The 288,358-nt window shown below is 41.8% G+C and overlaps 3 protein-coding genes across 3 annotated transcripts; 1 reads left to right on the top strand and 2 right to left on the bottom strand.

Moving 5' to 3' along the window:
• The first annotated feature begins 50,282 nt into the window (after positions 1-50,282).
• Positions 50,283-126,194, top strand: LOC124596624 (cytochrome P450 9e2-like). Its single transcript, XM_047135850.1, has 8 exons — positions 50,283-50,339; positions 50,451-50,646; positions 64,730-64,861; positions 85,527-85,741; positions 101,247-101,397; positions 112,318-112,539; positions 117,717-117,959; positions 125,704-126,194. The coding sequence occupies exons 1-8, from the start codon at positions 50,283-50,285 to the stop codon at positions 125,883-125,885; spliced, it is 1,398 nt and encodes a 465-aa protein (XP_046991806.1). The 3' UTR covers positions 125,886-126,194.
• Positions 126,195-130,214: 4,020 nt separating this feature from the next.
• LOC124596623 (cytochrome P450 9e2-like) lies at positions 130,215-202,566 on the bottom strand. The gene is made up of 8 exons (XM_047135849.1): positions 202,519-202,566; positions 189,128-189,515; positions 180,633-180,770; positions 171,340-171,542; positions 171,052-171,244; positions 165,186-165,407; positions 151,763-152,026; positions 130,215-130,911 (listed from the first exon to the last, which is right to left on the bottom strand). Exons 2-8 carry the CDS (start codon positions 189,510-189,512, stop codon positions 130,745-130,747), a joined length of 1,572 nt encoding a protein of 523 aa, XP_046991805.1. The 5' UTR covers positions 189,513-189,515; positions 202,519-202,566; the 3' UTR covers positions 130,215-130,744.
• Positions 202,567-220,307: 17,741 nt separating this feature from the next.
• Positions 220,308-287,236, bottom strand: LOC124596622 (sodium-independent sulfate anion transporter-like). Its single transcript, XM_047135848.1, has 11 exons — positions 287,051-287,236; positions 281,308-281,503; positions 277,500-277,720; positions 265,848-266,025; positions 265,546-265,722; positions 262,625-262,786; positions 256,995-257,135; positions 241,277-241,422; positions 232,602-232,766; positions 220,753-220,906; positions 220,308-220,372 (listed from the first exon to the last, which is right to left on the bottom strand). The coding sequence occupies exons 1-11, from the start codon at positions 287,234-287,236 to the stop codon at positions 220,308-220,310; spliced, it is 1,791 nt and encodes a 596-aa protein (XP_046991804.1).
• Positions 287,237-288,358: the final 1,122 nt, after the last annotated feature.

Genomic DNA, 288,358 nt, shown 5'->3' with positions numbered 1-288,358 from the left:
TGCTCGTCAGTGCGCATGCGCAGCTAGGAACAGTCGCGGCACAGCCGTTTCATAGTGGCCACGCGTGTCGCTGGAGAGCGGCTTACGTAAATACGCGCCCTGCTGTGGAGGGGGCAGTCGCACGCACTGTACAACACACGCCGTGCGCTCCGCTGACTTGTAGAAGTGCAGCGGCTCGCTTGGTCTGTTTGCCGGTAAGTGTAGCATCTACTCTGACAGTCCGTCTTTCGTATTCCGTAATGAATTTCGCATTTTCTAATATAGTCGCGTATCTATTGGCAGTAAAGCCGTCGCTCTACAAAATGTGACGTCGTTAATATATTTTTGAAGAACGATATCCTAGGATCTACAGAAGCTGCTGTGACGTATCTTTTTGCACAAAATACCAGCTTAGGTCACGTGACAAACTTCAAACCACAGATTAATTCTCCATGAAGTTAAAGGAAGGTTCCTTCTCGTGAAATACATAACTGCTTTTAGTTGCGGCATGTGTCACTTACATGTGCGTCTGGACTCCTATTCGCTCTTCGTCAGTCACGAAGAGCAAAAATCGACAGTTCGTTATGGTGTTCGGCACACTGTCTGGCCAACGTCTTTATGATAGGATACGTTTTGGCAGACAGCAGGCTGACTGCTGCCATAAAATGGCGAATTTTGCATTTTGTTGAAAAACATGCAAGGAAATAGAAGCACAGGTGTGTGTGTGACACATGCTGAAACAAGGAACGGTTAAGTATATGACGAGAAGGAAGAGGGAACTGTTCTTTAATCAGATGTTCTGTTGATCCGTGACCTGAAGAAGAACGCTTTCCTAGGAAAAAATATACCACAGCTTTTGGTTTTTAAATACATTGAAGGGATGTGTCACTGCCTGCAGAAAATATTTTAGACTAATATGTGGTGTTAACCAATGTTAATCTTATAGAGCACTCACTTCACATGTAGTTTCGAAAAAAAATGAAAAAACACAAAATAAAATAAAAAGCGTAGTCAAGAAAAATTTGATTAGTGGTTTGAGAGATAATATTTGTCTGAATTTTCTTAAACAAAGAGTGGGAAATGGACAAATGGAGTATCCAATAGACAAGCGAGAAGTGTAGCTTAGTAAGGAGGTATAAAATTGCTTAAAAGAAATCGAGGTAATTAACAAAAGCATAATTAGTGATATGAGGGGAAATGTTTTGTTCGCATTTTCAAAGCCAAGCAAAGAGTGGGAAACGGAGAAATCAAATTGACTGGTGTGACGTCTAATTTTCCAAAAAAAAGGAAATTGCGCCAAAGTGGAAAGCGTAATTAAGAAAAACTAGTGTCTTGAGGGGAAAGTGTAAAGCGTAATTAAGAAAAACCTTGTGACTTGAGGGAAAAGTGAAATATTTCACGAACAGTCGCTGCTAGCAATGTAAATGAAATATTAAAAAAAATTCATATCTTCAAGGCCTAGCTATTTTGTGCATTAAGAGTTACAATGATGTAGAAATTGAGGAATTGTTTCATGCCGAGAAAATATCAAATTACTACTCTGAACTACTCTGGTTTCTCTTGATCTATATGCTTTTCGTAATATCGGAATAACGATCCATATATAAATATACTATATTTCGTGTTTCCTGAATAATACTTCAAAAACAAATTTAAAAATCTGTCAAATGTTTTGTGATATGATTTATCTAAAACTAAGAAACAAAACAGATTACAGAAATAGCTGATGTGCCTCAATTGCTGTATATGCTTACGAGCAACATTCAAATCTGCGTCAAATGTTTCTCTAATCTATTTTATTTATTACCTTTAGACTAATTTCGCAAAACAGTCGACAGAGTTTTTTTTTTTTCAAAGTTTCATTCTTTAATGAAATTCGTCCTAAATACTCGTCACAGTTGAGAAAGAAGATCTGTAGCTAGAAGATAGGGTAAATGTAAATGTAGTGTGACTAGGGCCTGCCGACAGGTAGACCGTTCGCCGGGTGCAAGTCTTTCGATTTGACGCCTCTTCGGCGACTTGCGCGTCGATGGGGATGAAATGTTAATGATTAGGACAACACAACACACAGTCTCTGAGCGGAGAAAATCTCCGATCCAGCCGGGAATCGAACCCGGGCCCTTAGGATTGACATTCTGTCACGCTGACCACTCAGCTACCAGGAGCGGACGGAAGATTATGTCAACATTTCGCATACTTTGAATGTTGCTCACAAAGGGCAGAAGTATACAGTGAAGTGACAGAAGTCATGGGATACCTTCCAATGTCGTGTCGGACCTCATCCTACCTGGTGTAGGGCAGCATGGACTCAACAAGTCGTTGGAAGTCTCTTGTAGAAACATTGAGCCATGCTGCCTCTATAGCTGTCCATAATCGCCAAGTGTTGCCGGTACAGGATTTTGTGAACTCTCGATTATGTCCCACAAATGTTCTATGAGATTTACGTCGGACGATATTGGTGGCCAAATCATTCGCTCCAACTGACCCCCGTTCTACAAACAAATCGTGAGCAGCTATGGACCAGTGACATGGCGCATTGTCTTTCATAAAAATTCCATCGTTGTTGGGAAACATCAAGTCCATGAATTGCTGCCAATGGTCATTGATCGATTCAGTTGGACCCGAGGACGCAGCCTAAATCATTATGGAGCCAGCACCAGCTTGCACAGTGCCTTGCTGACAATTTGAGTCCAGGGCTTCGTGAGCTCTGCGCCACGTTCCAATACTACCCTCAGCTCTGACCAACTGAAATGGGGACTCATCTGACCAGGCCAGTTTTCCAGTCGCCTGGGGTCCAACCGATATGGTCACGAGCCCATGAGAGTCTCTGCAGGCGATGTCGTGCTGTAGCAAAGGCTGTCGCTTCGGTCGTCTACTGCCGTAATCTATTAACGAGGCCGGCCGCCGTGGCCGAGCGGTTCTAGGCGCTTCAGCCCGGAACCGCGCTGCTGCTACGGTCGCAGGTTCGAATCCTGCCTGAGGCATGGATGTGTGTGATGTCCTTACGTTAGTTAGGTGCAAGTAGTTCTAAGTTATAGGGGACTGATGACCTTCAGATGTTAAGTCCCATAGTGCTCAGAGCCGTTTGAACCATTTGAACCAACGGGTTATTGCCTTGCTCAACCCGGGAAACTCTTTCTTTTCAATATAACGTCCAATTTTTCTGAAATTGTGTTCGTTTGTTTGTCTGTACACGTGCTCCACATCTACCGATTTCCGACCCATTCGGATAGTTCCTTGTAGTGCGCCGTTTTTCTGTCTTAGAGCGTACATGGAACACGGTACATTTACAAAATTCAGTCAAAGTTGTGAATAACGATAACAAAATACATATGACAATTTTTAACATTTTTATACAGTGACAGCAACTGATATAGTTCATATAAGAATATACAGCCTACAGTTGCAAGTTAACTTTATCGTTTACCTAGGTTTCAACGTTAGTAATAACATCTTCTTCAGATCATAAAATATTATTTAAATGTTTACCTAAAACAGGCCATGTCCTAAGCCAACTTTATAAAACTTGATGCATAACCATAAGGTTTTGTCACTTCTATTAAACAAGCTATAGCAAATTCACTTTAAGCCCGTTGTATGGGCCTCGTCGTGTGACTCGAGACTGGGCAGTCTCTAGTCACACGACCGAAGCGACAGCCTTTGCTACAGCACGACATCGCCTGCAGAGACTCTCCTGGGCTCGTGACCATATCGACTGGAAAACTGTGGCCTCGTCAGATGGGTCCCCATTTCAGTTGGTAAGAGCTGAGGGTAGTGTTGGAACGTGGCGCAGAGCTCACGAAGCCCTGGACTCAAATTGTCAGCAAGGCACTGTGTTACGAAGTAGATGGAATGTAAAGCCAAATGGTTGCAGGAAAAACGTGAATAATTTGCAAAATAAAAGTTCCTCGGAAAGATACATTCAGCAAAAGTCAAAATAACTTCAGGTGAAATTAAAATCAAATGTGCCAACATTAAGACTGCGAAAGGAATTTGATTGTTAGAGGTAGAGGAGAGAGCGAAAGGGTGGAAAGTGAACACTGAAGACCTCTACGAGGGGTAGGCATTGTCTGCTGATATGATAGAAGTATAATGCGAGTCGAATTGTGAGACATCGGGGATCTGTTATCAGAGTGTGACAGAGCTTTGAAACACCCACAGTCATCCGAGACAGAAGACATAGATAATGGCAATACACGATTATTCAAGTTACTGTGTACAATTTATAAGACTGAAGACAATCATGCGACTTTCAAAAGAACGTTATGCCCACTGTGTTGAATATAGCAATGGCAGATAAATGCGGACAAACATTTTACCAGCTCCTGCACCCAAGATGCTGACAAGAATAATATGCAAAAATGGTTCAAATGGCTCTGAGCACTATGGGACTTAACTACTGTGGTCATCAGTCCCCTAGAACTTAGAATTACTTAAACCTAACTAACCTAAGGACATCACACACATCCATGCCCGAGGCAGGATTCGAACCTGCGACCGTAGCGGTCACGCGGTTCCAGACTGTAGCGCCTAGAACCGCACGGCCACTCCGGCCGGCTAATATGCAAAAAAAACTGGATGTCTTACATTACCACCAGTTTGTCTTTCGTAAATGTCAAGATACAAGGGACGCAGCTGCGATATTATGGTTGATACTGGAAACAAGACTTAAGAAAAATCAAGGCACGGTTATAGCATTTGTCGATGTGGAAAAAGCATTGAACAATATAAAATGGTGCAAGATGTTTGGGATTCTGAGAAAAATAGTGATTCATAGAGGAAAACGAATAATCAACAATATGTGCAAGAATCAAGAGGAAACAATAAGACTGGGCGATCAAGAGAAAAGTGTTCATACACTCCTGGAAATTGAAATAAGAACACCGTGAATTCATTGTCCCTGGAAGGGGAAACTTTATTGACACATTCCTGGGGTCAGATACATCACATGATCACACTGACAGAACCACAGGCACATAGACCCAGGCAACAGAGCATGCACAATGTTGGCACTAGTACAGTGTATATCCACCTTTCGCAGCAATGCAGGCTGCTATTCTCCCATGGAGACGATCGTAGAGATGCTGGATGTAGTCCTGTGGAACGGCTTGCCATGCCATTTCCACCTGGCGCCTCAGTTGGACCAGCGTTCGTGCTGGACGTGCAGACCGCGTGAGACGACGCTTCATCCAGTCCCAAACATGCTCAATGGGGGACAGATCCGGAGATCTTGCTGGCCAGGGTAGTTGACTTACACCTTCTAGAGCACGTTGGGTGGCACGGGATACATGCGGACGTGCATTGTTCTGTTGGAACAGCAAGTTCCCTTGCCGGTCTAGGAATGGTAGAACGATGGGTTCGATGACGGTTTGGATGTACCGTGCACTATTCAGTGTCCCCTCGACGATCACCAGTGGTGTACGGCCAGTGTAGGAGACCGCTCCCCACACCATGATGCCGGGTGTTGGCCCTGTGTGCCTCGGTCGTATGCAGTCCTGATTGTGGCGCTCACCTGCACGGCGCCAAACACGCATACGACCATCATTGGCACCAAGGCAGAAGCGACTCTCATCGCTGAAGACGACACGTCTCCATTCGTCCCTCCATTCACGCCTGTCGCGACACCACTGGAGGCGGGCTGCACGATGTTGGGGCGTGAGCGGAAGACGGCCTAACGGTGTGCGGGACCGTAGCCCAGCTTCATGGAGACGGTTGCGAATGGTCCTCGCCGATACCCCAGGAGCAACAGTGTCCCTAATTTGCTGGGAAGTGGCGGTGCGGTCCCCTACGGCACTGCGTAGGATCCTACGGTCTTGGCGCGCATCCGTGCGTCGCTGCGGTCCGGTCCCAGGTCGACGGGCACGTGCACCTTCCGCCGACCACTGGCAACAACATCGATGTACTGTGGAGACCTCACGCCCCACGTGTTGAGCAATTCGGCGGTACGTCCACCCGGCCTCCCGCATGCCCACTATACGCCCTCGCTCAAAGTCCGTCAACTGCACATACGGTTCACGTCCACGCTGTCGCGGCATGCTACCAGTGTTAAAGACTGCGATGGAGCTCCGTATGCCACGGCAAACTGGCTGACACTGCCGGCGGCGGTGCACAAATGCTGCGCAGCTAGCGCCATTCGACGGCCAACACCGCGGTTCCTGGTGTGTCCGCTGTGCCGTGCGTGTGATCATTGATTGTACAGCCCTCTCGCAGTGTCCGGAGCAAGTATGGTGGGTCTGACACACCGGTGTCAATGTGTTCTTTTTTCCATTTCCAGGAGTGTATTTACAAGGGCGTAACGCAGCGATGCAGCATTCTCTCTTATTGTTCAGTCAGTATAACAAAAACGCAAAAGCGAGAATAAAAGAAAGACGTAAGAGTGAGATTAAAATTCAGAGTTAAAGGATATGAATGATAAGATTCACTGATGACTGATATCCTCTTCAAAATTGAGGAAGAATTACAAGACCTGTGGAATGGAACAATCTAGTGACACCAGATCATGCATGAAGATTAAACGGAAGAAAGAAGAAAGTAATGAAGGTCAGCAGACATGAGATCAGCGAGGAGTCTAACATAAAAACTGCGGACCGTGAAGTAGACGAAGTGAAGGAATTTTACTATTATGTAAGCAAAATAGCACATGACGGACGAAACAGATGGACATAAAAAGAGGCAAGTATAGGCAAAGAGAGCATTTTTAGCCAAAATAAATCTGTGAGTAGTATCAAACACCAGCCTCAGTGTAAGGACTAAATTTCAGGAATGCACGATTGGAGACAGCATTGTATGAAAGTGGATTCTTGGCTATGGGAAAACTGGAAATGAAGATAACTGCAGCGTTTAAGATGTGGTGTTTCAGGACGATAACGATAATTAAGTAAGGGAATAAGAGTTGAGGACGATCCGACAGAATCGGCGAGGAAAGGAACGTATGAAAGAAACTGACTAGAAGAAGGAACAGGTTGCGTGTACATGTTTAAAGACATCAGGGAATAACTCTAGGAGACGGCAGAAATTGGAATATGTCGTACAAACAACTGAAGATACTAGCCTGAAGAGGTTAGCATAGGGTAAAAAGTGGCATTAACCCAATAAGAAGACTAATAACAACAATAAATAAAATGAAATAAATAAGTAAAATTTGTTATAGTGGATTGTCTTGGTGTTCGAAACATGTGGCATGCTTCCAAATAGTACCCGTTATTTAGAGTGAGATCTTCGACCGTACTCTAGCATGTGGCGACTGCCTGGCTGAAAATGTCAGAACTGTCGAAATGGATCATTAAAGAGACAGCCAACTTAGGAAAGAATACGCTTAAGCAGTCAGAAGATTCTGGGTGCACACCACACCGATTCTTCCTTTGCATTTCCAACAAAACTATGAAAACTCTCATAAATTCAGAAATTCTATCGTTCTATTTTCGAGTAGAAAATTACTATTTCATGTAGCTGTAGTTATTTACTTATGGATTCTGTCAAAAATTAGAGCTGTCACTAACAAGGCCAGAAAATAATGAAGCGCGAACATATAGGGCATTTGAGACATACGATTATTTTATTTCTGTTATACCCGATCCGTTGTCACCATCGCAGTAATCTACCATGTTCCCTGCTGAGTCTTCCGGGCTATACTTCGCAGACGTAATTGTCGAGTCCTCTGGGAATATTTTGCGTAACTACCCGTTCTCAAGCTCTCGGAGCGAGACAAGCAGGGATAAATGCGTTGTATAAGCCGTCTAGCCGTGTGTTGGAATTTCGTGTACTGGCACCCGCAATTTCGCCGTTACTCTCAGCTTCTATTCTCTACTAACCCCTGCCTCCCACTTATTATTATACTTATTACCACTATTTACTCAATCTTCCCGACACACCAGTTTTCGGTTTCTAGCCTTGGAGCCTGCTGAATTCGTTGCTTGTACATTTCGAGCTTCCTGACGCTTTTTTCCCACAGTTTTGTACGACACACTCGTCACCAAATTATCACGAATCTTTAGTTCTTCCTTTTGCGCCGATTACTGGTTTCCGATTTTCGATTAGCGATACTAACATCTGTATGCATGTAGACGCAGACGAACTGGCTATAAACGCTACCTGTTTTACGTAAAGCAGTATACTCTACTGGTCATCAAAATTGGACCGGCAGTAAGCAAGAAAGTAACAAAATCTTAGTATTTGTGTATACACAGTAGTAGGAACAACAGGTGATTAAATTTTTAGGTGGTACAGAGGATATATCGGCGGAACACGTCAACGCAGTTCTACCCCCTTATGGAAAGGCAACTGCTAATATTTCCAGAAAATGGTTTTACGCCCAGAAGTCCGAAAAATGAAATGGAATGCGACAGCTGAAGATATATCCACAGAAACTGGTATACTTTTACAAAAATGTGTGTGGGTACAAGGCTATCGTTATTGAGGGTAATTCCGTGATGATGCTACAAACTTTCAGAGATGATGGAAAAGGGTAAATGAATCACTGTGAGGTAATGAATGCTGGTCCGGAAACGACAGAGTCGAAAGTTTATAAGCGTAAATCGCTATGATACTTCACACTGGAATACAAGTACGGGCACTGTTGCTGATAAGTTTGTTAGGGTAAGCAACTTCCACATGCGCTACTATGGAGCAAAACAAGGAAAAAATGTCGAGTAAACAGGTGCTCTAAAATGCATACTTTAAGAGCTATGAGCACTTATTCAACAGAGAAGATACGTATTCGGCCTTGAATATCATTGACTGGAGTGCAGTACTGTCTTCAGTGATGAGTCACGCTTCGAACTGAGCCTCGAAAAGCGTTGGGATACCTGACATCCGGGAGTGATGGTCTCGTGTACCATTTCCTTCCACAGCATGACCCCTTTGGTTGGCACCCGCAACACGCTTACAGCACAGCGATACGTCAGCGACATAGTAGGCCCCGTTTTGTTGCCCTGGTCTCATATTTCAGCAAGATAATGACCGCTCGCTCGCGACGATTGTTTCTACTGCTTCTATTGGTACTCGCCAATCCCTAGTTTGGCCAGCAAGGTCGCCGGATCTCTCCCCAACTTAACATTGTGGGCAGGGCCCTCCAACCATCTCGAGATTTTGACGATCTATAGCGCCAATTGGACAGAATGTGGCACAATATTCCCTCTGACAGTCAGTGGCAAGCCGAATAACTGGTTGCATAAGAACCAAAGTTGGACCAATGCGTTATTGACTTGCTCCGTTTGAATCTCTATTGAATAAATCATCAATTTTTTCTGAAATTGTAATCATTTGTTTGTCTGTACATGTACATCAAATCTCCTGATTTCCGTCCCATTCGGATAATTCCTTCGTGTTGCGTATTTTTCTTCCCCCTCCCCCCTCTTCCCGCCCCTTTGACTTTATTTTTCGTCTTTAAATCTTTGAACTGCTATTTCCTTTTTTAATAGATACTATAAATGAGAAAATTTTTATTTTCGTTCTTGTGAAGAAAGAAGATTTAATTCTTGGATTTAATTCTTCAAAGGAAATGTATTAATTTCGAAAAATATGAGAGAAGACTTTAGTTTATGTTTGCTTAAAACATATGTTATGGAAAAAGTTGTCGCGTGAGAACCTCCGTAAATTAAGTTCTTTTTGCGTCCCATCCGTTTCTTTTTCAATCCACCAGTGAGCGTGTTGGACGAAATTCAGCAGAGAAATCTGAAGCAGCCATCTTATGCTGTTATTCCGTAGCTTAATAACCAGATGAAGATAAACTACAAAGTTCTACTTGACTATAACGAACATTGTTCCTTAATACTTTCATCATCATTGAAATCTGGTTTCGCAGGACAGAGCGGATCGGGTTATAGTTGTGGAAAGGGGCCAAAATCAGTTGCTGTCAGTTGCACAAAACATACAAACTTTATTTTCCTAAAATACTTAATCACACATTCCCTTAGGAGCAGTCAAAAACAATACGGCTTAAGGCCCAAACACAAGTTATTAAAATTACCTTAAGGAATACACATGGCTGGAAGCTTAGTTACAAAATTTTACATAAAAACTCGGCTGAAGGCCACACACTGGAGATAGAAGAACTGAGGGATAGAAGAACTGAGGGCTTAAGGCCTGGATAACAAGAATTTCAAACAGAGCAGCAAATTTTAAAATGTTTAAAAAACAAGTGACTTTTCAAATGTTAATTTAAGACGGCAGAAGGCCTTATCATAAAATATTTCACGTTAAGTTTGGGCTGAAGGCCACATACTAAGCACAGAACTACTTAAGGCTGAAGGCCTGGATAATAATAAGGATTTCCAAAGGGCAAAACCCTCTTTTTTTAAAACAAAAAATTAGTTTAAGCAAGAATCTTCAAAGTTTTAATTTAAGACAGCTGAAGGCCTTATCTTAACATTAAAACAAACTAAATTAATAGGTCTCGCACAGTACTTTAGACTAAAAGAAAATCATAATCTAAAACAACAGAACAGTGCTCCAAGGATCGGCCTCAGGAGGTGAATCTAAGTTTAGGTGAGACAGGCATAATACTAAATAATCGGATGACAACCCGACCCAGGGACAGCTGAAGGACCAACCAACAACCTAATCATTCCCTTCCACCTGACCAACAGCACGACAACAGAAAAATCATCGAGGACGAAGATACCAGCAGCACTACGTCTTGAAAATTGGTATCTAGATACAGTCAAGACACAATAACCACGCAAAAAATGAAAAACAGCAAAGGCTGTGGAACTGCACACCGTGCCGGACACCATCAACATGACGAGGAAAAACACACTGCCGGAAAATTACGCTAACGACCAGGAAAGGTAACTGGAACATTAACGGCCACACGGCAGAAGGTACCGCTGATGCACTTCACTAATAAGTATCAACCAATTCAATAGTTAAACATCACACAGGAAGACAGCTGCAAAATTTCGCCGACTCCAACACACCATATGTTGCTGCTTGCAGGAACGGCCCAGAAATCAACAACCGGCAATGAACGAACACGTCGCACGTCGCCAGCGGCCCCGGCCTGACATCACGCTGCGGAGACTTCCTCGCTGCTCTGTCCCAACCGACCGACTGCCAGACACACCACACATGGAAATGTAGCGGTCGCACCAAAGATGGTACAGAAGTATTAATATCGTAAGCGCTGCTGTTGCCACTGAGGGAGGCAAGTCAGAAACTTGTTATGGCAGTAACTCGGGGAGAAATATGATGCCACTCAATTGTGACAAATGCCAAAGTACAAGGCACCAATGCGAGCTGGCCACGGCTCAATCATCATCAGTGAAAAATTCTATAATTACAACAATCTCAATCAAAAAATAAATTAACGGGATGCAAACATTTTGACACTCACGAAAAGATGTTTTTCATGTCTGCCAACATCAAGTGAAGAACAGTGAGCTCCACTTAAATCGAGATACCACGCTGAATGCAGGTGTCCTCTGCAGCGAGAACCATATGGAGCTGGAAGCCACAATGCTTTTAAATTCTGCCATCCGCAAACATTTCTTACACAAGAATATCATCAGTATAGTGTAATTATAGCGTCCAGTAAGTAACTTACGCATTTTCTAAAGAGGATGAGCTCTGCATTCTTTGCTAAATCATATACTGAGATAGGTACTCCACAGCATTAGCATTTTTGACTGTCGACTAGGTTGCTGAGTCGGCTGTGAAGTTTCTGTCTGCGTGATTTTTTTCTACGTCGTGGAAATGGAAACTAAACCCACAAAAATGGTTCAACATTTTCAGTAATTCGAGGGGCGCAGGTCTTTCTCCATTTGTTATGACAGCGGCGACTGCATTTCTCCTCCGGGTTTTTGATAGTGAAGCACGTAGAAAGCTAGAATTTGAGTTTATTGTCAAGAAAACAAAGAAATTTTTGCAATATTCTCCTTCTTATATTACTTGAAATATGTGACACTGAACATTGTGAACAAGTTATTTGGTAAGAATGACCATAACATTTAACAGGAAATATTAAAATGTTTGCCATTTTACTTGGAGTTTACTGACAGTTTTAACTTTTTCAAAGCGTTATTACTGAGAGCAAGTACATGAATCAATTCCGTGCAATTCTGTTGTAAAGTAACGTGTTAATCAAAGGATTTAGTTTCATGAAGTCAGCCGACTATTATCAAGATCTGATATTAACTTCAAAGTAGTGTTTAGAGAGGATAATCACAGAATAATCACCCATTTTGTGGCAATTGCATCTAGAAATTACCAAAAGGTTCTAAATGCTTTCTCAAAGCACACCCGTAGCAGACGTTGAAGAAAGAAAATAGTTTTTTATAATAACAACAATAATACAAATGAGACAGAGGATATGATCTGGAACAAAGAAGCACCAAAATTCAAGGAGACGAAATAATGTAAAATTAAACGAGTTTCACATCTCGGTGAAACCACTCAGGAAAATGGTATCGAAATAAAAGCAAACGAAATTAGATGCCTAAAGGTGGAAACTACATATCTACTTTCCTAAAATATATGCAACAAGCACACAAAATTAAGACACTGCACGCCTCTACTGATCAGAAACACCTGTTTTGAACAGGAAGAATTACATTGGAAACGTAGAAAAAAAAGGAACGCCAAATCTTCAGAATAATTCTGTACTCAAAACCTGCAGAGAAAAAATTCGGAATCAGAAGCGATCTTGAAATCAAATAATACACAAATATACATAGCGACATCAGGAAATGCAGGTTAAGATCGTATGGACACATTAAAAGAATGATCCAAACAGACCCACAAAACTAAACGTCGATCTTTTATTACAATACGTCTACATCTACGTGATTACTCTGTTATTCACAATAAAGTGCTTGGCAGAGGGTTCAATGAACCACCTTCCAGCTGTCTCTCTACCGTTCCACTCTCGAACGGCGCGCGGGAAAAACGAGCACTTAAATTTTACTGAGCGAGCCCTGATTTCTCTTATTTTATCGTGATGATCATTTATAGGAGCAAAACCAAAACGGGTACAATGAAATGGGTTGACGAGATCAAAACTGATCTGAAATCGGCAAGAATTACTCCAGAAGATGTAAGAAACCGTGGATCTTCTGATCCAGAATTCACAAATGGCAAGTTGACCAAGAGGAGAAACCAAGGGATAAGGCTGAAGTTACATGGCTTGAAGAGAAGGGAAGCCCATAGGAAGAAAATTAAATAAACGAGGGCACAAAGGATGGTAGCTGCCGACCCCTAAGTACATCGCGTACTCCTAACGGAGTACGAAAATAATAATAATAATAATAATAATAATACTTGAATTATCGGATAGCTCCTTACTTCGCAGTGGCATTACTCTAGCTAAGAAATCTGTTGAAAAAAATATCCATTCCTATAACAGCTCCACAACAATACGAGTAATGATCATGTGATCTACGGCAGCAAGAGGCGTCTTTACGTCCTTCTGACAACAGATGACCATCATTTCCGTCTCAGAAGCAGAAATGTGAAACTGACAGCATGTTGAATATTAACTGGTTAATAGAGAGCAAGCTTATTTCACCACATTTATTTTGCAAGCAGTTTTCAGTGCTACGCTTGGAAAGCATCCGTAGCCGATTAGCAGTTAACAAGCAAATATAAAACGGTTTTGTCGGTTAATTCTGTATGATACTGCGTATCACCGAAACTGCAAATATTGCAGAATGAGATTTTCACTCTGCAGAGGAGTGTGCGCTGTTATGAAACTTCCTGGCAGATTAAAACTGTGTGCCGCACCGAGACTCGAACTCGGGACCCGTGTACATCGACACTGGATTGCTGATGGCTGGAAACATGTTGCCTGGTCGGACCAGTCTCGTTTCAAATTGTATCGAGTGGATGGACGTGTACAGATATGGAGAAAACCTCATGAATCCATGGACCCTGCATATGAGCAGGGGACTTTTCAAGCTGATGGAGGCTCTTTAATGGTGTGGGGCGTGTGAAGTTGGAGTGATATGGGACCCCTGACGCTTCTAGATACGACTCTGACAGGTGACATGTATGTAAGCATCCTGTCTGGTCACCTGCATCCATTCATGCACATTGTGCATTCCGACAGACTTGGGCAATTCCAGCAGGACAATGCAACACCTCACAAGTCCAGAATTACGTCGAGAAGAGCTACAGAGTAGCTCCAGGAACACTTTTCTGAGTTTAAACAATTCCGCTAGCCACCAGACTCCCCAGACATGTCTACATCTACATCTACATCTACATGGATACTCTGCAAATCACATTTAAGTGACTGGCAGAGGGTTCATCAAACCACCTTCACAATTCTCTATTATTCCAATCTCGTATATCGCGCGGAAAGAACGAACACCAATATCTTTCCGTACGAGCTCTAATTTCCCTTATTTTATCTTGGTGATCGTTTGTGCCTATGTAGGTCGGTGTCAACAAAATATTTTCGCATTCGGAGGAGAAAGTTGGAATTGGAATTTTGTGAGAAGATTCCGTCGCAACGAAAAACGCTTATCTTTTAATGTTGTCCAGTCCAAATCCTGTATCATTTCAGTGACACTCTCTCCCATATTTCGCGATGATACTAAACGTGCTGCCCTTCTTTGAACTTTGTCGATGTACTCCGTCAGTCCTATCTGGTAAGGATCCCATTCCGCGCAGCCGCATTCTAAAAGAGGACGGACAAGCGTAGTGTAGACAGTCTACTTAGTAGGTCTGTCACGTTTTCTAAGTGTCGTGCCAATAAAACGCCGTCTTTGGTTAGCCTTCCCCTCAACACTTTCTATGTGTTCCTTCCAAATTAAGTTCTTCGTAATTGTAATTCCTTGGTATTTAGTTGAATTTACAGCCTTTAGATTTGACTAATTTATCGTGTAACTAAAGTTCAACGAATTCCTTTTAGCACTTTTCATTATTTAGGGTCAGTTGCCAATTTTAGCACCATTCAGATATCTTTTCTAAATCGTTTTGCAATTTGTTTTGATCTTCCGATTACTTTATTAGTCGATGAAAGAGAGCGCCATCTGCAAACAACCTAAGACGGCTGCTCAGATTAATCTCTCAAATCGTTTATATAGATAAGGAACACCAAAGGGCCTATAACACTACTTTGGGGAACGCCAGAAATCACTTCTATTTTACTAGATGACTTTCCGTCAGTTACTACGAACTGTGACCTCTCTGACAGGAAGTCACAAATCCAGTAGCGTAACTAAGACGATATTCCATAAGCACGCAGTTTCACTACAAGCCGCTTATGGAGTACAGTGTCAAAGGCCTTGCGGAAACGCAGAAATACGGAATCGATGTAAACTCCCTTGTCAATAGCACTCAACATTTGATGCGAATCAAGTATGAGCATATCTCTGATGCCTTGCAACGTGCTGTTAAGAAGTGACCTCCACCCCCTCGTACTCTTACAGGTTTATGGACAGCCCTGCCGGATTCATGGAGTCAGTTCCCTCCATCACTACTTCACACATCAGTAGAGTCCATGCCACGTCTTCTTCCGGCACTTCTGCTTACTCGCGGGGGCCCTACACGATATTAGACAGGTGTACCAGTTTCTTTGGCTCTTCTGTGTTGCAAAATTCGACCAGCCGGCCAAATGGAGACCAACAATGGCACCCCTTTCAAATTTTGTCATGTGCTGATAACGCTGTCTCGTACGAGTACGCGGCATCTCCGCGTCCTTCATAATGATCATTCAATATCTGATGCTGTTCACGACCTTTAAATACCCCTCCCAGGTCTGGTCATCGCACTAAATACGAACAACACTAATGCACTCTGGTGGCCGTTCTACCAGTCACACAGTATTGGAACTTTTAGTCATTTACATACTGTCTGCCGACGGTGAGAGCTTGTACGAAGTTGCATTGACATTCGACAACGTCTTCTGGCCGCTTCACATTTTTTGTCAGGCAGTTCAGAAACCATGTCGTCAGCAAGTGTGGCTTAAACGAGAAATTCTGTTTTACTTTATGAACCAGTCGTCGCATACGATCGAAGAGCATTTATTTCTTATTTTATATGAACATGAGGTGTTGATTTAATTATGGCCGCTGACTTGAATTTTCCCTTTTGCACGATTTTTAACGCGATGTTGATAAGTTTGGTGCCTGGCTGGAATCTTACCTTTCATGTTATTTGTCTCCTGAGACAATACAGTTCCATCATTTTGCTGTCGTCACAAAGATTGCGAACTCCTCAACGTATCTGCGAAACGAACGTATCTCGGCTGAAATCCAAATCTGACACACACATTTCCATCACGTAGTTTCAAGTTCTAACATGTACACAGTTAACGACTGTTAAGAAAGAATTTTTTGTTGTCTCTTCGTCTGTAACCCAAAAAGATGACAGGCGCTGCTTTTGTCTGCAGATCACAAATAAATGACATTTCAACCTCAAATACTCTCACTCCTACATGCTGCTGAAAAATAATTCGATAGTTAACGACCCGTCGTGTGTAGTCGACAAAGGCGATACGTGTGGAGTTTGAATCCTGGGCATACATAAAATTTTTCGTCTCGTCATTCCAGGTTCAGACAGCTCTCTTCTGAAGAGAAAAATTCGATATCTGACACCTGATTGTGCTTAGGTAACAACGCGATTAGTTGGTGGGTTCTAGTCCCCGTTATGCACAAAACATTACGTTTCGTCATTTCAAGTTTGAAATCGTGCACATATTGTAATTTGTAAACAAAATTATATTTAACCCCTGTGTGTGCTGAGTTAACAAGAACTGTAGATGCTGGATAGAAATCATGTGGCAAAACAACATTTTTCGTCGTGTAATTTCTAGTTCAGGGGCCAATGTGATATCTGTCAGTCAGCAATGCCAGTAACTACTGTGTTCGAATCTCTATCAGTAACGAAAGGTTACAACTTGTGATAGTGTGAAGTTCAAACATGTGCAAATGTCCCTAATGTTGTAAAATTCTATATTTAATGGGTATCATTACTTAGAAATGACTGTAGACGCTAGGTTAGAACGCAGGTGCGGAAAAAACATTTCGCGATGGCATTCGAAGTTCAAGCTTGTGCAAAACTACCACCTGTTTAAATCATTAGGCGTTTAATGCCTGTTTATGCTTTATGACAAATTCGAAAAGTGATTTTCAAACTCCACATGGGCCCACAACCAGCCACGAGTAGAGCGAGAATAATAGTGAAACCCTCGCTCCATTTTTTTCGACAAGGACGCTAACAAGATCTGCCCGATCAAGCGAAGACGGAACGAAAGAGGACTTCCAAAAGATACTCGCAAAGAGGCATTAATAAGCAGTGTATTCCAAGATTTTTGATACGGCATCTGTCGCCGTTTTTCTAGTTGGTTTTGTTCATTAAGCACCTTCTGTGAAACCGCTCGCCTTGTTGACAGCCGTTAAGAGGCAGCTCATAAACCAGAAACAAACAGCACAATTAATAACAATTTCTCGTTCCAAAGGCGCGCGCGTACATAAACACACACACGCATAAAACACGAGTATACTGCTTCCTTCTTCCTTTTTCATTTTTTAAATTTATTGGCTTTCGGGACGTAGTCACAGAGCCATCTCAATAATGGAATATAGATTATGACGATACGAACGTGAAAGCAACACAGCACCCACCGCCTGAGCGGAAAAAACCTCAGACCCGGTCGGGAATCGAACCCGAACCTACATAAAATATCTAGTTGCTGTGATGAATGGCAACTAGCTCTGTATGTAGAAAAATGTAAGCTAATACAGATGAGTGGGAAAAACAAACTCATAATGTTCGTATACATTATTAGCAATGCGCTGCTCGAGACAGCCACGTCGATTAAATATCTAGGCGTAACGTAGAAAAGCAGTGTGAAATGGAATCAGCTTGTAAAGACTGTAGTAGAGAAGGCGAATGGTCGACTTAGGTCTGTTGGGAGAATTTTGAGAGAGTGTGGTTCATCTGTAAAGGAGACCTCACATAGAACGCTAGTGCGTCCTATTCTTGACTACTGTTCGAGTGCTTAGGGCCCCCATCAGGTTCCTTTAAAGGAAGACGTCAAAGCAGTTCAGAGACGGACTGTTGAGTTTGTTCCCGGTAGGTTGCACCCGTAGTGTAGTGTAGCGTCTTCGGTTGGCAATCGAAACCAGTCACCGCTTAAATTCTGATTAATAGTCAGCACTGGCGGCCGAAGACTTCCGGCATAAGAAGTCACCCTCATTCTGCCAATGGCCTTGTCAAAGGGGGCGAAGGAGCGAACAGAGGTTCAGGGCATTCTCTTGTCCTAGGGGTGGGAAATTGCCCCTAAAGGCGGAAGAATCAGCAATGACCAACGACATGAGGATGCAGAAGGAAATCGAAACCACTGTATTAAAGACACATAACGAGTATCCACAGGACACGTGACCTGTAGTTGAGAAAGTGTCATGATGATCTCTCCATTGGCAAAAAATTCAGGAATAGTCCCCCATTCGGATATACGGGAGTGGACTGCCCAGGGTCAAGTGACCATAAGAAAAAGATTGAATAACCAATGAAAGGATAACGTTCTACGAGTGTGGGCGTGGAATATCGGAAGCTTGAACGTGGCTGTGAAGCTAGAAAATCTGAAAAGGGAAATGCAAGGGTCAATCTAGGAGTCAGTGAAGTGAAATGGGAAGAAGACAAGGAGTTCTGATCAGATGAGTATAGAGTAATATTAACAGCACCAGATAGTGGTATAAAGGAAGTATAATGGAAGCAAGACTAAAGAAAAATAAAGACAAGTTCATAGGATTTGTCGACCTGGAAAAGCGTCCGACAATGTAAACGTGGTGCAAGGAGATTGAAATTCTGAGAAAAATAAGCGGAAACTATAGGTAGAGACGAGTAATATACAATGTGTACAAGAGCCAAGAGGGAATAATAAGATTAGACGACCGAAAACTAAGTGCTCGGATTAAAAGGGCGGGAAGACAGGGATGTAGTCTTTCGGCCCCATTGTTCCATCTGTACATCGAAGAAGCACTGCTGGAAATAAAAGAAAGGTTCAGGAGTGGAATTTAAATTCAAAGTGAAACGATATCAATGATACGATTCGCTGGTGTCATTGCTATCCTCAGTAAAAGTGAAGAAGAATTACGAGATCTACTGAATGAAATGAACAGTCTAATGAGTACAGAATATGGATTGAGAGAAAACCAAAGAAAGACGAAAGTAATGAGAAGTAGCAGAAATGAAAACAAGAAGACCCTAACATCAGGATTGATGGTCACGAAGTAGATGAAGTTAAGGAATTCTGCTACCTAGGCAGTAAAATAATCAACGACAGACGGAGCAAGGAGGACATCAAAAGCAGGCTAGCACTGGCGAAAAGGGCATTCCTGGCCAAGAGAAGTCTACTAATATCAAACATAGACATTAATCTGAGGAAGAAATTTCTGAGAATGTACGTTTGGAGCACAGAATTGTACGGTAGTGACTCGTGGGTTTTGGAAAACCGGAACTGAAGATAATCGAAGCATTTGAGATATGCTATTACAGACGAATGTTTAAAATTAGGTAGACTCATAAGGTAAGGAATGAGGAGGTTCTGCGCAGGATCGGAGAGGAAAGGAATATATGGAAAACACTGACAAGGAGAAGGGAAAGGATGATGGGATATCCGTTAAGACATCAGGGAATGACTTCCATGGTACTAAAGGGAACTGGAGAGAGTAAAACTGTAGAGGAGGACAGAGCCTGGAATACATTCAGCACGTAATTGAGGACGTGGATTGCAAGGGCTACTCTGAGATGAAGAGATTCGCACAGGAGAGAAATTCGTGGCGGGCTGCATCAAACCAGTCAGAAGACTGATGACTCAAGAAAAAAAAGAAAATTTTCGATCAACACGCAAATATTACGGAGGTGCTTCGTGGGCTTAAGCTGGGATCCCTGGAGGGAAGACGACATTCTTTTAGCCCAACACTTTTAAGAAAACAAAAGAATCGGCGCTTGAGGCCGACTGCAGAACGATTCTACCGCCGACAACGTACATTCTCTTAAAGAACACGAAAATAGGAAAAATTAGGGCTCTTACGGAGCCATATAGATAGCCATTTTTCCCTCGCTCTGTTTGCGAGTGGAATAGGAAAGGGAATGATTAGTAGTGATAGAAGGTACCCTCCACCACGCACTATAAGGTGGCTTACGGAGTGTGTAAGTAGATGTACTTCCTAAATGATTCACATTACTGACAGATAAAGAAAAGCAGTGGTCCTAGAAGAGAATCTTATAGTAGCCTCCCCTCCAACCCTTTCCCCACTTTATGTTATCACATTCATGTTGAAATGTTTCCTGTTTTTCTGTTTGTAGGTTCAAATGGCTCTGAGCACTATGGGACTTAACATCTGTGGTCATCAGTCCCCTAGAACTTAGAACTACTTAAACCTAACTAACCTAAGGACAGCACACAACACCCAGCCATCACGATCTGTTTGTAGGTGTTGAAGGACAAACTTCCGTATCGTATTTTCTAGAAATAATGTTAACCATTGGTGAGTTTTTCCTCTAGCCTCATAATTACGCAGAAGTAATAGAATGGTTCACAGATTAAATTGATTTTCTTAATTCAAGGAAGAAAACCAATTTCCCCAGTTTCCTAGCGCTAGCAAATTCCTCAAACAAGAAGAATTAATTGTGTCTGCCGTTGATGCTCCTTCCCAGATGTCAAACTGCGGGTGTGACAGCAGATTATTTGTGCTGAAAGTCTTCTTTCTTCTAACTGAAAAGATGAACCCATTAAGTCCCAAATTAATTTTTTTTTAGATTGAATTTTTTGTTCCTTAAGTATAATGTAGATCGTGTATGAACCACAATAAGTACAAAAATAGCCAAAGAATATTCATACATGCTGATATAATGGCCGTCCTCAAAATAGGACACTGGGATCTAACAGTATCGGATAGCATACTAAACTGTATTCTAGTTTCAACTATTTATTTCTTGTGAAATGGTAGAATCCACTTCACACACAGTGTTACACGGCATTTAACACAATTTGTTTTTGGTTTCCTGTTGCATTTAGCTCTTACATATCTTCTTTGAGTGCTTCTTTTGTCAATCATATGCCCCCCCATGAACCATGGACCTTGCCGTTGGTGGGGAGGCTTGCGTGCCTCAGCGATACAGATAGCCGTACCGTAGGTGCAACCACAACGGAGGGGTATCTGTTGAGAGGCCAGACAAACGTGTGGTTCCTGAAGAGGGGCAGCAGCCTTTTCAGTAGTTGCAAGGGCAACAGTCTGGATGATTGACTGATCTGGCCTTGTAACAATAACCAAAACGGCCTTGCTGTGCTGGTACTGCGAACGGCTGAAAGCAAGGGGAAACTACAGCCGTAATTTTTCCCGAGGGCATGCAGCTTTACTGTATGATTACATGATGATGGCGTCCTCTTGGGTAAAATATTCCGGAGGTAAAATAGTCCCCCATTCGGATCTCCGGGCGGGGACTACTCAAGAGGATGTCGTTATCAGGAGAAAGAAAACTGGCGTTCTACGGATCGGAGCGTGGAATGTCAGATCCCTTAATCGGGCGGGTAGGTTAGAAAATTTAAAAAGGGAAATGGATAGGTTGAAGTTAGATATAGTGGGAATTAGTGAAGTTCGGTGGCAGGAGGAACAAGACTTCTGGTCAGGTGACTACAGGGTTATAAACACAAAATCAAATAGGGGTAATGCAGGAGTAGGTTTAATAATGAATAGGAAAATAGGAATGCGGGTAAGCTACTACAAACAGCATAGTGAACGCATTATTGTGGCCAAGATAGATACGAAGCCCACGCCTACTACAGTAGTACAAGTTTATATGCCAACTAGCTCTGCAGATGACGAAGAAATTGAAGAAATGTATGATGAAATAAAAGAAATTATTGAGATTGTGAAGGGAGGCGAAAATTTAATAGTCATGGGTGACTGGAATTCGAGTGTAGGAAAAGGGAGAGAAGGAAACATAGTAGGTGAATATGGATTGGGGGACAGAAATGAAAGAGGAAGCCGCCTGGTCGAATTTTGCACAGAGCACAACATAATCATAACTAACACTTGGTTTAAGAATCATGAAAGAAGGTTGTATACATGGAAGAACCCTGGCGATACTAAAAGGTATCAGATAGATTATATAATGGTAAGACAGAGATATAGGAACCAGGTTTTAAATTGTAAGACATTTCCAGGGGCAGATGTGGACTCTGACCACAATCTATTGGTTATGACCTGTAGATTAAAACTGAAGAAACTGCAAAAAGGTGGGAATTTAAGGAGATGGGATCTGGATAAACTAAAAGAACCAGAGGTTGTACAGAGATTCAGGGAGAGCATAAGGGAGCAATTGACAGGAATGGGGGAAATAAATACAGTAGAAGAAGAATGGGTGGCTTTGAGGGATGAAGTAGTGAAGGCAGCAGAGGATCAAGTAGGTAAAAAGACGAGGGCTAGTAGAAATCCTTGGGTAACAGAAGAAATATTGAATTTAATTGATGAAAGGAGAAAATATAAAAATGCAGTAAGTGAAACAGGCAAAAAGGAATACTAACGTCTCAAAAATGAGATCGACAGGAAGTGCAAAATGGCTAAGCAGGGATGGCTAGAGGACAAATGTAAGGATGTAGAGGCCTATCTCACTAGGGGTAAGATAGATACCGCCTACAGGAAAATTAAAGAGACCTTTGGAGATAAGAGAACGACTTGTATGAATATCAAGACCTCAGATGGAAACACAGTTCTAAGCAAAGAAGGGAAAGCAGAAAGGTGGAAGGAGTATATAGAGGGTCTATACAAGGGCGATGTACTTGAGGACAATATTATGGAAATGAAAGAGGATGTAGATGAAGATGAAATGGGAGATATGATACTGCGTGAAGAGTTTGACAGAGCACTGAAAGACCTGAGTCGAAACAAGGCTCCCGGAGTAGACAATATTCCATTGGAACTACTGACGGCCGTGGGAGAGCCAGTCCTGACAAAACTCTACCATCTGGTGAGCAAGATGTATGAAACAGGCGAAATACCCTCAGACTTCAAGAAGAATATAATAATTCCAATCCCAAAGAAAGCAGGTGTTGACAGATGTGAAAATTACCGTACTATCAGCTTAATAAGTCACAGCTGCAAAATACTAACACGAATTCTTTACAGACGAATGGAAAAACTAGTAGAAGCCAACCTCGGGGAAGATCAGTTTGGATTCCGTAGAAACACTGGAACACGTGAGGCAATACTGACCTTACGACTTATCTTAGAAGAAAGATTAAGGAAAGGCAAACCTACGTTTCTAGCATTTGTAGACTTAGAGAAAGCTTTTGACAATGTTGACTGGAATACTCTCTTTCAAATTCTAAAGGTGGCAGGGGTAAAATACAGGGAGCGAAAGGCTATTTACAATTTGTACAGAAACCAGATGGCAGTTATAAGAGTTGAGGGACATGAAAGGGAAGCAGTGGTTGGGAAGGGAGTAAGACAGGGTTGTAGCCTCTCCCCGATGTTGTTCAATCTGTATATTGAGCAAGCAGTAAAGGAAACAAAAGAAAAATTCGGAGTAGGTATTAAAATTCATGGAGAAGAAATAAAAACTTTGAGGTTCGCCGATGACATTGTAATTCTGTCAGAGACAGCAAAGGACTTGGAAGAGCAGTTGAATGGAATGGACAGTGTCTTGAAAGGAGGATATAAGATGAACATCAACAAAAGCAAAACAAGGATAATGGAATGTAGTCTAATTAAGTCGGGTGATGCTGAGGGAATTAGATTAGGAAATGAGGCACTTAAAGTAGTAAAGGAGTTTTGCTATTTGGGGAGCAAAATAACTGATGATGGTCGAAGTAGAGAGGATATAAAATGTAGGCTGGCAATGGAAAGGAAAGCGTTTCTGAAGAAGAGAAATTTGTTAACATCCAGTATAGATTTAAGTGTCAGGAAGTCATTTCTGAAAGTATACGTATGGAGTGTAGCCATGTATGGAAGTGAAACATGGACGATAAATAGTTTGGACAAGAAGAGAATAGAAGCTTTCGAAATGTGGTGCTACAGAAGAATGCTGAAGATTGGATGGGTAGATCACATAACTAATGAGGAAGTATTGAATAGGATTGGGGAGAAGAGAAGTTTGTGGCACAACTTGACCAGAAGAAGGGATCGGTTGGTAGGACATGTTCTGAGGCATCAAGGGATCACCAATTTAGTATTGGAGGGCAGCGTGGAGGGTAAAAATCGTAGAGGGAGACCAAGAGATGAATACACTAAGCAGATTCAGAAGGATGTAGGTTGCAGTAGGTACTGGGAGATGAAAAAGCTTGCACAGGATTGAGTAGCATGGAGAGCTGCATCAAACCAGTCTCAGGACTGAAGACCACAACAACAACAACATGCCCAATTCCATCAAACCTGATGTCTGGTATCACTCTCAACTGAATTGATGGGTATTCCATTGGACGTCCAACATTCGGTCTTCCAGTGTCCAATTTCAGGTATGTAACTGTAACAGCACGTCTGAAATCCAGTAAATCCTGTGCATTTTTCCCATGTACCAGTCTGTAGAAGAGTCAGGCATTTACGAGGGCCATTTCCAGCAAACGTGTAATAGGACCCAGTACCATTTTTCCCTCTAATTACCGTCGCATATTTTCCAACTAACCAGTCATGGTGGTCAACACCTCCCACATACGCGTTGTACGACTTCAAAACGGCAGGTTGTTGCACTTGTGTCTTCTTACTTGCTTGTCTACTGTACCGCGTAGCTGCTCCCAAAGGTTCAACTTGGTCAAAATTTGTATCAATTGTAACGCATCTGTTGCCGTGCCATCGAACTAATAAGACTTCACCATTCCTGTCGAACTGGTGGTCATAGTTTCCTCGAACTGTCTTTTTGAGTTCGGTGCTGCTCAGTAGTGGACAGTCACCGACTCGATTCTCTCTGACAGTCTCAGTTGCTCAAAAACCCAAATTTCTCAGATGAATCGGAAGATCTCTACTAGTGAAAAAATTGTCAATGATTCTCTGGTTTTTCAGTGCAGTCCAACATGTTTAGGACTACTCTTGATCCCAGTAGTAGGTAATCCCTTGCAGTATCTTCTGAGTCCTTTCCACAGTGTAAATCAAATTTGAAACAGTAGTCACTTGCTCCACAAAGAGACCACAACTTATAGCCAAATCTAATAGGCTTGCCTCGGATAAACTGTCCATCTGGAACTGTATTATTTACTAATGGGTAAGATATTCATAAATATACTTACATAATACACTGTAAATTTCAAAGTAACTTCATATCCTGTAATTTATATATAAAAGAGGGGTCGTTACGTACCTCAGCAACAAAATCTGGTAAAATTACCACGTTCTAAAAAGAAAATACATCAGCAGTAGCAGAGTTTCATATTGGAACGTGCAGCAATACAAATAACTGAAATGATAACACCAAGTCCCAGTGCCCTATTTCGAGTACACCAAATTTTATAACAATGGAAAACAGTGAATATAACTCCAATTGAGCTAACAACGCAAGTAGTTTAAAAGACACATTGTTGACTATAAATAATCGCAAAAAGATCTTTGCCACATATTACAAATATTACTAAATTGTCGATAAAGTAAATACCTGTAATGACGAAAAACGTGCCTTAGTATTCAATAATCAATTAATGGTAGAATTTATTGCTTGTAATTTCCTCTAAGCATACATGTCTTATAAAAAGCATCAACAAATGACGTGGAATAATAATAGATGCAAATTAATGATTTATTGTGTATTTATAAATAAAAATGTGCTCTGTCCTCAAAATAGGACACTGGTACTTAATGGGTTAAGATGCTCTCCAAATTTATCTCGTCAATAAAATATTTATTTAACCTGTCGACTTTGAAACTGCAAACACGCGACCGTTCGTAAGTGGGAGCGTTTCCGTAGGCGCCTACACGTTTACTTGAATTTTATGGTCATTAGACACTTTTTTCGACGAGACTTTCTCTGGCTCAGGTAGCACTTGAAGCGGCTGTTCTTGGTGAGTATATTTATTTATTTATTCGGTGTCTGTAAAAACACGCGTAAATTTAGTTGTGTGGTCCAATATGCAAAAACTGTTAAATGATTTACTTTCAAGAATATGATGTGAGAATGAAAATATAACAGTATTATAATATTAGCCTCGGCGTATTCGTACTTTAAAGAGTATGGACTGAAATAATGAAGTTATTGTGGTGTCACACAACAGTCGAAAGAATACTCCTTTTACCATCATATTCAGGCTGTGGCAGTCGAATCCTGGCTCTCGGCGTAAGCTGAAAAGTAAAATCTTGAAACTAATGTTGCTTTCCGCCGTGAAAAAATGTTTGTTAAATGTTAAAGCGGGCGGTCTCTTCGCTTCCGCTATGATTTCGCTTTTTAGGTCGAAGCGTAATGGCGTCCGTTGAGTCAGCGGCTGCTAAAATTACGGAGCTGTAAACGTGTTAAGAAAAATTGAACTAATGCAAGGAACATGACAGAGGGCTCACTGTACATCGAAATAACTCAAATTTAAACTTTAACGTGCGATATCAACAAAGTTAACAGCGTAAATGCTTACATTACTTTTGTGCTACAAGATGTCTGCTTCTTAACACCAGAAACAAGCGAAGAAAGAGAAAGAGAATAAGAATCTAGAAGCATTCTTCTCCCTTATTAATCTCAAAGAAGTTATTACATAAATAGTTTACTCCTTGATACAAAGATTAAATTTAATATGTACTATAAAACATGGATATTTCACGCCGCCTATGCAGTCGGTGAAGCACATACGGTTCGCGTGCATTTATTCCGTCGCAAAATTCACTTCTCGTTCCAAGTTTTTTTTTTATGTCTTTACGACATAATCGTCTTTGGGACGGCACACACTACAGGCAGTAAAAGCAGTATCCTCTGTGAATATCTAAGTGTGGCTATGTAGCACCTCGTTTGCGTCAGCAGTGTACGGTTTATGTAACACAGGTTGCAACGCGTACCCATGGGTGACCCCTGTCCGTACCAGTCGTTTTGTAGACTGCTGAGTCTCAACCTTGACCGCAAACATCCTGCCAGACAAGAGAGTTTTTGGTACGCGATGATATCACTCCTGGTAAGCCTTGTTTGTAGGGCAGTGTCGAGAGCCTTGGCTACAGACGTCCACGGTAACCTGCTGAGTTGAAGGTTACTGTGGCTCATTAGATGCTCGGAGGCTGACTGCAGTGACTAAAATTCGAAACGTAGTTTCGAGAGGACAGCTTCTGTCCTGAGACGCTGTTTTATTGAAACTAGTAGTACGTTCTCAGACAGTTTGATTACATTTGGAAGTAATCTCGGAGCCTGCCGAAGTGGCCGTGCGGTTAAAGGCGCTGCAGTCTGGAACCGCAAGACCGCTACGGTCGCAGGTTCGAATCCTGCCTCGGGCATGGATGTTTGTGATGTCCTTAGGTTAGTTAGGTTTAACTAGTTCTAAGTTCTAGGGGACTAATGACCTCAGCAGTTGAGTCCCATAGTGCTCAGAGTCATTTGAACCATTTTTTTTGAAGTAATCTCGGACGTTTTGTTACATCAAATATTACATTGAGTTGGAATTCTCCTGTGGTGGCAGATCTGCCAGCTGATCTCTCTTCATCTGATGGCAACGAGGCTTAGTTTTCCATGAGAATTACGTGGTGTCTGCACAGTTCATTCGCTGCGTTTAAGATTAGGAGCGGGCGTTTTGGTTTTCAACTTCTTTATCTTCGAACCATGCGTCTCCATCAGAGTTTGATGGAGTTTAGCGTTAGAATAATAAATGGGACTGCATGTGGTAGTGGCCATAGATTTCTTTGGTTCTCGTCCAGACATTGATTTACACTTTTAATAGTATATTTTCTCTGATCTAACATAGTAACAGACTTGGTTGCTGGGAACTGACTGCAGTTGATTTTTCGCAGTAGGTTCCGCATCTGAATGTTTACGGCTGTGCAATTCCCGAAATTTTGTAACTAATACCGGCTGATTCTTTTGTTGTCACCATTTTTCATTAAGCAGACGGATCTGGTGATACACTGACGGAAGAAAAATCGCAGCATCAAGAAGGAGTTGTGCGAGATGAACTAAAAGTGGTCGAAATGTTTCTACATCAGAAAGATGGCATCCATTAACATTTCACGCTATTAGCTTAACAGTGGCGCTAGTAGTAGTGCCTCTATGAGGATGAAAATCAGGTTTGCTTTAAGTAGGTGCTGTAACAGTCCTGAGCCAAATGGCTATGAGCACTATGGGACTTAACATCTATGGTCATCAGTCCCCTAGAACTTAGAACTACTTAAACCTAACTAACCTAAGGACATCACACAACACCCAGCCATCACGAGCAGAGAAAATCCCTGACCCCGCCGGAAATCGAACCCGGGAACCCGGGCGTGGGAAGCGAGAACGCTACCGCACGACCACGAGATGCGAGCACAGTCCTGAGCGTTAGTTACCTTCGAGGTTGGGCGCAGTGAGTCGTTATTAGTGAAGCCATTAAGACGACGAAAGCACTGTAAGTAGCCTGTTTAGGTTTTTATGTTGGTAACGCCACGTAGTGCTCTGTATGAAAATCACTGACTGTGCTTAAGTGCAGTCTGTGGCTGGTTGGACTCATTGTTGGAATATTCGCTAGTGTAGTGTTGGGCTGTTGGATGTGAACAGCGCGTAGCGTTGGGCAGGTGGAAGTGAGCCGCCAGCAGTGGTGGATGTGGGGGGAGAGATGCCAGAGTTTTGAGAGCGGACGATCTGGACGTGTGTCCGTCAGAAAAAGGACATTTGCTTAATTGGATGTCACACACACACACACACACACACACATATATATATATATATATATATATATATATATATATATATATAATGACTTCTGAACGCTATGAAGGTAAATACATTGTTTGTTCTGTATCAAAATCTTTCATTTGCTAACTATGCCTATCAGTAGTTGGTGCCTTCAGTAGTTAGAATCTTTTATTTAGCTGGCCGTATTGGCGCTTGCTGTATTGCAGTAGTTCGAGTAACGAAGATTTTTGTGAGGTAAGTGATTCATGAAAGGTATAGGTTATTGTTAGTCAGGGCCATTCTTTTGTAGGGATTATTGAAAGTCAGATTGCGTTGCGCTAAAATATTGTGTGTCAGTTTAGCGATGATCAGAATAAGTAAAGAGAAAAGTGTCTGAGTACGTTGACTTTTGCTCAGCTGTCTGAAAATCAAATAACGTAGAAGTTTACCAGCACAGTCATTCATAATTTTTCAAAGGGGACGTTTAATTACACCATTATCAACCACTATGCGAACGAGGTCGCGTAATGGGGCTATGAGATGCTGGAAGTTCCTCCCGTGATACTGCACTAGTACTTGGCAAGAATGTAGCCACTGTACGTGTTTGGTGCCAACGGTGGTCAACGGACGGCCGCAAGAAGACCTGACTGCGGACGAGCACGTGGCACCACCGAGAGGGAAGACCGTCGTTTTTGACGTACGGCTGTGCTGCATCGTGTTGCGTCTGTAGCAGCAATTCGAGCAGTAGTTGGCACCACCGGGTCACAACGAACTGTTACAAATCAGTTACTTTAAGAGCGCTCCGAGCCAGGCACCATCTAATGTGCGTTCCATTGACTCCAAACCATCGCCGTTTGCGACTCCAGTGGTATCAAGGGACAGGTCGTTAGAGGACGGATTGCACGTCTGTTTTGTTGACTGAGGAAAGCTGGTTCTGCCTCTGTGCCAGTGATGGTCGTGTGTTGACCAGAGGGAGGGCAGCGGAGCGGATGCAACCAAACACTGGACCTACACCTGGAGGTATGGTCTGAGGTGCGATTCCGTCTGACAGCAGGAGCACTCTTGAGGCTATCCCACGCACCCTGACTGCAAATTTGTACGTCTATTTGGAGATCCGACCTGTTGTGTACAACATTCCAGGAGTTGCTTCCCAACAGGTTAATGTTAGCCGCTGTTGTAGCCCAACATGCTCTACTGAGTGTCGACATGTTGCCTTGGACTGCTCGATCACCAGATCCGTCACCACTCGAGCATGTGTAGGACATCATCAGATGACAACTTCAGTGTCATCCACAACCAGCACGAACTATCCTTGTATTAACTGACTAAATGCAACAGACATGGAACTTCATCCCACAAACTGACATCCGACACCTGTACTACGCTACGTTCAACGTTCTGGCGGTTATACCGGTTATTAATACACCAGCATTTCACATTTGCAATCACTTTTCTTGCGTTTACATTAACTTTTGATCATACAACGTTAATCACTTAAACATGTTACCCAGACATGTTTTACCGAAATTTCATTAGTTGTAGTTGATTATTTCTTGGCGTCGCGACTTTTTCCGTCACTGCTTAAAGCGAACAAAGCATGAAGCCCTGTCATATTTCCAGTTACATTTTGCACGAGATACTCTGTGGAACTAGCTCCTTCCCTAGCTTGCATTAACCCAGGGTCTCTAGCGCGCATAGGTCACTCCTGTTTACAAAAAGGATAAAAAAATCGAATCCACGGAATTACAGACAAAAATCGCTAACGTCAATGTGTTGTATGATCTTATTATAAGCTCAAAAATTATGTTTCTGGAGAAAAACATGACATAGCGGTGATAACACAGAGACACTTGTTTCCTGGGAATTTTATTTAAAGACCAAACTACGACACCACCTAGACCAGTGGTTCCCAACCTTCGTGAGACCATTACCCCTGAGTTCAATCAGATATGAACTAGTAGCCTCTCCTCTTACGTCTACTACGTGTATACAAGGAGAAGGATGAGGGTGACGTATATGTTGATTTGCCGAAGTCTTTATTTGCATTTTCTGTCACATGATATGTTCGATAGGCTATGATGTCACGATCGACGAAGCTTTCCAGTCCGGATACATTCGGTACGCCTGTACCACCACGTACAATAGCGACTGTTAACCATCCGTTGCCATGGGTGAAAGAATCATTTATGTCAATGCTGAAGTTCAGTCTGCAACCACAGAAGACTGCGGGTCCATCCAATAGAGAATGTGCAGCGACAGATTTGATAGTATTCTTTTTCTTGTCCGCGGCAGATGTTGTCATTTCAACGTCTTCAATTGTTTTATATATTGTCTGTCTTGCACGGCCATCGTCATCATAAGGCCCAAATAAAATTTAGGATGAAAAACCAATTTCTTCCTACACTTTAGTTTGTAAAACGATGAAAGATAAATGATATTTTGTTATTGTAGCTTTAAAATCATGAACTATTCAACCAATGAAACAGTTGGAACTGCTTATTTCTAATAACCTTTTTTATACGCAACTGAAGCAATTCTCAGTGCATCTTAAGTGCTACTAACAACTTCTTTACGGAAAAGGAAGCTATCTATCCACATTGAGGGTAGACACTCGCTGCAAAACATGATTCCTCTGCATCATTCCTCTCCTTACTGACGTCTGTTTCATCCACACCTCGCATACCCATTTAAAATCAACCAAATTAAAATTTATGCACTACGTTTGTTGTTTTCAAATCACTTGATTGCAGGAATTCTTACTTCTGAACTGGCAGAAATTGGAAGTCTTACAGAGCTACGTAAACAGGCAGAATGTGGCGGTGCGCCGGCCGCTGTGGCCAAGCGATTCTAGGCGCTTCAGTCCGGAACAGCGCGACTGCTACGGTCGCAGGTTCGAATCCTACCTCAGGCATGGATGTGTGTGATGTCCTTAGGTTCGTTAGGTTTAAGTAGTTCTAAGTTCTAGGGGACTGATGACTTCAGATGTTAAGTCCCATAGTGCTCAAAGCCATTTGAACCATTTTTGTGGCGCTGTGTCCGGCAATGCTTATATAAGACATCAAGTGTCTGTCACAGTTGTTAGATCGGTTACTGCTGTTACAAGGACAGGTTATCAGGATTTAAATGACTTTGAACGTAGTGTTATTGTCGGCACACGAGCGATGGGACACTGCATCTCCGAGGTAGCGACGAAGTGGGGATTTTCCCGTACGACCATTTCACGAGTATACCGTCACTATCAGGAATGTGGTAAAACATCAGATTTCCGACATCACTCCGGCCGGAAAAAAGGCAAGAACGGGTTCAACGAAAACTGAAGAGAATCGTTCAACGTGCCACAAGTGCAACCATTCAATAAATTGCTTTCTGGGCCACCAGCAATCATGAACGTCTGAACCATTCAACGAAACATAATTGATATGGACTTTCGGAGCGGAACGCTCACTCGCGCACCCTTGATGACTGCTCAACACAAATCTTTACCCCTCACCTGTGCCCCTCAATACCAACATTGGACTATTGATGATTCGAAACATGTTGCCTGGTCGGATGAGTTTCAAATTGTATCGAGCAGATGGACGTGTACGGGTATGGAGACAACCTCATGTTTCATAGACCCTCCATCTCAGCAGGGGACTGTTCAAGCTGGTGGAAGCTCTGTAATGGTGTGTGCCGTTTGCAGTTGGAGTGAAACGAGACCCCTGATACCTCTACATACCACTCTGACAGGTGACACGTTCTTAAGCATCCTGTCTGGTCACCTGCATCCATTCATGTCCATTGTGCATTCAGATGGACTTGGGCAGTTAAAGCAGAAAAATGCGACACCCCACACGTCCAGAATTGCTAGAGAGTGGCCCTAGGAACACTCTTCTGAGTTTAAACACTTAAGCTGGTCACCAAATTCCCCAGACATGAACACTACTGAGCATATCTGGGATGCTTTGCAACGTGCTGCTCAGAAGAGATCTCCACGCCCTTGTATTGTTACGGGTTTATGGACAGCACTGCGGGGACTCATAATGCCATTTTCCTTCAGCACTACTTTAGACATTAGTCGAATCCACCCCATACTGAGATGACAAAAGTCGAGGAACACCACCTAATATCGTGTCGCACCGTCTTTTGCCTTAGTGCAGCAACTCGGCGTGGTATAGACCGAACGAGTAGGAAGTCCCCCGCAGGAAAACTGAACCACGCTGCGAGTTGAGCTTTCCGTAGTTGCGAAATTGTTGCCGGTGCAGGAATTTGTGCATGAACTGACGTCTCGATTTTGCCCTATAAATTTTCGATGGGCTTCATGTCGGGCGATCTGGGTGGCCAAATAATTCGCTCGAATTGTCCAGAAAGTTCTTCAAACCAGTCGTGAACAACTGTGGCCCAGTGACATTATCATCCATAAAAATTCCATTGTTTGGGATCATGAAGTCCATGAATGGCTGCAAGTGGTCTAGAAGTAGCCGAACATAACTATTTTCAGTCAATGGTCGGTTCAGGTGGAGCAGAGGAACCAGCCCATTCCATGTAAACACAGCCCACACCATTGTGGAGCCACCAGCTACTTGCAGCGCCTTGTTGACAGCTTGAGTCCATGGCTTCGGGGGCTCTGCGCCACACTTAAACCCTACCTTAGCTCTCACCAACTGAAACCAGTGCTCATTTGACCAGTCATATGTGGTCTAACCGTTATGCCGAAGAGAAGCGCTACAGGTGATGCTTTGCTATTGGGGAAAGCACTCGCGTCGCCCGTCTGCTGCCACAGCCTGGAAAAGCAAAATTTCGCCGCACTGTCCTAACATATATGTTCGTCGTACGTCCCACATTACTTCTATCGTTATTTCACGAAGTGTCTGCTAGCACTGACAACTCTACATGAACGACTCCACTTTTGGTCATGAAGTGAAGGCCGTAGCCCACTGCGGTGTCCGTGGTGAGAAGTACTGCCTGAAATTTGGTATTCTCGGCACACTCTCGACACTTTGGATATCGGAATACTGAATTCCCTAACGATTTCCAAAACTGAATGACCCAGGCGTCTAGCACTACCATTCCACGTTTAAAGTCTGTTAGTTCCCGTCGTGCGCCTATAATCACGTCGGAAACCTTTCCACATGAACCATCTAAGTACGAATGATAGTTCCGCCAATGCACTGCCCTTTAGTACCTTGTGTACGCGATACCACAGCCATCTGTATATGTGCATATCGTTATCCTATGACTTGACACTTCAGTGCAGTTACTCTTATACTGTCAATCCATTTATTATCGCGAACTGCGTAATGAAGCAGAGAACTAGGAACAACTCTGAAAACGCATTTTAATAATATATTTCTGAGTATGTGATCCATAGTACAAAGAATAAAGTATGGGCTAGTGGGTGGACTATGTGAGGAAGATAATATTCGCAAATTCGTTTGACAAGGTATAGCCTCCGGCACACTGAGTTCCATGGTAACACTAGTATTTGATAATAAATTGCAATTATTGATAACTTAGGTAATTATTATTACACTCTTATGAAATAGTGATTATAGTTATTGCCTTTAAAGACCGAAACGTAGTTGCACAGTTATGTTTTTACCCCTCAGAAAATTTCATTTTGCTCGTTAGGTGTGTTTGCCTCCAGGTTGGGAAACACTGACCTAGCCCTTCTAGTAGGTAGTGTCGGAAGTTCCATGCGGCTTTTCGCGGATGATGCTGTGGTATACAGAGAAGTTCCAGCATTAGAAAGTTGCAGCGAAATGCAGGAAGATCTGCAGCGGATAGGCACTTGGTGCAGGGAGTGGCAACTGACCCTTAACATAGACAAATGTAATGTATTGCGAATACATAGAAAGAAGGATCCTTTATTGTATGATTATATGATAGCAGAACAAACACTGGTTGCAGTTACTTCTGTAAAATATCTCGGAATATGCGTGCCGAACGATTTGAAGTGGAATGATCATATAAAATTAATTGTTGGTAAGGCGGGTACCAGGTTGAGGTTCATTGGGAGAGTCCTTAGAAAATGTAGTCCATCAACAAAGGAGGTGTCTTACAAAACACTCGTTCGACCTATACTTGAGTATTGCTCATCAGTGTGGGATCCGTACCAGGTCGGGTGGACAGAGGAGATAGAGAAGATCCAAAGAAGAGCGGCGCGTTTCGTCACAGGGTTATGTGGTAAGCGTGATAGCGTTACGGAGATGTTTAGCAAACTCAAGTGGCAGACTCTGCAAGAGAGGCGCTCTGCATCGCGGTGTAGCTTGCTGTCCAGGTTTCGAGAGGGTGCGTTTCTGGATGAGGTATCGAATATATTGCTTCCCCCTACTTATACCTCCCGAGGAGATCACGAATGTAAAATTAGAGAGATTCGAGCGCGCACGGAGGCTTTGAGGCAATCGTTCTTCCCGCGTACCATAAGCGACTGGAACAGGAAAGGTAGGTAATGACAGTGGCACGTAAAGTGCCCTCCGCCACACACCGTTGGGTGGCTTGCGGAGTATAAATGTAGATGTAGATGTAGACAACAGCCTCGAATAACTCGATGTCTGTGGTATGACCGGACACTTCTGACTTTGCTGAGGCTGAGTTTCGAGCACTCGGCTGTGGCTTGGGTTTCACATGAGTTAGAGATGGGTCGTTCGCGAACTAACGGGACAAAAGGAACGATTCACCTACATGAACGGAAAGAACGAGGAACGAATTCTAAGGAATGATCTTTCACAGTTCACTTCGGTCGCGGCATTCTACTTATAGTTCCCGGGAATGGGAAACGATCGGTCTCGTTCCCGCAACGGCGCGTCAGCCGGTCTCGAAATGCAATAAAGGAAAAAAAAACTACACCTATTAGCCCACTACAGACTTTACTGAATATATCTCCCTGTATTTTACATCCTGCAATTATCACTGAAGAATACGTGTAGCCTATATTAGCGACATCTAGCGAACTCGCAACACAAACATTTTGTCTTTCCTGTACGGCAATGTCTTTTGAACTGTAGTGCTGCTGAGAAGATGACTCTTGAGTATACTATTACATATATATTTGTTTGAAGATGCTGGCGCTGATTTTGTGTTTAGCACTTGACTATGCCACTATTGCTCCAGTATACTAGGACATATTCTTATAAAACTGGTATGCCTCATTATATTTAAAATGGACATGTATGTCAATAATACTTTTCATCTTGGTCTATTGTATCGTGTAAGCTGTAGGCGATCTGCTAGTTGTATTTGTGTTTTTCCCATATTTTGCTGCAGACCTGAAGATGGTTATTATAGATCGAAACCAGCAGATGTGAAGGAAAGTTAAGGCCCAAGTGCTGAAACTGCAGTCACGCGTTGAAACATAAAAGATTGCAGTCAACGGCCTGTAGACGCAGCCTTCAAAACATTCATTTTGACTGTGGACAGCAAGTACCAGAAGTTGTTCTTGATGTGTTGGTAAATGTGCCAACACCTTGTAGATATAGGAGGCCGAAATGCACGCTATCTAACGCAGACGGGCGTGGATTCTGGAACAGGAGAAGTAGTGAATGCTAATAAGAAAAGTATGCAGCTCCTCGAATACTTAACTTTTAATATTCCTTGATGATACAAGTGTTCTTGATGAGACATTTCATACGATAACTATCAAACTATGTAAGGCTAATGGCGCCTTGCTAGGTCGTAGCCATGGACTTAGCTGAAGGCTATTCTAACTGTCTCTCGGCAAATGAGAGAAAGGCTTCGTCAGTGCAGTCGCTATCAAAGTCGTCGTACAACTGGGGCGAGTGCTATATCGTATCTCGAGACCTGCCTTGTGGTGGCGCTCGGTCTGCGATCACACAGTGGCGACACATGTACTAAATGGACCGCGGCCGATTCAAGCTACCACCTAGCAAGTGTGGTGTCTGGCGGTGACACCACAGTTCTCTCAAAGAATGAGCAGAAATATGGGAAACGCCATTGGTGAAAAACCAAACACTCCGTTTATTCTCGCTACATTGCGGAGAATAGGCACCAGTGAGTAGGTAGATTGCGTCCTCCTAGATTTACAAAATGCGTACGACACTGTATCACATCGGCGATTGTAAGATTCTCTTCGAAAATAACTGATGCGAAAGGTGAATATTTGAGTAATAGAACGTAGTTGAACTGGACGGAGCATATTCTACAGAAAGGAAAGTGTTATCGAATATGTCGCAAAGGAGCGTAGTATCACGTCTAATGTGTCCAACAAAAAAAAGTGAGGCACCCAGAATACATGGTCTACATCTTCATCTGCATTTGCGCTCTGCAAATCATTGTGAAGTGTATAACAGATGGAACGTCCCACTGAGCCGGTTAATAGGTTTTTTTTTTCGTTCCGTTAACGTGTAGCGCGCAGGCAGAATGATTGTGTAACTGCCTCCGTGTGTTTCGCAATTAATCTAATCCTGTCCTCCCGATCACTACGTGGTACGCGGTTGTAGTATATTCCTAGCGTCATCACTCAAAGCTGGTTCTCGAAAGTTTGTAAGTGGACTTTCTCGGTATCCTTTACGTCTGCCTTCAAGAAAGTTTCTTCAGCGTCTCTGTGACACTCTCTCTCGGATCAAACAAACCTGTGACCGTTCACGCTGCTCTTATCTCAATGCGCTCAGTATCCCCCGTTAGTCCTATTAGGTACGGGTTCCATACGCTTGAGCCGTATTCTAGAATTGGTTGCACGAGTGGTTTGTGACCAATTTTCTTCGTAGACTGATTGCATTTCCCGAGTATCCTACTAATAAACCTGCCTTAGTCACGACCGAGCCTATGTGGTCATTCCGTTTTATACCCCTGGAAAATGTTATACAGACATCAGATACGTCAATTAATCCATTCGAACCGTGACTCATTGATGTTGCAGTCATAGGATATTAAGTATTTTTCGTTTTGTGAAATGCACAATTTTATATTTCTGCACATTTAAAGCACATTATTAGTCGTTGTACCACTTTGAAATCTTATCAAGATCTGCCAGAATATTTGTGAAACTTCGTTCAGACAGAACTTCGTTATAGATCGTTGCACCATCTGCAAGAAGTGTGAGGTTACTGTTAACATTTGCAGCAAGATCATTGATATACAGCATGGACAGCAAGTATGCCAGTACACTTCCCTGGAACACACTGTAGGTTACTACGACATCTGTTGATGATTCTCCATCCAAGAAAACTTGTTGCGTTCTGCTAACCAAAATATCCTCAATCCAATCACAAATGTCTCCTGATACTCCATATGATTGTTCTTTTGATAATAAACATGGATTTGGCACAGAGTCAGATGCTTTGCGAAAATCAAGAGATATTACATCTACTTGACCGCCATGATCCAGCGCTTTCAGTATGTCATGTGAGAAAAGTACGAGTTGGGTTTCAGACAATCGATGTTTTCGGGATCCATGCTGACTGACATGGAGATCACTCTGTTCAAGATACCTCATGATGTTTGAGCTCAGAATATGTTATAATATTGTACAGCAAATCGACGTCAAGGATAGTGGACGGTAGTTTTGTAGATCACTTTTTCTACTCTTCTTGTAGACAGGTGTGATCTGTGCTTTCTTTGATTTTCTGGGCACGGTTTTGTTCGGGGAATCTACGATGAATTACAGGGGATAATTCCATTGCAAATTCACTACAGAATACGACAGGGATTCCATCGGATCCTGGAACTTTGTTCAAATTTAAATACTTCAGCTGACACTAATACTTATTTCAATCATCTTTTCAGTGGTACGAGGATTAAATTGTGGCAACTCTTCTGGGTTTTCCTTTGTAGAGGAATACTTGAAAACGGAGTTAAGCATTTCGGCTTTTGTTTTCCTACTCTCAATTTCAGTTCCTGTCTTATTTACGAATGACTGGACGGTAACTTTGGTGCCACGGACTGCTTTTACGAAAGACTAGAATTTCTTTTGGATTTTGCGAACGATCACTTGACAACATTCTGCTATGGCAATCACTGAAGACTTCACGCATTGCTGTGTTGACAGCCAAACGCGCTGTATTTGGTACATCTCCATCTATATCTCTGTGCTGTGTATTACGCCTATTATGCGGTAGTGTCTGTTTCTTTAGAAGTTACAGCGGTAGCGTACCATGGAGGATCCCTCCCTCTATGAGCTGTTCTACTGGTTACATATCTATCCCGTGCATGGTCGACTGTTCTTGTAAACTTGATCCACAGTTCCCCTACATGCTTCTGCCCTGTGCTGAAAATTTCAGGTTCCACATTGAGATATGACTCTACTACTTTTTATCCCACTTTACTGAACATATATATCTTTCTACTTGTTCTAGTTACCCGTCCTACTTCGGTAAAGATTGTTGTCACAACATCCACATGGTCACTGATACCGGTTTTGAAGTGGACATCTTCAGAGAGATCAGGTTTATTTGTTGCCATTACATATAATTTATTTCCATCGTGAATGGGATTCCGAACTATTTGTTCTAAGTTGTTTTCAGAGAAGGCATTTAGTTATGCTTCACAGGACGTCTTGTTATGCCCACCACTAACAGAACTGCAATTTTCCCAGTTGAATGTTGCATGATTGAAGTCTCCACCGATGATTACATTATGATTGAGGAACTTATGTTCAAACGAACTGTGGTTTCCTCTGAAGTTTTCGGTTACATGAGGAGGTGAGTCCTATAGTCGATAGAAGAGTCCAGTTACAATTGTATGCCACCGCTTATACGTGTCTTTCCCAAACAATCTCACATCCAGCTTTAGTTTCTGCCTCTGTCGATTTGAGTGTCTTATTTACTGCAATAAATACACAACTTCCATTTCCCTTAGCTGTTCCTATCGGTATTCAGGTTTTAAAAAGTTTTCTGTACCTAGTATTATGTGAGCTCCAATGCTTTTCAGGAGCCCTTCTAACATTGGGACTTTGTTGCGAATTCTTCAACAGTTAATTACATGGATTTTAATGCTCCCGCCTGTGGGAGGGGGGGGGGCATTCCTTTGGATCGTACACTAATACTTCCTGGTCTCCTGTAGCTGTCGTTATCTGGACTGGATGGAGAGTCGCCTGATCTAAAAAAAAACCTTAAGCGTACCCCGTACAGCATCCTCTGATATATAGTGTACACCCGACCCATTTAGTGGGACCCTCAAGTTCCCAGCCCTACGGCGCAAGTCCAGAAAGTCGCAGCCTAGCTTGTCACAGAACCTTCGAAGTCTCTGCGGTTCAATCCTTCCACTCGCCTCGCAGCCAGGGGCCCATGACCAGTTCTGCGAACAACGGTGCATATTGTGAGCTCCGTTGAAACCCCATGTGAAAGGCTTGTCTTCTCAACCTTCTTTGCCAATCGCTGAAATGATACAAGTAACCTCGAAGCCCAGACGACATGCATCGTTTGTTCCAGCCTCTTCAACGTTTCGAATGAGGCGCCCAGGTACACATACTCAGTGCAACTGTTGTTCCTTTCTGTACCCTGCTGCCATTTCCCTATGGGGTACCATTATTCGTCGTACGTTTGAACTGCCGACGATTAATAGACACTACGCTTTTGCGTTCGCCTCCTCTTGACACACAAAAACCAGGTTTGCCAGCTGGCGAAGCGAGTACTACTGACTCAGTCTCACTTTCACTGAAAGACAGCATCCCGAACCTCTTGGCTAAGGGGACACCTACATTTGTCCTTGGTCCCTGTGTACTCCGTACAGGCCGCCTATATCTACCACTGATACGACACTCACAGTCAAGTGGACGGGTTGTGACGGATCCTGTACTCCCTGCAGAGGAGACAGTATTATCAGGAGAGGATAATATTTGAGATATCTTTGGTAACTCTGGTACGTGACCTTCGAGATCCCTCCCAACACATCAATTCGCAGCAGCTGCCAATAACTTGAGAGTAGTTTGGACGATTTCCAGCCGCTTAGAACCTCAACTCTTCCCTTGCTTGAGAACAGCATTCCCAGTGGGGCTGCATTGTGACTGCTGCAATGTTTTACAGGACAGTAAACAAGCATGAGGGTTGGAACTTTAATAGTGACTATTTATTTACAGCTCGTACAAAATAGATACGTGTTTCAAAGTTTTACTGGCCTTCAAAGTAGCCATCAGCATTGTGTTATAACACGTTGCCAGCGATGTGTAAGTCGTAGGATACTCTTAGCAGTGCCAGTTGTGTTGACAGTTCGAGCGGCGCGGTTTATTGCCCGATGAATTTACAGCAGTTGTGAAGCGAATGTCGTGAAGTGTTTCCATCAGTTTAGAAATCGAGTTGAACTCGCGAGGGCTTAAGTCAGGGGAGGTGCAGTAGGTGGTATAGCACTTAGCAGCCCCATCAGTCAAACGAATCAGTAACAGCTTGCATCCACACACTGTCCTTTAAAATGATGTTCAGATCCTGCAGCAAGTGTCATCACTTCTGTCTTTATGCTGTCCATTTTTTGAAGACAACCTACGACCAGCTTAAAGAGTGAAGTGATGACACTTTCTCCAGGACCTCACCATCATTTTGCAGGACAATGCTCCAGCACGTAACTTTCGAAAATTCTAAAAACGTGCACCTTTATTCGCATTGTTATATATATAGATACAGGGTGTTACAAAAAGGTACGGCCAAACTTTCAGGAAACATTCCTCACACACAAATAAAGAAAAGATGTTATGTGGACATGTGTCCGGAAACGCTTAATTTCTATGATAGAGCTCATTTTAGTTTGTTCTTCCACCTACGCTCAATGGAGCACGTTATCATGATTTCATACGGGATACTCTGCCTGTGCTGCTAGAACATGTGCCTTTACAAGTACGACACAACATGTGGTTCATGCACGATGGAGCTCCTGCACATTTCAGTCGAAGTGTTCGTACGCTTCTCAACAAGAGATTCGGTGACCGATGGATTGGTAGAGGCGGACCAATTCCATGCCCTCCACGCTCTCCTGACCTCAACCCTCTTAACTTTCATTTATGGGGGCATTTGAAAGCTGTTGTCTGCACAACCCCGGTACCAAATGTAGAGACTCTTCGTGCTCGTATTGTGGACGGCTGTGATACAATACGCCATTCTCCATGCCTGCATCAGCGCATCAGGGATTCCATGCGACGGAGGGTGGATGCATGTATCATCACTAACAGAGGACATTTTGAACATTTCCTGTAACAAAGCGTTTGAAGTCACGCTGGTACGTTCTGTTGCTGTGTGTTTCCATTCCATGATTAATGTGATTTGAATAGAAATAATAAAATGAGCTCTAACATGGAAAGTAAGCGTTTCCGGACACATGTCTACATAACATATTTTCTTTCTATGTGTGTGAGGAATCTTTCCTGAAAGTTTGGCCGTACCTTTTTGTAACACCCTATATATATATATATATATATATATATATATATATATATATATAGTAACGTTGATTTGTTACGAAATAAGTTACGCACAACATACATAACTTACGAAAATTTTCGAAAACATGTTTTCGTGAACGTACGAAAATTCTCAAAAACAAATCTCTTTCTCATTTAATTGTATAAAGGCATTAGGGAACGATTATTTTTGAGTGTGGATGGGCCTACTGTTGTCATAAATTTCAAAGCGAGCACAATTTAAGGTCAGGCCGACAACTGACGATACTACACTTATGCTCATAAATCAAGGATAACTGCAGAATATGGTGCCACACTACGTGGCACTACACAAAACTGGCGATAGTAGCAAAGGCACATAGGAAACACACACGACACTGATCTGTAGGTCCACGTTATTGGTCAAAAGTTGAGAAAACCGTGCTGAAACACATGTGCTACAAAACGCCACTGTTTCCTGCGCATGTACCCCGACGTCAATATGGGATATGATCACCATGCACACGTACACAGGCCGCACAACGGGTTGGCATACTCTGGATCAGGTGGTCGAGCAGCTGATGGGGTATACCCTCCCATTCTTGCACCAGTGCCTGTCGGAGCTCCTAAAGTGTCCTAGGGGTTTGAAGACGTACAGCGATACGTCGACCGAGAGCATCCCAGATGTGTCGATGGGGTTTAGGTCTGGAGAACAGGCAGGCCACTCAATTCGCCTGATATCTTCTGTTTCAAGGTACTCCTCCACGATGGCAGCTCGGTGGGACCGTGCGTCATCATCCATCAGGAGGAAGGTGGGACCCACTGCACCCCTCAACAGGCGGACATACTGGTGCAAAATGACGTTCCGATACACCTGACCTGTTACAGTTCCTCTGTCAAAGACATGCAGGGTTGTAGGTACGCCAACCATAATCCCACCCCACACCATCAAACCACGACCTCCATACAGGTCCCTTTTAAGGACATTAAGCAGTCGGTATCTGGTTCCTGGTTCACGCCAAATGAAAACCCGGCGATAATCACTATTCAGAGTATACCTGGAGTATACCGTGAACATAACCTGGGACCACTGTTCCAATGACCATGTACTGTGTTCTTGACACCAGGGTTTACGGGCTCTCCTGTGACCAGGGGTCAGTGGAGTGTACCTTGCAGGTCTCCAGGCGAATAAACCATGTCTGTTCAGTCGTCTGTAGACTGTGTGTCTGTAGACAACTGTTGTAGTGGCTGCGGTAAGGTCCCGAGCAAGACTACTTGCAGTACTCCGTGGCCGTCTGCGGGCACTGATGGTGATACATCGGTGTTCTTGTGGTGTTGTACACTGTGGACGTCCCGTACTGTAGCGCCTGGACACGTTTCCTGTCTGCTGGAATCGTTGCCATAATCTTGAGATCACACTTTGTGGCACACTGAGGGCCCACGCTACGACCTGCTGTGTTTGACCAGTCTCCAGTCGCCTTAGTATTCTACCCCTCATAACGTCATCAATATGTGTTCTTTGAGCCATTTTCAACACACAGTCACCATTGGCACGTCTGAAAACGTCTGCACACTTACAGGTCCAATGTACAGCATGGTCATACTCCGAGGTGATTTAAACCCGCAAACCGCCCACCAGAGCGATGATTCACCATGTATCAGGATTATCGTTAATTTATGAGCACGAGTGTAGAATGAATTTATGGTGACACTCGCAAATATTCGAAATTTCGCAGTATATCAGGATACAAACAAGTATTGACACAGTGAAAGTTGGTGCAACAGCGAGGCGAGCAGTAAAGTATTACAGTTCAGAATTTAGAACTGGCACACAAATATTGCACACAAAATCTCACACAAAAGAAAACTGGGGAGTCGCATTTTGTACGTAAAGGCTTGCGAATTACATGGATTTTTACTTACTTGATTCTGTGACAGCTTCTACAACGGCGTGCCGAATATGAACACTGCTGCGTCATTTTATCTCTGTCAGAATTGCGAAAATTTTGCCGCACCAACAAAGCACGTCCTCTGCTTGGAGCAGATAACAATAGTCGGATGTCAATGTAACCTCGTACACGTACACACCATCAGTGTGTGTGTGAATGATTAGGGTTGCAACTCTCTGCGATAGGCAGAATGTCCACCACAGTGCATTAGTATAGCCCGTGCTTGTATTTTTATCAAGTCTGCTAGGGTCTACAAAGGACGTGAACAGCGTCAGGCGTTGAGTGATAACTTTGGACATGGAGAGACCATGTACCCTTATGAGAAAATGTTATCAGCACCTGACAGTCGGAAAGGGGTCTATTTAGCGTCTCCATGTAACCGGGTAATAAAATCGTGCGACATCTACGTATGTGGAGCACTCGGACGTGACTGTGGCCCGATGTTGGACTGCAGGGGAACGTGTAGACTGGAATATTCGTAGTCATGGTTCTGGTCGACCACGGTTGACAGTCATAGTGTTTCAATCATTTACATCAAACTCCGCAAGCCACGTAACGGTGTGCAGCGGAGGGTACTTTTTGTACCACTAACTTAGCCCTCCAGCTCTAATCCACTCGTAAATAGCGCGTGAAAAGAATGACTGTCGGAAAGTCTCAGTATTGGCACTAATTTCTCGAATTTTCTCCTCCTGGTCATTACGCGAGACGTATGTGGGGGGGGGGGGGGGGGGGGGGAGCGAGGGGGGGGTGATGCAATATGTTGTCCGAGTTTCCCCGGAAAGTGCTCTCACCAAATTTCCATAGTAAATCTCTCCGTGATTCACAACGCCTCTCTTGTAACGTCTGCCAATGGAGTTCGGCGACCATCTCCGTAACGCTCTCGCCCCGGCTAAATGACCCCTTCGTTGGATCTTCTCCACGTCTTCTATCAGTTCTACCTGGTAGGGATCCCAGATACATGAACGATGCTCAAGAATCTATCGAACGAGCGCCTTATAAGCCACTTTCTTCGTGGATGAGCCACATCTTTTTAAGATTCTTGCTATGAATCTGAGTATGGCATCTGCTTTTCCCACTATTTTATGTGCTCATTCCACTTAAAGTAACTCAGGATATTTTACGGTAGATACTGCTCCCAGTGGTTTTTCATCAATAGTGTAGCTGACCAAGACTTCTTTCCCTATGTATGTACAAAGTGTTACATTTATTTACATTCAGGCTCAACTGCCAGAGCCTCCACCATTCATCAGTTCTCTGAAGGTCATTCTGTAAATAGCTGCTGTCTTCTGTCTTTGCTGCTTTGTTGTAGACAACCGCATCATCTGCGAACAGCCTTAAAGAGTATCCGACGCTTTCCACTACGTCATTTATACAGGCTGGTCCATTGATCGTGACCGGGCCAAATATCTTGCGAAAAAGCGTCGGACGAAAAAACTACAAAGAACGAAACTTTTCTAGCTTGAAGGGGGAAACCAGATAGCGCTATGGTTGGCCCGCTAGATGGCGCTGCCACAGGTCAAACCGATATCAACTGCGTTTTTTTTTTTTAAATAGGTACCCCCATTTTTTATTCCATATTCGTGTAGTACGTAAAGAAATATGAATGTTTTAATTGGACCACATTTTTCGCTTTGTGATAGATGGCGCTGTAATAGTCACAAACATATGGCTCACAATTTTAAACGAGCAGTTGGTAACAGGTAGGTTTTTTAAATTAAAATACATAACGTAAGTACGTTTGAACATTTTATTCCGGTTGTCCCAATGTGATACATGTACCTTTGTGAACTTCTTATTTCTAAGAACGCATGCTCTTACAGCGTGATTACCTGTAAATACCACATTAATGGAATAAATGCTCAAAATGATGTCCGTCAACATCAATGCATTTGGCAGTACGTGTAACGACATTCCTCTGAACAGCGAGTAGTTCGCCTTCCGTACTGTTCGCACATGCATTGACAATGCGCTGACGCATGTTGTCAGGCGTTGTCGGTCGATCACGATGGCAAATATCCTTCAACTTTTCCCACAGAAAGAAATCCGGGGACGTCAGATTGACGAGCAATCCATCTGTCATAAAATGTGCTATTCAATACCGCTTCAACCGCACGCGTGCTATGTGCTGGACATCCATCATGTTGGAAGTACATCGCCATTCTGTCATGCAGTGAAACATCTTGTAGTAACACCGGTAGAACATTACGTAGGAAATCAGCATACATCGCACCATTTAGACTGCCATCGATAAAATGGGGGCCAATTATCCTTCATGCCATAATTCCGCACCATACATTAACTCGCCAAGATTGCTGATGTTGCACTTGTCGCAGCCATGGTGGATTTTCCGTTGTCCAATAGTGCATATTATGCAGGTTTACGTTACCGCTGTTGGTGAATGACGCTTCGTCGCTAAACAGAGCGCGTGCAAAAAATCTGTCATCGTCCCGTAATTTCTCTAGTGCCAAGTGGCAGAACTGCACTCGACGTTCAAAGTCGTCGCCATGTAGCATTCTCAACACCGACGTTTTTGAGATTCCCGATTCTCGCGCAGTTTGTCTGCTACTGATGTGCGAATTAGCCGTGACAGCAGCTAAAACACCTACTTGGGCATCATCATTTGTTGGAGGTCGTGGTTGACGTTTCGCATGTGGCTGAACACTTCCTGTTTCCTTAAATAACATAACTATCTGGCGAACGGTCCGGACACTTGGATGATTTCGTCCGGGATACCGAGCAGCATACATAGCACACGCCTGTTGGGGATTTTCATCACCATAGCCATACATCAACACGATATCGACCTTTTCCGCAATTGGTAAACGGTCCATTTTAACACGGGTAATGTATCACGAAGCAAATACCGTCCGCACTGGCGGAATGTTACGTGATACCATGTACTTAGGTCTATGCTTTTGTGACCATTACAGCGCCATCTATCACAAAACGAAAAAAGTGGTCCAACTAAAACATTCATATTGCTTTACGTACTACACGAATACGTAACAAAAAATGGGGGTTCCTATTTAAAGGTTCGTTTGACCTATGGCAGTGCCATCTAGGGGGCCAACCATAGCACCATCTGGTCTCCCCTTTCAAGCTATACGAGTTTCGTTCTTTGTAGTCTTTTCGTTTGATGCTTATTTCGTGAGATATTTCGTCCGGTCACTATCAATGGACCACCCTGTATAGCAAACAGTAACCGTCCTATCACACTTCCTTGTGGTATTCCAGAAATTACTTTCACATCAGTCGAATTTGTTTCGATAAGAGTGGTGTGTTGAGTTCTATCTACAAGAAAATCTTGAATTCAGTCGCATAGCTGATCCGATGCTGGATAAGCAGATTTTTTTTTCTCCACTGAATGCAGTACGGGACGTTGTCAAATGCCTTCCTGAAGTCAATACTTCGTAGAGCTTTCACATCTGCGCCTGCTGCCCGAGAACAAGCAGTGAATCCCTGTAATATTGCCGCGCTGGGTAGCAGGGCGGTCTAAGGTGTTTTGTCAGGGTTCGCGCGGCTACCCCCGTCGGAGGTACGAGTCCTCCCTCGGGCGTGGGTGTGTGCGTTGTCTTTAGCGTAAGTTAGTTTAAGTTAGATTAAGAAGTGTGTAAGGTTATGGACCGACGACCTCAGTAGTTTGGTCCCATCAAGGCCTTACCAGAAATTTCCAATTTCCGTGTAATATTCTTTGTCATCCGCCACCAGCGGTCGGAGACTACCGCCAGCTGGAAGAGAGATCTACACCCGAATGCGTAGCCTGTCGTTAACAGTACAACACAAACGGCTCCATCTGGATTGGTGTCGTGACCAGAAAGTGTGGTCTGATGACGAATGGCGCCGCGATGAATGACTATCCCAGATGACTATCCTTGATGAGTGTGACGGCGATACGAGGAGCGGTCCCATTCTTCCGGTGTTTTGGAGAGACACAGCAGTGTTACTCCTGGTGAGGTAAGCCATCGTGTATGAGATCGGTTCACATCTAGTAGTAACTGATGGAGCTCTGGCGGCGCAACGGTACACCAAGGACATCCTGCGTCATTGTGTTACCTCTCACATGTAGAATCGTGGTTCTGATGTTTAACAGGACAAGATCGCCCACACATGGTACATGTGTCGATAAGCTGTGTGTGTGGTGATGAGGTTCTCCCGTGGCCAGCAGGATCCCCAGGTGTGTACCCGAAAGAATCTGTGTGAGACCAGCACGGACGTCAATTTCGTCCCAGCTAAGGTAAGCTGCAATACAGGTGATGTTTCCAAGTGTCGTGTGGATTGTTACTGCCGTGGCCTGTAAAGTCTGGAGTTGAGGTAAATGTTCCTGGTGGTGACGAATGCATTTTTTGACGAGAACTGTCGTCCTTTCACCCCGTTGGTCCCGTCTGTCCGTCCGGTAGATGTGCATGTTCTTCAAACGAAGGTCGGTTGACTGGCGGAGATGTGTTTCGGAGACAAATTCTACGTCTATCCTGCGAGTGTTATTGCACGTCTCTGGTCTTCAAAGGACTCAAACTGGTATTTGTTGCGGTTCTTTTGGTATATAGCTTTAAGGTTGCCATCTAGAAGACCGTTGAGCGTTTCATTGAGGTGAACGTAATCCTTCATGTAATAAATAGTGACTTGGGGCACTTTGCGAAGCACATTCTTGTCTCTGTCCACGGCTTCTGCGGCACTAGAAGTTTGTCCCTGTGGCTTGTTGGTGGGTGCTGGAGGCGCAGCTTGATGTGTCAGTGGGGCGAGTCAGTTCGTTGTGGGGATGGTCTCTGTTCGTCTCTTAGCCGGGTTGGCGAAGTCCTTGGCTGTTGCGTTGCTTCCGCGCCGTTTGTTGTGTACGAGCGTAAAGTCCCCCTCTGAGTGTGGGGAGTCGTTGTCGTTTTCTGCTGGAGAGGCCGCTGCCATCTCCGCGTCGTCCTCCGTTTGGTGGGAGTGCTGTGATTCGACGTCTGAGTCTATAGCTGGCGATGCCAGGCAGGTGTCGTTATCCTGCTCTCGAGTTTCCCGTGGATAGCGGATCAGACGTTGTATATCCTTTAGCGTTTCTTTGTCCTCCTCCCGAGATATATCTGACGTAGTGCTGACGGTCGTTTTCATTGCTGCGTCGGTCGTGGTGTGACGTATGCCGACGTCCGAATACGGTTTCGTCGTGTGGTGTGTAGTCTTCTGCGGTCGAATAGCGCCTGTCGATCGTCGTTCTGTCCTGTCATGAACCGGTGCCGTAGCCTGGGTCGTCAACCTGGGATCCGTCCTGTGTGGAGCGGCCGCTGGGGCGTCCGGCGGGCCAGGCCCAACCGACCGACCAGCGGCCGACTCCGGCGCGTCCGAGGCGGCTGCCCAGCCGCGCGCGCATCGTCCTCGCTCGTCGGTATCGCGAACTCGACTGGAACTAATGCATTCTTACGTAAGTTTCCGCTGTGATATTTATAGGCTATTTGATATCGACATCCCATGGTTTTTGTCACCTGATTGTATTTATCTGCAATCGAATCCGTAAGAAAGCTATCAAATTTGGCGGTTGAGACAGAGATCGCACCACAGAACGAGCGATAGAACTCACGTGACCCGAACGCCAGCCGAACGTGGTTGTAACGTTTGGAACACCCCCGTTTAAATTGCTTTACTGGATTTTGAGTAATTTATCGAAGCCGCCAAACAGTTAATTGTTATGATTATATGACCGTGTGCTTAATGGAAGAAAGGCTATCGGTTTTTCTGCTGGTTTCGGGGGTGTTTCAACCGAGTGAGGCTGTTCTGAGATTGAATAGTGGAACGATCGAAAGTTTGTCTATTATTAAGGACCACAAAGGTTGCGATGTACAAACCGTATATTTTCTACTAACACACAAATTCTGAGGCAGTTGCTACCTTCGCCTTACACATTTAATTACGGTTATGTCTTTTATTAGTCGTTGATTTTAGGTACTACGTCACACGCAATGATGATGGTTAACATTCACAACAATCCTCACTGCAATCCATGGTTGTTGCTGGCCGACGCGGTTGACGCGAAACACGTAATTCGGCACTTGTCACTTTTGGTTTCGTATCACTCGCGAATCGGTATCTATGAGGGTCCACCCCACGACGATTAGGGGGACGCGCTCATCTGTCATACACCGATGAATTTACCGTTTACTACTCACTCGTCCACCATTCTTGCCCGTCTCTCCAGTACCACTTCTCACTCGACACTCGTCTCACTGCCTCCTGCAGCGCTCGACAATCGACTCCTGTCTGCTATCGACCTGAATGTCGGCTACTAGCACCTATGTTTGTGGGATCACGGATCCCTTACAAGTTCCTCGTAACGCGAGGTGTTTACCTGCTGTACGTTGCAGGTGAGCGCCCTGGAGATGGTGGTCGGCCTGGTGGTGGTGTCGGCGGCGCTGGTGGGCTACCTGTGGTGCCTGGTGCGGCGGCGGCTGGCGCTGCGCCGCTGGGGCGTGCCGGCGGCGGCCGGGGGCGGCTCCCCGCTGGGGCACCTCTGGCCGCTGGTGACTGGCGCCGCCTCGGCGCACGAGCTGCTGCGCCGCCTGTACGAGAACACACGAGGACTGCCGTGCGCCGGCGTGTTCGCCGGGCCCTGCACCGCCGTGCTGCTGCTCAGGGACACCGAGCTGGTACGCCACGTCACCGTGCGGGCGTTCGCCGACTTCTGCGACCACCACGCCGTCAGCGGCGACCCGCTACTCGCCGGCAGCCTCATGTTCCTCCGAGGTGCTGCCACCTTGCTCGCCTGAACTCAAAACCGTAACGTTGTTATTACTAACGAAAACTATGACATAAAAAGAATAAAGTTAAAAGCGAAGGCACTCACAGATGGTTCTGCAAAAACGCAAGTCAACTGGTCTGTGGAAGAGTATTCTTTATGTGGCATTGTAAACTTTGCGTATTATGCTAGTATACGCCTCCATAGCTGAGCGGTCAGCGTAGATGGCTGCCATGTGGAGGACCCAAGTTCCAGACTACTAATTCACAGATCAGACTTTAAAAGAGCAATCAGATCCTTTCGAAATTTCTAAAATCAATAGACCAAATGACTATTTAGGTTGTTGTGTAGAATACATGAGATTGCATACGTACCACCAGAATTTTGGAAAGAATAGGGCCCGAATAGAGCACGGACAGGTAATTGTGACAACTATCGCACAGTTAGCTTAACAGCTCATGCATCCACGTTTACAAACAATAATATACAGAACACTGGAAACGAAAACCGAAGATCTCTCAAGTGACAGTTTTCTTTTAGGAAAGGTAAAGACATCAGACATGCAATTCTGGCGTTCCGCTTGGTAATGGAAACGAGACTTAAGAAAATCAAAAAGCGTTCATAGGATCTGTCGACATAGAAAATCGTCCGACAATTACACATTAGAAGTGCTGAGAAGAAAAGGGAACCGTAAGAAAAGACAGACAACACAGTGTATGCCAAAAGAAAGAGACTAGAAGAAGAATGGAATTAAAACGGGATGTAGTCTTTCGCCTGTACCGTTCAGTCTCAACATCGAAAAGTTCAAGAATGCAGTTAAAGCTGAAGGTGAAAATATATGAATGTTAAAATCCGCATATGACTTTGCTGTCCTCGCTGAAAGTGAAGAGGAATTAGGGACCTGTTCAATGGAACGAACTGTCTAATGACTATGGACTGAGAGTAAATCGAATAAAGACGAAAATAGTGAGAAGCAGCAGAAATGGGATTAGCGATGAACTTAAAATCAAAATTGCCGACCACGAAGTCAAGGAATTCTATTTCCTTCGAAGCAAAAAAACAAACTAGGTGACATAAGAGGTTAACTTTTTTTTGAGTCATCAGTCTTCTGACTGGTTTAATACGGCACGCCGAGAATTCCTCCTGTGCTAACCTCTTCACCTCATAGTAGCACTTGCAACCTACGTCCTCAACTATTTGCTGGATGAAACTTTCTGGCAGATTAAAACTGTGTGCCCGACCGAGACTCGAACTCGGGACCTTTGCCTTTCGCGGACAAGTGCTCTACCATCTGAGCTACCGAAGCACGCCTCACGCCCGGTACTCACAGCTTTACTTCTGCCAGTATCTCGTCTCCTACCTTCCAAACTTTACAGAAGCTCTTCTGCGAACCTTGCAGAACTAGCACTCCTGAAAGAAAGGATACTGCGGAGACATGGCTTAGCCACAGCCTGGGGGATGTTTCCAGAATGAGATTTCCACTCTGCAGAGGAGTGTGCGCTGATATGAAACTTCCTGGCAGATTAAAACTGTGTGCCCGACCGAGACTCGAACTCGGGACCTTTGCCTTTCGCGGACAAGTGCTCTACCATCTGAGCTACCGAAGGACGACTCAAGCCCGGTACTCACAGCTTTACTTCTGCCAGTATCTCGTCTCCTACCTTCCAAACTTTACAGAAGCTCTTCTGCGAACCTTGCAGAACTAGCACTCCTGAAAGAAAGGGTACTGCGGAGACATGGCTGGATGTATTCCAATGTCTGTCTTCGCCTACAGTTTTCGCCCCTATAGCTCCTTCTAGTACGATGGAATTCATTCCCTAATAGCTTAACAGATGTTCTATCATCCTGTCCCCTCTCCTTGTCAATCTTCTCCACATATTCCCTTCCCCTCCGATTCTGCGCAAAACCTGCTCATTCCTTACCTTATCAGTCGACCTTATTGTCAGCATTCGTCTGTAGCACCACATCTCAAATGCTTCGATTCTCTTCTGTTTCGGTTTTCCCACAGTCCATGTTTCACTACCATGCAATGCTGTACTCCAAACGTACATACACAGAAATTTCTTCTTCAAATTAAGGTGTATGTAGGATAGTAGCAGATTTCTCTAGCCCAGAAATGTCCTATTTGCCAATGCTAGTCTGGTCTTAATATCCTCCTTGCTCCATCCGTCATTGGTTATTTTGCTACCTAGGAAGCAGTATTCCTTAACTTCATCTACTTCGTCACCATCAATCCTGATGTTAATTTTCTCTCTGTTCCCATTTCTGCTACTTCTCATTACTTTCGTCTTTCTTTACTCTCAGTCCATATCCTCTACTCATTAAACTGTTCATTCCATTCAGCAGATCATATAATTCTTCTTCACTTTCACTCAGGGTAGCAATGTCGTCAGCGAATCGTATCATTGATATCCCTTCACCTTGAATTTTCATTCCACTCCTGAAACTTTCTTTTATTTCCATCATTGTTTTTCGATGTACAGGTTGAACAGTAGGGGCGAAACACTACCTCCCTGTCTTACACCTTTTTAATCCGAGCACTTCGTTCTTGGTCGGCCATTCTTTTTATTCCCTCTTGGCTCTTGTACATATTCTATATTACCCGTCTCTCCCTATAGCTTACCCCTATTTTTCTCAGAATTTCGAGCATCTTATACCATTTTACATTGTCGAACGCTTTTTCCAGGTCGACATATCCTACGAACGTATCTTGATTTTTTATTTATTTTACTTCTGTTATCAACCGAAACATCAGAATTGAGTCTCTGGTGCCTTTACCTTTCCTAAAACCGAACTGGTCTCGTCATCTAACACATCCTCAATTTTCTTTTCCATTCTTCTTGTCAGCAACTTGGATGCATGAACTGTTAAGCAGATTATGCGATAATTCTCGCTCTTGTCAGCCATTGCAGTCTTGGGAGTATTGTGAACAATATTATTCTGAAGGTCACATGGTATGTCACCAGACTCATATATTCTACACACCAACGTGAATAGCCGTTTTGTTACCACTTCCCCAATGACTTTGGAAATTCTGATGGAATGTTATCTACCGCTTCTGCCTTATGTGATCGTAAGTCCTCCAAAGCTGTCTTAGATTCTGATTCTAAGACTGGATCCCCTATCTCTTCTAAATCGATTCCTGTTTCTTCTTCTATCACATCGGACAAATCTCCCCGCTCATAGAGGCCTTCAATGTACTCCTTCCCCTATTCTTTCTCTCTTCTGCATTTAACAGCGAAATTCCTGTTGCGCTCTTGATGTTACCATCCTTACTTTTAACTTCACCAAAGGTTGTTTTGACTTTCCTGTGTGCTGAGCCAGTCCTTCCGACAATCATTTCATTTTCGATTTCTTCACATTTTTCATGCAGCCATTTCGTCTTACCTTTCCTGCACTTTCTATTTGTTTCATTCCTGAGCGACTTGTAATTCTGTGTTCCTGAATTTCCCTAAACATTTTAGTTCTTCTTTCTTTCTTTCATCGATCAACTAAAGTATTTCTTCTGTTACCCACGGTTTCCTCCTCCTTCTTTGTACCTGCGTTTTCCTTTCAAACTTCTGTAACTGCCCTTTTTGGAGATGTCCATTCCTCTTCAACGGTACTGCCTACTGTGCTATTCCTTATTGCTGTATCTATAGCCTTAGAGAACTGCAAGCGTATCTCGTCATTTCTTAGTACTTCTTTATCCCACCTCCTCACTTATTGATTCTTCCTAACTAATCTCTTAAACTAAACTTCAGCCAACTCCTCATCACCACTAAACTCCGATATGCGTCTATATCTGCTCCTGGGTACGTCTTACAATCCAGAATCTGATTTCGGTTGACTAGCACAAGCGAAGAAGGCATTGCTGGCCAAAAGAAATCTACAAGTATCAATCAGACTCGTTAATTCGAGGAAGAAACTTTTGAGAATGCACGTTGTGCGTTGTATGGTAGTATATCAACGACTAAGGGAAAACCGGTAAAGACGAAATCAAAGTGTCTAAGATGTGATACTGAAACGTCCCCTTTTGAAAAAATTATACAAGACTGTGCTTATCCTGACACACAATATTTTTAGCGCAACGCAATCTGACTTTCAAAAATCCCTACAAAGGAATGGCCCTGACTAACATTAACCTATACCTTTCACAAATCACTTACCTCACCAAAGATCTTCGTTACTTGAACTACTGCAATACAGCGAGCGCCATTACTGCCAGCTAAATAAAAGATTCAAACTACTGAAGGCAATAACTACTGATAGGCATAGTTAGCAAATGAAAGATTTTAATAGAGAACAAACAATGTATTTACCTTAATTGTCATCAAAAGTCATAATATATATAGCAGTTCATGACATCCAGTCTTACAAATTTCAAAACTCCGCCATTTCTCTCCCCACATCCACCACTGCTGGCGGCTCACCTCCAACTGCGCAACGCTACGCGCTGTTCACATCCAGCTACCCAACACTACAATGGCAGACAACAATGCAAATTAGCCACAGACTGCACACAGCACAGCCAGTGATTTTCATACACTGCGCTACGTAACGTTGCCAATAAGAAAACATAAACAGCCTACTTACATAGCCCCCATGCTCCCCACAAAAAATTTTACAAATTGTTTTGGGCAGTGGCCAATAATGATTTGATAAAATTTTTCATAACTACAATAACAAAGATATCAAATACACACACTTATTGATACAACGTTGGTCAAAAGCTAAAATTTTCTCACAGTCCATAAAGACAGTCCTGATCATTCATCCCAGTAAAATTGCAGTGTTGTTTTTTTTTTCTAAAAGTCTGAGCAGTAAAAGAGAATGCACACAGAAGTAGTGGATTTTCATGCAGTCTTGATGAGTAGTGTTGTCCTTCCAACGGAAAGACAGTGCTGACTCTTGACGTGCAGACCTTTAATAGGCCACAACAGAGCAAACCCACCGCAGAGTCAGTTGAAGTTTGGAAGAATGTTGGTAGGTAGGTCGTCACAGAGTAGACCCACTGTAGTCCTGGTAGAGATTATGGTATTGGTGGGCCACCAGAGGTGCAAACCCCCTGCAGTCCTTGTAGAAATAATGGTATTGGTGGGCCACCAGAGATGCAGACCCACTGTAGTCCTTGTGGAGACGGCCAGCAGCCATCTGTTGCGACTGTGCAGGTGCACAATCACCATCGAAGAGTCATGTGGACAATATAGCAAGTCCATAAACCACCACTTGTGCACTCACAAAGTTTTGGAATTGTCCTTAGAACCAGCAATGCTGTTAACCAGTCCCTTGCTGAATTATCAACACATGTGCAAACACTAACAGTCCCTACTTCTCACATATTGCCCATATACTATGACCAACAGAAACGTGTGCAGTGTAATGGAACTTACAAGTTAATAATATGCTGAACTGGTGTCAATTACAATTTTATAACATAAGAATACAATTACGAAGGTACAAAATACATCATTAAAGAACATAACAATACAGATAACATTTGTAGTACAGGCTTTACAAAAGACTCGAAATAACATATACATCAGTGTTACAGGAATTATGACATGAGTATATACATAAAAGATCAGAATAACTTTCGAAACATCAACTTCACACATGAGCATTAAAACAGAACAGAATAAATAATGTCTAAACATCTTTACAAAGAAAATAACATATTATCAGGAAAATTCTACAATGTAACTCTTATTAGCTAAACACATTAAGACAGGAAAAACACGAATTCACATAGTGTAATAACACAAAAATACAGGACAGGGTTTGTTTTAAGTGTGACATTTGGTACTGCAGTCCACCCCAAAACTTCATTCCATATATCTTTCCTCTTATTTCAACATGTGTTTACACCAAAAAAATTCTATACAATCTTGCTTTCTGTATTTATATGTTCACACATTCCTTACCTCGTTATTTATTTTCCATTATCTTACCTCATCATTTATTTCCAAGAAAATCCTACCTAAATCTGTTGTCCCTAAACCCTACTTTTTTGGTTCACATTCTCTTTCAAAATACTTTTTTGGCCAAACCATTTTTTTATAGCTTTTCAATGCATTTCTTCCAATTCATCACAACTTGTTCTCTTATATGGCCTACCCCATCTTAAGCTAACTTAAATCTACTGAGCTCAGATGCTAAACTAAGAGACGAGGCAATGCAGCAGCACAAAACAATTAACACAAACAGCAATGACAAAAAAATGCAAATTGGCAAAGCAAGCAGCAATATTACAACTAATATAAGGCAATGAGCAGCAAACAAGAAAAATAAATCAGTAGTAAAACTGGCTTAACAGAGTAATGTAAAGTGAAATTTAGTAGCACTATGCCTGGCAAACAGCGGCAGCAAATGAAATAAGTTATACCTAAACATGACAAAGCTCAAGCAGAAAAAATATTACACTAAAAATGGCCATGTTTAATACCTATGTCACATCTTAACACTAGAGTGATGCATCACAAAAACTTACTCTGCAAGAAAGTTACCAAGTCATTAAAAAAATTATTTATGCAATTCCTGTGAAGGGAAATGTCTATTTGTGCTCTCTTTTCTAAGAAAATATATCATAAACGTATTCTTCACTGGCTCTGTAGACAGAATATAGTGATATTAGTACATCTATTAAATTTTATAATAACCAATGCTGCAGTGCAGCTAGAAACTAGATATTAAAGAGAATGAGCAAATATGTACAAAGGAAGGCATGAAACATCATTCATTAGCCATATGGCATTTCATAAGGTAGTAAAAAAAAATCTCTCAACTAGAAAGACAGTAGTCATAATCAGGTGTATAGACATAAAAATATTTCTCGTCATTTCCTTAGGCATTTCAGTAAATATCATAAATTAAGACCTCCACAGTGTTATCATATGTTTTCAAGTTTGAGCGTGTCGTATTTGCAATACTTTCTACAAAGGAATGTCAATAGCGAGGATAATGGGCTCTTTTTTTTTTCTACCTGTGCCTCTGAAAGGCACACACTAATGGCTTTTTTCCAGGCGACTGTCACGCAGCTGGGTGCCCACGATGCATTATGCGAAGGTGGTCACTTAACTTTCTTACTGAAATATTTACGACACCAGTTTGCACTACAGTGACAGTCTCATATAAAAATTTCACAGGTCGAGAATTTGCGTTGCAAATCTGTAGAAACAAAATCCTGTAAATATAACAGTGTCCAAAAAATTTTGCTGGCATTGTGATACATTCACGCATTTACACACATTTCATTACTCTTAAAGTACGATTCTTGGTTTCCAACATCCATTTTACAAGTCAGAGTCCCTAACCAGTACTTATTATTCCTTACCTTATTACACATGTACATATTCGTCGACACTTCTTCAATATTTCATCATAATAAATACGTAGCACAAGCAAATTCCTCATATAGCATCAGCTTATTGATCATAAACATACCTCAACAGCATAATACACGTTATCTTCACAATAATAACATCATAACAGATCAATCACATCTCAAAATCGTCGCAGCTTCTTTCAATAATTTCAAGACCTTCAATAAAGTCATCTACCTCAAACGTACTTTAAAAATCATGATCCCATACCAAATACATCATTCAAAGCTCTCATAGTATCTCAATGGTTCTGAAAAAATATGAACAGTTCACAAAGTACAGACAAAAATACAATTCCATAAGTATGTAGTTATCCAACTGTGTAATTGTGTAAACATGTGTCATTGATGTAGTAAAAAAATGTTTGTTTCTCTGTTAAATAATCAGATAGCTATGTAATTTATGTGTTAGAGAAATATGGTACCGATGTGTAAAGTTGTATAAGCAAATACCATATTAGCTAGGGCTCCATGTGCTTGCCAAACACATGGTACACAAAGTAGGCGTGTATCCCCCTGAGGATTAATGTAATTATACCATCTGTTTTCCTTTCCAGAAGAATTCAGAAAAACTGTGCAGATATAAAACAGAAACACGGCAAAAGCAACATTGTAAATTGTCACTCATTAGTAGCGTCATGATAAAATCGTGTAGCTGTCACTTAAACTAACCACTGTGTTATCTGGTATCTCACAGAAAGTACTTTAAATCCAGAATGTATTTTCAAGTAAACCAAAATGTTGCATTAAAATCTCATTAGCAGTACCAGTATATGTTCTAAGTATGTAAGCCTTATAGTCGTTACGTAATCGTGCAACTAACAAGCAAGAATGTTCAGACACAGTAACACTGTGACGTCTGTTCACTATAACAATGCATCGTAATTTATATTTAAATAAGTTCTCTTGGTTCTTGACTGGATATTTAACTTCAAACATTGTTGCATGGTAACAGTTTCTAAGTCTGACAAAGCATACTAGAAATGTGAAGTGAAAAGTTTTATGGCAAAGACAAAGTTAAAAAGCAGATTATCTTTCAATAAACGGTTTTACATGTGAAATGTGGTGCAAACCTTTACTCTTCCTAGTACGCAGAGTCTCAACTTCAAAGTAATTATCATGTTGTATACGTCGATAAGAAATGCTAAAATTTTTCTCAAGGTTAGCGTCTATGTTATTTTTCCCTGAGCCAGCCGGCGCACGTGGCTGCCTGCGGTGCGAATCATTGTCTCTTTGTTGGCGCGCATCGTTATTGGGATTAGGAGACCTAACTTCTACAAATTCACCTTGACGAGAAGGCCCTGCCCTGTTCGAATAACGCCAGTTTTGATGAAATTCAGGTCTGTCGTTACGATTATATCGTCTGTCGTCATGTCGGTAGATTCCATAGTTTCTTTCTTGTCGGTCACATGGTGGAGAATTTCTCCCTGAATCGTAACTGCGCGCTCGACCGTTGCGTCTAACGTTATTCTGTCTCCCTTGATAATAATTATTTTGGTTCCCATATTGTCTGTTTCTCTGATTGTCTCTGTGATAGTCACTCCTGCGGAGAGGTGACCTTTCCCTGTAATTATTACTACTCTGCCAACGGTTCTCATATGGGTGGTGTCTGTTTTGGTCACGATTTGTGTTGTGAGAATAGCCTTGTCGTGTCCAGTTATTATTTCTTTCATCGCAGAATTGCGACGGATGTGACCTGTAATTCTTGTGTTCCTGTTTTCGCGTTCTGCGGTTGTCAGTGTCAATTTCTAATTCTTGTAAGAGTCCCTGAAAACCTTCAACCTCGTCTTTGCAACGTCCTGCAAAATAATATGTCGCAAATGTTCAGGCAATTTGATTAAGCAAACGCGGATGAGTTCTGAGGGGCTGCATGGGTTTGACAGGTACTGATTCTTGTGCAACATATCTTCAAAATATTTCACAAGACTGGAAAATTCAGATTGTTCGAAATGTTTCATCATTATGATGCTATGTTTTACTCGGTCTTGTGTAGCTTGAGACCAATATGCTGAGAGGAAGGCATGATAAAATTCTCCTTCACTGTGGCAATCGTGAATGACCGATCGCATTCTTACACCTGGTTCATTCTCTAAAGAGCCACACATAAATTCTAATCTGTGCTCTAATGACCAGTTGGGAGGAAAACAATGAGAGAATTGATGGAGCCATGCTTGTGGATGAATGTCGTTGCCAGAATTCTTAAATATTTTGAATTTACGTGTAGTAATGAACAGCTTATAGTCAAAATCATCATGTCGGCGAGTCGCATGTCGGTCATTGTTATGTCGTTTCGGCGGTTCCATCTCAAAATTCGGTGTACCTTGCCAATTTCTTTCATAATTTCCGAAGTGCACTGTGTGATTATTTTGCGGCTTTTCCGTATTTCTAAGTCCCTCTTCCCGTGTTGGAGCGCGAGTGTCCTCTGAAATATGTAATTTTTGTATTACTTGTGCCAACTGATCTTGTACTTCCCGGATTTCTCTTTTGTACTGTGTATTGATTTGATTTTGATTTTGTTTGAATTTTCTAATTTGTTCATACTCTTCAGTGTCCGTGAAGGCTACAGGTCTTGTGTCATTCAGATCATCATCTACCTTTGTAGATAAGTTAGTGAACTGATCTGAAAGTTCGTCTACTTCATCCGATAGTGAAATTATTTCCTCTGTGTGTTTTTCTGAGCCAAGTTTCAGAGTGTCCATTTGTGTTGAAATCGTATCTTCTGTGCCCTTTAAGGTTTCCTGAGTTTTTGCAAGTTGCGTAACCGAATCAGTAGATGCAACTGAGTCAATTTTAGCTTGCAAGGTGTCGTGATTTTCATGAACAATAGTTAGCAGTTCTTTTATGGCAGCTACGTGATTCTGTAATGCATTTTCATGACGCGAAAAAATAGGTTGGAAATGCTCTCAATTTTGTGTTTATACGTCATTACAGACTTTTTGACATTTCGATTAAATGGTATGTAACTCAGTAGTTAAAGCTTCACGTGTTTGTTCAAGTGTGGTGTCTAACTTCCTAAGATTTTGTTCCATTGTGTCTAACTGTTGCTGTGTTTGTCTCTGGTGTTGTTCCATTGTGTCTAACTTTTGAAGATTTTGTTTCATTGTGTCTAACTTTTGAAGATTTTGTCCCATTTGTTTCTGATTTTGTTCAAGCGTTGTGTCTTACTTTTGTAGCCTTTGTCCCATTTGTTGCATTAACTGTAATAACAGTGCACTGGTGTCTGAAACATGTTCCTCAGTGCTATTCGGCAGTGCATTTGAACCGGCAATATTCGCATTTTGAAAAGCAGAAAATGTGTCTTGATTTATTTGAGAAAACGGTGAGGACGCAAAACCTGAATCTACAGTATTTGCAAGATTACGTCCTGTCATTTCTGAATCCTGAGGCGAGCTGTTGCCGACCGATCGATCGATAATGCTTCCCTGTTCACTAATTGTTTCACTGCCTACACCATTATTTGCAGCCCGCTCCATTTCCCTATGCATAATTACCAAATTACTACTTTGAACATTAGTTAATTCATTACATGGTGGCGCTAACACACTGCTTTCGTCTTGGTGGTGGTGGTTAGTGTTTAACGTCCCGTCGACAACGAGGTCATTAGAGACGGAATGCTTTCGTCTTCACTGTCATTTCTCAGTTTACATTGGAGCCTAGTATTACGTTTTTCACACGCCATTATTGTCACAATATTTCACACGACAACACAGAAAAACATAGTTTGAACAGCAAAAATAAGAGAACACATTAACATAGCACTGAAAATAATGTCTAGTTAATTGCAAGCGCAGCTGCGAAATACTTGGTGCAAATCTACATGCATGTCACAACTGTTTTACTGTACAACAATGAAAAACTACAATTACAAAGGAAATTCTCACTATGATTATGCGCTAGTAATAAACAAAGGCTACACTAATTACACAAACTACAAGAAAAAAATTAGAAGATTCCAGTGGGGTATCCTCGGCTAAGGGTCGACATATGAAACGTCCCCTATGAAAACTTATACAAGACTGTGCTTATCCTGACACACAATATTTTTAGCGCAACGCAATCTGACTTTCAAAAATCCCTACAAAAGAATGGCCCTGACTAACATTAACCTATACCTTTCAAAAATCACTTACCTCACCAAAAATCTTCGTTACTCGAACTACTGCTATACAGCGAGCGCCACTACTGCCAGCTAAATAAAAGATTCAGACTACGGAAGGCACTAACTACTGATAGGCATAGTTAGCAAATGAAAGATTTTAATAGAGAACAAACAATGTATTTACCTTAATAGTCATAAAAAGTCATAATATATATAGCAGTTTATGACATCCAGTCTTACAAATTTCAAAACTCCGCCATTTCTCTCCCCACATCCACCACTGCTGGCGGCTCACTTCCAACTGCGCAACGCTACGCGCTGTTCACATCCAGCTACCCAACACTACAAAGGCAGACAACAATGCAAACTAGCCACAGACTGCACACAGCACAGCCAGTGATTTTCATACAGAGCGCTACGTAACGTTGCCAATAAGAAAATATAAACAGCCTACTTACAATACTACAGAAGAACTTGAAAGTAAAGCCGGCCGCTGGTGGCCGAGCGGGTCTAGGCGCTTGAGTCTGGAACCGCGCGTCCGCTACGGTCGCAGGTTCGAATCCTGCCTCGGGCATGGATGTGTGTGATGTCCTTAGGTTAGTTAGGTTTAAGTAGTTCTAAGTTCTAGGGGACTGATGACCTGAGATGTTAAGTCCCATAGTGCTCAGAGCAATTTGAACCATTTTTTTGAAAGTAAAATGAACTGATAATGTAAGGAATGAAGGTGTTCCCCATAGAATCGGCGGAGAAACGGACATATGGGAAAAACTAACAAGAAGGAGGGACAGGATGATAGGAAATGGGTAAAGGCACAAGGGAATAGTTCCATTGCTACTAGAGGAAGCTGCAGAGGATAAAAAAATTTATAAATCCAGCTAGTAATTGAAGGCGTATGGCACAAGGGCTACTCTGAGATGAAGAGGTTGACGGAAGACATCAATTCATGGCGGGAAAGGAGGGTTAGTTTCGTTGACACGGATAAGCTGGAACGTCTGGGAGTTGGCGGCCGTGCACATTCCAAATTACTTCAACTTACTTCCACGTGTCATTCATTTATATGGTATTACGACATGCTGGTATTTTTCTGGCCTCTCCACCCTTCACCCTCTAGTATTGGTTAAAGCAAACAGTCTTTGTGGATGTCAGTGGACCTGCTTTTAAAGGTAGAACGTTGTGCAACTTCTCCCCAGTTAGGGCCATAATTTTCAGAGATACTCGTTACGCCCACCGTTTGCGAGATGCCTGTTCTTCTAAGTCCGCTAATATCGAAGCTTAAAATTGGACGACAACCTTAACCTTTCTTCTCATATCTCGATTTAAAATGGTATCACCCGTAAGTACAGGGGGACCACAAAAGTACGGAAACACCACAAACATAACACATTACCATGGCTTATACGGTGTAGGAAAACCGTTGGCATTCAAAACAGAACAGCTTCCAGTCATCTCGGAATGGATAAATACATATTCTGTATGCCTTTCACTAATCATCGTTGAGGTGGGAAGCGATCACATACCATTCTCTCCACTGTAGACCACAAAGGCTTAATAATATTGAGGGCTGGTGATTGTGGTGGCTCATACGCACAAAACTAGTGCTGGACGATGCAAGCTGCGTTAACAGGAGATCTATCGCCTTGGAACACAGCATCACCATTGAGGAACAAACAGCGTACCAAGGGATGGATCTGGTCAGCCGAAATGGCTGCATAATCGTTCGCAGGAATCCGACCTCGCAGCGTAAACATGGGACACTTGGAATACCACGATGTGGCTGCCCTAATCACCACCGAACCCCCGCCATGCTTCACTCTTCTGACATTCAGTTCTGCAGTGACTTTGCAGAAGTCGTCCTCTTATTTTTATTCAAAATCCTCTTCATGACCGCCTATCACGACCACGCTACACACGCTGTTGTGACTTAGTGGATGATGCTTTTCCTCTTTCTCTTTATACGGTATAAATCTTCGATACTGCGCCTCCTGAAACACCAAACACATCGTCTCCCTTGATTACGGAAGCATTCACCTTACGTGCACCAACAATATTTTGCACGTTCGAATTCGCTTACATCCGACATAACCTACTCGCAACTACACTACGAGTAATACCTGTAACGTGCTGGGGGCGTTACACAAGTGCCATTCGTGGTAAATACAACAGCGCACCTTTTAAACATGCATTTCTCGAGGTGTTTCCATATTTTTGTCTAACGTCTGTATAATGAATTACCGGGGGAACATCATTGGGAAAACTGTGATGTTCCCAATTATTGCCGAGTAATGTTATTTGTGCTTATTTCCGAGCATCACGTGGTAATGACACGCTGCCATGTACCTGTTTTGTGTCTGCAGTATCCGTCCTCAGCGTTCCACTCCCCCCCCCCTCCCCCCTGGCCACCCATTCTTCCCCTGCCACCCATCCATCCTCCACCAATATTTTCCACGCAGCAGAAATGAGGAGTATGTTCGTGAAGGTCCCACAAAGTGCCTATACTTAATACGAATGACCGATTAAAACATGGAACATGAACGTCTATGGCATGATACACCTTTGCCTTCCGTACTCAGTAACTCGGTTGAGACAGAGCACGCATCGTAGATAAAAACAACTTTTTGTTTTTACTTTTCAGGAGAAAGTTGGCGCCGCATGAGAGCAACTCTGAGCCCTGCGTTCGCGTCTGGTCGAATAAAAGACATGATGGGACTCATGGCGCAAGTTTCTCGCAACATGGTGGACCACATAGACAGCATCATCAAAACAAGTAAGACAGAGCAACAATTGTAATTCCATAAAAGTACTTCCAACAACCTGTTAAAAAATGAAAACTTTTCTAGCCATTTATTAAGTTTCGTATTCATCAGCTCAATCATATTTCTGTCGTGTCACCGCCAGACACCACATTTGCTAGGTGGTAGCCTTTAAATCGGCCGCGATCCATTAGTATACGTCGGACCCGCGTGTCGCCACTGTCAGCAATTGCAGACCGAGCGCCACAACACGGCAGGTCTAGAGAGACGTCCTGGCACTCGCCCCAGTTGTACAGCCGACGTTCATAGGAATGGTTCACTGGCAATAACGATCTCAATTGCCGAGACGATAATTAGCATAGCTTTCAGCTACGTCATTTGCTACGACCTAGCAAGGCGCCGTATTCAATTGATATTTAGTATATGACGCATGTATCATCAAGAGCGATGTTATACAATTATGGATTAAAGATAAGTATTCCAGAAGCTACGTACTTTTCTTTATAGCATTCATTACGTATCCTGTTTCAGACCTCACGCCAGCCTGCGTGAGTTTAAGCGCGTGCCTTTCGGCTTCCTCTCATTGTGTCTAGGCTGTCTTGTCTAGACACAACAATTTCGGTGGTGGCGGTTCAGAGTTTTTGTGCGTTAACATCTACATCTACAATTATATTCCGCAAGTCACCCAACGGTGTGTGGCGGAGGGCACTTTACGTGCCACTGTCATTACCTCCCTTTCCTGTTCCAGTCGCGTATGGTTCGCGGGAAGAGCGACTGCCGGAAAGCCTCCGTGCACGCTCTTATCTCTCTAATTTTACATTCGTGATCTCCTCGGGAGGTATAGGTAGGTGGAAGCAACATATTCGATACCTCATCCAGAAACGCACCCTCTCGAAACCTGGACAGCAAGCTACACCGCGATGCAGAGCGCCTCTCTTGCAGAGTCTGCCACTTGAGTTTGCTAAACATCTCCGTAACGCTATCACGCTTACCAAATAACCCTGTGACGAAACGCGCCGCTCTTCTTTGGATCTTCTCTATCTCCTCTGTCAACCCGACCTGGTACGGATCCCACACTGATGACCAATACTCAAGTATGGGTCGAACGAGTGTTTTGTAAGCCACCTCCTTTGTTGGTGGACTACATTTTCTAAGGACTCTCCCAATGAATCTCAACCTGGCACCCGCCTTACCAACAATCAATTTTATATGATCATTCTACTTCAAATCGTTCCGCACGCATACTCCCAGATATTTTACAGAAGTAACTGCTACCAGTGTTTGTTCTGCTATAATATAATCATACAATAAGGGATCCTTCTTTCTATATATTCGCAATACGTTACATTTGTTTATGTTAAGGGTCAGTTGCCACTCCCTGCACCAAGTGCCTGTCCGCTGCAGATCTTCCTGCATTTCGCTGCAATTTTCTAATGCTGTAACTTCTCTGTAAACTACAGCATCATCCGCGAAAAGCCGCATGGAACTATCTACTAGGTCATTTATATATATTGTGAAAAGCAATGGTCCCAAAACACTCCCCTGTGGCACGCCAGAGGTTACTTTAACGTCTGTAGACGTCTCTCCATTGAGAACAACATGCTGTGTTCTAGAATGAGATTTTCACTCTGCAGCGGAGTGTGCGCTGATATGAAACTTCCTGGCAGATTAAAACTGTGTGCCCGACCGAGACTCGAACTCGGGACCTTTACCTTTCGCGGGCAAGTGCTCTACCATCTGAGCTACCGAAGCACGACTCACGCCCGGTACTCACAGCTTTACTTCTGCCAGTAGCTCAGATGGTAGAGCACTTGCCCGCGAAAGGCAAAGGTCCCGAGTTCGAGTCTCGGTCGGGCACACAGTTTTAATCTGCCAGGAAGTTTCATATCAGCGCACACTCCGCTGCAGAGTGAAAATCTCATTCTGGAAACATCCCCCAGGCTGTGGCTAAGCCATGTCTCCGCAATATCCTTTCTTTCAGGAGTGCTAGTTCTGCAAGGTTCGCAGGAGAGCTTCTGTAAAGTTTGGAAGGTAGGAGACGAGGTACTGGCAGAAGTAAAGCTGTGAGTACCGGGCGTGAGTCGTGCTTCGGTAGCTCAGATGGTAGAGCACTTGCCCGCGAAAGGCAAAGGTCCCGAGTTCGAGTCTCGGTCGGGCACACAGTTTTAATCTGCCAGGAAGTTTCATGCTGTGTTCTGTTTGCTAAAAACTCTTCAATCCAGCCACACAGCTGGTCTGATATTCCGTAGGCTCTTACTTTTTTCATCAGGCGACAGTGTGGAACTGTATTGAACGGCTTCCGGAAGTCAAGGGAAATGGCTCTACGTGGGAGCCTGTATCTAATATTTTCTGGGTCTCATGAACAAATAAAGCGAGTTGCGTCTCACACAATCGCTGTTTCCGGAATCCATGTTGATTCCTACAGAGTAGATTCTGGATTTGCAGAAATGACATGATACGCGAGCAAAAAACATGTTCTAAAGTTCTACAACAGATAGATGTCAGAGATATAGGTCTATAGTTTTGCCCATCTGCTCGACGACCCTTCTTGAAGACTGGGACTACCTGTGCTCTTTTCCAATCATTTGGAACCTTCCGTTCCTCTAGAGACTTGCGGTACACGGCTGTTAGAAGGGGGGCACGTTCTTTCGCGTACTCTGTGTAGAATCGAATTGAGATCCCGTCAGGTCCAGTGGACTTCCCTCTGTTGAGTGATTTCAGTTGCTTTTCTATTCCTTGGACACTTATTTCGATGTCAGCTATTTTTTCGTTTGTGCGAGGATTTAGACAAGGAACTGCAGTGCGGTCTTCCTCTGTGAAACAGCTTTGGAAAAAGGTGTTTAGTATTTCAGCTTTACACGTGTCATCCTCTGTTTCAGTGGCATCATCATCCCAGAGTGTCTGGATATGCTGTTTCGAGCCACTTACTGATTTAACGTAAGACCAGAACTTACTAGGATTTTCTGTCAAGGCGGTGCATAGAATTTTACTTTCGAATTCATTGAACGCTTCACGCATAGCCCTCCTTACGCTAGCTTTGACATCGTTTAGCTTCTGTTTGTCTGAGCGGTTTTGGCTGCGTTTAAACTTGCAGTGAAGCTCTCTTTGCTTTCGCAGTAGTTTCCTAACTTTGTTGTTGAACCACGATGGGTTTTTCCAACCCTCATAGTTTTAACATAGCTCCTTACCAAATATCTTAACAATGCTCACAAATTAATCAGGAAATGGCTTTGCAAGTTATTTTTTGGGAAAATTACGGTTCCTTAGAAATTTTTCATGATTCTGAATCTGGCAAATGGTTTCGCCACAGATTTTTTTTCATGTTAAAATATCCTGTTAAATTAGCTCATGCTCTTATTCATAGATTTCTGGTAGCAGTGAGTGATTCCAGCGACAAATTTCCCATAGAGCAGTCAAACGATGGCGTACACCAACTGTTCTCCCGCGACACCTAACCCCATCCAGCCACCTCATCAGAACCGTCCCGAGGTCACCCTGCACCTCTGGCAGAACTGCCAAATCTAACGCCTCCCCTCCTCCCCGCCAACCTTCCCCCGCCCAAAAACTACCTACTATACACGTAATTAACAAATTTCAGTTTTGTAAGTAGGATTAATAAAAATGAAACACAGCGATACCGACTGTCCAGCAGGATTTTATACAAGAACTACACGGGTTGGATGTTTAGCACAATTGTAAGCAGAGAATCATAATATTTTCAATGACTTGACCTGTTTTAGGGTTCTTACTAGAATCACAACAAAATACTTAACACGTACACTACTGGCCACTAAAATTGCTACACCACGAAGATGACATGCTACAGACGCGAAATTTAACCGACAGCAAGAAGATGCTGTGATATGCAAATGATTAGCTTTTCAGAGCATTTACACAAGGTTGGCGCCGGTGGCGACACCTACAACGTACTGACATGAGGAAAGTTTCTCGTACACGAACAGCAGTTGACCGGCGTTGCCTGGTGAAACGTTGTTGTGATGCCTCGTGTAAGGAGGAGAAATGCGTACCATCACGTTTCCGACTTTGATAAAGGTCGGATTGTAGCGTATCGCGAGTGCGGTTTATCGTATCGCGAAATTGCTGCTCGCGTTAGTCGAGATCCAATGACTGTTAGCACAATATGGAATCGGTGGGTTCAGGAGGGTATACAGAACGCCGTGCTGGATCCCAACGGCCTCGTATCACTAGCAGTCGAGATGACAGGCATCTTATACGCATGGCTGTAACGCATTGTGCAGCCACGTCTCGATCCCTGAGTCAACAGGTGAGGACGTTTGCAAGACAACGACCATCTGCACGAACAGTTGGACGACGTTTGCAGCAGCATGGGTTATCAGCTTGGAGATCATGGCTGCGGCTACCCTTGACGCTGCATGACAGACAGGAGCGACGGCGATGGTTTACACAACGACGAACCTGGGTGCACGAATGGCAAAACGTCATTTTTTCGGACGAATCCAGGTTCTGTTTACAGCATCATGATGGTCGCATCCGTGTTTGGCGACATCGCGGTGAACGCACATTGGAAGCGTGTATTCGTCATCGCCATACTGGCGTTTCACCCGGCGTGATGGTATGGGGTGCCAATGGTGACACGTCACGGCCACCTCTTGTTCGCATTGACGGCTCTTTGAACAGTGGACGTTACATTTCAGATGTGTTACGACCCGGCCTCTACCCTTCATTCGATCACTGCGAAACCTACGTTTCAGCAGAATAACGCACGACCGCATGTTGCAGGTCCTGTACGGGCCTTTGTGGAAACAGAAAATGTACAACCACTGCCCTCGCCAGCACGTTCTCCAGATCTCTCACCAACTGAAAACGGCTGGTCAATAGTGGCCGAGCAACTGGCTCGTCACATGACACGAGTCACTACTGTTGATGAACTGTGGTATCGTGTTGAAGCTGCATGGGCAGCTGTACCTGCACACGCCATCCAAGCTCTGTTTGACTCAATGCCCAGGCGTTTCAAGGCCGTTATTACGGCCAGAGGTGGTTGTTCTGGGTACTGATTTTTCAGGATCTATGCACCGAAATTGCGTGAAAATGTAATCACATGTCAGTTCTAGTATAATATATTTGTCCAATGAATAGCCGTTTATTATCTGCATTTCTTTTTGGTGCAGCAATTTTAATGACCAGTAGTGTAAGTAAGGCCCACTTCTACTGGACTTACCCCAGACGCTTCAACAATGCCATCGATGACCAATGGCGGAGCATACGTGCGCTTCTACGTGGCTTCAACGTAGGTGAACAGAGTATAGCTGTCTATAAGCACGATGCAACTTCTGGAATTTTATTGATCTGTCTCAAAAGTATGATTGTTGAATTCTTTTTTTTATGCAGCAGACAGTACCATCCGAAACTTGAGCAGCTAAAGTACTTTTTGGAGAGGCAATCAAATTACTTGTCCCCTCCACCTTTTTTGTTTGCTTCATTCACCATCACCTCTTCCTACAGTCCTCATTCGGCAGAAATCGGCAAAAATCGGATGCCTTCGACCAAACAGCACATTTGCTTCAGCTCTCGCTCGTTGACCTTTGAGAATGTACTATATACAATGATCAGGCAAAACATTATGACCACTGCCCACCGCGACGTTGGATGCCACATGGTGGCGTTGCGGGCACGTAACAAGGTAACAAAAGTATGTCAGCGGAGTACACACGGACGGGGGATCACCCTAGCGAAAATACGGGCTGCAAATGGGGTATTCCACTGAGATAAGTGACTTTGACAAAGCACAGATCATTATTACGCAGAGCCTGTGAACGAGCATCTCGAAAACGGTGAAACTGGTCGAATGTTCACGTGCTACTGCCGTGAGCATCCACATAAAGAGGTAGGACAGTGAAACTACCACTAGGCGGTAAATGGTTGGACGCCCACGACTCTTCACAGAACGGGGGCGTTCGGAGGCTTGTCTGCTCGGTAATGTAGGACAGATGGTGATCTGTGGCAGCTCTACCGAAAGGGCACAATACTGGAGCACCCACAAGTGTTTCAGAGCACACCGTTCATCGTACGTTGTTGGAGATGGACCTCCACTGCAGACCATCCCTACGTATTGACATGTTGACGCAGCGACATCGTCAGTTACGATTGCGATGGGCTCAGGACCGTCGGGATTCGACCGTCGGTCAATGGAAACATATTGGCTCTTGGAGGGAATCACATTTTTACTACATTAGGTCGATGATCGCCTCCACAAGCGCCGTCATCGAGGTGAACGGCGACACGAAACGTGTAGCGCGCCACGGGCCCAGACTGGTGGGAGCAGAGACTCATGGGAGACATTCTCCTGTGCTTACATGCGACCTGTGGTGGTAATCGAAGACACGATGACAGCTGCGAATCACTTGCAGCCGTTCATGCTTGATGTCTTCCCCGACAGCGATGTCATCCCTCACGCGTCTCTGAGCCAGAACCGTGCTACAGTGGTTTGAGGAGTATTATAGTGAATTCACGTTGATATCTCAGCGACCAAATTTGCCTGATGTAAAACCTGTGGAACCCTTCAGGGTCGCCATCGTGCGCCATCACCGCGTACGCTAATTAGCGGCCCGTTATTTATGCGAATTACCTGACCTGTGCGTAGACATCTAATGCCACACACTTCCAAAAACCTACCAACATACTGTCGGATCCCTGATACGTAGAATTAGTGACGTATTTCGTTCCAGAGACGAACGATCTAGCTATTAAACAGGTAGTCAGAAGTTTTGACTTGCCATTGTAGCAGCGTAGCGCCAGTTCCATTGTTGAAAAAGAGCAAGCTTTGTAGATGATATCTGGGTGGACAGAGGCCACTGTTGCCACATAAAACATGTTAACGACAGTTCTAGTTGTTTCTTCATGCTGCTAAGTCGACGAAATGACTCTGAAACAACAGTACGCATTTACAGTCGCGGACAGAGAGAAAGGTTTTTTTTTTTTTTGCGCTTAGGGAGAAGACTAGAGCACGAGAGGTAGTAGGAAAACTCGCTTATCTCTCCCCGTTGATTCTTAAGTCATACTCCTATCTTGATCTTCTCCTGGGTCAGTTTTTGTGAACCCCCTGTGCCTGCGCCCTTGGCGGAGACCCATCTCGCCACCTTCTCGGTACGGTGCAGCACATCATGCCAGAAACATCGCACCTGTCTTCGTGCCACAGCCTCTGACACGCGCGGCACTGTCTTTAGTCAGTCACGTCTCTCTTTCCGCCTTAGCCTGTAGCACAGTGGTTCCCAGCCTAGGTTTAATTAGCCTCTGAGGGGTAAAATGAGATTTTGTAAGCGGTAAAAACAAAAAGGGTGTGATTGTGTTTCAATCATGAAACTACACTCATGCTCATAAATTAAGGATAATTGCAGAATGTGGTGCCACACAACGTGGCACTACACAACACTGGCACTAATAGCATAGGCACATAGGGAACAAACACGACACAGATCTGTAAGTCCACGGTATTGGCGATAAGTTGAGAAAACCGTCACGAAACACATCTGCTACAAAGCGCCACTGCTTCCTGCGCATGTACCCCGACATCAAAATGGGATATGATCACCACGAACAAGTACACAGGCCGCACTACGGGTTGGCATACTCTGGATCAGTTGGCCGAGCAGCTGCTGGGGTATAGCCTCCTATTCTTCCACCAGTGCCTGTCGGAGCTCCTGAAGTGTCCTAGGGGTTTGAAGACGTGCAGCGACACGTCGACCGAGAGCATCCCAGACGTGCTCGATGGGGTTTAGGTCTGGAGAACAGGCAGGCCACTCCATTCGCCTGATATCATGATCCCACCCCACAGCATCAAACCACGACCTCCATACAGGTCCCTTTCAAGGACATTAAGTAACTGATATCTGGTTCCTTGTTCACGCCAGATGGAAAGCCGGCAAGAATCGCTGTTCAGACTATACCTGGACTCGTCCGTGAACATAACATGGGACCACTGTTCCAGTAACCACATACTGTGTTCTTGACACCAGGCTTTACGGGTTCTCCTGTGACAAGGGTCAGTGGAATGCACCTTGCATGGTTCAGGGCCAATGGACCGTGTCTGTTCAGTCGTCTGTAGACTGTGTGTCTGGAGACAACTGTTCAAGTGGCTACGGTAAGTTCCCGAGCAAGGCTATCTGCAGTACTCCGTGGCCGTTTGCGGGTACTGATGGTGAGATATCAGTCTTCTTGTGGTGTTGTACACTATGGACGCCCCGTACTGTAGTTCTTGGACACATTTCCTGTCTGCTGGAATCGTTGTCATAATGTTGAGATTACACTCTGTGGCACACGAAGAGCCCGTGCTATGGCCTGCTGTGTTTGACCAGCCAATTTCAACACACAGTCTCCATTAGCACGTGTGAAAACGTCTGCGCACTTACTCGGTGCACCGTACTCTGACATGCACCACCACACCTTTGCGTATGTGGACTGCTGCCAGCGCCGCCGTATGACGACCGCAGGTCAAATGCACTGCATGGTCATACCCCGAGGTGATTTAAACCCGGAAACCGGCCACCAGAGCGCTGTTTCAACAGGTATCAGCATTATCCTTAATTTATGAGGATGTTGTAAATTACTTTCAAAACATTATTTCTGCAATCACAATTTTGTAAGACTTTAATACTGATGATTATATAAGTCATCAGTAATTACTTTTTTCCTCCATTACTAGCATTAACGCATGACACCATGCGGTGGTGGTCACAGGAGCCTCACATAGATCACTGTACTTTGAACTTGTGTATATGAAAGTAAAAGTAAGACATATGTAAGAAATGCTAGATACGACGTATCTCGTATCTATTGAAAATGTCTTCTGCAAGTTGTAGATAGTTCGTGCAATAGACCAGAAATTGCTTCATTACTGACTCTGAAAGATATAAGAACTAATTGGCAGGACAACACTAGAGTGCTGTACAAAGAATTATTATGATTTTTGTTGTTATTAGAGCGCTCAGACACAAAGTGTTAACACCCTGAAGTATTGCAATGTCCGCCACTTCAGAAGGAAGAAATCCAGCGTTGAAGTGATTTACAAGCAGCAAGTACAGTGTGCAAATTTTAACTAGGTGGATTTTAAATCGGGATGCATGGTGTGGGTGAAGCAAATGCGCTAGGCAGAGGGACAGCGCAGAGAAGGCACGTTTTGTTAAACGTGTCCGCCATCACTGTAGATGGCTTTCGTGACTGAGTTGTAGGTAGCACTGGTTATTCATCGGGAATTGCTTCATCATCCATGATAGCGCGCGCACACGCACGCACACACACACACAACACACACACACACACACACACACACACACACACACACACAACACATGTACGATATTGCTTTGAAAAGAACTTATTTACTAACGTAAAAGGCTAATACTGCACTATTCGTTCGTTTTTCTCCCAATCCCCACATACACTGTTTCATAATGTAACACTAGACGCACTATCGAGTGGCATCAGGATCGTAGCGGCGATGTTTAATATCCATATCATTTGCTAGCCTGAAAAACTGGGCCAACATACTTCTATAATAAAAGAAATGTTGAGCCCAGAAAGAGGGTAAGATGTTATATTATACATTGTAGCTGGTGGAATAAAGATTTCCCTAAAAGAAACAAAAAAAAGATAGCGTGAAAGTTTTATGTGAGACAATGTATTATTATTATCATCTACTTGAATTAAATGTTTTACTAAACCCATAGTCTGTATTACCGAATTAATCATTCACTGTATACAATTTATTGCTGTGAACAGGAACTTTTTAACAGCGTTTTTAAATAAGTTCGGTTTATTAATCTCAACTGCCTTTTACAGTTTATTATACAGTTTTATTCCTTGGTATAAAATGCTTTTCTGAGTTTTTTGTTTATTCTTTCTTGATAAATGTAAGATCAGTCTAGATTTTGTTCTGTATTCATGGGAAGGGCTGTTAGTGCATTAATTTTCGGTGTTATTTTTGATGTGCATTGCTGACTGGTAAATGCATTGCCGACGGTTTAGTTAAAATGCCCAGTGTTTTTAAGGTCGTTACAATGAGCTCAACCTTCGGTTATTATTCAAATGGCCCTTCTCTGCAGTTTGAAAACTGCTTTCGTATTTTTTGCATACGTTCCCCAGATAAGAGTTCCGTAACTAACGAGTGAGTGTATCTATTGTGTTGTTCCCCCCCTGTGGTTATTAACACCTTTGACACCCCAGGCGGCTAGTATGTAGGGTACTTGCTCCATCTTGTAGAGGCAGTAAAGGTCAACAGGCCACCAGGATTTTAAAAAGATTACGTATTCCCTGAAATCTGACGCACTGATGTTAAGCATTTCTAATGGAGTTAAAGTATAAGATGCACAAAAACCACACAACCTGACGCCAAGTTAGTTGCACTATACCAATTTCAGTACTGCGCTGCTGGAGAGCGTTTGAGGGAATTCGATGAAGCCAGAGAGAGAGAGAGAGAATGCTGAATCACAAGATACTGTTAAAAGTGATAAAGGGGGAGATCACGGTGGAATATCACCACGTGCTGGCCACAACGGTTTGCAGATGTAGCACGAGCTAGCAGCGTCCGCCGTGCGAAAGAGGCGGCGTGCGCACGCCAGCAATATCGCTGTGTTCTGTTCAAGGTGGTGAACTGTTGATGGAAGCTGATAAGTACCTATAGCGAAAAGCTTCTGCTATGTTGGTCCCTATCGAAGCTGAAACAAAATGGGACTGGAAGCGGCGGTGCTGCATCCCTTTGTGGCTTCGGAGGCACTACCCTCCAACTCCAAAAAAAAAAAAATAAAAAAAAAATAAAAAAAAAAAAAAAATAAAAAAAAAATAAAAAAAATACCAGCGCCACTATCAACTGGTACATCTTTTGCCAACAGAGATTTCACATTCTCGCTCAGTTCTAGTTCTCACAAAATTGATCCTGACTCAATTCCTGAACCTCCACGAGGAAGATGAAGCAACCGTACCTTGGAAACAACCGTCAGAAACTTGTGTTTACGGTTGCCATTTTGAAAACACTAAAAACTTTTCTCATAGTGAACGCAGGCGAAATCCGTTTCCAGATAACGATTCCTCAGTAAGTTATGAATAATTATAATAATTTGTCTCTTCTCTTGAAACTCTTATTAACGGATTAAATCGCAAATGTAAATTAAACATGCCTGAAATAAAACTGATGCCTGGTACTAAAAAGATCAGAACAGCGGTAGAGCTTTCATTACTGAAGAGTCCTGAATATGTAATCAGATTGCTTGATTATTGATTACACTGGCTGTTCCACGCCGATGTCAGGACTTTAAGGCCTAACTTGTTGATGACATTCTGTTTGCAAGTGTCTTTGTATGCTCACATCATTTAAACTGAGAAAAAATATTAATTCCTAGAAATTCTGTATTTACTACGGAGTCTATAGAAGCAATATCCACATTTAATTTGCAGTGTCATTTTCCCTCTTCAAACTAAAGTTCGTGGTATTTGTTGTCCTAAGGTTCATTTTATTGCACAGTGACCAAATGTAAGCTTCCTTGAGGGCTCCATTGGTTCCCGTGCAACGATGTCTCTTGTTTTGTCAGTTATTATAATATTGGTGTCGTGAAGAAAGAAAATTACTTCCACTTGTTCGTGTACATGCCAAGGAAAAGCGACTAAGGACAAAGCAATCCAGGCTGTTGCAACAGGAAAGCCCAACGACAGTTCCACAGTGAGCGTCCAGTAGGCACAAGAAAAGCAGAATGTCTCTCAACGCACCCTTTCCCCCTCATCCTCGAAGGAACAGGGTGCAGGGAAAGCATCACTCCGTTTGGGTCGAAAGCTGTCCAGGGCGCCGTCAGACGTCATTGTGGCACGTCGCACTGATGAGGACCTCGGATCCAGTAGCCCGCCGACTAACCCTCGCTGTACGAGTCCTTCACATTCCTGGTGCAAAGACAGGGGTAAATTAAAACCACACCGATAAAATGGCTCCCATATCACAGTGGAACTTGAATGGGTCCAGTACTCCAGTACTCATGTGGAGAACTGAAACTCCTAGCAAAGGCCCGCTCCATGTACTTGTTTTACAAGAAACACGTTTTAAAGATACTGACGCCTCTGTGCCAGAGGGTTACATGCTACACCGCAAGGATGACCCGATTAGGGAAAGAGCCAACTAACGTCCCTAAGTTCTCTGCTCCCTCCCTGGCTCCTAAACTGCAACCAAATGCAGTTAAAATTCACGTGTGTCGGAGTACCACTGTTTGCTCGCTGCAATTACCTCTGCAAGAAATAATAGACTCTGAGAGTCTCACTGATGGACTTCAATGCCCATCACGTCTTGTGGGACTCGACCTCTCCTTGCCCTTGGAGTTTTGGAGAGCCTCGTGACGTCTCATGAGCTGTGCATCCTCAACACATGTACTGCAACTCATTTCTGTGCTGCTTCTGGGTCATCAGCCATCAACTCTCTTTCTGCTCTCCAGCGCTTGCAGACTCCGTTCAGTTGGAGGTCATTGACGTTCTTCATTCTAGTCATCACTTCCCACTCGACATTCACCTACTGGATGGAGCATTCCCTGTACGGAAACCACTAAAATTGTTGGTCTGCAAGCCTAACTGGACGCCGTTCAGCCAGCTGGCTGTGTTTGAACACCACAACAGCATCCAGGAATAGGTGGACCACGTCGCACGAGCGCTCCATCACGCCACTGACCTATCGATCCCAAAGTTCTCAGGTCACCTTAGGAGGCGACCTGTAACTTGGTGGACAGATGAGTGCAGTTGAGCAATCTGGGCCAGCTGTGTGGCTCTTTGACGGTTAATTGCTGCCCGACAGTAGACAACCTCATCGCTTTTCGAGTAGCAAGAGCCAAGGCTCGATCGGTATTTAAGGAGAGCTAGCAAGCCTCCTGGACTCGATCAATCGGTCCACTTGTTCTACGAAAGTATGGTAAGCCACCTGGAGGATTTCTGGCGAACACAGTCGTGTACCAATAGCTGCAGCGCTGAGACATGAGTGTCTGCAAACAAAGCCCAGGGACATCTCTCAGACGCTGGCCGATCATTTTGCAAAAACTACAGCCAATGCAAGCCAGGATACGACGTTTCGTCGCTACCGTGCGACTGTACAGAGGGACTTCAGATCCGACAGTTCTGAGGCATACAACTTTCATTTCTCCATTTGCGATCTGTTATCAGCACAATATCAGACTCGTCACACTGCACCCAGTTCCGACCAAACCCAATCCTGCATATCGCGACATTTGCCAGCGGCGTCAAAGGAAATCCTCCTGGAATGTTTTAATTTTATATGGCAGTCAGTCGCCTTTCCAACTCATGGAGGGAGACAATTCTGATACTTCTCCTCGAACCAGGAAAGGACCACACGTGTCCCAGTAGTTACAAGAGTACTGCCTTAACGAGCTGTATGGGAACACCCTGGAGCGAGTGGTTAATCCTCGTCTATTCTGGATGTTACAGGCCAGGCAACTCCTTAACAACTCTCAGTGTGGATTCAGAAGAATTCGGTCCACTGTCGACAGACTCGCCCAGCCAGAGGCGGCGGCTATTCACCAGGCTTTCCTTGGTACTGTGTCAGCATTTTCTTCGGTATCAGTAGGGCATGCGATACTACTTGGAGGGAAAGTATTCTCGGACAACTGCATCAAGTAGGCTTCCGCAGCCACCTCCCGATCTTCCTACGATCTGTCCCAGCGATCTTGTAGGATCCGAAATGGTGACACGCTGTCAGATCGTTTCGAGCAGGAGAGTGGTGTTCCTCTCGGTGTTGTTTTAAGTGAAACCCTCTTTGCCATAGCCATTAACAGGAGTCCTGTACAGTGCTCCTTATTTGTGGACGATTTTGCTGTTTGCTGGTTCTCCTCCATTGTTGCAACAGCGAGCCGTCAGTTATAACTTGCATTGCGGAGGTTAGAGGAGTGGGTTACAAAGACGGGTTTTCAGTTTTCTGCAGAGAATTAGGTGTGTCTTCATTTTAATCGTTCTCGTCATATTTTTAATTTACCTGACTCTTACATGACGGACACTATTCTACATTTTAGAGACTCAGTGAGGTTTCTGGGTTCCGTTTTTGACTCCGAATTCTCGCGGTTGATACACCTGAGAGACCTAAAAGCACTCAAGGCACTGAACATCATAAAGATCCATAGTCACAGGTCTTGGGGAGCGGACAGGGTCGCGTATGCTCCAATTTTACAGGGCTTCCGTCAGTTTGTGGCTAGACTATAGGTGCATGATGTTTGGATAGGCTAGGCCTTCTTATCTGAAGATCATTGACGCTATCCGCTATGAGGGGAATAGGCTGACCACGGTGCTTATAGGACCAGCTCCATCCCCAGTCTTTGTGCTGAGGGTGGTGAACCATCACTTACAACTCGACGCCAACGCCACACGATGAGTGAAGCACTGAATTCACCTGTACTGCACATCATACTGTTGCTCGTTCCCCTCGGGAACGCCTTTTCTCCCACTATCCACGAGTGGCATTTGCTGGAATCTCTTGGAATGGAATAGTGCCAGGCTCAAATCCAGGGTTTTGATCGTCTACCAACCTGACTGATGCAGAGGCCCAGAGTCATTTTAGACTTAGCGCTATACAGGAGAGGTTGCACACCTGCTTCTGTGTTTAATGAGCTATTTTCTGACATTTTATATGAGCACCACAAATATGTAGCGGTATTTACGGATGGGTCTAATCAGGGAGGCTCAGCTTGTTGCCCTGTTGTCTTCTGGGATCGTGTCCTCAGGATCCTACTGCCTCCAGACTGTACTATCTTCGACGCAGAATGATATGCGATCTTGCAGGCACTGGAGCAGAAGACACGTTCTTCTAGTGCTAAATTTCTTGTCAGTTCCGATTCTCTGAGTGCCCTTCACTCCCTAAAGAGCTTGTACCTACCCGATAAAGTCGTCCAGAACATTCAAGATGCTCTCTTCTAACTACAATGACTGGGAAAGGAGGTGTTTCTGCTGGGTACCAGGGCACATGGATGTTGCGGGGAACGAAAGGGCGGATCTAGCAGCCAGGGAGGCGTATCATGTTCCTCAGTAATTTCAGTGTGCCATCCCCCTGCATGCTGTAGCTTCGCTATTCAGGTCCAGAGACTTGCGTCGGCGGAAGAATGAGTGGCTGGGAGTGACAGCCAACAAGGTCCGTCTAGTAAAGCCCATAACGCGGCCATGACGTACTTCCTTCCAGCCACGTAGAACGGACGAGGTCCTCCTGTCTTCGCACAGGCCACAGCCCTATGCCGCATGGCTTTTTCCTCCGCCGAGAGGACCCTACAATGTGTGGCTCTTGTGGCGTACAGGTCACTGTGGGCAACATTTTATTGGAAAACGTATTATTTTCCGATCAGCGGGCCCCGGCTGATTTCCGAAAGACCTACACTCTATTTTAGGTAACGTTCAAATGAATGTGGTTAGAATTTTAAAGTTTTGTTATTTGTCCAACATTTTTGCCAATATTTTAGAGAGATGATTTTAATGTATCAAGCTGGGCGACTGGCTCACCCACATTTTACCTAAGAGGTCAGCCAGTGACATTTTCCTTTGCACTCCTTTTAGCTCCTTTGTCATTTTAGTTGTGTTTTAGTCTCCTGCATAGCATCTTTCATTCTTTCCCCGTGGTCTCAGAGTATATGATAACAATTAGTAATAGTATCCACATTCGTTCCTTTAATGTGTGTTGGGGCGCTGATAACATCTCACACAAACACACTCACACTTTACCATGGTTTCAACGTTTATAAAAACGTCTTCTACAGGAGACAAATATGAACAATTTAAGCAAGTTAATAGTGAAATATATATATATATATATATTCTTTTTCACACACACACACACACATATATATATATATATATATATATATATATATATTCTTTTTCACACACACACACACACACATATATATATATATATATATATATATATATATATATATATATATATATATATATATTCTTTTTTTTCACACAATGCTGGTGACTACTTTGAAGGTCAGTGAAACACGTATCTATTTTGTACGAGCTGTAAATAAATAGTTGCCACTATTGAAGTTCCAACCCTCGTATTTTATCCCAGATTTGGCATACTAGTTCTCCTGAAAAATCTTGTAATTTTATTTCTGATGAAAGTCTACTGTAATCCGGTAATTAAAGAAATTTTTTTCATACTTGATTTTATTTCATTAATTTGCAGAAATGGTCCGAGAGTCAAAGATCTTGTACAACTACACCACTTTTGTCCTTGTCCGTATTTGTAAACACTATGTTGATTACCGATACACTCATTGTTGTTAATCTACATGTCACGTCTGCACGCTACCGTCGCTGATGCCTGCCCTTTTACTATAAAACCTTTTTCCTCATGGTGCTGCTGTCCCACCTACCTTCACGCTATGACCCCCCCCCCTGCCCCACGCACTTGTACACCTTTGTATCTGAATATATACCTGTATTTCTCGACAGCTGGTCTTTTGGACCACAGTCAATTCGCAAATGCTTCCAGAACTATGTACACATATGAATTGTTTTCTTGGAAAAGAGAAATTCCCACAACAGGCCTTCATGCGTGACGGTCCTCCCAGGCATTTTAACCTTCATATCATCGATTCCAAATGCAAGTCGCTTAAGTAGGTCCATTTATTCGCCTCCAAACTCTCTTCATTTCATTTAATTTGTATTTACTTCATGTGGTCACTTAAAGTTTGTTGCTGTTACTTAAGGTGAAATAACATTACTTGTGTGAAGCGTTCGAGCCATTTGGACAATATTCTCTGCCAACAGAATATCAGATTCGCCTATTATGCAAACAACTTCGTTTATTATCTACACCTGGCGTTTAGAAGTATGTTTCAATCTCGATGATGTGGCTGACTACAGTCTGATCCAAGTAGGATTTTACTAGTTTGACCAGATGATAAGAAGAAAGATATGTGTACTATACATGATAAAGGGTAAAAGATTGTGGTACAAGTTCGTGGCCGGGCTGTTGACCTGACTGACGAGAGAAACAGCCTTTCTTCGACCCAGTGCTAGGAGGGCGAGCGTGGGGGGGGGGGGGGGGGGGGGGGGGGGTCCATCACCCTGTCCGCCTTTTGTCCACAGAAAATATTTCGGTGCTCTTTTGACAGCAGGCTGGGTGAACCTGAAGCCGTCTTGGAGGGACTGGAACGAGGAAAAATCTCCGACACTATTCGGGATTGAACCCGAGATCTAACCACTAGACCATCACGGCCACAAAATGCAAGATACCTACCAACAAATAAATGTGGGTCACACTGGAAACCACTTCAGATCAGAAGTTATACACTCTAGATTCATTCTGAAGTAATCTAATTTGCTTCACGAATGTTACAAATCTATTCTACATAATTTTGTAAGTAGGCCGTTTAGGTTTTTATGTTGGCAACGTCACGTAGCGCTCTGTATAAAAATCACTGGTTGTGCTGTGTGCAGTCTGTGGCTGGTTGGCATTGTTGGAATATTCGCTATTGTAATGTTGGGCAGTTGGATGTGAACAGCGCGTAGCGTTGCGCAGTTGGAGGTGAGCCGCCAGCAGTGGTGGATGTGGGGAGAGAGATGGCGGAGTTTTGGGAGCGGATGATCTGGACGTGTGTCCATTAGAGAGAGTAAATTCGTAAGACTGGATGTCATGAACTAATACATATATTATGACTTTTGAACACTATTAAGGTAAATACATTGTTTGTTCTCTATCAAAATCTTTCATTTGCTAACTACGCCTATCAGTAGTTAGTGCCTTCAGTAGTTAGAATCTTTTATTTAGCTGGCAGTATAGGCGCAAGCTGTATTGCAGTAGTTCGAATAACGAAGATTTTTGTGAGGTAAGTGATTCATGAAAGGTATAGGTTATTGTTAGTCAGGGCCATTCTTTTGTAGGGATTATTGAAAGTCAGACTGCGTTGCGCTAAAAATATTGTGTGTCACTTTAGTGTTGATCAGAATAAGTAAAGATAGAAATGTCTGAGTACGTTCAGTTTTGCTCAGCTGTTTGAAAATCAAATAACGTAAGGGGGTTTACCAGCACAGTAATTCATTAATTTTTCGAAGGGGACGTTTCAATTTGACCCTGCATATTTGTTTCACAATAATTCAAGCTTTCATTTGAGCTCCATTGAATAAATATTTCATTTGCCCAAATTGATTGCTGGAAGACAAAAAAAATGTCGTTAGTAATTGATATGATATGCTGAACACTAACCAAGGGTACTGGTTATCATCAAAGATACTGCATTTGCAGCTCTTTTCCATGGAAACACCACGAAGATGACGTGCTACATACGCGAAATTTAACCGGCAGGAAGAAGATGCTGTGATATACAAATGATTAGCTTTTCAGAGCATTCACATAAGGTTGACGCCGGTGGCGACACCTACAACGTGCTGAAATGAGGAAAGGTTCCAACCGATTTCTCATACACAAACAGCAGTTGATTGGCGTTGCCTGTTGAAACGTTGTTGTGGTGCCTCGTGTAAGAAGGACAAATGCGTACCATCACGTTTCCGACTTTAATAAAGGTCGGATTGTAGCCTATCGCGATTGCGGTTTATCGTATCGCGACATTGCTACTCACATTGGTCGAGATCCAATGACTGTTAGCAGAATAATGGAATCGGTGGGTTCAGGAGCGTAATACGGAACGCCGTGCTGGATCCCCACGGCCTCGTATCACTAGCAGTCGAGATGACAGCCACCTTATCCGCTTGGCTGTAAAGGATCGTGCAGCCACGTCTCTATCCCTGAGTCAGCGGATGAGGACGTTTGCAAGGCAAGAACCATCGGCAAGAACAGTTCGACGACATCTGCAGCATCATGTATTATCAGCTCGGAGACCATGGCTCCGGTTACCCTTGACGCTGCATCACAGATAGGAGCGCCTGTGATGGTATACTCAACGACGAACCTGGGTGAATGGCAAAACGTCATTTTTTCAGATGAATCCAGATTCTGTTTACAACATCATGATGGTCGCATCCGTGTTTGGTGACATCGTGGTGAACGCACATTGGAAGCGTGTATTCGTCATCGCCATACTGGCGTATCACCCGGCGTGATGGTATGGGGTGCCATTGGTTACACGTCTCGGTTGCCTCTTGTTCGCATTTACGGCACTTTGAACAGTGGACGTTACATTGCAGATGTGTTACGACCCTTTATTTGATCCCTGCGAAGTCCTACATTTCAGCAGAATAATGCACGACTGCATGTTGCAGGTCCTGTACGGGCCTTTCTGGATACAGAAAATGTTGGACTGCTGCCCTGGCCAGCGCATTCTCCAGATCTCTCACCAATTGAAAACGTCTGGTCAATGGTGGCCGAGGAACTGGCTCGTCACAATACGCCAGTCACTACTCTTGATGAACTGTGGTATCGTGTTGAAGCTGCATGGGCAGCTGTACCTGTACGCGCCATCCAAGCTCTGTTTCACTCAATGCCCAGGCTTATCAAGGCCGTCATTACGGCCATAGGTGGTTGTTGTGGGTACTGATTTCTCAAGATTTCTATGCACCCAAATTGTGTGAAACTGTAATCACATGTCAGTTCTAGTATAATATATTTGTCCAATGAATACCCGTTTATCACCTGCATTTCTTCTTGGTGTAGCAATTTTAATGGCCAGTAGTGTACTTGTGGCCAGTGAAGATCATATCTGTTTTATGCTAAGAAAAGTATTAGGAGAATATGATAAGTGGCACTGAAAGTAAATTTTTAAAAGACTGAATATGCAGTGGGTAAAATGTAGGACATATAAAAGTAGAGGGTCAACACATCAAGGCAATTAAAAAATTTTAATATTTGTGTAGCATTTGTTCCACGACGAAACAAATAGTTGGGAAATACAGCAACGATTAGCCCATGGGAAAGCAGAAAATGAGAAGCCAAAACCGCTGTTATGCTCTTGTAAGATGATTTGGAAAGTAAATCAGACGCTCTACAGAAATACTGTAGAGCCTGAATCGACCTATGGATGCGACTGCGGGGAGCTTACTGGGAAAAAAATGAAGAGCAAACAGAGTTGTAGAAATTGATTATATCAGTAGATCGTGTAGAATAGCTCGGCTAGACCACGTAAGAAGTACAGTTATTAGGTAGAATAGCTTGCTTGTTATGGACATACATTGTGAATGACAGATGACAGATGGCGAAAGAAGATCTTGATGTACCGCCCTCACGAAAGAAGGAGAAGATCGAAGGTTGCCTGCTTGATGACATAAAGGAGGCCATGAGAAAAAGAGAAATACAAGAAGTTGAGAAAAAATGGGATTACAGAAACCGATAACAGATATGTGGGATGTGGCGAAAGCTGCAGGAACTCCACAAGAGAGAGAGAGAGAGAGATTTTTGCTTGAATACGGTGCGTAATTCTGATTATTATCTTCCAGGTATCCTGTCTTATCAAATGTTTTAATAAAATTGCGTCTGTGCTATTTAATATAGGTAGTAAACATTTTGAAAAGCCTAGAACTTATTTATCTGGGAATGAAGCTCATTAATATGTTATGCGGTTGGTTTTATGGATAGCTAATAAAAATATAAACAGAAGCATAAAGGCTGTTTCAAGTGCACTTAACATACAAATGGAAGTTTCTCGTTGAACTAAACTAAGTAGTAAAATGTAACTAACCTTCCCAAAAATTTTCCTAGCCTTAATCGCTCGGTTTTTCCAGGCAAGCTTACCGATGGTCCTGTGCCCATGGAGATAGAAGACCTGATGAACAGATACAGCAGTGACGTCATAGCTTCCACTGCCTTCGGACACGACTGCAACTCATTTGCAGACCGCAACAACGAATTCTATCGCCGAGGGAAGGACATCACAGACTTTTCCGGGATAAGAGCTCTTGTTATCATCGGACACGTGCTGTTTCCGTCGCTCATGAAGGTAATTGTCCCGAACTGTTTTATATCAGCTTGTGATGACGATGATCGTGAAACTGTGTTGCGCAGAGGATAAGTAACTGTTCCTACACCTTGCATCTGAACGTCGAATTTGCTCATTGTTTTTATCAGATAACCGCAATGGATTATCACTACACTATAATTCACATTCATACGTCAAAGTGAGTTGTTGTATTGTATAACGCATAGCTGCCGTCACTAGGTATTCTTCCTTGATGACTATGAATTTTCTATACCGTCTCTGAGTAAAAAGAGTATGATAGCAATCAACTTTTACAGTATTTTGGTTTCTGTAAATAAAGGAAACGGTACAATATTAACGATATCTGTGACAGTTGCACGTATCTTACCCATGATATGGTTTCACAACTGACGATTGTCGTTCTTCTCATTTCTGACTGTCCTCAATACTTTCGTCTTTCTCTCTTTGCTGTCACCCCATATTCTATGTTCTGTATGTTGTTCTTTCAACAGATCCTGTAATTTATCCTCACTTTCACACAATGTAGCAACGTCATTAGCGAATCATAACACAGATATCCTTTAATACTGAACTTTAATACTACATCTGAGCCTTCCAGGGTGGCCGTGCGGTTCTAGGCGCTACAGTCTGGAACCGCGCGACCACTACAGTCGCAGGTTCGAATCCTGCCTCGGACATGGATGTGTGTGATGTCCTTAGGTTAGTTAGGTTTAAGTAGTTGTAAGTTCTAGGGGACTGACGACCTCAGAAGTTAAGTCCCATAGTGCTCAGAGCCAGCTCAACCAACTACATCTGAACTTTTCTTTTACTCCGTTCATTGTTTATTCGATGCGCAGGTTGAACAGTAGAAGAAGGCTCTATCTGTTTCCGCTTCTGTTAATCGGAACGTTTCTCCTTTGGTCTTCCATTCTTATTAATTCCTCTCATTTCTTGTTATACTGTATACTAGCCGTCTTTCCCTATGGTGTATACCTGTTTTCCTGAGGTTTTCGAATATCTTGCACCATCTTATACTATCGAAAGCTTTGTTTAGGTCAAGAAATACAATGATATCTTCAGTTTTCATATTTCTTACTTCTGCTGTTAAGCAAACGACAGAACTTCCTCTGTGGTGCCTGTGTATTTCCTAAGGCTATCTAATCTTTAGCTAACGAAACCACAGTTTTTATAGTGTCCCGCAACTTGGACGCTTGAGCTGTCAAGCTCATTCCATCATAGTTCTCACATTTATCTTTCTTGTTATCCTGATGTTTCAAAGTGCATCGGTGAGCAAAGGATAGAATGCTTTTCATTAATGCTCGAATTTACTAGAATCGAATTTTTTGTGAACGCGATTTAGAGGTTCTCCAGTTGCAACTTCAGGATCTTTTCCAGCAAAATTTTGGCTTTGTTATCTTCTACTGACAGGAAAAATACCAATGTAATACTGAGTGGAGATTTCAGTATCAGCTTTTTGGTGCAGTCCACACAGAAGAAAGTATTACGACAACTACTCTCCTCATTTATCTCTGTACATGCTTTTGTAGTTATTTGTGTGCTTTCAGCTGCCTCGCATTCTTGTCACAGCTGTAAGCAAAGGCCGGCTGACAGCGAGTAATGGAAAGAGAAGGGGAAGGGAAGTAAGAAGGAACTGGAAAGAGGCAGCTCGGCACGAGAAACTATTGTCAACGAGTCTATTCTACGGCCGATAAGAATTCTACGGAGATGTACCGCTTAAAGGTGGCTCATTAATGTCTTTCGTGGAAAATTTATGTTCTAAAACTATTGCATTGACGAAAAATGACAGTGAAATCAAACATACATTTCTTTTAACTGTTGAGGCGAAGAACATGGCTTAGCTGAGTGAAAAACATGGTGTTTGTTAGGACTGACACAGCCTTATGACGAATGTCGTTTACAGACGAACTTTATATTGACATCAACGCATATTTCGTAATTACTGTATTCACGCGTTGCACATAGAAACACTGCCTATCGGTAAATACAAGGGCGAGTCAATTATTATCCGCAATTTAGTTACATTTTTGTTTATTTTGGTAGTACAGTCGTTTTACAGTGATGACGCATGCTTTGTTTATTTGTTGTTATATCTTTGCAATTTCCAAGCAACTACAGTCTGATTTAAAGTAGTTGTCACTTTGTCGTTTGTTCTGCGAAGTTGCGGCGTTGTCACGTCCAGCACTGGCTGGAGGCAGCCGCCTCAGCGCATCGCTACCCCCGGCGATAGAAAATTGTTTTAAAGCCGGGATCTTCTACAAAAAGTAAGTAAAAAATTTCAAACCCACATATGATGCATATCTCTACAATGCCTCTCAATCTGTCAAATATCTATTCTTAATTTTAATTAGGGCCGTTGTTACATTAACTATTGAAGTGTGAGAAATTTTCGCGTCCGGAAAAGTTTTCTTCTTTAGATTGCAAATCTATAAAACTATTACACACATTGAATAACATCTTGGTGTGTATACAAAATGAAATAGAATTAAAATTCAGTCTAACTTACCTTAAGGAGATGACGAGAGCTGGCCAAACAGTATTTCTTAGTCTCACAACAAAGAATTAATCGATATAAATTCACAAACACAATATTTAATCGCAGTAAGTACGCTACACACTAATCAGACAATGCGAAATCACCGCTTAATTCAGAGTCAGAGGAACTATCCGTGTTGCTGCTCGTATTGACAGATATAATCAAATCTTCGACACTTTGTTGTAGGATACCTTCACTGTCCCACGCCTCCTGTATCACTCCTGTCACGTGATGCACTACCCTATACCTTCTGCCAGTCTTCTGATGTCACAACTTCAACTGCATCTTTCAAAAGGGGTTGCACTTCGGTTAATGTGAATTTCGTATTTTCTGCAGCAATATGCCGTTTAACTTGAGTCCAAATCAGCTCTATTACGTTGAAATGGCAATGGTAAGGAGGCAATATGAGCACTTTATGCCCGTATTTTTTTGCTACTTCATCCACAATGTAAATCGGCTTCTTTGGCTTGTGTTGCGATACAAGTTCTAATAATTCTGGCCTTGTCAAATTACTGTCGAACTGTATCTTATGTTTCTGCAACCAGCTAACAATGTCGTTTTTCCTCGTTGCCTTTGTGGGCGCTTTATCTTGTATTACTGAGTGATAAGGAGCATTATCCATAACAATGATAGAGTTTTTTGTTAAGTTCTGGAGCACACAGTCTTCAAACCATTTCACAAAAGTATTGTGGTTCATCTCTTCGTGGTAGTCAGAGGTCTTATTTGAACTGAATAGCAGCAGACAATTTGGAATGAAAGCTTTTGAATTTCCGGCATGTGCTACAATTATCCTTTTTCCTCTGCATCTCTACATCTCAACAGGAAAGGGAAGGGGAAACTGGCTGGGGTAATAGCAGGAAATTTAAGGGGGGAGGCACTGCCATGAATGGTAAAATACCAGTGGTTACAGGTGTTGGAGCAGCACCTTTTTTAGGATAGGTAAGACAGAAAGATGTCAAGTTCTACGAGAGGTCAGTATTGAAACAAATCTTCAGTTTAGGAAAGAAATTAAACAGCACAATTCTAGCACATTGGATCACCAATCACAGCTACCAATTATAAATTTTCACCAATCACCAGAAATTTTATCCCCACCAAGTTGTATCTCAGTCCTAGGTAATTGCATTGATGAATTAAAGTCACCCAACCCAGTTGACATAATCTGCCTCTCTGAACACCAAGTGACCACTGGTATAGGAACTAGGCCTAAGCACAATGAGAAACTCAGACAGGAGAGTGCTGCAAATGTTAGAATAAGGAAAGGTTCTCATAAAAGTATAATTAAAAATAATGGAAGTATATTTCATCAAAATATTGGGAGTTAAAAGAATAAAGTAGATGAGCTTCTGGTTTGTTTAGAAGATTTAGAAGCTGAGAATGAAATAGATATACTATGCCTGTCTGAGCATCACATTGTTACTGATATGGATAAGGTAAATGTAAGTGGTTATAAGCTCTCTGCACATGTAATGAGAGAAAATATGGAGAAAGGAGGAGTTGCCATATATGTCAAAAGTTATCATTGTGCAAAAAGTATAGAAACAAAAAAGTTTTGTGTAGAGAAACATGTAGAAGCATGTGCCTGTGAGCTTAAATTAAATAAAGGCACATTTATAATTGTAACTGTATATAGGTCCCCATCAGGAAATTATCATCTATTTCTGAAAAATTTGGACTCCTTGTTGTGCTATCTGTCAGACAGGGGGAAGCAAATTATTATTTGTGGGGACTTCAATGTAGATTCTCTGAAAGAGGGTAATAGGAAAAATGATCTTGAAGTATTACTCGGTTCTTTCAATTTGACACCCGTTATTGATTTTCCTACTCGGGTGGTAAAGGATAGCAGCTCACTGATAGATAACTTCTTTATAGACCAAGCTAAGTTTAACCAGATAAATGCTCAGCCTGTTGAGAATGGTCTTTCTGATCATGGTGCACAGCTAGTTACAATATATGACATAGCTCCATTCAGCAATACTAAACAGTCCTCCAAAGTAGTACGTTCAGTCAACGATTTAACAATTGCAAATTTCAGGGAAAGCCTACAGCAGTTAGACTGGGATGAGGTGTACCATGAACCTGATGCCAATTTAAAATATAATTTATTTCACGACATTTTTGTAAATGCATTTGAAAACTGCTTCCCCAAGAAAATAGTTAAATATACTCGTAAGAAACCTTGTAACAAACCATGGCTTACTAAGGGTATAAAAATATCCTGTAACCGGAAAAGGGAAATGTATCTGAGAGCAAGAAAGAGTAGTGACCCAGAAACTATCAAAAATTATAAAAAGTACTGTGTTATATTAAGAAAAGTTATTAAAAAATCCAGGAGTATGTGTATCATGTCTGAAATCAGCAACTCTGATAATAAAATTAAAACAATTTGGAATATTATTAAAAGAGAAACAGGTCAACCAAGAGCAGAGGAAGACAGTATGACCATCAAATTGAATGAAAGCTTTACGAACAAAAAGTCAGAAGTTGAAAATATTTTTAATAATCATTTCCTAAATGTTGTGGATATAGTAGGATCCAGGTGTTCATTAGAAGATGCTAGGCTGTTAATGGAAGAAGCCATACCTATGCAATTTGATACAATTGAAATCTCACCCACTTCTCCCTCTGAAATTAGGAAAATAATAAACTTGCTTAAAAGCAAAAACTCACGTGGAATTGATGGCATTTCCAGCAAAATACTAAAAGCTTGTTCTCAACAGATAAGTAAGATTCTCAGCCACCTGTGTAATAGCTCTGTGGAACAGGGCATTTTCCCTGATAGACTGAAATATGCTTTTGTTATACCTTTGCATAAAAAGGGGGATAGATCTGATGTCAACAATTACCGTCCAATCTCCCTTCTAACAGCTTTATCCAAAATGTTTGAGAAAGTAATGTATTCAAGAGTAGCTTCACATATCTGTAAAAATGATGTACTAACAAAATGTCAGTTTGGTTTCCAGAAAGGTTTTTCAACAGAAAATGCCATATATGCTTTCACCAGTCAAATTTTGAATGATCTGAATAACCGAACACCACCCATTGGGATTTTTTGTGATCTCTCAAAGGCTTTTGATTGTGTAAATCATGAAATTCTGCTAGACAAGCTCAAGTATTGTGGCATGAGTGGGACAGTGCACAAATTGTTTAATTCGTACCTAACTGGAAGAGTGCAGAAAGTTGAAATAAGTAGTTCTCGTAACATGCAAAAATCAGCACATTCCTCAAACTGGGGAACTATCAAGAATGGGGTTCCACAAGGGTCAGTCTTGGGTCCTTTGTTGTTCTTATTATATATTAATGACTTGCCATTCTATATTCATGAAGAGGCAAAGTTAGTTCTCTTTGCTGATGATACAAGTATAGTAATCACACCTGAGAAACAAGAATTAACTGATGAAATTGTCAACACTGTCTTTCAGAAAATTACTAAGTGGTTCCTTGTAAATGGACTCTCACTGAATTTTGATAAGACACAGTACATACAGTTCCGTACAGTGAATGGTATGACGCCATTAATAAATATAGACCTTAATCAGAAGCATATAGCTAAGGTAGAATATTCCAAATTTTTAGGTATGTCCATTGATGAGAGATTAAACTGGAAGAAACACATTGATGATCTGCTGAAACGTTTGAGTTCAGCTACTTATGCAATAAGGGTCATTGCAAATTTTGGTGATAAACATCTTAGTAAATTAGCTTACTACGCCTATTTTCACTCATTGCTTTCATATGGCATCATATTTTGGGGTAATTCATCACTGAGGAATAAAGTATTTATTGCACAAAAGTGTGTAATCAGAATAATAGCTGGAGTCCACCCAAGATCATCCTGCAGACATTTATTGAAGGATCTAGGGATATTCACAGTAGCTTCTCAGTACATATACTCTCTTATGAAATTTGTTATTAACAACCAAACCCAATTCAAAAGTAATAGCAGTGTGCATAACTACAATACTAGGAGAAAGGACGATCTTCACTATTCAAGATTAAATCTAACTTTGGCACAGAAAGGGGTGAATTATACTGGCACTAAAGTCTTTGGTCACTTACCAAATAGTATCAAAAGTCTGACAGATAACCAACAAGTATTTAAGAAGAAATTAAAAGAATTTCTGAATGACAACTCCTTCTACTCCATAGAGGAATTTTTAGATATAAATTAAGAAAAAAAAGAAAAAAAAACAAAAATATTAAAAAAATAAAAATACTAAAAATAAATATAAAGAAAAACAAAAAAACACAAAAAATAAAGTTGTTATATTAACTTAAGTATGTTGTTAAATTAACCTAATTATGCCATGTATTGGAAAATTCGACTCGTTCCACATCATTACGAAATATCGTATTCATGATCCATGGAACTAGTATTAATCTAATCTAATCTAATCTAACCTCTGCCGATGGGAGCTGCCATACTTCCGCTGATGGTACCGTCTGTCCGCCTTTTTTTTAAATTGTGTCATGCATTCACCCTCGTTTCATCAAGCCAAACGATATCATCAAAATTTGTCCCCACTAATTCTCTAAGAAAGCGGCATCGCCAGGCTGCAATATCTTGGCGTTCCATTAGTAACTTTCTGCCGGAGATGGATTTATAGCGGAATCCTAACATTTTCACGACTCGTAACAAAGACGATTTACTGCCCTGAAACAGGTCAGCCGCTGTGAGGGTAGCATGTGGTTTTTTGAGTGTTGGATACTCCTTCCTCGAATAAAATGCGTGTATTTGACGACGAATGGCATCTTCCTGAAAAGAGTCAGGTTTTGTGACCCTCTTCTCTAGTCGCCTCTTTTTCCCAGGTGTCTCCAATTTAGATGATTCACTTGAGCCTTCTTTCGTGAATTTCTCCTTGCAGATTCTTATTACTGATCGTTCGCTAGCTTGCAGACCAGCTGCCGTTCGCTCCACTACCTTATCCAAAGGAACGAGAGGCCCTCCTGCATCTCTCTCTCTCTCTCTCTCTCTCTCTCTCTCTCTCTCTCTCTCAAAATACTCCCTTAAGGAACACACGTATTCACGCGCCTGACTGCGTATAACGACGCCATGTCCGCCACTTTTTGGAGGTTTCCGAGGAGTGTGTAGCCTCGGCCTCCCTCTCTTGCGACCGCTTTCATCAGACATCGTAAACACGCGAAGCTATGTCACTCAAATCTCTCACCCGCACGTCTACAACAGCTCGCTAAGGACTGGCTGGCACAATGCCTCAGTCAGCTCTGCAGAGCGAAGTGGCAACGCAGAGGCAGCCGACAGCGCCGGCTGTCATTGGTTTATTGGTGGCGGGAGCCCTGCAGCCCGTTGCCTGTCAAGTGACAACTAGTTTAAATAATAGTGTAGGTTAGTTTCGTTATCCCTGCCGTGCTGTTAATCATGGCTGCTCCGCTGTCTATTTGCACCAAGGAAGACCAACGTTCAGTGATCCGTTTTTTGTCGCCGGAAGGCGTATCAGGGGCCGAAATTCATCGAAGACTTTCGGTACAGCACGGGAACAGTGTTTTGCCACAATGGAGTGTCTACGAATGGATTGAAAAGTTTCGAAATGGTCGCACAAGTGTTACGCACGATGAAGAAGGCGGACGACCGTTTTCCGCCACAAATGAAGAAACCATTGCGCGTTCACGTGAAATGATTCTCTTAGACAGACAATTAATTATTGACGAAGTGGCACATATGTGCAAATTAATCACGGTTCTGCCTACGAAATCATCCACAGCAATCGTGCAAGATGGGTCTCAAAACAACTCACACAGTTGCACAAATAAGCGCGCTTGGACATCTGCAAAAAACATTTGGATCGCTATGGTAACGAAAGGGACAACTTCTTAGACAGGATCATTACTGGTGGCGAAACATGGATCCATCATTACGAGTTGAAGAGTAAACGGCGGAATATGGAATGGAAACATCCAAATTCGCCGGGCAAGAAAAAGTTCAACCCCAAACCGTCGCAGGAAAACTGATCCTTACGGGTTCTTGGGACGCACAAGGTCCAGTACTGGAACATTATGGGGAAAGGGGCACAGCAATAAACAGTATACGTTACAGTGAGATGCTTCCTGCCACGCTGAAGCCTGCAACTCGAAGCAAACGGTGAGGATTCCTGTCGAAAGGTGTTGTGTTGTTTCACGACAATACCCGTCCGCATACTGCTGCCCACACTGCTGAAACGATCCAGAAACTCAAGTCTGAAGTACTGGATCATCCTGCATATAGTCCCGATCTTGCCCCTTCTGACTATCACTTGTTTGGTCCAATCAAACAGGCATTAAGGGGGCGCCGATTTTCCTCGGACGAAGCAGTGAAAGAAGCGATGCATTCCTGGCTCGCAGCTCAACCGAGAATCTTCTTTTATGACGGCAACGGGAAGCTCGTACAACGATGGACCAAGTGCGTTGAAACGCAAGGAGACAATGTCGAAAAATGATGTTCTTGTAAGTTTCCTATTTGATTACAATAAAATTTTACAACTACTTTGCGGATAATAATTGACTTACCCTCGTATTTTGCTTTCGACTGAAGTATCACTCTCTAATACCACTTTCTGAGCACTGCTAATTCGGAGATAAGCTTTTAAACTGAAGTCTCTCAGAGAGCTTCTGTGGGTGTGCTTCATTCTCTTGACTGCAGAAAAAGTTGCTTGCAAAAATATTTTTTTGCGAACAACAATACTGTGCGCTTCAAAGTAGTTGCCTTCGGGAGCTACACACTAGCGCAGTCGTTGTTCTCAATCATGGTAGCTTCGCTGGAAGGCTTCAACTAGTAGGGCCTTCAACATGTTGGTAACATTCTTTTGAATGTTCTCCAGAATCACAGAATAACGGCATTTTAAGACAAACAAATTCCCAACGACACAGATCAGGTGAATAGGGGGGCTCTGAACAACAGGTACGCCTTTTGAGGTCAAAAATTCTGTGATGGGAGTGGCCGTGTGACATGTGGCATTGTCGTGGTGCAGCATCCACTTATCTGCAACGTCCAGTCTCACTCGATCACCCTTTTCCAGGCTCTTTCAAGAACATGTTTGTAAAACACTTAGTTGACAGTTTCTCCTGGAGGAACCAATTATTTATGCACGATACCCTACTGTCCAAAAAGCAAATCAGCATTGTTTTAATCTTTGATTTGTTGTTCGAGTTTTTTCAGTTGAGGAGACTTCTTAGTGTGCCACTACTCACTGTACTTCTTTGTCTCAGGACTGTATTCAGAAAGCCAGGATTCATCACCCATCTGTGCTAGCCCTCTCAAAAAGAAGAACGCACTCATTTTTTCGATTATCCTGCTCAGTTATGAGATTTTTCGGCACCATTTCAGCACAGACCTAATGCATGTGCAAAGCCATGGTCAAGATTTGATGTACGTTTAACAGGCCACCCATCATCCTCATTATTAAACTTCTGTCAGACCTCACGTTTCGTCGGTTCTTCAAGATGTCCCTGAGTGAGGTTCATTTTCAATATGTTCTCGGCTTTCGAAAAATGATTTGTGCCAGCGAAGAGCTTGTGTTCTTGATAAGCATGTTCCCCGTAGGCCTGTTTCAACTTTCCGATGTTCATATTTGCGCATACACAAATTCCACTGTTCCATTTTCGTAGCATGCAACAAAAACTCAGCTTCATTGATGGCGCTCTCCAAAATCACATGATGGCTCTATGGAGCTGAAATTCGGACTGAGCATGTGGAAGGGATGAACACTCCTGTCTCCTCAAGTAAAACAATGCAGCGTTGCAGATCGCTCGCAGAGTTGTCAGTGTCACTACTTTTCTCGTACACCTCTTACGTAGGTCCAAACATCTGTGTTATCGTAGATGCAAACTTGTGAAGTTATGTTAAAGGAAATTTTTATACGCGTCTACAAAACGTATTTCATTATGAAACTTGGGACGCAACTGCCTGTTACACTGCGGGTCACTAAAGTTCTAACTGTAGCTAGGCACCCTGCACCGATTTGTTATAAATAGGTACTTGTGTCTCTGACCTTCGCTTTGAAGTTCCTAACCCGGTCATAGTACTACTTTTCATCGATTTTAAGAAACCTTTGATGACAAAGATTGAAGAAATGTATGATGAGGTAAAAGGAATTATTCAGATAGTTAAGGGAGACGAAAATTTAATAGTCATGAGGAATTGGAATTCGATACTAGGAAAAGGAACAAGAAAAAAAGTAGTAGCTGAATATGGACTGGTGGAAAGGAGTAAAAGGACGCACAGCATAATTCAATCATAGCTAACACTTGGTTTAATAATCATGAAAGAATGTTGTATATGTGGAAGAGATCTCGAGACACCAGGAGGTTTCAGATTGATTGTATACAGGTAAGACAGAGATTTCGGATCCAGGTTTTAAATTGTAAGATATTTCCAAGGTCAGATGTGGACTCCGACCGCAATTTACTGGTTATGCACTGTAGATTAAATCTGAGGCAACTGAAAAAAGACTGGAATTTAAGGATATGGGACCTGGATGAACTGAAAGAACCAGAGGTTGTATTGAGTTTCAGAGGTAGCATTAGGGAACGATTGACAAGAACCGAGGAAAGGAATGCAGTAGAAGAAGAGTGGGTAGTTTTGAGAGATGAAAGAGTGAAGTCGCAGAGGATAAAGTAGGTAAAAAGGCTACTAGAAATCCTTGGGTACCACAAGAGATATTGAATGTAATTGATGAAAGGATAAAATATGAAAGTGCAGTAAATGAAGCAGGCGAAAGGGAATACAAGCGTCTAAAAAATGGCTAAGCAGGAATGGCTAGATGAAAAATGTAAGGATGCGGAAGCACATTTCACTAGCGGTAAGATAGAGGCCGCCTACAGAAAAAGAAAAGAGACCTTTGGAGAAAAGATAACCACCTGTATGAATATCAAGAGCTCAGATGGAAAACCAGTCCTAAGTAACGAAGGGAAAGCAGAAAAATGGAAGGAGTATATAGAGGGTGTATACAAGGGAGATGTACCTGAGTGCAATATTATGGAAATAGAAAAGGACGTAGATGAAAACGGGGTGGGAGATATGATACTGCGTGAAGAATTTTACAGAGCACTGAAAGAACTAAGTCGAAACAAGGCCCCAGGAGTAGACAACATTCCGTTGGAGCTACTGACAACCTAGGGAGAGCCAGCCATTGTTTCGAAGATGTATAAAACATGCGAAATACCCTCAGACGTAAAGAAGAATATAGTAATTGCAGTATCAAAGAAAGAAGTAACTGACAGGTGTGAAAATTACCGAACTGTCTGTTTAATAAATTACGCCTCCAAAATACTAACATGAATTCTACACAGAAGAATAGAAAAACTGGTAGAAGCCAAACTCAAGGAAGATCAGTTTGGCTTCCGGAGAAACGTAGGAACACGCAAGGCCATACTGACCCTACAACTTCTCACAGAGGATACGTTACGGAAAGGCAAACCTACGTTTATAGGATTTGTAGACTTAGAGAAAAGCTTATGACAATGTTGACTGGAATACTCTCTTTCAAATTCTAAAGGTGGCAGAGGTAAAATACAGGGAGCGACAGGCTATTTACAATTTGTACAGAAATCAGATGGCAGTTACTGGAGACGAGGGGCACGAAAGGGAAGCAGTGGTTGAGAAGGGAGTAAGACAGGGTTGTAGCCTATCCCCAATGTTATTCAATCTGTATATTGAGCAACCAGTAAAGGAAACAAAAGAAAAATTTGGAGTAGGCATTAAAGTCAAGGGAGAAGAAATAAAAACTTTGAGGTTTGCCATTGACATTGCAATTTTGGCGGAGACAGAAAAGGACTTGGAAGAGCAGTTGAAAGAAATGGACTGTCTCTTGAAAAGGAGGATATAAGATGAACATCAACAAAAGCAAAACGATGATAGTGGAAAGTAGTCGAATTAAATCAGATTATGCTGAGGGAACTAGGTTAGTAAATGAGACACTTAAATTAGTAGATGAGTTCTGCTTTTTGGGCTCGCACTGCCACAAGCGAACATTTGAAAAGTAGAAATGTCAAACGCTCTCGGTGTTATTTTTTCATAAAGCGCCTTTTCAGTGCGTAAAATTTAAAATAGCTGACAACAGCCAGAATTTACGTCAGTGCCCAGGGCAGGTAACCATAACACTAACGGCCACAAGACAGAAAATTCCACTGGTCCACTCAAATCGTAGTCGACGAAAATAGTTAATTGCGTCAGGTGGCGGGTAAATCTCAGCAGTAGAACCACTCGGTGTTGCTCACCGGAAAGCCTCCCCAACGGCAAACCACCGAAGCGAACCACCACTACATGAATAGACGTGGCTTGGGTGGTTGAAACCACTACTCAACTTTGACGCCCTGGGTCGGCGAACCACGAAGCTCGTAGCGATCGGACAGCTCCACACTCCGCAGCCGACTGCACCGCACGGAGATAACTTACCTCGTCCTCAACAACCGACCGACTCTCTCCAGACTCCCTTGCCGGAAACTATACGCACCAAACCAAAGATGGTACACGGCGCAAATATCGATACACATCACAGCTACCACTCGTAGAAGGAAGAAGAACCACGATGTAACCGAGATAAGGGCGGGAAACCAAACACATAAACAGTGAAGTTCACGAAAACGCATAGTTGGGAGAGAGCACGGCTTAACAAGTATGTTATGTACAAAAAGAGATACTTTTTTTCGATCCTCCCGGCGAAGGTGAGATTTGGCACTTACAACGTTAGACGTTTCCACTCTTCATTTGAGTGTCTTTTGATTTTACCGACATACTTACCATACAGGCCATGACAAGCCTGGTAATGTATCAGACCACCCGGCGAGTAAATGAATCTCTTTTGTAGTCGCTCCTACTGTCAGAAATACGTGTTATGTATATTGCAGGGGAAGAAGGGAGAATGGAAGGGAAGGAACTAATGCTATCAGCTGCATCGGGAATTTGTGCAGAATCAGTGGCACGAAGTGAAAATGTGTGCCAGACCAGGACTCGAACCCAGGACCTCCTACTTACTAGGCAGCTTGGTTAACCACTGCGCCACCGGAACAGTGTTTATCGCAAATGCGCTGACAGTCTCGGCACGTTCTCTGGCTGACTCACATTCGTAACTACCTCCACCTATACGCAATCCCCATGCACGTCCTCAACACTGGCAGATTTTTAGATGGCCCCAGGTGGTCCAACGTACATGCGCATTCGCACTGAGGGTGTAGACTCATTGCCCATCGAGACGAATGAATTATACAAATGCGTAATGTCTGTTCTTTTAGGCAAGTCCCTAAGAACAGGTGCCACACAGTCATGTAAATATATATACGTGTTCTACATCTACATCTACGTGATTACTCTGCTGTTCACAATAAAGTGCCTGGCAGAGGGTTCAATGAACCACCTTCATGCTGTCTCTCTACCGTTCCACTTTCGAACGGCATGCGGGGAAAAAAAAGCACTTAAATTTTTGCGTGCGGGCCCTGATCTCTCTTATTTTATCGTGATGATCATTTCTTCCTATGTAGGTTGGTGCCAACAGAATGTTCTCGCAATCGGAGGAGAAAACTGGCGATTGAAATTTCATGAGAAGATCCCGTCGCAACGCCTTTGTTTTAGTGATTGCCACTCCAATTCACGTATTATGTCTGTGAGATTATCTCCCCTATTTCGCGACAATACAAAACGAGCTGCCCACCTGATGCGGATCCCACACCGCACAGCAGTACTCCAGAATAGGGCGGACAAGCGTGGTATAAGCAGTCTCTTTAGTAGGTGTTGCACGTTCTAAGTGCTCTGCCAATGAATCGTAGTGTTTGGTTTGCTCTACCCACAATATTATCTATGTGATCGTTCCAATTTAGGTTATCTGTAATTGTAATCCCTAAGTTTACAGCCCTCAGATTTGTGTGACTTCTCGCGTAATCGAAATTTAGCCGATTTCTTTTAGTAATCATGTGAATAACTTCACACTTTTCTTTATTCAGGGCCAATTGCCACTTTTCGGACCATACAGATATCTCATCTAAATCATTTTGCAAGTGGTTTTGATCATCTGATGACTTTGCAATACGGTAAATGACAGCATCATCTGCAAACAATCTAAGACGGCTACTCAGATTGTCTCCTATGTCGTTATTGTAGATCAGGAACAATAGAGGGCCTATAACACTTCCTTGGGGAACGCCGGATATTACTTCTGTTTCAGTCGATGACATTCCGTCTATTACTACGAACTTCGACCTTTCTGACAGGAAATCGCGAATCCAGTTGCACAACTGAGGCGATAGTCCGTAGGCACGCAGTATGCTTAGAAGACGCTTGTGAGGAACGGTGTCGAAACCCTTCTGGAAATCTAAGAATATAGAATGAATTTGACATCCCCTGTCGATAGCACTTATTACTTCATAAGTATAAAGAGCTAGTTGTGTTTCACAAGAACGACATTTTCTGAATCCGTGCTCACTATATGTCAATAAATCGTTTTCTTCGAGGTACTTCATAATGTTCGAATACAGTATATGTTCTAAAACCCTACTGCAAATCGACGTTAGTGATATAGGTCTGTAATTCAGCGGATTACTCTTACTTCCCTTTTTGGGTAATGGTGTGACTTGAGCAATTTTCCAGTCTTTACGTACGTATCTTTCTGTGAGCGAGTGGTTGTATATAATTGCTAAGTAAGGAGCTATTTTATCAGCATACTCTGAGAGGAATCTGATTGGTATACATTCTGGACCGGAGGCCTGGACTTTATTAAGTGATTTAAGCTGCTTTGTTACACGGAGGACATCTACTTCTATGTTTCTCATCTTGGCCGATGTTCTTGATTGGAATTCAGGAATATTGACTTCGTCTTCTTTGGTGAAGGAGTTTCGGTAAACCGTGTTTAATAACTCTGCTTTAGTGGCACTGTCTCCAGTGACTTCACCGTTGTTACCGCGCAGTGAAGGTATTGTTTGTCTCTTGCCCGTATCGCCACACCCACTTTGCCACAGTTGTAAGGCGGGATGCCGTGCGGTGTGCTGCAGGCGCTGGGGATCCCCTTCGTCCGCGCCTCCAGCCGCGACTTCCTGTTGCGCCTGGTGCGGGACGCGGTGGAGGCGCGGCGGCGGTCGTCCAGCTCCAGACGTCCGGACGTGTTGCAGCTGCTGATAGAGGCTCGCCACGAGGACGGAACGGGTGAGCACTCAGTGACGCAACAGCAGGTGGCTGCACTGTCGAAGTAATCTAGTGATCCTAAATACACTTGTGTGCAAAAGTTAAGGACGAAAGTAACTTTCATCGCATAATGTCTCACTGCCAACATAGCCCAATGAAACTTGGACAATATATGATATACAGGACATAAAATCCCGTCTGAAGCTTGCGATCATTTTTGCGTTAATAGCCGACAACCAATGCTCTACAATCGCAAAAAAGTCATGAGATGTTCAATTGACTCCTTTATTAGAACATGTTACGCCTTTCAGGATTACACCCATCTTCAGGCAACTGTTACAAAACATAAGTGAACAGCACACTCAACACGTCTCAACGTTACAGAAAATGAGATCTGGTCACATGAGATACATACCACAATCTTCAACTCCTTCATAACCAACCAGGCGTACAGCCTTGACAACTGAAAGAGAGTGTCGAATAACATATGACTGTAACTGCGACACAAGCAGTCTTGAAGCAGAGCGCATACTGACGCTAAACAAGTCAACTAGCAGCGAAGCGCCCTTGGTAGGGGGCGCTTCATGGTCGTGTGCTCCACGCGTTCACATGTAATTTAATAATAATATACTCAGCGTATAACATCTGTTGTTGTTGTGGTCTTCAGTCTTGAGACTGGTTTGATGCAGCTCTCCATGCTACTCTATCCTGTGCAAGCTTCTTCATCTCCTAGTACTTACAGCAACCCACATCCTTCTGAATCTGCTTAGTGTATTCATCTCTTGGTCTCCCTCTACGATTTTTACCCTCCACGCTGCCCTCCAATGCTAAATTTGTGATCCCTTGATGCCTCAGAACATGTCCTACTAACCGGTCCCGTCTTGTTGTCAAGTTGTACCACAAACTCCTCTACTCCCCAATTCTACTCAATACCTCCTCATTAGTTATGTGATCTACCCATCTAATCTTCAGCATTCTTCTGTAGCACCACATTTCGAAAGCTTCTATTCTCTTCTTGTCCAAACTATTTATCGTCCATGTTTCACTTACATACATGGCTACACTCCATACAAATACATTCAGAAACGACTTCCTGACACTTAAATCTATACTCGATGTTAACAGATTCTCTTCTTCAGAAACACATTCCTTGCCATTGCCAGTCTACATTTTATATCTTCTCTACTTCGACCATCATCAGTTATTTGACTCCCCAAATAGCAACCCGAATAGTACTTCCGTACACGTTAACACTAAAGGATTTTTTTTAAATTTTAAAACTCAAATTTTTTTAATACATTGCCATAATATGCCTATAGCCAGCAGTGCCACTACGCACAACTCAAACCATATGTCAATATAAAATAAATAATAGGGGGTGGGGGAAGTGCCTTCATGAGAGGTTGAAAGGTTTTTTTCATGAAGGAACTCCCTCCCCCATCCCCTGTTATTAATTTTATATAGACATATGGTTTGAGATGTGCTTAGTGGCACTACTGGCTATAGGCATAGTATGGCAGTGTAAAAAAATTTGGAGTTTTTAAAAATAAAAAAAAAGTCCTTTAGTGTTAACGTGTACAGAAGTACTATTCCGGTTGCTAGTCGTAATTACACCATGTTAGATGTTACATGCTGAGTATATTATTATTAAATTACATGTGAACGCACGGAGCACACGACCATGAAGCGCCCCCTACCAAGGGCGCTTCGCTGCTAGTTGACTTGTTTAGCGTCAGTATGCGCTCTGCTTCAAGACTGCTTGTGTCGCAGTTACAGTCATATGTTATTCGACACTCCTTTTAGTTGTCAAGGCTGGACGCCTGGTTGGTTAGGAAGGAGTCGAAGTTTGTGGTGTGTAACTCATATGACCAGATCTCATTTTCTGTAGCGCTGAGCCGTGTTGACTGTGCTGTTCACTTATGTTTTCTACTTTTTTTGTAACAGATGTCTGAAGATGGGTGTAATCCCGAAACGCGTAACATGTTCTAATAAAGGAGCCAATTGAACATCTCAAGACTTTATTGTGATTCTACAGCATTGGTTGCCAATTATTGGACAATACACAAAAAAAAAATCTGCTATAATGTACGAGACGTGCGAGGTGAGCAATGAGAGTGACAACGCTGCGAGCGATCTGGCAACACTGCGTTGTTCTACATTTTCCAGATGGTGAGTCCGAGCTTCAGTACCGCGAACACATCACGTGATTTTTGAGACCGTCATTGGTGGAGCTGATTTTTGTTGTGTGTTACGAAAATGGAACAGCGGAAATAAGAGCAATGTTATGCACTCAAGCTTTGTTTTAAACTTGAGGAATCTCCGAGCGTGACCTTTGGAAAGATGAAACAGGCCTATAAGGGAAGTTTCCTTATCAAGAGCACAAGTTTTTCGCCCCGGCACAAATCGTTTTTGGATGCCCGAGGCCACACCGAAAATAAACCTCGCTCAGGGATACGTTCATCTTCAAAGACGTCGAATGTGTACCTGCCCTTGTGAATTCAGACGGACGTTTTAACAGTAAGGATGATGGGTGACCTGTTACACTTTTACCGTACGTTAATATTTGATCGAAGATTTTAACATGCGAAAGGTTTGTGCCAAAATGGTGCCGAAAAGCCTTACACCTGAGCAGAAGGACAGTCGAAGAAATGTGTGGATTGATCTTGACAGCACTGACAATGACCACGAATGACACATTCGTGTGGTCACAGGTCATGAATGCTGGATTTTTTAGTACGATCCTGAGAGAAAGCGGGAAAGTGAAGATTGGGACACTGAAACACCTCCTCGATCGAATAAAGTTAGAATGAGCAAATCAGAGATAAAAACAATGCTGATTTGCTATTTTGACTGTATGGGCATCGTGCATAAATAATTTGTTTCTCCAAGACAAACTGTCGATCAAGTGAAACTTCCTCGCAGCTTAAAACTATGTGCCGGCCCGGACTCCAACTCGGGACCTTTGCCTTTCGCGGGCAAGTGCTCTACCAACTGAGATACCCACGCCACGTCCTCACAGCTTTACTTCTGCCAGTACCTCGTCTCCTACCTTCCAAACTTTACAGAGGGTCTCCTGTCTCTCTCTCATTGTCGATCAAGTGTTTTACAAAGATGTCCTCGAAAGGTTTAAGAAAAGGGTGAACGAATGAGACAGGTCACTTCAGATAACTGGATGCCGCATCAAGACAACTACGCACGTCGCATGGCTAGTTCCATCTCGGAACTTTTGGCCTCAAAAGGCATTCTTGTTGTACCATAGCCCCCTAGTCATCCGATCTGAATCCTTGTGACTTTCGTCTTTTCCAGAAATTGAAAACTGTCTCAAAAGGACGTCATTTTGGGACTCTGGACAACGTTCAAAAGAATGTGACCGACATGTTAAAGTCCTACCATTGAACCCTTTCAGTGCTGCTACTAGGAAGAACGTCTCCACCGGTGTGTAGCTGCTGAAGAGAACTACTTTGAACGAGACAATATTGTTGTTGTTTTTTTTTTAAAAAAAACTTTGTTAGATGAAAAATTAGTCTTATATAGCTGGGTGGTCAGTGTGACGGATTGCCGTCCTACGGGCCCGGGTTCGATTCCTGGCTGGGTCGGGGATTTTCTCCACTCAGGGACTGGTTGTCGTGTTGTCTTCATCATCATTTCATCCCTTTTGGCGCGCAGGTAGCCCAATGTGGCGTCGAATGTAATAAGACCTGCGCCAAGGCGGCCGGACCTGCCCCGTAAGGGGCCTCCCGGCCAATGATGCCAAACGCTCACTTCCTTTTTTTTTCTCATAATGATTTTAGAACAGAAGATAATTGAAAGAAATACGCTATGAGACGAACAGGAACGACACTTCTTTTCAAAGACAGTTATTACGCTGAAGTTACCTCGATTCATGATGGTGTCCTGGACGTCACAAGAAGGGGTAACATGGCTCTCAATAGGATGTGTAATCCCCCCGAACGGCAGTGCGTGTTCTGCATAATTCTGCCACGCTGGCCATAAACTTGGTGAGAAGTTCTCGTTGTGGGGTCTTACATCCCCCCAACAGCGCGTTTGACATCAGCTGGATCGTCTTTGGTACATGTGGACGTTCTGCAATACATACATCTCCCCAACGCCTCGCACACGTGCCCCATGGAACTTAAGGTCAGGGAAACCGGCACGCCAGTCTATTCACCGAATACCCTTCTACAACAGCTCTGTCATCTGCGCAGTTCGATGCGGTCGCCCGTTGTCATCCTTAAAAATGAAGTCAGGGCCAACGCACCCCTCAAAGACGCACATGGAGAAGGAGTAAGCGTCGCAGTAACGGTGGTGGTGAATGAACCGTGTTCATAGATTTGGAGGTAGCTCATCCGTGCAGCATTATGTCGCACCACACTATAACACCTGAAGCACCAAAATGATCATGTTCGACAATCCTGGATGCACCCTTATCTGTTGAGAGGTGGGAACGCGTAATCCACCCAGAAACATGGCTGAACATGATCGTTTTGTGGACTAAGTGTTATGGTGTGGAGAGGTGTAACGCTGTGTTGTCATACTGACTTCCAAATCTTTGAGCATGGTTCACTCAACGCTCAGTGTTATTGTAACACTATACTCCTCCCCATACCCGTCTTTTCAGGGGTGCATTCGGCCCTGACTGCGGGTCTCATGGATGACAGGTGTGAGGTAACGGGGGAGTCGTCAAGCCCTGAAAAATATTCCAAGTTCGCAGGAAGCAGCGGCCGCACGGGCATCTTGGCGGGCGCCGGCCGCTCGGCAGGCAGACCACGTGGTGGCAGAATCTGGCCCAAGCAAGAGGCGTCCAGCCGCATGGCTGGGAATTACATGGTGACGCTATGTCGATAAAGGAGACACGCCGGGAATGCCAAAGATGGGGGACTTTGTGAAACCTTAATCGCACACATTTCACACATCGTATAGAAATTAATTGTAGCCAGATGAATCATGATACCTCAAAAAGAAACATCCACATTACTATTATTTGCATGACGATTCTGATGGTGTAATCAGATTTTCAATATCTTTATTACTTTAAAGTTTCGTATCTGACGGTAAATTATACACTATGGCCATTAAAATTGTTGTTGTTGTCTTCAGTCCTGAGACTGATTTGATGCGCTCTCCATGCTACTCTATCCTGTGCAAGCCTCTTCATATCCCAGTACCTACTGCAACCTATATCCTTCTGAATCTGCTTAGTGTATTCATCTCTTGGTCGCCCTCTACGATTTTTACCCTCCACGCTGCCCTCCAGTACTAAATTGGTGATCCCTTGATGCCTCAGAACATGTCCTACCAACCGATCCCTTCTTCCAGTCAAGTTGTGCCACAAACTCCTCTTCTCCCCAATTCTATTCAATACCTCCTCATTAGTTATGTAATCTACCCATCTAATCTTCAGCATTCTTCTGTAGCACCATATTTCGAAAGCTTCTATTCTCTTCTTGTCTAAACTATTTATCGTCTATGTTTCACTTCCATACATGGCTACACTCCATATAAATACTTTCAGAAACGACTTCCTGACACTTAAATCTATACTCGATGTTAACAAATTTCTCTTCTTCAGAAACGATTTCCTTGCCATTGCCAGTCTACATTTTATATCCTCTCTACTTCGACCATCATCAGTTATTTTTCTCCCCAAATAGCAAAAATCATCTACTATTTTAATTTGTCTCATTTCCTAATCTAATTCCCTCAGCATCACCCGACTTAATTCAACTACATTCCATTATCCTCGTTTTGCTTTTGCTGATCTTCATCTTATATCCTCCTTTCATGACACTGTCCATTCCGTTCAACTGCTCTTCCAAGTCCTTTGCTGTCTCTGACAGAATTGCAATGTCATCGGCGAACCTCATCGTTTTTATTTCTTCTCCATGGACTTTAATACCTACTCCGAATTTTTCTTTTGTTTCCTTTATTGCTTGCTCAATATACAGATTGAATAACATCGGGAACAGGCTACAACCCTGTCTCACTCCCTTCCCAACCACTGCTTCCCTTTCATGCCCATCGACTCTTATAACTGCCATCTGGTTTCCGTACAAATCGTAAATAGCCTTTCGCTCCCTGTATTTTACCCGTGCCACCTTTAGAATTTGAAAGAGATTATTCGAGTCAACACTGTCAAAAGCTTTCTCTAAGTCTACAAATGCCAGAAACGTAGGTTTGCCTTTCCTTAATCTTTCTTCTAACATAAGTTGTAAGGTCAGTATTGACACACGTGATCCAATATTTCTACGGAATCCAAACTGGTCTTTCCCGAGGTTGGCTTCTACCAGTTTTTTCATTCGTCTGTAAAGGTGTTAGTATTTTGAAGCTGTGACTTATTAAACTGATAGTTCGGTAATTTTCACATCTGTCAGCACCTGCTTTCTTTGGGATTGGAATTATCATATTCTTCTTGAAGTCTGAGGGTATTTCGCCTGTGTCATACATCTTGCTCACTAGATGGTAGAGCTTTGTCAGGACTGGCTCTCCCAAGGCCGTCAGTAGTTCCAATGGAATGTTATCTACTCCCGGGGCCTTGTTTCGACTCAGGTCTTTCAGTGCTCTGTCAAACTCTTCATGCAGTATCGTAACTCCCATTTCGTCTTCATCTACATCCTCTTCCATTTCCATAATATTGTCCTCAAGTACATCGCGCTTGTATAGACCCTCTATATACTCCTTCCACCTTTCTGCTTTCCCTTCTTTGCTTAGAACTGGGTTTCCATCTGAGCTCTTGATGTTCATACAAGTGCTTCTCTTATCTCCAAAGGTCTCTTTAATTTTCCTGTAGGCAGTATCTATCTTACCCCTAGTGAGATAAGCCTCTACATCCTTACATTTGTCCTCTAGCCATCCCTGCTCACCCATTTTGAACTTCCTGTCGATCTCATTTTTGAGACGTTTGTATTCCTTTTCGCCTGCTTCATTTACTGCATTTTTATATTTTCTCCTTTCATCAATTAAATTTAATATTTCTTCTGTTACCCAAGGATTTCTACTACCCTCGTCTTTTTACCTACTTGATCCACTGCTGCCTTTACTACTTCATCCTTCAGAGCTACCCATTCTTCTTCTACTGTATTTCTTTCCCCCATTCTTGTCAATTGTTCCCTTATGGTCTCCCTGAAACTCTATACAACCTCTGGTTTAGTCAGTTTTTCCAGGTTCCATCTCCTTAAATTCTCACCTTTTTGCAGTTTCTTCAGTTTTAATCTACAGTTCGTAACCAATAGATTGTAGTCACAGTCGACATCTGCCCCTGGAAATGGCTTACAATTTAATACCTGGTTCCTAAATCTCTGTCTTACCATTATATAATCTATCTGATACTTGTAGTATCTCCAGGATTCTTCCATGTATACAACCTTCTTTTATTGCTACACCAAAAAGAAATGCAGATGATAAACAGGTATTCATTGGACAAATATATTATACTAGAACTGACATGTGATTACATTTTCACACAATTTGGGTGCATAGATCGTGACAAATCAGTACCGGGAACAACCACCTTTGGCCGTAATAACGCCTTGATACGCCTGGGCATTGAGTCAAACATGGCTTGGATGGCGTGTACAGGTACAACTTCCCATGCAGCTTCAACACGATACCACAGTTCATCAAGAGTACGGACTGGCGTATTGTGACGAGCCAGTTGCTCGGCCACCATTGACCAGACGTGTTCAATTGGTGAGAGATCTGGAGAATGTGCTGGCCAGGGCAGCAGTCGAACATTTTCTGTATCCAGAAAGGCCCGTACAAGACCTGCAACATGCGTTCGTGAATTATCCTGCTGAAATGTAGGGTTTCGCAGGAATAGAATGAAGGGTAGAGCCGCGGGTCGTAACACATCTGAAATGTAACGTCCACTGTTCAAAGTGCCGTCAATGCGACCGAGACGTGTAACCAGTGGCACCCCATACCATCACGCCGGGTAATACGCCAGTATGGCGATGACGAATACACGCTTCCAATGTGCGTTCACCGCGATGTCGCCAAACACGGATGCGACCATCATGATGCTGTAAACAGAACCTGGATTCATCCGAAAAAATGACGTTTTGCCATTCTTTCACCCAGGTTCGTCGTTGAGTACACCATCGCAGGCGCTCCTGTCTGTAATGCAGCGTCAAGGGTAACTGCAGCCATGGTCTCCGAGCTGATAGTCCATGCTGCTGCAAACGTCGTCGAACTGTTCGTGCATATGGTTGTTGTCTTGCAAACGTCCCCATCTGTTGACTCAGGGATCGAGACGTGACTGCACGATCCGTTACAGCCATACGGATAAGATGCCCGTCATCTCGACTGCTAGTGATACGAAGCCTTTAGGATCCAGCACGGCGTTCCGTATTACCCTCCTGAACCCATCGATTCCATATTCTGCTAACAGTCATTGGATCTCGACCAACGCGAGCAGCTATGTCGCGATACGATAAACCGCAATCGCGATAGGCTACAATCCGACCTTTATCGAAGTCGGAAACGTGATGGTACGCATTTCTCCTCCTTAGACGAGGCATCACAACAACGTTTCACCAGACAAAGCCGGTTAACTGCTGTTTGTGTATGTGAAATCGGTTGGAAACTTACCTCATGTCAGCATGTTGTAGGTGTCGCCATCGGCGCCAAACTTGTGTGAATGCTCTGAAAAGCTAATCATTTGCATATCAGAGCATCTTCTTCCTGTCGGTTAAATTTCGCTTCTGTAGCACGTCATCTTCGTGGTGTAGGAGTTTTTATGGCCAGTAGTGTATATATGGTCCAACTTTCATTGAGATATGTTGCTTGACAGTGACACACCTTAAGTATTGCACTGCACTGTTTATAGAGACCGTATCTAGAAGCAGATTGGTGAGATGTGTCTTTTTTCTCGCAAATAATCAGCTGTCGGTGGTATTCTCCGGTAGTTACACTCTGAAATAACGGTGTTGTTACATCTGAACGCTGTGCACATCGTTCTGAGGTCCTGTGCTTCAAATTATCTCGCAGAGCGGATGGAGCATTGTATCCTGTTCTATACTTCTGTGATTTGTCGGGTCATTCTGCAAAATCGTTTAATTCATCCTTGACATTACAACACTGCTTCATAACATTATTATATCCAGAGCGTTGTTTGGGAAGTACTCTCGTGGTCTGCAGAGATGTTTTGGAAACGAAGCATCTACGTGTAACTGACGTGATAGTGAATGAAAAACACCATCTTCAAAAATGACTCAAATTGCTCTGAGCACTATGGGACTTAACATATGAGGTCATCAGTCCCCTAGACTTAGAGCTACTTAAACCTAACTAACTAAGGACATCACACACATCCATGCCCGAGGCAGGATTCGAACCTGCGACCGTAGCGGTCGCGCGATTCCAGACTGTACCACCTAGAACCGCTCGGCCACCCCGGCTGGCAAACACCATCTTGTATTTACGATTACATAGTTATAAATTCACTGCTGTCGATAAAACAATGGAGACATTGCATAGAGCAGACAGTGGGCGGTATCTTGGTGTGCTTGAGGAGCTGGAAATGTATACTGCTGAACGAAAATAACTTGACAAGAAACTTAAAAAACAAGATGCATTTTCCTGTGGCGTTTATTTTAATATGTTCTATGTCATTCTCGAGTAAATGTATTAAATGTTTCATACGGTATTGTATGTTCTTGGCTGTATGTGTGTGTTTGAAATGTAATGTCATATTCTGATCACATACAGATTAATTTCGTCGCGTCGTATACTTCCTGGTTCAGCGTGATAACGAAAAAAAATAATTATTTTTAGTTGAGTCTCGCCAAATAAATGTTCTTCGACGAAAACCCATTTATTTTTCTTTGGTAAGAATAATACTGTCGTACTAATACAATGCAGATGAACATATCCTTTATTTAATTAATAGTCCATCTAACCATTTGTTTTCCATCTTGGTCCAGCCCAGAACACAAGAAGCCCTAATAGTCTTAGTCTTAATTACTACGTACAGGGGTCATGCTCGCTCTGAGATAATATTTAACCATTTTCCGCTAATGCAGTAATGTCTTTGCTTTCCAATCTAGCTTCACAATTTTTATACACAGACACGCGGTAAAGAAATGATATATTACATGTACAATTCCTGATGTGCCTGAATAGACAATACCTGTTGTGATCCTTCGCTCCGGTTCGTTGGTTTCTCTGGGGGACCAAACAGCGAAGTCATCGGTCGCAACGGATTAGGGAAGGATGGGGAACGAAGGCGGCCGTGTCCTTTCACAGGAACCAACACAGCATTTGCCTGAAGCGTTTCGGGGAAACGACGGAAAACCTAAATCAGGATGGCCGGACTTGGGCACTACAAACGATTCAGGCCTCAACTGCGGTTCGTGGGAACTACGAGGCACCTTTTTAAAGTAAGTACCGTTTTGAAATAAAATAAAAAAACAAAAGCAGTATTGTAACGCCTTTTACATGAAAGCCTGGAGCTTAATCTATTTTTCGTCATATTAAGGCACTTAAGATATGTACCGTTTCAGAAACAGTGTATACATGTTGAAATGTGCACCATCACATACATCAAAGCTGCAAAACACCAAAGCTTCAAAGACAGAAGAAATTTTAGACGATTTATAGACAGTTAGGCTAACTGACTGCAGTGGCGGTAGAAAAGGCGTGATATTAACCTGTCAAACTGCGAAGACAGCGGGTCCACAGGACGGGATAGACGCTATGAAAAGAGGGAGGTTATACACAGTGTGCAACGTGGGTTGTTTAGTCAGCTTTGCTACTATAATATTGCCTCGATCGCTACATTTCCATATCCGTATGTGTTTTCGCATTTGTGTTTTACTTACTTGAGTATTGTTGTTCGTTCTTGTTTATTAGCCATTACAAGTACTCTGAATAGCCTTGTTTACAACTATCTGAACCTTTGAGCCTGCAAGAGAAATTACGTCCCACTCCTCTGTCCACAAACAGCGCTCACCGACATCGAGATGGCAGCGCAGGTGATGTTCTTCCTGCTGGCCGGCTTCGACTCGACCACAAACCTGCTGTGCTTCACGACGTACCTGCTGGCCCTCCACCCCGACGTCCAGGCGCGCCTGCAGAAGGAGCTAGACGAGTGCAGGTCTGCGGCGACCGGGGAGATCAGCCACGACGACCTCACGCGCTGCGACTACCTCGACTGGGTCATTGCAGGCAAGTTGAGCCACTGTATACACTCGTTTACGAACCGTTTCCTCTTCGTCACCTAGCTCAGATATTTTCAGGTGCGGATTAGTGGTCACTCAGCCCATTACATTTTAACATCTTTTTATCAGATCACTTACTTGTTTGTCTGTCTGCAGTTAACAAAAAAAAATGGTTCAAATGGCTCGGAGCACTATGGGACTTAACATCTATGGTCATCAGTCCCCTAGAACTTAGAACTACTTAAACCTAACCAACCTAAGGACATCACACAACACCCAGCCATCACGAGGCAGAGAAAATCCCTGATCTGCAGTTTACAACTTCGCAGTTGATTTTAGACTAACTTCCAAATGAGCCAGTTTTGGAACTGGGTGAGAATGCAATATTACCTCGTTTTCTGTTGGTATGTCTGGTAAGGTCGGGGTGAAGGCGAAAAATATTGGTAACGCCTAAAATCCTGGCTGCCCTGCAGGACCAGCATGCTGTGCGGGTAGTATTGGAGTACTTTCGAGGCAGTATGTGAGTGGGTGGGCACAGCTGACAGAGGGGGGGGAGGGGGGGGGAAGAAGAGACTGGCAGAGAGAGATGGAGGAGCATATGTGCGCAATATGTATAACATACACGTACACAGGTGAAGCTGGGCGTAAAAAGCTGGTATACACAGAAATAATTATTTAAATAAAATATAAAACCTCACCAAAATGTTCAAAATCCTTGAGAAATTTCACTCACACACGACTAAAAAGCAAAAAATAATTGTAACTGTTCAGGCTTTCCCGGCGAGATCGTGACATGTGGAATAATCAGGTCTACTGCCGGATGTTTGTGCCGCTCTGGCAAAATATGTCGGGCACGTAACACCGGGGAAGAGACAACACATTACATGCAGCGCCAGGCGGGCGCGGACGGCAAAGAGAGCACCCAGCGCCCTCTGGGCATAAATACTGGACAAGATCCTCCAACACGGCAGTCTCGTGTAGCACCTGAAGAAGGCAACGAGTTACGTGGCCGAAATATTGTGGCAGAGCGACACAAACATCCGGCAGTAAACCCGATTATTCCACATGTCAGAAAATAATTATTTAAATAGGAATAATTTTTAATATAACACGTTTCTAAATTGGACTAAAAACTACAACATAATTTCTCTTCCTCCTATAGAGAATAATACCGGCATACAGGATAGCCCTGAAGATTTGTACTTGATAATTTTGTAATAGGTTTGTCAATATTTGTAATACTCATAACGAAAAAGGGAAGAGGCAACGGAAATAACAATCGTGTAGGGAAAATTGGACGACTGAAGACCTAAAGGGCGATCACCATTGCGGTGTATAGATTAGAGTAGGCGCCTGACCTGAATGGGCTTGCAGCAAGCAAGTCGCCATAGCCAGGACCGAGTTTTATGGAGGCAAGTCGTCAAGGAGCTTACCACTTGGTGCCACTACACCTTTGCGTAGGATGGGATCAGAGATAGGGATATAACGAAACACTTGCGCATGTGCAACAGACGATAGGAGGTGAACTATACGTGCATCACTTATGTATTGCGTGCGCTCCACTCTTTTCGTTATAAATCTTACAAGTACTGTCGTAGCTATTAAAAAGTCACAAGCAGAAATTTTCGGAACTATCTCTATGCGGTTAGGAATCTGTACGAGGCTAGAAGAAATTATTTTATACTTTTTAGTTCGATTTTAAAAAAGTGTTACATTAAAAATTTGTTTTGTAAATAATTTTTTCTGCTGGAGCGTGTAAAGGCGAGAATCTCATCAATAGAGCTCACTAACAGTGCCGACGGCCAAGAAATGCCATGACAAAAAAATAAAAACACCTACAGCAGTCTGTATGATTTTATTTTATTTTGTCGTTACCAGTTTCGATGCTTCATTGCGTCATCTTCAGGCTGTTTTGAGGCGGTACAGGTTGATACGATCCCCATGCATAACCCATCAGTTGCCAGCATTACTGGACTCGCAGATAATGTGTCAGCACTCCAACCATCAACTGTCAACTTGTCAGTTGAAATTGGAAATTGACACTAAATAACGCAAAGTGTGAGGTCACCCACATGAGTGCTAAAAGGAATCCGTTAAACTTCGGTTACACGACAAATCAGTCTAATTTAAAGGCCGTTAATTCAATTAAATACGTAGGTATTACAATTACGAACTACTTAAATTGGAACGAACACAGAAAATGTTGTGGGGAAGGCAAACCAAAGACTGCTTTTTGTTGGCAGGACACTTAGAAAATGTAACAGATCTGCTAAAGAGACTGCCTACACTACGCTTGTCCGTCCTCTTTTGGAGTAATGCTGCACGGTCTGGGATCCTTGCCAGATAGGATTAACCAAGTAGTTTGAGAAAGTTCCAAGAAGAGCAGCACGTTTCGTATTATCGCACATTATGATACAGGATTTGGGGTGGACATCATTAAAACAAAGGCGTTTTTCGTTGCAGTGGAATCTTCTCACGAAATTTTAATCACCAACTTTCTCCTCCGAATGCTAAGATATACATAGGGAGAAACGATGACCATAACAAAATAGGGGAAATCAGAGCTCCCGCCGAAGGATACAGGTGCTCGTATTTTTCCGCACGCTGTACGAGATTGGAATAATAGAGAATTATTGTGAAGGTGGTTTGATGAACCCTCTGCCTGGCACTTAAATGTCATTTTCAGAGTATCCACGTAGATATAGATAGAGACGTGGATGCAGATGTAATGGTTCCGTGAGAATCTCTGACTTCACTGGAAAGCCTCTAACCCATAAGCGAGACTAACGCAGTCGGAGTACAACATTGTGCATCACTTTATGCGGATTAGTGAAAACCAATGAGTCAGGTCCAGGCAGAAAGCAAAAGTCCCGACAATGTTCGCGGAAACTTCGCCAGACACCTGCCCTTGCGTCATCTGAGACGGAGTCACCAAGGCGCGGCCGTCTTTCGGGTCACACACAAATGAATGTAAAATCCCCCCCCCCACAACTGACATCCAAATGGGATAATTGCTCGTCCGAAGCCTCGTCTCAGCGGGGACGGAAATGATATGTTCAAGTGCAAATATCTTAGATTAGGCTTTACTGTGACTGTTATTTATATCCAATGAAATAACAATTTTACTGTTACCAGTCATCGTTTATTTATATCTGCAACGCGTTTCAAAGGTTTAAACCCCCATCCTCAGATGGACTTACATGCGTTAATGCGAGGTGTGCACTGTGTTACTACTTTGGGGCAACCTGTAGCACTGCCGTGTGGATAAACAAAAAGTTCCAGAACATGGGTCTGTGGTGGTCTTCGATTATAAATTAAACGAAAATGTCAAAATAAAACAATAAAAAAATGGTGTGGGGAAACTACTTGGTGCAAAGAACATCAGCAAAAACAGAAACAGTATTTCAAAGTACATAGAACATATAACAAAACACCACCATAATTTTAAAGTAAGTCGTGAAACGCTATGGAGACCTTTGGTTGAGTGGATGCAAACATATGTCAGAGTAAATATTTCAAATACACTACTGGCCATTAAAATTGCTACGCCCAGAAGATGACTTGCTACAGACGCAAAATTTAATCGACAGGAAGAAGATGCTGTGATATGCAAATGATCAGCTTTTCAGAGCATTCACACAAGTTTGGCGCCGGTGGCGACACCTACAACGTGCTGACATGACGAAAGTTTCCAACCCATTTCTCATACACAAACAGCAGTTGACCGGCGTTGCCTGGTGAAATGTTGTTGTGATGCCTCGTGTAAGGAGGAGAAATGCCTGCCATCATGTTTCCGACTTTGATGAAGGTCGGATTGTAGCCTATCGTGATTGCAGTTTATCGTATCGCGACATTGCTGCTCGCGTTGGTCGAGATCCAATGACTGTTAGCAGAATATTGAATCGGTGGGTTCAGAAGGGTAATACGGAACGCCATGCTGGATCCCAACGGCCTCGTATCACTTGCAGTCGAGATAACAGGCATCTTATCCGCATGGCTGTAACGGATCGTGCAGTCACGTCTCGATCCCTGAGTCAACAGATTGGGACGTTTGCAAGACAACAACCATCTCCACGAACAGTTGGACGACGTTTGCAGCAGCATGGACTATCAGCTCGGAGACCATGGATGCCGTTACCCTTGACGCTGCATCACAGACAGGAGCGCCTGCGATGGTGTACTCAACGACGAACCTGAGTGCACGAATGGCAAAACGTCATTTTTCCGGATAAATCCTGGTTCTGTTTACAGCATCATGATGGTGGCATCCGTGTTTGGCGACATCGCGCTGAACGCACATGGGAAGCGTGTATTCGTCATCGCCATACTGGTGAATCTCCCGACGTGATGGTATGGGGTGCCATTGGTTACACGTGACGGTGAACTCTTGTTCGCATTGACGGCACTTTGAACAGTGGACGTTACATTTCAGGTTACGACCCGTGGGTCTACCCTTCATTGGAGCCCTGTGAAACCCTACATTACAGCAGGATAATGCACGACCGCATGTTGCAGGTCCTGCACGGCCCTTTCTGGATACAGAAAACGTTCGAATGCTGCCCTGGCCAGCACATTCTCCAGATCTCTCACCAATTGAAAACGTCTGGTCAATGGTGGCCGAGCAACTGGCTCGTCACAATACGCCAGCCATTACTCTTGATGAACTGTGGTATCGCGTTCAAGCTGCATGGGCAGCTGTACCTCTACACGCCATCCAAGCTCTGTTTGACTCAGTGCCCAGGCGTATCAAGGCCGTTATTACGTCCAGAGGTGGTTGTGCTGGGAACTGATTTCGCAGGATGTATGCACCCAAATTGCGTGAAAATGTAATCACATGTCAGATTTAGTATAACATATTTGTCCAATGAATACCCGTTTATCATCTGCATTTCTTCTTGGTGTAGCAATTTTAATGGCCAGTAGTGTAAATGAGACGTCTAGTATCGTCGACTACACTCCATACTTTGTTGAGCAGTCTCAATAAACAATATCTGGTAAAAGTAAACTTGTTTCATTTTAATATGTTGTGTCTAAATCTGAAAGTTAACTGAATTACGCCGAGTAGGGAAAATAAAATAAGATTATTAAAGAACTGCAGGGAAAAATGTAACTACAGCCTCAAAGAGTAGTCTGAATGGATTTGATGACCTGTAGATTGTTAACCGAGGCGACTGTTGTGCGCAGAGTCTCTGCGGCTGTTCCCGCCGGTGCCGCTGCTGGACAGGCGGTGCGGCCGCGCATGCGCAGTGGGCGGCGGCCCCCGGCTGCGGGCTGGGGACGTGGTGGCGGTGCCGGTGCAGGGCCTGCACGCCGACCCCCTCCTCTTCCCCCGGCCACAGCACTTCCTGCCAGAGCGCTTCCGGCGGCCGGACCAGGTGCCGCAGGGCGCTTACCTGCCGTTCGGCGCCGGACCCAGGGCCTGCATCGGTACGTTCATCAACGCTGCGCTCTCCGCTCCCGTGCCGAACCGGTCAATACTAATAATTAAAGCGGTACTATTCTATACTAGAGGACTGATAAGCCATGCAGCTGTTTCATTTATGGTAGGTAATTCACACTGAAGACACAATTTCATCCTAAGACTTGCTTGTGGCAGTGCAGCTCAATCGAAACCTTTAACGTATACAAAATTGTTACGCCGTCGCCAAGGTAGCCCCTGCGGGCCGGCAACCCATTTAACACCAAACAGCACCGAAGTTTTCTATGCCCAAGGCGTAAGCAATGGTAAATATCGGCTGTTTTGGAAACAGACATTCCGCGTACTACTTCCTGCAGAGGGAGTTCGATATGGCCTGCAGGAAGTAATACTACACCAACATCTGATTGGCTGGCCAATACTATTTAAAGGCTAGAACTAGCACCGAACGTCCCCCCACCTTCTCCTTTTCCTTCAACACATCCGCACACTATGTATTGTCCACCGCCTTGATCCCCCTCACCCCCTGGTGTCTCCCTTCCTCTCCACCCCCAACCAGTTGCCGCGCCTTTACCGTTGTGTCCCTCCCTCTCTCCCTCTCTCCATCTTCACACCCTCCATCTCCTTTCCCACCACAACTTCCACCGTCTACCCCTCCCGGATGATGAGCTTCGCCCTGACATCTACCCTTCCTACCAACTCTAACCCCATCTTCCCGCCTCCTCCTCAGGGCTCCCTCTCCTCCCCCTCCATCCTCCTGAGCGGCTTCGCCCTCCTACTCCCTCTCCCTCTCTTGTGCCTCCTTTCAGTGTCTCTGCACTCCCTCCTGCATTGGCTTCCCTCTTCATCTCCCACCCCACGTGTTTCCTGCCTCTTCGTGTACCCGCTGACGCCCCTACTCTCTTCATCCCTGCTGCCCCTTGCTCTCCCCTCCTTTTCCATCCTCTCTGACCCTTCCCCCGGCCGGTCCCACCTGGCAGTTTTATTCTTCATTGTGTGTGCTCCAAGTGGGTTTTAAGTGTGTTGTTCTGGAGTGTTTTTAATACTGTGGCTGACTTTTAACCTGTACATGTGCATTCAGTGTCTTCTCTGTGTTTTAAGAATCGCCAACTGTGTTTTTTAACTTTCTGGCGACTTTTTTTAACTGTCCCCCATGAAGGTCTCCATGTCAGTCTATTTTTACCTCCATTTTCCCCCATTACTCTGTTTTAAGTTCCCCTTTCTTATCGCCTTATGTATGTAACATTTTATTCTTATTTTAAGTTGTCATGTCACTGAAGAGTGGCGGATTGTGCCGCTGACAGCCCTCCCCTGCCCATATGGGGCAGGGGAATGAAATCACAATAAAGAAAATAAAATACTGGACGACAGTTCACGCCAAATACCGACCTCAAAGACGTCTCCATGGAAGACTACGTCTTCGCTATCGGAATAGGACTTGTAATTAAGTGTATGTGTGTTGCCACGGACTCTTGAGGGAAACTTAGAAGTTATCTTTTGTTGCCCATAGTAGGAAATTCTTACTGGCTTTGTGATTGTGACTTTTCGTTGTTATTCAGTCGTTTCCATGTAGACTCACGTAAATTAAAGTTGTGTTGTAAAAACTTTCAAATTGTCAGTTGCAACAAACATAATCCAAAACGTAACCACACCTAACCTCAGCGTTGTACTGTAAACATGACATATTTCAGACTTAGAGAAACGTGCATTGGAGTCGGCGCCTTTGATACCCGCACATTTCTTCAGATATGTTGACGATACTTTTGCTGTTTGGCCTCATAGAATATCTTAACACGACGCACGCGAACATTCGTTTTACAATGGAGGTGGAAGAGAGTGGTTGCCTTCCCTTTCTTTACATTTTGGTTACGAGGAAGGTTGATGGATTATTGGGACATGCAGTTTACTGGAAATGTACTCACACTGACTTGTATTTACAGGCTAATACACTCATGCTCATAAATTAAGGATAATGCTGATACATGGTGGGACAACGCTCTGGTGGGCGGTTTGCGGGTTTAAATCACCTCGGGGTATGACCATGCGGTGCATTTGTCCTGCGGTCGTAACTACTACGACCATCCGGCCCAGCGTGAAGGCGTAGTTTGAATCTTGGTACACAGGGCACATGCCATTTCCGACAGTGAGACTTTTCCAGCTGGACTGGCCCATCTTGCAGCTACATTTCGTCAAAATGGTTATAGTGAAAGACCAATTTAACATGCGGTGCGCTATCGACCAACTGTGATCGGGTGAATAATGATAATACTGAGTCGACACCTAAGTCTACTGTCTTTTTGCCTTACGCAGGAAGCACTTCCAACAAGATCGGTCGTATTTTACGGAAATTAGAATGCCTCTGGGTTCTGTTAAGGATGATCTTGGTTTGCGTAAGGAGGGTGTAATACGCATTCCTTGTAGCTGTGGCGTGGAATACATTGGTCAGACTCAGGACCGCGGAGGACCGATGTACTGGGCATAGAACAGCACACACGATTACAGCAGCCAAGTATATCTGCTATTGCCGTACATTGTTTGGATACTGGTCACCCTATTTATTTAACAATACCGAGATATTGGCGTCCACGTCGAGCTATTGGGACAGAGTTATTAAAGAAGCTGTTGAGATTAAATTAGCGAGCAAACTTGTAAACAGGGATGGAGATTTTTGTTTAAACTCTGCTTGGAATCCTGCTCTTTCCCTTGTCAAAAAACAGAGGGACAGAGTCAATGTTACCTCACCTGCTAGTTCATAGTCTTTCACTATCGATACTTCTGACTTTGCTCATCTCTGGTGGCACTAGTGTTCAGTGTGTGTGTCTGTGTGTGTGTGTGTGTGTGTGTGTGTGTGTTTTTTTCTCAGTTACTGCAAGCACCAAGGTTTTAAATTTGCTTGTACGTCGCCTGTTCGTTGCAGTTTGTGCCTTGAAAATGGTGGGGTGTACTCCCGCCGAAGAATTGGCGGTCGCTGTAAATGTTACCTGGCCGAATACCAGTAAGTTGGTTGAAAATTGTATAGACCAGAAGAAACTCAGGTCTCGCAATATTTTCATCAGTTGTGAATGTCATTTTTTCCGATGATTAAATAAAGAAAACGTCACTAGTGATTTGGTGCTGCACAACTGCGATTTTTCTTTCATTATTTACGTTTCACCATTGTCACGGATGTAGTACTTCCGTGTCCGTAATTTTGTACGGCTTCCAGCAACATATATTTATTAAATTTTTTTGCTATGTGATGCTCCATAGCTGATAAGCACTATACGAAACACGTAACGTATAGACACATGAACAGCTACTAAGTGAATTAATTTGTTTACAATACTTTCAGGCCATCCTCAGGTACAAAAACGCGATCACTGCGTACACCTGCCCACACTATGATTTTCTAACATAAACTTATTTGGTAATAATTCTCAGAAACCATATTGTGAAACGCGTACATCGTCGTAATATTTTTGTACCTGAAGATGCTATGAAAGACTGAAACTTGTAAAATACAAGTAATTCACCTAGCAGTTGACGTTTCTACATACTACAAGCGCTGCTTACGAGGCGTGGATCCAGGGATCCGGGAGGGGGGGGTCATGGTGGTCATTAGCATCAAATAACTTTTTTCTGGTGGGACAATGGAAAATGAATCAGTGTGTGAAAAACAGAAAACAGAAGAAAGTGATGAGGATACGGGATTGGAAACTGAAGGAGAGTGAAAGTGCTGAGAAGTACAGAGAATTAGTCGCACCAAAATTTCGCAAAGAAGTTTTCTGCGATGTAGAAAAAGAATGGAGTTTATTCAAAGACACTTTAGTCGAAGCAGCACAAAAGTATGTGGCAGAACATCTGGAAAGGAAAAAGTAAGATAGACAAGTTGGTGGGATCTTACCACAATCCAAGCAGTTAGAAGAAAAGATGGAGCATGGATAAAGTGGTGGAAAACTAAAAGTGACGAAGACCATAAAAGATATATAGAGGAAAAGAAGTGCAAAGAAATAGCGGAAACAGCAAAGAAAAAGGCATGGGAAGAGTTTACAAGAAAACTTGAAGAAGATGTGAAGAGCAATAAGAAAATGTTCTATAAAATGAAAAATAAAAGGAAGGCTTCTGAAGTACCAGTAAAGATGGAAACAGAGGACGGTACCGTGATTGAAGAGCCAGGGAATATAAAAGATCTCTGGAAAGAACATTTTCAGAAACTGTTAAACGCTGAGGAGCAGGTACACGAGGAAACAACAAATAATGGAGAAATTGAGAGAAGCTGGGAAGCAGAATTAGGACAAATTATACTGGACGAAATGGAAATAGCTGTGAAGAAGATGAATGGGGGGAAAGCTCCAGGACCTGGTGAAGTATCAGTGGACATGATAAGAGCAGCAGGTCAAGTGGGAATGCAGTGGCTGTATAGTGTACTATCAAGCGTGTGGAGAAATAGTACAATACCTGATCATTGGAGAACAGGAGACATTGTTCCCATCTTCAAAAAAGGCAATAAAAGACTTTGTAAAAACTACAGAGGAATAACCCTTATGAGTCATACAGCCAAGATTTTTGAAAGAATTTTACTAAATCGAGTAAGTGAAAAGATAGAAAAGGAGCCGAGTGAAGAACAGCATGGGTTTAGGAAAGGAAGGAGCACGATCGACCTGATATTTTCTATCCGTCGACTGATGGAAGAAGGTTGGGAGTATAAAAAAGAATGATAATAGTTTTTACAGACATAGAAAAGGCATATGACTCAGTTAACAGGGAAAGAGTCTGGGCAGAAATGAAGAAGATAGATATAGAAGATGGATACATTAATGTAATAAAGACAGTGTACAGCGGACACAATTATAGAACACCACTGGGGAACTCTGTACACTTAGAAACAAGACAAGGACTTAAGCAAGGAAGTATTCTATCTCCTGCACTTTATAATGTTGACATGGAGGGTATGAATAGGGCAGTTAAAGACATAGTAAAATAAAAATACAAAAAGATGATTTTTGCAGATGATATGGTAATATGGAGTGATAAAGAGGTAGATGTACAGTTACAACTTGATGCGTGGAAGGAAATAATGAAAAGGTATGGATTAAAAATATATAAGAGTGAAGAAATGGTATTTGGAAGAGAGAAAGGGATCAACGGAAATATTACCTTGAATGGAGAACTCTTCACAGTGGTAGAAAGTTTCACTTATTTAGGGAGTGAAGTATCTAGGGATGGAAGAATAACTAACGAAATTAATAGGAGGTTACAGAAGGGAGGCAATTTCTACCAAACAATAAAACACCTGATTTGGAATAATGAAGTTGCAGAAAAATCAAAACTCCTTATGTATAAGGATTGTTAGTTACCTATTTTCACCTATGGTGGAGAAACATGGACAATGACAGAAAGTGACTGGAGCAGACTGCAAGCAGCGGAAATGAAATTTCTCAGAGCAGTTAAGGGAAAAACAAGAATGGGCAGAGTAAGGAATGTAGAGATCAGAAAGGACCTTAAACAAGAAAGTATGAGAGAAGAAATTGAAAGAAAGATATTAAGATGGTATGGCCATGTTAAGAGGATGCATGGGCAGAGACTCCCCAAAATTATGGAAGAACTAAAGATGGATGGGAAAAGACCTAGAGGGCGCCCAAGAACACGGTGGAAAACGGGAGTGAGAATATCTGTGGGAAGGAGAGGTGTGACCTGGCAGCAAGTGGAGGAAGAAAAGTGGTGGGAGGACCGAGCCAAATGGAGAGGACTCGTCAGCACCCAGACCCGGCAGCAGCTGGAGCGGAATCTGGATATAAGTAGATAGAACTTTTTACTAAAAGCTTTTTACATATATCGGATTTCAGATAACTTTCAGAGAGTTCAGTATTGGGAAAACTAAGTCTCAAAAGCCGCAAGAAATTATAAAAAATTACAAGCTCAGTTTAATACAGGACACTTTCCAGTATCGTTCCTTAGGGGTTAGCCCACGTGGATTGGTTTGTGGCATGACTGGCCGTAGGAAACGTACCATCGAGATGGAATCGACAAACTAAAGGCACAGGAAGCTGACAAAAAACAAGCTGAGGCTGGGGAGGGGTGTGTGTGTGAATCACAGCACGGATATTGCACTCTTTATAGTTTGGTGTGCTGTGGTGTTTCGTCAGAAGTTACTAACTGAAATTTTTATCTACTTATGCGAAGTCGTGCTAATATTTCGATATAAGACAATCTGTTATACGCATATGAAGCCAGCTAGTTAGCAATATGTGTCTCAAAGAAAATGATCCAGAAATTACTCAGTACGGAAATTTTATAAATTATTATCAACTTTACCCCATAGAAGCAAGAATAAAGTCCATATCAACATATGTTTGGAATACTAGAGTAGCCGATGACAAGTATTGCGTTGACGTTGGATCTACCTCGGGGGTGGACAGAGTGGCTCAGTCTTATTGTTATCGTTAGCTTCAGAATTTTTTCTTATACTTCTTGTTTTCGACAACAACGTCTGTTAGAGGATAATGATTACGACTGGTATTTCCAGTTAGTGTTCAAACCGCATTTAGTATATGCATGACCTGAAGACAGTTGTTATTCAGAACCGAAACTAGGTAGTTACCTTTTCTTAATTACCTTAAGCAAATACTGTCCAGGCGTTAAAAAAGATTTTTCTAAAAAAACTTTTTCTAGTTTTAATAAATTACATAAATACCGCCTTCTCTATTCCTGACAATGTCAAACATAACTAAAAGTTGTGCATGTTTGTTGGTTACAGTCAGTGCTTTTTTTATAAAAAAAAGTTTGAAGGTACTCCGACATTGGATATAATGCAGCGAAAATTACTTATAACTGAAGCATGGGGTACCACCCGTCTGCTTTTAGCCATGACGTCATCAACATGCCGAACTACAAAAAAAAAAAAAAAAAAAAAATGGTATCGGACTTGTTCCAAAGTCCAACACTCAGGACGATCACTTAATTTTCTATCATGCACACGTTCGTTCACTGCATTTTCACAAGTAGGTTCAGTGCTCAGGTTTACAGTTTCACTTTCGTCATCCACTGATGTTGAACTTCCTGGCTTTTCACTCGCACACGAATTATTGACAGTTTTTGGTTTTTTAGATGCAAGAGAACAAGTAAAATAGTTTGTTAGTTTTCTGCTTGAAACAGTCAATGACATCGCTTTTCCCACCAAAAGCTGAACTGTTATCGTTCGTATTGCAATTACCAACACGAAAAAGTGAAATAAAAAATTTACGTCCGTGAAATAAATCTTTGGCACTCTTTCCAGTTCTCAACATCGTAAAAAAATTACTTTGTCGACAAAGAAGTTTAGGGGTAGGCAATCCCCAGCGTTCCCCCAGAAAAACAGCACTGGTTGCAGTTCTTAAAACAATTGCATAACACAGGTACTTCTCGAATTTTTGGACAAACGCTTTTCGGATGATGCATCTATTTGATTTGTAGTTTTGTTGACATTATACTGAAGCTCTGTATTAAGCACTGATGTACACAAATTATATAAGATATTTCAACACATTAAGAATAATGTGTCGTTATTAATTTTTTATATCTTAGGCACCTGTGGCTCGTTAGAAAAGTGCGTGACATAAAGTTATATACGATGATACCCCCCCCCCCCCCCTCCTCTCTCCCAGAACTGAACTCTATTTCGTGTCTGCTTCTTATATTTACTTATCAAGCAACAAACCGTACACGCAGCTAAAAAAATTAATAATCAATCCCAATAAACGTTTGTACTTATGTGATACTCTCGTCTGTGGTTTCTAGCGAAACGCTTCGCCCTGATGGAGAGCAAGGTGGCGCTGTCCGTGCTGCTCTCACGCTACAGCCTGCACCCGGTGGAGAAGACGCCGACCTCCATACGACTCACCACCAGGGGACTCAACATGACCATCGACGGTGGCTTCTGGATAGGCTTCAAACCGCGACTCTCGTCCACAAAGACGTGAGCGGCGGGTGGCGAAGCGAAGTAAGCGACTCGCGCTTTACACGTCGCAGACTGCACAGGCGAACACGGCGTGTTCCGCTGTTGTTATGTATGACGCAGTTCTGACTTAGCAAAGTTCCGTGACGCTGGCCAATAACTTCATGCCATCACTTCTGTGCCAGAGAGCCATGAATGTTGTGAAACACAATTCAGAGTCAGTACCTGATATCCGTGTGGAAAATTGGTATTCGCTTACCAATGTGAATTTTGTGTCCATTACCAAGATCACCGTGAGAGTGTTCTAAGGTTGTCGCAGCTCCTCTTTTCCCAACTTCCATCTGTATCTTGCAGTGTTCCTGGATTGTCGCATCATGCATATCGTCGTGCCAGCTGCTAGACTGTTGTACGCACTCCCTTCGTTTTCGTAATCTCCTAGTCCATTCATTGTTGTATGATTATAATTGGAACTGTTGAATATTACTATTATTAGAAGTGTCCAATTCTCTCTCTCTCTCTCTCTCTCTCTCTCTTCCTCCCTCTCCCTCTCTTTCTTTCTTTTTCTTTTCCATCTCCCAACTGTGGAACTAATTATTTTCAACTGATAAAGTACTAACAAGCTGCAGAAAAGACGTGTGTGAACAACGCACTAGGATAATACTTCGATGGAAATGTATCCATAGTCTTCATTCCTTGCTCTGGTCCAGTCAAAGCAAAACGATAAGAAATTGCATCCAGAGAAATTGTGGCAGTGATCAGTAATAACGTAACTGTGTCGTTGAGTAAACAACTGCAGGGAAAGGAAATCTGAAGGCACTGGGAATGAACCGCGAGTAGTTTAGATGACCTCGTGAGGGATCGAGTTAGCAAGGAGGTAGGATTGAAGATGTAACAAATTGTACTTACATTAAAAAAAAACTTTAACCGAATGATCAGAACGAAGGTAAGTCCAGTGCCACAGTCATTTGTGTGAATGGAAGCAAGCACAGCTGGCAAGAAAGAAGAAAAAGAAGAGGACTACCGCCATCCTGAAAAAAAGTTATGGATGCAGTCGTCAGCCTCGTTCCATACCATACACAAACATTCTTTTTTAAAAAATAACACAATGTGGCACTGGATGGAAAGTTTTTCTAAAGTCTACTAATGCCAGAACTATATGGTTACCTCTATACATGGCCGAGAGAAGATCTTGTATGAAAAAGGGTGTTCAGTTGCACGTGCTCGATTTTTGCGGAACCACTGATAATTTTGTTCTAGTTAGATCGTAATTTGTGAGCTCATAATATGTGCTGGGATCCCGTTGCAAACACGTATTAAGTCAAATGGTTCAAATGGCTCTGAGCACTATGGGACTTAACTTCTGAGGTCATCAGTCCCCTAGAACTTAGAACTACTTAAACCTAACTGCATTTCGGCTCCTCTCTTGTTCAAAATTGCCTGAAAAGCTTTAACATGACAATTGTCAAGCAACTGGACAGCCTTAACATATCGCTAACATTTTTTGGGATCCTATGATACTTGTAAATATTTCTGGATACTATGCAGAACCAAACAAGATGGCACAATGCTTAAGACACTGAAATCACATTCGAGAGAAGCAGAGTTGAAATTTTCTTTGAATCATCCTGATTTGAGTGTTCTGTGCATTCCGCAAACAACTTTTTAGGAATACCGGTACAGTTACTTTGAAAATTCCGTGCCTGATTTTCTGCCGCATCCTTGAGCAAGGTAATTTGTGCTCTGTGTGAAATGACACGGGTTGTCAAATACTAATCTTTTTTCTCTCGTATACATCATGTAAGGTCCATTTCCTGATATATCTCTTCAAGCCAAACAAGAAATAATTATTACGAGACTTTACCAGCTATTAGCCTCGAAAAAATGTCAGTCATGTGGTTGTTGTGTATGTAGAATATTTTGTTCTTTAATGAAAATGTATTCCAAAGAATTTTAATTTCTCACAACAGTTTGCGTTTGCGGAAGGATGTCTGTAGTAACAAGGCAATACTCTGAAAAACCGCAATACGTTATGCACTGATAAACTTTAATATCTTACAATGTTCTTCACAACACAGCTATGTACATGTGCAGTATGTAATGGTGACAGTTTCACATTAAATCTTTTAATGGTAAACAAATTAAAGTAAGTGAACTTCTAGACTGAATACATTGTTTTGTCAAAAGAATTTTGAATATCGATAATCCGTAACGCTTTCATCTACTTAAGTTTTGTGTTATCTGCTGTTCACTTTTTGATTAAATTTGTATTTTTTATTATACAGGAATAATCATAACTAACAAACTAATTACAACAGTCACGAAAATGTCCAATTATGTTTCATTATATCATGACCACCGTCTTGTCTGAAGAGACATATTTTTGGCCATTAAAAACTCACCTAGCTTTGGTAAGAAAGTGCTTGCATGGCACATTACAACTGAATTTCCAGATTTATGATTTGTATTGGTGAGATACTATAAGTAGACTAATTTGAATACTGTATGTTTAGAATGAAGTTCTAAAAGTTTTCCAGCTAAAACTTATAACTAGAATATAATTTTAATAAATTATCTAGTGTATCCTGATACAAAGAAAAATTATATTCGACGACTTTTCTCTTTCGTGGAACCCTGTAACCGCACCAGGATAATAAAAGTTACTCGCGTGCAAATAGCAAAAAGTTTATAATCCTGTATTTTATGTCAGTATTTTCCATTTTGAGGATTCACATAACGACAGCTATTTAATATAGCTGAAGGAGCAGCAGCCTCTTTTAAAGGCAGCAGCTTTTATGAAAAGCGATTTTCCAGCTTGTTTACTAGGCTACATTTACTAGCTTAAGCATATCTAGTACTCAGAATTGTATGGCCAAGCTTTCAGGAAAGATACGTCACACAAAGGAATAAAATGTGTTGTATCGGCATGGGTCCGGAAACGCTTTATTTCCATGTTGAGCGCATTTTCTACTTATCATCGTAATCACATTAATCATGGGAAACGCGCAGAAACAGCCCGTACAAGCATTATATGACACGTTTTCTTAAATGAAATGTTCAATACCTTCTTGGTAGCCTTTGGCTAGAATGTGTAGTAAGCTTTAATTCTTAGGTTCATTGCCAGCGTTAATTGCTGCAGCTACAGGAAGGTAGTGCTAACATGCAACTAACCTCATTGCCCTACTAAAATCAAGAACGTAGCATCATCACGGACTTGGTTTCCGGTTCAGCACAATGGAAGCATACTCAAATGCGGAATACAGATTCTCGGATGGTAATGGCCTTAGCGGTCAACGTTTGTTCTGGATCAGATTTCCAGAATTGTGGTGCTCCGACAGGAGGATGCATGAAGCAACTGATCGTCCTCTTGAGGAGCATGGAACGGTGAAGTCTACTACTCAAGACTGAAGAGGCCTAGAAGAACAAGGACACCTCAGCAGCAGCCAAATTTTCTGCACGGCCACGAATGGTTCATTCAGAAGTGTGTCAACCCCAACTTTAGTGCAAACGTGCTGTTTGCGGATGAGGCTTCATTTCAAAGCAGATGATTAATCTGTGTAAGAGTTGTACAAACTTAGCTTTAACATGGAAATACAGAGTTTCTGGACACATGCTGTAAGTTGGCTGCTTCTGTGTTGGCAGCGCAGTGTAGCGCTTTGCATTGGATCTCTGACTGCGTTTGCTTTGTAAGAGACTCTGTGGCTGGTCGGACTCGTTGTTGGAAGTTAATCGCCAGTAGTGTTGGGCAGTTGAAAGTTACTCGCCAGCAGTGATGGAATTACTGTTGGGCAGTTGGAGGCGAACAGCCAGCAATGATTGATGTCAGATGTGAGAAGTTACATCGATGGAGGGTAGAGATCTGAAGTGTTAGCGTAAGTTAACGATCTGGAAGTATCTGATATTGTATATTATTCATGATTATGTACCTTTATACTGGATGTCAATGACGATTTATATTCGTGTTTGAACTGGATGTGACATTATTAAGGTAAAAAAATACATTATTTGGTTTGCAACAAAATCTTTCCTTTGCTAACCATGTGCCTATTAGTAGTTAGTGACTTTAGTAGTTAGAATCTTTCATTTAGCGGGCAGTGTTGGGGCTCGCCGTATTGCAATAGTTCGTGTAATGAAGATGTTTGTGAGGTAAGTGATTCATGAAAGGTATAGGTTATTGTTAGGATTTCTTTTTAGTCAGGGCCAGTTTTTTAATTAATTATTTGAAGGGCTTATTTCAATAGTGGTACAAGTCCATTACCTCCTCTTTTCTGCCTATAATGCTTCTCAAATTAATGATCCAAACAAACGGAAAGAAAGGTTCATCTCTAGCAAGAAGCCATATGCTTGAATATTTCTGGTATCTCAACTGCAGATCTTTCAGCGCTCCTTTAATGTAGGATTCTGTATCTCAAAATGAACAAAAATGGACTTGTACCACTATTGAAATAAGCCCTTCATTTGAAGTCAGATTATCTTTTTTTGAGCAGTCAGATTGCGTTGCGCTAGGATTTTGTGGGTCTCAGTCTTTCAGCAATTTAAGTGCAGACACAATCATTTAAATAAAGAAGTTTCAATGTGCATATAACATATTTTCCTCCTCTACATATGAGGAATGTTTCCTGGAAGAGTGGCCATACGTTTTTGTTACACCCTGTGCAGTGATAGGTTACTGTTCATACACTGTACGGATGAAGTGTCTAGGAGTTGTTCCCGCCTTGTCAACGTACACCCTAAACACAGTACACCCTGATGGGAGCTATGAAACATAATGGATGGATGAGTGAATGGCACAGAAAGCAACCACCGTTTGTGAGGCGCACTACCGTAAATGTACCCCTTGCCTACACGTTTCGCAGATGTTTACCTAAGGGACTTCTGGAACAGCAGTCATTTTCTCCTCCGCAGACACAGCCACGTCCCACCCTTGATGTTCAGCCCGAAGTTCTTGGTGTCCAGCTCCAGTGGTATGACGGTCCTTGGATCCAGCTGCAGGTGGAACCGAGACAATAGATGCACGAGCAGCACCTTCGTCTCCAGTAACGCGAACCTTTGAGCTGCAGAAAGAAACACAAATTCGTATGTTATTCCTAATGTTTCACTTCTTCAAAGAAGACAAAACATATGGGGTGATTCAGGAGGAATGTCGTGAAGTGATTCTGCATGTCGAAATAAACGAAAAAGTCCTGTGAACATGTGTTAGATTTTCGATCGTTATGGAACTGGAGCGAGGTGAAATCTACACACATCCATGGATGAATATGAAGACAAGTGTGAATAGTACTTACCAAAATGCTGTGTAGGTGCTTTGGTGTACAGAGGAATAGTGGGCCAGATGACTGATCCATCCCACAAGAAATGTTTAAAGAGTTCCCTACCCATTTCATTCCATTTGTCAGCGCGTTGGAGGGTGTATTGTGTTGCACTTCGAACATAACCTCGGCAGGCTTTAATGTGGGCAACAGCGTCAGTGATGCGATAGACAAGTTCTTCACCTTCGTAATGCACACATCCGCCTTTAAGCAGCCCTAAAAACAGAAGTCTAATGGAGTTAGGTCAGGTGATCTGGCAGGCCAGTCAATGGGTCTGCCACGACCAATCCACCGTTAAGGAAATGTGTTATTGAGATATTAGGATACTTGTGTGGTACAATGAATCGATGATCCATCATGTTGCAGGTACAATCGCTGTCGTTGCTCCAGTGAGACGTGTAGGTGTTCTCTCATCTTCTATCAAGAAATCTGCACATGCTGTAGCTGTCATGCTATTTGGCAAGAACACGAGCCCTATCATCAGACCATCAATCATACCAGTCCAGATGTTGACTGAGAACCTAACTTGGAACCTCGCTTCCCCAGTGTCATGTGGGTTCTCCAGGGTGTTCAAGATACCATTGTCTCACTTGTAAATAAAGTGTATTGCACAACGTCTTTGTGTACAGCCAACCATTCACAAAATTGTTGTCTGTTTACTGAGTTACACCAATATAGATGTTGCACACACTGCAAGCAGAATGGGTTGAAGTCCTTAGAAAGTAAGCCGGCCGCTGTGGCCGAGCGGTTCTAGGCGCTCAGTCCGGAACCGCGCGACTGCTACGGTCGCAGGTTCGAATCCTGCCTCGGGCATGGATGTGTGTGATGTCCTTAGGTTAGTTAGGTTTAAGTAGTTCTACGTTCTAGGGGACTGATGACCACAGATGTTAAGTCCCATAGTGCTCAGAGCCATTTGAACCATTTTGAACCTTCGAAAGTAATGTATGCCACGCTTGGGTTTGTGGAATATCGAGTGGACGGTTAATGCACTGTGTACTGGTGGTGAGACTCTGATGTACCATTACAATAATTTCCTCCCTTTCCTCAGCTGACTGGAGACCCACACATTCAGATGTTACGTGTAAAATCGGTAATGTTCTTGTTTCACGTAATGTTTGAAAAACCCTGGGAAATACCCTGGTGCAGGGGACTCATCACTCAGGGAAACATAAATGGTATTTTGTCACAGGCACACGGGCACTGCCATTACTGTACCTGTACACAAACAACATGTCAGTGTATTCTGCATGGGTGCATGCATGTGGCCTGTTGGTATTCACAGACACAGTGGAATTGCTCGATTAAACAACACTCGAGCACGACACAGACACGGCCTCACGACTGATCACTGACACAATCCACAACTACAGACAGACTGGATATGCTTTCAGCTGCTGCCTCGGTGTGACGTCACAGTGCTGCAATCTGTTGGAGAACCCCAACATCTCTTGTAGGATGGATGAGTCATTTGTCACAGCATTATTCTGCCCACCACAGTGCCTACACAGCATTTCAGCACATAATATCTACATTTGTCTCCTTATTCATTCATGGATGTATGTAGTCTTAAACCTGCTTCAGTTCCGTAGCAATCGACAGTCGGACACATGTTCGTAGGACTATTTCGGTTAACTTTGACATGTAGAATCACCTCATAAATTACGTGACATTCCTCCTACTTCGTCCTGTATGTCTCAACGGACAGTAAAGTGGTGTGTATTTATACATGTGTGGGAGAATGTTGTACCTTTGGACACTCTTCAGGCTGTCGCCACTAGTCAGTTCCGTAACAGAAGTTTAATATATTTTCTTATTCTATTTTTAAATGGTGGCTTTCTCTTTTAATGTGCTGTAGCCCTTTTCTGAAATTACAAAAATTACTCTGAAAAATTAGACATTTCCAAATGTAAGAATATGTTTCAAGGTACATTATTGTCATATAACACGCAGTGTATCTCTACAGTCACCCATGGAGTGACAGCTTGTCATACTATTGATGATCATCAGGAGACATTAAATTCGACCGCCCTTATGCATTATTTCGGACGAAGAGGTTAAGTATCGACACTAGGACTTCTCCTTTCACCAGCTACGACAGAAACACCCAACTATACTGCAGCTGTATCCATCACAGCCACCGGCACTTCACATCTACACATGACGCGCTGGACAGGCAAACCGCCGAAATAGCGCCCAGTGAAGATGCTTGCACGAAGAGTGTTCACCACAAACGAAGCAGAACGGCATAAGACACTGGGGAATTTTGGTATTTAACGCAAGTTAACTGGCGAACAGTCTGGTCATCAGGAAGTGTTGCATCGTCACATCTGCTGTAGTTGTAAACCAAGCACGAGACATGATAATTTCTTGCAGCTCAAGCTCCGGGTCGAGTGCCACTACACAGGCTTACATGGTGGATGTAATCGGACAAGTTACGTGGTTACCACGCGCTATGTCCTCTCTATCAGCTCCTCAGTACGTATATATCCCTGTCCTTCGCACCAGAGATCAAGGACCTGTCATCATAACTGCAACACAAGGGCTCACTTGCCTGGTATCCAAACTGTGCCTACTGTAAGGGTACCATATCGCACAGTGTCAAGTTGTTTACGAGGCGGATATCCGCTCTGCATTGTCGTCTCGACATTACAAGTTTTTCATGAAGAGCGCGCATGTTTTTTTTTTTTTTTTCGAGTGCGGATCAGTGAGGCAGCAGATAGGAGCCGAGGGTCTGACGTAGAAACAAAGGTATATCGATTATTGTTGTAATTAAAAGTGAGATAAATATCGAAACAAGGGGAGCTGCCGGAGATGGTGGTCATGTGTGCGTGAGGCGCTCGCTCGTGTGAATGAATCTGTGTGTGTTTTTCCTTTCCTGAAGATGGCTTTGGCCGAAAAGTAATTTGTGGGAGGCTTTTCGTTGAGCTTGACTGAAACTTTGCTGTGTCATCTGTACAGTAAGTACCAATCTGTATTTTCCTTATATTGTTGAAATGAGGTAAATGGAAGGGCGGTAAAAACAAGTGAAACAATGTTCAAATGTGTGTGAAATCTTATGGGACTTAACTGGTAAGGTCATCAGTCCCTAAACTTACACACTACTTAACCTAAATTATCCTAAGGACAAACACACACACACCCATGCCCGAGGGAGGACTCGAACCTCCACCGGGACCAGCCTCAAGTGAAACAATCAAAGAATCCGGAGGTATCAATGTAATTTATGAAAGAGGTTATGTCGAAAGATCAGTGCTTAATATCAGTAACCGCACGCGCATATTGAAAAATGGTGTTTCTTTGACACAGTTTTTAAGATTCGGTAAATTCGATGAAAAATATTTCAGACTGAATGAAACTGTACTATTTTAAAGACAATGATGAGCGCAACTGCGGACTGAAGTACTGTCAGTCTGAATTTGTTCTATAATACACAGTGACTATAATTGCAAACTTTTCTTATTAATCACTATCTGTAACCAAGGAAATTACATTGTGTACTGAAATTCAGTGAAAAGTTCTATAAACAATGCCAAAGTAACGGAGTGGAGATACGGGGTTGGTAACAAGCACACTTTCACGACTCTCAACCTTGCTTGTTCATCTGCCCTACACAACTCCTTTTCCCGCAGCTAATTAAATTCCAGTGGCCTTGGTTAAATTTTTGACCGCTAAGTGATCATTTCAAATACAGAGAGAGGAAAAGTGTTACGACTTCTATCTAACAAAACAGTTCGCAAGCTCCTTCTCCATTGCTGCCGCTCGACTCTGGAAAAGACTACCGTGCAGTCTGCGCTCCGTTAGATGCCCTACTGCATTTCAGAAAAAACTGAAGTTCTTCCTTTTCTCGCCCTCATAACATTTTCCCTAAAAATTAACAAATACTCCCGGACGAAGAAGTGAAGCAGCCGTAGGATGTGGTCGGATGACAACGTAACTTCGTACACTATCGGTAGTTGTCTAAATGATTATTGTTGCAATTCTCTGTGGCAGGTATAACGGCCACCAGAGTGCATTAGTGTTGTTCGTGTTAAGCAATGTTACTAGGTGTGACGGTACGGCACATAAATGGACAATTGGAGAAAGGGAAAAGAAGTTTTTTTTTATGAGATGTGTGAACCCTAAATTATCTAAATAAGTATGTCTGCGCGATGTATAACAAATAGTAAGGATTGAAAATTATTATTATAAAAACACAAATATCGATGTAATTAACAAAACAGTTTTTTGGTTCAAAAAAACGGTTCAAATGGCTCTGAGCACTATGCGACTTAACTTCTGAGGTCATCAGTCGCCTAGAACTTAGAACTACTTAAACCTAACTAACCTAAGGACATCACACAACACCCAGCCATCACGAGGCAGAGAAAATCCCTGACCCCGCCGGGAATCGAACCCGGGAACCCGGGCGTGGGAAGCGAGAACGCTACCGCACGACCACGAGCTGCGGGCCTAACCTAAGCACATAAGACACATCCATGCCCGAGGCAGGATTCGAACCTGCGACCGTAGCGGCCGTTCGGCTCCAGACTGTAGCGCCTAGAACCGCACGGCCACTCCGGCCGGCCACAGTTTTTTTGTATAATCTCTGTGTAACATAGGCCATAAAGATCAGAACAATGCTTGGATTGAAAAACTCTCCTTTCTTTCGTCTAGAGGTAGGCCGCCATTGTAGCGCTGGATAATATTTAGTGTAAGTTTGGTTGTAATTTAGTGAAATATACTTATAGTTGTTATTACAAAGTGTGTGTTATTGACTTATTTGTCACCTCTTATGATCGCAACCATTAATTATAATTAACAAATTTTTTACAGAACTTCGTAGTGCAGGGACCTAATCTCCCCTTGCAGGATTTAGTCGGCCATTGCGCTGACTGTATTATTTAATTAAAATTTCGTATCACAATTCCCCCCATGAACCATGGACCTTGCCGTTGGTGGGGAGGCTTGCGTGCCTCAGCCATACAGATGGCCGTACCGTAGGTGCAACCACAACGGAGAGGTATCTGTTGAGAGGCCAGACAAACATGTTATTCCTGAAGAGGGGCAGCAGCCTTTTCAGTAGTTGCAGGGGCAACAGTCTGGATGATTGACTGATCTGGCCTTGTAACATTAACGAAAACGGCCTTGCTGTGCTGGTACTGCGAACGGCTGAAAGCAAGGGGAAACTACAGCCGTAATTTTTCCCGAGGACATGCGGCTTTACTGGCATGGAGAGCTGCATCAAACCAGTCTCAGGACTGAAGACCAATACATACATACATACATCACAATATTAAATGTAAATACGAGAGACTTCTCAATTTTGATCTTTCATTAATTTCAAAGTTAAAAACAGTAGTGATAAATTCCATTTACTGAAATCGACAGCACTGAATGAGTTCAGTATGTTTCATTTTGGCCGCCTAACGGCAGATGAGATTCTCTCTAGTTTTGCCTTGCAAATAATGAACAAGAAATATTGAAAATCAGTTTATTCAAAAAGCGCTGCAATATTTCAGTTAATCTTTGTGACATTTGGTTCATAAATAACCAGTAGCCCCTGAGACCCTTGTTAATAATTACAGTTTACGTAAGAATACGCTTATTTTCTTTTCTAAATAGCAGCGCTCACGCGAACTATTTATTAGAAGGCGGTGAGTCGCGCGTTGTGTTTAAAAAATATTATATCGTACGCACTTCGGGGCTGCCGATGTCCGAACGACTGTTATCGCGGTATAAGTTAATTACAAGTCTCATGCTAGCCCACGATATTTAAAGCCACCCCAACCAAAATCATAAAATATATAATTATAAAAATAAAATGTAATTATCCCGTGATTAAGTGCACCCACCCAAACAAACACATATATACTTATACCGTGATACAGGCTAGGTGGAGTATTTAAAGCCGTCGGCACACGGACCGTGCATCCGAACGTTGAGCGTTGAGCGTGCCCAGTTTCTGACGTCATAGCGTGGAATGGCACGTTCGGGAGTCTTTCCGAACGTGCAGAGCAATATCTAGCATGTCAGATATTGTGAGCGTGCGTCTGAGCGTTGACCAATGAGATGGCAGAACGCCACCTACGTCACACGCACGCCGTCTTCCTTCAGCACAGAGTTGTGAGGCGCCATATTGGCATTCATTTCAAGTCTATACATGTATATGCCGTTTCTGAGCACCAGCGACGTGAGAATCACTGGAAACCCCGTTGTTAACTGTGTGATTCGTTCCAATAAAATAATGAGAAACATCATAGTCGTGGCAAAAGAATTATTGTAACGAGCGTATTGTGAGAGTAGGCTATTTGAAGGCAGCGACTCACTGAAGATCCATCCAAAACGCATTGTTCTTCGTACAATTTGTTATAATTAAATTTCAATTAGTAACATAATTATCTACTATTAACGTTTTTAGGACGCTGTAATCGAATATATTTAAGTAATAGGATTGTGCTGTATGTTTAGCGTAGGGAGTAGCGTTTCTGTCTAGTGATGCGTTTTTGTTGGGGGTGGTGGTTCGCGTCTGAACAGTTCCAAATTTTGTTTCCAAACATTCGCGTTTTTATTAGGTTCTGATACTTTATTATTAGTTTAATATAAGAATATGCTACAATATTTGATGTTATGTAAATATAAGTTCACCTTTTTATGAGGGGTGACTTTGTTGGATTGGCTTAATCCACAGGACAGCTTGCGCTACTTGTATAAAGATATTTTGCTCCTTTTTCTTTTACGCTTCGTAATTCACATGTTGCAGAGATTCTGCTGCTGGGTAGGAACAGTGATCAAGTAAGACTGACCTTGGGGTTTTACTAAAATGTGGGAATGATGAAATAATATTTATCTTATTCGGAGAAGTATTCTAAATTTGTACCGCACTGTTTGTAATGGAACTTTTACAAGCCTGTATCCTTATTAATTGGACATGGTACTTTCCTTTTCGTGGACGATAGAGGAAATGTGCGTTTTAATAGAGCTAACGTGGGAATTTTACGCGCGCCCATTGAGTAAACAGTGTGATTTACGAACTAGAAACATCCCTCAAACTGCCGCTGGAGTGCGTTGCGATCGCGTATACCACGTTGGGGCCCACGTACCGTATGCACAAGTCGCATCGTTCCTAAGCGTTCAGCAGCACGTTGAACTTGGCACGCTCAACGTTAACGTTCGACAGCACGGTCCGTGTGCCGACGGCTTAAGGGGCGTGAACAGTCAGGCGTTGAGTGACCTCTGTGTAGGACACAGAGACGCCGCATACTCGTCTCAGAACGTATCAGCGCCTGACAGAGTTTGAAAGGGGACACATTGTGGGTCTCCGTTGCCTCCTACCTCTCCGATGTATTTTCCGTCCCCGATGATCCCCAGTTCGATTACTCCCTCTTCCCGGATATCCGCGATCGAACTGACACCTCTTCCCCTCCCCTCGCTCCTGGCTTCCAGTACTTGGACAACATTACACACACGGAACTCAATGCCCCTATCACTACACAGGTTCTCATTGCTACCCTCCGCACAAAACGCAACACCGCTCCTGGTCACGATCGTGCCACCTACCGTCACCTTCGTGAAGCTCCTGTCTCTTTCCTCTCCACCCTGGCCAGGCTCTACAATGTAGTCCTGTCCACCGGTTACTACCCCGACCTGTGGAAAACCTCCCGTATCCTCATGTTCCTTAAACCTGGCAAACCGCCGTCCGCCGTCTCCTCCTACCGTCCCATCAGCCTTACCTCGGTCTTCAGCAAGGTCCTAGAATCTATCCTCACCCGCCGCATCCACCAGCATCTCCGCCAGCACCGCCTCCTTCCCGTCACCCAGTGTGGCTTTCGGCCATCCTTCTCTTCCGACGATCTTCTCCTTCACCTCACTCATCTCCTTTCCGAACAGCTTAATTCCCGTCGTTCCGCCATCTTCCTCTCACTTGACCTCGAACGCGCTTATGACCGCGTCTGGCATTCCGGTCTCCTCTTCAAGCTCCAAACCTTTGCCCTTCCCATTAACTACGTCCGTCTGATCGGTTCCTTTCTCTCCCGCCGTCCTTCCTATGTCACCATCCATAACACCGATTCCTACACCTTTTTCCCCTCCGCCGGTGTGCCCCAAGGCTCCGTCCTCTCCCCCCTTCTGTACCTTTTGTACACGGCGGACATGCCGCCGCCGTCGCCCCCCGTCCACCTCCTCCAGTTTGCCGATGACACCGCCTTCCTCGCCCTTGCCCCCACCCTGCAACGCTCCCAACGCCTTCTCCAATCCCATCTTGACCGGTTCACCGCTTGGTGCAACCAGTGGTTGCTCAAGGTCAATCCCTCCAAAACCCAGGCGATCATTGTAGGCAAAACCACCCCTTCCTTCCGCCTCCTTGATTTCTATCTCACCGTCTATGGCCGTCCTATCGCCCTCACTCCCACCCTTAAGTACCTTGGCGTCACCCTCGACCGTCGCCTCTCCTGGACTCCCCATCTCCAGACGATCCAAGCCAAGGCACGTTCCCGACTCCGTCTCCTCAAGCTCCTTTCCGGCCGCACGTGGGGTCTGGACCCCTCCACAATCCTCCACACCTATAAATCCCTCATCCGCCCTATCCTTTGTTACGCCCATCCAGCCTGGCTCTCCGCCCCCCCTACCTTCTATAAATCCCTCCAAATCCTTGAACGCCATGCTCTCCGCCTTGCCTATCGCATCCGTCTCCCCTCCCCCACGCGGATCCTGTATGATCTCATCCCCTTCCCCCACCTCCTCCTTTTCCTTGAAAGGATACGTATCCTGTACACCTCACATAAACTTGATCCTCCTCACCCGCTCATTTCCCCGATCCTCTCCCACCCCCGCCCGCTGCCGCGCCTGTATTCTCACGTCCCACCCGGTCTCCATCTCTCCACCCTCCATACCCTCTCCCAAGGTGGCTTCCGCCAGCTCCCTCTCCCTGATGATGTCCTCGTCCCCTCCATCTACCCCTCCTATCAACTTTGACCCTGCCCCGCCCCCCACTTCCCGTGTCCTTTCCTTTCGGCACCCTCCCTCCCTTCTCTTCTCTTCCCTTCTTTTTCCGTCTCCCTGTCCCCTCCCTTCCCCCTCTTCCCCCGGGCTTCCTCTCCCCCTTCCTCCCTCCCCCCTATCTCCCCTGCCCGTGGCATCTCTGCTCTCCCCTCTCGCTCTCCCACTCCCCTTCCTCCTCCTCCTCTCTTGGCAGGTCCCCGGACTCGCACACGTATAGTGAACATTCGCGCGCCGGAGATCGTCGCCTTTTGTGTCTCGTGTGTGTGACGTCGTATAGTGTTTTTGGTGTCCGCCGTCCCGCTCCTACGTTCACTTGTGACGTCGGACTCATCAGTGTTTTGTGCGCCGTGCCGACGTGTTTTCCGTGTTGTTATCGTCACATGTGAACGACTCCGTGTTTTTTTATGTCTCTGTGACCTCTCTCTTTTGCCCGTCACTTTGTTCTTTGTCATTCACCATGTTTTATACTCTTGTAACACGCTATGGCTGAAGAGCGGCGTAGTGTGCCGCTGCCAGCCTACCTGAGTTGTACAGGTTTTAAAATAACAATAAAGTAAAAAAAAAAAAAAAAAAAAAAAAAAAAAAAGGTCTCCGTTTGCCCGGCTTGTTGAATCGTGTGATATGCAAATTTTTGAAACGCGTCCGACGGCAGACTGCGTGCGAAAGTGAGGTCAGGCGTACTCGTGTCAAGGTTCTAGACGACACGGTTGACCGTGACAAGGGAGGATCACTGTATCCAGCACCAAGCACGTCGTAGCCCCCTCACAGTTACATTGTCGTCCTAGAACAAACAATGGACTCCCTGGGACATTCTATGTCTTCCCAGACCATTAGTCGGAAACGAGCACCAGCAGAACTCATGCGCAGGCTGATGTTAACACCACAACAATAACGGCTGCGTTTGGAGTGGTGCCGCGACCAATAAGCAAGGGCAGCTGATGAATGACGTCGCACTGTGTTCAGCGATGAAACTCGGTTCTGCACTACCCCAGGTCACCAACGTCGGCGAGTATGGTGACCTGTGCAGTGGTCCCGTTCTTCCAATGGTTCGGAGAGGCACAAAGTGTTACCCGGTGTGTCACGGTGTGGACAGCCAACGTTTATGGCTTCAGGTCACGGTTGGTAGCGATTGAGGGAACCCTGATGCCACACCGGTATGTCACAGTCATGCTGTATCCCGCATATCACGGATCATTTACAATAGTCGTGGGTGAGCTTGCCCCAAAAGATGATAAAAAGCTTTACGTACCCTTCTCAACCGTATCACAGGGTGCCTCTGCCTCAAAGCCAGACGGGGTGCAATGTCATACTAATAACTGGATACATACTGCCAAGTACTTTGTAAATGCGAATCGATTTTGTAATCACTGAAATAACACTACACACTCTCTCAACCCGTGAAGTTTAATTTCGCTTCCTCCTGGTCTCCTACATGCTTCACTTTTTTTGTCGGGAAGTGTATGTGGACAGTTTCTCTCTATCAAACAGTAAAGCAAATAGTTCCATCTACCATTTACTCTTTTTTACCTTTGTTTTCTTCATAATTTACGCCTCTTTCCTTCCTCACTTCATTACCTGTGTTTTGTCACGTTCCTTCTCCTCTCCTCTCTTTTCCCTCGCGTCTATTTTTGTCAGTGTTCTTAGTTTAAATGCACCTATCCGCATTTATCACTTTTGTTCTGCGAGGGTTATCCAGAAAGTAAGGAACGATCGGTCGCGAAATGGAAACCACAGTGAAAATCCGATGACGTTTTGCACAGGTGTGTTGGGGAGTGTCTCTAGTATGCCCGTAGATTGCGTTACGTCGTTCTTTTCCGTTCTGATCACACAGGGAGCACATAAAGATACCTAGAACAATAGTGTCTCCCGCCAAGTACGAGGACCTGGTGAGAAATTTCGCCTAAAGCTATGCAGCCAACTTTACATAACTGTCTTGCGTTTTTTTCTGCAAGACAGTTCTCAATCGCATTCTGCACGGGCAATGAAGATGCTCCTACATCGTTTTCAACCGGAAATGTTTGATTACTCAAAATACAGCCTGTAATTGTCTCCCTCTGAATTTAATCTCTGTTCACATGACCCGTTGGCTATGAAGATAACATTTTGGCACAGACAACGAGCTGTACGCCAGCATAGAGAATTGGCGGAAAGCAGTGACGGCTGCCTTCTATAACTAGAGTATTGGAAAGTTGGCACAATGCTACGACAAACGCCTAAGTTGGATCGGCGACTATGGAGATAAGTGGGTGGAAGTTGTAGCTAACTGTTGCAAACAAGTAAAACAGTTTCACTGTGGTTTCCATTTCGCGACCTATCCTTCCTTACTTTCCGAACAGCCCTCGTATTATTCATGAACTAACATAAACTATCTTTTTTTCTATCATAGCTAACATAGTTTCCACTATTTACGTTATATTTATTTCTAATTGCTGTATCCCATGTTAAATGTAAGGTAACTTATCACATATGTTTCATAATGTACATAATGTAAAATGTCTGTTGCTCCATCATGGGCAGGGGGCACTGGCTGCTTAACTTACTGTCAGTGTCAATGAACTTCACCAACAGCCGTGTAACTTAAGATGTTATTTTATTTTATTTTGAAGGCTACCACATCAGCTTTTCACTATACCATCTTAGGCCCCCTGCGCATCATTTATTTAGATAGATCCATATGGGGCGAGGATGGCACAGTGAAATGCTGAAACTGACAACCTTCAAAATAAAGTTGTAACGCCGGAAATGCATATCCTCCTATTTCCATCTATTGTACTATTATTTTTTTTCTTGTTTTGTTACCTCAAGATATGACATTTCTGTCTCTTTATATATTGTAATTGCTTTACTGTTTGGATATATATATATATTTATGCATTTATGTCGATGTATAATTGGTTTGTTTCGTAAATAGTATTTGTATTTTTACGCTGGGTCTTGCCTAGGGAAAACTGCTATCGAACGATTACATCGATGGGTCGTGTGAAGAATCAAAGTGTGTAGGATCTTTGGTAGTGTTAACTCTGCCGCGTGGAGCGCGGGCGGGGCAGTGGGAGTGTGGCGGGAGTAGCGAGTGGAGCAGGTGTGTTGTGTGACGCTCCCGCGAGTTGCCACGCTTTCGGGGTTTGGCAGCATGTAATTGCGCTCGACTTGCGATGATAGTTTCTGACATGGTGTCGCGGACGGGAAACATTAGCTGGCGCACATCAAGAGCCCGTTTCGCCTGGTGACCGTGTCGAGAAGAAGGCGCGCCAACATCCAGCTTCTGCAACAGCGACGGCCGACAATGAGTGACTGTCGCCGCCTCCTCGATCGACGGCTTCAAACCTTCAATCAACCAACAAGGAAGACTAAAAGCACGTAAAGTTTCAGAACTGTATGGCAGACCTCAGCTTTTCAAATTGTTCCATTTGCCTTGCAAAATTACAGCAACTTAGCATGAACCTTTGTTGCTCATTGTCCCAATTGCATTGCCAAGCAGGGTCCCTTCCTTTTCCGAAATGAACCCGAGTGTCGTTGAAATTCAAACGCCAGCATTAAAATAATATAATTAGATTTCACTGCTTTAATTTCAAAGTTCAGTAGCTGGCTACAATATTTAGGTTACACGAGCACAAATTTAGAGTGCGAGTTTTGTTACCGTATTTTAGCTTACCTGTGACTGCAGCTCAGCTTGGTACGTACTAAATTTTACTATTGTTAATTGTTCAGAATCGTTTAATTCAAGTTCAAAGTTAAATCTCTTCTTTCTAAATTGCGTAGATTCAAGTAGCTTTAGAAATGATTGTTGAGGTAGTCCAAGACTAACCGTATTTTACTGGATTTCGATGTGCTTCAGAAAGAAAGCTCACTATTAACTTCAGTCACTAAATTAGCTTTCGATTTTCCGGTTTCATTAATTCTTTTGGTAAATTAAGTGTAGCGAAATTTATTACTTCTGACAAACTTTCAGTTTTCACACTACACGTGTCAACCTTCAGTTGCCACGCTTCTAGTGCTAATTATATGTGTAATTACCTTGCTCTTTCAGTTACTATAGTAATTGTCCTTAGGACTGGCGACCGTGATTTCCCCCAAATCTCAAATATCTAATTACCGCTAGTTAATTGTTAACGTAACGGCCGCACATTTACTTTCTTTATTAACTTTATCCCTATTTCAAAATTAATTTCCACCAGTTTCATTAGCACATTTCCTTTCATTTAGATGTAACCCTTTCCTCCCTCTTTACCGACAGGTTAACTTCGGTGACGATTGCTTTTCCAAAACTCCCATTAGGTACACGCGGTTTCATTTTTCACTGTCATTAAGGCCGGTAAGTGAGGGGGAGGTTACACGTGGCGACCTGGTGACAGGACAATCTTCAAATTTGAGGTTGTTCTGGACACGAATTTTGCATTGTGCAAATCTCGTAACAAAGTCCTGTTTACGAAATGGTCGATACGTCAGCGAGAATATTCGTGTGAGGAATCCTAATTAGAGTTGAGATTTGTCATTTATATTGAAAATTATTAAAATGAGTGAAGGCAACAATTACCAAAATTTGGTAGACTTGGATACGGAACAATCGGTCGAACAGTGGGAAACGCGCACGGCGGTTCCCATTGTTCAGGGGCAGGCGGCTAGCATGAAAGACGCGACCGCCGAAACGCAACAAAGAGCAGAAATGGAATTCCAAACTTTAGAAAATGTTTCGGAATCGGAAGCGAAAATCAAATCTGTACCCCTTGATGATGAATACGGGGGAACATATATAGAGGAACCAGCTACGGAAGTAAAACCGGTAGTCTCCGGGAATTTAACTGATTTATTGAATGTTTTGATTAATGAAATCAAGAGTCAATCGGCAGAAATTATAGCTCTGTCTGCCAAGCAAGAAGCTCAGTCTGAAAAAATTGAACGAAAGCTAGACAATCAGAACAAAGCTATTAATGTTGTTAACAACAATGTTGGAGTTGTTAATACAAAAGTTGATAAAATCAAAGAAGATATTGTTGTAATTAATACCGAAATCGGTAATCTTAAACAGGAAATGATAGGCGTTCAGGCGGAAATTGCGAGCATAAATACTCGTTTTGATTCCGAAATTAGCAGAATCGAGAAAAGTGTTGGGGAATCAGTTGCTCCGATCATCGAGAATAAGGTGACGGAACAAATTCAATTAGTGAAAACAGAGGATCAACAGAAGGTGGAAACTTTAAAGGCTTTAGTGTCCGAAGTAGACACTAAAGTGAGGGAGCAGGCTAATACCTGCGAAGAGAAAAAGAGGGAAGTGGAAACGCTTGCGACAACCACTTGCCAAGTAATTACGAGAGTGTCGGAATTAGAAAAGAAATTTGATGAAAAACAGAGCTATGTGCCAATCTGTGCACATAGTTCGGAATTGTTGACGAAAGAGGAGCGGTTCGACCCCTTGAAAAAAGGCGGTATACACGCGACGGATTTCATTAAGAATTGTGAAAGAGTTTTACCCAGATCATGGACTAATGAGAGAAAAATTAATGCGGTTATTGATGTGCTGGCTGGTGATGCCAAGCGTTGGGGCTTAAACCTCAACATTACGAACCTGACTTTTGACGAGTTTAAAAATTTGTTTCTGGCTGAATACTGGTCAGAGCAAAAGCAGCAAAGTGTCTGGCGCGAATTTGTCGTATCGAGGCCTTTCGATGCGAATTCGCGCGGTTCGATGAGGGAGTTTTGTGAGGGCTGGATCCGCAAGTTGGAATATTTGCGTGATCGCCGCACGGAATCCGAAATAGTCTGGGAACTCTACAAAAAGCTTCCAGATGATACAAAACGCTACGTAGGAAGCAATTACAGGACAATAAATGATTTCCTGGAAAGAGTGGAGGACGAGGACAATTGGCGCAATAATCGCGACAGTGGTAGAGGCCGTGGTAACAACAACGGGTACCACAGCAACCACACCAACGATAACCATGGGAACAATGCATACCGCAACCATGGCAGCAATAGCAATAATGGTTCGGACCGTAATAACAATCGGTACAATGCGAATAATAACCGGAATGACGGAAACCAGTATCATACTAGCGTGATACGGGCTGCGCAGAATAGTAATAACGCCAGAGGGTGTGACCAGCCGCCTCAGCAGTATCCGGGGAGCGTATCTGCTGGGACGAGACAGGGAAACCACTAGCCGCGCCGGTGAGGGGCCGACCGGGCGTGGAGAAATTTTGGCGGCCCAATAACAGGAGAAAACCCAGGTGTCGTCGTTATGAAAATTCCGTATGGAATAATCAACGGCGGGAGAGTGTGCCAGTGTTAGGAGAAAGGAGTGCGCCCACAAGTAGTAAATCAGCTGTATACATGGCAGCAGAAAATACATTCACTGTCAGTGAGAACAATTTAAGTAGTGTTCCGGAAATCGATTATAAAGTGGCAGCTGTAATACCCACAGCGGAACTGGAGATTGAGTTTAAGAATGATTCGCAATTGTTGAGAGAAGATCAGATGTCGGATAACACGTCCGTCATTGAGCGAGGGGATGCAGAGAGGGATGAGGTCTGGTTACGGCAGTTCGGTCGCTTATACGACGAACTAAGAGATTATAGGGGCCTGTACGGGAGAAGTGTTTATAGGGAGCGCGGGCAGGATTTGCCGCGTCTCGTCCCACAGGAGGATAGTAGTTGTGAAGTGATAGAAAGTTCTGGCCCTAACCGGCAGACTTTACTAGAAATAGTTGATGTTAATGGGGAGCACGAGCAAGATGCGTCGTGTTTCGTCCCGCAGGAATTGAATGTTGAAGTAGTAACGGAAAGTTCTGGCCCTAACCGGCAGACTTTACCTAAAGTTGTAGTGGTAGAAGTAGCCGACCCATCCGACGCAAACCTCCAGTTTAAATATTGCGAGAGTATTAAGGAGAAAGATTACGAAAATTTTAGTGATAGCCGGACACGATTGGTAGAAAAGCACGTAGATTACAGCGTGTACGAGGTTAGAGCTGACGTTATACGGTCAGACGGTAGCAGTGTGGGTTGTGCAGATCCAGAGGAAGTAATTGCAGATACTACTGGGCACATTTCTCCAGGTAGATTGGCGGATGAGATTAATCTGACCAAAGTGGAATCAACGAAAGTGACGATTAGTGAATTGATAGCAAAGCAACACTCACTAGTTGACGAGTTACAGGAAAAGGTTTCGGTATTGGAGGCGAAGCTACAGACTAAGCCTCAGGACAAACGTGTTAAAATTAAAACTGTATGTGAACAGAGGCTGAAAAAGCCGCCAGATAAACCGGATTTAGGATCAAAGCCGGATGGTTTGTTCTGGAATGACCTGGATATAGACGAGGATTTACTGTGGGAAAATAAAGAAACAGTCGAGGACAAGTGTAGACAGATAGTAGTGTCTGTTAATATGCACGACCTACAACTAAACGTGTTGATTGACACCGGTGCAGAATTGAGTGCTGTATCTGGGAAAATATTTGAGTTACTGAAAGACAGACCTGGCATCGTAGTTATGCCAGTAACAGGAGTGAAAATTATCGGTGCTACTGGGAAGGCCAGTAAACCGGTCACAAAACAGATTTTTGTCAACTTCGAGATATGTGGGGCACGATTTGAACAAGAGTTTGTCGTCGTGCCAGACTTAACTACGGAAGTAATTATCGGGTTAGATTGGCTATTAAAGTACCGTGCAGTGATTAACTGCGAAAGCAAAACTTTGACATGTATGTCACTAGATAAAACAATGGTAGTTGGTTTTGACGAGGCAGGAGACGGTGTGCATAGGCAATACCAGCCTATACACATTGTTAACTGGCCGGATGACATTGACGTAGGAATGAGTTTGAACTGCCATAACATGAGGAATTTCGGCATTGACAAAAGTGTAGAAAGTGAATTGGAAGAGATAATCAAATTCCCTCCACGGATTAACATTAGTATTGGTGTGAAAAAAGATCGTTTGCGAGAAGTAATGAAGCTAAAAGCCGATGCTCGCATACGTCGTCATGACGCTAAAGCGCGTTTTGCTAAGTTTGCAATCGGAGACTTAGTACTTGTAAAAGCTCATGAGAAATCGAGCGAGATAGACCATGAAAACTCTAAATTTAAGTTTGTTTATAATGGACCATATAAAGTCATTGGTATGCCTCACACAAATGCTTACGGAATACTGTAGACTTGAAATTGTACCAACCTAGGATCGATTAATACCACACAATGGGTAATTTATACAGTATGTAAAATAGAGTGTAAGATTTAACGATTTGCTAGATTGCCATGCTTTTGACTGACCAAGGTCATTAAAGAAGTTGTAATTAATAAGTAATTAATTTTGATTAATCAATTTAATTTTAATCAATTTAATCATGATCTAATCAACTGAAAAATCCAAGCTGCTAGTTTAAGTTTTCAGCTGAGTCACAGTAGATTAAGGAATGTAAATATGATTTTGTAAATAGCTGTAAGATTCCATAAATATGTGATTTACTAGTCATTGCCGATGTACTTAGACACTGTTTTAAGTTTCAGGCTAGTACATGCGTGTGATGATGGACAGTGTTGAGTTATCCACTGTGATAGTGTTTATGGACTCCTTGAGATTACTCGGGAGTGAGTTTTTCCGAAAGAATTCAGTGGAACGGACGTTCTGGAAACGCCGTCACAAGGGCGAGTGAGATCAAGCGTGCCGCACACGCGGGCGCAACAATACTGGCGAGGCGAGCCGCTGTCGGCTCTTGTGCCGCTGTTGGCTCTTGGGCCGCTGTCGGCATCCTTTGTACTCGCGAGTACGGAATGTGGAGTTGCTTTTCTTCCCGGACAGCTGATGTGAAAGGATTCTGCTGTCAATATTTATGTTTTATTTTATCTGCTGTGTGTTATTTTCTTGTTTAGCGTTTAATGGACTCCCATGACGAGAATATTAATTACGAAAGGGTTATGTAAAAATGTGTATTCTATGTAATTAATTATTAATTTGCGTATTTTGATCTACCTGTTTTTATGACCATGTACTCTGATTAATTTTGTAAATAGTATTCCATTTCTTGATACTGTTGGGAATTTTGACAATTTTAGAATAGCTAAACCATTTTCTATGTTTTCTATGAATTTTAATATGTTGTAAACCTGTTTTATTTTGTGCAAGATGACAGAGTGGAATAAGATTAGGAGTGTCTCCACTCAATTATTATGGTCTAAAAATTGATTTATGCTTAGTTAGACGAATGCTAAATTTTGTTGATGTTTTGAGCATATGCATTTCCGCTGTTTCTTTTTTGGGACATTTTCTGAGTCTGTTTACGTTACACGAACATCCTCAGACAATGTGGGGCACGTGTAACGCCGGAAATGCATATCCTCCTATTTCCATCTATTGTACTATTATTTTTTTTCTTGTTTTGTTACCTCAAGATATGACATTTCTGTCTCTTTATATATTGTAATTGCTTTACTGTTTGGATATATATATATATTTATGCATTTATGTCGATGTATAATTGGTTTGTTTCGTAAATAGTATTTGTATTTTTACGCTGGGTCTTGCCTAGGGAAAACTGCTATCGAACGATTACATCGATGGGTCGTGTGAAGAATCAAAGTGTGTAGGATCTTTGGTAGTGTTAACTCTGCCGCGTGGAGCGCGGGCGGGGCAGTGGGAGTGTGGCGGGAGTAGCGAGTGGAGCAGGTGTGTTGTGTGACGCTCCCGCGAGTTGCCGCGCTTTCGGGGTTTGACAGCATGTAATTGCGCTCGACTTGCGATGATAGTTTCTGACATGGTGTCGCGGACGGGAAACATTAGCTGGCGCACATCAAGAGCCCGTTTCGCCTGGTGACCGTGTCGAGAAGAAGGCGCGCCAACATCCAGCTTCTGCAACAGCGACGGCCGACAATGAGTGACTGTCGCCGCCTCCTCGATCGACGGCTTCAAACCTTCAATCAACCAACAAGGAAGACTAAAAGCACGTAAAGTTTCAGAACTGTATGGCAGACCTCAGCTTTTCAAATTGTTCCATTTGCCTTGCAAAATTACAGCAACTTAGCATGAACCTTTGTTGCTCATTGTCCCAATTGCATTGCCAAGCAGGGTCCCTTCCTTTTCCGAAATGAACCCGAGTGTCGTTGAAATTCAAACGCCAGCATTAAAATAATATAATTAGATTTCACTGCTTTAATTTCAAAGTTCAGTAGCTGGCTACAATATTTAGGTTACACGAGCACAAATTTAGAGTGCGAGTTTTGTTACCGTATTTTAGCTTACCTGTGACTGCAGCTCAGCTTGGTACGTACTAAATTTTACTATTGTTAATTGTTCAGAATCGTTTAATTCAAGTTCAAAGTTAAATCTCTTCTTTCTAAATTGCGTAGATTCAAGTAGCTTTAGAAATGATTGTTGAGGTAGTCCAAGACTAACCGTATTTTACTGGATTTCGATGTGCTTCAGAAAGGAAGCTCACTATTAACTTCAGTCACTAAATTAGCTTTCGATTTTCCGGTTTCATTAATTCTTTTGGTAAATTAAGTGTAGCGAAATTTATTACTTCTGACAAACTTTCAGTTTTCACACTACACGTGTCAACCTTCAGTTGCCACGCTTCTAGTGCTAATTATATGTGTAATTACCTTGCTCTTTCAGTTACTATAGTAATTGTCCTTAGGACTGGCGACCGTGATTTCCCCCAAATCTCAAATATCTAATTACCGCTAGTTAATTGTTAACGTAACGGCCGCACATTTACTTTCTTTATTAACTTTATCCCTATTTCAAAATTAATTTCCACCAGTTTCACTTGCATTTTTCCTTTCATTTAGATGTAACCCTTTCCTCCCTCTTTACCGATAAATTAACTTCGGTGACGATTGCTTTTGCCAAATTTCCATTAGGTACACGCAGTTTAATTTTTCACTGTCATTAAGGTCGATAAGTGAGGGGGAGGTTACAAAGTAACATCTGAATTTGCACGGCTGTTGTTGAATTTCATTGAACCTGACATTAATGTAAAATGTGTCGACGCCTGGATTGGTACGTGTGGGGGCCTGATGACCCTAACCGTGCCAGATTAAAAAATATCAGTCGATAAATACAACACATAAAATCACAAAAGCAACTGTCGTTACAGTGAGCTCTATAATAAGAAATATGCTACACACTAAGAACGTAATTTTACAAAATAGGAGGAACAAAACTGGGTTATTTTGGATGACAAGAGAAATATGACACAACATTGGTGAACGTACACTGACAGTCAAGAAGAGCGACGGCGTAAAAGTGGGGAAAAATTCGCATACAAAAGCTTCTACCACAAGCTCAGAAGATGGCATCATGATACGGGCACAAGGGCTACAGCCAGCGATACTAGAAGATGAAAAAGAATCAGACCATAGCATAAAAATGGTACCTACATAGAATGGATACAAATAAGAAGTTTATGGCAGAGACAGGCAATGGCCGTATACTCCAATAAAGTACTGTTGCAGATTTGAATTAATCTTCCTAATTAGCTAACGATTCTCGTAAAAGAAAAAGAGAGGGATGTATCATGATGTAAACGATGTCTGGAATCTATGAGGGCATTTATCGTAGATTCTCAGCGGGATTCTCAGCTGGGAATAATCTTAGAGTTTTCGTTGGATTCACTGCTCACAGCACTCACCAATGCAGCTGCGAGGTCCGGATCCAAATGGGAAGTAAGTGAATTGTTTGATGAGGTGCTTGTTCTTCGGGCTGAACCGTTCCGGGTCGAAGCGATCTGGCTCCGGAAAGTACTTGGGGTCGCGGTGGATGCCGTGGACAGGCACCCAGATGCCATCTCCAGGTCGCAGTTCGACTCCTGGGCAAGTCTCTGTGGCTGGAAGGCCGTACGGGCGTGTGCACTGGCGGTCCAGCACAGCCCCAGGAGAGTGCAGTCTCAGCGTCTCTGTGAACAAAAGAAGCCAAAGCAGGAGCGCGTTAGAAGAAAATGTACTGAGTAGTAACAATGTTTGAGCAGTGCAGAAACGAGTAATGAGGGTAATATGTCTTTGGGGCGTCCCTTCTCGTCCTTACATCAGGTGTTACGTAGCGTAGGGCGCCGCAGCCAGCACCACAACAATGAGCGCGACGCGAGACAAATAACGCGACGTACTGTTACTGTTCCGCAGACTTTCTCGGAACCAATTATTAGTGGACGCGGAGTAATTCACTGCACTAATATTAATATACAGTCGGTCTAAATAAGGGTGGCCACGTTCGCTTATCCCGTGAGACAGGGTTAGTGTTGCCACTACCACTACGTCACAACTGAGTGCCACAAACAGTTTACATTCGCATCTATACTCTGCGAACCGCTGTGAAGTGCACGGCAGAGGGTACTTCCCACTGTAGCAGTTATCGGGCCTTTTTCCCTTTCGAGTCACGTACGGAGCTTGGGAAGAACGATTATTTAAATGGCTCTGTGTGTGCTGTGATTAATCTTGTCCTTACGATCACTGTAATAGCGATACTTAGAGGGCTGAAGTATATTCCTACAGACAGTCCTTGAAACTTTGCTAGTCGGTTTTCTCGGGATATGTTATGTCTATCTTCAAGAATCTGCCAGTTGAGTACCCTGTAACACTCTCCCGAGGGGCAAACAAACACGTGACAGTTCGTGCTGCCTTTCTCTGCATACGTTCATTACGTACGCCCTTCTAGTCCTATTTGGTAGGATCCCATACAACTGGACAATATTCTAGGACAGATCGCACAAGTCATTTGTAACCAATTCAATTTCCTTTGTAGACTGTTTGCGTTTCCCTAGTATTCTAAAAATATATCAGTCTGCTGCCTGCTTTACCCACGTCTGAATCTATGTGATCTTTTCATTTCGTGTCCCTGCTAAGTGATACTTGTAGGTATTTGTATGAGTTCACAGATTCCAACTGTGACTCACTGATATTATATCCATAGTATACTACGTTTTGTGTATTGCAGAATTTTACATTTTTGAACAACAAAGCAAGTTGCCAGTTGGTGTACTACTTTGAAATGTTACCGAGATCTGACTGAATATTTGTGCAGTTTCGTTTAGGCTGTACTTCGTTGCAAACAACTGCATCATCTACGAAAAGTCTGATGTTACGATTAATATTGTCCGCAAGGGGTTGATAATATACAACATGGACGACAAGGAACTCAGTACACTTCGCCCTTGAAAACACCATGGTCGGCCCACATCATCATCCGTTTGGTTAGATAACAGGAATACCAAGCTGGAGAACAGACCCTGTCTCCTAGGAGCTGGCGCTGACATTCACAACAGAGACCAGCGCTGGCCGATGCAGGGGTCTTTACGAGAAAACCAGGAGCGTCTTTACCTGTTGTTACTCGTGCTTTAGGTATTTTATCACGGTATAAGTGTATATGTGTGGGGGGGGGGGGGACCGACTTATCAGGGTATAATTATATATTTTTATTTTTGTAATTATTTTTTTTATGATTTTGGTTGGGGTGGCTTTAAATACACTCCTGGAAATGGAAAAAAGAACACATTGACACCGGTGTGTCAGACCCACCATACTTGCTCCGGACACTGCGAGAGGGCTGTACAAGCAATGATCACACGCACGGCACAGCGGACACACCAGGAACCGCGGTGATGGCCGTCGAATGGCGCTAGCTGCGCAGCATTTGTGCACCGCCGCCGTCAGTGTCAGCCAGTTTGCCGTGGCATACGGAGCTCCATCGCAGTCTTTAACACTGGTAGCATGCCGCGACAGCGTGGACGTGAACCGTATGTGCAGTTGACGGATTTTGAGCGGGGGCGTATAGTGGGCATGCGGGAGGCCGGGTGGACGTACCGCCGAATTGCTCAACACGTGGGGCGTGAGGTCTCCACAGTACATCGATGTTGTCGCCAGTGGTCGGCGGAAGGTGCACGTGCCCGTCGACCTGGGACCGGACCGCAGCGACGCACGGATGCACGCCAAGACCGTAGGATCCTACGCAGTGCCGTAGGGGACCGCACCGCCACTTCCCAGCAAATTAGGGACACTGTTGCTCCTGGGGTATCGGCGAGGACCATTCGCAACCGTCTCCATGAAGCTGGGCTACGGTCCCGCACACCGTTAGGCCGTCTTCCGCTCACGCCCCAACATCGTGCAGCCCGCCTCCAGTGGTGTCGCGACAGGCGTGAATGGAGGGACGAATGGAGACGTGTCGTCTTCAGCGATGAGAGTCGCTTCTGCCTTGGTGCCAATGATGGTCGTATGCGTGTTTGGTGCCATGCAGGTGAGTGCCACAATCAGGACTGCATACGACCGAGGCACACAGAGCCAACACCCGGCATCATGGTGTGGGGAGCGATCTCCTACACTGGCCGTACACCACTGGTGATCGTCGAGGGGACACTGAATAGTGCACGGTACATCCAAACCGTCATCGAACCCATCGTTCTACCATTCCTAGACCGGCAAGGGAACTTGCTGTTCCAACAGGACAATGCACGTCCGCATGTATCCCGTGCCATTCAACGTGCTCTAGAAGGTGTAAGTCAACTACCCTGGCCAGCAAGATCTCCGGATCTGTCCCCCATTGAGCATGTTTGGGACTGGATGAAGCGTCGTCTCACGCGGTCTGCACGTCCAGCACGAACGCTGGTCCAACTGAGGCGCCAGGTGGAAATGGCGTGGCAAGCCGTTCCACAGGACTACATCCAGCATCTCTACGATCGTCTCCATGGGAGAATAGCAGCCTGAATTGCTGCGAAAGGTGGATATACACTGTACTAGTGCCGACATTGTGCATGCTCTGTTGCCTGTGTCTATGTGCCTGTGGTTCTGTCAGTGTGATCATGTGATGTATCTGACCCCAGGAATGTGTCAATAAAGTTTCCCCTTCCTGGGACAATGAATTCACGGTGTTCTTATTTCAATTTCCAGGAGTGTATTATGGGCTAGTATGAGACTTTTAATTAACTTATACCCCAGTAACACTAGTACGGACATCGGTTGCCCCGAAGTACGTACAATATAACATTTTTTAAACACAACGCGCGACTCACCGCCTTCTAATAAATAGTTTGCGTGAGTGCTGCTATTTAGAAAAGAAAATATGCGTATTCTTACGCAAACTGTAATAATTAATTTGGGTCTCAGGGGCTACTGGTTATTTATGTACCAAACTACACAAAGATTAACTGAGATATTGCGGAGTGTAATTATTTTAAATATTTCTTGTTCGTTATTTGCAAGGCAAAACTGGAGAGAATCTCATCTGCCGTTAGGCGGCCAAACTGCAACATACTGAACTCATTCAGTGCTGTGGATTTTAGAAAATGAAATTTATTACTACGCTTTTTTACAATGAAATTAATGAAAGATCAAAACTGAGAAGTCTCTCGCATTTACATTTAATATTATACATGAAATTTTAATTAAACAATACAGTCAGCGTAATGGCCGACTAAATCCTGCTAGGGGAGATGAGCTCCCTGCATTACGAACTTCTGTAAAATTTTTGTTAATTATAATTAATGGTTGCGATCATAAGAGGTGACAAATAAGTCAATAATACACACTTTCTAATAACAATTATAAGTATATTTCACTAAATTACAACCAAACTTACACTAAATATTACCCAGCGCTACAATGGCGGCCTACCTCTAGATGAAACAAAAAACAGGAGCTTGTTCAATCAAAGCATTGTCTCTGATCTTCATAGCCTATGTTACACAGAGATTATACCAAAAACCTTTGTTTTGTTAATTACATAGGTATTTGTGTTTGGATAATAATAATAACTCACGTTCTTTACTATTTGTTATACATAGCGCACACGTACACAGTCGTGAAATAATTTATAATTCACACATCTCATAACAAAAACCTCTTTTCCCTTTCTCCAAATGTCCATTTATGTGACGTACCGTCACAACTTGAGCTAAGCAAGGCTCTATTTGAAAAAGAATAGCTCAATTTTTGTTTTACTGATTTTGGTTTATTTCAAATCAGCTTTCGGCATATTAGGCCGTCTTTAGGAAACAACAATTATTACCTGAAGATGGCCTGACAAGTCGAAATTAGTTTGATATCAACAAAAATTAATAGAACAAAAACAGTGAACTTGTTATTCAACCTAAAATATGGAATTGTTCTACCAAGAAGTAACGGAAGAATCCATAAATAAGAACAGCTCGATGAAGTCATAGGTTCGAGCCGCGCACGTCTGCTTTCATGCCCCATAGCTAACAAGATGCAAATGATAATGTGGAGCTGTGATCCCGCAATTAAGTAGTCTGTGCACTGGTTAGAATTTCGATTTAATAAAATACTTAGAAATGCATGATAGAAGTTGTAAGAGGTCCGAGCAGATGTAATTTTATGTAAGAGGTCCGAGCAGATGTAATGCAGATGTAATTTTATGTAAGAGGTCCGAGCAGATGTAATTTCGATGTATTGCTCATGCGCTGCCTGCGATATGCAAGGTATAAGAGAATCGCTGACCAGAGAGCAGTGTTGACTGCAGTAGGTACTGTGTAGCTGTAGCAGTAAGTTGTTGCTAGTCTGCAGTCTGCTCTGGTCTGGTATGGTGTATCGTGTTGGCTGGTCGGTCGCGGTGCAGCGATGCCGGAGCCTGAGTATTATTGTATAAGGTAAAAAGCAGCCTCGCGCATATCTAGTAATGTTATCTGAACTCCCACGTAAATCTTTTAAAAATGTCCTAATAATAATCTTTGTCATATAAAGTAATTTCTAACAAGCATTCATTTAAATTTAAAGAATTTACTAATTTCTCCAATCCATGATCATTCCGATTGTTGCAAAAGAAAAATCAGTTGCTTCCTTTCATAAATGACAAATCTATCGGCCAGCATTGCACAGAGCTGTGCCGGAAAAATTTATTCTAAGAGCAGATGTATTCGACAATTTTATTGAGGTAAGAATTTTTCCTTTTTTATTCAGAATGATCTTACAGGGCCATGACGCAGCACTGCTGTCGTCCAAAATTTACGAGGTTACTGAATTTATTTTTTATTACGAGGTTTAGGAATTTTTCTGTTTCGAGCTTACATTAAATGAGAAAAGAATTTTGTAGGTACATTAAATGGGGAACAAATTTTGTGCAGAGGTTAAATGTAAATGAATTCCTGTAGGGAGGTTATAAATGGGAACCAATTTTGTTCTGAGGTTACACAAAAATTAGAATCATTAACCCAATAATATTTCTTTATTATTTTTGTGGGGAGGTTACAAAGTTAAATGAATAACTTAACAAAAATGGGTTCTATTCTAGCATCTGTAGTTGATGTAGACAACAGAGAATTATCTTTAATAATGTTTACACAAGAAAGGACATCTCATTAAAATACAGATAGAATAAATTAAGTAAAATTACATTGACAGCGTTACAAGAATTGTAGCAAAACCCCCAAACTAAACTAAGAGTATAATCAAAGGTAACGGGAAACCTAAGTCCATTTCCTGGTCACGATACACAAAATATTCACCATCTCACAATAGTTCAGTGTTCAACATGATGAATCGCAAATTGACAACCGCGATACAAGGAATGGTGCCTCATACACTGCGTATCCTCAGTTCCGAAATACAAGCGGTTAAAATTCCAGTCCCACACTGAATCACATTCAGACCTCTCGAAATATAAAGTCCTCTCAGAAGCTAAAGTACGGTAGCGGCCGTACACCGCCCGGAATCAGTACCAATCGTTACCATAGGCAGGTCTGCCTGCTTCCAGAACGAAAATCCAATTGCCCAGAATCGCTCCCTTGAACTTTTCACTCGGAAAGTGTCAGTCTTCAATTGACTCCCATAGTGATCCTCTACTGAGTGCTTTTCCAATGGCTGAAGACTGCCCCCCCCCCCCCCCCCACCCAAAAAAATACATAGTTCTTAAGCTCCAAAGACATAATTCGACTCAACATGACTACTTTCCAGACTTAACTAATTTATTACAACAATATTTAAATAAAGAAATGTTATACATATTTGGTCACTCAGATCATTCACAATAATTACAAATAAAAGATTATTCATAAATGAATAAGCTAGTATTCGTCCGCAAGTGCACTCATGTTAAATGACAACGAATTGTGGTTAAATATTATTTAGTTGTTTTATGCGTTCTTGACAAAGGCGCCTTGTGGTTCTCTTTTCAATTGTGGTGTCCGCTAACATACGCGACTGACTATTTTTAAATTACCACAGTTTTTAATAGCACTTGCAGTCACCATTTAAATAAAGTTACTGGCAAAATAGTAACTTATTCATTAAATAACTACACAAGTATACCATATGTGAGGTATTCATACCGTATGCATACGCTATGTTATTCTGGAGAATACGTTGTTCTGGCAAACATTTTCTAATACAATTGGTACAAAAGACGTCGTAAGTCAGTAAATAAAATAGATATAGATGAGTGGCCTACTGGGAGGATAGTTATTGTGCAATGCTATCATCTGAGGTACCGTTTGTTGAAATCGAATGAAGCTTTTAAAAGTTTTTAATTCAGTGGTTCACGGTGAAAATCTTTATTCACTGTGAGATATTAACTCCTGTAATTTTGAAGATATTGAAATATTGTTGCGTCACGGGATGTGCCTCATTGTTATGATATCGCTCATGTATTCAGATTTGCTTCAATACTTGGCTGTAAATTATTATACATTCTCAAAGAGGTGTAAAAAGCCGTCTCTCAGTTTGTCTGAAAGCCCGCCATTGCTGGTGCATTTCCTGCACAAAGACCATGCGAGTAATATCCGTCCAAATTCCCAGCTTTTGGAATTTACTCATTTCCGGTGACGCTGCTCGTCTTTCTACACGGATTTGTCAATACAGGTCACCCTGAGTCTTGGCCCCGCTAGCGTTCACTTATGCAACAAATTCATCTTACCTCGTACCAGTACTGGGTGGCAGATTAGCTCGCCTATAAACGCAATAGCGAGCAGGACTAGCCGATGGGCACGGCCAGAATTCCCGCCAAGTGTGTTCCTGGTGCAGATTACTTAGGCAGATAAAAACATAGGCGAAACCGTGATCTGGTCAAATGAGTCCCGATTTCGGTTGGTAACAGTTGACGGTGGGGTTCCAGTCATTCAAATTGCTACACCATTCAAATTGCTACACCAAGAAGAAATGCAGATAATAAACGGGTATTCATTGGACAAATATATGATACTAGAATTGACATGTGACTACATTTTCACGCAATTTGAGTGCATAGATCCTGAGAAAACAGTACCCAGAACAACCACCTCTGGCCGTAATAACGGGCTTGATACGCCTGGGCATTGAGTCAAACAGAACTTGTATTGCGTGTACAGGTACAGCTGCCCATCCAGCTTCAACAGGATACTACAGTTCAAGAATAGTGACTGGCGTATTGTAACGAGCCAATTGCTCGGCCACCATTGACCAGACTTTTCAGTTGGTGAGAGATTTGGAGAATTTGCCGGCCAGGGCAGCAGTCGAACGTTTTCTGTATCCAGAAAGGGCCTGCAACATGCTGTCGTGCATTATCCTGCTGAAATGTAGGGTTTCGCAGGGATCGAATGAAGAGTACAGCCACGGGTCGTAACATATCTGAAATGTAACGTCGACTGTTCAAAGTGCCGTCAACGCGAACAAGAGGTGGCCGAAACGTGTAACCAATGGCACCCCATACCATCACGCCGGGTGATACGCCAGTAAGGCGATGACGAATACACGCTTCCAATGCGCATTCTCTGCAATGTCGCCAGACACGGATGCGACCATCATGATGTGGTAAACAGAACCTGGAATCATCCGAAGAAATGACGTTTTGCCATTCGTGCACCCAAGTTCGTCGTTGAGTACACTATCGCAGGTGCTCCTCTCTGTGATACAGCGTCAAGGGTAACCGCAGCCATGGTCTCCGAGCTGATAGTCCATGCTGCTGCAAACGTCGTCGAACTGTTCGTGCAGATGGTTGTTGTCTTCCAAAGGTCCCAATCTGTTGACTCATGGATCGAGACGTGGCTGCACGATCCGTTACAGCCATGCGGATAAGATGCCTGTCATCTCGACTGCTAGTGATACGAGGCCGTTGGGATCCAGCACGGCGTTCCGTATTACCCTCCTGAACCCACCGATTCCATATTCTGCTAACAGCCATTGGATCTCGACCAACGCGAGCAGCTATGTCGCGATACGATAAACCGCAATCGCGATAGGCTACAATTCGACCTTTATCAAAGTCGGAAACGTGATGGTACGCATTTCTCCTCCTTACACGAGGCATCACAACAACGTTTCACCAGGCAACGCCGGTCAACTGCTGTTTGTGTATGAGAAATCGGTTGGAAACTTTTGTCATGTCAGCACGTTGTAGGTATCGTTACCGGCGCCAAGCTTGTGTGAATGCTCTGAAAAGCTGATCATTTGCATATCACAGCATCTTCTTCCTGTCGGTTAAATTTCGCGTCTGTAGCACGTCATCTTCGTGGTGTAGTAATTTTAATTTGCCAGTAGTGTAGTTACCTACTACCTACAATGCGCTTAACGAAGATAGTATATTTGCTATGAGATATGTGTCTATCATATTTCTTTCAAGTATTTAACATTCAGATATTTACGTATACTTTTTATATTCACAATTCAGTCGTTATAAATATTGGTGACATCTGGAGAAAAGTGACGCGAATTGAATGACATCCTTAAGACTGTAGAGCCATTTGGGATTCAGCTACGAAATACTTTTGAGATAAGTGGCTGCGGCCACACTTATTGTTGCTCAATATCCGTTACGTATTCTGGCATTCTTCAAACTGATACTAACTGATGCGTCAGTGAAGCGAGACGGCGATAGGCTTCGGTTTGCGAATACCTTTTATTTTCTCTTTCTCCCACGGCCATGACCTCTAGTTTGCAAAAATATTCCACACTGCGCGCGATTATTATTGGAGAGAGGTGGAGGGGGGGGGGGGGGCGGAATGGGAAATTACGTGGATGCTGCTGATTTAACCTCATGAGCGAAAACGTTATAACCATCTGCTTAATAGAGTGTTGGTCCATCTTTGAAATGCAATGCAGTAGCGATTCCGCGTCTCTAAAATTAGACATGTGCTTTTTAGGTTACTGGTCTACGCACAGGTCATGGATTTCCCGCACGTTAAGGGCCGGTGGTTGTGGCTGCGGAACGAACGCCCGATGGCATCCCAGATGTGTTCCATTGGGCTCCGATCAGGCGAATCTGATGGCCAAGATATCAACGTGAGTTCATTATCACGCTCCTCAAATCACTGTAGCACGATCCTGGTCTTGTGACACGGACAGATACCCTGCTGAAAGATGCCATCGCCGCCGGTAAAGACGTCAGGTACGAACGGATGCAGGTGGTCCACAACAATGTTTAGTTGGTCTATAAACACCATAGTGCCTTTGATTACTACCACAGGTCCCTGGCGTACAGGACACGTGATCCACGCGTCCAGGTGACATGTTTCGAATGATTTACGGTCCACTCCCGATGATCCCGTGACTGACGATGTCGTTGGGTCAACACGGGAACACGGAGGGACCGTCTGCAGCGGTACCGCGTTTTCAACAATGTGCGCTGCACAGCGTGCTGCGAAACACTCACGCCTGCACAAGCACTCTGTTCCGTCGTCATATCTCCAGCTTATTGTTGCCTATCCTGGTTTACAGAGCAGCCAAACCTCCGATCTTCATGTTCTGTGGTGAGGCGTGGACGTCCAATAGTTTATCGTCTACTCGTAGTTTCATCGCAGTTCGACCACTGTCCACAGACACTCACGACATAAGCACTTCAACAACAGACTTACTTCATCCGATTTCGAGATGCTCCTTCGTTCCCAGGCACCGAGCTACAACAACCTGCCCTTCGTCAAAGTCGGTTATGTCAATGCATTTCCTCGTTTGTGACCCTTGTTGTCGCAAAAATTATTCCCCATTCGCCTTGCTACGCTTATAAACTTCACGTGCCACCAGGAGGCAGTCTCGTGCAGGGCAGTGGTCAATACATTTTCGTTCGTCGGTGTAAAACAGTGCAGACGACGTGTCGCTGTCGTTGACAGAATGTAGCTAGCTACCTTTAGAGGTAGAGCTACCCAAAATAAAAGACAGCAGGTGAGACGATAAACCAAAATACTGAAAATATCAGGTTCTACGTAATTACGCCTGGTTTAAGCAGGAAGAAGGTGTTACAAATTTCGTCTACATTCACTTATTCAGCCAAGCAAATACCATTATCAATTTATTTATTTAATCGTATGGCTAGGACCCCCCGTCGGGCAGACCGTTCGCCGGGTGCCGGTCTTTCAATCTGACGCCACTTCGGCGACCTGCAGTCGATGAGGATGATAGGATGATGATGATGACAGCACAAGACCCAGTCCCCGGGCGGAGAAAATTCCCCGACCCAGTCGGGAATCGAACCCAGGCCCAGAGGATTGACAATCCGTCACGCTGACCATTATCAGTAACTTACTGGGACAGTGGTCTTTTGGAATATTTCAATAAGCAGAACAGTATTTCACAATGGCAAGCGTTGAAGCGGTGGAGTCATACCCCCCCCCCCCCCAAAAAAAAAAAGTGGAGCGGCACTAAGAAATTATTCTAATAAGACAGGAATCGGAAAATGTTTTGTAGATGTACAGCTATAGTTTCAGGAAAACCGGATGGTTTATTCAGGAGAGAGAGAGGTTCGCAATTTGAGCAAGTCAACAACGCGTTGGTTCAAAAATAGTTCAAACGGCTCTGAGCACTATGGGACTTAACATCTGAGGTCATCAGTCCCCTAGAACTTAGAACTACTTAAACCTAACCAAGCTAACGACGTCACACACATCCATGCCCGAGGCAGGATTCGAACCTGCGACCGTAGCGGTGACTCGGTTCCAGACCGAAGCGCCTAGAACCGCTCGGCCACAGCGGCCGGTCGCGTTGATACACCTCTGTCCCTTATGCAAGCAGTTATTCGGCTTTGCACTGATTGGCAAAAATGTTAGATGTCCTCCTGATGGATATCGTGCTAAATTCTGTCCAATTGACGCGTCAGATCATCAAAATCCCAAACAGGTTGGACAGTTCTGGACGTAATGCTCCAAACGTCCTCAACTGCGCAGAGATCTGGCGGCCTTGCTTGGCAAGGCAGGATTTAGCTGCCACGAAGATAAGCAGCAGAAATTCTTACCATGATCGTAAGAGCATTATCTTGTTGAAATGTAACCCCAGGATGGCTTGCCATGAAGGGCAGCAGAACGGGGAGTAGAATGTCGCCTACGTGCCACTGTGTTGTAAGGGTGGCGGCAATGAAAACCAAAGGTGTCCTGCTGTAAAAGTGGGCGGCATCCCAGACCATCACTTCTGGGTATCGTGCCTGGTGGTGGGTGAAAGTCAAGCAGGGACTCGTCATTGAAGACAATTCCACTCCGGTCAGCGAGATTTCAGGGCCCAATGACCAGCAAAGAAGTGTCCATGGGATATCCTGGCTGCCACCCACCATTGGGCTCGAGAACCAGGAGTGACGGTCCGTGCTGACATTTCACATCACAGCAGGACCCCGCGGCAGCCTTGCAGCACAGCAGTACATCGACGATATTCTACGCCCCGTTTGGTTGCCTTTCATGGCAAGTCATCCTGGCCTTACATTTCAGCAAGATAATGCCCGTCCCCACACGGCGATAGTTTCTACTGCTACCCTACCTTGGCCAGTAAGGCCGCTGCATCTCTGCCCAATTCAGAACTTTTGGAACATTAAAAGTGCAGTCAGCTCGGGATTTTGAAGATGTAATGCGCCAACTTGAGGGAATTTGGCCCTCAGGAAGGCATCCAACAACTCTGTCGATCAATTCGGAGGCAAATAACTGTTTTGCATAAGGGCCAGAGGTGGACCAATGCGTTATAGACTTGCTCAATTTGTGAAGTTATTTCTCTTGAATAAATCATCTAGTTTTTCTGAACTGTAATATTTGTTTGTCCGTACATGTACGTCACATCTACTGATTTACGTCCCCTTCAGATAATTTATTCGTGGTGCATAGTTTTTTTTTGTCTTCTACACCTAAATCCACATCTACACCTACATGCCTCGCAGAGGCTTCCATCGAACTACCTTCAAAATTCTCTGTTATTCCAATCTCATATAGTGCGCGCAAAGAGCGAACACCTATATCTTTCCGTACGAGCTCTGATTTCCCTTAAATGTATCGTGGTGATCGTTTCTCCTATGTAGGTCGATGTCAACAAAATATTTTCACATTCGGAGGAGAAAGTTGGTGATTGGAAGTCCAGCCCAAACCCTGTATCATTTCAGTGACACTCTCTCCCATATTTCGCGATAATACAAAACGTGCTGCCCTTCTTTGAACTTTGGAGTTTATTTTGTGTGCAAATAAGTTATATGACTGAGGTTTAGAAAAGGTTCACAAGTGCATTGTTTGGAACGTAAGCTAAGTAGTTCAGATGAATTTGGAAAAATTCTTACGTCAGGATCATTTCTGACCATCTCAAAATTAACGATAGTAATCGTGTGCGACTACACGATTAAAAATAATTATTACCCGATGTATAGTCGTTGCAGGCAACCCACCTCCATCGTTCAATTACCAAAGGTATGGTTGTAAATAGAGGAGAGAAACGTTACATTATCTCGTTTATAAGATAAGCAATCTGTTCTTCAGCTTCGTGAATTACCCCTCCAAGCACGCATTAGCGGCTACGCGACTAAAAAATGAAAAAATAAAAAAAAGCACTCCGTCTTCAGGCCACTTTAGACCGCCGTGTCATCCTCGGTGTGGAGGATGCGGATAGAAGGGGCGTGGGGTCAGCACACCGCTCTCCCGGTCGTAAGATGGTTTTCTTTCTCCGGAGCCGCTACTATTCGGTCGAGTAGCTCCTCAATTGGCATCACGAGGCTGAGTGCACTCCGAAAAATGGCAACAGCGCACGGCGGCCTGGATGGTCACCCATCCAAGTGCCGACCACGCCCGACAGCGCTTAACTTCGGTAATGCGGCTACGCGATAGCAAAATGAAAAGATGAGTACTACGACAGACACTGTCACGCAACTTTATTCGCCCTCGTTGGTTCGGTCCACAGGTCACCGCAACTCACCTGAGATGACCATGTCGAGATACTGGCAACCCATGACGTCTTCATAGCTGGGCTGCCCGCCGCAGCCCTTCACGATGTCCTTCACTTCCCGGTGTAGCCGCCACTGCACGTCCTCGTGCGTGGCTAACAAGTAGCTGCAGAATGTCATCAGTGTGGATACAGTCTCGAAACCGGCGAAGAAAAAAGTCATCGCTTGGGCCGCGATGCCGTCTTCATCCAAGACTTGAAAAACAAACAGAGCACTGTATTAGAGGGTTCAGGTCCAAAGAAACCATCGCAGGTGACTAGAATAAGAAGGGAGTCTAAGGTCTAATGGCCCGTCGATAACAGGAGCATTAGAAGTACAGCACAGTTTCGGACTGCATGAGGATGGTGCAGCAACCGGCCGCCGCCTTTTCCGCTGAAACATCACAACAAGCGTCTTGCAGAACTATGGAATACCCAAGTCAGAATAGCCAGGTGGATCTGAATACCGTTTCGCATCAGTGCCAGTACCACAGCCACTGACCGGAGCAGAAGTAGAAAGGGAAAAAACGAAATGTGTTTGCGTATATTGTGACGAAGCAAGAACTGTAACTGAAAATTGCCACAGGCCGAAATTGACCAATAATGTAGTGTAATACATGATGCAACAGGTTTCATCTGAACAAAGAATTTGACAGCTTACGGTGGACGTTTAAAACGGTTTTGGGATTTGCAAATTACGTCGAGGCTGTGGACCCACACATGAGAAAACTGACAGAAAAAATTGCTTATAACATCCGTCAGACAGTTCTGATTTAGTTTGTTGATTTCTGTTTCCCGTGGTTCACCTAAAATTGTTAAGGAGAACCCCAGTATTCGTTCCTTTCAAAGGACCATCGCCGATTTCTCGACCTATCATTATCAGTTCACAGACTGCGAATATCAAGCAGAGCTTATTTGAAGCAACTCGTGTAGTGAATTATCAGTGACAGTAGTGGTAATCAATTACTTAAGCTACAAGACTCGGCGGAGTTGTGGGGGAAGAGTTGTGGATAATTGGTAGGCTAGACAGCTTGGTATGGTTCACCAGAATAACAATTTACCGTGTGATTACTGTTTAGTTAAAATATGAAGGCTCAGATTTAATGTTAGTTACCTAAGCACGTGCACTAAAGTGTGCCACTAGCAAGTGAACGTATAAAAAAGGGGCAGCGAGGAACAGACATTCATTATGGATGCCACTCAGAAATTGAGAGTTGTTCAGTGAGCACTGAAAAGATGCACGAAGGGATTTCTTACGAGAGACAAGAAAACGAGTAAAGGTGTCAGGCAAAAAGCTGGCTTGGGAGATGTAATTACGGCTTTGATTAAAACGAAACAGAACTGGGCAGAACCAGGTGTTGTTGTTGTGTTCTTCAGTCCTGAGACTGGTTTGATGCAGCTCTCCACGCTACTCTATCCTGTGCAAGCTTCTTCATCTCCCAGTACCTACTGCAACCTACATCCTTCTGAATCTGTTTAGTGTATTCATCTCTTGGTCTCCCTCTGCGATTTTTACCCTCCATGCTTCCCTCCAATACTAAATTGGTGATCCCTTGATGTCTCAGAATATGTCCTACCAACCGATCCCTTCTTCTAGTCAAATTGTGCCACAAACTCCTCTTCTCTCCAATTCTAATCAATACCTCCTCATTAGTTATGTGATCTACCCATCTAATCTTCAGTATTCTTCTGTAACACCACATTTCGAAAGCTTCTATTCTCTTCTTGTCTAAACTATTTATCGTCCACTTTTCACTTCCATACAAGGCTACACTCCATACAAATACTTTCAGAAACGACTTCCTGACACTTAAATCTATACTCGATGTTAACAAATTTCTCTTCTTCAGAAATGCTTTCGTTGCCATTGCCAGTCTACATTTTATATCCTCTCTAATTCGACCATCATCAGTTATTTTGCTCCCCAAAGAGCAAAACTCTTTTACTACTTTAAGTGTCTCATTTCCTAATCTAATTCCCTCAGCATCACCCGACTTAATTCGACTACATTCCATTATCCTCGTTTTGCTTTTGTTGATGTTCATCTTATATCCTCCTTTCAAGACACTGTCCATTCCGTTCAACCAGGGGCTATTCTAAAAGTCGGTCAAAGGGGGGGGGGGGGGGAACTAATGGGGAGGGGGGGGGGGGGGGTTCGGGGAATGGAATATCGCTCAACAGAAGGAGAGTTTGGGCCCTCTACCGACAAATTGGAAAAATTTAGTGTTGCTCAAAGTAGTTTTTGGTAACTGTTTCGGAGTTCAGGGTAAAAAAATGTGTTTTAATAAATAATAAGACACCTATTTTAAGTTAAATGACATTGTAAGCTATACTGCTGCATAATTACTAAAAAATGATTGAATCTGTTGGAGTAATATATTCTCTGATTTCTCAAGTCATTTTATCCAGTGTAATATGATACTCCATGGGTGGGGGGGGGGGGGGGGGCTATAGCTCCCATAGTGCCCCCTCCCCCTACTTGTCACCGCGCCTGGGTAGAATATGGGTCCAGACGACGTAAACTGTGGGATGATAATCATTACGGTGATGATGTAAATCGGAAGGGGTGCCTGCTACAGCAATGCCCCTGCTAGTTCCAGGCTCTGTCCGCAAGTGGTTCGATGTGACCAGTATTCTCTCCAAAGGCCATTAAAGAAGTATACCGTCCCATTGAGTGGCACAATGCCCCCGTTACTGTGTTCTAGGACTTCAAAGGAATCGAGTACGCCAGCTGTGCATACCGTTCAGTAATAACAGCAAGATTTTGTAGGCTGACACTTCAGCAAGTGGACTGTGTAAGCAGTCCCACCATTCTGTCGTTAATGGTGGTTCTTTCCCAATCGCATGTCTACAAACAGCAGCACTAGCAGTAAAGGCTCATTACTTATGTTACAGTCTGATATTTCTCACCATAATCACTATTATTAATGTGCCGCTAGTTGCGGAGGTACAGCAGCTTTTCAGTGTCGTCTTGAAAGAAAGTTACAGCTGTGAGTTCTATCACACTATGATGATATTCCACAGTTGAACGTTTAAACTAAAACGAATGTCACCCAACTACTTCATCATCTCCAAAGAAATGTGCAAGTCTTACGGTGCAAAGCCACGATTCGATGGACGGTGATTGTCCATACTGAGAAATTTCTCGTGTTGACTGACTAAAGCTCGGCTAAAGTTCCGTGATAGCAATAAACTAAACATCTGGTGCGAGCTAATGCATGATAGGATTGTTGGACCATTCTTCTTTTCGGAACAAACAGTGAATGGGTCAGTGTATCTGAACATGCTGGAGCAGTTTGTGTACCCTCAGATACAAGACTTGCAACCCAACATCATTTTTCAGCAAAATGGAGCTCCACTGAATTGGTCAATGGCTGTTCGCAAGTTCCTGGATAGGAAATTTCCCATTCGTTGGATCGAACGTGGAGGACCCATTGCCTGGATATCACGTTCAACCAACATTAAGCCGCTTGATTTCTTCATGTAGGGATTCGTGAAGGACCGTATGTATGCGACCAAAGTGGACGATATTTCTCCGTTGCGACATCGAATCACTAATACGACTGCAACAAAACAGAGGAAATGTTACAAAGAACTTGGCAAGAAATTGAATATAGACTCGATATTCTTTGTGCTGCAAATGGTTCACGTGTAGAGGTGTATTGATGATAAATAAATGAATTCTTTGAGATGCTCTACAATGTGGTGTATTTTTCATTATCGTATCTACTGTGGTTTCTTTTCCTGGGTCTTTGAAATGAGGGAGGTTTGGGTGAGACACCCTGTATCTTATTCTTTCATTTTATACTGTACTCAAGCGACCTGCCAAATATGAGCCGATTCGGTTGGCCATATCTGTGGCCTTTCCCTTCTCAGTTTACATAGATGAAATAATTTAAGAATTAAGTGCACCGCACATAGTAGCACAGTGAGAGAACCTGTGTGTATTCATCTACATCTACATACATACTCCGCAATCCACCATACAGTGCGTGGCGGAGGGTACCTCGCACCATAACTAGCATCTTCTCTCCCTCTTCCACTCCCAAACAGAACGAGGGAAAAATGACTGCCTATATGCCTCTGTACGAGCCCTAATCTCTCTTATCTTGTCTTTGTGGTCTTGTAAGTTGGCGGCAGTAAAATTGTACTGCAGTCAGCCTCAAATGCTGGTTCTCTAAATTTCCTCAGCAGCGATTCACGTAAAGAACGCCTCCTTTCCTCTAGAGACTCCCACCCGAGTTCCTGAAGCATTTCCGTAACACTCGCGTGATGATCAAACCTACCAGTAACAAATCTAGCAACCCGCCTCTGAATTGCTTCTATGTCCTCCCTCAATCCGACCTGATAGGGATCCCAAACGCTCGAGCAGTACTCAAGAATAGGTCATATAGTGTTTTATAAGCGGTCTCCTTTACAGATGAACCACATCTTCCCAAAATTCTACCAATGAACCGAATACGACTATCCGCCTTCCCCACAACTGCCATTACATGCTTGTCCCACTTCATATCGCTCTGCAATGTTACGCCAAAATATTTAATCGACGTGACTGTGTCAAGCGCTACACTACTAATGGAGTATTCAAGCATTACAGGATTCTTTTTCCTATTCATCTGCATTAATTTACATTTATCTATATTCATAGTTAACTGCCATTCTTTACACCAATCACAAATTCTGTCCGAGTCATCTTGTATCCTCCTACAGTCACTCAACGACGACACCTTCCCGTACACCACAGCAACATCAGCAAACAGCCGCACATTGCTATCCACCCTATCCAAAAGATCATGTATGTAGATAGAAAACAACAGCGGACCTACCACACTTCCCTGGGGCACTCCAGATGATACCCTCACCTCCGGTGAACACTCACCATCGAGGACAACGTACTGGGTTCTATTACTTAAGAAGTCTTCGGCCCCTCACATACTTGGGAACCAATCCCATATGCTCGTACCTTAGTTAGGAGTCTGCAGTGGGGCACCGAGTCAAACGCTTTCCGGAAGCCAAGGAATATGGCATCCGTCTGATACCCTTCATCCATGGTTCGCAAGATATCATGTGAAAAAAGGGCGAGTTGCGTTTCGCACGAGCGATGCTTTCTAAAGCCGTGCTGATGCGTGGACAGCAACTTCTCTGTCTCAAGGAAATTCATTCGTAAGGTGTGGAAGAGGTGAGCAGCGGGGTGAATATCCGAGTCGTCTGTGCGGCGCTATTGTCAGCACACTGCACATGAAAGCTAGCACACTGCACATGAAAGCTAGTGGTCCCGCCCCGGTCCGCCCCCCATTTTAACTTGTCGCTACAGAAATCCATCAGAGCGTATACTCTACTCAACGATAGAACAAAGTAATGAGTAACTGCGACGTTTCCACCGAATCAAAAGATTATTTTCTTTACGTTTCATCGTTGACTCATGCAGGGAGCACTGATTCTACTACCGGGGTGCACTAACTTGCTAGTACAGCGCACCACAAACCTCTCAAAACGACTACATATGGAGTGAGCATAGTCTACTGCGCATATTCTCATAATTAATAATAATACAAAGTATTACACCTAAGCATTTGTATGACTAGTGACTTACTGGAATTGCAAAAATGGTTTGTTACGTACAGCATTTTGCAAGGTTCAGAATCTTCGCACTACCATCAAGTATCATCAGTATCTGCTAGGATATTTGTGTTATTATGGTGTGCTGGCACAGTCTTAGTAAAGCGTTATATCAGTTACGTAATGAGGTTTTGGCTGCATGGTATCACAAATCGCCACGAATTAAGTTCAGAATTCACTACAGCGTGTGGTAAACTTGAAAGTCATAACCAAGTATATTTACATCTCAACTATTACATACCTGTTCTCTTGCTTCCAGAGCTTCTTCCGTCTTCATCTGCTTGAGATGCACGCTCACCACCTCTGATCTGCATAAGTAATTGAATCAAATCCTGTCTCTCGTTTTTCTGTTCTTCACGTACCCTGATTGCCTCAGAAACCAGGGATCTAAAGAATCCCTCCGTCCTGGGATGGAAGAACGGTATGTTCAAAAGCTAGGTGACAGAAGAAGAGACATCTTTGCTTATTTAATTCTTCATACAGTAATTTGGATATTTTTTTTTTTTACCTTGAAGTGGACTCCACATACCTCCATAAGCCTCGGGAATATCATATAGCCTATGGCGATGATTCCCCGCAGCCCGCTGAAGTTTGTCAGGTCGCGTCCCATGCGGTAGAACTCATTGTCCGGGTTCGATATGGAGTCAACTCGGAAACCGAAGGCCGTCGAAGCTATTACGTCGTTAGTCACGCGGGCGTAGAAGTCCTTCATCTCCAGTGTCACTGAGCCGTCTAGAGCAACACAGCATTCAGATCACCAAAGTATATGGTTAGCAAGAAGAACCAAAGTTATTACATTTATTATATTATCTAAAGCAGTACGTAAATGTCTTAAGCAGAATTAGCACCATCTTTTACACCAATTTCCTACTGATTTTTTAAATTTGTTTCATATCTCAGTTTGCCATAGTCTTCATTTTATTGTGCAAATTTTATTACATTCATAACCTTGGTAATTCTTCAAGATTGATTATATCATATGTGAAAACCATTAAATCCAGGTAATCTCATTAATTTTAAAATGAGCCAGCAAGATTTTTCTGCATATTATTACCACGTCTTTATTAACTCGCTCTCTTGTTTGTTTGTCTATTCGGTACAAATTTGGCAGTTGATTTTAAACTAACATCCCGATGAGCTAGAGACTTGAAATTTCAAACATATCTCAGAACTGGATGACAATGCAACATTAACTCGCTTTCTTGTCTCTCCGTCGGTCTGTTCGGTACAAACTTCCCGATGACCTATAGACTTGCAACTTGTAACATATCGCCAGAGCTGGATCGCAGGTGAAGAAAGCGAATTTGTTAACAGTTTGCAACAATAAAATACCAATATTAATAGTGAATAGTGCATTAGTGACAATTTCTTTGATTGCCATCCAACGCAAACGACCCGTAGAGAAGGAGTAGCAAAAACGGCAAGAGCAGCTTCAACAGAGATCCTAAGCAAATAAGCTTCCAAGATAAGCCAAACGGTGTAAGCTAGATAAAGAAGTTCTCGAAAAGGAGAATGACTCAAGCCAGAGGAGGAGAAGTGGAACATACGTTCATACAAACGTACTTTCATTTTATATTATTATTTAACGTATGGCTAATACAGACATATCATGAAATTAAATTACATTTACTTATGTACATATTGACACACAAGAAACTTAAGTTTGTCTTTACAACTGAGTATCCAGTCCTTCAATATCCAGTCCTGCACCTGGAGTTACTAGCAGTAACTCCTCTTTGGCGCCGTGATAGGCTCGAATCCTGCATTCACTGACAATGTGGTGAATATTCTGGTACGGAGCCCCGCAGTCACAGGCTGGATTAGGCAGCTTATTCCACTTAAAGAGAGCATCCCTGCATCACCCATGGCCGGTACGGATTCTGTTGAGGGTAGTCCAGGTCTTGCGTGGTAGGTCGAATCCACTTCGAAGTTCAGCACCTGAGAAGATGTTATGCAGGTGCACATCTGTCACTGCTTCCCACCGACCTTTCCATTCTTCAAGAGGTTTGAAATCCTTAGCAACCATGTCAGCAGCATACCAAATAGTTGGATGGCGTGATTTCTGTCTCTTACGATTTAAAAGTGGCAGGTCGCTACGCACGGGTAGGTTAGAATTCCTGGAGATCTTGTGGAATGTTCTCATAAGGGCAGTACATCTGCGTAGATCAGGAGGCATTATACCGGTTAACAGTGGAAGCCAATAAACTGGAGTAGATCTTATGTTGCTTCCAGTGTTTACCTGGAACTCCCGATCACTTAGCATGCTGTTAATCAGTCGAGCCACTGTTCTGCAGGGTATGATGCGGAGAAATTTGTAGATAAGGCCTTCCCTCCACACAGTGTCGAAGGCTGCAGTTAGATCAACAAATGCCACAGATGTTTTCTGCTTCATTTGGTATCGTGACTCTATGAAGGATGTGAGAGACAATACTTGGTCGCAGCAGCTACGCCCTGGTCTGAAGCCTGCCTGATCAACTGGAACGTTCTCTAGGATAGCGCTACTCATTCTGTTATATATTAGCTTTTCAAAAAGCTTGTAGCAACAGCTGAGTAGGGAAATGGGGCGATAGTTTTCTACCCTGTTGCTGGGTTTTCCAGGTTTCAGAACAGATATTATCTTCACCTTTTTAAACTCAGATAGAAGTTGATCAGTCAGCAGGATGTCAGTAAAGAATTCTGCCAGCCATTTCTTAGCTTTTCCTCCCATATGGATCAGGAATTCTGGGTGGATACCATCGATTCCAGGCGCCTTAAGAGGCTTGATGCCCTTCAGTCCAGAGTCAATGTCTGAAACTGTGAAGAGATGGGTATACTCAGATGAGGGAGATGCCTTCTTTTTCAGGTCACGAAGCTGTCGTCTGATATGTCTTGTATGTTTCTTGTCAGGAGGTGCTCTTGATGTACTAGTGATGTGGAAAGCAATTTGGTCTAGTGTTACTTCGGAATTTTTTCCGCATGCTGGTGCACTTCCTCCCAGTTTTCTCAGAAGACTCCATGCTTTCCTGGGTAAAGTCCATATTTTCGACTGTTTCTGCCCATTTCTGCCTCCGAGACATGTCCAAGCTGGACAAGAGTTCCATAGTTATCTCTGGGTTACCACTTTGCTGGAAGTGTTGGTACAGTGTTTCACTTTCATCATTCCATCCTGGAACATATTCTTTTCGGTATCCTCTTGGCATACACTTCTTAGCTGTTGCTGTTACTGCACCAATGAAGCGTTGATAGTTTTTATGTGATGGAGGTATCCATCGAATGGTCTTATCCAGTTCCGTTGAAAACTTCATCCAGTTCATTTCATAATATGTATGATTAGAGAGAAACCACAAACGATGACGTAAAAAATGTTTCACTCAACATAGAGTCTTCAAAAAAATATTTTTATTCTTAAATACCTTTGCACTTTCTCGTACTTATGGCGACTTTTCTATATCTGCTAGAAATTATGCTCAAAACTAACTTAATTCGTCCTGAAACTTTACCACGATCTTACGTCTATAGTAACAATCGTGTACCCCACGATCGGCCTAGGTCGTACGTAATACAACACGTCCTAAAACGTAATTAAGCGATAAGTAGACAGAGTATGAAAACGGTGGTACGAACGACGTGTCGCACCAACTGGCACATTAGCTTTTGGTTCCATAGTAGAAGGATTACTTGGGTGGAAACACCTGCAAAGAACGTCGACTTTCAGGACGATGCGCTAAGGTGACTAAAAGAGCAGGGAGAATGCTTCTATGACGCTGTATTCAGGTGTACTTGTCAGAATCAAAAATATACACTGAGGTGACAAAAGACGTGGATACCTGCTACTGTCGTGTCGGATCTGCTTTTGCATGGCTTAGTACAGTAATTTGGCGTGGCATGGACTCAACAAGTCACTGGAAGTCCCCCCAGAAATACTGAGCCTTACAGCCTCTATGGCCGCCCATAACTGCAAAAGTGTTGCAGTGCAGAATTTTGTGCACGAACTGACACCTCGATCTTGTTCTATAAATGTTCGATGGGATTCATAATGGGTGATCTGGGTGGCAAAAGCAGTCGCTCGAACTGTCCAGAATGTTCTTCAGTCGCAAACAACTGTGGCTCGGTGATAAGGAACATTGTCTTCGATAAAACTTCCATGGTTGTTTGGAAACACGATGTCAGTGAATGGCTGCAAATGGTCTCTAAGTAGCAGAACATCCAGAGAACCCAGTTCATTCCATGTAAACAAAGCCCACATCATTACGGAGCCACCACCAGCTTGCACAGTGCCTTGTTGACAACTTGGGTCCATGGCTTCGCAGGGTCTGCACCACACTCGAATCCAACCATTAGCTTTTATCAGTTGAAATCGGGACTCATCTGATCATGCCTCGGTTTTCCAGTCGTTTAGGGTCTAACCGACATGGTCGCGAGCCCAAGAGAGACACTGCAGGCGATGTCACTCTGTTAGCAACGCACCCGCGTCGGTCGTCAGCTGACATAGCCCATTAACGCCACATTTCGCCACACTGCCCTAACGCATACGTTCATCATACGTCCCACACTGAATTCTGCGGTTATTTGACACAGTGTTGCTTGTCTGTCACCACTAACAACTCTACGCAAACACCGCTGCTGTAATGCCTGAAATGTGGTATTCTCGGCACACTCTGGACACTGTGGATTGTGAAATATTGTGGCTTCCGAAATGGAATCTTCCATGCGTCTAGCTCCAACAACCATTCCGTGTTCCAGAGTCTCTTAATTCCCGTCGTGCGGCCAAATGACGTCGAAAACCTTTTCACACGAATCAGCTGTCTCGCCAATGAACTGTCCTTTTATACCTTGTGTACGCGATACTACTGCCATCTGTATACGCGTATATCGCCATACCATGACTTCTGTCATCTCATGTATATGGAAATCGGTTGTGGTTCTAATGAAAAGTAACTATACGTACGTTCTAAATATGCGTCAAATTAATGTGTAAACATAACGTTCCAGAAATAATTGTCCTTTGAATCTGCGCTCGCATTACGGAATGGGTATGACTCCAGAACACGTAAAGATCTCGCCCACTCTATCTACAAAGACTTTCAGTATTGTGAACTGGTAATCCTCGTTGTCCGCTGACCCTCACTGCCGCCGTGATCACAAAACTCAGCCCTGTGGTCACGGAGACAGAGATGTTGGCGGAACTGAATGCCCGCTCCGCCCTCGAAATCAGCGCGGCCCGCCGTATTTACAACTCCGGCCCTACCTTCCTCATGCGTGTCTTTACCGAGTCTGCCTCCTCCATAGATCACCTCCTCACTCAGGGAGCCCTAATTTTCAACCGCCGACACACCGTTGACCCGTCCCATTCCCCTCCTCAATCCTATCGCTGCCATTGCTGTCTCCTCTGCAACGACCACCTCACACAAAATTGCAAGATCCCCACCCCCTCTCCACCTGCCGCGATTGTAAAGCCTCCCGCTCACTTAAACAGTGTCCTAACCTCGTCTCTACTGTTTCCTGCAACACCTGCAACGAACCCCGCCCCACCTACTCCTCCAAATGCAAAGCAAAGCCCCCTCCCACTAACCCTGAGCTCACTGTCCCTGTTCGCCCCATCGACCAGCCCATCCACCCCAACAATTCCCTATGCCCTCCCCCTATGGTTGAAGACATCATCTGGTTCCTGACCATCGTCCTGCAGAATATCCTCCTCTTCCTACCCCCCCCCCCCCCCCCCACATCCTCCAGCAAATCTCCCTCGCCGCTCGCTCTGTCTTCCATTTGAATACCTACTTGCACGCCACCTACTCCCACAACCAGGCCCACTTTACTTTCACCCACCTAGATACCCTCGTTTAAGCCCCTTTCTCCTCCCCCCCCCACTCTTTTCCCCCCTCCCACCTCCTGGTGTGACAACAGTATCGTCTCCTCTACCTAAACATTCGCTCCCTCACTGCCAACAAATATCTCTTCATGCATGCCCTGTCCTGCACCACGTCGACTCCTTCATTCTTAATGAAACCTTCCTCCAACCTTATCATGTTGTCTCCATCTCTCCCTATTTCCTTCACTGCACCAACCCCCTTCCCCTCGCATGAGGTGGTGTCACTATTGAACACCTCAATCATCTCCCTGTCCAGCCACAACCCCTACTCAATGACCCAACGGAACACCGCCTCCTCAGCATCTTTTTTCCCTCCCTCACCATCACCTGTGCCACCAACTATATCTGTCCTACAGCTCCTCTCCCCTACAACTTCATTTCCCTTGTTGAGCATACGTTCTCCACCTATGTGACTGCTGCCAAACTCAACATCCACAGCTGTGACCCTTTGGCGATGGCATCAGTACCTTTCAACCCTCCACAGTGATCTTGATACCCTCGCGCAACACACCCATCCTGAAAGTAACTCCACCCTGGATGTTATCCTTGCTTCCCCCAATCTTCTTGGTTGTATCACCATGGACATCCTCGATCTCACTGGTAGTGACCACCTCCCCATCCTTCTCACCTTCTCCTCAGCCCATGGCCCCCATCCTGCCCCTGCTCTGCTGCCTCTCTGAAGTCTGGCAACGACTACCACCATGCCAACTGGAATGCCTACTGGGAATCCATTGTTTCACATGTCGAAAACCACCCCCTTACCTTTCACCATCCCGCTGATGTCCCCCATGCCTCTTCCTTCCACCAGAAGACCATCACTGACGCTATGGAGGCCCAAGTTCTTACCAAACACATCCACCCTCACCACCCAACACTTCCTCCACAGGCCAACCTTCTTCTCCATGAATCCTGCAGGCTCTACCGCTCCTTCCTCTGCTCCTGTGACCAGAATTCACTCCTCCACCACCAGCAATTACAACAACACATCCTCAACCTCCTCACAGCAATGAAATGCCGGGTCTGGCGCCAGACATGTACATGCCTCAACTTCATCCTCTCTGTCAACTCCTCCAAGTACTGGTCTGCTTTACACCGCCTTACTGATAACCATCCTACCCTGCAATACCCGCTTCACCATGACAACCACCCCTTCCCTGACAACCTCACTAAGGCTAACCATTTTACTTCTGACCTCTCCGAGGTCTTCTCCATTCCTCATGATCACCATTTTGTTACCCCTTCTTCCCCACTGTCCTTGAATGCACTGATACCTTTGTCCTGCCACTTGCTACCTGTTTCCAGTACTTGGATCTGTTACCCCCTTCAGACATAAACACTCCCATTACTGCACATGATGTGAAACTTGTCCTCTGCACCAAACGCAACACCGCTCCTGGTCATGACTGTGTCAGCTACTGCCAACTCAAGGAATCTTCCCCCCCCCCCCCCCCACCCTGTCCTTCCTGGCTGCCCTTGCTACCCAGTACAACATGTTCCTCTCCACCAGCTTTTTACCCTGACCCGTAGAAGACTTCCCATATCCTGCTGTTCCCTAAGCCCAACAAACGCCCCTCTGACATCTCTTCCCATCATCCCACCTTCCTCATCATGTTCAGTGACATCTTCGAGTTAATACTCTCCTGTTGTATTCATCACCACCTTAACCAGCACCACCTTCTTCCCCTTACCCAGTGTGCCTTCTGGTCCTCCTTCTTAGCTGACAACCAGCTGCTTAACCTTACCAATCTCCTGTCCCTCCAACTTAACTCCTGTCGCTCTGCTATCTTTGTTTCTCTCTACCTCCAGAACGCTTATGACCATGTCTGGTATCCTGGACTCCCCTTCAAACACCAGACCTATGCTCTTCCCAACAGTTTCGTCTGTCTCGTTGCTTCCTACCTCTCCCATCGTCCCTCCTATGTCACTATCCACAATACCAGCTCCTGTACCTTCTATCCCACAGCCAGTGTGCCCCAAGGGCTGTTCTCTATCTCTGGTATACTGCCAATCTGCCCAAATCTGCCCTGCCTGTTCACCTCCTCCAATTTGCTGATGACACCTACTTCCTGGCCCTTTATCCTACCCTTCAACAGTCTAAACGTACCCATCAAATCCCACCTCGACCAGTTCACCGCCAGGTGCAAGCAGTGGCTCCTTTGCGTCAATCCCTCCAAGACCCAGGCAATCATCAAAAGTCATTCAACCTGATCCTTCCAGCTCCACGACTTTTACTTCACTTTATATGCTCGTCCTATCCACCTTACTCCTAGCCTGAAATACCTTGGCCTCACCCTCGACCATCGCCTCACCTGGAGTCCCCACCTCCTTACAATCCAATACAAAACCCACAATAGACTCTGCCGGGCATGAGGATTGCATCCTTTCACCATCCTTCACACCTACAAATCCTTGACCCACCCTATCCTTTGTTATTCCAGCATTACTTGGACTTCCACCCCTCTCAGATTCTATAAAGCCCTCCAAGTCCTACAATGCCATGCACTCCACCTCATCTTCCGTATTTGCCTTCCATCCTCTACTACTTCATCCCCTTCCCCCATCTTCTTCTTATCCTTGAACACAACCTGTACATCATCCGCTAAATCGATCCTCCCCACCCCCTGGTGCCCCCTTCCTCTCCAGCCCCAGCCTGTTGCCGCACCTTTACTGTAGTGTCCCATGTTCTCTCCATCTCCACACCCTCCACCTCCTTTCCCAATGCAACTTCCGGCACCTACCTCTCCCAGATTATAAGCTTCGCCCTGATATCTACTCCTCCTACGAACTCTAACCTCACCTTCTCCCTCCTCCTCATCATGGCTCTCTCTCCCCTCCCCACCCCCTGAGCAGCTTTCCTCCCTCCTACACTCCCTTCCCTGTGGCCCCCTTCTGTGTCTCTGGGCTCCCTTCCGACCTGCCTTCCCTCTCCCACTCTGCCCATCTTCTACCTCTTGGTGTGCCCCCTGCCCTCTATTTTCCTTCCCCCCCCCCTCCACCAGCCCCCCCCCCCCCCCCACTACACCTTCCTCTCTTTTCTTTTTCCCTCCTCTGAGACCTCCCATCCCTCGGCAGGTCCCTAACAGCAGTTTTTATTTTTCATGTGCGCTCCATCGCTTGCAGTGATTTTTTTAAGTGTCTCTCTCTCTCTTTGTGTTTTTATACTGTGTCCGACTTTTAACACATGTGTGTGACTCCAGAGTATTTTAAGTGCCCCACAAATTGCTGAATGTGTTATTTTAAATTGATGACGACTTTTTAACTGTCCCCCAATGAACGTCTCCATATTGGTGTGTATTTTAACTTCCATTGTCTCCATTTACTGTGTTTTTCTATCCCCTTTTTCCGCCATGTTTAGGTGTAAGTCTCCTCTTGTTATTTGTATTCCACTCGCCTGGAGCGCGGCAGATTGTGCCGCTGCCAGCCCTCCCCTACCCATGTTGGGCAGGGGAATTAAATTACAATAAAGAAAAAAAAACTGGTAATACAGTGGATGCAGACATGTGTTGCTCACCAATGAACGAAATGTTCAATTCATTATGAGTAAAAGTAAGCCTTGAAGCAAGGATTTTGAGCATCACAACACAATGTTCAAAGTGGCACGATCATCTGTGCTGAAATAAACTCCCACCAGCTGATTATATTTTCATTATTCAAAGTCGATGTTCAATAAATAACTAGTAAAAACTGAGCTGGATCTCAGAATGGCAACTATTTCGAGGAATCCAATTGCATTTGTACCGAAGTGTTCCACTACCACCTAAAAACAACATTCGATGTACATAGATAAGGAAGTGTTCCAGAGATGTAAAAAATTCCTGGAATAAGTCTTGAGACGTGGTTGCTGCTGAGTCTAGTACAGGTGAATCCAAGTCCCAGATTGACAAACATTTTGATGTACTCTAAGTAATTTCCACGTCCATTAGCTGATTCTTGTAAGTCCAAAAGCAATGTGAAGACTGATCATTTAAAATTACCTTCATCTTCTTTGGTTACTTTCATCAAATAGTCAACCACTTGCAGGCCAATTTCAGACATCAGCACGAACATGTTCTTCATCTTCATTGTCGTGTATGCTGGAGAGAGTGTCGAGCGCATGGTCTGCCATTCTTTTCCTAAAACACAGAAAAAATTCCTTAATAAAAGGAAGAAAGACTGTTAAGAACTGTGAGAAAGACCAGTTACATTATCCGTCTTGAAATTATTTTATAGTTCTTTTTAGCGTATGACAAAACTATAGCAAATGTGATACATGTGAAATAGACAGAAAACAAGATATCTACAGCTACATCTATACTCTGCAAACAGTTGTCAAGTGGTCCTGTCGGTCGGAGCACACACTTGGCTTTTTCGAACGTGTGGCTCTCCAGTGTTGAGGGTGCAGTTACGGCTATGATTTCTAACATATCGCACACGGTACTTTATTGCGTGACCCGCAAGTAAATGTGATTAGTATCTGCCTAGAGAGTGTATTGTGTATTGCGTATGGAAATGGGAACCTAGAAAAGATGGTGAGGCTTCGTCCCGCCGTAGCCCGCTGTGGTCCACAACCCCAACAACAGGCCACAGCAGTCCACTCACCTCCCCCCCCCCCCCCCCCCCCCCAAAACACACACACACCGAACCCAGGGTTATTCCAGGGTTATTGTGCGGTTCGGCAACCAACTGACTGCATGTTACGACATGAGATGCAATCAATACCTTCACTGCGCGATAACAACGGTGATGTCACTGATGACAGTGCCACAAAAGCAGAGTTATTAAACACGGTTTTCCGAAACTCCTTCACCAAAGAAGGCGATGTAAATATTCCTGAATTCCAATCAAGAACAACTGCCAAGATGAGAAACATAGAAGTAGATATACTCGGTGCAGCAAAGCAGCTTAAATCACTTAATGAAGTACAGGCCTGCGGTCCAGATTTTATACCAGTCAGGTTCCTTTCAGAGTATGCTGCTACAGTAGCTCCATATTTAGCAATCACATACAACCGCTCCCTCACAGAAAGATCCGTATCTAAAGACTGGAAAATTGCTCAAATCACATCAATGCCCGGAAAGGGAAGTAGCACTAATCCACTGAATTACAGCCCCATATCACTAACGTCGATTTCCAGTAGGGTTCTGGAACGTTTACTGTGTTTGAACATTATGAAGTACCTCGAAGAAAACGATGTATTGACACATAGTCAAAAAGAATTCAGAAGATACCGTTCTTGTGAAACACAACTAGCCATTTATACTCATGAAGTAATGAGGGCTATCAACAGGGCATATCAAATTGATTCCCCATTTTTAGATTTCCTCAAAAGCGTCTCCTTACCAAATTGCCTGCGTATGGAACATAGCCTCAGTTGTGCGACTGGATTCGGGATTTCCTGTCGGAAAGGTCACAGTTCGTAGTAATAGACGGAAAGTCATCGAGTAAAACAGAAGTAATATCCGGCGTTCCCCAAGGAATTGTTATAGGCTCTCTATTGTTCCTGATTAATATTAACGACATAGGAGACAATCTGAGTAGCCGTCTTAGATTGTTTGCAGATGATGCTGTCATTTACCGTCGTGTAAAGTCATCAGATGACCAAAACGAATTGCAAAATCATTTGGACAAGATATCTCTACGGTGCGAAAAGTGGAAAGTGACCCTGAATAAAGAGAAGTGTGAAGTTATTCACATGAGTACTAAAAGAAATCAGCTAAATTTCGATTATGCGTTAAGTCACACAAACCTGAAGGCTGCAAATTCAACTAAATACTTAGGGATTACAATTACAAATAACTTAAACTGGAGCGATCACATAAATAGTGTTGCGGGTAAAGCAAACCAGAGACTGCGATTCACTGGCAAAACAATTGAAAGGTGCAACAGCTCTACTAAAGAGCCTGCTTACACTACACTTGTCCGCCCTATTCTGGAGTATTGCTGTACGGTGTGGGATCCGCAGCAGGTGGGACTGATGGATGACACCAAAAAAGTACAAAGAAGGGCAGCTCGTTTTGTTTTATCGCGGAATAGGGGAGATAGTGCCACAGACATGATACGTGTATTGGAGTGGCAATCTTAAAACATGGGCGTTTTTCGTTGCTACGGGATCTTGTCATGAAATTTCAATCACCAATTTTCTCCTCCGATTGCGAAAACATTCTGTTGGCACCTCCCACATAGAGAGAAATGATTATCACGATAAAATAAGTGAAACCATGGCTCGCACAGAAAAATTTAAGTGCTCGTTTTTCCCGCGCGCCGTTCGAGAGTGGAATGGTAGAGACAGCTTGAAGGTGGTTCATTTAACCCTCTGCCAGACACTTTATTGTGAATAGCAGACAAACACGTAGATGTAGATGTGAATAGGACTCTATGCTGATGATATTATGTTTTCAAGTATCTTTGTATGTTTACACCACTTCAACTGAGAAGCAGAATTCATTCATAGAAATTTTATGTTTGTTACACAGTCTGTAGAGGGTCATTTTCCCTCTGATTATTTTAATTTGTGGCATTTATTTTCGATGTCACTTAGCAGAATTAATATTCTCTCTGCAGCGTATTTTGCGCTGGCTGATTAAAATTGTTTGACCGCAGCTCGTGGTCGTGCGGTAGCGTTCTCGCTTCCCGCGCCCGGGTTCCCGGGTTCGATTCCCGGCAGGGTCAGAGATTTTCTCTGCCTCGTGATGACTGGGTGTTGTGTGATGTCGTTAGGTTTAAGTAGTTCTAAGTTCTAGGGGACTGATGACGACAGATGTTAAGTCCCATAGTGCTCAGAGCCATTTGAACCATTTGATTAAAATTGTTTGCTACACTGGATCTCGAACCTGGGATCTTCGCCTCTCATGAGCAAGTGTTCTGCCAACTGAGCTATTCAAGAATGACTCACGACCCGCCTTCACTGTTTTACTTCTGTCAGTACATCATCACCTATCTTCAATACTTCACAGATGTTCGCCTGCATACGTTGCGAGACTAGCACTCCTGGAAGAAAGGATAGTACGGAGACATGGCTTAGGCACAGCCTGTGGAGATGTTTTCAGAATGAATTTTCACTTTCTAGCAAAATGTGCACTTATTTGAAACTTCCGGAAGATTAAAACTGTGTGCCAGACCAGGAATCGAATGTGGAATTTTCCCGTTAAAGACAAAGGTCTCATGTTCAAGCCCTGGTCCGACATACCGTTTTAATCTGCCTGAAAATTTCAATGTCACCTTATTGAATAATGACTTATTGCAAATTTCCTTGAGGGGTTTCATTTGCTTTCTCTGCAAGGAGTTCTCTTGTTTCTCGGTGATTATATTATTGCTGTCATCAGCAAAGAGAATTTTTTTCCATGATTAACACTGCATGGAAAGTTATTGGTGTACATATGGAACAATATTGGTCCTACTATGCTACCCTGAGAAACCTTTATATTAATGTGTTTCTTACAATTTTGTCACTGAATATTTGGCTTTTTCTGACGTTTGTGTTACCTCTACTCTTTGTACTATATCTGCTAGGTATGACTGGGAACAGTCATTAGCTCCATCTTTTATTCCTCATGATGCTAGCTTATTTAGTAGAATCTTATGGTCAACAGTATCAAAACTCTCAGAAAGATATAAGAGTATGCGTATGACACCCTGATCCTGGTCAAGTGCATCACTCACCAATTTTGTGTATTCTCCTATGGCTGATTCAGTATCTCTGACGCTTCGGAATCCAAACTGTGGTTCACTTACAGTGTTGTATGTATTCAAGTAATTAGTTAATCTTTCTTTCCTAAATGGTCCTATCATTTTTGCGAATGATGGCCATAAGGAACTGGGAGTCTAGTGTTCTGTGTGTTCTGCATTACCTTTCTTTAGCAGAGACACTACACTGGCTGTTTTGAATCCTCAGGAAACTTCCCTGATGTGAAAGACTCATTAATTAAGTTCTTTAAGGGAGATTGTATACCGAACCCTGTGCGCTTGTTGCAGCACACGTGTTGGTTCATCATCGAAGCCTACCGACTATTTTAGGGTTCCATACCTAAGTCACTATAAAGGCGAAACACAGGACTACTTTGTTTTAAGTTTGTCTGTCCGTCTGTAATGACACATTTTTCTCAGTAACGTGTAGAGGTATCAAGTTGAAATGTATGTAAAACACTGAGATTTGCGGTCTCTTAAAGATGTAAAAAAATTAAGCTTCCGAGTCAATGCGATCTAAAGATATGACCATTTATGTCACATATTTTGATGCAAACTCACTCATTATAATCTGTAGATTATAAATGAACCATCTACGTCACAGAACAATGTCAGCCAATGAACAGAGAACGACGTTGCCAGAGCTGGACTGCAGTGCAGAGCACGGACGAGTGTCTTCAGTTTTAGAAACGTTCGGTCATAAATAAAGTAATTGAACAACAGCAATGTCTTGATAGCATACTTTCTTTCATAGAAAGTTTGGAAAAAGCATTCTTTATACCAATTGCTTCATATTCTATTAATTAATTAAACCAAACAAGCAATAAGCCTTCTAATTCAGGCAATAGCAAGGAAAGGTGTTTTAAATCACTCTCACTAACCGCTTTTTCGCAATGAAGAACAGCGGTAATTGCTTATTTCCTATTGTACTTCGACGAAACGGGAGTAATTCATAATCATACCAACAGTGTTTGTCGGTATTTTGCGTGATATTTAAAGTCCTTCGGGTGATACATTTAACGACGAGTTGCCTCAGCGTAATGGTTAAAGTGTGTGGCTACTATGCAACAGGTTCTGAGTTCAAACCTTGATCTGTACTTAATATCTTCTTTATTATAAAAACAATATCGAAGTGTCTTACTTCATGAATTTTATTCGTTTGAATGTAATATTTTGAAATTTCTAGTGGCAACTAAAACAATACAGAAAGTATACACTATGGACTTTTAACTCTGCAAACTCTTCAAAATTTCGTGCAGTGGTTTACTACATCTAATGCTCCACAATAACTGCGTTGAACATCGAAACAAAATTAAGTCATTTATGGGGGGAAGGTACCAGTCAAGAAGATGTGTAAAAATCAAATTTTTGGGCCAAGTAGTTTTTGTGAAATCGAATGATAAAGTGTGTCAAAGCAGTCGAAACACCATGTGTCTGCACAGGCGAGCAGTGCAATGATGACAAAACCGCGCACATCGCGGAGTGCGGGGAGCACGTCTCTGTAGCAGCGAAAGGGTTAATGCGGCCGTGGTGGCTTTACTTCATAAACTGCGCGCTCCCTCCTAAACGTAAGTTTGCGAACTATACTATGGCGCTGCTTCTCTTGGCGCGTACAACTGGCAACGCAGCAATCTCCCGCGTCTGGGCGGGCATGCACGAACCGCCAAGATAAAAGAATTGAACTATAGTCCGAAATGATCGGCTAGATGACAGGCTGTAGCGCTGGGTATGTCACGTCGTTCCCTTCACCTTATCTTACATGACGATCTTAAGTTTCACCCGTACAAGATAATGATCGTACTGCAGCTTAGTGAAGGGGATTTTGTGCAGAGCAGAGAGTTTTGTCGCGTAATGGACGAAATTTTTACAGAAGATGGAGATGCTACAGACTTCATGAGTGATGAAGCACATTTTCATGTAGACGGTTACGTCAACGTTCAAAATTGTCGGTATCGGGCGCCAGAGAACCCACATGAATTACACCAAAGACCTCTCCACAGTTTAAAAGTAACAGTGTGGTGCTGCACTTCAAAGATGGGGCTTGTTGGAACCTATTTTTTTTAAGAGGAAGGAACTGCAGTTACTATAACATCAGCGCGCTATGGTAAAATGTTAAACAACTTTCTTCGTCCAGAACTAGAAAGGCGTCAAGTGAACATGAGAGAAATATGGTTTCAGCAGGACGATGCCACAGCTCACACGGGGAGAGCGCCAAAGAAGTGCTTCGACAAATGTTCCCAGCACATGTTATTTCGAGATATGGTGGTGTTTACTGGCCCCCTCGCTCAACCGATTTGTCGATATGCGATATTTAAAATCAAAAGTCTACATGAACAACCCTCGCACAATCGATGACCTGAAGAATTCCATTCGTCAGGAAACTGAAGCCGTGACGAATGAAATGTTGGAGAGAACCATGCGTAACTTTCGGGAGAGGTTCCAAATTAGTATCCAGCAAGAAGGTTGTCATCTCCAAGACATTATTTTTCGAAACTAATTAAAGTATGTGTATTTCAAAACCATTAAAAAATCTATCACTTGATGCTTGTTTTTTATTATTTTTATCAAACCGTGTCCCAGTCATTCAATAGTGAAAAACATGCGTTTCCTCTGCTCCACCCTGTATATAAAAACGTAGGGGATAACTGTAGGGATTGCAGTTGACCCTTAACATAAACAAATGTAGCGTATTGCGCAAGAATAGGTGGAAAGAACTGTTATTGTTTCTTAACACCATGTTGAACAATCACTAGACACAGTCACTCCGTTAAATATCTGGGAATATGGGTACGAAGCGAATCACAGTAGAATTATCAAATAAATCGTAGAGAGGGCAGGTGCCAAACAAATTTATTGGCAGAATCCTCATGAAGTGTTGACCATCCACTATGAAGGTAGCTCTACAAAACGCTCATCTTTGACTCTTATGAGATCGAATTTACTGATACAATACAACAGATCTAGAGAAGGACAGTCTGTTTCGTGGAAATTTGTGTGGTAAGGTCTTGTGGGACCAAACTGCTGAGGTCATCGGTCCCTAAGACTACACACTACTTAATCTAACTTAACGCTGTGGCCAACACACACACACAACACGCCCGAGGGAGGACTCGAACCTCCGACGAGGGGAGCCGCACGGACCGTGACAAGTTTGTTTCGTCACGGGTTCATTTGTACACTCGAAAGCCTCGCGGAAATGGTCGTCCGAACTCCAGTGCCAGGCACTTCAAAAGAGGTGTTGAGCATCTCGATATGTTTCACTGTTCAAATTCCGAAAACATACTGGAAAGAGTCACCCAATGTCGGGTACAGCGGAGTTTTACCCTCACAAGGCTAATCTGCCTGAAATAATAAATTCTGCAACAGTGCGGTAGTTCCATACAGTGTCAAGGTCGTTTTGCCTTCAGTGTGTGCCAGTCTCTCTTTGAAACCGCATGTGATTGTAGTAAGGGTGTTTTCTGTTACATTATTGACACGATAGAACAAACTATAGAAGTAAGCCAATTGTGATGGATTATTCCCTTACTTAAAGAATACTCCCTAAGAAATTGAGATCTACCAATCTCAATAACGAGAAATTTTAAAGTCTTCATGTTACCTGCACAAGAACACAGGTTACATCGTGTTTTTATCAACAAATATTGCTGGATTTTTCCACAATGGTCTCATTTTCTGCGTCTTTAGAAATGTATGCACATGGGACTATTTTGCCTCATAAACGTGTCATTATTTCCGCTCAGTTAAATCATTAATTTAATTGATATTTTATTGCGAAATTGTGGAGAACACATTTTCTTGGCTTCTTTTGAGATGGTCAATACATACAAAGGGGAAAAGGCAAGTGCTTTATGGTCTGAGGAAGATATGAAACAAGCAATAACAAGTGTTCTAGGGAGCTTCTCTGGATAAAGTGTGCTGCTTCGTTTCTAAAGTGTGCGTGGGAGCAAAAAGGACGAAAAATGTTCACTTGTAAATGCTTCCGATTTTGACACTGAAATACACTGGGCAGAGTAGCCCCCTTAACTGGGCAGAATTGTCGCACTACTTTCATATATTATGCTTTCTGCCTTCTTTAGATGTTTGTTTAACACTTTGTTCGTGTAAAAGAATTTCGGCCTTTAATATGCTGAAATGTATTCACAATCAACATACTGTAATGTATCACACTAACAGATTTTGTTTTAAAAAGGTTCATGTAGTATTATATGAAGGGCTTATTTCAATAGTAGTACCAGCCCCTTATTGTTCATTTTGAGATACAAAGTCCTAAAGTTAAATGAGCGCTGAAGAATCTGCAATTGAGATACGAGAAATATTCATGCATATGGCTTCTTGCTAGAAATGAACCTTTCGTTCTGTTTGTTTGGATCATTAATTTGAGAAGCATTATAGGCAGAAAAGTGGTAATGGACTTGTACCACTATTGAAATAAGCCCTTCATATAGGGCTTATCGTTGAAATGAGTGGAACAGCCCTGGTGTACCCTATTGCTTCTACATATATCTAGCAAAAAGACCATGAAGGCAACATCAGAGAGATTCGATTTCGCACGGAGACTTCTCAACAAGCGTACCACTCAAGATTCAAACAGCAAAGTAGGTGGCACTTTTGACTTAGCATCTCTGGAGGAACATTGGTAACAGTCATTTTCTGAATATACATTATATATTTTTGTCTTTGTGCCATGCTCGCCCTTTACTGATTGTTGATTATGGATCTGCAGAATAGACAGTGGATCTTATTTCCATTTAGTGTTCACTAAAGAGATATGCAAGTAACTTCCACAGTCAAGGTATTAGCTACTGACCTGTTAGACAAAAGAGCATCCTCTTGAACAGAGGATTAGCTCTATCGGTGACCCCAAACGGCAAGTGATCGGTGAAGTGGTCGAAGTCTTTGACGGTGACTGCGCGAATGATTTCTGGATCGTTGATCATAAAGACGGGTTCTCTGAAGTAGAAAACTCCTGCGTATGCATGTGGCTGCAGTTGGCGGTAGAGACTCAGCACCCTCTCGGATAGGGCTTCGCGAGCCAGGACCACAGGGAGCATGTTGCCCACGAAGGGCACGGGCGGTAGGTACGGAACGCCTCGGCGCGCGAAGTGCGTGCGGTAGCGGTAGAACCACAGGAGCACCAGCGAGGCGAAGAACACCGCCAGCGACGCCATCGCTGTCCAGCAGTCGGCCAGCATAATCTGTAGGAGGAAAGTCGCATACCAGTCACCAAGCAAAGTGCTGACTGGGAGACCTGTAGGGGCAGGTCCAGCTACCCTACTAGCCGTTGCCAGCCAAACACTGAATGTGAATTTTCTTTTTACTATTTGATTTCAAAGTAGACTACCTGCTAATCGAGAGACACCGCACAATCATGCATTAGCGACCTCGGTTATGTGGACGGGTTATAGCAGACATTAATATGCAGAATACTTACTTTTGGTATTCATGGTATCCTGCAACCTGTACGAAGTTGATTGAATGACATTAGCATGATAAAAAACAACAATAAAAGAAGCAGCCTCATCTACACTCAGTTGCAAAAGTATTCGGACAGCACGTAACGGCGCATAATTTTGCAGTTTGCCGCATGAACAAATACAGAAATTGCACTTTGTAATGTATTTGGGCCTCTGGGTACGATGTCGCAACGTGAAACACGCGTCAAATACGAAGAATTGTTGTTGGACATGTGTCTGTTGCGTCATATTTCCTGAAAACGGCATGGGAAGGTGCAAGAAAAGTATTCGGACAAAGGCGGACAACGTGAGGGAATAGTTCATTCCGAGACGCACAGAGGGTGAAGCGACTGCAGTGTGTCCGACATTCCCGCGAGACGATAGCAATGATTAGTAAACACGTATCGCGAGCCTGTGCAGGTCGACGATGGGACGCAGAGGGAAGTGTTCTACGTTCGAGCAAAGGCAACTTGTCGTTCATCATCACGCGAAGGGGAAAACCTGCAGGGAAATTGCCGCAATAGTGAACATGAAGAAAAGTACAGTTCACGACATTATTAAACGGTTCGAGAAAGAAGACCGATTGGAATTCCGTTGCAGTACAGGACGGCCACGGACATTTTCACAGCGAAATGAACGTGTGATTGTGCAAAAGGTACAACAGAATCCGAAAATATCTGCCACACGAATTGCAAGTGAGGTCGAGGGAGACCTCGGTATAAAAGTTCATCCCGAAACCGTGAGGGGAGTACTACGACGATCGCAGTACCATGGTCGAGTGGCACGGCGAAAGCCATTCATAAATGCAGTGAACCAGAAGAAACGTATGCAGTTTGCGAGGGTATACGCCGAATACGATCAGGCTTGGTGGAATCGGGTGATATTTTGCGACGAATGTAAATTTACATTATGGCAAAGCGACGGAAAGGCAAACGTGTGGCGAAAGACCAATGAAGAGCTGAATCCCAGGAACTTCAAACCAACAGGAAAGTTTGGAGGTGGGAGCATCATGGTGTGGGGATGCATGTCCGGCAATTGGGTGATTTAGTGTTCATTGGTGATACGACGAACGAGGAAGCGTATTTGAATATACCGCGAGGACATTTGAAGCAGAGTGCACGACATGTAGGTATTGCCAACAACTTTCATTTTTATCAGGATAATGATCCCAAGCATACCGCGCATATTGTACAAATGTGGTTGCTCTTCAATTGCCCGAAAGTATTGCACCCCCCCCCCCCCTCACCAATCACCAGACCTTAACCCAATCGACCATTTGTGGGATAAATTGAAACGGACCCTCCGCGCGGACAACATCTATACGAAGGAGACCTTGAAAGAGAAACTGCGCCAAGAATGGGCAAATATAGGCCCAGATTTCACGAAAAAAACTCGTGGAAAGTATGCCTAATAGATTGGAGGAGGTATTGAAGGAGGAGGAGGATATTAGTGTTTAACGTCCCGTCGACAACGAGGTCATTAGAGACGGAGCGCAAGCTCGGGTGAGGGAAGGATGGGGAAGGAAATCGGCCGTGCCCTTTCAAAGGAACCATCCCGGCATTTGCCTGAAACGATTTAGGGAAATCACGGAAAACCTAAATCAGGATGGCCGGAGACGGGATTGAACCGTCGTCCTCCCGAATGCGAGGTATTGAAAATGAAAGGTGGACCCACAAGGTATTGACATTTTCGTCGTACAACTTATGAACATTTATTGGACAGTGTCCGAATACTTTTGTAGCAGCAGGGTGTGCAGGATGTTTCATTTTTGTTGTTAATTTTTCTGTTCTTTATGTTTTGGAAACGAAATAATACAATAATTCTTTTGTAATTAATGTTGTTACGCATATATATTGCTAATAAATATGTTTGGGTTTCATAGTCAGTGTTTCTCGAGTACTCATTGTGAAACTTCCCACTGTCCGAATACTTTTGCGACTGAGTGTATGTATATAAGAGGGTCATTCGGAAAGTAAAGAACGTTTTGTTTTGACACGTGACCGCGTCCCACTGACCACAATCGCCGATCGACCACTGACCTTGGTACTCATCCACTTCATTTTGACGGCAGCTATGATCCAATACGCTTGCTCCTACTGCTTAGCTGTGTGACTTTAAAATGTGAGAACAAATTGACGAACCCGCCAAGTGTGAGGTGTACAATGTTATCCTCTTTTTAAACGTGCAAAAAGTCCGTCCTGTCGAAATTTATAGACAGATAACTGAGGTTTACGGTTATGTGATGAACACCAAACATCAGTCAGGAAGTGCAGAATTATGTGTAATGGCGGACGGAAGAATCTTCACGAAGATGGCTCTAGCCGGCCCTCTGTGATGATTGACGTACTCAAAACGAGGACTGCAACGAAAATCCAAGAAGACAGGCGTTTCATAATTGGTGGAACGCACTCATTTTTTGCAGAAAATGCCAAATTCAGAAGAAGACAAAATCCCCAAGACTGGCTAAGTTTCACGGAAGCTCGAAATACACGGATATCAATGCGAGAAAACCCAATGATATTCTGGTCATAATTATGTAAAGCACACCAGTGGCAAAAACAGAATACCGTCACTGCACGATAGCGATGGAAATATTACCGATGATGATGCCACTAAAGCGGAGTTACTAAATACAGTTTTCCGTAATTCCTTCACGAAAGAAGACGAAGTAAGTATTCCAGAATTCGAAACCAGAACAACTGTTAGCATGAGTGACATAAAAGTAGATATCTTAGGTGTTGCGAAACAACTCAAATCACTTAAGAAAGGCACATCTTCCGGTCCAGACGGTACACCAATCAGGTTCCTTTCAGAGTATGCAGACACAATAGCGCCTTTCTTAGCAATCATATACAAGCGCTCACTTGACGAAAGGTCTGTTCCTAAAGACTGGAAAGTAGCACAGGTCAGACCAATATTCAAGAAAGGAAATAGGAGTAACCCATTCAATTACAGACCCATATCACTGACCTCAATTTGCAGTAGGATTTTGTAGCATATACTGTACTGAACATTATGAATCACCTTGAAGAAAATGACTTATTGATACATAACCAAAACGGATTCAGAAAATATCTTCTTGTGCAACACAGCTAGCTCTTTATTCCCATGAAGTAATGAGTGCTGTCGACAAGGGATCTCAGATCGATTCCATATTCCTAGATCTCCAGACGGCTTTTGATACCGTTCCTCACAAGCGACTATTAATCAAATAGAGTGCATATGGAGCATTGTCTCAGTTGTGTGACTGGATTCGTGATTTCCTCTCAGAAAGGTCACAGTTCGTAGTGATAGACGGTAAATCATCGAGTAGAACAGAAGTGATATCTGGCGTTCCGCAAGGTGGGGTCATGGGCCCTCTGCTGTTCCTGATTTACATAAATGATCTAGGTGATAATCTGAGAAGCCCCCTTAGACTGAAACTTCCTGGCAGATTAAAACTGTGTGCGCGACCGAGACTCGAACTCGGGACCTTTGCCTTTCGCGGGCAAGTGCTCTACCATCTGAGCCACCGAAGCACGACTCACGCCCGGTACTCACAACTTTACTTCTGCCAGTATCTCGTCTCCTACCTTCCAAACTTTACAGAAGCTCTCCTGCGAACCCCCTTAGACTGTTTGCAGATGACGCTGTAATTTACCGTCTAGTAAAATCGTCAGACGATCAGTTCCAACTACAAAATGATCTAGAGAGAATTTCTGCATATGCGAAAAGTGGCAATAGGCACTAAACAAAGAAAAGTGCGAGGTCATAAACATGGGTGCTAAAAGAAACCCGATCAATTTTGGGTACACGATAAATCGCACAAATCTAAGGGCTGTCAATTCGACTAAACACCTAGGAATTACAATTACGAGCAACTTAAATTGTGGGGAAGGCGAAACTAAGACTGCGCTTTGTTGGCAGAACACTTAGAAGATGCAACAAACACACTAAAGAGACAGCGTACATTACACTTGTCCGTCCTCTGTTGGAATATTGCTGCACGGTGTGGGATCCTTACCAGGTAGGAATGACGGAGGACATCGAAAAACTGCAAAGAAGGGCAGCTCGTTTCGTGTTATCGCGCAATAGGGGTGGGAGTGTCACTGATATGATACGCGAGTTGGGATGGCAGTCACTGAAACAAAGGCGGTCTTGGCTCTGAGCACTATGGGACTTAACATCTATGGTCATCAGTCCCCTAGAACTTAGAACTACTTAAACCTAACTAACCTAAGGACATCACACAACACCCAGCCATCACGAGGCAGAGAAAATCCCTGACCCCGCCGGGAATCGAACCCGGGAACCCGGGCGTGGGAAGCGAGAACGCTACCGCACGACCACGAGATGCGGGCGAAAGGCGGTCTTCTTTGCGGTGAGATCTATTTACGAAATTTCAAACTTTCTCTTCCGAAAGCGAAAATACTTTGTTGACACCCACCTACGTAGGGAGAAATGATCATCACAATAAAATAAGAGAAATCGGAGCTCGAACGGAAAGATTTAGGTTTTCCTTTTTCCCACGCGCCATTCGAGTGTGGAATGGTGGAGAAGTAGTATGAAAATGGTTCTGTGGTATGAACCCTCTGCCAGTCACTTAAGTGTGAATTGCAGAGTAACCATGTATATGTAGATGTAGACATTCCAAGAACTGTGTCGTACGAGACTGTTACAGCAGATCTGGGCTTAAAAAAAAAAGCGTGTGCCATATGGGTTTCTCGAATTTTGTCAGAGGAACAGAAAACCAAACGAATGCCAGCTGCATTGACATTTCCCAGTCCCTATGAAAAGAATGGTGATGAATTTTTAATGCAGATTGTCACTGGTGATAAGACTTGGATATCACATTTACACCAGAAACAAAGTACCAGTCACTGGAATGGCATCACTCGCAATCCCGAACGAAACAATCAACAACAACAATAACAACAAAATTGAGCACCAGAAAGATTATGGCTACGGTGTTCTGGGATCGTGAAGGTGTCCTGCTCTTCCACTACATGTCCAGAGGTGAGGCCACAAATGCAGCGGCCTCCTCTCAGACGCTTCAACGACATCATCGCAACATTAAAAACAAGCAGCGCTGATTGCTGACCACTGGAGTCATCTTCCTTTAAGATAACGCACGTCCGCATGCAGTGGGGTGACACAGGACTTGCTTCAACGGTTTCAGTGGGAAACGTTTCAACATCTGCCACACAGTCCGGACTTAGCTCCAAGTAAGTATCACTTATTTACCAAATTGAAAGATTTTTTCAGTGGACAACGCTACAGAAGTGGTGATGAACTTAAGAAACCGTCAATCAGTGGTTCAAAAATTTGGCGGCAACTGAGTATGCAGAAGGCATAGAAAAGCTAGTAAGATGGTACAAGTGCCTACTTTGAACTGTGGCTACGTAGAAAAGTAGCTTGGGTATCAAATTGTATGTAAAATACAGTTCCGTTTAATTATATCCGATATAAATTTCTGCAAAAGAAAACGTTCTCTACTTTCCTGATGACCCCCGTACATAACAGTGTCAGTCGTCAACAGTGTTCTTAGTCTGTAAAAAGCAGTGGGACTACACAACCTGTCAACCAACCAAGATACTGATTATTAAGACAGGCATAATGAAATCTTTTACATAGTCAGAATCAGAGATTCAATTGTACATGAAACACAGATGCGACAGAAACACTATTCACTGGACTAAATAATGTAAAAAACTCTCATCTAGTAAAAACGACTCTGTGACTGAGGCATTATCAGCTGTGTTAGTACATTTTGTAGCAAGAACTCCGTATACAGCTCTATCTTGAACCAATTTTATTACGCCCTACCGGTTTCGTGGCTTCTAGTCACATCATTACGTGCATATCTAAACAACAAAAAATAAACAATGATAGTGACTGAACGCCTGTATATCAAAGTAATAACAGACACATGAGCACCTAGTTATGAGAATACATGTGTACTTACAAAACTTAAAACATGTTAAACAACGTGGCGGAGAATATATAGGGCCCAGCCTTCATTGTCCGCAGCTCGTGGTCGTGCGGTAGCGTTCACGCTTCCCACGCCCAGGTTCCCGGGTTCGATTCCCGGCGGGGTCAGGGATTTTCTCTGCCTCGTGATGATTGGGTGTTGTGTGATGTCCTTAGGTTAGTTAGGTTTAAGTAGTTCTAAGTTCTAGGGCACTGATGACCATAGATGTTAAGTCCCATAGTGCTCAGAGCCATTTTGAACCCAGCCTTCATTATTATAACCATAATGTCCATAGGTCGGATGGGGCAGTGTTTAGGTTTCTCCTGTGTCACATCATGGTGGCGATCTTTCCGCCGGCGACTCATGCGCAGTACGTAGAGTTGTACGACAAGTGTAGCCTACCATAAACTACCATAAGTACGTAAAGACTACGGTAGTTTTCCTAACAGCTCTGGTCGGTTAAGGTCATACCCATATTACATGTATATTAGGTGTGTTGCATATCTATTAGGTGTTACATCATAACAACCGCTTTTTTTATGTATGCGATCAGTGTGTTACCAGATTCCTCTGAAAACCGGAAGCGGTGAACTGTCTAGAAACTGAGTTAAGGTATATATACAGGGCCAGGTAACCAACGGAACACTTTTGTTCTACATAGTTACCCTCCTGTCTGTTTCTTAAGAATGAATATTATTTACAGCAAAACTCAAATTGTGAATGTTTAATTCCGCTCTTAGTCGAAAATTGTTCATTTGAAACGTGAAACACAGGGATGTTGCAATAAAAATAAAGAAACCAGTACAGATTTATTATATAGCACTAAAAAATGCAGTTTCCCGCACAAAATATGAAATAAAAAACCTGCAAAACAAAAATATATCAGACATCACTACAATACTTCGTCGGACTGTTTCTGTTATTTATAAACAACTTCCATACATATCACTAATAGCAGGAAACTCTTCCCTTCGATCACTTTGTATTGAGTACAAAATAACAACAATAATTAAGTATTTTGTTATATTTGAGCTTGCAAACTGTACTTGCCTCAAAAGTAATTGCTTTCGCTAGATAAAAGCGCAGAAAATACGCGATCGACTAATTTTCTTTACTTATAAAGTGCCATTTATAATATGTAAGGGCATAAAATAGGCAATGGACTAACACTGAATGACGTGCGGTTCCAATTATATGGAGAACAAACAAACAAAAAACAAAGAGAAGTTGTCGGCTCTAAACAATCTGTAGCAGTTCCCATTGTTTCCTTGGTTTCCCCGGGTTTTCCCTGCGGTAGGTACATATGAGAAGGTGATTTCTGTTATATGGGCAATGAGGCTTTGTTTCAGTGCCTAAAGGTTCGTCTACTATTGCTGAAGACGCCCATTTATAGCCTCCGAGGTTTTCTCATGCATTAGGAGTGCCTTTGACCATAGTCTAATCACTACAAAACAGAAATCACCAAGTATACTGGCAATAGCTCGAAACTTTCACAGTAAGCTGACTAGGCAACTTACACACAATGCATGCACATTTGAATGCCTGCATTTAACATTCTAGTGGTTACACCGGTTATTAACGTACCAGCGATCTACAGTTTTATTCGCAAAATAACTGACGTATTATCTATAGGTAGTGGCAAAAAGTAGTGGAAAGCTCTATTTATTAACACCTTATCCAGCAGAGGAATGATACGTCTCTACAATGTGTTCAGCACACGAAGAATTTTTTATCTTATTTTCTGTAGTGGAAGCTTTTAAATTTCTTAGATCAAACACAGTATAAATGATAATGGTAATGGAAACCTCAACCCGTACTTTTTATTGTTCTATTATGGTCTCTCTTCAGTTCTGCCGGAACCTCGTAGCATCATTTCTATGTTTATCGCCGAAAAGAGGATGGCACGACTCACTGCTCTTAAAAAAGAACTGAAGATCGCAAGTCTCCTGATTTCTACAGCCGAAATGTCGTTGTATCTGCATCTAACTACGTCACCATATTAGAAGGCAATGTCTGGCCACGCGCTGTTCTTCATGCTGGTGCTGATTAGTCATATCACACAAAGAATCTGCTGAAGGGGAAAGGCTAATACGAGATTGCTCACTTCGTAGCATTATACGGGCAGATGGGACCACTCGATAGGACGTGTTAATATCCTGTGCCTTACATTAAACTACCATTAGTAATGTACTTTCTGTATTCAGAAAGAACAGAGAGAGGATTAACTGTGGGAAAGACAGAATGGAAAGAACATAAAAAGAAGAATAAAGTAATGGGTTACTACGTTTACGGACACGTTTCTGATGTGTTAGTGACGCTAAAGTTTTTCTTCGTCACAGATGAAAGTTTCGTCTGATCAGACAGTTACGATGTCAGCTATCAGCTCGCATCTCCTAATGAAGTGAAGTACATCTCCTAATCAAGGTGTATTATTACCATTAACTGCCATTTTGTGCTGTCACTGAAATTCTCCCCCCCCCTTTTTTAAATTTTTCATTAAATTTAATTAAGTTACTTGAGCAAGTTAATGAAAAAGTACGACTGTGACCTTGACTATGGATAATTAGTGATGCTATCACCAGATTGTTAAAAACTACTTCTCCCTATGATGTCACCGAAACAGGATGAGCGACTGGAACATAAACATCGAGTCCCCAGCACCATTACCTCGTTGGAGACGCACAGACCCACGAGAAGATAGAAAAACCTCAATCAGCTTGATTTGGGTCCTCACATGACTACCGTCAGTTAATAAACTGATGATAGGAAAACTGCAATAAAAATTTATCCTTATTACAGCTATTCATCAAATTGAAATTCTGAGTGTCTAGGAGAGGTGTAGAGTGTGTTTCGGAATAATACTGAAACGGCAAACAAATTTGAACATAATTCCGTGCAGTGCCGAGCTCTGGGGAAGGATGAACAAATGTACTAGTAATCTGCATGAAAGATTACTTTCGTGGCGGCGAGATCACACGATCGTGTCAGAATAATTGCTCTAACTAACGTTGCTTCACAGAAATGGAGAACTCACCACAGAAAAGTTAGTAACCTCGGTTTACATCATATTATTGTAGCCGATGTCTCACACGGAGACTTACATTCCTATGTTCCGTACGACTGGAAAAGTGCGGCTTTACACGTAAGTGACGACATCCGACCTTCAGTGACAGCGAAGCACAGAATCGCATCACAAAGACACCGAAAACTCATTGTATTTCTTTGCGGTTATGTCATCGTGGCTGTGCCATTCCCATGACGTTATAGTGAAAATGTACGAAACTAGTGCGACGATATAAAAACAACCGTAATAACGAAAATATTGATAAAAGCCATAAAGACGACGTGTTGTGATTATTGCAGTAAAATATTGTAAAATGATATAGAAAAATAACAATGAAAATTGCTTATAATACGAAAACTATGTATTTCAAGGATAATCTGTGAACAAAGAGGAAGACAGAGAAAAAACCACTTACTCTTCGTTTTTTTCTTGATTATTGATGAGAATGGTATGTGTTGGCTATTAATACTGTAAGAAAAATCATTCTTATGATAATAATTAATTCTATAAATGTACAAACTTGTGTTTTCCTTTCAATAGTGTAGGGGAAGGCATCTCATAATTATTACTGAATAACTTGCAGTTTTCATATACTGCGCTGATTTTGTTTCAAAAACGCCATTATGGGCGAGAATATAATTTTTTCATTACGCCACGCGGCTTAAAAATAGGAACTCACTCGCTGAGAATTATCGGCTTAAGTCTTTCACTTGAAAGTGAATTAATATTTTATTGCAGAAACCGTTTTTGTGTTAGCCTGGACCAGTCAGCACGTATCAGGTCTCACACGGTTCCCTACATAAAAAATCATTGTAATTCAGATGTAAATAGAAAATAGTTTTCAAAGAATTTTAATCAGTTCTATAACAAGATTTCAATGCGAACCTCACAGAAAGCCCAGAGTCTCTTCTCATTAACAGAACAATGAAGCTGGTCGGATTTTAATGTGCACGACATTTAGCTTTGCTACACTTCATGTCTTATACGTTAAAAACAAACACGCTAGACTGCTTAAACTCGCAGTTGAAAAGAAATTAACATTATTCGCACAACAATCAAAGCCTTTCACGTAACCCTCAAGATTTTGGTGCACTTTAACAATTCGTGTTGCAGAGCGACACTTCGCGTCTGCAAACGACGAAAGGTACGTGAAACATAATATTCTAATAACGATAGGCCCTCAGAAATCTAAAGTGTCTGAGGCCAAAGCGCCCAAGGAAAAGTACATTTCTTTTTATTGAAAATAGCAAAGTTCCGTTAAGGTGGCTTTAATGCAAAGCTCCATTAAGGTGGCTTTAATGGTGTCGCACTTTCCAATTTGCAACCTTTCATATCAGAGAGCATCATTACGTGTTGGTAGAATTGAGTGTTCTGCATTTACAACTGCATTTATCATTGATACTGGGAACAAGTCATCTTAATTATTTCTTGTGTTACACGAACATTGACAACATCAGACAGTTCGGATAGTAGTACACGGCAGAGAAATGGGCAACTCTTATCTTCACTGTTGAGCTGACGGGCTTTTTGTGGGTCACCGGGGAACATTTCACCGTGGGTGCTGGTTACCTGCTGTGGTCAGCGTCAGCTGCTGTGGTCAATTTCGCGCATGACAGAATTCACCATCTTCTAGCTTGGACTGCAAACACAGGCAGTGGGGCATCATAAAGGTGTTGACAGCTCGCCAATTTAATGCTGAATCACAACATGCTAGCAGTCACGCCATCGAGAACCATCTACCAATAACAGGCTACAGAAGACACTAGCCTGCATGACTACCGCCGCTGGCAACTGGAGATCAGAATGGGAGAAGAATATCACTACTAAGCTAATCATGGGAAAAAATTTCAAAGTCTGGATGTTCTGTTTACTGGTGACTCGCGTTCTGGGACATACGAACGTATCGAGAGCTGAGCAAAACACACACATACACACACCGTATTTCCGTACGAACGTAATGGACAGTGTCTTGAAAGGAGGATATAAGATGAACATCAACAATAGCTAAACGAGGATAATGGACTGCAGTCGAATTAAATCGGGTGATGCTGCGGGAATCAGATTAGGAAATGAGACGCTTAAATTAGTAAATGAGATCTGTTGTTTGGGGAGCAAAATAACTTATGATGGTCGAAGTAGGGAGTATATGAAATGTAAACTGGCAATTGCAAGGAAAGCATTTCTGAAGAAGAGAAATTTGTTAACATCGAGTATAGATTAAGTGTTAGAAAGTCGTTTCTGAAAGTATTTGTATGGAAGTGAAACATGGACGATAAATAGTTTGGACAAGAAGAGAATAGAAGCTTTCGAAATGTGATGCTACAGAAGAATGCTCAAGTTTAGTTGGGTAGATCACATAACTATTGACGAGGTATTGAATAGAACTCGAGAGAAGAGAAATTTGTGGCGTAACTTGACTAGAAGAAGGGATCGGTTGGTAGAGCATATTCTGAGACATCAAGGGATCACCATTTTAGTATTGGAGGGCAACGTGGAGGGTAAAAATCGTAGAGGGAGACCAGGAGACGAATACACTAAACAGATTCAGAAGGATGTAGTTGCAGTAAGTACTGGGAAATGAAGAAGCTTGCACAGGATAGAGTATCACGGAGAGCTGCATCAAACCCGTCTCTGGACTGAAGACCACAACAACAACATTACAGGATATGCACAAACGGCGGTGGAACATTCATTGTAGCCTTCAGAACAGAAGCAATATGTCACATTGTTTACTGCGTACTATCTGCATTTCTTTTTCCCTAGTCATTTTTAGGAAGACGCAATAAGCAATGGAGGGAAAATCCAGCTCCCTCACGTAACGTCATCAGCAACGGGGGAAAAAAGAGAGAGACCTGTGTTTTGCGATTCATACTGGCAAACGAGTACGGAAGGTGTGACCACGTCGCTTGTAAGTTGCGTAGTCAGCTTCTTGTGGAAGTTTCGAGCTATTGCCAGTATCTTTGATCATACGTGTTTTGCAGGGATTAGGCCGTGGTCTAAGGCATTCCTAACGCATGAGAAAACCTCAGAGGCTATAAAAGACATACGTACAAACAGTTCAGTCTGCAGTCTTACGTTTAAAATCAAGCAACTACGTCGTTATAGATTCTGAGGGTGTCTTCGGCAATAGTTGACAAACCCTTACGCACTGAAACACAGCCTAATTGCCCATGAAACAGGAATCACCTTCTTATATTCACCTGCCACAGGAAAGACCCGGGGAGACCAAGGAAACAATGGAAACTGCTACAGCTTGTTTGCAGCAGTCATTAAACGAAGACGAGGATGATTTGCAACACAGATATTTAAAGCTAACATTTAGAGACAAGGGCGTCCATACGACAGCTCTTAGAACTGGGGGGTGGGGGGGGGGGGGGGGGTAGACTTGTGGGTATGGTCTATTTTTAATATTTTGAAAGACGAATGGCGACTTTTATGTGACCATAAAAATTTCCAGATCCCATCATATTAAAAGCCTGTGTAATACTGTCTACTAAATCGTTTTCTTCAAAGAAAAGCACCTGAATACACTATATTTTTTTCCTTTCCATGAGAGCTGGTGTGGGATAGGGGGTGGCGCGGCTCCCTCCCTCCCCCCCCCCCTTTTTCCCATACGTATGGGCGCCCTTGTTTAGAGAAAATTAATGTTGACACGTTTCATACAATTGAAGCTAAAACTGTTTCTTCGAGGAAGCCGACTACACATCGCTTTTCGGCGTAATTGTACTCACGACACAGAAGCTGCAGCAGAAGCAATCCACTCAGGAGGGAAAACGCAGACTGGAGGAAAAGAGGACTGGCGCAGCAAAAGGCGGTGTGGTGTCGCGGGGAGCCACCGGCTTGCGTCACGCCGTCTGTTGGCTCTGCCACCTCATGAGTCATTCGACCGCACAGCAGGATGCTCTAGCCGAGAAACGCTACATTCGCCGAACCCGCTGCATTCACATTTTTTATTACGCCAGCCACATAACTCCGTGTAAAATTAAAGTGCTAAGACCAAAACTCAGGACGTCAAGCAGATCTGTGCTACGTACAACCATCACGTTTACAATAGTTAGTTATATTCTGTATTGCGCACTATCTATCCTGACAGTGGACAAGGCTCAATTTGCGGGACATGTGTTCCTCCAATAGAATGATACAAATTCTCGTCGTGGAAGACTGAAAACTGATATATGAAAACTGCACACTGCGAAATTTGCGTCCAGTACTCCCGGAAACTCCCTGCTTTTTTTTTAAGTCACTACCTACCCACACTCCGAGAATCCTCGTCCACGGTTTCGTGGGCTTTCCGATCGTGGGCTTTGCGACCCGTGACGTCAACATGGTGTTACCGACCACAAATAATTTATCCGTGGAATTTGCGACCGTCATAGGAACAGTGGGCGAGGCTATGCCAACCGTTTTGTAATAAGAACATCCCGTCATATTTTATTAAGACTTAGGACTGGCTATGCACATAGCACAGAAGCATCTTTAAATGTGTGTTATTTTTATTATTTTTACTTTTTCTTCATTCTGCAACATTACTGCTGCAAATAATTCAACTTATTGTCTTATTTTATGGATCTTAATTTCTGACTGAATGTTTTGTAAAAAAGCCAGAGATTTTAAACATCTTAAATCCCCCGCGTCATTATATATTCTCAAAGGCATATCAACCGGGGGGGGGGGGCGGGGAGCGAGAGCAGTAGTCCCCCCCCCCCCTGTTCAAAGTATCGGGCGGGGGGGGCCGAGGTACGGCTTCTGCGCCCCCCCCCCCTCCCAACACATACAAATTCACTTGGAGTTTTATTTTTTCTATAGGCAGAGCCAGTGAATAAACTACGCTGCCCTCAAGAAATATGGGATCATTATTTTTGTTGGCAGCGATTTTTGCTTTTGACTGAAGCATCTTATAACACCTACTGCATTCTGTCCTCTCCCTTCGTCCCATTTTTCTGTCTGTGACTCCTAATGGGGACAGCCTTTGTGTGTCAAACAGTAGCTGAGACTGATCGGGCGCTATGTCCTATACGCGAACTACAGTGGTAAGGGCGCGAAATTGGGGGAGGAACGCCAGATTTAAGGCAGAAATCTTGACTGAAATAATTGGTTTTGCTGTCTCTTTGCGTTGTTAACAGTTATCCCCTGTTCAAAACAAGTATTGTTATCACCCTCATTACTTACTGTTCGGTTCCTCTTGAATCCAAGTCCATACACCTTCGCAGATCTGCAGGTGGTGCAAAACGTTTTTTGATCAGTTTATTCTCGCGGTCACGCATTCACAAGCCACGGGCGGTGCTATCGAAAATAACAAACGCCGCCCAACAATGCCCAAACAGCAGTCGGTACCCCTGACTTGGCTCGCTGCTCAGACAATGTCCGCTGCACTCTACGAACAATCCAACATTTCAGACAATAAAAACAACGTGATAACCTAAATGTGAAGAGAGGCGGTATTCCAACACTCCCCCCTTTTCCTCCCTTCAAGACCGCTAAGCCTTTACTCCGTAGCTACATCGGTGTGCATTGTTGCTCTGGTAACGAACGCGAAACGTTTACAGTGTAGTTAGTGATTTTTTTCCAGTTTTCTATGCATGGATAAAGGTACACACATTTGATTTGCAGTTTCGAGGTGATGTGAGTGAACCTCCGTCGTGAAAGGTATGTATTTATTTTTTGCCGTTTGCCATAAATCTCCTAGCTGAGTACTGATTGTTCTCAGTAGTTTATTGAAGAACGTAAATGCAATTACATTCCCACACATCTCGGTGAGATTTTATGGGAAACGGGGGTGGGATGGGGGGGGGGTGGGGTCATCGGAGCTATGTCGTACCCAAAGTATTTGCAGAAGGATGTCAGTTATTTCCGATAAAGTGGAAATGCTTTTGAGTTAAAGAGGGCACCAAATCTCAATGCAAAAGCGAAAAAAACAGTGCCTGGATCTACATTGGAATACTCAGAACCAAGGAACATGAACAAAAAAGGTATGCCAGATTGGCTTAGTGCGCTCTCATTGGTCAGCGACTTGTTACGTCACCCGGCAGCCAGACGGCAGCAGTCTCCGTTTGTAGAATATGGGAGATTGCAAAATAATTGTTTTCACGTCTCTTCTCGTCTCATATAACTTACAGTTTCGCGTTCACAGGGCTGAACACACTTCATGTTAATATTATATACAAGGTTTCCGAAAATAAAATGCGTTAAATATTAGTGGCAATGATGATATATCGCCACGCATAACTAGAGGCCGATGTTCGCATCCGCATTCATGCTCCAATTTTAGGCATCTGACTATACGGTAAATGTTTTACAATTGGGTACTGCCTATTTTACACATTTTTTGTAAATATAAAGATAGTAATCTCCAAACTTACCTTACAAAGCTGATGCAGAAGCTGCGTCGAAGATGCTGAGCCGGCCGGAGTGACCGAGCGGTTCTAGGTGCTTCAGTCTGGAACCGCGCGACCGCTACGGTCGCAGGCTCGAATCCTGCCTCGGGCATGGATGTGTGTGATGTCCGTAGGTTAGTTAGGTTTGAGTAGTTTTAAGTTCTAGGTGATTGATGACCTCAGAAGTTAAGTCCCATAGTGCTCAGAGCCATTTGAGCCATTTGAAGATGCTGAAGGCGACGCTGACCAGAGCCGATTCTTCCTTGCCGAATTCCGTTTCATTGCATCAATTTTGGAGCTTTTGTTTAAATGCCTAATCCGTATAAAAGTTCTTGTTCTGACAAGTAATTGAACTATTTTTCTATTAAGTTTGGGAAATTTCGCACATATATGATCTGCTAAGGTTGCCACACTCTACTACGATGAGAAATATTTGATCCTCGAAAAGCAGCAAATATAATTTCTAACTGACGTGTTTTAGCAAACCAGTCAGTAGCGGGAGAAATGAAATAATAGTAATTCAGTCTTGCTTCAGACTTAATTCTGTGTCAACAACACACTGCCCTGCTGTATTTCCCAAAGAACTGTCAACGTTTTTGCACTAGAATGCTATGTATCCTGCTAGATATTTTAAAGCATCATCGTTCACGGCTTCTCTGGTACACACTGAATCACTGAGCTCGAAATCTAAGGGGAAGTTTCCGTCATCTGTAGCGACGTCAAGTGATTTATAAGTTACTCTGATACATAAATCACTCGAGAGAAAACGTGCAAAATCTTCCTCAGTTTCATCAGCAGGTGTCGGGTAGTTTTCAGAAGCAGAATTCTCATTTCTGTCCTCTGAAGTCGAAGCACCAGACACTTGCACTTCCAGTCAGTATCAATAAACGAATTCTGTTTTCCACCTCGAAAGGTGTGGGATTGTTGTAGAAGACACCAAGGCCATGAATTCTGGAAAAGAAATTTTCCAGACAATCTTGATTAAGTCTGGCTGTCAATATATAAGGAGCTCCGGAATTTTTCATATCACTGTAAAGTCAAAAAAGTGAATTTATTGATATAATGAATCCCTTCTGAAACGGGAGAAGACTGTTTCTTTTTCCTACTCACATGTTAGAACACATTTCAAGAAATCTTTTTAGAGAGTTTTCCTGGCTTCTGATATAAAACCCGTTGTTTCTTTTTACAACTCGCATGTTAGAACACATTTGAAGAAATCTTTTTAGAGAGTTTTCCTGGCTTCTGATTTTAAACCCGTAACCACTTCTAACAAGGGAACCTCCCCATCGCACCCCCCTCACATTTAGTTATAAGTTGGCACAGGGATAGGCCTTGAAAAACTTAACACAGATCAATCGAGAAAACAGGAAGAAGTTGTGTGGAACTATGAAAAAATAAGCAAAATATACAAACTGAGTAGTCAATGCGCAACATAGGCAACATCAAGGACACTGTAAACTACGGAGCGCCGTGGTCCCGTGGTTAGAGGGAGGAGCTGTGGAACGTGAGGTCCTTGGTTCGAGTCTTCCATCGAGTGATACTTTTACTTTCTTTATTTTCGCAAAGTTACGATCTGTCCGTTCATTCATTGACATGTCTGTTCACTGTAATAAGTTTAGTGTCTGTGTCTTGCGACCGCACCGCAAAACCGTGCGATCAGTAGACGAAAGGACGTGCCTCTTCAATAGGAACCGAAAACATTTGATCGCAAGGTCATAGGTCAACCAATTCCTCCACAGGAAAACACGTCTGATATATTCTATGCGACACTGGTGACGGCATGTGCGTCACATGACAGGAATATGTTGTCGACCCATCTAACTTGCACACTTGGCGAATGGGTAAAAAGATTCTTCTACCTTGCCCGATTTAGGTTTTCTTGTGGATGTGATAATCACTCCCAAAAAAGTGATGAAAACATAAGAGCTTCTCACATAAACTGCAACAAATGAATGCAACAGTTTCACAGTCGCACAATTTTCCCTGTCAAAACATTGTCTGAAAATAAAAAATTAAACTTTACACTCGAGAGAAGATTTGAACCAAGGACCTCTCGTTCCGCAGCTGCTTACGCTAACCACGTGACCACGGAGCTCGTAAGCTCACACGTTCCTTGATGTTGCATACCATGCGCTTGGACTACTCAGTTTGTATACTTTGCTTATTTTTTTCATAGTTCCACACAACTTCTTCCTGTTTTCTCGAATGATCTATGTTCAGTTTTTCAAGGCCTATCCCTGCGCCAACTTATAACTAAATCTGAGGAGGGTGCGATGGGGAGGTTCCCTTGTAAGGGGCGCTTTCTCATCTTGAGGGTATCTTGAATTCAGCACATCTCGAAAACATCGTTCACCAGCTCAATGAAGCTTCCTTCGCGATCTTTATGCAGAACGTATCTCACAGCTTGGGCACTGCGGCGTGAAAATAGCTGTGTAGTCCTTTGGACTTTCTGACGATCACGTCCACTAACTTTAAGATGAACCTCCGATATGTGATGATTGATCGAAAGATCACCTTTCTGATGTCGAAGATCTTCTACACCAATTTTTGTAATCACTGTACTATCAGGCAAAGTGATTCTGTCATCAAGAAAATGATTTCTTAATTATTTAAGCAAATGTGGAACATCAAATATAACCCAGACTTTTCTGCTATGATCAACAGGATTCGTAAAAAATGTCTTGGATGTAGACTCACCAAGTTACTTCCACACATTCATATTTTTTGGTCCCATATCACATGTAACAGCTACGATATGGATTTCTGCTGTTTCAACTTCTTTTACGACATTCTGCAACAAATCACTAGACATTGCCACATCAAAGTCATAATAAACTGGCTGCTTCCACTCTGAAAACAAGCTGCGAGCCATAACGACTTGGACATTGTTCTGTGGTCCGAGTACTACGTCATCGGACGAATCGTAAGTCACACGACAGTCAAGCTCACCTCGTCGAAGCTTAGGGCACCAATCGCCTCTAATGATGTGAACATTTCTCACCTGCCTTTGATTAACTCCAAAACTGGTTTCAAAATACGTGGTTGGCTCTTGAACCGTTTCGTCCATGTTTGGAGAGTTCACCTGCAGGGAAAAGGATAATTCTTCTTTCTCAGATACGCATGTGCTTTAGGAAACAAAGCTCTCAATGTAAGAGTATTTGCAATGTCCTCTGAGCACCACTTAACTTGCTTCCTCTTCTTTAACAGACAGCGAATTTGTCCTTGTGTGAAACACTGAGAAACTGTACTTCTCAAATCAGAGCATCCACATTTGTCCTTCTTAGTATGAGACACATTACGTTTCATAGATACAGCTTGCTTTATAATTTCTTTCATGGGCTTAATTCTTTGTTCCAGTCGAACATTTTTAATCATCAAAATAACCAGTTCTTTCTTCAGTTCTTGAATTTCCTGGTCTTTAAGTGAAATTAACGGATCAGTAAAAACGCCTGTGTTGCTGGATTTGTCCAGCTTACTTTTCTTCGGAGATAAAGTTTTCAACGTTGAGAGAGCTCTTTTTGTTTACTGTTCTAGTGTCAATCCACTTACGCTGTAGTTCAACATTTTTTGGAAAACGATGATAAATTACGCCTTCAGTCATACGTCTGCTATTACTACATTCAACAACTGCACAACACGACGTATTTGTAGACATAATTCCAAAAACGAAGCTACAAGACTCACGAAACAAACTCCTTTCCAACTGACCACTCTGCAGGACAAGAAATACACACAAACTAACATGTAAGACGAACTTACATGCACGCCTTCGATAGAAACACTGAGCGACACCGTTCTAAACAAACTGCAGTAGCTGCCAGGTGACGTCACTGCTCGAAATTCATTATGGCGGAGAAAAGAGAGGGAGGCCGCATTTGCACACTCAGAACCAAGGAACATAGAATAAAAAAGGTATGCCAGATTGGTTTAGTGCGTTCTCATTGCTCAGAACTCGCTTGACTATTCGTATCAGCGGCAAACAGGTCAGCCCCAAGGATTCGAGTAGGAAAAAGCGAAGATATGTTCCAGAAGTAATTAAAAACCGTAGGTGAATAAGCATTCCTACCACTACAACAAAGCAAGTAGAGGTCCAATCAACAAAGGCGTCGATAATCATTGAACAATATAAATTAAACTCGTACAGAAAGCCGCAAACTACGTACATATAACATCACATCAAGAACTAAGATGGAATAATTCTTGTAAGTTGCAGGAAAACTAGTGTCTGGGCGCATGCGTTTGGGCTAGATACATAATTGCAAGAGAATCCCTCGGTAACCCATTGCAGCTCGTCCTGAAATTAGGCACCATGGCAGTGTATTCAGATTATCCTTTTATTCCTCAGCAAGAGAAAGTCCACTGCTGTTGCAGGATCAGAAAAGTGACACGTACCGGTATACATCGAGACATTTTTTTTCCGATTTTGGCCGTCTAGGGACCGCGTTAAACAACTATTTTTCAATGTACATTTCTCCTATTTCGCTCCTCCTCTTTTCTCTTCTGCCAATATGTCTTCATCCTCTCTCTGTGCTGCTCCCTTCGGTCTTCTGTCCACACTGTTCCTCCAGTTCTTCTCTTCTTCACTTCAAATCCTTCAAAATGTTGAATTTTGTCTCTCATTAAGTCTCTGTTGGTTATATCATCTTCTCCTATACCCATCTCCTCTAAGACTGCTTTGACTTCTTTGAACCAGGTAATTTGGGTTCTGGGGTTCTTGTCAAAAAACATGAATATTTTCTTTGTCAGCCTTTCATCATTCATTCTTTTCAAATGGGCGTAAAAGCTTACTCTTCTCTTCCTCATAGTATCTCCCACTTTCTCAATTTTGTCATACACTTCTCTATTACTTCTAAGCTTCCAAGTCCCATTCTCAAACCTCGGCCCAAGTACTCTTCTAATGATTTTTCGCTCCTTTTTTGCTATAGCTTCCATTTCCTTGTTAGTGTTCATTGCTAAACATTCAGATGCATACAGACACTCTGGCTCAATCACAGTGTTGTAGTGCCTTATTTTTGCGTTAATTGATACTGACTTCTTGTTGTACACATTCTTTGTTAGCTGGAATGCCATTTCCATTTTTCTTGTTCTTGTTTTATTTCCTTCTTTATATGAAGCATTGGGCTGGATGATTTCCCCTAAATATTTGAAATTAGAAACCTTCTTTATCTGGCCATACTTTGTAATCATATTGTTCGGTGCCTCTTTTACATTGGTTAGGTACTCTGTCTTTTCAAAGGAGATTTTCAGTCCTGCTGTTTCTGCTGTTTCATTCAGAATATTGATCTGTTTGACTGCTTCTTCCAAACTTCCTGCCAGAATCGCTAAGTCATCAGCAAAAGCGAGGCAATCTACTTCTAATCCATCCTTTATTCTTCCTAATCTGATTTTTTGTATTCCTTCTTCAGTCGTTTTCTTCCTCCACTCTCTAATAACTTTTTCTAACACACAGTTGAATAGGGTAGGTGACAACCCATCTCCTTGTCTTAATCCTGTTCTGATTTTGAATGGTCTGGATACCTCACCACGGAACTTTACTTTTGCATAGGTATCCGTAAGTGTTTCTTTGACGATTGCGATTGTTTTCTTGTCTGCTCCAAACTCCCTAAGGATGTCAACCAAGGTTGTTCTGTCAACGGAGTCGTACGCCTTCTTGAAGTCAACAAACGTGATAAAGATGTCTTTTCCTCTTAATCGTCTATATTTAATAATTAACTTCAAGTTTAAAATTTGCTCCACACAAGATCTTCCCTTCCTAAAGCCTGCTTGGTATTCACCAATTTCTTGATCAAGTTGTTTCTCCAATCTGTTTTGTAGGGCCTTAGATAGAATTTTATACGTTACCGGAAGTAAAGATATCCCTCTGTAGTTATTTGCATCGGTTTTATCCCCTTTCTTGAAGATGGGGTGGATTAATGCAGTTTTCCATTCTTCCGGTATACGTTCCGTTCTCCAAATCTTATTGATTATTCCCAGTAGTTTTTCTTGAGTTGTATTATCCACACTTTTCCACATTTCTGCAATTATCATGTCTTCCCCCGGTGCTTTATTGTTCTTAAGGTTTTTAATGATTTCTCTGATTTCTATGAGGCATGGGGGTTCAGAATTATTGTTTACTGTGTTTGGGGTATTGGCTGGTAATTTTTCAATAGGTTCCTGATAGTTGAGGAGTTGTTCAAAATATTTTGCTAATATTTCACAATTTTCTTCATTATTCATTGCCAGTTTTCCACTGGTATCTTTAAAACACAGATTTGGTGCTACATATTTTTGTAGTTTCTGTCTGAATGTGACATTACTATATACATTACTATACATATATATACTTTACTATATAGCAAGTTGTTGTGAAGTTCATTGTTCATGACACGTACTACATTCACATTTCAGTATGAAAATTTTAATTAATTTGACTAGTTACAAATATATCCCATTTATGTCTCAAGGGAATACATAACATATTAATGATTTGACGCACGCTGCTTTGTTTATGAGCCACATTTCTCATAGTCAACCCTGCGATAGTAGTTAAGCAGTGCATTCAATCAGTCATGGCAATTATTGCTTAGATAATGTCTTTCATGCTAAAAACAGCCCTCAGTTTACTAACGCATTGTAAATAAATTTATCATTAAGTCTAGTAGGCACTGATTTATTATCCAGATTCATTATCGCAATTCGTTATCCCTAGCTCAGAGACGCGGTATTATTGTTGCGGACTGTTTGCGGGAAACTCTTTTTCGCCCTGATACACAAAAGAACCGAAGCGGAAACCGAATTTTCAGTCATGTGGGTCATTGTTTTATATATATGAGGAAAAGCTACATCCTTTTCTGAAATTAGTTTGTTCGGAAAACGTTTTACTAATTGCACACAAAATTTAAGAAAATACTTTTCTGGTTTGCGTGGGGCTTCTTCTTTTCGCTATGCAACGTTTATCATGTGATTTCTTTTGAATACGTGAGATCGTGCATTGCAGTGTACCAGCTGAAGCTAACGTACCGAAGTAACTTTTTATCGTGGTAGGAAAGCTATACCTTTCCAGTGACGAGTAAATGTGTTGTATGTGTTGGTGGTACGCCGCACATGATAAGTTTCTGCACGCCACTCATAGAGTGCAGTGTGACTAGTCACTACACATAAACAGTTCAAGATCCTGAAACTAGGTTTCCAGCAAATAACGTATGCAAAGAGATGAATAGTTTCTCTGTACAATAAATACTGAGATGTTTTTATGTGTGTAATGTATACCATTCGTTAGCTTATGAAAGGAAAAGTACAGTGCTATAATGCAAGGCAATGTTCACAGTTGAACTTGCCGCAAAACCAGCAGCAAGCAAAAATTGGCTCTAAGCACTATGGGACTTAACTTCTAACGTCATCAGTCCCCTAGAACTTAGAACTACTTAAACCTAACTAACCTAAGGACATCACACACATCCATGCCCGAGGCAGGATTCGAACCTGCGACCGTAGCAGTCGCGCGGTTCCAGACAGCAGCGCCTAGAACCGCTCGGCCACCCCGGCCGGCAAGCAAAAATATTCAGTTGTTTCTGGCAAGAAGTTTTAATGTACTGCGGATGCGGCTTCACTCTTTCCTGTTACAGAGCTATTGACAAAAGCATATTTACACAGAAAACGAGATCCGAGTTCTCTGTATTTCGTACCAGTTTCATCAAAAATGCTAAATGTAACGGTAACAAACATAATTCGATTTACATAAATTGATTTAACAACTAAAAGTTGAAAGTCAAATAAATGCAAAAACACAGTGCTTTACACGGCAGCTCATCATTGAACAATTACCAAATATAGTAGTACACATTATCTTTACACCTGAAAATAATTGATTTATCATGTGAGTTGCCCTCTAATATATCATCAGTCGCAATCGATTCGGTACGAATTACGCCAGTTTGTTTGTTATGTCTGATTTTAATGTTCTTCCATTTACACTGCTGTATTGCTTTAAGGACTGATTTGCACCCTCTTTTGTAATGTAATTCGCTATATAGTTTTTCAGTAATGTTTACAGTGATTCCTCTTACTTGCAACACATACCGTTAGTGAGTTACATCGTCATTTTTAAATTTCAGTATCTAACTTTTCGTTCCCCATTTATGTGTACATCTATCCATGGGTCATGGCTGATATTTATGTACGATTTTTACTATTTTGTCATTTTAGGTGTGGTACTGCACAGTGCCACAAAAATCTATTAAGGAATTTTTTGGAGATGGTCATCATCATAAACTAAAGATTATGCCTTGTCGATTTAGCCACGTCCCTCTCTCCATTGTCATCCTCTTCAATACTTCACACGATTTTATCTCCATATCTTCTTTGATGTTATTAACATACGTTGCTCTTGGCCTGCCTCTCGATTTTTTCCCTAAAACTTTTCCTTCAAATACACTCTTTAGGAACTGGTTGTGTCTCATTATGTACCCTATAATTTTTGATTTTCTTCTTTCTATATAATTTAGCAGCGTTCTGTGCTCGTTCACTTCTCTTAAGATCTGTTCATTACTTTTTCTAACTACCCAGCTTGTTTTCGTCATTCTTCTCCATATCCACATTTCCATTGCATCCAGTCTCTTTTTCTCTGCCTTTCCCAGAGTCCACGCTTCACATCCGTATGTTAAGACACCCCAGACAAAAGTTTTGGCAAACTTTTTCCTACTTTCTAGGCTTATATGACTGTCTGTTAGTAAATTGCTTTTATTTTGGAAAGCTTGCTTTGCCAAGGCTATTCTTCTCTTTATATCTGTGATAAATTTATTGTCGTCAGTGATTGTGCTTCCCAAATAACAGAAGTTCTCAACATGCTGTAGAACATCATCTTAAGGTTAATATTAACTTTACCATTTTCTTTTGTCTTCCCTACTACCATAGGTTTTGTTTTCTTCTTATTTATTTTTAAATTCTCTTAGGATTTTGGCAAATTTTAGCAACATAAACTCCATTTCCTTTACTGAGTCATCAAGTACTACTATATCATCTGCAAAACGGATACAGTGTATTCGTTCCCGTTAATTTTAATTCCTTTGGTTATTCTTTTCAATTTTTCAATGGTTTTTTCAATAAATAAGTTGAACAAATATGGTGATAATGGGCATCCTTGCCTTACTACCTTCCTTATTTCTGCTTTCTTCTTCACACCATTCACTTCTATCTCTTGTAATATTATTGGATTTCAGCTACTTTGCATGTGAGATATTCGTCATTAAAGAAAAGGACAGCCAACGAGCTGTAGTTCGTAAAGATGTTAAGCATCACAGCGCGAGAGTAGAGAGACGAAATATTTTTTTTATGTGCGCCTATACCAAGACGCGCGTCCAGCGTTTAAATACTCAAACACTTTTATCCGCTGGGCGCAGATATTTAAAATCATTGCCGCAGCGCTTGATGGCAAGCAGCTGCGAAACAGAAGAAAGAACAATCTATCTTTTGTTAAGAAATATTCTAGAGACTTCATTATCGCTTGCACATTTGGTCGCCGACATGTTAAGACGTACGGCATAACCTTGCTACAAGTTGTATTTTTATTTTGTGTAAAAACTATGTGAAAAGACGAACAAACATTTAGGTAACTCCGGTGAGGAAACAATGTACTTACGCGCATGCAAGGACATTTAATTTAAAAAAGGAACAGACTGACAGCAGCGATTATTCGACTGCGCCATCCACAAAAGAAATATCAGATGTAAGTCAGGCATTTATTATGTATTTATCAATATCTAGTAGTATAACGCTAATTTGCTCAAAATATATTAATATTTTACGATGCAGTAATTTTCTTCTTATTCTTTTCTTTCACTAGCCAAAAATGATGTTCAAATTGTATATGAGCTTTGTTACAGGTTCGCTCTTTATCACGGTGTCTCGATTGTATTTGGGAGACCACTAATGTGTTCAACTTCCGATCTGTTAATCTTTCTCTTACGAAATTCCACTAATTTGCTTTCATTTCCATTTTTATATTCAAATAGGTCCCTTAGGTATTTTCATCGAAGATTCTGATTGCGTGAAGGCAATCCGGGTCAAAATGTCAATTATTCGCGTAATCAATCCGTACGTCTCCTGAACACAATCGAGAACCGACGCATCGGTGATCAATTAATAATCTCTCTCTCTCTTTTAAAGTCGTACTAAAAAACGGCCACACAGGATAGTCGTAGGTACGCAATCTAGCGTTAGGTTGCATTTTGTCAGTAAATATTACCAACCAACAGTTACAGCATCACTATTATTAATAAGCAAGTTCCTAACACCAGAATCTGCTTCCTGCCTTTTATACAGGTTCCAGATTGATCTTCTGTCCCTCCAAACAAGATTTTTTTCCTTCATTGTTCAGAATAACAATTTCCAATTAACCACGTCAAATGCTTTTTATAAATCTATAAAGGTCAAGTAGGTTTTCCTATTAACTTCAATTCGTTTTTCTAATACCTTCCTCTGAGCTAGTATTGCGTCTCTAGTTCCTTTTCCGGATCTGAAACCAAATTGGTCTTCTCCTAGGTGTTGAGAAAATGTCTTAAACTTCTTCTAGCAAAGTAGGTAATATTATAGAGTGATTGATAATGTTGTTAAACTATTTCATATTATAAATTATGTTTTGCATTATTATAACCAATAGTACATTGTAGGAAGAGTATAAATACTCGGCCTTGAGTACTGTTAGGGCAGATGAGTGTTGGACCCACTAGAGGACAGATCTGTGTGTATAGTTGAGATAAGTTCTTGGTGCATGATTCAGGTTTGGATTTACAATAGAGCAACTCGTGTTGGACATTGTCTAAAACAGTGTATTAGACCAGTGCAGTGACAGATTATTTCGGAGTGTTAAACAGTTTGATTTAATATCGCAAAAGGCAGTATGATATGTGACTTTATATTCGTACTTTGTTGAGTGAGTATAAGTGTTGAACAATGCAATGGACCTCACACACGCATTTCTATCAGATTACTGCATCTGGACTAGTTAATATCACCAGGGTAGTATGTGCTACCATCTGTTAGCTGCGGTAGTAACAACGAGGCTTATTACACCGAAGATTGATCATGAGCTCATAAGAATACAGGTTTTGAAGTGAATAAATCTACATACTTACTTTACTCCAGTTGTGACCTACATCATTGTAGTGAAATCCATTATGGTATCCTGTATTTATTGAACAAGCATATTTTATTTCGTGTATGCAGTCGTCGAGGGAGACTGAAGGCAAGATATTCACAGGTATTTAAACCATTTTTAACCACTCACTAACTGGTGAGACGTTACAGGCTGAATACTGTCTGGCTTTGTTGTGAGTACAAGATGTGGTCTTGGAAGTATATAAATGGGGTAGAGATGAATGGGGAATCATTCAAGCAACAATACAGGCTGCCAATAGGGAAATGAACTGAGATAAGTCACTGTGGCAAAGGGCAGATTTTTATAGCAGAAAAATCTCAGAATTGGTGAAGTCAGTTGGCTGTTCATGTGCTACTATAAAGTGGATCTACAGAAAATGGTTGGATGGTGACATCCCAAGTAGGCAATAAGGTGTTGAATGCCCACACATCATCTCAAAATGAGAAGGTAAACAACTTGGCCACTCTGTAAAGCAGGGCAGGCATTGATCTGTGGCAGATCTGGAGACAGCACAATGTTTGTGGAGGCAAAAGTGCTTTGTACCATACTATTCAGGTCGATCACCGAGGGCGGATATGCCACTCCACTATCCAGGCAAATGGCAGTTTGAAACATGCACGGCATCACTTACACAGATTATTGGAGACAGTGTTATATTATCTGTTGTCGGGGGGCAGTAGTGTGGACTTCCATGAGACCTATGGTAGAGATTGAAGACACCATGATACTAAGGAATACGAGAACATTATTGTGGGTCACGTACATTCCTTCATGTGAGGACAGTGACATCATCCAATCAGATAACTGTCCATGTCACAAGGCCAGAATTGTGCTACTGCGGTTCGAGGTCACCATATTTGTCTAACCTAAACCCGATGGAAATCATCTGGGATACTAGCAGGTGCCAGCTCCACACCCACAAACAACCGACCCATAATTTACAGGAATTGCATGATCTCTGTGTAGACTTCTGGTACCACATACCTCTGAAAACCTAACAAGGACCTGTGAAATGCATGTCTCACAGAATCACTGCTATATTGTGTTCCAAAGATTGACCAACTGCTATAAAGCAGGTGATCATAATGTTTTTGTTCATAGTGTGTAGTCATGATGGTGAATAAATAACTATGTTACATCAATACAAATTGTTTAAAACTCAGAAATTGTCTTTATTGGCATAACAGAAACTATAAATATTTTTCAAGTAAATTATACATCATGATCTTGGAAAATGTTTGGCATACACCATTTAAAAAAATAGGGTGCTCTTTTGCACAACATGTTTTACTGTATACAAAATATTTAAAAACATTCTAATATTTTTAAAATGAGAAAACAAGGCAAATGCTAATTGTGACAAAGAATTATTTATTTGCCAGCATAAAAATCAAATATCAAAACTATCTTTTCAAAATCAGAAACATTTATAAGGAGATTTGTTTTTAATGCTGTAAGATGAAGGTGCTAGAACAATCAATTTGAAATACACTGAAGCGCCAAAGAAACTGGAATAGGGATGCGTATTCAAATACAGAGATATGTAAATAAGCAGAATACGGCACTGCGGTCGGCAGTGCCTATATAAGATAACAAGTGTCTGGTGCCGTTGTTAGATTGGCTACTGTTGCTACAGTGGCAGGTTATCAAGATTTAAGTGAGTTTGAAAGTGGCGTTATAGTCGGTGCACGAGCGATGGGACACAGCATCTCCGAGGTAGCGATGAAGTGGGGATTTTCCCATACAGCCATTTCACAAGTGTATCATGAATATCAGGAATCTGGTAAAACATCAAATCTTCAACATTGCTGCAGCTGGAAAAAGATCCTGCAAAAATGGGACCAACAATGACTGAAGAGAATCAGTCAACATCACAGAAGTGCAACCCTTCTACAAATTGCTGCAGTTTCAATGCTGGGCCATCAATAAGTGTCAGCATGTGAATCATTCAATGAAACATCATTGTTATGTGCTTTCAGAGATGATGGCCCACTCATGTACCCTTGATGACTGCATGACACAAAGCTCTATGCCTTATCCGGGTCTGTCAACACTGACATTGGACTGTTGATGACAGGAAACATGTTGCGTGGTCAGACGAGTCTTGTTTCAAATTGTATCGAGTGGATGGATGTGTATGGGTATGGAGACAACCTCATAAATCCATGGACCTTGCATGTCAGCAGAGGACTGTTCAAGCTGGTGGAGGCTCTGTAATGATGTGGGGCATGTGCAGTTTGAGTGATATGGGATCCCTGATAATGTCTAGATATGACTCTGACAGGTGACACATACGTAAGCATCCTTTCTGATCACATGCATCCGTTCATGTCCATTGTGCATTCCAATGGACATGGGCAATTCCAGCAGGGCAATGGTACACCCCAGACGTCCATGATTGCTACAGAGTGGCTCCAGGAACACTCTTATGAGTTTAAACACTTTCACTGGCCACCAAACTCCCCAGATATGAATATTATTGAGCATATCTGGGATGCTTTGCAACGTGCTGTTCAGAAGAGATCTCCAACCCCTCATACTACGGATTTATGGATAGCCCTGCAGGATTCATGGTGTCAAATCCCTCCAGCACTACATCAGAAATTAGTCAAGTCCATGCAGCATCATGTTGCGGTACTTCTGTGTACTCACGTAGACCCTACATGATATTAGGCAGGTGTACCAGTTTCTTTGGCTCTTCAGTATATAATCTGCACTGTTAGTTGAGAGACGAGCAACTGAAATAATCAGCAGTGTAGGAAAATGAAATCATTATATTACTTATCTAAAAATTTATAGCCCCCAGTTCACTGTTGTAAATTAGAAAGCTAATGGATAATAGGGCTACATTTCCTGAAAAAAAGAAAATAAATTCTTATATGTTTTCTGCAGTAACCCTCACTACACAGACAAAAACACTATACTGTTGATAAAATGAGTCATCAGTTAAAGAGGATGTGTGCAATCACCAGACTATATTTAACAAAAAAGCAGGTAATTCTGTATTTGAATTGCTATACATGAAGTAAGGACATGCTAAGGCTTGGACTCAGTTTTGCTGTAGTTGTTCAGTGGACAATGTCTAACCACATGAATTTGTGTACAATACACATAAACCAACCCTAGCAATTAGTAGAATGAGAGGCAACTTCCAGCAAGAATCCTTGATAAGATACTGACAAAAACTCATTGTAACATCCTTATAAATTGTTCAATGTTGCAATTATGACAATAACAAATTAATTGTACAGTATCTGAGTACACTGTTTCTTTAAATCCTTAACATGCAGTTCATTGCTGCCCTTACTTCTGCAGAATTATGCAGATTGCCCTTACAGATATATACAAAATTCTTAAACCAGTATTTGTTCATTATTTTCAGCACAATAGGCTGATATTGGTTTGTGAGATGTTTCAGCATCTTATAACTGGGTTTCCAAGCCAGTCATAATGGAACTTTGAGAACAGGTGCAGTTTTAATCCAAATGTTAGGAGAACCATCTAGCATCTGCTTGTACAGTTGAAATTTTTGCTCCATGTACTTTGAGTATTACAACACTGTTTCATTAAGAATGAAACAGTCCCAAATTAACATAAGTGGTCATAAAGATTGGCAGTGTTTATCTGACAAATCAGTTCAAAGCAAATACTTCACAGCTTTCTTTTTGTGGAAAGTTAGTGTGTAACACATTTGATTTGTCTACTGATATTGTCATTGTTGTAATGACAGACACTTTTGTACTTAGGCATTTCAGAAGAAAGTAAATGTGTTATTGGTTTTTAGCTTTGTACATACAACTATCTAATAACATATTTTGTCCTTATTTCAGTTGTGTTGGAAAGCAGTTGACATGTATTTTGACTAGAACTAATATAAATATGTCTTCAGTTTCAGCACACATTTTGCTAATCTCATTTCTCAAAGCATAATACTGATTCATACTTAAACATTTGCGCTTGAGGAAGCTCCATTTTCAAGTTAATGAGGATTCTTGTAAGCTTCTTGTGGTAGTCATCCAGTACTAACAAAACTGAGTTCAGAAATACCGTTACGTGCAGCCATGTACTTTTTGTGAGCTGTGAAACAAAACACAAATTAATTCACATATTTGACCTTTTTTGTACTTGCAGATACAGGAAATATTTTAAACCTCTAATAAATCAACTATAACAGTTAAAAACACACGACATGAAAATATTACAAAAGACTGGCCCCTGACGAATGAGGATACTAGTCCTGGTGTAGGGAACTGGTGAACCCATCACCCACTGGGAAACCATTGCAGGCACCCTCCAAAGTACTGGCAGGAAAACTATGTTTAAAGTACAGCAAACTAGAGTAAACGATGTACATGTGCTTGAAATCCTTTTCAGATACTTGAGTGGAATGTTATTAATCAGTGACAAACAGTTACAGAATTGAAAAAATTACAAACAACTGTGGAAGTAGATCTTACCTCTGATAAGACTCTCCAGTTCATTGTGATCATGATAAACAACAAATTCTGTTGGATGTAGTCCTTGGAACATCTTCACTATACTTGGCTTTAGTTTATAGAAGAAAAGTGGCTGTTGTCTTTTGCTGAAGTCATGTGTAAGGCAGTCAATCACCTGTAAGTAGTGGACAACTAAATTTCTTTCATTCTGAGATGAGGTCACTGGTACACTATGCTATCACATTAGGCTAAAACAACATACTTATTGTGATGAACGTAACAGGCAGCATAAAGCACACAATTACTTATCATTTCAACTAGCAAAACCAAGTCCTAACAGGAAATAGGTATTTTACCCTGGGTTTATATTTAATGTGACACATTATAGCTTTAATTGGGTATACATATTCCCATTAAAGTGGCACTTCCTGTGAAGACAAAGTAAAAATAAGAAATTAATTTTATGTGGGAAACTCCTAGACAGAATATAATTAATACAGCAACAAAAGAACAGAGAATGTGTGTGTGTGTGTGTGTGTGTGTGTGTGTGTGTGTGACATCTCTCCCTCTTCTTGTGTGGGCTTTACTCAGTCACATACTGCCACCTTACTTTCAGGTACTGCTAATTAGAATTGTGGTTTTCATGAAAACTTTACTGGGTGCACAACCACATTGGACCACTGTCATATTCACCAATGTTTAAGTCATTGTTCTAAATGTTATTCATTATGGCGGATGTGTACGAAATTCAGATCTAATATATTGAGATTTTATTCTGCCCCTAGTATCAGTTATCAGGCAAATTACTAAACTCAGTTTGTGACTAACTGGATGGACGGCATGGGTACAGGTGGGAATGGAGGTGATGTTATTTACTGACAGTAATTTTTATTTCTATTTCTGTTGTCTGGCATTCGTGAATGAGGAGGATGCTAGTACTGCCACACTAAGTGGGGTTTTCTTGTAACCACTGTCAACCTGTAAAATGACTATTTCTGACAGCTAAAAGACAATGCAAGCCCACATCCATAATTTTACTACATCAGTCATCTCTTGTACTTTTGTCTTAAGGGCTGTGTAGCAAGTATGCAAAATTTTGAAAACAGTATAGTTTTGTTACACACACAGTATGATGTTCTGCCTAAAAGACTTGCTGTGTTGTCCAGTCTGAATGCTTGCCTCATGCTTCATGAAGCATGTTCTAATGACTTGGATATAAGTGAAAAAATACATCGGTGGTCACTGTTATCCTCAAAAAAGCTTTCCTGGGTAATGACCATGTCATCAGAGTTTTATGCTAATGTTTTGGCCATTGCTGCATGTGGCTTTTGTCAGGCTGGTGATCCATTGGCACATTCAGATCTGATATTTCGTTGTCTTTGTAGTATCAATTGCCAAGAATGTTATTGAGCCAGATTTTTGATTGGATGATAGGAGTGAGAAGCCAGGGGTTGATTGTTATTGCTAGCATTCATGAGGCTGCCCCATTGGGGATGATGACAAACAGTGCATTGTCATAGCCACCAACAAGAACTTTGGTAGTAGTAGTAAGAGTACTGTAGTTTATCACTATACTCACCTACTTCTCATCCATCAATATTAGTCAGTAACTCTCAATAAAGGGGAGCTGACCCCACCTCCCACAGAATCTAAAATAGAGTTCAGTAGCAACTGAATAGGGTTAGGATGAAATGTTAGAAAATGAGATCTTTATATTTTGCTGGCCCAATACATTACCCTGATGAATGGCATTTGCAACAACAGCCAAAATAGTAGTCTGTATAGCAACACACCTAGAGAGTCACACGCTCAGACAAATTTTATTGAAGACTAGCAGAGTACGCGGCATGGTCCAGGTACGTATTTATTCCAGTCACCTATTAATCCACCTCCTCCTTCCACCTTTCTCTGTCCACCTTCTCCACCCCTCACTCTCTGTCAATCTCCTTCTGCCCCTCTCTCTGTCCATCTCCTCCTGCCCCTCTCTATCCATCTCCTCCTGCTTCCTCTCTCTGTCAATCTGTTACTCCCCCCTCTGTCCAGCTGCTCCTTCGCTCTCTGTCCATGTTCATCTTCCCCTTCTTATTCCATCTCCTCCTCCATCTCCTCCTCCTCCTCCTCTTCTCTTTGTCACTCTCTTCCTCCCCCTCTCTTTGCCAATCTCCTCCTCCCCCTCTGGCAAGGAAAGCATTTCTGAAGAAGAGAAATTCGTTAACATCAAGTATAGATTTAAGTCTCAGGAAATCTTTTCTGAAAGTATTTCTATGGAGTGTAGCCATGTATGGAAACAAAACATGGACACTAAATAGTTTAGACAAGAAAAGAATAGAAGCTTTCGAAATGTGGTGCTGCAGAAGAATTCCAAAGATTAAATGGGTAGATCACATAACTAATGTAGAGGTACTGAACAGAATTGGGGGGAAGAGGAATTTGTAGCACAACATGACTAAAGGAAGGCATCGGTTGGTAGGACACATCCTGAGGCATCAAGGGATCACCAATTTAGTATTGGAGGGAAGCATGAAGGGTAACAATTGTAAAGGGAGACCAAGAAATTAATACACTAAGCACATTCAGAAGGATGTAGGTTGTAGCAGTTACTTGGAACTGGAGAAGCTTGCACAGGATAGAGTAGCATGGAGAGCTGCATCAAACTCAAAATACAGAGAGTGCTTAATGTCTTTTTGAAAATGCACTGCAGTCAAGCAGATTAAGTGTAATAGAGCCATCTGTTAGGCTTTACAGAAATTGCTATCACGTAAAAGACAGAACGATATAGAAAAAATTTTAAAAACAGCTGTAGAATCCATAAAATATTTGCATGAATGTAACTTTGGTACCACATATCTATGAGATTAGAAGAAAATGATGATTGAAAACTAGAAGCAGGGAAAATATAGCAAAAAATAGAACAATCAAAATTCCGCAAGCAGTGGATTGAAACCATTGAAAAAATTTTTGTTTATTTATTTATTTATTCATCTGTAGACAACTTGTGTTGTATGGATGTCGTCAACTGTATACATGGAATGAGTATATACATAATAGTACTTCTGGTAATACATATTTCTATGGTGCAACTTAATTGTTTGTACACAAAACAAATACACACCAATCTTAGTTACAAATAAATATAAATTTACAAATGTACTCGTGCATGGGTTACACAAAACAAATACACACCAATCTTAATTACAGATAAATATAAATTTACAAAGGTACTCTTGCATGAATTGAGGTAAACACATGTCATTTACAGTATTCTTTGACAGTATAGTAACATTTATCTGCTAAATAACTTTTTGCAGCTTTCCTAAAGGCATGTGTTCCAGTTTCAGCTTTGATCTCCTCTGGAAGTCTATATACATTTTTATTCCATTAAATAATAAACTATTTTGGATTTTTGTTTTGTTTTTTCGTATGAGATGCAAATGGTGGCAGGATCTAGTCCAGTGTTGGTGTATAGTTCTGTTTTGCGTGTACTGGTCAATGTGTTTCTTTATATATATCATAGTCTGAAAGATGTATTCACATGGTACTGTCAAGATTCCCATGGTTTTGAATAAATCAGTACAATGAGCTCTCTTGCTGCTTTTTGTTATTATTCGTACAGCCCTCTTTTGCAGCTTGAAAATTGCTTGTATGTTCTGCACATTTGTACCCCAGAAGGTTATGCCATAACTAATTATTGAATGCACATATGCAAAGTATGTAGTCTTAGCACATGAACTATTACATACTGACATAATTATCCGGAGTGCATAGCAAGCAGTAGCAATTTTCTTTTCTAGTGCTGCAATATGGTCAGTGCAGTTAAGCTGTGAGTCAACATGCATTCCTAGGAATTTTGTGTTTGTGACACAATCTATAAGTTCATCTTTTAACTTTTAGGCCTATGCTATTATGTTTTTTATTTATGTGGAAATTAATACTGTTTGTTTTTTTTAATATTGAGGGTTAATTTGTTGCTTACTACCCACTTGCATACATGATCGAGAGTTTCTTCAGCTTTGTCTCTCAATTTGTCTGGTGACTCATCACTGATAAGGATGCTGCTATAATCTGCAAATAGTATTGCTTTCCCGTATTTGACACTCTGGGGAAAATCATTGATATATATTAGGAGGAGTATTGGCCCTAACACACTTCCCTGAGGGACTCCTATGTTAATATGTTCTGGTTTGGAAATGTGTTTTGTCAATCTGCTGAACTTCGTTTGTGAGATCTCTACACACTGTACCCTATTTTTCAAGTACGATTGAAACCAATTATTTACTGTTCCCCTTATTCCTAGTGCCTCCATTTTGTTTAGTAGTATTTTGTGGTCTACCATGTCAAATGCTTTGCTAAGGTCAAGGAATATGCCTGCTACATGTTCACCTTCGTCAAGTGCTTCTAAGAAAAAATTTGTGAAGCGAGCTACTGCTGAACCTGTGCTTCTTCCTGGCCTGAAACCAAACTGTTCTTTACACAGTAGGTTGTACTTGTTTATGAAATCCATTAGTCTCTTTTTCATTATATTTTCTATTACCTTGGAAAAGGATGAGAGTAATGAGATGGGCCTATAATTTTCTATATTTTCTGGAACACCGTTCTTAAATAGAGGCAGGACTTTTGCACATTTTAAGTATTCTGGGAAGCAGCCTGCAGTGAAAGATTCATTTGTGATGCGTGCCAAAGGATGTTGTATGCTGTCAATGCAGTCCTTCAGTAAGCACACTGGCACTTCATCTAAACCTACTGATGTTTTATTCTTTAGATTCTTCACAACCATCCTTACTTCTTCTGTAGAAGTCGGTAACAGTAACATTGAGTTAGCCATATAGTTCAATTTTTATTCAGGCTGTTTTTTGCCAAACTTTTGCTGTAGCTTGGTAGCAACACTGCTGAAGTACTTATTTACAGTATTTGCTAGTGTATTTGGGTTATGTATAATAGCACCATTATGTTTAATTTGAATGTTTACTGTTTCTAATTTATTACTGTTTGTTTCCTGTTTGGTAACAGTCCAGGCTGCTTTAATTTTATTTTCTGCCTTTTCTATAATACTGTCATTGTGGGCTTTTTTTGCATCTCATAATACTCTTCTGTATATTCTTTTGTATGTGTGGTAGTAGTTTAGAAAACCAGGATCCCTATGGTACTTTTTTAACCTGTTCAGTTGTTTGAGTGTTGCAGAGGATTTCCTTATTCCTTTGGTCACCCAGGTATTTCTTTTGTGTGAGTGTACTGCAGTTTGCACCTGTGGGAATGCTTCATCAAATCTGAGTTTAAATAGTGACATGAATTTAGAAAATTTCTTATTCACACTAGTTTCAGCATACACTTCTTCCCAAGTTATACTGTTTATTTGCTTGGCAAATTATGATCTGTTTGGTTTGGAGAAAACCCTTCTGTATGTGTATTTTAGTTGTATTGTCTATATTTATGTTTAATTTTAGGATTTGACAGGAGTGATCAGAAAGGCCAAGGTTATCTACAACAATTTCACAACTTTCTTTATCTACGTCTGTGATGATGTGATCAATTGTTGATGATGAATTTTTGGCTATCCTCGTGGCTCTGTTAACTAATGGTGATAACTTATAACAGTGCAATATATTCAAGAATGAGTTACAGAATCTATCTGGGTTTTGTTTGTTTATATTTAAGTCTCCACAAATGAGAACCTTCCCTTTAGGATTCGAAGCCATGTCTAGAATCTGGATTAGTTTTGCAGTGAAAGTATCTATATCACCACTGGGTGAATGGTAAATACATATTATAGTTAACCTTTGTGCCTCATCTGTCTTGCTTATCTATATGGCTGATATTTCTATGTGTTTTTCCTCACTTACAGAATTAATATCATTTCTAATTTTATAGGCAATTCCTTGCTTAACATATATACATGATCCACCACCTCTAATGGTGGTTCTACTATAATGACATGCTAGTATATATGAGTTTAAATTTATTAATGTTATTTTAGTTCCTCTACACCAATGTTCAGTAATGCATGTGACTGAACTATTTAAAGTTTGTAGTTCCACTTCTAATTGTTGCGGAACTACAAACTTTAAACAGTTCAGTCACATGCATTACTGAACATTGGTGTAGAGGAATTAAAATAACATTAATAAATTTAAACTCATATATACTAGCATGTCATTATAGTAGAACCACCATTAGAGGTGGTGGATCATGTATATATGTTAAGCAAGTTACATAGTTGTAAGTGTTCATTGAGGATAAGGCCATTGTTCTTAGAAATATGCTTGAAAATCTCCAACTATTTGAGTACATTGAGGCTATGACCTTTCCTTTCCATATGTAAACTGGAAATTTCTTCAGCGGGTTTCAATTTGTGTCCAGAAATTAGAAGATGATCAGCAAAAGTGGTACATTATTGCTTCTTTTTCCCAACAAATGTTCCTTGTACCTGACACTAAAAGACCTTCCAATTTGTCCTATATAATAAACGAGACACGTATCACAAGTGATTTTACACACTCCTGAATAATGTATCTTAACAGTGGACTCGAGATTGTGAATGCAGTGTTTGGAAATTGTTATTGTTCACGGAATAGGCAACTTTGAATCCATATTTCTTAATCAGTAGATGACAAATTTTATACGAAATATGGGCAAAACGTGAAATGAGAAACCATTTTTGTACTGTTACTGTCAGGAATAGTACTGAAGGCTAAAGTGGTCACTTCAGAGGCAGTTTTCACTTTGAACATCTTGTCAGCTAATGTGGGATCATTGCCATTATAAATTGCAAATAGTTTTTATTATGTTCATCTCTTCATTAAGCTTGTCAGGTGACGAACGTACAGAGACTGCACGATGAATGGCTGAATAGAAAAATGGTTTCTTATGGGAATGAGGATGCCCTGAACTAGTGGACACAGTCTGATCTGTGTTAGTGGCTTTCCAAAAAATACAAAAAGAAAGTCTGTCATTGTCAATAGCAATATTTATTAAGCTGAGGGTAGTTATTTTCTAACTCATAAGTGAGGCTGTTTTTTTTTTTTTTCATGAAGTCTATTAAAAATTCAAACAAGCGCTGAATTCCTTCCAGCATATTAATGAAAATATCAGCCAGATGTCTGCCAGTGGGTTACCCACTGCGAGGCCATCAGGCTGGTGGCATAAGTTGTCACTGACTTGAGCACCACAGCTTTAAATTCTGACCATTGCTTTTTAGCAATGCGATTTTAAGTAACCTTTGTGCATCATGAAAAGTCTCATCTTGGTTAATGCGCTTTTTGTCATACTTAATCTTCTAAGTATTATTTTATAGTATTTAACAAAATTTCATTCTGATTAAGACAGCCCTAGTATATATTGAAATCTAGGTCAATGTACCTACCAGTTACATGTAACCGATTGGCTGAATAATCCTATGTTGAAACTAGTATACGGTTGCTGAGTAACAGCTGTGTTCAAAACTGTACGATTTCTACCAGCCCAGGTGTTTAAGGTTGTGTCAAAGCAGTCAAAGTATAAAGATATAAGAAGAAAATGGTTAAACACAGGTATTGCTATTAATTTTAATAAGCATGGTGAAGAAAACGAACTTTTACAGGTTACGTTAAATCCCATGCTAACATCAGACAGTGCATGTAGAATCCAAAACGTTTTCAGTATCTAGTTAAAAAAATTATTTCTGAGAAAATCAGTGCTTTATACAAGAAAAAGAACAGATTAAATGAACAGGCCTATGTTTTGTATCTTGAACTCATTAAAATTTTTCCCATACATTTTAATTTTCTCCTTGATGCATTTTGGGATTTTATTAATGATGGGTTGGATAACTACAAGAATTGTATTGCAGAAAGACTTGAGAAGAAACTGGCTGATCTTAAAAGCTTTTTATCTGTAAAAAAAGCCTGGTCTGAGCAAAAATTTTTCAACAGAATTCTGAATAAGACTGAAATAGATTTTACACCAGAAGAAACTGCCTTGTTGGAAAAAGGACTTAAATACAATGTAATGCCTAACCTGTCGGATAAAAATGTTGTAGAAAATATAATTGTAGATGTAAAAATATGCCTTGATAGCGTCAAAGTAGAAGCTTCTTGACAAATGAGGGTAGCTCATCATGTATGTAGTATTTTTGAGAAACATGCACTTAAGAATTCCTGTCAATGTGATTGTGATAAGAAACTGATTAAAAATATAATTGTTAAGCTAAAAGAAAATGATGCCCTTATAGTGAAGTCTGACAAAGGGAATGCTGTAATCAATGCTACTCAGAACGAATTGATCTAAAACTCTACGATTTTTTGAGGAGAATAATGTTTCCAAACTAGAAGAGATTCTGACCCCCATGATACAAAAAGAAATTAGGCTTGCTGTTAACAGCACTACGCATTTGCTCAAACCATTTCATGAAAATCAGCTTATTAATATGAATCCACAGGCCCAGAATTGCGTTCCCAGTTTAAGCTACATAAAAGTCACCATCTGATACATACGATTGTGAACAGTATGAACAGTGCATGTCATGAGTTAGCAAGCTTTCTTCACGAAAAAATAAACAATCCTTTGTTTTTCAAAAAAATTATTCTGTTGTCAACAGTCAAAATCCAGTCACTAAAATCAAAGATCTGTGGTGTGACCAAGATACTAAGTTGCTTTCATTAGATATTACGAACCTTCATAGTAACATACCTGTTCAAACAAACATTGATATCGTAGAAAAAATTTACGTACTTTTCAAAAAGATATTTCAGATGAGCAAATCACGGACCTAATTCATTTGCTAAGAACAGTACTAAGATACAATTATTTTGTTTTCAATGGCGAATTATACAATCAGCCTAATGGCCTGGCAATGGGTAACCCGCTGGCAGTCATCTTGGCTGATCTTTTCGTTGATTCACTGGAAGAGAAAGTCTTCAATAATTTTTCAGCTGCTGATCTTGGTAGTTTGTCTTATGCTTGGTACGCAGATGACATTTTGATCATATACAGCAGTTCCTGGGAAGGAATTTGACACTTGTCTGAAATTTTAACAGCCTTCATGAAAAAATCAGCTTCACTTGTGAGTTAGAAAATAACAACTGTCAGCATATTTACTTGGACCTCAGTATTGCTATCAACGATGATGGACTTTCTTTCCAGACACAAACCGAAACCCGTTGAAGAAATTTCCACTTTACACAGAGAAAGGAAAGGTCATAGGCTTGATGTACTTGAAGAGCTGGAGATTTTCAAGCAATTTCTGAAAATGATGGCCTTATCGTCAGTGAACAGTTACAATTACGTAACACAAATTTTTTCAATGTTTTCAATTCACTACTAGTGGAATACATTGTAATTCTGTCAGAGACAGCAAAGGACTTGGAAGAGCAGTTGAATGGAATGGACAGTGTCTTGAAAGGAGGATATAAGATGAACACCAACAAAAGCAAAACAAGGATAATGGAATGTAGTCTAATTAAATCGGGTGATGCTCAGGGAATTAGATTAGGAAATGAGACACTTAAAGTAGTAAAGGAGTTTTGCTATTTGGGGAGCAAAATAACTGATGATGGTCGAAGTAGAGAGGATATAAAATGTAGACTGGCAATGGCAAGGAAAGCGTTTCTGAAGAAGAGAAATTTGTTAACATCGAGTATAGATTTAAGTGTCAGGAAGTCATTTCTGAAAGCATTTGTATGGAGTGTAGCCATGTATGAAAGTGAAACATGGACGATAAATAGTTTGGACAAGAAGAGAATAGAAGCTATCGAAATGTGGTGCTACAGAAGAATGCTGAAGATTAGATGGGTAGATCACATAACTAATGAGGAAGTATTGAATACGATTGGGGAGAAGAGAAGTTTGTGGCACAACTTGACCAGAAGAAGGGATCGGTTGGTAGGACATGTTCTGAGGCATCAAGGGAGCACCAATTTAGTATTGGAGGGCAGCGTGGAGGGTAAAAATCGTAGAGGGAGACCAAGAGATGAATACACTAAGCAGATTCAGAAGCATGTAGGTTGCAGTAGGTACTGGGAGATGAAAAAGCTTACACAGTATAGAGTAGCATGGAGAGCTGCATCAAACCAGTCTCAGGACTGAAGACCACAAAAACAACAACTAGTGGAATTTTGAATCTTCTGTTTTTTACTATATTTTCTGTGCTTCTGATTTTCAAACATAATTTTCTTCTAATCTCATAGATATGTGCTCACTGAAGTTACCTTCATGCAAATATTTTGTGGATTCTACACCCATTTTTGAAATTTTTCTTATATTATTCTCTCCTGTACCTAATAGTAATTTCTGTAAAGCCTAAAATATGGCACTATTATACTTAATCTGCTTGACTATTGTACACTTTCAAAGAGACATTAAGCTCTCATTGTATTTAGTTTTTAAAATTGACTGTATTTTTTCTAATTATTCCTGTTATAATGTTTCAAATGGGCACAGTTAGTGTCCGCATCTGATAGGTGGTGCAACTCATATTGTTTTCTTGCATGCAGTGTAAGCCATTGGGCAGTCTGATGTTCCAGGGCATAGATGGAAAAGGCTAGAATGTTTTATTTTACTTTTGACTTGAGCATAGCTGCTCTAAATTCTGACCATTGCTTTTTAGCAATGTAATTTTATTAAAGTAACTTTTATGTGCCATGAAAATTGTTGTCTTGGTTAATGTGTTTTTTGTCATACCTAATGTTCTTTGTAATATGTCATAGGATTTAGCAAAATTTCATTCTGATGAAGACACCCTAATAGGTGTCGAAACCTAGGTTAGTATACCTACCAGTTATGTGCAACTGGTTGGCTGTACAATCCCATGTTGAGGCTCTTATATCTGTTAAGTCATGATGATGAGCATGCTCAGCAGCTAAACTGTGAGTGCCCCCATGGTGTACAATTCTTCTGTGTCAAAGGCAAAATTTCAGGTGTTGCCAGCAGACACATTTAAGAATTACAAAAACGATTCCTAGCTCTGACAATTGTTAGTGCCTTCCTCAGGCTGGAACCTAGGAACCTAAAGGTCCAGTTACATTAATCTCAATCTGGGACTTCCCCTCCATTCCAGCTTTTCCCAACTTGTCCCTCTTTACTCCCTAATAAAGGAACAAACAATTTTGAAAGTTAAGTAATATTTATTCCATTTTTAAATGGAGGTTGCACTAAGAATTTTGCCTTCTGAAAGTAATCATAAATGGCTAGCCAGTTTGTATCCTGGTATATTTACAACTGTTCCAAGCAGAATTTAATTTTGAATGCAGGATATGCTCATCGTGGTTAGCACTTATTATCGTATGACCTTTAGTGCTCGTTCTCAAAGAACCTCGAACCCAGGTGAATACACTTGGCTACCCTCAGATTTGTTTGTACGCATGAGACACTTGCTCCCATAACATGTGCACATTGTCACTGATTGTGGAATACAGCAATACCATGAAATGTCCCCAGTGCCAAAAATCTGAGGAATTCTGGTCATGCGAATAAGAAGGCCATACTACTAGACAGCCTGGACTAAACCATTGCCTATCAATCATTTGTGTTAGGTACTCCCATGTGAGGTGCAGAAACTGAGGTGCTTCCCCAGTTTGCAACATCCACATGTATTCATTTTTATGAAAGAATAATATTCTCCAGTAGTATGGTTAATTTGTTGGACACAAACTGGTGATAAACAACACCCAATAATTTACCAGTATCTGGTATGGTGCTGAGTGTGTTACCACAATTTCTGCCCATAGCTGATACCAAAGTGAATCTAGTGCCTCACTTCCATGATTGCTTGAGGATTTATGTACATTTTCTCTCATGTGGTTACTGCTATTTTACGTCACGCATAATTAAAATACAAACTGTGAACTATGTCTCTTTGTTTTTAGAAATGTAACCAGTGAAAGTATAATATAATTTATTACCTTGGCTGCAGTGTAGTCTGATACAAATATATGTGAACAATTAATTACAACAGGCATATCATTCCTCATGCTTTGCTTCACTACCAAGTTGCGTACATATTCAACAGAAGGAAAAATAAGACACCTATCTGGAGTAAGTTCTAGATAGTCAGTGCCCTCTGGAGTCTGAAATGAATAAGAAATTTATCATTAATGAGAATCTTAATAGTCTGTTAAAATACTACAAGTAATTATTCATGAAAAAAATGACTGTCTTTATAGAAAGTACAAGAGTTATCACTTTTTGGTACAATATTTTCTTGTGCTAATTATTGGATAGATGAAAGTAAATGCAAATGGAAGAAAATGTTAAATTCACCAGACATAAATTGAGGTTGGTAAATCTGAATTGGAGCTTTGGAGAACAAATGTTATCTACAATAAAATCTTGCTTTGCATCACACACCAGAGCATCATTTACACCATATTTTTTCATTTCCATCCCTCCCTTTCTGACATCCAAAATCCTCAAAATCCATCTATTTCACTGTCCCATTAACCTTCTGCTTGTGTTCCTTTTATAGTATTTTCTTCTTTGAGTAGAATAGAATAGAAACGCTATTGTCACATAACATGTCATATATGATCAGATCAGTTTAAAGCTACTTCTAATAGTAAGTATGCAGAATAATTACAGGTATTTTGTAATTTTAAGTACCAAAATATGATTTAAAAGAATCATGTTGAAAATAAAGTAAAATTAAGAATAAGTATTTACTTAAAGTACTTTTTCGGAATAAAATGTAACATCAGGCACAGTTATTTGTGACAGTCAGTCATAACTTCTTCTACACTGTAATAACATTTACTTGCTAGGTATTTTTTTAAATGATGTCCAAATTCTTCTGGTTCATAATTTTTAAATTTTTCACAGACTTTATTTCCCAGCCTCATACCCATATAGTGAGGTGTCTTCCCCAACAGTTTTAGCCTATGAGTTGGTAACTTATACAGATATTTGTTTCTTGTTTCATAATCATGCTGAAAAAGGTTATCATCAAAATGTTGTGAGTCTTATTTAGAAAACTTAATTGTCTCATAGATGTAGAGATCAGGACCAGTTGTAAGATCAAGGGCCTTGAACAGAGGTCTGCACGATTGTCTTTTTTCTGCACCTGCCATTGCTCTAATGATTTTTTTCTGTAGCCTAAAGACTCTCTGTAAGTTTGTTTTCTCTGGTCCCCAAAAAATTATACCATATCTAATCACAGATACAAAATATGCAGGAATACAACTTTTTTGACTGGTCTTTCTATTATACTGCTTATAACATTCATTGCAAATATTAGACTACTTAGATGGTGACACATGGCATGTACATAGTCTGTCCATGATAAATTCTTGTTCAGCATTACAGTTAGAAATTTGGTACAGTTTGTGGTGGCCAGGTGGTTGTCCTCATAAGGTATTTCTAGTATATCCTGTACATCTTGTTTTGTGGTAAAGTGAATGATTTGTGTCTTTGTTAGATTTAATTTCAGTCCATTATTTCTCTCCCAGGCCTCAATTTCCGCCAGAGACTGCTGAAGATGACTAATCAAATTTTCACTTTTCTTGCAACAGACTATTGCTGTAGAGTCATTCACATAAAGAATAGTGTCTGAATTTATGTTAGTCGGTAGGTCATTTATATACTGTAATACAAGAATAATATTGGACCAAGGATAGATCTTTGTGGCACACCTTGTTCCGCCTTTTTCCAACCTGAGAAGAATCTCTTACCAGTTTCTTCTATTGCTATTCTTTGTTTTCTGTTTAATAAGTAAGATGACATTCATCTCAGTGAGTTTTCACTAAAACCATATTGTTATACTGAGTTCCTCTTCCACCTGTTTCGCTCCATTTCCTATGACTTTTAGCTGTGTTAAGTATCATTACAGCTCTTATTGTATTGTTACATTAGAGTCTTTGTCTATACTAATACAGGTTGCGCGTGAAAAATTAGGCGTTGAAGTGACCATGGCAGACATTGACAGGAGCCATCGGGTGGGACGAAAATTACCAGGTGCCACCAAACCTCGTCCAATAATAATTAAATTTGTCTCGTACCGAAAAAGGGCAGAGATCTTTACCCAGAAGAAGAAGTTAGCAAGGACAGGGCTTACAATAAGGGAAGATCTGACACACGAACGGCTAAAGATTTTAAACAGTGCCATATCCCATTTCAGTCTTCAGAATGTGTGGACTCAGGATGGCAGAGTAATCATTAAGACAGCAGCTGGAAAGAAGACAGTCACAAACATGACAGAACTGAATAGTATTAAGTGAAGCTACTCGAGCCAAAAGTGCAAACTTAACACCATTTGCAATTGTAACAGCCCCAATACTCAGATATAGTCTTGTAATTTTATTAATTTTTTAATTATACCCATATTTGTACCTTCAACTAATTGTTTTTGTAACTGTATTAACTTTTCACTATTTTTTTGTGCCTGTAGCTCTAACCATTACTTAATTTTAGTTACTGCTAATTCTTTTTTCATTTTCTCAGTTTATTCTCTTCCGTTCTGAAATAGTTCTATTGCAATTATTAGTCTCTCCTTTAGTTCATTAATCACCCATCTCTTCGGTTTAAATTGTTCATATCAAAAATCACTATCAGTATCACTTTAGCAAATTTCAATCTAATTGTAGCTTCCTACGATAATCACTACCAGCATCACTTTAGTAAATTTCAATTTAATTCTAGCTTCCTACGATAATCTATTAATTACTAAGCTTACTTCTCTCTGCTGGCAGCATCGGCCTCTTAAATCACTCCCTTCTCCCTTATTTCCACCCTAAGCTGTTTCAAATACGCTAATTACATTTCTCCTTGTACGACAGAGGATACACAGTGACACACTGCCGTCACTATTTTGGTCATATTCTCCTTGCACAGAATACCACTAATCCATTTTCTATACTCCCGCAACCACAGGAAATCTTTAGCAGGCGCCTTTCTTTCGGCACTCGCGGTGTCACAAACAGGGCGTGCAAAATCTCGGACACCCCTGTGTTATGTCACTTGGCGGAAGCAGCGGCCAGTGCCCCTCGCGGCAGGTAGTGCCTAACAAAGGGACAAACCAGTCTGCCACCCTACTCCAGGCTGCTCGGCGGAACGCGTCAGAGCTTTTAGCAGCTCACTGCAACATCCAGTCTTTACCTGCGCATTACGAAGAACTTAGCCTCCTCTTCAACCAACTAAACTACCACGTAATCCTCTTATCCGAAACGTGGTTGAAACCACGCATATCCTCTGCATCTTTTCATCTCCCAAGGTACACATTTCTTAGGGCAGACAGATCAAAAAAGCGAGGTGGCGGGGTCGGCGCGTATATACGAACAGATCTCAAAGCGAAAGTCTTATGTACGTCAAATCCTGCTGAAGAAAAAGAGGCTGAATTCATGTTCATTGAAATAAATATACAAAGTCGGAAATTCTTGACTGGCGTCGTGTACAAGCCGCCAAAAATAAGCTCAATGAGTTCCTTCCAGTCGAAATTACATTCACTTCAGTGTCAATACGAACATGTCATCGTAATGGGTGACTTGAACATAGACCTGCTAAGAGACACTCCCTCTGCAATAAACCTAAGAAGACTGTTTAGTTGCAATAGCATGAACATTCTTCCATTACAACCTACACACCATACGGCGCACAGTCATACTCTTATAGACGTAATCGCAACGAAACAGACTGACAAAGTAAGAGATGTTGGTCAAACATCGGCCCCTGGCCTCTCAGCACATGATGTAATATTCCTGGCCTACTCTGTGCAGCCCCCAAGGATCAAATCGCGTTACATAACTTGTAGGAACATGAAACGTATTGACCTTGACGCTCTAACAGCCGATTGCTCAGAAATCTCATGGCATCAAATAATCAGAAAACCCACAATCGACGGCAAAATTAATGAACTTGGTGATAAACTCACTGCCCTCTATGACAAACATGCACCTGTGCGCACAATCCATGTAAGAAAATCTCCTGCTCCATGGCTGACAGCTGAATTACGTCAAGTGATGACTAATAGGCATGCTGCCCACAGGCGTTTCAAGGCAGATCCGAAACCCGAGCGTTTCGAAGAATATAGAAAGCTACGGAATAGAGTGAAACAATGCATTCGCAATGCTAAAATCAGGCACGCTCGCTCCCTTGTATGCAGCGATCTGACGCCCACGACTCTATGGAAGAATCTCCGTAGCTTGGGGGTCGGAAAGGCAAAATCGGAAACTACTTTTCATGTGTCAGCTAACGAATTAAATGAATTCTTCTCTGCACCTCTGAATACCAGCACAGCTGATAATTACCGTCCACAAGAATCCCCAAACAGGATAACTAACAACGATACCTTCCATCTAAAACATGTAACAACAAATATGGCAAGAAAAGCAATAATGAGAATCTCTTCTGATGCAATAGGCAACGACAGTATCGGTATAACCATGATTAAGAATGTTGCCGATATCTTAGTACCTGTCTTAACTGACATATTTAATTTTTCCCTCATGAACGGAATATATCCTACTGCATGGAAAAGAAGCCTAATTCGACCCATCCCTAAGATCGAAAATCCGCAACTGCCTAGTGATTACCGACCAATTAGCATACTGCCTGCTGTTTCCAAAGCACTTGAATATATTGTTCATGACCAAATCACTGAACACTTGCATGAATTCAGCCTATATGACAAATTTCAATCCAGTTTCCGTAAACATCACAGCACAAACACTGCTCTAATTAAAGTAACTGATGACCTGAAATATGCCATCGACAATCGAAAGGCAACAATATTGACGCTACTGGACTTCAGCAAAGCTTTTGACACTGTTAACTTTGACATATTGCTCAGAAAAATGCAACAGCTTAATTTCTCTGATAGTGCAATGAGATGGTTTGAAAGCTACTTAAAAGACAGACAGCAATGTGTTGTCTGCGTAAATGAAAAATCTTCCTGGAAACATGTTTCCTCGGGAGTGCCACAAGGATCAGTCTTAGGACCACTTTTGTTTTCTTTATATGTCAACGATATCTCGTCGGTTCTGTCCTCCTGTAAATATCATTTCTATGCCGACGACCTCCAGCTCTACCTAAGCGTCAGACCTGAAGATGTAAACACTGCAATCGCTCGGATGAATGATGATCTGTCTTCAGTAGTGAGATGGGCGAAAAACCTGGGGCTTAAACTAAATGCAAAAAAGACGCAAGTAATCATAATAGCCCATCAGAAATTAATAAGTTCAGATTTCCGCGAACGGCTACCTCCTATTCTGCTTGACGGTACTCCAATACCATATCAGAAAACCGTGAAGAACTTGGGTGTAACTTTGGATGAGCATCTCAACTGGGCGGAGAATACAGTCGCAGTGTGCCGAAAGAAGTCTGCTTGTCTCTATGCTCTCAAAAAGTTTCGGAACATATTTCCACAGGACTTGAAACGCCAGCTCGTGCAAGCACTCGTTCTACCGAACCTCCACTATTGTGATGTGATTCAACAAGGCATGAGTAGTGAAAACAAAAGACGGCTAGAGCTAACCATGAATGCCTGTGTGCGTTACACCTGCAACATTCGCCGATATGATCATGTTAGTGCTTCATACTCCGAGCTAGGGTGGCTGCGGCCGGACAAATTGCGTGACTACCACACTCTATGTCTACTCCACCGACTCCTCATCGCGCAAGCACCCCAGTACCTTGCTTCAGAGATTAAAAACCTGTCATGTCATCATAATCGAAACACGAGGTCACTCTTATTTGGTATCCTAACTGTGCCCACTCACAAAACAAAAACTTTTGCAAACTCCTTCTCAGTTGCCGCTGTCCGCCTCTGGAACAAACTGCTCCTTACCTTGCGCAAAATTCGATCTCCTGCTGCTTGTAAGAAGAAGTTGAAGCATTTCCTACTATCATCCTCACAAAGTCCTCCACAAAATTAATGTACAAGGACAATCCCCTCATCTGTCAAATAGCAAAGCTAGCGTCTCCTATCTTGTTCCTGAGATGCCTTCCTCTTCATCTTTCTCTATTAGCCACGCAATCTTCTTTTCCTTTATATTTCCTTAATTATGTTTCATCATGTCTCTATTCTTCTCCTCCCTTCACCATGAGTCTCCCTCATACTCCCTGCTGCCGGCACTCCTATCTAAAATCTGTCTCTTCAATAATGTCTAATTATAACAGTACTTGTGACCTAAGAATATAAACTCTATATGTATGTATTTTTCCAGGTGTACCTTTCAAATTGTTTATTTCACTTTTTGTACTAGATGTAGTTTAACATGCCTACTAAAACATATGAATGTAAAATAAGTAGAATGCCTGGTTAGATGTAAGAGAGGGCCTGATGGCCCTAATCTTGCCAGGTTAAATAAATCAATAAATAAATAAATAAATAAATATATTTTCATTCTTAGTTAAAATCTCAAACATTTCCTTTTTCTCCTGTATCCTGATATAATGGGGAGGGCATATTGATCAGCTATGATGAAAATCTCTTTAGTGGATGCATAGTAGTCTGTGCAGTAGTTCACCTGGGTATCCTGTTCCAGAAATTTTACTCGTACATTAATTGGGCCCTGAATATTTTATTCAGAACTTCACTCCTGAGTCAATACCCACTGCTCCTGTCTGTGTTAGTTATCAGCCAGCTATGATGAGACAGAGATTATCTTTCTTACAATGAAATAAACACCCTTACTCTATCCATCTGAGCCACCGAGGACACAGAGGATTGCGCAACTGCAGGTATTTATCTCTGGCACGCCTCCCGCGAAACCCATATTCTCAACGTATTGTCCCACACTACATTTGTAATGCCCCCGCTCATTATACTCATTACTCGCGGCGCGGCGCCGATTCCCGTAAGAGTTCGGGCACTGTTTGTGCATTTGCACAGAAGAAGAGTTCAGGCACTGTTTGTGCATTCGCACAGAAGAAGATGGTCGAGTATATATATATATTTAAGGCTCACCGGCCACTTGACCATCTTCTTCTTCTGTGCGAATTCACAAACAGTGCCCGAACTCTTACGGGAATCAGCGACGAGACGCGAGTAGTGAGTATAATTGTCGGGGCCACTACGAATGTAGTGCAGGACAATACGTTGAGAATGTGGGTTTCGCGGGAGGCGTGCCAGAGATAAATCCCTGCAGTTGCACTATCCTCTGTGTCCTCGGTGGCTCAGCGTCTGCCATGTAAGCAGGAGATCCCGGGTTCGAGTCCCGGTCGGGACACACATTTTCATCTGTCCCCATTGACGTATGTCAATGCCTGTAAGCAGCTAAGGGTGTTCATTTCATTGTAATTTCATTCTAACAAGATGCATGGTCACCGATGGTATCTGTTCTTTCGGACATGTCCAAAAGAACAGATACCATCTTACAAGGGAACCTCCCCATTGCACCCCCCTCAGATTTAGCTATAAGTTGGCACAGTGGATAGGCCTTGAAAAACTGAACACAGATCAATCAAGAAAACAGGAAAAAGTTGTGTGGAACTATGAAAAAAATAAGCAAAATATACAGACTGAGTAGTCCATGAGCAAGATAGGCAACATCAAGGAGAGTGTGCGCTCAGGAGCGCCGTGGTCCTGTGGTTATCATGAGCACCTGCGGAACGAGCCTTCCGCCGAGCAAGAATTTTAATTTTTTATTTTTAGACAATTATTTTCTGTCTGTCCGTCCGTCTGATGTGATCACTTTTTGGGGGGGATTATCACATCCACAAGAAAACCTAAATCGGGCAAGGTAGAAGAATCTTTTTACCCATTTGCCAAGTGTACAAGTTAGGTGGGTCGATAACGTATTCCTGTCATGTGACGCACATGCCGTCACCAGTGTCGTATTCCCAATGTCGTATAGAATATATCAGACGTGTTTTACTGCGGAGGAATCGGTTGACTATGCGATCAAATGTTTTCGGTTCCCATTGGAGAGGCACATCCTTTCATCTACTAATCGTACGGTTTTGCGGTGCGGTCGCAAAACACAGACACTAAACTTATTACAGTGAACAGAGACGTCAATGAACGAACGGACAGATCATAGCTTTGCGAAAATAAAATTTTCACTCGAGGGAAGACTTGAACCAAGGACCTCTCGTTCCGCAGCTATTCACGCTAACCACAGGACCACGACACTCCTGAGCTCATGTTGATGTTGCCTATCTTGTGCATGGACTACTCAGTTTGTATATTTTGCTTATTTTGTTCGTACTTCCACACAACTTCTTCCTGCTTTCTCGATTGATCTGTGTTCAGTTTTTCAAGGCCTATCCAGTGTGCCAGCTTATAACTAAATCTGAGGGGGGTGCAATGGAGACGTTCCCTTGTTAGTATATAGATTATCTTTCTCTATATACTTTTTGAATCTTTCCATTTCAGTTCATTATCATGTGCTTTATTTCAAAATCATACTGGAATACATCTTTTTGACCATTTGCTTTGAATAATCTAGCATTTCTCTTAGCATCTTGCATATTTTTTCCTTTGTGAAAATTTTCCCTGTCAATGTTAAAGGTGTTGTAACCTATGATATTAATTCTGGAATCTGATAATTCAGTTTTAAGTTCCATGTTAGTCTGAATATGTTTATTAAGTTAGTTTTACCACGTAAAAAGAGGATAAGGCAATATATCCAAATCTATAAATACTTACTTTGTTTGTCTCAATATTTATTTTTGGACGTGCAACATTATAAAGAATGAATAGTACATTCAAGCCAATGCCCACAAGGATGCCTAATTCCAGTTGCAGTATCAAACAGGCAAAAAATGTTGCAAATCCAGGGATAAGATCATTTTCTGGAAAGAAACAATATTTTGACTTTTCAGATTATAATCAGGTAATGAAGGCTGTGTAGTGTAACATAATTACTTCAGAGTCTGTTACGTAACCTAGAAATAGTCATGTAGCATTAGCATCTGGCTGGCCCCAGTGAGTGGACAAGCTGCTTATTAAGCAAATTTATCTTTCACGAGATACATACTATATATATTTATTCATGCTTTATGTTACATCTTAAGGATAACCACATATCTGCTAAGATTACTGTTTGTATTTGTGTTGCTGATTTCTTGACAGAAGGGAAACAGTGAACACTCCACCTCTCAAGTAACACAAAGGTGACACTCTAGCTCAATGTCTCATCCAACAGACAGACGTAACAGTAAATATCAGGAAAACAAAAATTCTTACTTTATCTAATTTATGATGTCAAGATAATTCAGTTTCAGTCTTGGCAGTAGAAATTATGATCAATAACAATTATGTAGGTCCACAGAGCATGAAGCAAGGTACCAAAATGTTGTATAAAGTTGAACAAAAATGTTAGAATCCCATGGAAGGAGTGCATTTTGATTAAATTATCTTACTGTTGTTTTAAATTTGACTTCCACTGTTTTGTGTTGTTATCATTTAATGACTAAATAATTCCAAGCTTTAAAAAATTAGAGGCAAACATCTTGCTACCAGTTCTATCAGCAAATAGATATAATTGCCTGCTTTCTTGATCATGAAAATGTGTTTGACAATTTTAAATGCTACAGCCAGCTTAAACTTAGTCAACATAATTTTACTACATCTACATGAATACTCTGCAGTTCACACTTGAGTGCTTGGCAGAGAGTTCTTTGGACCACTTTCAGACTATTTCCATACTGTTCCACTCTCTAACAGTGTGTGGGAAAAATGATTACATAAATCTTCCTATGCAATCTCTGATTTCTCTTAGTTTATTATGATGATCACTCCTCCCTCCACACTTTGACAGCAACAAAATATTTTTGCATCTAGAGTAGAAAGATGATGATTGAAATTTTGTGAAAAGATCTCATTGCAGGCAAACAACCCCTTTGTTTTTGTGATCACCACACCAACTCACTTATCATATATTTACACTCTCTTCTTTATTTTAGGATAAGACAAAACCAGCTGCCCTTCTTAGGAATTCTTCAGTGTACTCCATCGATCCTGTCTGGTAAGGATCCTATAGTGTACAGCAGTGCTATAGCCGAGGATTGGAAAGTGTAGAATCAAACAACACAGATTGAAATTATAAATAACATTTCATATGGCATCAGTAGCCCAAAAGGTTCCAGGGAGAAATGTATAGTATCTTTAATGCCCTTAAAATTATGTTCTGAAACTATTTTTTGTTTCAGAAAAGAACTGGCCAATTTTAACAAAGGAATCAAAATCAATGGTAGAGCTCATGCAGAATAAAAAAGTTTTGTCCTGAGTGCTGGGCAAGTCTATGTGTTCCAAAAGAGGTGATGCCGAAGTTGACTGTGTCTACCAACCTGCACACTTAAAGTGTACTTGCTATCTTTTTACTAAATCACATGTCATCACAGTCTTCAGACACCATAGGTGCAGTAAAAGTTCTTCATTATCAGACATGTGTTACTATATGATTATATGCAATACCGTCAAATTTTTGTCAAAAGGGGCAAATGAGGAAGCAAAAATGTTGCTCAGAAGTGTGTCTGAAATGGTTGCAGGAACTGTTAGCTACTCCCATCACACAATAAAGAGAATAAAAGAAGTGAGGGAAAACATAGTTTAAAGTACTTCCCAGTTCTTTTCTCCAGAAAAGATGCAAAATAAGGAGAAAAAAATTTTATATTTTGGTAATATTGACAAATGTGTTGTCAAGGGACTGACAGATAACCACCACATGATACATATTGTTTATTTTACATTGTTGGTATTGTACTACATGGTGCTGTCTAGCACTCTACATTTTTACACCTTTTTTGTTTTTCAAGATTGCCTTACGGAGCATTTGGTCAGACTAGTGTTGCGTTAGTCAGGGTGTATATGACTCGAGACAACCGGGAGATCTGGGAAAAACCCAGGAATTTTTTCATCCGTGAGAAAACCAGGAAAAATCCGGGAATTTTTTAGAATTACAGGAATTTTTCATTGTTTTAGTTTTCAGTTAATTTTTTTATAATTTTGACTAGTAAGAACCAATACTCTAACAAAGAATATTACTGAATCCCGCTACTGTAGAATAATACTGCAGCAATAAAACATGAACTAGAGAAAAAAAAACGAAAATAAAACTTAATTTGCAAAGGAAATGCACCTTATGCAACAACAAAACACAGTGCTCATACACGTGTCTGCCAACAGCAAAATGTGTCAAAGACTTTAGGCAGACTATGCAATGCTTCATAACAACAAATTGCCTCCAATGAGCATGATGTCACAACTGTTTACATTTAGATTCGTTTTAGCAGTTATGAGCAGGCACATGTGCATGCACAGGTGAGTCACAGATGAGTAGTACATTCTCCCGCTTCTGGCTAGAAATGTGGTTGTTGGCTGTGTAAGCAGTCGCAGCAAGCAGCTGGGAAAAATTTTACTCCCATCCCCAACCTGCCAGATTCACACATGCGCATCAGGCCCAGATCTATAGGGTGGGGGGTGGTGGGAAATTCATATTCTTGAGCAAAAAAACCTTGTTTGACAAAGTGCCTAGCATCCAGCGCACGTTGGTCTATCAGTTACTCATATGATTTTGAAACACATCCCTGTTGGTTTTTGAACACATTCTAAGCTGATTTCTGAATGAATCATAAGTTGATATTTGAATGCGTGCATAGTGTACGTGATGTGTTTGTCAGGGGAATCCTCATCATATCTAGAAATAAATTTTCCTGCAGGCAAAAGGGGATGGGGAGTAAAGCCATACGGGTGAATGCCAGTTTCTGTCTGATTATGTGGTTGATTGGTTTTGCGAATGACCAGCGTTGTTATAATTACAAGAGAAATCCATATATTCAGACAACCAGAGTGGAAATAAATGACTAACAGGATTAACATGTAAGAAAGATTACGTATTGTCTCCTCAGTGTATCCAATAAAATGAAATTTTGACAGAACATTCTTGGTCAGATTGCTACACTAGTAAGGGCCAGTTGCACAGTCCCTGGTTAGCAGTCACTTAAGTTCCATTCTGGAAGTAGCACAGAAGACGCATTGCACGGACATGTAAAAATGCCTAACCGGAGAATAATCGTGCGATAACTAAACTGGTGATTCTGGCAGGGTTAGTGAAGTTAACCGGCGAATAAGTTTTGACAGTGGTGGGAATAGTTCTGGAATTAGTGATGACAAGATTGATTGTTGGAATGAAGAAGGAGAAGAAATAGGGACATCACACAAATTATGGAAGAATATGGTGATTCCAAATTTATATAAAAATTTTGTACTACTACGTTTCGATCTCATGCTTGATAAACTGGAGCGTATGAATGAAATGTGAAACTAACGTAAAGCTTTTTGCTTGTAGTAGGCCTAATAGGTATTTAATATTGGTACTTTGTGAATTATATTCTGTCATGTTATAAAAATGACCATTTTTGCCAAAACAGCCTGGTTTATTTGATGTGTGTTACAATTGCTGCAATATTAGAAAGGCCTATTTTGTTTTATCTAGCAGACAGTGACAAAATAGACGTAATCAGATCGAGAAACCACACCAGTCTTGAGTACTATTTGTATTAACAGCTTTTGCAGTATTAGACATTGACATTTTGATTTTTCATGTAGCAAAAAGTTTGACAAACTTTGTTGAGGTAATAGATTCTTTCACAGAAAGGAAAGCACTCCATGTAATGCTGTAGCAAGATTAGAGAGAAAAAAATCTAGGAACTGAGGATTGAAGAAAAGTGTACTGTCTTGCTTGTCTCTTGTCTTTATGGGTTTTATGTATCCTATATTTAGTTTTATGTCAAACAAAAGAGAAAGTTATTGCCTAATAATCAATGAAGAGTGCAATTTTTCTGAGCTCTTGTTCACCCAATTACAAATAATCCCATCAAGTAATAATTGCGAGGTTTTTTAAGAGCTGCAGAATGTCAAACCGGCCAACTGGGAACAGGAGAGGCACCACAGGACATTTTAATTTCCACTGTCCTGAATATAGTTTGATGCCATCCATTACAAAATATTGGCGTTTCAATTCCGCAGAGCGAAATACAGTGACGTGCGGTAGAAGAATTCTGTGTGAAGAGGTATGGTACGGCACTTTGGCACACTTATGACCAAATAACATGTCTTACATTTCCTGGAGCACATTATGTTTTACGTATCAGACTCTTCAGAAAGATGTGCACAACAAAATGAACATATTTGTGAAAATTCAATTTTTAAAAATTTTTTACATCCTATGTCAAACGCTCGATGGAGGAGGGCGAGGGAGCACCACTATCTAGTATTGCCCATTTGCAGAAATATTGTAGATCCAGAACTGATGTGCAGAGCAGTTTGAATTATAGTGGGGAAGTGCGTAATCTCCACGTGACCTGTGTTTACATTTAGTGATTTTGCTGTTTCCTCTTCGTTTACTGCTCTCTCGTAAAATTAAAACAAAATGTATATCTGTAGCTGGGGGCTATCAAGTGAATTAAAAGACATTCACATAATTATGGAAGGCTAAAATATGTTATTAGTTTCAGATGGTATTTTATTTCCACCTTTCTAACAGTCAAGCATTAATCACCTTGCAGAACAATGAAGTTATTTTTGTCAGTTTGCTAAAGAAATTTGGTTTTTAGTAATCTTTCCCGCTGAGGCAGTCAATGTATTTGAATGAAGAAATGTTTAATTCCACACTATCGGCTAGTTTTAACTGCTCACTGCATTTCAAGTGCACATTTTCATCTTCTGGCACATATGGCATTATGTCGTAATAAAGAACCAAACATGAGGCAATACAGTACTGGTGCTCCAAGAAAATTTTCATCCCGAAAACCATACTGAAAAGCTTAATGTCAGGTCAAGACCTACTTCATTGGGAATCTGGACCTGTATCATCGTAGCTGCGCAAGCACTGTGGCGCCTGTTATCTGGCGCGCTCTGGCAACTACTAGTTACTTTCAAAGTAAATTACCCTTTATGCAAGTTGGACTATGTGGACGAATGTACAATGAATTTCTTAAATCACAGAGCATTTGACTCTCATTTTAAATCAACTCTTTGGTGACGAGCCGTTTACAAGAATTTCAAGCCCAGAGAAAATTGATGTACTACAGGAAGCCCTCTCTCCTCCCTAGTAACTAATTTATTTGTGGAAAACTTCAACGACAGGTCACTGGACTTGGCTAAAAATTTTGCTGGCACATTTGTGTGATATATCCTAAAGTGTAACATGCACAAAGAAGATCAACATTATATGTGAAAGCTTAGCTTCTCTTGCAGTATGTGAAATTCCACTTTTCTAGTAGCAACACTACGTATATTATTGTAATTTAAAACATTAACTTTCCCAGTTTGTATATTAGCGCTACTTAACAGTGATGTTGCTATTGGCCAAGTGCATCACGTGCCCTATGGTCTGAATATCCACTATCATCGGCTGGCGAGATCACGTGACATGAGCTATGACTGGCTTACAAAAGCGCATCACAATCTCAATTTCAGCGGTTTGGAAAGTAACATGCAGTGTTTGGTGGAATTTGAATTTATACTTTTGTAATACGAAAATATGCAACGTACATATTTCTGCCCATCAAAGATCTTTCCAAAACATGTTTCTTTCCCTGAGTTTCATTTTCTAAAGTGCCGGAAAACTCTACACCTATGTATAAAATCATAACCATTCAAGGGATTGATAAGTTTTATAATTACAATGGAAAATATAATGTCATTTAACATAGAAAAAGTGTGTTTTCACCTGGGAGAAACCACATTTGGGAATTTTTTTTCCTTGTCCGTGTATACACCCTGATTAGTTAATCCTTTCTTTAAATCACTGTTTATTTTCCAGCACACTAGTTAGAAATTATTAACTTGAATGTCAGTGTTTGATAATTTATTGGGCAAACTGACATCACCTGGTAATGCAATCAGTTGCAGTCACTAGCTGTAGCTCATAAGTTATGTGATACAGGCATTTGTACCTAAGCTTCATCTGTTGGACTACACTTCCCCTATCACACAGCGGTCATTCACATTGGAGCCCACACCACTATCATCTCCCCCCCCCCCCCCCCAATCCCCATTGCCTCTCACACCGTACCATGTCCATCAACACGCACACAGGTCAGAGTACCTCGTACACACTTTTCATGATGAAACGACATACTGATAACAGAAAAATTTCGTTTTCTTCTAAACAAAATCATCATCACTGGTAAAGAGTGTGAAAACATGATCAGTGTCCAAAAAGCAAATATAATAGTCAGCATAAAGAGAGAAGGTGACATGATTATCAATTTAGATGGGAACATACTACAGCTACTAGGAGTGCCTTCTAGAAAAAGAAAAATGATATGATGGTGAAGAGATGAAAACTAGAATTAGCATTAATTAAGTGGGGGAGCATTTTAAAAACTCGGGAATTTGACATATAATTGCTTTCTTCAATTTAACATACATTGACAAATAGTATAATGTTATGTGGTATTGATAATGCTGTATGAAATAGAATCTTGGAGAATTACAACATAATCCTTGAGCAGAATGAAAGCTTTTTGTATGTAGGCCTAAATGTGGCCACATGTATAAACTGACCCATGCAGACCTTAGGGAAAAACAGTTTGAGTTCAGGTACTTACCTGAGAATATATGTTGAAAAAGGGCAAAACTACATTTATAGCACTTTTGAAGAAAGGTTTTGACAATGTTTGGTGGAATACACTTCATGAAATTTCAAAGATAGCAGGGACAAAATACAGGGAGAAAAGGTTTATCTGTAACTTGTGCAGGAATCACGTTGCAGTTATGAGAGTTGAAGGGCATGGAAGGAAAGCAGTAGTTGATAATGAGTGAGACAAGCCTAGTCTCAACATTATCTACTCTCTGCACTCAGCAGTCAAAAGAGGGAACCACAAAAAATATTTTTAAAGTGAATGAAAGTATAGAGAGAAGAAATCAAAACTTTTGAGGTAATGAGACACCAAAATTGATTGATGAATTTTGCTATTTGGGTAGTAAAATAACTGATGATGGCTGAAGCAGAGATGTAAAATGCATCCTGGCAACAGCATGAAAAGTGTTTCTAAAAGAAAGAGAGATTTTTTAAATATCAATTATAAATTCAAGTGTTATGAAATCTTTTATAAAATCAATTGTCCAGAGTGTAACCTTCTATAGAAATAAAACAGACAATAAACAATTCAGATAAGAAGAGAGCATAAGCATTTTGAAGTGTTGTGCTACAGTCCAATGTTGAAGATTAGAGTGATAGAACAAATTACTAATGAGGAGTACTGAATCAAATTGAGGAAAAACAATTTTTTGGCAAAACTTTACTAAAAGAGGGGAGCAGTTGATAGAACACATCCTGAGGCATAAAGGAATCATGAATTATGTAATGGAGGGAAGTGTGTGAAGGAAGGAGGAGATGTGGCTGGTGATAAGCATTGTAGAGGGAGACCAAAGCCTGAATACAGTATGTTGGTTTAAATGTTTGTAGGTTGCAGTAGTTAGGCAGAGATAAAACCTCCTGCAGGATACACTAGCATGGACAGCGCATTAGACAAGTATTCAGAAAAAAGATCACAGGAACAACAAAGTGCGAGACAAGAAAAGAATTAGTTTCAATCCCTATTAAATTACAAAGAGCCCATCAGCAAGCAGAGATCTGAGAAGAAATAGCAATACATCAACAATTGTGTTAATCATATTAATTGTATTGGTCTGTGGAGTCTAAGTAAACATTGAGATGATCATATAGAATTAGCAGATTGTGAGCTCTGGCATGACACCAGCAAATTAGTACAGCAATAAAGCATGTTGTTCTAGTAAATAACAGCAGTGTGTAAACTTGTGACAACAAAATCAACACAATCTAAAAGGAAAAACCGTGATAGCTACAGATAGGAACTAAAAGACAAAGAACAAGCTCACTCTTCAACAGTTCCAAAACTGTGGGGCATCATTCTACTGCAAAAAGCAAAAGTTGACGTCTGAAAAACATAGCATATGTGGAAGCTACAGTAGCTACAAGGAATGGCCCATCAGTCCAAAGCTGAAGAATGGATGAAACTGAGTAACTGCATTAAGTAAGACTGCAGGAAGATAGCACATGCATGGGCCCAACGGTGTTCTCCCTTCATTGACCAGAAATGTGTGTGAGGGGGAAGTTCGGGTCGGTTACACCAAACAACACCCATTTTGCAGTAGTTCATTTATTCACCTAAACACATCAAAGGCTAACAAAGAACTGACATGGTGGAACAGAACAAAGATAATGCTTAGCTTAGATCAAAGGTGGATGCTCAGGATCCAAAGACGAATGCATATCGATGCTGGTGTCGAACTCATTGGTGCCACATAGCGCCCCCCCCCCCCCCCCCCCAGTACGGAGTACTCTTGAGAGGCCGGGGGGGGGGGGGTGACTAAGGCATTGGCAGGAGCTGGACCACAGTGAGCTCGACAGCGTCGTCAGGGAGCTGTGTGGGTAGATGTCGTGAAGGAAGGTTTGGCCACCGAACCAGGAAGTCGTTGAAGCGAGCCGGGCGCCATACTGGTCGTGCAGCGACAGGTAGGCCGGCGGTTCGCCGGTGGAATGGAGCTACGACAACAGTGTCTCTGGAGGGCGTGGCGATCACACAAAGCATGTCCAGGTCGACGTCGGGTGTGAGGGGAACACATTTCACCAGGTGGCAGGAAATGGCGGAGGTTGTGTCATGAGCACTGGATGAAGGGAAACACACAACAAACAGTGTATCATCGTGCAGTATTATTGAGATGTTGTGGATTATGTCCGGGGGGGACAGGCACAAACACCTCAAGCGAGGGCACGTTCAAGATGGGGGGGCGTTAGAAACCTCGACAGGGCGAGGCAGGCGACGGTGGAGAGATCGAAGGGACCGACAAAGGGGCCGGCGGTGAGGGCGTGATCGTAGGTAAGCTCAACGTGGGGAGCATGTGGTCACTTGACGGAGTGCATGAAAGCGGAGTAGAGGGCGAGGTCAGAGGAGAGCTCAACGATTGGAACTGGAAGTCACTCGACGGAGTGTGTAAGTCCGACGTGGAGGGAGTGGTCAGAGCGTCGTGAGCCATGACAGTGAGTGGTGTGGTCGAGACCCGAAGGAGGATAGAAGAAGGCTCAACATGAGCAGGCTTAAGTTTGTTGAGAGGTGTTGGCTGAGTGCTTGAGACCTCGGTACGGGCCTGTAAATTGAGGTTGGAGGGGAGCACGGACAGTGTCATCTTGGAGCATGACATACTCACAATTGTCCGGAGATTACAGGACGTGAACCTTAGGGTGGGAATGGCTGCCAAGCGGAGGGATATGGAGGTTGATGAAGTGGCGTCTGACGCAGTCCACGAAGGAAGGTAAGTCAGGGTGAGGGAGAGAAGCGGAAGGGCTCACAAGTTTTCCAGAGAGAACAATGTTCTGGCCGTATACGAACTCGGCTATTGTGCCTTTGAGGTCTTCCTTATAGATCGCACGAATGCCGAGTAGCACAAGGGGAAGGGCCTCTGTCCAAAGAGAGTCGTGTCATCGAAGAGCCGCCCTGAAAGTGCGGTGCCAGCGCTCAACTAGCCCGTTACTTTGCGGGTGATATGCTGTGGTATGGATGTGCCGGTTGCCGCAAATGTTACAAATCTCACTGAACAGGGCCTACTCAAATTGTCTGCCCTGGTCAGTCGTGATGATAGCTGGACATCCGAAATGCAATACACATGACTTGACGAAAGCTCGGGCAACAGTTTCTGCCATAATATTGGGGAGGGGGACAGCCTCGACCCAGCGAGTTGTTCGGTCGATAGACGAGAGAACATAATGAAAGCTGTTAGAGGGGGAGAGAGGACCGACAATGTCAATATGAATATGATGGAAACGCCCAGGAGGGATCAAAAAGCCGCCGAGGGGGCGTGACGTGTGCTTGTGTACTTTGCATCATTGGCACGCGACACAGGAGCGTGTCCATTGCTGGCAGTCCTTGTTGACTTTCTCCCCACAAGGCACTCCGCTACGAGGCGGGCGGACACACAAACACCGGGGTGGGCTAAATTATCCAATGCATTGAAGACAGCTCGACGGAGCGTGGTTGGGATGAGGGGGGCGTAACGTGCCCGTACTGTTGTCGCACCAGATCTCAGCAGAAATGCCAGGGAAAGTGGTGCGGACGAAGTGTAGTGAAGAAGTAGAGTCTGAAATCAGGTTTTATGTTTCTTCGTTGGCGGGTTGGAGGTTAGGCAGTTCAGAGAGGTCTAACAGCGAATGGACGGCGTCGACTCATGAAAGGAAATCCGCAACTATATTGTCAGCACCCTTTATGTGTCTGACATCGGTGGTGAACTGAAATATGAAGTCCATGTATCTGAAGCGGTGAGGAGGCGGGTCAGCTGGTGGGTTTGTAATGGCCGCAGCCAGAGGTTTGTGGTCCGTTAAGACATAGGAAGGGCGTCCCTCAATGTCAATCTTAAAATGTTTGATTGCTTCGTAGATCGCGAGCAACTCCCTGTCAAATGCGGAATACTTCATTCTGCAACAGATCTCAATAAAGTGTTATGGCTACTGTTTAGCTACATTACAAATAATCAGGAAAGATTAAATTTATTGATGTGGTGATATGTGGGTCTGTTCTGTTGGACACGTCTGGCTGCACCTTATCTTATCTAATAGATGGGGGCACTACATGCATATTGCAGATTGAGAATTTGGCTTGGGCGGGAAATGTGTCTGGATGGCTGAGGTGGTTAAGGCATTATCAGACCCACATATCAACACATCAATAAATTTAATCTTTCCTGATCGTTTGTAATGTAACTAAACAGTAGTCATAACAATATATTGAGATCTGTTGCAGAAGGTAATATGTAGCATATTCAATCACTTATTATTCAGCATGATTTCACAATTATGCATTAGTTATAAACTAAGTTTATAAAGTGATGTGGGAAAGACATCTGCTCAGCAGCAGACATTGACAATTTTTAGTTATTTAATTCTTTAGTTTTATGTTCCTTGGATCATTAGCATGATAAATCATAATAATGTGGAATGAGTCAGTTTACATTCACATCAGAAATTAATTTGTGAACATGCTGAACATTATAAGGTTGTTTTCATGGTGCACAGATGTGAGTTCATGCAGCTTTACTGTATGGTTAATGATGATGGCATCCTCTTTGGTAAAATATTCCAGAGGTAAAATAGTCCCCCATTTGGATCTCCGGGCGGGGACTACTCAGGAGGACGTCGTTATCAGGAGAAAAAAAAAAACTGGCGTTCTACGGATCGGAGCGTGGAATGTCAGATCCCTTAATCGGGCAGGTAGGTTAGAAAATTTAAAAAGGGAAATGGATAGGAACAAGACTTTTGGTCAGGCGAATACAGGGTTATAAATACAAAATCAAATAGGGGTAATGCAGGAGTAGGTTTAATAACGAATAAAAAAATAGGAATGCGGGTAAGCTACTACAAACAGCATAGTGAACGCATTATTGTGGCCAAGATAGACACAAAGCCCACGCCTGCTACAGTAGTAAAAGTTCATATGCCAACTGGCTCTGCAGATGACGAAGAAATTGAAGAAATGCATGATGAAATAAAAGAAATTATTCAGATAGTGAAGGGAGATGAAAATTTAATAGTCATGGGTGACTGGAATTCGGTAGTAGGAAAAGGGAGAGAAGGAAACGTAGTAGGCGAATATGGATTGGGGCTAAGAAATGAAAGAGGAAGCCGCCTGGTAGAATTTTGCACAGAGCACAACTTAATCATAGCTGACACTTGGTTCAAGAAACATAAAAGAAGGTTGTATACATGGAAGAAGCCTGGAGATACTGACAGATTTCAGATAGATTATATAATGGTAAGACAGAGATTTAGGAACCAGGTTTTAAATTGTAAGACATTTTCAGAGGCAGATGTGGACTCTGACCACAATCTATTGGTTATGAACTGTAGATTAAAACTGAAGAAACTGCAAAAAGGTGGGAATTTAAAGAGATGGGACATGGATAAACTGAAAGAACCAGAGGTTGTACAGAGTTTCAGGGAAAGCATAAGAGAACAATTAACAGGAATGGGGGAAAGAATTGCAGTAGAAGAAGAATGGGTAGCTTTGAGGGGTGAAATAGTGAAGGCAGCAGATTATCAAGTAGGTAAAAAGACGAGGGCTAGTAGAAACCCTTGGGTAACAGAGGAAATACTGAATTTAATTGATGAAAGGAGAAAATATAAAAATGCAGTAAATGAAGCAGGTAAAAAGGAATACAAACGTCTCAAAAATGAGATCGACAGAAAGTGCAAAATGGCTAAGCAGGGATGGCTAGAGGATAAATGTAAAGATGTAGAGCTTATCTCACTAGGGGTAAGATAGATACTGCCTACAGGAAAATTAAAGAGACCTTTGGAGAAAAGAGAACCACTCGTATGAATATCAAGTGCTAAGATGGAAACCCAGTTCTAAGCAAAGAAGGAAAGCAGAAAGGTGGAAGGAGTATATAGAGGGTCCATACAAGGGTGATGTACTTGAGGACAATATTATGGAAATGGAAGAGGATATAGATGAAGATGAAATGGGAGATATGATACTGTGTGAAGAGTTCAACAGAGCACTGAAAGACCTGAGTCAAAACATGGCCCTGGGAGTAGACAACGTTCTATTAGAACTACTGATGGCCTTGGGAGAGCCAGTCCTGACAAAACTCTACCATCTGGTGAGCAAGATGTATGAGACAGGCGAAATACCCTCAGACTTCAATAAGAATATAATAATTCCAATCCCAAAGAAAGCAGGTGTTGACAGATGTGAAAATTACCGAACTATCAGTTTAATAAGCCACGGCTGCAAAATACTAATGCGAATTCTTTACAGACGAATGGAAAAACTAAGTAGAAGCCGACCATGGGGAAGATCAGTTTGGATTCCATAGAAATACTGCAACACGTGAGGCAATACTGACCATATGGGTTATATTAGAAGCTAGATTAAGGAAAGGCAAACCTAAGTTTCTAGCATTTGTAGACTTGGAGAAAACTTTTGACAATGTTGACTGGAATACTCTCTTTCAAATTCTGAAGGTGGCAGGGGTAAAACATAGGGAGCGAAAGGCTATTTACAATTTGTATAGAAACCAAATGGCAGTTATAAGAGTTGAGGGGCATGAAAGGGAAGCAGTGGTTGGGAAGGGAGTGAGATAGGGTTGTAGCCTCTCCCTGATGTTATTCAATCTGTATATTGAGCAAGCAGTGAAGGAAACAAAAGAAAAATTCGGAGTAGGTATTAAAATCCATGGAGAAGAAATAAAAACTTTGAGGTTCGCCGATGACATTGTAATTCTGTCAGAGACAGAAAAGGACTTGGAAGAGCAGTTGAATGGAATGGATAGTGTCTTGAAGGGAGGATATAAGATGAACATCAACAAAAGCAAAACGAGGATAATGGAATGTAGTCGAATTAAGTTGGGTGATGTTGAGGGTATTAGATTAGGAAATGAGACACTTAAAGTAGTAAAGGAGTTTTGCTATTTGGGGAGCAAAATAACTGATTATGGTCAAAGTAGAGAGGATATAAAATGTAGGCTGGCAATGGCAAGGAAAGCGTTTCTGAAGAAGAGAAATTTGTTAACATCCAGTATTGATTTAAGTGTCAGGAAGTCATTTCTGAAAGTACTTGTATGGAGTGTAGCCATTTATGGAAGTGAAAAATGGACGATAAATAGTTTAGACAAGAAGAGAATAGAAGCTTTCAAAATGTGGTGCTACAGAAGAATGCTGAAGAATAGTTGGTTACATCACATAACTAATGAGGAGGTGTTGAATAGGATTGGGGAGAAGAGAAGTTTGTGGCACAACTTGACTAGAAGATGGGATTGGTTGGTAGGACATGTCCTGAGGCATCAATGGATCACCAATTTAGTATTGGAGGGCAGCATGGAGGGTAAAAATCGTAGAGGGAGACCAAGAGATGAATACACCAAGCAGATTCAGAAGGATGTGGGTTGCAGAAGGTACTGGGAGATGAAGAAGCTTGCACAGGATAGAGTAGCATGGAGAGCTGCATCAAACCAGTCTCAGGACTGAAGACCACAACAACAACAACAACAACAGATGTGAGTTAGTAATTCCTACCCAACACCTTCAACACATTGCAATAATAAAAATTCTTATACAGAATAAAAAGAATTGTCATGATGGAACTTTTTCAGTTTGTTTTCAAATTTTACTTAGTGGCTCATCAGACATTTTGTATCATTGGGTAAATTATCAAAAAATTTAGTTATAGCATTGTGCACCTCTTTTTATGCTAAAGACAGTCTTATGTGGAGTAATGGGTATAATTTTTCCTTCTTGTTTTTCAGCTATGAGCATCATTGTTTCTTTTGACAGCAGTGGATTACTAACAACAAACTTCATGAGACAGTACATGTACTGTGAAGCAATAGTCAGAGTGCACACCTCCTTAAACAGATGTCTGCAAAATGCACATGAGTGAGCACTACATATTATCCTTACAGCAATGAAGAAGTTATTTCTCAAAGATGAGTTATCCCAGAACATCATTCTGTATGACATTTTTGAATGAAAATATGCAAAATATGTCATATTACTGATTTGTCTTTGCATTGATTCTAAGTGCGAATGTGGCTTGATTTATCTAGTTTACATTCTCATCAATATAGACATGTAAGAATTTTGAAGTTTCCACTCCCTTCATTATTTTCTCTCCATGTGTTGTACTTACCTTTGGGTGTTATCCCTAGATGTGCAGATCTTAAGATGTTGTATCTTTTTTACTAAAACTTGATGGTATTTGCCACTATCATAGCTCCAATGTAAGAAAAATACATTACTGAAATGTAGGCTAATTTGAAACACAATTCTGTGAACCATTAACTTTTGTAACTTAACATAATACAGTAACTTAACATATGGCACCAATAATACAGTCTCACAGTAGGATTTGGTTTTCTTTATAAGTGCTTTTATCCTTGTCTCACATTGTTTGTTACCGTCTCCTCTGATTTACTGCATGGTCAGTATGTAAAATCAAACATTTTAAAGTGACACATTTTATTTGTTAATAGATTTCATATTGAGTTTAAGGTCATACTATAGCTTGATATGAGGCATACATATTAATGTCAAATGTTGCTTCTCCAGTTTGACTAAACACTGGGATGTTTTTGCAAATAACAATGCAAATTAATGAACACTTAGACAAAGTGCATATTTTCCCCCCTGACCTGCCACTCCAATCATTACTTTTGTTTCATCACACTGTCTCTTTCTAGTTTGGCATTGACAAATTTAAGAGCACTTCAGCTATATGGAGAGATGGATTTAAGCTCCGGGCTGCATTTTTAATCAGACGACTAATTCATCTATTGACCTTTTGAATGTCTTGCTCTGTACATTGATAGATAAATTAACATATTTTAGCTTGTGAATACTTACTCTTCGTCTTCCAGATTGGGACAACAACTTTGACCTCAACCATAAATATCACAGCAGCTATGATTATAGCAGCAAGACTTGATTTTGGTATAAAGTAGAAATAATCAGTAAAGAAAAGAAGAGATAAAATCACCAAAAGTCCTGTAAAGAAAAAAAACTGTGAAGTATTGTCATTTTCATTTCATATTTATAAGTTAGTATTGGAGTATACAACAAATTCACACATCTGATATAGTTACAAATCACTATTTTTTAATATTAAGTTACAGCAATGATAAATAGAAGATTGTTAGCAACATCTTTTAATTTCCAACAACAATTTTTTCCATTTGTCTAGAATCTTCCATTCTTACACTTGCAAAAATAGTGCTGGACAATATCACATAAGTGCACATGATTAGTTTGTCAATTAAAAACAAAATAAGTAGGCCTACAGAAATGGAAAGCTAAGATATTATTCAGTTACAGTTTGGATTCATTTACATTGTATCTTGAATGAGATAAGCAAACGCACTCGTTGTTTTACTTTGTGGAAATTTTATCATCAGCTATCCACCAATCACTGCCACATGATGGTTTCATGTTTTACTTTGTGGAAATTTTATCATCATCAGCTATCCAGCAATCACTGCCACATGATGGTTTCATGTTTTACTTTGTGGAAATTTTATCATCATCAGCTATCCAGCAATCACTGCCACATGATGGTTTCATGTTTTACTTTGTGGAAATTTTATCATCATCAGCTATCCAGCAATCACTGCCACATGATGGTTTCATCCAAATATTTCCATGCATTATTAGCTGTTAGCATCCATGTTGCTCCTCTGTTTTAGCTAATCACCTACCCACCAGTAGGCCATCTTCTCATTCTTTTCTTATTTTTTGAATCCAACAGAGAGATTCCATGTACCACGTATCACGTTCTTGGCTACATGTCTTGAAGACTTAATTATTGTCATATTGGGGTGATCCAATTCAATTTCTTCTCCCATTCATTTGCTTATTTCTTTTACTGGCCTATCCAGTTATTATCTTCAGCTTCACTAAATACAAGAACTCATTAACTAGCTCTATATATCCATTGTTAAAGTCTCCAACATTCTTTTTAATGTGTTGGTTATACATTACCTCACCCTTATTATAGCTTCAGTTCTCCCATTTGTTGAAGAAGATTATCAACACTAGAGACAAACAATACAGTGTTAGCAAGAAACTGAAGTTGGTCACAGTATGTTTCAATTAATCCACAGTCATTCTTAATTTTCACAGCTTAGAGATATGAAAAGTTATTGTAGAGCTATTGACAGTACATCAACATCTACATAGATACTCATCAAGCCACTGTATGGTGCAAGGCAAGGGTACCCTGTACCACTACTAGTCATTTCCTTTCCTGTACCACTTGCAAATAGAGCGAGGGAAAAATGACTGTCTATATGCCTTCATATGAGCCCTAATATCTCGAATCTTATCTTCACGGTCCTTGTATGCAATGTATGTTAGTGGCAGTAGAAGTGTTCAGCAGTCAGCTTCAAATGTTGGTTCTCTAAATTTTCTCGATAGTGTTTCTTGAAAAGAATGTCGCCTTCCCTCCAGAGACTCCCGTTTGAGTTCCTGAAGCATCCCTATAACAATTACGTGTTGCTCAAACCTACTGGTAATAAATCTGGCAGCCCGACTCTGAATTGGTTCAATGTCTTCTTTCAGTCTGACCTGGTATGGATCCCAAACACTTGAGCAGTACTCAAGAATAGGTCGCACCAGTGTCTTATATGTGGTCGCCTTAACAGGTGAACTACTCTCTCTTAGTACGAGAAAGAGCTTGCCCCCCTTCTAACACCCATGTACCACAAGTCTCTAGAGGAGCGGAAGGTTCCAAATGATTGGAAAAGAGCACAGGTAGTCCCAGTCTTCAAGAAGGGTCGTCGAGCAGAAGCGCAAAACTGTAGACCTATATCTCTGACATTGATCTGTTGTAGAATTTTAGAACATGTTTCTTGCTCGCGTATCATGTCGTTTCTGGAAACCTGGTATCTACTCTGTAGGAATCAACATGGATTCCGGAAACAGCGATCGTGTGAGACCCAACTTGCTGCATTTGTTCATGAGACCCAGAAAATATTAGATACAGGCTCCCAGGTAGATGCTATTTTTCTTGACTTCCGGAAGGTGTTCGATACAGTTCCGCACTGTCGCCTGATAAACAAAGTAAGAGCCTATGGAATATCAGACCAGCTGTGTGGCTGGATTGAAGAGTTTTTAGCAAACAGAACACAGCATGTTGTTATCAATGGAGGGACGTCTACAGACGTTAAAGTAACCTCTGGCGTGCCACAGGGGAGTGTTATGGGACCATTGCTTTTCACAGTATATATAAATCGCCTAGTAGATAGTGTCGGAATTTCCATGCGGCTTTTCGCGGATGATGCTGTAGTATACAGAGAAGTTGCAGCATTAGAAAATTGCAGCGAAATGCAGGAAGATCTGCAGCGGATAGGCACTTGGTGCAGGGAGTGGCAACTGACCCTTAACATAGACAATTGCGAATACATAGAAAGAAGGAGCCTTTATTGTATGATTATATGATAGCGGAACAAACACTGGTAGCAGTTACTTCTGTAAAATATCTGGGAGTATGCATGCGGAATGATTTGAAGTGGAATGATCATATAAAATTAATTGTTAGTAAGGCGGGTACCAGGTTGAGATTCACTGGGAGAGTCCTTAGAAAATATAGTCCATCAACAAAGGAGGTGGCTTACAAAACACTTGTTCGACCTATACTTGAGTGTTGCTCATCAGTGTGGGATCCGTACCAGGTCGGGTTGATGGAGGAGATAGAGAAGATCCAAAGAAGAGCGGCGCGTTTCGTCACAGGGTTATTTGATAAGTGTGATAGCATTACGGAGATGTTTAGCAAACTCAAGTGGCAGACTCTGCAAGAGAGGCGTTCTGCATCACGGTGTAGCTTGCTGTCCAGGTTTCAAGAGGGTGCGTTTCTGGATGAGGTATCGAATATATTGCTTCCCCCTACTTATACCTCCCGAGGAGATCACGAATGTAAAATTTGAGAGATTTGAGCACACACGGAGGCTTTCCGGCAATCGTTCTTCCCGCGAACCATACGCGACTGGAACAGGAAAGGGAGGTAATGACAGTGGCACATAAAGTGCCCTCCGCCACACACCGTTGGGTGCCTTGCGGAGTATAAATGTAGATGTAGATGTAGATGTAAAATTCTCCCTAAAAACTAAATTCAACCATTCACCTTCCCTGCCACAGTTCTCACTTGCTCATTCTATTTCATATAGCTTTGCAACATTACACTCAGATATTTAAACGACGTCCACCTGCTTAGCTGTGTGGTAACATGCTTGCTTCCTGTGCAAGTGGGCCCCGGGTTCAATTTCTGGCCAGGTTGGAGATTTTTCTCTGCTTGTGCACTGGGTGTTGTGTTGTCCTCATCATCATTTCATCCTCATCACTGGCAAGCAAGTCGCCCAATGTGGCTTCAACTGAAATAAGACTTGCACTCAGTGGCCGAACTCCTCCGCAGGGGGCCTCCCGGCCAGCAGTGCCATATGCTCATTTCATTCCAGTTAAACGACTTCGCTGTGTCAAGCAGGACACTAGTAGTACTGCAAGTGAACGTTACAGGTTTGTTCTTTCTACTCATCTGTGTTAACTTTCATTTTTTCACATCTAGAGCTAGCTGCCAGAATGTTTCAGAATCTGCCTCTGTTACAGGATAATCTAATCCCAATATAGAATATTCTCTAATAATTTAGTAAAAATATGTGGATTTCAGTACCAAAAGTCAAGTCATTATTGTAGAGCTTCTCATTGCCTGACTTCTCTTATGATTCTGAATTTCCTTTTATTGTGATGACATCCTGTGTAAGCTGTCAGAATACCAATACACACTAAATCAATGCCTTTGTTTTCAATGGCTGTGAGTCCCAGACATGTTAAAATAAAACTAAAAGCTTTCCAAGATGCAATGAATCGTGCAAAGTGATAATATACATCAATGCCCGCACAGTAGATTTACCAGTTGCTGCCCCTGTATCTCCTGCAAGAAAGCTGCGAGCGCTTCCCCTGAGTGTTTCATGTATGATGTGTGCACCGAGTCTGAGAGTTGCCCTGCCATATGACTGACTGTATTGGTGTTTTCTTTTGATTTTTTTGTCAAGTTTCCATTCACAATGGTAGACACGAAGGCTCAATGAATGTTTCTTGTGTTGAACTATGCAAAAACAGAATCTTCTGTGGAATGTCAGCTTGCATTCATACAAAAATTTCCCAGGTGCACGTTCCCTGTGGTACAATGATACAGAGATCAGTAAAGAAATTTAAAGAGACTGAATCCATGTTTGGCAAACAAATGTCTAGAGAAACCAGTGTTTTAATTGAAAATAAATTTGGTGAGGTAGGAGAGGCCTCAGGAAGAAGTCTAAGAAAGTCATTGCACCATGTAGTACTTCACACTGGTGTGGTGGAAGCATCTCCTCATAGCACTGTGCACAAACTCAGCACTGAAACCACACAGAATAACAGTAGTGCATTGAATGACTAACTTAGATACTGTTACTCAATGTTGTTATTGCAACTGGCTGTTACAGTCTGTGTATGATGGGGAGGTTGATCCTGAAATGCTCTTTCTTCTGATTAAGCATGGCAGTATTTGTGAGAGTATGTAAATTCATGGAACAATCAATGCTGGAGGTCTGAAAATCCTCATTAATTACAGCAATGGCCTCTGCATGATGTGAAAACAGGATCATGGTGTGCAACTAGGCAATTAGTTCAAGATGAATTATTGGACCTATCTTTTTCCATGAAACAGTGACTTCTGATAGCTATATGAACAGTAGACTGAATCCTTTTTTTTAGTGAACTAACACTTAGTGAAGAGATCTATGGTTATTTCATGCAAAACAATGCAAGACCACACATTGCCATTGTGCCACTACTTTAATACAAAGTGATTTTGATGATAGGACAGTTGATTGGCCTCCCATTGTATACATCTAATTCCATGTAATTTTTATCTTTGGGGTATTTAAATGATAAGGTATAGGCAAGCAACCACCATACACTCAAAGTCAGGGTTCAGCTAGTTGTTTCCCAAATATCGACGGGTGAAATTCGACGAGCGTTTGGTAATGCGTTCAGAAGATATCAGGCTGCTATTTCCATACAGGGGCATCATTTTGAGCAACTGCTGTAAAGGTAAGCTTAATTTAGTCAGATTGCATCATAATTTACATCCAACTGAGGGGAAGTGCACGCAGCTGTCTTATGGGAGGTGTAGGGAACCAAAATCCAATAAATCTGCTGTGTGAGCTTCCCCCAGACATCTATGTGAAACACCCATTATAGAAAATATGGCAAAGACACAATAAAAAATAAACAAGTAAAATAAAAATATAAAGAGAATAAATAAATAAGTAAATTATTGAAATGAAAGATAACAAAGTGTAGGAAAGTGAATAGCTATGAAAACTTTGCTATGACTTCTTGGAACATTTACTTGATAGGTGAAGCCAGTGATCCACTAAAACAAAATTACATCTGCTTAACAGGTTTTGATCACAATGTGTGATTTGAATTTAAAGCACAAGCACCTGTGTAAAGTCCTCCAAGTGTTGTCCTGACTCCGCTTGAATTGTTAACAGCACTGCGAGCAAGGGCTCCAGTTCCTGGGAAGCCTTGGACAAAAGAGTTACCAATATTGGAAATACCAATGGCAAGTAATTCTTGTGTGGCATCTATAGGTTTACCATTAGCTGAAAAATAAAACAGACTGATGTAACAGTGCTGTTATATAACTCTTGTAATTAATTATGTCAACACATGTGAACAGTAAGTACTATAGCAGAGATGTTTAAAATTTATTGCTTTAAAAAATATTCAAGAAACGATACTGACTAAGGGGAAAGAAATGTAAAGAAAAAGCATATTGCCAAATGCTTTCAATAATTTTCAACACCTATATCAGAAAACAACTAACCTCTGCTTCTTAAATTACTGAATATGAAACAAATGCAGTTAGTAACATCCGTTGTTGTAAAAAAGAAAGTGTGGGTTGACACTGTGATTAGAGCCCAGAACTTTCATTTGGGAGAAGTGGGGTTCAAATTCCCAACTGGACGCGCAGATCTAGGTTTTTTGTCGCTTCGTGAATCAATTAAGGCAAATGCCAGGACGGTTCCTTTGAAAAGGACACAAGCCAACCTCCTTCCCTGTCTTTGTTCTGTAGGATCATCTGCTTTGTATCTAATGATAAAAATTCAAGTCTGTGCCTGTCCATTGAGATTTAGGTTTTCAATAGTTTCCATGAATCAGTGAAGGTGAGTGCCAGGATGGTTCCTTTGAAAATGATGTAGCTAATTTCCTTACCCATCCTCACCATATTGGATCATAAGCTCCATATCTAATAATGTCTTTTTAAAAATAATAGCTCACACAACAAAGTCTTTTAATGTAAAGATTTTACTATCTGATATTAAAATGTTGACCACAGTATAGTAATTATTCTTCAACTCAAGTATATTAGAGTGATAATTTTTGAATGACTAGAAGAGGAAAAAATGTTCTTCTTGAGACGGCACACCTGCTTTCATGTACACTGCAAGCTTCAAAGAAATATTTAACTAATATGACTGAATACCAGTAATCATGTGTGTGAACTCATGAATGATGATTATAAAAGACAAATGAGAGTACACTCTCAAGTTGTTGATTGCCTTTCCAAAGATGAATGAGGGATGATCAAATGGGAATTAGTGAGAATAAATATTGTATGGAATAATAGGCAATAGATAATCCCAAGGCAGACATATGTTTGTGAATGTTGGAGTGTGACTGATTTACTGGAAACACACTTTGATAATTTTTCTCAGTCTTCAATTTTTGCTTTATCTTTTCTTTCTTTTGAATCTTTTCGTCTTCTATAAGCTTTTTCTTCAGTTGGTGTCTGTTCCATCTTCATTCTTACTTGCAGTTTTTCCTCTTCATTTTTTAACTTACTGATAACCTTGCCTCTCATTTCTAAATTATTAAATACATATTTACCCTGTGATCTAAATCTTCAGAAACCCATTTCTGTCATTTGAAAGATACAAATCATGTAACAAACAGCACACAAAAACTTTTTTGTCAATAGTATAGTGTTGAAGTCCTGGTATGACTTTTTCTCTAAGTTCTGATAACTTCTTTTTTACATTTTTCCTCAGATGACTACTTTATCTCAAGGACAATATTATAAGAAGGATAGATTTCTACTGACCATATGGAGGAGATACCGAGTAACAGACAAGTACAACAAAAACACTGGTGTACATTCAGGTTTTTGGTGAAAAGGCCTTCTTCTAAAGTAGAAAACACAAATAATTTCAAGCAAGCACAAGTCGCACACACGTGATCACTGTCTCTGGCCACTGAAGCCAGACTGCAATTACCGTCTGGCCTCAGTGGCCAGAGACAGTGGTCATGTGTGTGTGAGTTGTGTTTGTGTGAATGTGTGTGCATTTTCTTCTTTAGAAGAAGGACTTTTGGCTAAAAGCTTAAATGTATAGCAGCCTTTTTGCTGTAACTGTGTTCAACTCAGTGTCTCCTCTATAAGGTGAGTAGTAATCTATCATTTTCATAATATTATCACTACTGCATCCTAAATTTCATTATTTGATTTTTATTTTATCCCAATGGTGTTACATGTTTTCAGGTTCAAGTTGGGGGTTTGAAATGGATCATTCAACAAGGCAGCTTCATTTTCTTCATCCCATGAAACAGCTGGCTCTTGCATTGTGGCGTGGAACAATTATTGCATTGTGGCGTGGAACATTATTGCATTGGTACAGAAAACTGGTACCAAACAAAACTAGTGGTCGATACCCAAACCAAGCAGAAGAGCCTTAGAAAATCAAACAACATCCACCAAATTTCAATGTTACCACAACACAGTGCAATAAATGTCTTCCACTGTATATCTTACAGGTAAACACAGAAATGTCTGACTGCCCCTTAAGATCATGATTTATGTTTGAGTTTAGTGCTTCCCTAATATTTCCACTTTACAGTATCAAAAATGAGGCATTGGTCTCACATGCATTATATGCAGTCTTCCTGACAGGACAAATGGGAACTATGGCACTGGCTCCTTTTTAACTAGCTCGGCACTCTATTGATTCTTTCTGACAGAAAAAGAATATACAGTGTTGATGCACGGTGTGTGAACTTGGACATTTACCCATTAGTGGCATTTCATTGTGATTTTCCTATCACTCTGACAAACCATGTCTTTTGTGAGAAAAAATATTGCTTAATACTAGACTAGTTCTGTCTCTTCTAACATCTTCCTTCTTTTGGTAGGTGAAGGAACCTAATGTGCTGCATGTTAGTGATATTATTGCTTCTGTTGATGTATATCTGTTGTCACAACTTAAGCAAAAGTTTTTTTCTGTCATAATGTAACTAGAAGGCCTTTCAGTACAGCTGAAGAAAGGGGTAAAATCAAATAACATTGTGTAAGAAGACCTGAACTTACAGAATGCCTTGCAAACAGCAATATTTTCCAGTAGCGCTACAAGAGGTACAACAAAAATTCCAGATCCAAGGTTGGAACACATGTCACCAAATGAATATGTGACTGTGGAATTTCCTGTCTCCAATGTCACAGTAAATGGTGGCAAGTGAAAAGCTGGAAGTCCAGGAGGTATGGGACCTAAAGAGAAAGGAAATTCACATATTAGTCTAAGTCATATGCAGTTTTATTAGTGCTGCAGAACTGAGTAGCAAGTTTTCTTGTTTCACAAAGTTTCTAAATGATTAATGAATTTAGAAACAAACCTATTAAGTTAAGAGGTGCATCTCCTGAGAGTGATAGCTGATATCCTATGACACCACATATAATCACTAGGATAGCATTGCGAGAAGTCCCAACAAGCCAAATAGCTTTATTTAGAATCCTATGGGTAGTTGTCTTCTTTTCATCTTCTTTTGGTCCTATTTTAAAATTCGCCAATACCTGTAACAACCAAATTTGTCTATGAATGCAATTACTGTAAAGCACTAAAATAAGAATCTAAGAGTTCAGTTTGTTCATCTACATCCTGCCTTATGCTTTGTTCAGATGCCTTCTGTAACAGTGTGCACAATAAAAACGTCATTGCAATGGCAAGGGGCAGTGCACCACTGGCAGTGTGCCATGAGACACTGCAGCCTGGACAGTCATTCTCCCATGTCTGTCTGCAGCATGTACTTCAGGATGGTTGAAGATCATTTAGCAGTGATTTTCTCATTAGTTTAAAGTAAATGTGGCAAGTATTATTTGATGAACTGAAAGCAATAGTTTTCTGAGCAGAAAACTGTGCTGCATTGTTATTAGTGGGGGAAAAATATGTTTTCTGAATATGTGAATTATTTAGGAATAAAGGAGATGACTCACCAAAAGGGAGAAGCTGTGCATCATCGATAGGTACACATTTTTATGAGCAATAAAACAGACAGTAATCTTGAGGAACTCATTAATCACATACTCTCAGATGTGGTTAATTGGTTCAAGGTGAATGGTCTCTCATTAAATTCCAGTAAGACCAGTTTTATTCAGTTCTGTACAAAAACAGAAAAAGAGAGAGAGATAAGTGTGACATGTGGTAATCAGCCAATAGAAAGAATGGAAACTATGAAATTTCTTGGAGTGCACTTTGACAAGAAAATGAACTGGTCTTCACATATTATAGATCTCTGTAAGAGGCTCAGCTCAGCTACATATGCTTTACGGGTTGTCACTACATGTGTTGAACCTAACACTGCAAAAGTGGCATACTATGGCTATTTTCACTCACCCATTGAATATGGCATTATTATTGGGGGCAACCAGCCATTATCAAGGAAAGTGTTCATTGCACAGAAGCGAGCTTTAAGAAATACATGTGGAGTGCGCCCAAGAGGCTCGTGTAGAAATAACTTTCGAAAACTTAAAAAATATACACAACTACATGCCAATACATTTTTTCTCTCATGTGTTTTGTTTCTAAAAATATAGAGATATTTCAACCAAACAGTAATTATCATGAGCATAACACACAGAGGAAGAATGACATACACAGCAAGCATAGATATTTGAGCTTGGCACAAAAGGGTGTCCACTACACTGGAACAAAATTCTTCAATGCTCTTCCTTCTGAAATAAAGACAGAGATTCACAACAAGCGTAAGTTTAAGAAAGCACTAAAAATATTTCTGTTATAAAAAGCTTTTTACAGTCTAGATGAATTTTTAACCAAATAAATTGTAAAATTTTAATATTATATAATACAAGTTGACGTAATGCCACTAATAATGTTATTTAACTTGAGCTCTGTATCTGTGTGTGCTCTGTATCTGTTTTCTGTAGTGCTTTAATGTATTTTCTTTTTACTGTATTGCTGCTCAAAGAATTCACTGTATAAATTTTTATATAATTATGTACTCAAATGTCTGTACATGCTATAAGATTATCATATTGTAGTGTGCGGCTCGTGGTCTTGCGGTAGCGTTCTCACTTCCCGCGGCACGGGGTCCCGAGTTCGATTCCCGGTGGGGTCAGGGATTTTCTCTGCCTCGAGATGACTGGGTGTTGTGTGTCTTTCATCATCATTTCATCCTCATTCACTTGCAAGTCGCCGTAGTGGCCTTAAAGAACTTGTGGAGCAGCGGCCGAACCGCCCCGCGAGGGCTGTCCTGGCCACCAATGCCATACGCTCATTATTATTATTCATTATCATATTGTATTTGTAAAAAACTGACTCGTTCCACATCCTTGTGAACCCAACACAGTTTGACCTATGGAACATGAAATAAATCAAATCAAATCAAGCAAAAGGTACAGAGCTTGGCTAACTTTCGGAGTGCACTTCCTTTTTCACGCTAGTGGGAAAAACGTGCACACAAACACTCACTCACTCACTCTCTCTCTCTCTCTCTCTCTCTCTCTCTCTCTCTCTCTCTCTCTTCTCTCTCTCTCTCTCTCTCACACACACACACACACACACACACACAATCTCTCTCTCACACACACACACACACACACACACACACACACACACAAACACAAACAGATTCCTGGCTCGTTGCATTGTGCTCAGTTAACTGGAAGTTCATTTCTGGCCCATGGTGAGTATATTGTGGAGGGTGGGGGTGTGGTTTAGGGTGGGGTGAGGTGAGGGATGGAAGGAGGGATGGGTTGGTGGGAAGCATATAGCAGCTTGTGGGAGAATGGGGAGTTGTCTGTGGGTTAGCTAGGAGTGCAGGTAGAGGGGGCAGGTGTCAGACGGCTGGGCATGTGTCCTAGCCTATGAAATCACGTACCTAGCCATCTGTCACCTGTCCCCTCTACCCGCAACCCTATCTAGCCCACAGACAGCTCACAGCTCCCCACTTTCCCATGAGCTGCTAGACACTTCTCCACAACCCCCTCCCTGCCTTCCGCCACTCTCCATCCCTCACTGCACCCCACACCCTCACCCCTCACCAGAACACTCATTGTGGGCCAGGAAAGAGCTGACAGTTGGCTGAGCACAATATAGGGAGACAGGTGTGTGTGTGTGTGTGTGTGTGTGTGTGTGTGTGTGTGTGTGTGTGTGTTTTTTTTTTTTTTTTTTTTTTTTTCCTACAAGCTTGAAAAGGAAGTGTATTCCGAAAGCTAGACAAGCTCTTTAGGGTTTGTTTGTGTGCCTATTGATGATGCAGCACTTCTGTCTTTCAGTCAGTCATCCCCTTTATTCCTAAACAATTCATAATTCTCAACCAGAACTTTTCTGAAAATTTTGAATGGTATCTGCAACTCTGTGATACTATTGTTAATAAGGCTACATTTCTTTTTTACATGCAAAATGAAAGTATTGTCATCTTATGCTATTTAATAAAAACATTTTTAACACATTGCCTGCCATGGTATAGTTTGGTTACCGACCTCTTGGGGCCATTTACTTTTTTTCAATATCCTGCTTTAGTTTGCTTCAAGTAAACTTGATAAGTACAAATAAAGTGAAAATATGGCATTTTTGAACCTTTTTTTAATTTCTTTTATGTGAGTTACAAATGATTCACATGGCCCCAGAGTGAAGGTACCAGGTGTGTCATTTGCTATGTCACTAATAATTTTAGGTATGTACTCCTGTCAGTTTTTCATTCCACAGCATTATGTGTGTACAGTTCCATTAATGCTTTCCTGCATTGTTCCTATGGTCTTTATTCATGTTGTTTGCTGCGTAACAAAGTGATATTGTGGCAGAAGAAAATGTGTCATAGAAGTTATGAAGATGAACAAAGGCATCTACAGCAGCTTTTAGTTGAAGTAATGGACATAAATGATGAAGATTCTGTGTCTTTATTTGGTGATAGCTCAGACAAATTTTTACCAGAGGAGACTGGAAGCAAAACGGGTAGTTCTGATGATAGAATCACATCAGTGAAGGTAGGAAGAAGAGTTTTATGTCCACATTCAGTCAAATAACCAGACTACACAGCTGTAAAAACCAGGCAACAAAGCATCTCTAACCATGTTAGTGCCATAACTATTGCAGAAGATTCAGCTTCAATTGAAGTAAGTGTAATATCAGAAAGTTGTGAAGATGAAGATGACACACTTAGAACAAATTCTAAAGAGATTGTCTGGGGGCCCGTTACGTATAAAAATATGAAAAACTTTATATTTATTCATTCCCGTTCTGGTGTAAATGCTTCTGTTGCACTAACTCTCAAAGGCAAGACACCATATGATTTCTTTGAATATTTTGTAACTGATGAAATTTTAGAATATGTGACTCAGCAAACTAATTTGCACATGTAATTTGTACGTGGGAGCAGCCAGTCATAGGTGTACAGTGTGCTACGAAAAAATGAACAATGAATTTGGACTAGAGCAAGCTGTCAAGAAATGCAAACAAACTGCATGGCAATGTAAGACTTGTGACTCATTTTTGCATAGAGTATTTTTTCATAAAACACAGTAATAATAATAATAATAATAATTGTATTGACTTTAAGCCATTACAGCAATAGACAAAGTCATACATATAATACAATACAGTACAGTCCATGCTATAGAAGGACAGAATTGTTAAGAACTTTACAGTTTAATATCACAGGTCATGAAATCCTTTACATTGTAGAATGGGTTTACAACTAACCAGTCATAAAGTGTTTGTTTGTATTGTTGCTCTGGTAAATTTTGTATACCTTGTGGAAGTTTGTTAAATAATTTGTGGCCCATAAGTTCATAACTGTTAACTGATTTTGACAGTCTGTGGTAGGGCGTATAGATAGAGCTGTTTGTCCTAGTGCTGTAACAATGTATATTTGCTCTGCGTTTTACTTTAGGTAAGTTCTTTTTTGTGCAGATTAAAACATAATAAATATATAGGTTTATTACTGTCATGATTTTTTGTTGAGTAAACAAAGGTTTACAATGAGCCTTGTATGGTGCTTACAGGTGTTAGAGAAACAAAGTGAAATGACCCAAATTTTTCAGTTTCATTGTTGTTGCAGTTAGAGTTGAAGAATGTAAATAAAACTGTATGTGATTTGCAATCTGCTGTGTAAGTAATATGTCAAACTAAATAATAAAAAGAAGAAAAGTCCAATACGACTGAGCCATGTGAGTTATATATAACTCACAAATTCAAATGTCAATAACTACTCTTCAGCTCTTGAAAACTGTAAACCATGAACATGATTTGTTACTGGGGCCATAACCTACTATAACACTGAGTCACAGTACGCTCCTGTGAGTTACAATTGCACCACAAAGCTTTAAATGGAAAAATGTCCGTGAATTATATTTACTTCACATGGCCCGAAGAGAACACTTCCTGTGAGTTATATTTAAGTCACGTGGCAGTCAATGTGTTAAAGAATATTACCATCCACATGATCCCTATGTGAGTGATATGTAGGAGATTGTAGTATATTCCTAGAGTCATCATTTAAAGCAAGTTCTTGAAACTATGTTAACAGACTTTCTCAAGACAGTTTACATCTGTCTTCAAGAGTCTGCCAGTTCAGTTCCTTCAGTATCAGTATGATACTCTCCCATGTATTAAACAAACCTGTGACCTTTTGTACTGCCCTTCTCTGTATTCATTCAATATCCCCTTTTAGTCCTATTTGGTACTGGTCCTGCGCTTGAGCAGTTTTCTAGAACCAGTTGCATGAGTGATTTGTAAGCAAGCTCCATTGTAGACTGATTGCATTTCCCCAGTATTCTACCAATAAACTGAAGTCTACCACCTGCTTTACCCATGACTGAGTCTGTGTGATCATTCCATTTCATATCCTAAGAAGGTGTTACACCCACGTACTTGTATGAGTTGGTTGGTTTCAACAATCACTTATTGATGTTACAGTCATTGGATACTATGTTTTTTCATTTTGTGAAGTGCACATTTCTGAACATTGAGAGCAAGTTTTCAATCTTTGCACCACTTTGAAATCTTATTAAGATCTGACTGAATATTTATGCAGCTTCTTTCAGATAGTACTTCATTGTAGGTAATTCCATCACCTGCAAAATGCCTGATGTTACTATTAATATTGTTTGCATGGTCACTAATACAAAACATGAACAGCTAGGGTCCCAAACACTTCCCTGGTGCACACCCAAGTTATTTCTACAGCTGACAATGACTCTCCATCCATCATAATACAGTGTGTCCTCCCCACCAAGAAGTCCTCAATCCACTCACATGTTTCAGGTAATACCCCATATGATGATACTTTTCACAATAAGCATAGGTGTGATTCTGAGTCAAATGCTTTTTCAGAAATCAAGAAATACTGCATCAACCTAATTGCATTGATCCAAAGCTTTCAGTATGTCATGTGAGAAAAGTGCAAGTCGGGTTTCACATGATCTATGTTTTCGAAAACCATGCTGCTTGGCATTGAGGAGGTAATTCTGTTCATGATACCTCATTATGTTTGAGCTCAGTATATGTCCTAAGATTCCGTAAGAAATTGATGTCGAGGATATCGGACGGTAGTTTTGTCGATCACTTTTGCTATCTGTCTTGTAGACTAGTGTGATCTGTGCTTTCCTCCAAGGACTGGGCATGATTTTTTGTTCAGAGTATCTACCATAGATTATAGATAGGAGAGGGGCTAATTCAGCTGCAAATACAGTATAGAATCTGATAGGGATTCCACTGGACCCTGGAGCGTTGTTCAATTTTAGTGATTTAAGCTGTTTCTCGACACCACTAACACTAATACTTTTTTCACTCTTCTTTTCAGTGGTACAAGTATTAAATTTGGGAAATTCTCCTGGGTTTTACTTTGTAAAGGAATTTTTGAAAACAGACTTAAGCATTTCAGCTTTTGCTTTGCTAGCCTCAATTTCAGTTTCTGTTTCGCTCACTAGGGAATGGATACTAACTTTGGTGCCACTAACAGTCTATACCAGGATTTCTTTGAGTGCTGTGGAAGATCATTTGACAAAATTCTGCTATGGTAGTCATTGAAAGCATCACACATTGCTCTCTTGACAGCTTATTGTGTTTCATTCAGTATTTCTTTATCTATAGCCTTTTGTTTTACACATATTATGCAGTAATCTCTGTTTCTTTAGAAGTTTATTTACAGTGACTGTAAATCTTGGATGTTCCCTTCCATTATGGCCCATTCCACTGGATACATATCTATCCAATGCATGTTCAATTATTCTCTTAAACTTGAACCATAGTTCCTCTACATGCTCCTGTGTCGTGCTGAAAGTTTCAAGTTCCTCACTGAGATATGACACTACTGATTTTTTATCTGCTTTATTGAACTTCTGCTTGTTTTAGTTGTCCTTTGTACTTTGGTTATCATTATTGCCACAACTGTGTCTTGGTCACTGATATCAGTTTCAATGTGGGCATCCTCAAAGAGGTCAGGTCTATTTGTTGCCATTAGATCCACTATATTTCCATCAGGAGTGGGGTTCCTAAGTATCTATCCTCAGCAGTCTTCAGAGAAGGTATTTAGTAACTTTTCACAGGATGTCTTATCATTCCCGCCACTTACAAAGCTATAATTTCCCAGTTCATTTTTGGATGATTAAAATCTCCACCGATGATTACAGTATAATTGGGGAACTTACACACAAGTAACTTTTCAGTTATATCAGGAGATGAGTCTGGCGGCCAATAGAAGGATCCAATTATCATTTTATGCATACCTCTGGTACTAAGTCTTGCCCAAAAAATCTCACTTGCAGCTTTTTGTCTACTGCGACTAGTACACCATCTCCATTTCCCATTTGCCTATCCTTTCAATATATACTTAAATTTTCTCCAAAAATCTCACTACTATCAATTTTATGTTTCAACCAGCTTCCTGTAAGTACTATTATGGGAGCTCCAATGAATTTCATGAGCACATCAAACTCTGGCACTTTATGAATACTTTGTCAGTTTACCATTAAGATTTTAATAATCTTGCCTGTGAGAGGTATTTCTTTCATTCTGGGCTTCCGGTAGCTACATTTACCTGGATTTGATGGAGAGTCACATAATCTAAAAAAAAAAACCTTGTGTGCACCCCACACACAGTTAGCTAACTGAATAGCAGGCACTGATGCGTTGCACACATCTGACCTGCTTAGGGGGACCCTACAATTCTCAAGTCTATGGTGCAAATCCAGGGAGTCACAGCTTAACTTGCCACAGAATTTTCAAAGTCTCTGGTTCAGTCCTTCCTCTTGACTCAGAAACAAAGGGCCATGACCACTTCTGGATACAATGCTGAAAATTGTGAGCTTCATTGAATCTCCATGCGCAAGGCTGGTGTTCTCAACCTTCTCTGCCAGTAGCTGGAATGACCCAAGTATGACCTCAGAGCGCAGACGACAGGCATCATTCGTTGCAATGTGTGCCACAATCTGCAGTTGGTTGTACCCTGTTCCCTCAATGGCTGCTTGTATGTTGAATAATGCCCCCATGCATACACACTGAGTGCACCTCATGTCCTTTCCTGTCCCTTGCCGCCATTTCCACAAGGGGTACCAACATTCACAGTACAGTTGTACTACCTGCAATTGATAGCCCCCTATTCTGTTGTGTTTACCTCCTCTTGACACTGGACAAAACAGGTAAAGTCAGTCCAACTGGCTCAGTTTCAGTGAGAGACAGCACGTCAAACTAGTTGGTTAGAGGGACTGGTACATCACTTAAATTCCTCCTTGGTCCCTGCCCATCCTGTTCAGGATGACTAGATCTACCATTAGACATGCCACTGACAATCAGGTGGACGAGTAATGACAGATCCTGTACTTCCTGCAGAGGAGAGAGGATCCACAGGAGAGGATAGTACATGAGGTACCTCTGGTACCAGTATCACATGTATGTGACTCTCGGGAGCTCTTCCAACACACTGGTTCACAGCAACTGCCAATTGTTTGATAGTAGGCAGGGCAATATCCAGCTGGTTACAAAGATCAACCAATTCATCCCATGTTCGTGAACAGCATTTACAGTGGGGCTGCCATTTGGCTGGTGCAGTGTATTGCAAGACAGTGAACAAATACCTTTAAATTAATCCTGCTGATTATCTTTTAATCTGTTGAGCTAAAAAGTTGCTAATTTCCTGTAAGAATTGAAGCAAATATACATAACGAGATTTCTATTAAGGCAACACAAAAACCTGTGGTAAAAACAATTGGTTTCCTAAAATGTTTTGAGGTTGTTATAGTTGTTAGCAAACTCAAAACCAGAGTTAATTTACGATAAATGCAGATAATATGCAGGGTTACTCCTCCTTAGGGGAAAACTAGATGTAACACAAAATATCTGCTACAGTAACTAAATCAGAAATGCCAATTTATTATAAATTGCTTGTAGATTATGCAAAGGACAATGGTGGCTTCCAAAAATTCTTGAAAATGCACGTTTATTTGCATTGGCATTCAATGAATTTCAGGGATGATTTATTCTGAAGGACTGTGAACCACAAACACTGATTTGCTACAAAATAAATTATGTGCCCAAAATACTTAATGCCAGTAACTTACGAAAATATAGCTCTTTAAGAGTCCAAAAATTCTTGGAAATAATCTATTTCTAATGTAATTGTACAATGAAATTAGAGAAAGATTTTTGGAACGAGGGTAGGTCTACTCTACTCAAAAATTTTAAAGGAGCACAATTAAGTTTAAGCCTGTAATTGACAATAGCAGTGTGGGTTTATCGCAGCACTCACGAATGCTGGAAATTTGACAATATATCACAATACAAATGGGCACTGATGTAATTGATGAAAGCTTATGCAGAAGCAACACGAACAGTCAAATATACGAATCTAGAACTTCAAATCGGCTGCATGAATCTTTTAGTCTGCTTTCACAGTGGCACCAACAATGGCTGTCAGACACTGTCCCCAGAGGTTGGCCAATAACATTGGCCAACTGAGTGGTCAAAGTGTGTCCAATCTCCTTCATCAGTTTTTGGCAGGGTCAAGGAGGTCAGGTTAGATTAGATCAGAATCTGTTCTATGTATGAAGTAGATTAGATTTTAACCTATTAGGGTGGGGTTGACACTACAGCACCTCTGCACTATACTAGTGCTGCATAGTGGCTTCTGTATTAAAGAGACGCTGAATGCATGTGAATGATCTTTCCTGACTCATAAAGAATGCCGCTAGTATTATACACTCTGTCCTTAGCCCTCAGAATAAAAAGACAAGTTTTATGAATATATGAGATGAAGGGAGAAACTTTCTGTTACACACTCAAGACAATTCATGGTGACCTTGAAAAGTAACTTATAAACACTCTGTTTCACTGTATTTATTTAAGGTGTGCAGAAGTCCATCAATTAACCTTCAATGACTGCCATTAAGCACACAAGTGAAAGACAAGCACAAACTGTAGGATAAGATATTCTGTAAAACTAATGTGCTTAAAATTCGAAATACGTACTGTACACCACATTTGCAAACCACTTCATATTAACAGAATCACTACCCTACTGGCATAAAACCCAGTAAGCAGTAATGATAATTTTCCAACGATATGCCACCCTTTTTACTTGAACAAATTATTTTTGAGTTTATAAACTATGCCTAAAATTTCCAATAAAGATTTTGCATATTTGAGATTTTAAATAAATCTACTGTTTCAGTCCACAGATTATGAACTATAACCTGATTACGATATTTTCATCCTCAGGGTGGCATAAACTCACTCTTTCTTGGACTAAACTTGTCAGTTTCTCTTGTTCCATATTTTGTGTGCAAGAATGTTGGTCAATTTGACTGAAGAAAACAAACTGATTTGAATTACACAAATTGTCATCCAAAGCCTATTCGTTCGGGAGATAAGATTGTCTATTGTGTGACCACACATGTAGTGGCATACTGATTTGAGAAGATTGGCCATCTGTAGCTGATGTCAGTCAGCAATGGAATTCACTGACTGCAGCCTAACACACGGTCTCACACAAAGAAAAATTCTGTAGTTGGCTTTTATATGTAAATAAACGTGCATATTGCACAGATTTTTTTACTTGGCTGATTCTGTGCACACTTCTATACTGGTGTGCCAAAGAACAATATTGCAGTGTGAATTTGTCTCGGTCAAAATCACCAAAATGTGCAGCACCAACGAAGCATGTCTTCTGCCTGTCGCAGCTGACAATTCTGATTTTAGCTATTATACCAAATTATCTAATATAAATATGAAATAAATATGAAATAAATTTACTTCTTACTTATTTTTGTATTCAAATTATAGGAAAATTGCTTTCACATGACATAGAGAATTATTTTTTCACTCATCTCTTAGCATTTTTCCAGTGGTGAGACACATTTGGGCTATAGTATAAATGTTTGTATTTAAAACTTCATTATTTTTTTACTACCTAAGTTTTAGTTGGGAAGTCCATTTTCCAGTACACAACTCATTCATCATTTTCTTTGGGCCTTTGTTCCACTTCAACGCGGGGTCGGCCTAATTACTATGGATTTAGTGATGTTTGAGTCAGAGGTGGCCAAATGCCTTTCCCGTCGCCACCCTGTACCCCCCCGGGATGGAATTAGTGTACCCCAGCTGTCTGCGCCTAGGGTAAGCCATGAAATAGTGCGAGCATTTTTTCAAATGTCTGCGAGTTGTGTAACTGAGGCGGGACATGGGGACCAGCCCAGTATTCACCTAAACCACATCCAGGCTGGCTGGTACAATGACCCTCATCATTAATCCGCCAGTTGGATTCGATCCAGGGCCAGTGCACCTACCCAAGTCCAGGAAGAAGCGCATCAGCGCCCTCGGCTAATCTGGGGGGCTTTCCAGTACACAACTGATTCTGGTAAATGGCCTACAACCCAAAACCAAAGTCATACAAAAATAATGAAGTTCTGTGAAACAAGGCAAAAAATTGCATTTCATAGAGAACCAACACCGAATAAGTTAAAATAATAGTCTGAGGTTTTCCAACAGCAGAATCACACTACAATTCCTGTTACTTAATCACAAGGTAACAACTCACCCTCATCAATAACAGCACAACAATGCAGACAGCACCCAAAATACTATCATAGAGTTTTGTGTTATGCATGTTCTGGAAAAGACTTCCCCATACTTCGATGAAAGTATTGCCTTCTGCTGTGATTCCCAACAAATCCTTCATCTGAGAAGTTACAATCATGAGAGCAGCTGCTGATGTAAAACCTGATGACACTGGACCAGATATGAAGTCAATCAGGAAACCTACAAAAATAAAATGAAAGAATGTTTTAATCCACTGCTGATCCAGAATTCTGTTTTCATATTAAGGATGGGTGAATGTTACATATTTTACTATATTATTTATGTTATATTGTTATAGCACAATATCTTTGTTACCCTTACATCTCAGCTGCCTATGAGAAGATAAAAATGTAATTCTGTATAGCACTGTTCAATGGGATATTATTTTATTGTTCAGCCATCTAATTCTGAAAAGCTTTCTTTATTCACACTTATTAGACACTTTTCTTTGCAAAGGGTGAATTTATTATGAGTTCATAATCTTTCCAGATGGCTGGAATCATTTTGTTATTGAAGTCTATAGTCAAATTGATCTATGATAGGGTACAGGCACAGAGAAGTATGTTAGTGGTAGTGTCGCCTCCATATTTTCTAAAAATTGTGCTGGTTTTGTGACTACACACTTTTCAAATTCCCAACTGTTCAATCTAGAAGAAACAACAACAAGGACATGTTTGTATCTGACATTAAGTCCCAATAATGAAATTTTACCTGAGGTATTTGTTTTGTTTTTGTGTTAACATACACACTCCTACTAGATGAATGAGGTGAAACATACAGAGCTTTGGAGAAATACAGAGTATTTTTTGGTAGCTCATGTGTTTCATGCATGTTTTCCACACACATTTCCAGACATACATATACATGAGAAAAAGTCCAAAACATGAAATTGCACTACATCATAAAACTGAAGCTAAAGTAAAGCGAAAATATGATAAAAACTGAAAAAGTAGCCCACATCACATGAAGTGGATGGATGTTACACAAATTCTTTATAGTCATATAGTGAAGTAGTTCTGAGAAAAGGTTCCATCATTAGAATGGCCACTGGTGAAGATATAATAGACAAATACAAATGTGGTTTCTTTTGAAAAAAATTCAAATTATAAGGGTCTGTTACAGGTTGTGAATGCAGATGTTTGACGTTCAGTGTGAATTTTTTTGTCTAGCATGCCAAGAGAAACCATTTACAAAGTGTAGCATGTTTCAGGGGTTAAATATGCCTCAGTTCTGTTTCAAATGTCTCACTTTTAATCATTCTCTGCTGAACACAATGATTGATTCAGAAGTTCCTTCCATGAGAGATCACTAAACAAAAAATATTTAAAATTTTACTAATAGCTCTTCTGTGTGTCTATTTAGAAGGCATTTTTCACATCAAATGAGGTCTAAAATTTTCTCATACTTACATTGTCATGCTTTTTGTAAGAGATGCACATAGTTTTATCTCTGTTGCCAAGGAAGCTTTCCTCTAGGACTGGTGAATGTTATGGTCTCACATTTGAAGAAGCAGGGACGACTTTGGTACATGTAGTTGACAAAAACTGGTAAACTGAATGTTACAAGCCTCCAGGGATCCATTAAAATTTCAGTCTATCTCTCAGACATCCCTCATTTCTATAGAGACAAACAACCAGATGTGTTCTTACACCTCATACCATGTTTCCTATGTTTTTAGCAGGACCTCAAGCAGGAAACATTGTAGGAATGCCTGTCACAAATTTTCAATCCAGTGTAGTCAAATAATGCACTTTTGGACAATTTAAAATGATGTTTGCCGGAGAATTTTGATGAAATTTCCATATCACTGTTCCAGTTCAATTTGTCACAGAAGAAAATGTGTAATGCAGCATGTTTAAGATGAAGGTCACTGACTAATGTAACACAGATTAGGAATAATTTTACCTGAGAAACATTGTTATGTAGTTGAATATTAATATCATTAAGGATTTGGAAACTCTTTAGACTTCACCTTTGAGTGCGAATGTTACACTTTGAGGAAAGAATGGGGAAGGAGACAATTAAAACACTTAGGAACTAGGCTTTTTCAGGTCATTTTTCCCTTGGTGCAAAACATATAGATCAAGAGCAGCAAATTTATTGCAAATGGTATTAACTGTGTGTGAGCCATGGTTCAAATTTTCAAAACCTTGTCTGCTAAATGGACAGATCTATTTGCATGGTTGGCACATAAGGAAGCTGTGTTTTCAGTACCTTTCCTTCTCACTGGGAGGGTTATGTTTCTTGCAGATATTATAGGTGAGTTGCTATTTTCCCAAAGACAGGTATGATATCTTTCCAAAACTTGCAAGGTGTTAAATGAGCCAGTGTAGCATGTCTGTTCTACACACTGTTCAGCAGTATGAAAGACATAGTATGCGTAGCTGTAAAATGTGAAGTAACAATCAGATTAATGACAAGGAACTTTAGCTTCAATGACCACCAGCTTTGAGCATTGTAAGGTTGGCCACTATTACGCAACATGAAACTACAAACAGTACCATGCGAGTATGCATCTTGAGCCATAACAGGTGCAGTTTCACGAAGAATACTAGCCCTCCATTTACAGCAAAATACTTGGTGCTTATAAGTGACATGATCCATCGGCTACAGCATGAATATGATAAACAATTACTCTAGTTGTTACAAGCACGATTGGTCTCATAGTTCTTCTATCATCATGTCTTGAGGATTTATTAGACATTTCCTGTTTGAATTATTTCACCAGTAACACTTCTTTATACTACTTTCATTGTGCTTACCACAGTGCAAGTTATTGTACTTTAATGTTAATGGGAGATATGTCATTTGGAGGAATCATACAAATGTTTTATTTTATGCCATTCAGCAATAAAAATTATGTAGTACACCACCCCTTCAGGTTTTTTATAGTTTATTTATAATCATGTACATAATATGCATCCAAATACCAATTGGAGTCTTGTCCATTATCTGATATATGTTTTCTGAATTAATCTTGCATTTTTAGTTCTTGTGATGAAATGTGCATTAAACATAGGAAACTGTGTTTAAATATGGTACAAAAGTAAACATATTACAAGTCAGTCTTTTACCACAATCTTTCTTTGGCATTCACATTCCTTGGTTTTGCTAGTCACAACCGACCTTTCAACCTAACCTAGACCTCAAGTGACACTAAAATCAGTCTGTCATCGCAGCCAGTTTCAGGGGGAAAGGGAGGTGCAGCACTGCCTTTCACTGTGCATAGCTACAATATTAAAAAATGGGCACTGTAACTTTTAAGATGTTTCCTTGTGAAGAATATAATTGTTACTTTTTAATCCAATCTATTGTCAGTGCACACCAATTTCAGTTTACTATGCAGCCCAATAGCCTCTTGTTGATTATCAGGAATAATCACACTCAATAGAATCACAGAGTTCCTCATCTGATCAGTAGGAGTTGGGTCGAAGCTTCCAATGACAGGAGACAGAGAAAAATAATTCTCAGCATAGTAATTTATGCTAAACTGAATAAATAAATTCACAGTCTGCACACAATAAGGGTTGGAGTGTGACTTAAAGTGACAGTGTCCAATAGAGCAAAATCTATAGCATCAGCATGGATTGTCATGCAGTTAGCACAGTACAGAATACTGTCAGATATAAATGTTACAATGTTTATACTTCTTAATATTTTGAATGTTAACCTTTGTGACACATTACTGTGATTTCTGTCTATCTGATCATTCATGCATTTACATTGCAATGAAACATCAAAAGAAAAAATGAAGCAGATCTGCTTACCAAGTCCCAGGATCCCCATGATGACCTGGATGGCTCCAGTGAGGAAGCAAAGAAGCACAGCATGCTCGGGACCCATGCCACGCACTGACTGGAATGTCAGCAGAGAGATGACAGCAGAAGGGCCCATGGGTACATCCTTGCAACTGCCAAACAACATGTACAGGAAGCAGCCCATGAAAGAGCCATACAGCCCATACTGGAACATACGAAAAGATGATGGTTGCTCTGCAAGCGCATGTTGTTGTGGAATATAATGTCTTCATCAGTTGCCAATAAGAATGCAAAAAGAAATAACTATAAAATGGGAATAAATTGTCATAAATGGATGGCTTCAACTCGTAGAGAAAATAAGCGACTCAGTTTATAACTGCTGCTTTTAGTGTAGTATAAATTCAGATTTGCACACATAAAATAAAATCTGCTGATGGCATTGTAAGCAAAGAGTTTACACCAGTCAGTTTCACTGTGATACATTCCCCAGAACTGAAATGTATGCAAAATTTCATTTGCTCTCAGCAGAAAATTGCTCCTAGATAACCAGAATGTTTATTCTAGAGAAGAATTCACAGTATTTTGTAAACTGATAACTCCATTATTTATGTGTACTTTGTGGTGTCTATAATTCAATGAAATTCACCTAGACATCAAGAATCAGCAGCTTTTATTGTACAGAATTCGTATTGTACTGTTAATATTGCATAGTACAGATTTTTGTATAGAGAAATGGAGATTACAGTTGTAAAATGTTTTTATGTTGCATTTCTATAAATGTAATACAATTTTCTTTTTAAAAGAAGTTTTAACGTGAACTATCAACTCGTGTACTGTGTTTTGTTCTCTACACCTGAGGCAGTGCTTTGATGTCTTGACTGAATTTTCTAATATTCAGAACTACGAAGGAGCTGCCTATGTTTTAATTTGGAAAAAATTTTCAATAGCCAAGATTGAATAAATTAGTCTTTATTGTTGACAAATGATTTTGACAGTTGTAACTGCCATTTTCCTGTCTCAAAAAATTTTTGTTAAAAAGTGTAGTTCATTTGTGAATTCATACTTCATGTCATTATAGTGGATAAAATATAGCACTTTATACATACATTTCCTCCCCCCATGAACCATAGACCTTGCCGTTGGTGGGGAGGCTTGCATGCCTCAGCGATACAGATAGCCGTACCGTAGGTGCAACCACAACGGAGGGGTATCTGTTGAGAGGCCAGACAAACGTGTGGCAGCAAATGGCTGAAAGCAAGGGGAAACTACGGCCGTAATTTTTCCCGAGGGCATGCAGCTTTACTGTATTTGCCTGGAGAGCTGCATCAAACCAGTCTCAGGACTGAAGACAACAACGACAACATACATTTGTCAAAAATAAAACCTTTCCACCTCTGACTATATGCTTTGGGGTAGTTGGATCCACGAAGTATGCAACATGTTAAGGAAATGTAAATCAATGTACAAATGTGAATTTTACAGTATATCATACATTTGGAAGAATAACATGCCTCTGTGAGTGATATGTATGTGAACATGACCATTTGCACAAGATGTTTTCTAACTGTAGATACTATTATTTTTGACAAATCTAAGTATAACATGTTGTATTTTATCCACCAAAATGACAACATGGTATGAAGTACAAACTTACAATGGAATACATTTTACAACAAAAATTTTTTGAAGGCGGAGGATGACAGGTACAATTGTCAAAAACAGTTGTCAACAATAAAGACTTCTTTTGATGACTCGTTCATCAATGTATTTAGTTTGAACATACCATATGTCTTGCTTCTTTAAAACACATTGAATGATAATTATAGATGGGCAGTACTTTCTTTTATGGTTAATAAAGAATTACAAGCTTAAATGTTGTACAGCAAAAAATTTTAAGAAGTTGCTTTTCAAATATCAAAAATTAGAAAAAAAAATGTATTCTATGATTTGGATAATTGTCTGTATAATTTCATTGTAAACATGTATATGGATTTAAATCTGTGCCTAGGCTTTACATGAAACTCTGTGCTTCAATTTGTTACTACTGTAGTGTCAATTTGTTACTACTGTAGTGCCATCTGGTGGCTAATTTATTTATTTATTTATTTATTTAGTGCCCATATTATCACATTCATGATATTGGACTTGTCAAAGTAAAGAACAGTATAAAATATTACATATTTACATCATGTACAAGAACTTATCATAGGTATCAACACATCTTTATAACAAAAACATTATTCTGTTTACGTACATACAGATAGAAGAAAAGCTTGTGAAACCCCTTGGTTGATTTTACTAAAACTATTAAATACCAGTACTTTAGTTAACTAGGCGTAGTAACATACAGCACAGAAGCTAGGTGCATAATTACATACATACATGGATGAAAGAAGTTTGGTTTTATCTAGGTATGGTTGATAATTATGAATTTTTGTTTAGAGAGTTATGAAGTAGATACAGATTCAAGCAAAATTCCAGGTATTCATTAATGCTGTAGAAGCTGTTGTTTATTAGTAGATTTTTTAGTTCTTTTTTGAATGTATTTTTTTGGTGCTATCTGGAAATACACTGTACAGAACTTTTGGTTTGTAAACAGCACTGTCCTGATATATTGATTTTTGTGCACATCGGTATGAAAGTCTTATCTGTTCCTTCTTTGATAATTCAAAGCTGAAACTTGATGGTTTTTAATGAAGCATATGCTTTCAAATATAAATATAGATGGTAAAATCATGATTTTTAATTCCTTAAAGATACCTCTACATGGTGCTCTGTGAGCAGCATCACTTATTAATTGTAAAGCTTTCTTTTGGAGCTTAAAAGACTGCTTTGCAAAAGAGGTATTTCCCCAGAACACTATTCCACACTTCAGGAGACTACGCATGTATCCGTAATAATAACTCAACACTGTTTTGGTATTGCAGCAATCTTTAAGCACTCTTAATATGTAACAGTACTTGCTTAATTTTTTGTTAAGCATTTCTACATGTTTTTCCCATCTTAGATGTTCATCCACCCATAATCCTAAAAATTTTATGTGATTCTTTTGCTGAATTTGGCTATTCAATAATGTGAATTTTACATTTGTCCTATTTTTGTTCCTTATATGGTTGAAGTTCATCCATACAGTTTTCTTGTCATTGACAACTAGACAATTATCTTTAAACCATTTTTCTGCCACTTCTGCTGTTTTGTCAATTTTTTTGCTGCATCTCATAATCATTCTTCCCTTTTATGATGAAGCTGGTATCATCAGCAAATAATACGGTATTAGCTGTTGAAAACTGTTGAGGTAGGTCGTTAATAAAAAACAAGAATAACGATGGTCCCAATACGGAGCCCAGGGGCATCCCATAATTAACTTTTTTATATTCAGAATGGTACACATTTCCATCCTGAGAAATTTGTACTCTTTGTTTCCTATCAGTTAAATATGTTTTGAACCACTTGTAGGAAACACCACAGACGACATAATTATACAGTTTTAACAGCAGTAGATTATGATTTCTAAGATCAAATGCTTTGGAAAGGTCCAGAAACAACCCACAGATCAGTTCCTTGTTCTCAATAACTTTGTAAAGAAGTTTTAGGGAACTAAAGAGAGCTGTTTCTGTAGATTTGCCTTTTCTGAAACCATTCTGTGCATTTACAAGAATTTTATTTTTGTTTAGGAAGTCTAGCAATCTGTTATACAATTGTAATATCTACCATGTTTACTACCCAGTCTCAGTCTGTATGCATATTTTAAGCAAACATGAGCACGTATATTCGGTACATTGTGTATGATATTTTATATAATGGTTGTTTTACCTTTGATATGCCGATATACTATGCCATTCATGTTCTTGGATTGTCTGTTTATTATGCGACACAAATTAGTGTACACATGGACAAGATGCTTTGTATAGTGCATGAGGAATGTTATGGATTCATATAATGTTCAAAATGTTTTGTAGATATCTTACACCCAGTTTTTGTGTTTACGCTGTCTATGCTTTACAGATCTGAAGATGACAACATAGTTTTGCTTAAATTGGCAGTCTGAATAAATGCTTTAAGAAGTGATTGTGGCATTTTGAAGTTTGTTACTTCTATTTTCCTATCAGTGTAGATCACCCCAACAATGGGATAATGTCAAGCATATACTGTGAAAAATATCTTCCAGCTGCTGACAATTCAGACAATATACAAAAAAGCAGCTAGCACTTTCCAGTATGACTCATAGTTTAAAGTCATCCCCTCATCCGGGAAAATCAAGTTTACATCCCACATGTGAAGCAGTCGTGGTGCATGGAACAAGCTGTGATTCCATGTGTAATTCTTCTCGAGAGGTGTGGAATGAAAGGAGGGTTTATGTGGAAGACTTAAACAACTTCTTTGGAAGTCTAGCTATGTGGACAGGCATGCAGAAAAGTGCTTTTTATATTTTTGTAGCTCAGAGTGCTACGTGGAGGAAACTGGAAACTTTTAGAACTAGTGGATTTCGAATTGTTCATCTGTGTGTCCAGCCCATTGAGTCTCGCCTCAATGGAAGCTTCTTTGATATTCCTTGCAACTCTCCTCAACTGCTTTAATAGTCTGACTTGCATAAAACATGTGACATTCTTATGGAATGTGATACACACCTGCTTTTGGAGAACTGGACTGTCTTTTACATTACAAAGAAAACTTTCTATTCTTGTTGATAACAGCAAAAACCCTAGTTTCCATGTTTTTGTAGGAGACTAACAATCTTTTCAGAGACTGGGCAGATAAACAATTCTTGGCATATCTTTTTGTTTATAATTCTCATCATCTTCCTCAGGTGTTGTTTATTTTGACTGCCACACCCACTCAGTTTGTTGATCTGAGCACCCATAACACTATTTGCACATGTTATAATTCTTTGAAAAGCCTGTTGTTGTCTGACAGCATTTGAGCTGAACTCTGTGGACCAGAATCTTTCACTTGGAACTTCTTTGTGACACATGGCTTGAGGCCTGGGTACATGGGTTTTCTATATACACTGAGACACAAGGAATTCCCTTGTTGGAGCTTTGCCTGAATCTGAGCTCGTCCACTTTGTAGGCGTGTAATGACTCAAAGACAAAACACCTGCTGACATTATAATGTCTTATGGAAATTAAAGGACTTATTCTTATAAAACTGACCTTAAAATAATTATCTCATTTATATGCATATTTTTAAAGTTACTTTCATCTGATTTTTTAATTAATTTCTAACACAAATATTATTTTAATCAATCATACTGGATCCAGCTGTAACATAATATTGCAACAATATTTAGGAGATTAAATTCACATACATTGTGTCTCTTTGTAGCTCAAATAACAAACATTCATCACTGTTGCTACCCGTAGCCTCCTTTTCATGCCAACAGTGCCCCCCTTTTCCGTCTCACAGGCTCTTGAGGAATGAAAATGCCCTCCTCCCCTCCTGCACACACTCTCCACCCCTCTCACACTACCCTTCCCTCCCCTCCCCTCCCCTCCCCTCCCCTCCCCTCCCCTCCCCTCCCCTCCCCTCCCCTCCCAATGAGATGCTAAAGCTGAGGTTGAGGACCACTGCATTAAGGTATCAAATTTTGATCAGAGCATTTACATTGTGCACAGGTGTGGGAAGGGGGGGGGTGAGGGAGGGAGGGAGGACTGGCTGATTGGTATGGGGGGAGATGTAGAAATGTATACCTAGAGGAGAACAGCCAGAAAAACATTCAGATGGAACAGTGTTGCTCGGACAGCAGCAGTACCTGGGCTGGAAGACCTGCGATGCTGGCATAGGCGAGCGACTGGGGGATGACAGTGAGTCCAACAGTGATTCCAGCCACCAGATCTCCCACGGCATCCTCCACGGAGTAGCGCGGTAGCCATGACAGCACGGGCAACCTCTTGAGCAGTGTCTTCCGTGAGAATGCCCTCTTCAGCCGCATGCGCATCCTGTGGCGTAGGGAGTTTTCCGGATCGAGTGAAGTCACTGTACAGTCAAAATGATTATGATGGTAACTGCTGCCATTAAGCAAAAAGTTGCAACTGTTGCACAGTTGTGGAACTGTTTATAACCGTACGATGTCCAGTATATGTCTCTTACATAAAACTTACAGAGGAAGCATTATAATATATGGTGACTACACCTTACACTGAAAATGAGTGATGGACCATTTTAATTTCCTATTCTACTGATTTTAGCATTATGATTTTGAAATTTTTCAGAATGCAGTTCACATAAAAATACAGGGTTCTGTAAGAGATTAAAGTAATCACACACCCAAATTAAACTCCAGTTAATTACTTAGCACCAAATCCTTCATAGACAGAACAACATTCTTGCAGATAACAGGCTATTATGCTTGATGCAGAGACACTTGTCAAATGTTTTCTTTATAAATGCACACACCAAAACATATAAATGTGCATGCTATGTGTACAAATTTTTTTGTTAAGACTAATTCCCAGTTCTAAGATTTTGTGAAACAATTCTCATTGATCAAAGCCAAATGACAGAATTGCTAATCTCCTTATTCCCAGTGGATAAGCCCATTGTCCTAATTGCAGTTTGTTGTTGGTATATGGCTAGAAAGAAACTTGTACTGCACACAAATTTCACAACCATTTTGAAATATTGCCCTTTAGGCACTTATTTGCAGCTCGCCAGGATTGGTTTGGAAAGTACTGAGGCTTATGTGATGCATGTGCCACCATTATCAGTAGGCAGCAAATATACTGTGCTGAAAAACTGCTAACTTGGTGAGAATATGAAATGCACAAAAAACGTAAGTGTGTGTGTGTGTGTGTGTGTGTGTGTGTGTGTGTGTTAAAGTTCTGCATTTAACAAACTTGCCACACAAAATGCCCATACCTACATCTGTCTACATGTACATACATACTCCACAAGCAACCACATGGTGCATGGCAGAGGGTACCTTGCACCACTACAAATCATTTCCTTTCCTGTTCCATTCGCAAATAGAGTAAGGTAAAACGGCTGTGTGAAGGCCTCCCTACAAAGCCTAATTCCTCTCATCTTTGTGCTCCTTTCACAGAATATAAGCAGGTGGCAG

Source organism: Schistocerca americana, chromosome 2 (genome assembly GCF_021461395.2).
Source record: "Schistocerca americana isolate TAMUIC-IGC-003095 chromosome 2, iqSchAmer2.1, whole genome shotgun sequence".
In the NCBI taxonomy this organism is placed as follows: Eukaryota; Metazoa; Arthropoda; class Insecta; order Orthoptera; family Acrididae; genus Schistocerca; species Schistocerca americana.
Note: the sequence above shows the minus strand (reverse complement) of the source record. Positions and strands in the feature narration are given on the sequence as shown.

Coding starts and splice junctions, on each gene's coding strand:
- LOC124596622 (XM_047135848.1), bottom strand. CDS start 287,236: ATGCGCATGCGGCTGAAGAGGGCATTCTCACGGAAGACACTGCTCAAG. Junction 262,787..265,545: donor TGCTGTTTGCAAGGCATTCT/GTAAGTTCAGGT, acceptor TTTATTTTTCAG/CTAATGGTAAACCTATAGAT. Junction 241,423..256,994: donor CCCAATCTGGAAGACGAAGA/GTAAGTATTCAC, acceptor GTTTCTTTCCAG/AAAATGATCTTATCCCTGGA.
- LOC124596623 (XM_047135849.1), bottom strand. CDS start 189,512: ATGCTGGCCGACTGCTGGACAGCGATGGCGTCGCTGGCGGTGTTCTTC. Junction 180,771..189,127: donor GATGCTCTTTTGTCTAACAG/GTCAGTAGCTAA, acceptor TCTGTGTTTTAG/GAAAAGAATGGCAGACCATG. Junction 165,408..171,051: donor CTCTGGAAGCAAGAGAACAG/GTATGTAATAGT, acceptor TTGTTTTTCAAG/TCTTGGATGAAGACGGCATC.
- LOC124596624 (XM_047135850.1), top strand. CDS start 50,283: ATGGTGGTCGGCCTGGTGGTGGTGTCGGCGGCGCTGGTGGGCTACCTG. Junction 50,340..50,450: donor TGGGCTACCTGTGGTGCCTG/GTGCGGCGGCGG, acceptor TCGGCGCACGAG/CTGCTGCGCCGCCTGTACGA. Junction 64,862..85,526: donor AGACAGCATCATCAAAACAA/GTAAGACAGAGC, acceptor CGGTTTTTCCAG/GCAAGCTTACCGATGGTCCT.